A 244,535-nucleotide genomic window follows, 5' to 3' on the forward strand; every position below is an offset into this window, starting at 1 on the left:
GGTGAATGGGCTGAAAGCCAGTTGGTGGCGGGTCACAAGTGGTGTTCCCCAGGGCTTGGTGTTGGGCCCTGTTCTGTTTACTTTCTTTATCAATGATTTGGATGAGGAGATTGAGTCCACCCTCAGCAAGTTTGCAGATGACACCAAGTTGGGAGGCAGGGTAGATCTGCTTGAAGGTAGGGAGGCTCTACAGAGGGATCTGGACAGGCTGGATTGATGGGCTGAGGCCAATCGTATGAAATTCAACAAGGCCAAGTGCTGGGACCTGCACTTCGGTCACAACAACCCCATGCAGCGCTACAGGGCTGGGGAAGAGTGGCTGGAAAGCTGCCCAGCAGAAAAAGACCTGGGGAGGCTGGTTGACAGCCGGCTGAATATGAGCCAGCAGTGTGCCCAGGTGGCCAAGAAGGCCAACAGCATCCTGGCCTGCATCAGAAATAGTGTGGCCAGCAGGAGCAAGGGAGTGATCGTTCCCCTGTACTCAGCACTGGTGAGGCCACACCTTGAGTACTATGTTCAGTTTTGGGCCCCTCACTACAGGAAAGACATTGAGGTGCTGGAGCGTGTCCAGAGAAGGGCAACCAAGTTGGTGAGGGGCCTGGAGCACATGTCTTAGGAGGGGCGGCTGAGGAAACTGGAGTTGCTTCCTTTGGAGAAGAGGAGGCTGTGGGGAGACCTTATTACCCTCTACAACTACCTGAAGGAGGTTGCAGTGAGGTGCGTACTGGTCCCTTCTGTCAGGTGGCTGGAGATGGAACGAGAAGAAATGGCCTCAAGCTGCAGCAGGGGAAGGTTTAGATTGGATATTAGGAAAACTTTCTTCACCAAAAGGGTTGTCAAGCATTGGAAAAGGCTGCCCAGGGAAGTGGTTGAGTCACCATCCCTGGAGGTATTCAGAAAGTGCATAGATGGGGTACTCCATAACATGGTTTAGTAAATGGTTTAGTGGGCATGGTCGATGGTTGGACTCGATGATCTTGAAACTCTTTTCTGACCTAAATGATTCTATGATTCTATGATTCTTTTCTCCTGGAAGGTAATGAGGCATTCAGAATTATTTCTGCAGCCCATGCAGAACACAGGGATATCCTGATTTTAAGATGCTGCTGCAAGAACTCCCTGGCAGAAGGGAGTGTTTCAATATCTTACCTTCTGAAGCTCAGGGATGCTGGAAAAAACAAAAGGCAAATTACGTTCTTTAAAGTGTCAGGATGCAACTCTGATTAGGTCTCTTGTTGAAGCCGTCCCAGAACCGTGCTGCTTTCCTCAGTCCCAGTCTGAAATCTGGGTAACACTCCCTGCAAAATCTTTGTTGAATCTAAACCAAAAACCAGTAACTTCTGCTAAAGATTACTTGCTGGAATAAATATGCCATGATGCAAGTCTCTGGATGCCGCATCTTAAATGTTGTTTTGCTTGCAGTGTGACTTTTTTATTAAAAATAGATATTTTAGTTTTTCAATATAAAATTAAAACTTGTAAAACATTGCTTAAATTACAAATTTGGTATGGTGAGTTCAGCAGCACTCAGGAGGCCAAGGCCACTCTGTGTAACTTCCGAAATTAAACCAGGAAGGAAATCTGCAGTTTCACCCTGAGAGAGAGCAGGACTGTTTCATGTTGTGTCTGGGCCCTGGAAAGAAGAGTGGGGATGTTACAGGACTGTGCTGAACAGAAACTAAACCTTACATATAGACCATTCTCCCTAAGAGCAACTTTATGCTTCATAGAAAAGCTTGCTGTTAAATGCAGAGACTGAAACATCTCTGAGCTAAAGAACTGCTTGCTGTTAAAACTATTTTACATGAAATGACCATGTATCCACATATAATTAAAATTATTAACTGCAAGATGGATCATATAATGGTAATGACTAAATAAGTTTGGTAGAAATATTATCATGTAAAAGCATATGTAGAAGATTGTCCCAGTATTTCCTAGTAAATTAATATACATTATTTTCATGGTATTACAAGGCAATTCATATATTACAAACAGTGTAAGTTTTACAGCTTATAAATGCTAGTTTCAGCTTTCATTTCACATTCTGTTATTGCAGAGGTCTTTGCAGTATAACAGTGTTTTACCCTGAACACAGGGTAAAATTTCTGCTATTAACAGAAGCTATTAAATACTTCATGGGACTATTCTGCAATTATTTTTCAAGTGTTTCATTTCAGAAATGAACCAGCTATCAGTTAATACAAGGAAAGCCTATTCTTTTACTTTGGTGAGCAAGAGACTGAAGCAATCAAGTCACATGATTTATCAAGACTGTCTCAGTATTACCCCTTCATCATCTTATCATTGCTCAATGCTATTTGCCAACAATTTCCAGTAAGAAGATCATGCCAAAGGACTTCTTGAGTTTACTGTGATTGTGGAGACTATTTTAAGCTGTGTTACTACATTAACAAGTGGTTTCAACATGACACCTTCACCAGTTGTCACCTCCCAGCTCAATCTTTTGTATTGTTCCAGCTCCACCTTACCCAGGATTTCCTTCCACGAGAGACTCAAATCAGCCATTTGCCTCATGGACCTTCTGTAGCAAAAAAATTTCAAGATCCTCCAAGGCTTTCTGGTGATGAACTGTTCAAGAAATTTCTTTCATCTGGTAGCATCCAATGTTTTCTTCTTTCCACTTTCTCAGATGAAGGGAACTTATCCTAAGCTGCCTGGACAGAAATGTGCATGCTTAGTGACACTCACACAGGGTCTAAGTCATTCTGCATAGAAAACCCTGGCACAATTGACTGGTGAAAACTTATCTGAGGTCAATTCCTGTTTCTGTAGCTGTCCTCTTTGTTACAGAAATCTTGCTCCCTTGTTATGTGTGTGAAAAAGTCTTACCCACTTACATGTGACTAAGCAAATACATGAAAACTGAAGAAATACTGAGCTGAATGAGAGCAAAGAGCCATCCAGAGGATACAGTTGGGGAAAAGTAGAAAGGCAAGGCATGCACAGCAAGATCTGCTTCCTTTCAGCTTCCAGCCAGCAGCACTCTCAAGATTTTGAAGGCAGAGTCTGCATCGAGAAGGTGTGTTTAACCTCCTTTGAAACACCTGGGGTCCAGCAGAAGTCCTGTCTCAAGGAACTTCTCTGCTTGTTTATTCATTAACTGTCTGCATAATAACCTACTCAAGACTCGTGAGGTCATGTCACTCAGCAGGAGATGAGCTTTCAAGTAATGTTACTTAAAATCAATTATTTGACCAAACAGTGAGATTGATCCAAGCACAAGTAGATTTGTGTCATCCTGATTGGTACAGCATAAAACCAGGATATACATCTATCTTTCTGTCTACCTTCACTTAACAGAAGTGGGGGTTATCATCTACTACTGGCATAGCACAGGCAAAACACTTACATTTAGCCTCACAGTCATTTTTCTCAAAAGAATATAGAGAATACTCATGTGAAAAGAAATCTGGGGACAGTTCACATTTGCTTTTGCAAATAGATTAGCAACAATAATTTTCATGGTCTCAGAATATTAGTTTTTCACAGTACATGGCCAAGACTGTGTTATAACTAATGTTCTTTCCTATAACATATCACATTAAACTGAAATATTTAATTATGGATATGTTTAATATGCCATGAATTATTGTTCAGTATTTTTTCATAATATTAATTCTTAATTATTCCTTACTCTACATTCCTTCATAAATTAAATACATTTTATCTGTGGAAAATAAATCTGTCCCTTTGTGAAGGATAGCTATCATGGTTTCTTACCTTTTCTGTGCTGATGTTTAAAAATCGTGGATTAGCCTGTACAAGAAATAGTACAAATGCTGTCAGCATACTAATAACAGTAGCTGTTTTTTTAAAGCTTATCCTGTCTGACAGAATAGCTTCTACTCAAAGTTTCAATAACAGCAAGTTTAACCTTATGTAGACATTTAAAAAGTAATGGTACGATAGTTCAGAGGTGCTTCTTAAGAAATTAAAGTGTTTCTATAGGAGAAAAACCTACTGTCAACTGCACATGTAAGTTGTTCACATAAGAATGGACATTTAGCAACAGTGACGAGATAGTATCTCAGCTACTAATGTATCTTTACCATTTCCTTGTAGTCTAAAATATTGCACCTTAATATTTAATATTTAATTATAAGCATCTTGGATTTTTAAAGCTAGATAAATAATTCAAAGGTTATTGAAAGAACCTTGCACTATACACTGTCCATAGCTTTTTTTATGAACACACTTTTTCCAACAGTATAGCATAAAAAATGCCATGAATGGACAGGTCAATGTCATTTCACGTGCTGGATTTTTTGAAGACCTGATCCAAAGCTCACCAGATTCTTTGGGAGTGAAACTAGAACATTCAAAATATTTAATTACATAAACAATTACTTTGGTTAACAGATCAAGTAAAAAAAAATAAATCAGTTAACTCTTGCCATTAGATTGCATTTATATTATGTAAATCTAATATTTATCCATCTGTGAGTAGACGTTATTCTGCATTTAAGCTTATTCAGTAAACCCTTACTTTTCAAATATTTCTTTTCAGATAGTGCAAGGGAGTTAAATGTCAGTCAACACACCTAAGCATACAGATAAACATGTATAAACTCATATACGTACACAATCCGTTACTGAGTCTTCGGTGTTTTGGCATACCACAGGGCTGTTATAGTGCAAACTTTGTTGGTTATTGAACATCCTTGGATAAGGAAAATAATATTAGTAATTCATCCATCAGAAGAATCTCCTGCTTTGCTTTCACTGTCACTATAAACACCTCTAACCTCTGCAGACAAAAAGGTCCTTGAAACAGTCTTGTTATTAGAGTCATCTAACTTAAGCTTTTATGACTAGATTTGTGTTATGCATACCATTGCTCCAGATATGTTCACATTAAAATTCATACTCTATTTCATTATTTTAATGCACATTGATTAAAAAAAACAGATAACCATTTCCATTAGTATGACCTTCTGTAGACCACACTTCTATCTAGCAGAAAACCTGACTAACTTTCAGTTACATAGGGTTAAATAGTATGTTGCATTGTTAAAATGTAATAGCCCTTCGCTTTGTTATGCAGTCTTACTAAAATGATTGGTTTTGAATGCTATTTAAGATGTGCATTCTTTCAATATTGTAAATGAATCGATAATCCATATAATTGTTATCATTTATTACTGACAATTGTCCACAAAGTAACCATAACTGCTAAGAATTCCCACCTCTCCTATTAATTATTTGGACACCTCTAGACCAAATAACCATCTCTCTTGCAGCTGTAATACTCAGAAGTTTTCTACCTGGTTGTTTCTATGTTAAAGGAGCTTCTTAGTAAAGGAATAAATAGCTGGGTAACAATCCGTGGCACCTGTCTGTCATATAGAGCAGATGATGGTTCCCTCTTGACTGCAGTCTCCTGAGCTGTGGACTGCATTTCATTCACAGTTCCTGTGATTGGAGCTTTACAGGGCTTTTTTAATGACTAAGCTCACCTCAGAAGCATTGCATTAAAAAGCACATATTCTGCTAAAAACAATACTACATTTCCTACCTACATTTTCATATTTTTAAAAAGGGCTTTTAAACAATCTCTGGGTTCAAAATGTGAATTAAGCCTACGTTTAATCATCTGTTGTTTGATTGTTAAACTTACATATATTCTGTTTTAATTTCCGGTGATCATCATGTATAATTTAGTGTGCCTTGCTCCTGAGTCAGTCACATAGATTTGCTAACCACTGCATTAAACAATTTGTACTACATTTAATTAGGAAATTCTGTCAGTTTGTTAGCACAGTGCTTTATATAAGCTGCACAGCACATTAAACTATTGAATTCCTCTTTGAGAACCCACCTAGAAATATTTTATCTGATGTTACAAAATTTATGACTGCAATAAGTGACTAGCAAGAGTCATTAAAAGGCTGTAGATTTCAAATCTGTGAATACACTCCCACTGCAAGGTATGGAATATATGTTCTGGAAGTTCTGAAACAGAAATGAATATTTTCTCTAAAATCTTTACAATATCTTTCTCCCAATTTTTAAATTGCTAGCTGTTGCAACTATAAAAGATCTATTAATCTCTGAGAAGGGAAATAGGAGACGGGAAGAATCCAGGTCAATGTCTGATGAAGGGAGGATTTTGTGCTGGGTGCAGGATGAGAAAAGAAACCATATTCTTTGTTCAAGCTAAATAGATAATTTCAAAACTTCTCCAAAGCAAGAATTTTTTTTTTAAATTGGTCCAGACATGAGAAGCTGTACAATTATACTTAATTGTATACCTTATCACACATAAGTGATAAAGTTTTCAGACAGTGAATACTGTGGCCTTGACCCAGCAAAGATTAATCATGTATATTTGCCTGGGCTGTGAGTTAAAAGTCTATATAGTCATTTATTTTAATGAGATATTTGTGGGTTTAAAATCGAGGTAAACCTGCTAATAGGATTGTTAAGGTCAGTGGAGTTATCCCTGGCTTCAGGCAAAGTGTGTTCTTACTGAGTTGGCTGAACCAGATTCTGCATTTGAAATCTGGTATGAAATTGAATCCATGTATACCTAAGTATGTTTTGTCAGTGTCTCTTAAGGCATTATGTTCATGTTAAAATTATTACATTTAGAAATTATTGTATTTTGGGGACATAAAAAAACTTGTCCTTGTGTAGAAGAAGGAGTAAGAAACTAGAAGTAAGCAATATTTTTAAACAAAGATTCCCAAAATTAGAAATGGCCATTATAATGTAATAGATTTTTATTTATAGGAAAGGTCCCATTTTAACATTATTTTTTATATTTTCTTAAAAAATTTTTTTTTTCCTTTCAGCAAGAAAAATGCTATTGTCATATTGCAGCTGTGTTTTCAGTTTAATATGAGTATTTTACTATTTCTTTTTTTATCTTTTCTTAAAGCCTTTGTTACAGCAGTTATGTGAGAATGTGAGTCTTTGGGTTTATTAAATCTATGATTCATTCCTTGCCATGAGAGGGAAAATCTTGGGAGCACTAATTTTAAGTCCAAAAAAAGGGAGACAACAAGGAGAATCTTTGTTTCTTTGGGCCTATGCTATGGAGGTAACAGAGTGGCCTTCTGTGCAGCAATGTGTATGCTTGAGCAAGGGCAGAGGAAGGAGGTGGGCCCAAGCAGAAACAGTAGAGAAAACGGAAAAAGAAAGAAGGCTTAAGAACTAGGCAAGTTGCAGGACTTAGGAGTCGATAAACAGAGGTGGCGCTTTAAATGTTGCACTTTTTTCTCTCATGACTGCAAGGGAAACCATCAATTTAACAGGTATGATGATAGCTAGTATGGAGTGACTGCCCTAACAACTCTCCTGTGCACTTGAGCACATCCAAGGCAGAACACGTATTTCCTGCAAGCCTAAGCAGACTTAACATGAGATATCAGATCTATTTAAAAAATCACTGTACAAGATGACAGCTGGGTAACAGCTTTATAGCCAAACCAGCAGAGCTGGCTGAAGGCTTCACAGAAAATGTAGAAAGATATAAAGGCAGGCTTCACATCCTGACAAAAAGTGAGGGAAAAATCCAGTACTGCTGAGAATTTTTACCAAAGTAAATTGATTTCTTTGAAAAAAGCCTTCCTTTTAAGCAAGGCTGGACCCCAGAAGGAAAACTAACTCAGCACTGTGGATTCTAAAATATGCATGTTGCTTTGGGTATCTGCACTCAAATTATTACTACAGGCCTGGTTATAAAATTACCAATGTTATCCCTTCTCTTGCAGGGAAAGCCTCATACAAATTAAACCCACACAGTAATTTTCCTAGCAGGGATATGCACAAGTCCCCCAGTACAGGCCAAGCATAAATATGAATATTTGTTTCCCAGTAGTTTAAGATGAGAGCTCTTTCAGTAAAAGTACTGAGCCTTTCCTGCAACTTAAGTGTTCACTGGACATAATAAAATTGATTCGGTTTCAAACTTTCACTGCACAGCATTGTATTTTAATTTAAACTCAGGTTTTGTCTCTGTTATGCTACTCTGTTTGAAGTCAGTAACGCTTTTTAAGAATGATCAAATTTCTGCTTCTTTTCATAAGATTTAATATACTTGTAATTAGGATATACATATGAATGTTGTGAAATATGAAGTTATTTATTAAAATTATAATATTTACTTACATTTATTAAAGTCAGTATAACTCTGTGGTTAATAAAACAGCAAGGAGAACAAGATGTCTTCTGAAGCAGTTAGGAATGCATTGATAGACATATCAGTAGTTAAAATTTACTATGTAATTCAGAATATTTACATTCCACAGGAGGTCGAATAAACAGGCCATCCCAAATTCACTGGAATGACCAGTGGAGAAGGTTGTATGGGCAGACCATCAGAAACAGCCCACAATCACAGCACACGCAGTTGTGTGTGTTCCTCCAAACTGATCACCATCAAATAGCCTCAAGGTCAGTTCACATCTATAATCAAATGCTTTTCCAAAGAAAGAAGAAAAACACCTATGTCCATTGCTAACAGGATGAAACCTGGGTGAGGTAACCAGGCTCTTTCAAGGGAAGAACCATAGCTCCATGATGAAGCTTAGTAAAGTGTGACTGGGAAGCACATAATAGAGGACAAAAACAATTCAACTTACACCCTGGTTGTAGCTTACTTTTAAATTTGCATTTCTATTTTTTTGTCCTAATGCTTTTTACAATAGAAACTGCAAGAAAACACCAAAGGCAGTAACCTTTCATTTCAATATAACTAAATCTCTTCTCATATGCCAGGAAGGACTTCATGTTTTGTGCATTCTTGAGGTGTTTTATGTTTTCAAGGCTTTGGATGTTTTAATTTGTGAAAGTTTTTCAAAGTTGCAAGGTCTGTGATTCTCTGAAGGGATCAACACTGGCCATTGTGACACATTTCTGAAAGGAATATACTTTAAGATACTGTGAGGAAAATTTTTTTGGATCAGGAGAAAATTTATGTTACAACAAAATTGTTTCACTTAATTTTTGTTTTGCTTGGGTTTTTTTAATTAATAGATACTTTTAAATTTAAAGTAGGTTTAAAATGAATAATTTAAAAAGTCAGAACTTTTTCCACTGTTTTCCTGTGAAATAAAGTTCTGGGGAAATCTACTCACCCCATGAAGCATTTCCTTCTTAACAGATTTACTTTTTATAAAAACAAGCATATGGAGTTATATCGAAAAAGCCATTTGCCTCAATATCCTGTCTTGGATAGTGATTGCTATGCTTAGGGAAGTATATATGAGATGGAGAATGCGTAAAGGGTAATATTTCCCTTGGTATACCATCTCAGTTTCCAGCAATTAAGTAATGACTTCCTGAGCTGGAGATCACATCTGGACCATCATTATCCATCATGACTGATACAACTACCACTCAAGAAGTAGTCCAGTCCTTTTCTATTGAAACGTGTTTTTAGCATACAGGAATTGGTGCTATGGCACAAATAATAATTTGAGGCCTCATATACTTTCTACTAACAAGAAAAAGAATCCACATGCAAAACAATACTTCCAGTTCATGCACTATTTTATAAAGTCATGAAGAAACAGAACTACATAAAAACGAGGGAGCCTGTGAAAAGGGGGACTGAAAGGAGGAGCTAAGAAAATTAAATTCTTACAGGTGATATGCATATTGCATTGCAATAAGAAAGGCTTAAATAAGGATGAAAACAAGACAGAATGGCAAGAAAAGGAGTTTTCTAGAAACAGGAAAACATCTTTCAAATTACTGAAATCATGCATATTCAAATTAATATAATAAATGGGATAACAGAAACTCAGGCATATCAAATGAAAAGAAAAATAAGGCAGACTAAACCACAATTTGAAGCTAATAACTAAAAATAAAATATAGACTAATACTAAATCCCTCAAACACATCAGGAGAAGAAACTCACACACTTTTAGTAGGGACAGCTGATGATCAGGATTTAATGCTACACAAATTCTTTGCCTCAACATTCACTGTGGAAATAAGAGAAATTCTCCCTCCATAACCTCCTTCTTGGAGTAGGCTCAGCAAAGGTACTGTCTGAAACCAAAGCAATTGTAGGAAGGGCTGTGGAACAAACTGACAAAATGAACACTAAAAACACCACCAGGCCTGGATCATGTGCCCCCAAGAGCTCTAAGAGATCTCAGGGATGAAACAGCTAAATTAATAAGAGTGCTAACTTCTGGCTTAAGACTCCTGTGGTGCCTGAGGGCTAGAGTGTAGCAAATGTGGTATCAGACATTTTTTAAAAGCTCCAGTGGGACCAAGACACCTCTAAGTCTGACTTCTTTACTGGGGAAATTAGTACAAGTGCGAACCAAGTGTAGAATTAGTGGATACCTTAAGAAATATGGCCTGCCTGGGAAAAGTTAGCATGGCTTCAGTAAGGTCAATACTTACCAAGTGGTTGATCAGTATTCATACACAGCAATACTACAATTCTCATTTGTTTTTATCCTAAAAAAAACACACTAGAAGAAAATAGACACAAACAAAATAATTTTAAATACATTTTTGGCATCTAAGAATTAGAAAAAAAAGATCTTTCCCCTCATAAAATATATTATATATTTTTATATATTTGTCTATTTTAATGCAAGGTCTTTTTTCAAAGCTCTTAGAAAAGTAAAGTTTCCAGTAGTAGGAAAAATAAAATGTCAGATTCTTTTCTATCCCAGTATACAACCTCATGAAGTGCAACAAGGGGAAGTGCAAAGTCCTGCACCTGGGGAGGAACAACCCCATGCACCAGTACAGGCTGGGGTCTGCCCAGCCGGACAGCAGCTTTGCAGAAAAGAACATGGGGGTCCTGGTGGAGACCAGGTTGACCATGAGCCAGCAATGTGCCCTTGCTGCAAAAAAGGCCAATGGTATCCTGGGTTGCATTAGACAGAGTGTTGACAGCAGGTTGAGGGAGGTGATCCTTCCCCTCTGTAGGGTTCAGTTATATGGAAGTTAGTTATTGGACCTGAAAATAGCTCATGGTCACAAGACTGTTCCAGGCGCCTTTAGAAGGCCTTGAACAGAATAAATAATAAGATAGAAGAAGAAAGATCCCAATTAGGAAAACACAGGTGCACATTCCACGATAAAGGGAACTTGGCACAAACAACCTCAATTCAGGGGTTTATCTTGACCAATTGGACTAAGACAAGTCTTGTATGCTTTAATTAACACAACCAATTATGTCTTACGTTTGTGCACGTGGACAGTACCGATGTAACCAATCACCGCTTATGCTTGCGCGCGTGGACGGTACCGATGTAACCAATCACCGCTTATGCTTGTGCGTGTGGACACCAAGTGCTTGCATGTAGTAGCCAATCAAAGTCTCTCAACAACTTAGAGAATTGTATAAAAATTATTAGCTAAGCTCCATAAACTGGCGACTTTAATCATCACATTGGTGTTCCGTCGTCCGGGCCCCGCACGGATTAATCCCTAAACCCTACACCCCTCTGCTCGGCACTGGTGAGGTCCTTACCTAAAGTGCTGTCTCCATTTCTGGGCTCCTCAGTACAAGACACACATTGACATACTGGAGGGAGTCCAGCAAAGGGTCATAAAGATGATTAAGGCTGTCAAGCACCTCACATGTCAGGAAAGGCTGAGACAGTTAGGACTGCTCAGGCTGGAGAAGAAAAGGCTCGGGGGGATTTTATCTATGTCTAGGAATACCTGAAGGGAGGGTGCAAAGAGGAGGGAGCCAGGCGCTTTCCAGTGGTGCCCAGTGACAGGACCAGAGGCAATGGGCACAACCTGAAACACAGGAGGTTCCCTCTGAGCATCAGGAAACACTCTTCTACTGTGAGGGTGACCAAGCACTGGCACAGGTTGCCCAGAGAGATTGTGGAGTCTCCATCCTTGGAGTTATTCAAAAGCCATCTAGATATGGTCTTGGGCAACAGGCTTTAGGTTGCCCTGCTTGAGAAGGTGGGTTGGACCAGATGACCTCCAGAGATCCCTTCCAACCTCAGCCATTTTGTGATTCTGTGATATCCTTAATGCGAGAATAAAAGGAGAATGGAGGAGACACAGAGACTTGATAACCTTCCCAAACCACAAACTGCCCAAGCCCTGGCTAAATTGGCATAGCTCCAGGTCCAGTCTACTTTTGAACCATTATGAGAAACAACTCCGCTCTGAAGACTGCCAGACCAGCTTTGGACTGGCATTGCTTTCTCTCTCCTTTTACCTTCTCTGCTCATTGTTCTCTCCCCATCCTGGCCAGCACAAGCAGAGCTATCCTGGCTTCACTTGTGCTGAGATACAACAGACTCACAGCTGGGACCATGAGGAGACCTTTCCCAATTTTGGGGGGTAAGCAATTCCTTACCATTTTCCTTGCACTTTTTCTCCATTAAAAGTTAGGATTCTTGTTTTTGAGGTCTCCTGACTTGTATAAGTGTTGCACAGGTCACACATATTCACGTATTTTTTCCCTACTTCTCTATATTCGGTTGTTTCCTGTCAGACTGAATTTGCAGGGGAAAACTGGAAGTGTATGATTTTAAAACATGGAAAGTTTATGCTATTACCCTACAATTGTACGGGTCTGCTCCTTCTCTCTGCTCAATCTGCCATTATGTACTTATTACTTACTTACATTCACAGTTCCTTCATTTAAATAGCCAATCTATATGTTTATCTGACTTTTTTAAAACTAATTTACAGAGAAAGGCAACTCTAGGTGCCAGCTTTGGGTTTTTTTGGTTGGTTGGTTGGTTGGTTTTATCCAGGAAATAGGACTTGAGCTGTTGCAACTCCACCTTACAGTTTAATTACCTCAGCTTTAAGAATACAGAATAACTATTCTGCATTTCTGCTTTCCTGAAGCATTCAGCTGGAGTGAGCTGCAATAGCTCTGCTGCCTCCAGTCTGCAGCAGCCCTCCAGCTGAACTAGGCTGGCCAAGAGGAAATAGCTTGAAAAAATTCATAATTAGGATCTGTTTGGCTGATTAATAAAATGTTTTGTTTCTAGCTTATTTAAAACTCTCTTTTCAGAAACAGCCTTCTTGCAATTCTATAACCATGATTTTGAACATTTCAAGCCTGGATCCTGTTGCTTTATTTGGAAGAGTCTTGTACCTCTCCGTGCCTTGGCCAAGGCTGGAGCTGGCTGTACTTTGCTGTCCAAACCCCTTTCTTCTTCATAGGTGTTATCTGGAGCAAATTCCAGCAAAAAAAAGGAGCAGCAAAGATCTACAGCAGAACAGAGCTGCTGTGAAGGGGCATCAGACCCCAGGACCTGACAGGTACATCAGGTAGGGAGCCAGGCTGAGGAGTAATATCCTCAGATCATGGGGAAGCAAGAAAGAGGAGAATTTTATATAGGGTTTCTGCAGCTTTTCTACAAGATTTCCCTCTAAGAAGTAGTATGATATTGAGGTTGACAGAGTCCTGTGAAGATTCATTAATCCCTGGCCCAAAAGCTTAATAATACCATGATGCTTACTATTAAGATGCTCTCTTTCTATCAACTGGTGTTGTCAATCATTAAACATTAGCATTCTCTTTAAAGAACTGTAAGTGAAAGGGATTTTCTTTTTTATAAAATATCTTTCCACTCTTCAAAACAGTTTTTTTACACAAGTAAAATCTGCGCATGCCTTACAATAGCTGAATGCCACAGTTTAGAGAAGCCCTGTGCTGGACCTGGCAATCATTTGTTTTGGCAAACTAGTTAGTTGCCTGCTCAGTCTGCAGTGGGAGCAGATTGAGTCTGGGTAATGAATGGAGTAGCTCCTTGGGAGGAAAAGCAAGAAAGAGTGAAGGGTTTATATTAGAGGATCTCATAAATTCAGCATTTTGAGCAATAGCATGTGAGAGAGCGAGCCTTTTTCTCAATGGCTGGGGGCACATTCAGAGAGGAAGAGGATCTTGGCAAAGATTTTGGCTGCTGTATTGGGCTGACTAACCTTACCACATCACACTGAATATTACCATCTGTTATTTGCAGTAGTCAGCATGTTACTGCTGACTGTTTCATACATTCATACCCAGCATACTGGCCCTGGACTTGACAAACACTGTAGGCTTTCCCTCAACTTTAGCATATCAAATGTAGAGACTCTGGCCTAATCCAAAAGGAGGCCATTCATACAGTTGTTTTGATCAATGATACAGTAACCTCATTTCCCTTACCTAATCCTGAAAAGGAGACATCAGACAGATTACACAGCCAACCTCAGGGACAACTTAGTGCTGCTAAAGAAAGCAGGCAGGTTATGTTTTTTAAAACCAAGATTTTAAGATCTTTTTCGGTTATAATTTTATGTCCTTCTGAAGGCTCACATTGCCAAAAGCCCATGGAATTATGCATTTTATTTAGCTCTGTTGGTTATCATAGCACTCAAAAACTCAAAGGGAGCATACTCTCTTACTGCCTCTGTCACCCTGGAACACGTGGGCAGTTTCTCCCTTACCTCTGTTTGTCATAAAACACAAACTGCTAAAACAGCTTTGTTTTGCCCTTCTGTTATCCTTCACCAGCATAACTTCATTTAACTGAAATTTCCTGTAGTAGTTGTTAAGCATTAAGATCTTCATAAAATAATCATGTGGATTCCAAAGGGATTCCAAAACCATCTCAATATAATTAAAGTTTAAAAATTCTGCGCTGCATGCCTGATAAATGGTGTGCAATTAATCACAAGTGAAAACTCCAGCCTGAATAGCAGAACCATAAAATGCAAAATCAGTAAGTGTGAAGAACTACCAAAAAGTTGCAGATTAAAACTACCAACTAAATTAGAATTGTGGATGCTAATCCTCAGGTTTTTTTAATTAAAGGGACTAATTTGGTTAGAGGATAAAGTGAACCAGATCATCATTTTTGATCATTAGAAGACAGATTACAGTAATGGGATGCAATGGTAGTTGTGCCGAAAGCAAGGAAAAGATGTTTATAAATGATTCTCCAAAGTTGCATTTGTATGATCCACTACTGTGTTTGCATAAGGATGTAAGCAGACTTAGCTTTGTCCTATTATTGTTCTGCTCCAAAGCAGCTATCAATGGATTTACATAAGGAACTTCTGCTGCAGGTAACTTCAGTGACTTTGTCTAAAAAACCAGAAAAGTTGGCTTATTTGCCTTATTAAGTAGGAACTGTTAAACAGCAGCCATAGCACAAACTTGCAGCATCAACTTTTAGAACATTGTCATAACTGCATCAAACTTTACAGAAAACTAATGTGAAGAAGTGACAGGTTCGGTGCAGAAGGACATGAGCAGATATAAAGAGGGATATTCTGTTGTGCAAGCTACAATGACTTGTCTGCAGGTAAGTCTGTTGAAGATAGCTGGGCAGATTTACATATTTTAATACTGTTCATCTGAAAGAACTTATATTTGCAGATATCTAAAAATCTTCCATAGACCCTTTAATAGGCTTGCTTTAGTTAATCTCTTCTGTAGGCCTCTGAAGTCAAGGTTCGCTTGTATCAACCAAGATAAAAGTTGACTACTATACCTAGCAATAATTTGTTTACAGATTCCAAAATCAATCTTCCCCCAAATCTTTAGAATATTTGAAGAAGAATCTTTGATTTTAGAAACTTTAGAGTAAATAAATATTATGTTAAACATTATAAGAAAAACTATTGTTTCTAGCTCCAAAGGTTTAGACAATGGAGCATTCCTAAATCTTTTTTCTTCTTCTTTTTAGGCAGTTTTTCCTTCCTATATTGAAGATTAATATTGAATTATCTAATTTGATAACACTTCATAGCTCATTAGGTAATTATCCACTTTGGGATCTTTAATATCTTTTTTCCTTGAGGAAGAATTTAGATTTTACAGATGACTTACCACTTTTCATTGAGAAAAAAAAAGTCTATTCTTCACTTACCTCTACTTACTATACTTACGTCTTTCTTATTTTTCTTAAATGAGTCTGTGCTCTATTCCAAACATAGAATAATGCTGGAAGAGCTGTACAATGGATTAAGTAGGATCAGCCTCGTGAGAAAAATACTGAGCATATAAATAATTACTCAGTCATTACTGCATTTGTGAATTTTGTGCTTGTCTTTTCGTTTTGTCAACTGTAAAACCTTTCCTAATAAAGCACAGTTGCCTGGTTCTTTCCCCAACAAGGAGCACCATGACTTGACTGCCCACACACTCATATATGAGACCAGGAGATAATTCAGTTGTTCAACAGCCATTCTTACTTCATACAGTCATAACAATGTCCTTAGCTCCTCCTTTGAGCACAAAAGCACTTCACAAGAGAACTTCACAATTTTATTGGCCCCAAGTCTTTGGCCCACACTTACTCTCATGTCTGCATGGCATGTCAAGTCAGTATCCACAGAACAGCACCACATCACAACCAGAGCAGCCTTGCCAAACTTCAGGACATAAGTAACATCAGCAGCCTCTTTTCATTTCCCTGGGTTTTAGGGGGTAACATAATGAAAAGTGATTAGCTCATCCATGCTCCAGATCTAGTGCACCTTCTGATCTCTTATATCTGAATTTTAGAGAGATTTGGAAATTTGAGTCTTGAAGTATATCGTTACATTGAAAATAAAAGCCAGCCTGAGAGGTATGAGCCAGAAAAAGTATAAATTCCTTAGTTATTGATACATTCATTGAAACTAACCAGAAAAAGTCAATAATGGACATGTCTATGTTTGTAAGCTATAAAAAATGGTAGAATAAAAAATTTCAGAAGTATTTTATTCCAATTAGTGAGTAGGGACATCTTAGGAAAATACTTTTTTTTTTTTTTTTTCCAAAAGATATATTCTTGGCTTCTAATAATGGACAGAGGAGTAATTACTTCTTTGTAAGATCTTGTAGGTTCCACCTAAGAAGATCTGATTGTTGGTATGCCCAGTAGTTGATATAGCAGTGAGAGGATTATCATAGTTAATGCATCCCCAAGTCCTCCATGAAGATTCATTAGGTCTTACACTTCATAAGAGTATGTCATGGTTTAACCCCAGCTGGCAGCTAAGCACCACACAGCCGCTCACTCACTCTCCCCCAGGTGGGATGGGGGACAGAATCAGAAGGTTAAAAGAGAGAAAACTCATGGGTTGAGATAAAGACAGTTTAATAAACAGAGCAAAAGCCACACGCTCAAGCAAAGCAAACCAAGGAATTCATTCACCACTTCGCATGGGCAGGCAGGTGTTCAGCCATCTCCAGGAAAGCAGGGCTCCATCACACGTAACGGTTACTTGTGAAGACAAATGCCATCACTCTGAACATCCCCCCTCCCTTCTTCCCCCAGCTTTATACGCTGAGCATGACATCATATGGTCTGGAATATCCCTTTGGTCAGTTGGGGTCAGCTGTCCCAGCTGTGTCCCTTCCTAACTTCTTGCGCCCCCCAACCTAACCACTGGTGGGGTAGGGTGAGAAGCAGAAAAGGCCTTGACTCTGTGTAAGCACTGCTCAGCAGTAACTAACACATCCCTGAATTACCAACAGTATTTCCAGCACAAATCCAAAACACAGCCCCATACTAGCTGCTATGAAGAAAATTAACTCTATCCCAGGCAAAACCAGCACAGTAGTATATATTAAAGTTTATAAAGAGTATAAATTAAAGTTTAATATCTATGAGTTTAAAAATTACGTTTTCTAGAATCATAGAATCATTTAGGCTGGAAAAGACCTTTAAGATCATCAAGTCCAACCATCAAGCATGCCCATTAAACCATGTCCTGAAGTGCCTTGTCTACGCCCTTTTTGAATACCTACAGGGATGGTGACTCCACCACTTCCCTGGGCAGCCTGTCCCAAAGCCTGACAACCCTTTCAGTAAAGAAATTGTTCCTAATATCCAATCTAAACATCTCTTGCCACAACTTGAGGCCATTTCCTCTCATCCTATCACCAGCCACCTGACAGAAGAGACCAGCACCCACCTCACTACAACACCCCTCCAGGTAGTTGTAGAGAGTGATAAGGTCTCCCCTCAGCCTCCTCTTCTCCAAAGGAAACAACTCCAGTTCCCTCAGCTGCTCCTCCTAAGACTTGTGCTCCAGGCCCCTCACCAACTTGGTTGCCCTTCTCTGGACATGTTCCAGCACCAAAATGTCTTTCCTGTAGCGAGGGGCCCAAAACTGAACATAGTACTCAAAGTGTGGCCTCACCAGTGCCGAATACAGGGGAGCAATCACTCTCCTGCTCCTGCTGGCCACACTATTTCTGATACAGGCCAGGATGCTGTTGGCCTTCTTGGCCACCTGGGCACACTGCTGGCTCATATTCAGCCGGCTGTCAACCAGCCTCCCCAGGGTCTTTTTCTGCTGGGCAGCTTTCCAGCCACTCTTCCCCAACCCTGTAGCGCTGCATGGGGTTGTTGTGACCGAAGTGCAGGATCCGGCACTTGGCCTTGTTGAACTTCATACAATTGGCCTCGGCCCATCAATCCAACCTGTCCAGATTCTTACCCTCGAGCAGATCAACCCTCCCTCCCAACTTGGTGTCATGTGCAAACTTACTGAGGGTACGCTTGAACCCCTGGTCCAGATCACTACTAAAGATATTAAACAGAACTGGCCACAATACTGAGCCCTGGGGAACACCATCTGTGACTGCCAACTGGTTTTAACTTCATTCACCACAACCCTTTGGACTTGTCCATCCAGCCAGTTTTTTTACCCAGCGAAGAGTACACTTGTCTAAGCCATGAGCCGCCAGCTTCTCAAGGACTATGCCATGAGAGACAGTGTCAAAGGCCTTACTGAAGTCTAGGTAGACAACATCCACAGCCTTTCCCTCATCTACTAGGTAGATCACCTGGTCATAGAAGGAGACCAGGTTGGTCAAGCAGGACTTACCTTTCATGAACCCATGCTGACTGAGCCTGATGTCCTGGTTCTCTTGCACATGCCACGTGAGTGCAGTCAAGATGAACCATTCCATAATCTTCCCCAGTAGTGAAGTCAGGCTGACAGGCCTGTGTAGGGTTTAGGGATTAATCCGTGCGGGGCCCGGACGACGAAACACCAATGTGATGATTAAAGTCGCCAGTTTATGGAGCTTAGCTAATCATTTTTATACAATTCTCTAAGTTGTTGAGAGACTTTGATTGGCTACTACATGCAAGCACTTGGTGTCCACACGCACAAGCATAAGCGGTGATTGGTTACATCGTACTGTCCACGCGCATAAGCATAAGCGGTGATTGGTTACATCGGTACTGTCCACGCGCACAAACATAAGACATAATTGGTTGTGTTAATTAGAGCATACAAGACTTGTCTTAGTCCAATTGGTCAAGATAAGCCCCTGAATTGAGGTTGTTTGTGCCAAGTTCCCTTTATCGTGGAATGTGCACCTGTGTTTTCCTAATTGGGATCTTTCTTCTTCTATCTTCTTATTTATTCTGTTCAAGGCCTTCTAAAGGCGCCTGGAACAATCTTGTGACCATGAGCTATTTTCAGGTCCAATAACTAACTTCCATATAACTGAACCCTACAGGCCTGTAGTTCCCTGGATCCTCCCTCCAACCTTTTTGTAAATGAGCGTCACATTGGCAAGCCTCCAGTCATCTGGGACCTCCTCTGTTGACCAGGATTGCTGATAAATGATGGAGAGTGGCTTGACAAGCTCCTCTGCCAGCTTCCTCAGTACTCTTGGATGATCCCACCTGGTGCCAGAGACTTGTGAGTGTCCAGACAGCATAGTAGGTCACTAACTATTTCCTCCTGCATTATGGTGGGTATATTCTGGTCTCCATCCTTTCCTTCCAGCTCAGGGGGATTAGTACCCTGAGGATAACCATTCTCACTATTAAAGACTGAGGAAAAGACGGCATTAAGTACCTCAGCCTTTTCCTCATCTCTGGTGGCAATGTTCCCCTCTGTATCCAATAAAGGATAGGTATTCTCCTTGGTTCTCTTTTTATTGTTAATATATTTGTAAAAACATTTTTTGTTGTGTCTTATGACAGTGGCCAGATTGAGTTCTAGCTGAGCTTTTGCCTTTCTAATTTCCTCTCTGCATGACCTAACAAGGTCCCTGTACTCTTCCTGAGTTGCCTGCCCTTTATTCCAAAGATGGTAAAGTCTCCTTTTTTTCTTGAGTCCTAGCAAAAGCTCCTTGTTCAGCCAGTCCAGTCGTCTTCCTCAGAGGTTCATCTTGCGGCACATGGGAATAGCCTGGTCCTGAGCCATTAAGATTTCCTTCTTGAAGAATTTTCAGCGTTCCTGGACCCCTTTGCCTTTCAGTACCAGCTTCCAAGGGACTCTCTCAACCAGTGTCCTGAAAAGGCCAAAGTTTGCCCTCTGGAAGTCCATAGTGGTGGTTTTGCTGACCACTTTCCTTGCCTCACCGAAAATTGAGAATTCTACCATTTCATGGTCGCTATGCCCAAGATGGCCTCCGACCATCCAACACCCCCCACCAGTCCTTCCCTGTTTGTAAACAGTAGATCTAGCAAGGCTCCTCCCTGGTAGGCTCACCTACCTGCTGTGTCAGGAAGTTATCTTCTACACGCTCCAGGAACCTCCTAGACTGCTTGCTCTCTGCCATGTTGTATTTCCAGCAGATCTCTGGAAAGTTGAAGTCCCCCACGAGAACAAGGGCACACGATTCTGAGACTACTGCCAGCCACTTGTAGAATGATTCATCCATCTCTTCAACCTGGTTGGGTGGTCTATAACAGAATTCCAGTGCAATATCTGCCTTGTTGGTCTTCCCTCTCATCCTTATCCATAAGTACTCAACTTTGTCATCACAATCGTGTAGATCTGTACAATCAAAACGCTCCTGAACATAGAGAGCCACCCCACCACCTCTTCTACCTTGCCTATCCCTTCTGAAGAGCTTATAGCTATCCATTGCAGCACTCCAGTCATGGGAGTCATCCCACCGTGTTTTTGTGATGGTGACTAAGTTGTATTTATCCTGCTGTACAATGGCTTCCAGTTCCTCCTTTTTATTGCTCATGCTGCGTGCATTGGCATAGATGCACTTGAGCTGGGCTATTGAATCCACCCCCAACATTGGCATGCTGCCCCCGGGCTCATCTCCGGTGCACCTAGGTTTATCCCATTCCCCCTTCAAACCTAGTTTAAAGCCCTCTTTATGAGCCTCACCATCTCATGAGTGAGAATCCTTTTCCCCCTTTGAGATAGCTGGACTCCATCTGTTGCCAGCAAAGCCCGGTGCCATATAAACCTCCCCGTGGTCAAAAAAACCCAAAATTCCACCAATGGCACCAGCCTCTGAGCCACATATTGATCAGGTGTGTTTTCCTGTTCCTTTCAGTACATTTCCCTGCCACTGAAGGGATTGAGGAAAACACTACCTGTGTTCCCGATCCTTCCGCTAATCGCCCCAGTGCCCTGAAGTCCCTTTTGATTGCCTTTGGCTTTCTCCCTGCAGTCTCATCACTGCCAACCTGCATGACCAACAGCGGGTAATAATCAGAGGGCTGAACCAGACCAGGGAGTTTCCTGGTAATGTCTTTTACCTGGGCTCCAGGGAGCCAGCAGACTTCCCTGTGGGATGGGTCAGGTCTGCATACTGGGCTCTCTGTCCCCCTCCGAAGGGAACTGCCTATGACAATTACCCTCTTTTTTTCTTTTTTCAGAGGCTGTGATAATGCGTGGGGCTGCCTGACTTAGCCTAGGCACCCCCCCCGGATAGGCCTTCATCTACACCCTGATCTTCATTGACCTGGTCCTCAAGTTCCAGAGCCCTATACCTGTTGTGTAGGGGCAACTGGGAAGGTGAAGGAGACCTGGGCAGGATTCTCCTACCTCCCCGAGCAGGAACCTGTATCCATTCCCCTCCACCTCTTAGGTCCCCTACTGCCTGGTGGCAAGAGGGCAGGGGGTCCTCCTCTTCTTGCGGAGCCTCCATCTGCTGCCTCTGCCTCAGGGATGGTAGCCCTGATACTCCTCAACCTTTCCCCTCCCTCCTTCAGCTCAGCCACCAGGCTGAGCAGATCACCCACCAGGTCACACCACACTCAGAAGCTGTCCCCGCTGCCCTCCGGCACCAGTGATAGACTCAGGCGCTCCCTGCAGCCGGAGACCTGGGCACCTGCATGGTTGCGTGGCAGCTCTGTCTGTGTCGCCACATTTTTCCTAGCAATGGCTTTCACCCGAGTGGCAACCGTACCTGGGTCTCCTTCTGGGCCGATGCCCTCCACTTGAGTAGCCTTCTTGAGCTGGGAAGAGGGGCCGCGCCATACCTGCCGCCCTTTCTGACGCCACGCGCCCTGGTCGCTGGCACTCCTCAGGGCTTTGCCCCTGCTGACGTCCACACTGCATCAGCCTCTCCCGTGAGAGCTGCCAGCTCTGGATGGGTCTCTCTGCTCTTCCTCGGGGCTCCTGTGCCTCGGGAACCTCTCTGTCCAACTCAATCTAGTGCTTTGCCGCCAACTTACTGTCACCACTGCTGGCCTTGCCGCCGACTGATTGCTGCTGATGGTTAAGCCGCAGTTAAATCTCCTGTGGTTGCCCCTGTTAAATCACCTTGAGGTGATTACCCTGGTAAATCATGGCAAATCACCTTGAGGCATCTATTCAATCATGTTAATTTACTCTCATGTGTTCTAGATGTTTCCAGCAATTCCATAGCGGGAGGGAAGGTAGTTGTTGGTTTGTTTCTTTTTTGCAATCTGATTCATTTTTACCAGGGATATTCCTGAATATTATGAATGGCCATTTTTTTCTTACTTTAATACCCCATACATGTATGCTTGTGTAAAACCATTAATTTATGGCCATTCAGCCATCTAAGTATCTCCAGCAGTAACTGTATAACCACAGATGGAGATATGGCATGAGCCTTCTTGTAAGGGCACTGTCTTTTGGGCTATGTTCTGTATTTTGCATGTCCACTTTGATAGGACTTAGAGTGACTCATACTTTGGCTGGTGACTATTGGCAAATCAGTGTACTCAGTGGAATCCACTCCCATAAGAAGAAATCTACTTTCTATGGAGAAATATGGCTGGAGTTTTTGTATATGTCTGGGATTTGCCAGATACCAATCACAGTTAGAAAGCCACATGTCTCAGTTTCAACTGAGTGTTGATGCTGCTGCTCTCTGGAATCAGTCAGGAATTGTATCTGAACAGATGTTGAAGATTTTCTCAATTTTTTAGCATTATCTGAATTATTAGTTTTATATTGAGAATAATAATGTTGCTGTCACAAATAAATCCTGTGTTGGATCCAAAGAACTGAATATCACATAACAATAGCAACTGACTTTTTCTTATTTACATTATATAGTATGTGTTAGATATTTTCCTAGGATAACTAAACAGCAGATTGGATTCCTCTAAGTGTGAACACTAAATGCAACTTGTTTTATTTCACTGTATTCTTAAGACTGTAATTGCATAAAACACTATGCACCCCTATATAGTTACATGAAGAAGCTTATTCTGGAAACTTTTGCACTTGTGGCAAATAAAGCTTTTTATTGCCATTATTTACTTACATAGAAATGAAGAAAGTAACAGGGATCCCATCTAGCTGGCAAATGAAATGTTATTAAAATATTTTGATTTGTGTTGCAGATGTGTATCAGCAGCAATTACTAAAAGGGACACAGAACTGGAAGCTAAAAGACGCATTTTCTTGCAAAGCCAGAAGGAACATATGTTTCAGGAGCTTTAAAAATCAATTTTTCATTTAATTTTTAATCAGATTATCCACAAAGATATTGTATTTATCACTCCGCATTATACTAGCATTCTATCTTATCTTATATTCTGTCTTTAACTTGGATTAGATGTTACTTATTCTACCTTTCTGAACTCTGGAGTTGGGAATTTATGGAGTAGTCTGCTCAAAGAGCAAGTGATTCCTTGCTGAAGAAATTGTCATATGCATTCATCAGGAATTTTTCCAGATTTTATTTTTATAATCCTTATTCATAAAATTCAGCATTGCTGCACTAAGTATTGTCTTTGCAATTCTTCTAAGCTTTCTTGCACCAGCTAAGCTCATCAACACAAAAGATAGCATTGAGGCTGTAAAATTATATAAAAAATTATGAGCTATGCTACTGTAAAATGGGACAGGGCTAGTGCACATTAAAAACAAACAAAGAAAAAAACCAACCCAGAAAACAAACAAAAAAACCCACTAGAACCCCACCTAGAATCTTAACTAGTACTTGGAACACCATTGGGTTTGTTTAACAGTTCAGAAGATTTCACTCCTTATTTTTGTCCTCTGGGTGTCTCCCTTTTAATTTTCATGAGTTCTTACATGGTCCAATTTTAGCCACAGAGGGATGTGGATTTATTGATGTAATGCAAGAGGTTTATTCTGAAGGTGCTCAAACTGTATCAGGTCTTTCTGTGAACAAGCTTTCTTTTTTGAGATCTTATGATTAAAGTTCAAAAAGGATAATTCTGTACAAATTAGGATAAATACCATAGCAATCAAAAAGGTTCCATAATTTGTCATGGATTTGGCACTATTACACATTTAAATTAATGATCTGGACACTAGAGAAAGCTATTTTTCAAATTAAGCCTATAAGAGATTTCAAGCAAGCTAGAAGACAAAATTTGAATTCAAAATGTTCTCGTTATAACTTTCAATAAGGAAATCACATTGCAGTAGGACTGCTTAATTACACAAATAGAGACACAGAAAGGAATTCAAGAAAAAAGGGCCATGTGGCTAGTGTGGAACACAAACTGAACCCAAATTAGCAGTCTTATACTCTTGAAACTAACACAGGGGTGGGAAATGCCAAACCATAAAAGAGATTATTCTCTACAAGACATAGGGAGCTATCCTTTCACTCTCTTCTATATGAGAAAAGTCTTAGGTGAAATACTTCAGCAAAGAGGCGAACTAGGTCATCAAAGTTCCTTTTAGATCTGTTACTACTACTACTACTATTATTATTATTACTATTATTATGGGAAAATAGGAACTATTTTGTGTGCTACTGGGAAATCTGTCTGGCCAACATAATACATACACAGACAGATAACAAGTTGTACCATGCTTTCTGAAGTCTGTCTGTGCTATACCAGATGCAGCAAAATATTTTTACAAGTAGAACATGTCATGTTCAATAAGCCCTTGGGAATTAGTAGGTAGGCACTTAGTAATCAGATTTGTCAGCAGTGGTGCTTTTTCACTTTTATGAACCGTTCAAGCACTACAATTGGATCAGTCAGTTGAGTCTAAGCTCAGATTTCTGGAAACACATAGTTTATTTGTATCAAATATAGTCAATTTTATAGGTGTTTACCTACACTCATTGGATTAAAGATGCACCAATACATTTGCTATCACACTAAGTAAACTGATGAGCGTTTAGTTTCCACCACGCTTACGAAGACTTGGCGATACTGGTGATTTTGGTCTCTTGAATAATTCTGTACCTAAGGGCCGTGGCAGTGCTGATGCCTGCAATGATTTTCCTGGCAGGGACTGTGTTCTGTTATTGCCTTATCTGTGCCTCGCAGAACTGCAGTTTTACCTTTTCTGCTTCCATCAGCAGTTGCCTGAGATTTCTCAGATATATCACCTATTGCTTGTACTTTTATCTCCACTTAAGCTCTCATTGCTCAAAATATGTCTCTAATAGATAAGAGTATGGTAGGCTGATTTGTTAGACTGATTTTTAACTGCTTGCTTTTCTCTTGCTCACTGAAAATCTGCCTCAATCCTTCAGTCTGTCTTTATGGTTCCTAACCCATATTGTACCTTTTTTGTTGTAATTTCATTGTCTGCTAGCACTTCAAGATCTGCATGATTGCTTTTTAATATATTTTAGGTCTAATAATAATACCAAATGAACTTGATTTAAATGTAGAGTACCTGAATAATATATGAAACAAACTAGAATGTGAAGCCTGTCTTTCTAAACACAAATCCTACATTGTACTTAGATTTACTGAAGAGAATTCTCTTTCTGGGAGTTCTGTACTGTCATAGGAAATCTTCTGAGATAATGTTTTAACTATAAAGTTTTATTAAAGTCTGTGTGCATCACTCAGCCTCATTTTGTCTTCACAAATACAATCAGCAATTAACTCAAGGTGCGGGCCCTTCTATCTCTCAATCATAAAGGTCTTTGCTTTCCCCTTTTATCACAACTAACCTTTATTCTGCTGATTGGAGGAAACTAAATTCTTGTTGGATAAGAATCACTGCAATAAATTACATTTTAGGATTTGGAAAATATCAGGATATGTAGAATATGGTCTGTGCACAATGAACATGGTTCTTTGGCATTTACAGTAAACTCAGTCTTAACTGTCTTACTAGAACAGAATGTTAACAGCTTAAGAGCAGGAATGCCCCTGTATCTCCTATTTAGAATGTGATACTACTTAAAAATATGTATTTGAGTTGCTACACATAATCTTACTGCTTGTATATCTGGAACATGAAATGAATTTTGCTTTAAACTTCTCTATTGTTTGCATAGTTAAAATAAAACAGAATTTCCTTAGAATATTATTATGTTGTACTTTTGTATCCACTGTAAATCATATGGTTCTGCAATTAATGTTTGCTTCATTTTGCATTACACTTGACAGATCTGAATCATCACTGCATTCTTCCTTCAAGCATTGATTGTAAGACTTAATGTCTGGAAAATTTCATCTTCTACCCTTCTGAACAAATGTAGGGTGATCCTGTGGCTCATTTCCTGACCTATCTAATGGAAATTTTGTCAATTCAGGAATCTTTTTTTCAGCTGGGAAAAATTGCCCATTTGGATGTACCTCTGTCTTGTCATTGATTTGAAGCAATAGACAGCACAGACAACTTAAAGCAGCTGCATTGTTTTAGAACACTAAAATAAAGTAACATACATCCTAATATGTCCTACCTGGAGAACTCAGGTAGCATTTCATCTGTTTTGTGTTTTCAAATGATGGTTTCTTATTTCTGTGGATTCCATGGGCCTGAGTTAAGGTTAAACAAGCTTCCTTTTAACAGCACTCAGCTGAGTGTAATCACACTCTGTAAACAAACCCAGCTTAATCTTTTCTCCTTTCTAAAAGGAGAAAAAGGGCAACATTTTTAGCAAAAAGATTGCCATTTTTCAATATGTTGTAAATTTGTCCTTTACTGGAAGCACAATTGCTTAGTATACCATTAGTTATTTTGTGTTTCATTACAAACATTATATATAGTATGTTTCAGGCATCATTACCTCTACTCCTATCTAAGCCAGATATTTTTAATATACACCAATGTTCAGCACTGGTCTGGATGTCTGTGCAGCTTCAGCTCCAATATTTACCTAATTGTGTGCACTTCTGTTTGTATGGTTTCTCTCACAACACATTCTTTTGCTTCAAAGAAGGTAGCTATCCCAGGTGATTTATTGTTTAATGCTATAAATATCACACAGACCATTTATTTATATTTCTATGTGATTTTTATCTTCATTTTTAATCAATTCAGCTTTTTAAAAGCCCAATTCTAAATATAAGTGGTCCTATACTGGAAGGTGTACTTGTTTCAAGGACTGAAGTCCCAGAAATCGTATTTATACTGCACAAGTAGCTATGCTCCACAGCAAATATGCAGTCCTGCTTCCGTGACCATATGGACCGTGTATGTGTGCCCAGGCTCCAGTTCAACCTAGGATGGAAAGCAGTAGGTTCACATCTCACCCAAATGCTGCCATCCAAACATTCAGGCAGGATCTCATGGATGTGCATCCCTACATAGGACCTCAGACACACTCCCAGATGTGCTTAGATTTTAGATAAAATTTAAACCAAATTCCATGTACCAAATGGCTGCAAGGAAACATGAACTAAATGTGTTGGGTGGCCAGAAATAGCTGCAATCTACAGTCAGTTTAGTCTTAAGAAATTTATTTCTTTTAGTTCCGGAGCAGAAAACTGAACACTATCAACTGTAGAATTTTCCTTCTTCCTTTAGCTCTGTTTAGCTCCGTTTAGCTCCGTTTAGCTGGATCTAGCTCCATCACAGATCATTAAAAAGCATTTTGAAATCTATCCAACATTGTTTTACTAAAACAGGATCAGCCATTTCCTCACTGAAGAGGTGAAATATTTACCTGATTAAATTACGATGCTATGTGCACCGTAATTACCTAAATGAATGCAATGACTTTGAAAGTACCGAATAAGTTTGATTAAACTAATTAACCAAAGATAAAGATTTGACCTATGAAAATCAGGAAGATCTTTTCCCCCACTCCTTTAGGTAGAGTCCTAAGAAAGGCAATGGCCTTAAAGTTCAAATAAGACTTAAAGTTTAAGGTGCCTTAAAGTTCAACAAATTCTGAACAATAAGAAAATCTAACTCCAGGGTACAAACCTGTTAGAAACACTGAGACACCAGATTAGTAGGAATTTTTTATGGACCACAATCAATTTATTTCCAGACACCAGACATTTCTGGAAAAATTTTATTATCATAAGAACATCAGTGCTTTTCCTATGGCCATCCCTTTCTGAAACTTGTGAAGCTTTATGTTTTCATTCATGTTTTGAGGAAATTAGTTGATACTTTACTTTTTCAATGCATTTTGAAAAACTACATGCCAAAGTCCCTTTTCTAATTCTGGGTAAAGGAACATTGACAACTAATTCCAAAATGACTGAAAGTGTAAATACAGAGAACCAGGGAAAGAAAACAGAAGCTGTTTCACGATCCTGTAATGACACTTAATGAAGAAGGAATCTTAGCTGAAAAATTCTGCAATTAATACCAGTTTCTCAAAGAAGCTGAGCATTCAACTAAGTCATATGGGCACATAGCTGTTGGAAATCATCCTAAAGTTGTGACTTCTGGAAATTTGTCATCCTAACAGTTTAAAATTAATGCACAGCTATACATTTTAATCTCAAATATCAGCCTGACACTGTCTGTGAGACTTTGATCTCACTGGCATAAATCTATATCAATACTATTAACTACCTCTACCTTTTTATAGAAAGCTTGTAGCTTTCTGTAAAATCTTATTAAAACTAGTCTTCTGTTACCACTTTGTGATGGAAAGGTGCTGAATTTTATATAACTGTTTGTAAATAATCTAAAAAACTAAAGTATTCTTTATATGTAGATTGTATGTGAAATAGCTTTATATTGTGTATAGAATTGGGGCAAAAGAGAAAAAGCATCTACATGACAGACAGAAATGTAACTGTATTCTTCAAAATATCTCTGTGGGAAATTCCTAGCACATGCTTTTCTTCCTGACACAGTTGTTTTTTAACAGCCATGATCATTTGCTTCATTATGTTGTTTGTTATCCATGTGTGAAGGGATAACATCAAACGGAAGTGATTTTGTCAACAAAACTACTTCCCAAAGTGTCTACGCCTCCTCCTGCAAGTTTGCAGAAAAATCAGTTCTTTTTCAATTGAACATCTGTTTACAAGAAAAGTTTTGAAAACACCCTGCCACATCAGCTGGCTTCCTTCGTAAAGATGCCACTGCTCTTCCACAAATGATTGCACTCATTTTCTTCTCAAGACTCAGCCTCCCTTTTAAATGTGGCTAGGCTATCAAGTGCTTGATCGACTTTAAAGCAGGACAGCTTGGGATCACCATTTGTTAATAGATCACCAAACTCCTTTCAGGAATGTGCTGTTCAGCATTTTATAGTCTGGGATCAACTGGTTCCTGTAAATTAGGGTATGAATCACTTAATCCAGATACAGTACTTCTGAAAAACACTCTACAGTTTGGAGATCTCAAGATTCTGTGTTTGTCATGTGCCTGAGGTTGCTAATGCCATATTCAAATTTAATTGATACAGATACAGCTTTAAGATTCCACGACAGCATGTTTTTTTACAGCAGCCATAAGTAATTGCCCTAAGATGGTAAAGTGAGGTACAAACTAGAATTACACACACACTAATTAGTTCTGAGGCTCTGGGAATAAAAATACCTACCCTGTGTGAAGCAACAGCTATATCATAGGTTCCTCAAAGAAAACATCGACCAAGTCTGTAAACACATTGGTTGTCTTCCTACCTTCTCATCCCTTATCAACAACTGATTCCTCTGTTATGATCTTTCTAGCTATCAAGTCAGAATAAATGCAGTGTTGTCTAAATCTGATCCTTTTGGTCAGCTGACAGACCTGGGATCAAAGAAAATCAAAGAAAGTTAAGCATTTCTATTGGACTTAACATAGTTAAGCCTTGGTTTGGCAGCAAACTTCTGGACATCTGCTTCCTGCTCTGCCGCCCTAACTCTATGTTTGTATGTTGAATTCAGTGACAAAACTACTATTAACTTCAGATGTCCTGTAACTAAAATAAACTGGTATATGCAAACTAAATTGGGAATTAAAACTGAAGTATCAAATTAAGCAACAGAAAAATAGCAAAGTCCTGGGAATTAATAGCTCCACTCACACTGATCTAAAGAAGGATTGTCATATTCAGAATCTGTTTCCTTATGAGATTTTACCAGGCAAAGTTCCTAAGATTGTTTGCATAACATAGTATGACTTCTTCATTTTTTACTGAAAATAATCAAAATCACCTATGATTGTTCTGAATCAATTCAGCTAAAGAAAAACAGCTCAGACTGCTTTAAGAATAAGCATGATAGTGCTGGACAAGCCTGTGTCTCCTGTCAAGACTAGAAGAACCAGGGTCTTCATTTGTGCTGTGTGTTTATAGTAGATTACGTGAGTATCTCCAACCCTCAGTGGATTCATTCATAGTGCATCTGTAAATATGAAGTATCTCCTAGTGAATAAAAATATCCCCCAACTACATTATCTGTATGCCAGATTCTTTTTGGGGGAGGCTGCTAGAAGTTCTGTTGGTGTTTTTGTGGTATTACATTCTTCTAAAGCAAGCCCCTGAGTGCCAGTGTGCTCACTCCAGTGTGCTTGCTCAAGTGTGAATAGATCTTCAGTTTAACTCTCTGTTTCTGAGATAGGAGACATTACATTCCTGCAAGAAATGTGCTTATCAATCTTCTGTGCTTGACATTATCTGTGCCACGGGCAGTAGAGGCCCTAAAATACCTTGTGCCTCTGGACAATCCTGTCACCAGCTGTGAAGTGAGCCTGTCCTCACCGGTTTTCCTCACTGTCGCTCTTCAAAGGTGTTTAACCCATGCCAGCTACAGAGAGCTAAGCTGGACCCTACATCCAGTAACATTGCCTGCAGCCTTCTCACCTGCAGGTGTTCATCACAACCAGACATGCTCTATGGGAATAAAGCAGAGGGAAAATCATCTTCATCAAAGAAACTGCCATTTTCTCATCAAGCTACTAACACAACAAATACATCAAGTCATTTATTTCCCAAAAGTAGCTGAAAATGTATTCCTTAGCAGAAACTTGGATTAGACTTTGATGTCACTGGCATAAATCTATATCAGTACTATTAACTGCCCTGGACTTACTTTTATGTAATTGAAAGAAGAACCGGGCCCTTGAAATATTAAAACAGCCTTCAGCCAGCTTTCAGACTCTAATTAGGAAGCCACTGGAAGGGAAAAAGTGTTTGTTATGATAAATACTGACAGAAATGTAGCTACACAAGCCAAGCACTCCTGGTGTAATAACACTACCCACCTGTACCTCAGCTAAACAGAAGGCTCATGCTAGACAGGGAAACAAAGGGGGATCAGGAGGCTCAGACAGAACAGGAACAGAAGGACCATTTGTCAAGCAGTGCCCTTTTTCTTAGTCAAAAACTGGCTAGGAAAAATCCTGATGTGTAATGTAGCTATCAGACAATTAGGGGTGAAAGACTGAACGATCTAGCTCAGCTTCATAGATCAATCGCTGTATGGAATCTATTTCTCACAACAGTTTCTTTCCTGACTGGAAAAAATTAGAACTAAGGATTTGTGCCTTGACTTTTGAAGTCTCACTCCTTGCCTCAGATATTCACAACTACCAGAAGTTTCAAAGGAAAGTGAAAGAAGTTCAGTATTCGGTTGTTTTAGGAATGAGCACACAAAAGTTTATTTCTACTTTTTCAGTGTAGAGTAATTTATTCCTCAGTGTATGGAGTTTATACATCATTTAGATTAGGTTTGGTTTTAACTGATTTCTTTGGAAGCAAAGTGTATTGCAATCAAATCTTTTATGTCAACCCCCCTCCAATCAATTTGACCTAATTGGCCAATTTAAACAGGTATGATGGAAAAATTAAAATCTTAAAGATAGTTAAATTCATACAAGTTTCATGAAAACTGTCACCTGACTAGAGAAGAGAAACCCAGCTAGTGGTCTTTCTGAGAAAAAGTGTAAGTGAATTAGTCATCTCTTGTGTTTTGCCTACTGATAAGCCAATTGGCACATAAGCTGCTGGCCAAGCTATGGCACGTACCTCACAGACCACCGATGGAGAAAAAAAGGCAGCTAGAATTGTTGAGAAATTCTGAGAATGCTCAGAAAAGATGCAGAAGGATGAATCTGAAGACATTGAGGGAATCAGTAGGCAGACTTCTGAAGCTGAGGTACAGGTACAAAGGACGTGAACTGATGGGAAAGCAAACTAAATAACTTGACTTTCTGCCACAAAAAGGCATAGGATGATAAGCCATAGGAAAAGATCAGTATTCTGCTTTCAGTTCTGCCACAGCTCTTTTGGGTGTAATACTAGGTCAGTCATCTAATCAGCCAGTACATCAGATTCACATAAAACAGGGATAAAATGCTTACTTTACAGGTTATAGTGTGGTCATTCGTTCTTGTTAGAAAAAGGCTTTGCAGAATAAGAAAAACCTATAGAAGTGCAAAGTAAACATGAATGCAACATGGAAGTGAATGCAAGCAGACATTATGTTGCCCATTTAACATAATGAATTAAAAATAAGTTGGGACCAGGGCTGATTTCTCATCAAAATTCACTCACTGAAAATCTCTACTTCAGCTTAAGCCAACAGGCATGAGGCAATTCTTTTTTGTGGGCCTTCTTGTTCAAGTGTGGACCCTTGCTTACAATCTCCTCTGACAATTAGGCCTTTGAGACACGACCACCTGACACTGAGTCCAGCACAGACTTCTCAGGGAGACCCTTTACCCATCCTTCTCAGGATCCTCATGCAGTTTTGAGTCTCTGCTTTACACACATGCTATTTACAAATCTCTTACTGTAACACTTTCTTTTGTCTAAAAACAGAATCCAAAAGTGCACAGATAATTTTAAAAAAAAAAACAACAGGCATCCTGAAAATGTAACTCGCTCTTCCTCAAGGGAATCTTTGAGGGTACAGCAACTATATTCAGGAAGAAGACTCATGTTGTCTTGACTGATATCAGCCAACAGTTAAACTGTACTTCTACTGTGAAAGCCAGTCCATTTGCTTCCACTCTCCTCCTGTCCCAAGTTTTTCATGTCTGCATGAGGCTTACCTCTTATGAATCCTTATTTAAATTCATGCTTTACCTCTTGGCTTCTTTGTTCAATGTTTGACGGCTTCAGTAGCCCCTACAGACTAGCTGGCCAGACTATTCTGGTTTGCATAGGACAGGGCTATCCAATTTTCAAGATTTTGTCATTCCAGTAACAACAAATTAAAATGTGATATCTGGATATTATATCCAACCTGTGAGCAAGGCAAACTATTTTTTCAGAAGCGGTTTCTATATATGGGTGTAGAGGCATTTAGGAGACTGTAGATGTCAGAGAAGCAAGTCCAGATTAAAATATTGAATTTAACTTGGAGTTCAAAATTCACTCATTAAGTTCACCAAAACACTATACTTTCCTCTGTCTTCCTGGACAGTTCACTACATTTCTGATTTGATCAAGTAGATCTATCACTGTTCATGTTTAGCAAAAAAACTTTCTTTTATGTTTAAGATACTTATAGTGATATCATAGGAATATTAACAATAAATAAGTTCTGACAATTAGGGTACAGGGAACTAGGCTTATACCACATCCTTGTAAGCTCACTAAGTATCTTTGAAATGGTGGCCAATGACAACTGTTGGCATGTGGTGTGGGTTGTAATTGAAGCTTTGTTAATAATTAGAGTAGTCCATTCTGGAGTGCTTCCCTGCAGATTCTTGAGATTTTGTGGAGGTCATACTTCATACTATTACAACTACATAAATACCTTTGGTTGTCTTTCTAGCTCTCATATTAACAGCTGCTATTCCCTTTCTAAAATGACCTTCTCCACTCCAGAGATGACAATCCTTAAAATAGCAATATGGGTTAAAGAATTGAAATGCTTTGCATTTGAATTTTTCCCTCTCAGTGACAAGGGCTTCTCATCCAGCAAATTTGGTTTTGCTATGGCTTTCTGGTCCTTTCGTCACATTTGGAAAAGGTTGTCATTCTGGTACTTCATTCCACAAAGTTTGATAAAAAACTATACTTGCTGAAGATCCATTCAGAAAACTATTCTTAAAACCAACGAAGTTCATTTCATGCAAGTCAGCAATGTAAGAAATCACTTCTGGTCTCAGAGCAACTTGAATCTTAATTCTTTCAGAATGGTCTGAAGATTATGAAATAAGATTAATTACAGTAGGAAAGAATAAAGGCTGCAAAAGTTTCTTATTACTAATTCTTTTATAGGATGGGTAAGTTAAGTAAAAAATATGGATCCTGTTAAATACCAGATCACTTATTACAGAAGAGTAATATTTTTTTATATTTTCATCTTAGTCACTATATTTAATTGGTCTCATTTTATAGGTTATTCATATCACAACTTCTGTTCAGTTTGACAAAGTTGTTTGATCTCTCCTACATTGAGATCCATCTGCCCACATTGTTATAAGCAGCAGGATAGAATATATTAACCATTTGTTAGTATTACAAATAGAAAATATGCTTTCATGATGTCCTTACATGTTACATGTATACTTCTGTCCTCTACAAAACACAACAGATCGGACTACTGTTCAGTAGTCATTACGTTCAGATTAAATATTTCCATATTTTGTTACAAGCTCAGGGTTCTTTTCAGCCCAGGGATGTTGAAAAGTATATTAAGCTTAATATTTCATGCAAAACTAGGTTATGTAATAGTTTCACATGTAAAGTAGGTGAACAGATGGATTTCTGCTCTTGTGAGCTGAATTAGATTAAATTAGAACTAGGCTTACCTAGGTTAAATTACGTAGTCCTAGTAAGGTCATTTAGAGGTAGAAAAAAAAAATTAAATAAAGGGGTCATGAATACCATAGCAAAAAATGTAATCAACATCAACTTTTATTTGAAGAAGAATAATTAGAACATTCTAGCAAGAATCTATTTCTATTTTTTTCTAAGTAGGGATAAGAAAAGTTTAAGAACATATTCTGTGTTCAATAAGCTATATTGTAATAGTGGAATTTTCTGGTACAGGATTAATTTCTACCAATTACATCTCGTACCCTATGTGACAGAGGATTAGCAGTTGCTCATAAACAGATGCTTATATTTGTCACAGGTATTTTGGCCCGCAGCCAGCAGTAGCCAGACAGGTGTTTTGCAGAAAACCCACATGTGCTTCACAGGAAGAGGGTAGTGTCTACCAACTGCTTAATAGCTGCTCCTCTAGGATAAAATCAGTATTAGAGCGACATACTCCTTTTATGTCCCACTAGTTACATTTGAAACTCAACTACTTTCTAAGTTAATATGCTTTTTCTTGATCAAATTCTTTAGCATTTTTTTCATGCACCATGCAGTCAATGCATCACACTGCATGATGCATCAACTGAGTTATTCTGGTTAATAGCAGCTAAATGAGAACAGGGCCTAAATAGTTAGGTAAATATATATATATATCTTTAAATAGAGGTCAAAACATCTTTCTTCATTATTGTTGTTCAGAATAATGATTTCAAGAGGAAGAATAATAAACAAGAAAATTATCTCTGTGCATGACAGTCCATAAACAGTGACTAGAGATTAATTTTTCACACTACAGCAAGCAATGAACAAGCAGAGGAGGACAGAAAACATTCCTGAACAAAGCAAAAACCTAATGTAAATCAGGATATATAGACAGAGAATATCGACCTTATCTCAAAAGATAACTATTTTCTAAAGCTATGGTCCATGGCCAAATGTTTTTCCCTTCATTTTGCTTTTTAAAGGTAGGAAAAGCTTCCAAAATCAGCGCTACTGGTCTCAAAAGTTCTTGGATATGTAACAGGGGTGCATAAAATAAGAACTCCAGATTACAAAGTATTGTTTTGGGGTTGTTTCTCCATGAACTAATTTCTAAACTACCCAAATTCTGCAACTAACTCTGATAAGATAGATGGGAGCTTTCGACAATCACAGCAAAACACATATGAGAAAGAGGAAAGTATACAAGAATTTTCCTTCTTCTAAGGGAATAATAGTCAATGAAAGAACCAGCTAATGCTGAGATATCTTTTAAAAGCAGAGTGAACTATTTTGGCTTACTTACAGTAGAGAGTTTAGCAAGGAAAAAAAAAAAAAAAAAGAACTTAAAAGGGAGTTTTTATCTCAGTTTTAGCTTTTCCCAGTGGTGTTCTGGGGGATTTTTCTGTGGCAAGGAAATTCTGCTTTTATTTGAGCTGTTTGAAAACATCATCAGGGAGAAGAACCACACAACACCTTTGGAGAAAAGTTTTTCTAATTTTGATAGTATTGTTTGATCTTCTGGGGAGATAAAGAGAGTGTCTGTGGTTTGAAGAGTAGAAAAAAGAAAGAGAGATCTTGGGGAGGAGAAGAGAGATTATCTTTGCTTTTTAATGCTTAAACTAAGTTCTTTAACCAGAAATACTTTTATTAGAAAGGTGAGATGAAAAATCCCTTATGCCAAGATTCATTTGTTCTTGCTTATAAAGGCACTATTTGGGCACAGTTTAATTTTTTTTTTTTTTTTTTTTTTTTGGCTGGTTATTTTCATAAGGAGCTTGAAAATCAGAGGTGAAATCAATGTTTTAAAGAAACTGTATTTATATAAACTCTTCTGTTTGCCAGTCTTTCACACCTTTGCAACCTCTTTGACCTAATACAGAAAAAGCTAAACAAGTCTCATTTTTATCACAACATTACTGTTTTTAAATAGGATCTCAGTGATCCCCTGTTACAGACAATCAGATCTGAGGGATTCTAGTCAACATTTTTAAAGCTATTTCAAATATTTAAGAGGATTCCACCATAACTTTATTTATTACACACTATTGTGCATTTTTTTAATGTTTCCCCTCTTGCTATATTAAGTGACCTTTATAAAGAAGATAAGGAAAATTTGTTTAATTATCAGGAAACACAAAGACAATCCCAAGTCTCCCAATTCTTCCACTTGAAGAGAAAACCAGAGGAATTCCACCTTTTTCCATGACTTTTTCTGCTTGTGTCTGGCAGCCTTTCTTGGAAGTTATAGCTGCCAATCCTTGCTGGACTCAAAATGGACAGATAAGGTGGTGGGTTTATCGCATAAGCAGAACCCATTATGTTATGAAACTATAGTAATACTGTACTTATCAAAGGAGAGAAAAAGAATGGATTGCACTGCCAAGTACTTTATGTACTGACACTGTTTTAATTTTTATCAAATTTCAGAAGGGAAGGAATGGGGTTGGGAAGGATCCTAGTAATGTATGTCACTTCTGAGTACTGGAGAGGCATAATCAAACCTGTTAATGTTCCAGAGACAGATACTCCTTCTCATTGTCAGGCCTGTAATCTACATGAATGCATCAGAGTATGGAGAAGACCAGAAACAGCAAAGTGTAACATATAAGACTGATGGTATGTCATTCCATATGTGTCTATACTATTCCCATAGGCTTTAGTTAATATTTTTTAGTTTTGTGGTTTTATCTCAGATACCAGTTTCAACTAAGTTCGGGAAGCCTCATGAATTTGCATCCTCAGGAACAAGTGGGTTTAAAATACTGTATGGGTGATGCATTGATTGAAAGCCAGTTCAGCTCCATGACCTGTAGCAGCATCTGCCAGGGCCTGTGAACTGCTCATTCCTTTCCACCCTTTTCTGGAGTGCCTGGAGCTCCTGGAAGAGAGTAGCAAGGAAAAACCATCCCTACCTACTGAAGAAAGCAATCACTGGAAAGGTGTTTGACAGTTGGATGGGAACAATCTATGCTAATAGATATAAATCTGGGTAGGAAGCAGAAACCAAACTATAGTCCATCACACAGAGCCTGTGCACATTCTGGGTGCACGTTCTGGTTAAGTGGGAAAAATATATGAGTAAATAGGTGCCCATTTTCTGTGGTTGACTTTTAGAGCTAGATTTCAAATAGGATTTTGCCAACTCACGTGATATCACATTAGCTCCACAGCAGTTCATTACAATATGTAATAATGAACCATGAACTCCTGCAGCCTTTTTTTGGTATGTGACACAGGACTGAATCAGAAATAATAGCTCACAAGACTAAACAAAGTGGAATTATATAGATCAATAAAAGTAATTCTGAGGCAACAGTAAAACAAGAATATTAATAGAAGCATTAAAAAAAAAAAAAATCAGTCATACCTGCCAAGAATGACATGCTGAGCTTTTATCATTTTGCTTCAGCAAGGTATTTGGCACAGGAATGCTTAATGATAGTCAGTGTTTGTTTCTGGTTTATGTTTAACCTCTGAATGTGCTAAGCAGGAATGTAGGGAACCATTCTGAATTTGAAATACAACTGAGCAGTTATGTGGGAGGGATTGTACAGAGTTGTGGTTATAAGGTAGAAAAATGTTAGGGAGTGGATTTTGCTGTGGAACTTTCCTTTAACACCATCCCGGAATATTATTTATGTTTGCCATCACAAGCAAATCTAAAATCTGCAGATGATGCTCAGGTGACAGATTCTTAACAGTAACCAAGAATACTGTATACGATGGGTTAAGGTTTAACTCATCACAGGCGCAGCTTAGTTCTATTCCCTACTGCAGAAATGCCATACATTGGGATTGTCCTTCTAGCATTGTCAAATTGGTTGTGCAGGGTATCATTCAAATGCTGCCATGGAGCCACTGTGTCACTGCAAGACAGGACTAAGACCTCCATTATGCTTCATGTTTTAATAGATGCATACACTTCATTTATTTCATTCTTTTACATATCACAGGTTTCTCTAACTAAATAAAATTACATGAAGAGTTACTGTTTAATTACACTTTTTGTCTGCTTACTGTGAGTCAGCTGTCACATAAGAAGGTTTCAAATTAATAGTACATTTGAAAGTAGCAAATTCTGCCATTTTGTAAAACCAGCAGCTAGTCCAAAATGTATAAAAGCTTTAATTTGGTGAGATTCAGCTGGGAATGCTGAAGGAAAAGAAAGAAGATTCAAGCATAATGTCCATTTCAGGACATTTTCAGTAACTTGTCATTTATTTACCAGAAAACCCTAATGAATTTCCTTTTCAGAGGGATGAAATGTTAAGAAAGGTAGCTTGGCGGGAGATTTGAAGGATGGATGATTTTTACTTCTGTTTTTTATCTGTGTTATGATTGACACAGGAATGTGATGTTAGACTCCTAGCACATTTCTTTCAGCTGAAACATCCTTGTGGAACCATCTTTATTGTTTATATTTAAGATGACATTTCAGCTTCCACAACATCCTAATTTTGTACCTACACCAGAGAAAGAGCTCATGGTCAAGCCACTATTTACAAGCACCATCCGATAATATTATCTCTAAAATCAGATGACACGTTGTGAATACTAGTTTCAAGGACTGGTTAAAACTCTCAAGGTTATGCCCTCCTTGCATCTTTGAATTCCCAAACAGGAAGATTATTAAAAGAGCATGATCCAGGTTAGCTGTCCCTAAAATTAGACCTTACAGCTGTGTTTTGATTTCGCTGTGTGTGTACGAACAGAGGGATCATTTGTGCATTTGGGCCTCTGTAAAATACAAGACCTAAGGTACGGTATTTGTATTTTACATATATTCCTCTGTCAGTTCGTGTTGCATGTGAACTGATAACATAGCCATGTATGGAATTAGCTGAGAAAGCTTTTTGAAGGCAGGTAACTGCAACTCTCCCTTAATTTCATATTTAGTCGATTTTTTTTTCAGTTTAATTTATGGTAGATGACACTGTAAAAGGGCAATGACATATCCTATTGATGTCATGAAACAATACTTCTAGATGTATTAGGTCTGAAACCCCAAACATATAAGTCATTCTTATTCTTGTTTATCTGTATTTCTAATTTGAGCATTTATACATCACTCTTCTGCTTTTACAGCAGTTTCACTTTCCAGAAGGACATAAGGACTCCTCTAAATTACAGTGGCTTCTAATAAACCTAAGGTTGTCTAGAAACTGAGGGACTGCTATGCTGCATTTGTTCATTGCCTTCATGGTGCCCCCCTCCAAGCCAAAATTCTTTATTTAGTGGTGGAGGCTGGTGATCTAGGACTGCACTCAGCAGGCCTAGGCTAAAACAGGTAGTATTTGCTTGGCAAAGGGGGACAGCATGCCTTCTGCAGAGGACCAGGCATCTACCCTGATGGTAGAGTCTAGCTGAACAGTTTTACACACTGTGATAGCCAAAGAGGGGCATTAACATCAGTAGAGTGAATTAAAAATTTCAATTTTAAGCCAATAAAATCAACAAATTCAACATTTTACAAATTCACATGAAGAGGACAAACAAGTAATAGTGTTTTCAATTCCATAAAGTAATTACTTTGTTCACAATATGGTTAACTGAAATTGTTTGAGGCAGCTGAGACCGCTGTTAAGCTTTGAAAGTGCTGTCCTCTCAAGACTGGTTACCTTGAGGTCTGCAGTAGAGAGCAATCAAGACTGTGCTCCTGAAATCCCTGTAAGAGCTAAGCCACTGTTGCCACCTTAACGCTTTGCTGCTCTTACTTTTCCTAGAAGCCGCAGAGCAGCTATCCCTAGATTCCTTTATTCTGTGCCAAAGGGAAATAATGTGGCAAAACACGATTTACCAGGCTGGTTATTTCTCTATTGAAATGTTCAGAGAATTCAAATTTTTATTTTTAGTATGTGAATTCCCTTGGAGACACTGGGGTTTACAGAGACCTTTGGACTGCAATGATTTAAAAGATGTTTCAAAAGCAAGAACCCTGTGTGCAAATATGAGCATATATAAATACATGGGTTTTTTTCCAAAGGTCAGTAATGTAAATAGTCATGTGAGAGAAGGAAGTGGTAAAAGGCACCAGACTGGAACTCCAGGCTGGGTTAAGCTCCTGGCTTTGCTGCAGCTTGTGACTGCAGGCAGCTCTTACAGGTATAGTATTTCACTACCTCAGCAGGCTGCTATTAATTAATCTCTGTGCCTGAGGTCTGTGTTAGAAGGGATGAGATCCAGGGAGTCCCCTCTGTGAACAGCAGCTGGGTTGCTTTCTGTGTCCAAGGCACCTCTTTCAAAGCTGATAGGGGTGTCTCCATACAGCACTCCACAGGTAGTCTAGGCAATTCCCTGCTTCCTGGGGCTGAGCTCCACTTCTGCACTCTGTGAGCTACATTCACTGTAGTTATAGAATTATAATTTCAGACTATGAAAATCAGTTACAGGACTATGAAAATCAGTCATGGGAGGAAAGAAAAAGACCTCACAGTAGAAGAATGAGGGGATGGATTTTTTTTCTGCAGCACATATGAATTCAATTTCGGAGAGAAGTGGATCTCAGACTGTCAGCACATGAAGAGACCTCTGAGGAGTCAGAACAAAGCGTCTCTTAAATGATAATCAGTCATTCTATCAGTCCATGATTGTAGTAAAATGTTTTTGTTGTAAAACATTTGTCTGACACATGCTTGTAAACCTGCCAAAAAGGATATCCTACTTAAACACAACAGACATTAGGTTCAAAAGTGGGTTTTCAGTTCAAGATAACCCTGATTTTTTCATAACTGTTGCTTGGTTCATGCAAATGACTAAAGAGAACCATTAAATTAAACAAGACCATAACTAAAGTTCCTATGGGATGCTTAAACAGAAACGGTTACATCATCTGCGCCATGGCAGCCATCGAGCACAGAGGCCCCTACAAGCCCAGCCGACCTGTGCCTTGTGCCTGTTACCCAAGCTTTGCAGGGCTGCACAAGCGTCTGGCTAACTCACTGCTAGTGGAAGCACAGAGCCTTACTGTAAATGCGGAAGGTATAGAAAAGGAACTGAAAGGTCACTACGCACTGGGAGGCACCAGACGGCAGCAGAAATGGAGTCAGCGCAGCTGGCCCTTTGTCTTAGGAGAGCCAAGTGCTGGGTAGGTTCTACATGCGCACAGGTGAAATTACTAAGAAAAATGAAATTATTCCAGGACAGTGTAAACTTAGGGTATGCTTATGGGTATGCAAGTGAAAATGGAGTTGGCAAGCCAGGACTTCAGAATGTTATGGAAAACAAAACAAAACCAAACCTATAAATTATTTTTAAAATTAAATTAAAGCAAAATTTTATCAACCTTAAGTAATAGGATAGCTCTCAATACTAAGACCTTATATGAATCCAAATGCTCTTGTTCCATCTATATATTACATTTGCAATTCGACTGGAATTTTGAAAAGAGAAAATTAGGAGGTTACTATGGGATTAAAAAGAATAGAATTCTTAAACCTTTATTATGTTTCCATTCCTTGTAGAGAAAATACAAAGCAAACCACTCTCAACTAGGAATCAGTCTCCAAAGTCAAATAGGAAAGAATATATTCTCTTAGGTAGATAAGGTAATTGGTTAGTAGAATTTCATTTAATCAAAGCTATGTCCATGAGCATTAGAGGGTAAGAGGAGAAAGAGAACCTTTGAACATACAATTTATTTTATTTTAGTTTTTACATGAAGTCCACTAACTTACAGTGAGATCCTTGTATAAAACAACAAAGACAGACAATTTAAGGTCAATCATCAAAAAGGTTACATGGGAGAGGTAGGATGAGATGGTGATCCAGTGATTTTTGAAGACTGTTTTAAGGATTTATTGAAAGCTATTTTAAAGAGCTCTCTGTTAGGGGAATAACATCTCAAGACACTTGGACTAAATTGAAGCAAAGGAATTCAACCCTTAACTAACTTGCTGGAATACTTTGAAGATATTACTGCTGTGATAGATAAGGAGAATTCTAATTTAATTAGGTTTTCAGAAGACAGTTAGCACTGCTCCACATCAAAGATTGCTGGATAAAATGTATAGAACAAAGGCTAAGAGCAAGTGTAGGATAAAAATTGTCTCCTAAAGTAAAGAACAAAAGACAATGATGGGCAGCTATTGTTAAAAGAAAAAGAGGTTACTGCTTATGGCAGGGTTAGCTGAAGTATATACTGTAAACATTCTAAAAATATTGAGGTGTGAGTAATTTGAAAATCAAGGGGCATGGTTTCTGATAGAGTATATTCATTTTGTCCCTCACAACTATCACAAATTTACCTTCCTCATGAAATGAGACAGGATTTTCCAAGTTGATTAAAATCTGGTGGCATAGGGAAAATTATGGATTTCTGTGGCTAATCTAATTTGGCACAAGAATTTTAAACTCAGCTAAGTTGTAATACACAGACAGCCAGCAGACTATAGCCATGTGCTCACTGTCTGTGCTGCCCTTTAAAACTACAGGCAAATAGATTAGAGCTTCCCCCAAGTTCAAAACTTAGAAGAAACTGGGAAATGTTTCCATCACAACTACTCTATGCCAAGATTTTACATTGTGCTAATGGAAAAAAGTGCTGGAAGCTAAAGACAAGTTGAGAATGAATTAGAGGAGCAGAGTGAAAAAAGAAGGGAAGTTAGTTTCAGATAACAAGGGCACAATGAAAAGACTGGGCATATTGAGTTGGACAGGCTCTTCCTGTCCTTGTGCTGAACATTTATGTTGCCTTCTCTGTTTTCTAATCATATACGCCAGGTGAAAGGGCTTACTTCGCTTTTGTGTTTTTCTTTCCATACATATGATAACTGTTAGTGCTCTAGGCCTTTTCTAAAAAGTAAGTTAGCAGTATCTGACCCAAAAGCAATAGCACTAACATTGTCATTCACAGCAGAGAGCTAAAGGTGGGTGCCATGTATCAATTTTGCACCTTTGGTGCACTGTGAAGCAGATTTTTTTAAAGCCATTTAGGGGATTACTGCAATTTTAAATGGTGTATACATAGCATAATTACACTGTCTTCCAATAGAATCAGCACACTATTTGCAATAAGAAATCTCTTTAATCTTCTCTACAAACGAAGCAAGTCAGAAGAGCAAGCTTCTCTGACAGAAAGGCATTTTATTGAGTGATTTGCTGGACACAATCCCTCTTAGCTGGTGGAGTAATTGAAAAGCAAGACATTCTTGGTGATTATACAGAATCACAAAGAATTTTTTAAAAATTATTTCCTTTAACTTGTTCTAATTGATTTTCAGACACATAACGAGAGTAGGAGTTTGATTATTCAGTAAAGGGAAAATTATCAAAGGATCTGCAGCACTAAGAGTTGCTGTCAGTGCGGAGAAAGCCCTGTATGTGTTATACAGCAGATGACATTTGGATGGTTGCCCCTCTGGCTGCTGCAAGCACAAATACCCATTTTCATCAGCTTATGAAGGAAAAGTTGGCGCCCAGAGACACCCGTTGCTAGAGTGCGGGTTGCAGCACAGGAAATGCAGTCATATTCAAGCCTTTTCCTGTGTTTAAGTCCAGATGTCCAGTGGCCTGTAGTGTTTGCTGTATACTCACTACCAATTGTAAACACTTCTATGTTCTTTGGGGGTCACCAAGCTGGCCTTTTCCTATTCACTGGAAGAGAATCACCCTGAACAAAATTCACCACAGAAAGAAAATTAAGAACTAAAACAACATAACAAATCTGCAACCTTGTCTATGGGGCTGGGAAAATTACTGAACAGATGGAGGAAGGCCAAGAGTCTAGGAGGGTGATCTAGCGAAGGACCAAAACTATAGCAGAAATTTAGGGTATTGAAGCTTTGTGCAAACATGCCTCCTCCTGAGCAGTGCAAAACCATGGAGTCGCAGCTCCCAGCACTCATACTAGCCCAGCCTTTAGAAGATGGAGCAGTTGCTTTGATCAACCATTTGTACTAACCTTGCTTGCAGTGGCATAAGTAAGGAGTAATTCTATTTTGGTCAGAGAGGTTTAGCCCAGAGAAGTTTGTTCAGAGAAGTTTAGCCCAGAATAAAACTGCAGTGACATCAATGAGACCACAAGGATCACAGTCTGACAGTATACAGAATAGTTATGATCCCACATAGACAATGTTTCCCAGGAACAGCAGTTTTGCATAATTCATTATTAAACTTTCAAATCCTCAGAAGAGGCACAGTAAAGCTATTCAATTCATTGTTAGTTCAAGGTCAGATTTGCTGAGTGTTTATCTTCTAGAGTACTCTCACAGACCAGGTTGGGCAAATCAGCTGGTAAATCTACCAGAAAAACATTGTGTACACCCTGGGTTTTCCAAAACACACAGTTTCATGGTTGCATTCACAATGAACAGCCCCAGCATGATGCAGATCTTCTGACTTTCTATCACATCTGCCATTAATGCAGTGCCTAGAATTAAGCAGACGGGTCCGCCCATGGTTATCCCTGGAAGAGTTGTGCCACCAAGGCATGTGGGATTTCCAAGCAGCCAGAGTCCAGGTTGCCTACAAGGCCCAGGTTGACACCAGAGTGCAGGTCCAGCACAGGTTTCAGCAGCTGGGTAAAGACTTGGGATTGCACCGAGATCTGTTAACACAAAGGGCCTCCAGGAAACTGTTGCTGACATGAATGCAGATTTAGGAATTTTTTGCTAGCAGGATGATGACTGCAAGTTTGAGGGCTGTATTGCTAAAGATAATAGGGTGAGGAAGTCCCTGTGATGCATTATAAACATGTTTTCATGCTGCAGTAGTTCCCCCACAAACTGAAACTATTTGTAAGGGACATTAATGTTCCATATAATTCCTGGTGTTTTCTAAAAGTGTTCAGAGGAAATTACTGGCTCTCTGAGTGCCAGATCCCAGGGTATGGAAACAATGGGGGGCCATATTTAAAAACAAACAAAAAAAAGTAATATTTTTCAGGCAGCTTTCTGACGTGCCATAAAAAATTTCCTTCATCCCTCCTCAGTCTAGTGATGTTCCTCATTAGGGACTGGGATTTAAAATAGCACCAGAAAAGGCAGGGGGGTTCAGAGAAACGTTCATTGCTGTTTGCAAACAAAATATTCCCTGCATTCAGATCAGACTTCTCATTTAGTTTTCTCCATTCTCTCCTTGTTTCAGGAGTATTTCTAGGCAGAGCCCTTTCCTAATCTTTGAGTTTATTCCTAGATTTTTCTTTCAATGAGCGGGTGGCTTTTCAGTAAGCTGGGCTCACTTGCTCAGTCACAACAAAGGAAAATAAAAATAACCAGCTGAAAAACTGATGTTGCTGGAATGTGTAATACTCAGCATTAAAATGGCACAAAGTGCCTGCCCGCTTATAGCTCTTGTTTTGAGAAAGAGTGAGGCACACTTTGGGCACAAGATACAATGGCTCACCCAGGAAAATGCATAGCCTTGCATTCTGTGTGTGAAAGCCTTTTTATTTGTTTGTTGCAATACCAGTAATTTCCCAGGAAAATTGGGCTTACTCTGAGTTTCGGTTATCTATTTTATGCAAGCAAATGCCAGGTTTGACATGCCAGTTTGGTTGCTGAGTAAAAACTTGGATGATTAAATGAAATCCTATGCTTGCTGTAATTCAGTTTTATCCACATATCTTTGTCATTATATCTTTGCTGAGACATGCATGCTTAGCATGATTACACAAGACATGAGTTTTCAGTGTAGTAACAGACCTGCAGTATCTCATTCTCAAGTGATGAGATTTTTGAGGAGGACAAAACACTCCCTATTTACCAGTATCTAATCTTTTTCTTTTTTTCACGTGCTTCTTTGTCCTTATTTGAGTCATGCTGAACTATGCTTAATAAATTATGAGTTTGCTAGTTTCTCTCTTTCTTTTCAAGTTTCACTTAATGGTTTTGTTTTCCAGTTCAGTAGAAGGCAAAACAGATTGAAATGTCAGAGAGCAGTACAACTGGAGACATATAATGAAATTGCTGTTTGCAAGAAATAGAAGAAAGTTATGTTGCACATAATATGCAGAAGACATATGCAAAGAGACAGCACTATTGGTAGCAGTCCAGAGATTTTTGATGCTGTGTTTAAAAGTAAGCCCAGCCTTACTGTGCGCCACATGGACTAATAGCAGACAAGAGTCCTCTGCACAGGAGCACTGCAGTACAGTAGTGCTACAAAAGCACGTTTGATTGGGCCAAGGTAGATCCCTGCGGGGGACTGCACTCATGCTGTCTTTTGGTAAAGCTAGAAGCAAATCTAAGATTTCATAGATTTAGAAGGCAAGCTGTTTTCATGGACAAGATACACGCTTATCCAATACCTGCCCAAACAAAGTGGCAAGAAGAGCCACAAACTGAATTTGACGTCCTCCATGGGGTGTCATCACTGATCATTGGTGGACTAAATTTCAAAGGTGAATATGTGAATGTGCTTTGCCTCCACTTATAGGCAAGCTCATGACACCTTTCTACTTAATAACAGGAACCTGCTTGGCTCAGACAAGTATGGTAAAAGCAAAAATAAGCAGAACCACCATCATAAGTTTTCTTTTTTATTTCTAAGTTGCATCTCATCTCCAGGATAAACTCTTTCCTGAGTTTATCCTCCAGTTCCAAAAGTACAGGAAGGTAAACTCAAGTTTCAAAAAATAAAGTTCCAAACAAAATCTTTGGAACTTCATTTCTCTGACTCAGACCCACACCTTAGTTTTGTTATAACTGCACCAAATCACCATCAGGAACTGGATATAAACAGGTTTTTAATAAACAATATACTGCTGTTTTTTCTTGGCTTCTTATATCATAATCCCCCCAGATAAAAGTATTTAAATGATGATAATCAGGATCTGTGTTTGTTGTCTGTATCTCTTTGGGAGACCAGCATTGTACTGGAAACAAAACCTTATCCTATATGGATAACCTGTATTCTGTCCAGCTTTGTGCCCGTCATACTCTACAGTAATTAATATAGATTCATTCTGAGAACAGAGGACCACAAGAAATACCCTATAAGGTCAGTTCTATGGTTCATCTAGCCCAGACCTCTGTCTCCAACAGTGGCAATAGGAGATGCTGGTTAGGAAAAGCACATGAGCTGAGCCACTCTCTTCAGGCCCCTCTCCTTGGACTCCCCAGTACCCACAGTCCCTGGAACAGGGGCCGAGAAGTCACGTTCCTGCCAATTCCCTTCCATCCTTCAAGCATCTTCCTGTATGACAGTCACTTTGCAAAAACAGCTAGAGACTGCCTGTGCTTTTTTGAAACTGAAACCTGTAATCAAGCATGACAACAAAGGTAGGATCAAAAGTGGGGAAAAAGTATGGTAGAGAAATGAAGGAAAAAGTTTCTGAAAAGATTCTGAAGTGATTCAGCAAGGCACAGTCACTGAAAAAAAAATATCTGAACTGAAGCCAACTAATAAACGCAGTCCTGTGGATCTATTAAGGCACATTAATGCTGCCGCTTTCCCATCTGTTCCCTGAAGTTCCAAACCAAAAACAAGTCATCTGTAGTCTTGGCTTCCTCATTGTGTGAAACATTCATCTATTAAATTAATCTGGAGAAAATGGATCCATTTCATCCCTGGTGGGACTTTGTTTTGTTTTAATAGCATTGCATACCATGGATTGTAGCCCACTGAAGCCACCAATATATTACTTGTGAATAAAAACAAAACCCAAATGAAACAAATAAATAATAACTACATGCTATTTTTTCTTCTAACAGAAATGCCTTTGGGATAGCTGCAATTTTTCTTCTGTTGTGTTGAGAAGGCTAGCAATTTACACTAACAAAATTGGCACAATAACCCTGGGAATCCTTATTTTTCTATGAACAACATACAATAACAAAATCTAATGCTAAATTTCCATGTCCTCAAACTCCGATATGTCTTTCAACTATGAAACAAAATTCCTGGTGCCAGTATCACAGAGGGAAAGGCTCATGCTTGACCTTGTTAAGCAAAAAATTGGAAATGTTCTTTGCAACCTCCCAAGCCAGTAATTCCTGGATGCTTTATATTGCAAAATTCCCTTCCATCACCCTCTGATTATCATTGCTCATTTAGCTCACCATGGTGATGCAACCACCCACTTGAAGCAGTGGCAAAATTTATTTCTAGTGCTTCTAAAACATATTTAAGTTCATGGTGTTCAATACTGTGCCATAAAAGAAGCCTAGAAACATGTCTGTTAATGTGCTTAGCAAAGTTATGTTCATTTATGTGTTTCTGCTTAGGACTAATCTGTATGATTTAATAATCATCAGGTGGAATGCCCTTTAGTGTCCCTAGACACCCCACCAAAATTAGCACATACCCTCCGCAGAGAATAAATTGCTAACTAGCCACTTGCAGGGAAGATGAGTCATTTCTGTGGCTCACATAGTACATTCTCCATATCTCCTGTTGTGGTTCTCTTTCTGTGGCTGATTAAATGTATTATCTTTTTCACCCATTCTTTATAAAAGTACTTTCCAAACTGTTGATTAGTTAAGCTGCAACCTCACATGTGATTAGAGCACAGGACTGTGAGTCAGGCAGCTTAGGTTCCCTCTATGCTTATGCCACAAGCATCCTGCATTTTCCTGGAAAAGTCAGTTCAATATCTCTGTTCCTAAAACACAGAGTGTTCATACAGAGATTAATGTCAATTGTGAATGTGAATGTGAATAATGGCAGATTAATACGCCAATCTCCCAGGTATGTTTAACTTAGCAATACTATAAAGTAAATGCGTACCTTTGATAATGTGATTTCAAAATGCAAATGGCCAGTAATAATTGTACCTTCCACTGCTTTTCTGCTGCATATTAAATTGTTTATGTATATTAAAACTGTTTTATTTTTAATTTGAAAGCATTCTCTTCTTACTCTTCATAAACTATAGAGGCCTTAGAATTAGGATTTAAATTTATAAAAAACTTGTCATATAAATTATAGCATTAAATTAACTTATAGAGATTTTAATTAAGTTTATTTGTGCCTCCTCTTACTGAAAATCTTTAATGCTGCTGTAAGTCAATAAACATCTATTTACTTTTGCGCCAGATCTAAGTTTGAAGTTACTAACTTATAAAAATGTTTCTATCAAAATAGGAAAATCACTTTTGAATAGAATTCACTTCATTCTGTAATAAGTTAGATTTTTAAAAGGAGTAACCAAAACTCAGAATGCAGAAGTTCACAGATTCCCATTCATGACTATGGCAACTTTTGAGTTTATTCAAAATTGAGAAATGAGTGTTGCGTGAAGTTTTCTGGTCACCTTGAGCTTGCTTGGCTATATGGTGATGGCAACATGCTCACACCACTTCCAGAAGTGGGTACTATGTGGAGTAGGTGGATAGATCCACTGTATACAGTCCAGACCCACTACTTGAATACTTGCATCATTCTGTATCTTTTCATGCAAAGATCACAAAGCTAATTTTTATCCTCACCTCTCTTCATTATGCACACAGATATTTCAGGGAAGTTCTGAGATATCATGTTTGCATGACCAATACAAGAATAAGACTCATCTAATGACTTCAACTACTACTTTAGTGGTGATATGGTAGTACTATGAAGAAATCAGCAGATAAGAAAAGTTTCTTCATTTTTGCATAGGAAAGGCAAAAGTAAATTTAGTAACTTCAGGAATTCAAGTCATCAAGCCACAGAATGCCAAAGCAGGATGAAGATGTAAGCTATGCTTTGTTGAAATACACTGCTCTTCTCTAGATGTGAAGGAGAATTTGAGGTTTCTCCTCTTGGGTGCAGATGTGGGAAAACCAGTTAATGATGCTGTTGGACTCTAATTTTAAAACCACAGCTCTTGATTTTAAAAGGAGTAGAATGCAATCAATACAAGATAACTGATATTGACATGTCTCCAGTTATGTTCCTGAGAAACATCAGTGGTTCATGCTAACACCTCTCTAACTTGCTTCATCAATTTTTACACGTAACCCTAAGAACAGAGTTCGAAGTCTGGTTCAGTCAAGAGAATGGTGCTCTGGTGACTGTCTCACTCGGTACAACTTTCCAATACACCAGCAGAGCTATGGTCTACTGCTGCTCCCTGGGAAACAGACTTGGTTACGAAACAGCACTATGAAAGAAATCATTGAAATAGTTACAGAAAAATAGACTGTGCCTTACTTAAAGTCTTCCCTAGAAATGGTGTGATTTACAGGTTAAAAACGTTACAAAAATGCTGAATGTGCAGTCACTTGTGATTCTAACAAGAAAGGGGCTACAATCATTTTCTTAATAATGTTGTCTTAGATATCCTACCAAAATGACGCTGCAATGGCAAAGTAGATGCACAAGTTATTACCACCTTCAGAAAACTGCATTTTGCTGTTCATAGAATTTAAAAAAAGGAATACCTTTCTTAAAACAGTAGCTAAAGGTATACAGGGGGTTATGTGTGTATGTACACATATCTGAAGCAAATATGTATATATGTCTATATACATATATATACGGCTGCTTCAGTATTTGACTGGCCCCTTGAAAACAGTCGTTTTTACAAGGATAATGTTATAAAGCTCTGTCTGGTTGGCTTTTTATACAAGAAAGTATCTTCCTACATTTTTTTTCATTACAACCCTTTTTCCCCTTCCACGCTGCAGAGACCAATTCCCATTTTCAGCTTGTGCTTACAGAAACATTTCAGAGAAGCAACTAGCCTCTCCCAATGCTACTTTTCCTAACAACCACATTACCACTCCTTCATGTAATTTTAATTTACTGCCTCAGAACAAAAAAACAGACCACAGCATTCAGCTGTGGATGTCAGCTGTCCCAGCTGAAGTGGTTAGATCAACATGTCATGAAAGAGCATGAACCTAATGGATGAATGAAAGGATATGAGCTTTTTCTTAAAGTAAACCTCCCGAAAGCCCTATTGTAGCAGACACATTAACAAAGTTTCCTTTTCTGTACATAATTAACATGGGAATAATATATGGATAGTCTAATCTGGGCTAAGGAGAACCAGCTTTTGAACTCCTGAAAATAAATGAGGGTCATTGCTAAGTGAGCAGCTACACAAAGTTGCCTAAAGAATATTTTTCTATGCTTTTGTGTCTTTTTTAAGATAAAAGAATCCACTTAATAAAAAAATGACCATCTTAAACTTCACCAAAGTGTGATGCATATTTAAATTGGGCCTGGGACTGAAAAATGTGAGGTTATATTTAACAAAGATGAATGTTTTGTTTCATACTCTAATTAAAAACCTTTGAAAAAAACACCAATTGCCACAACACCTGATTTCTATTCTCTTTGCCTAAAAAGCCTTGTTATTTAACCTGTTTGTAAAGGACAGACAGTTTTCTCAATGTTGTTTTTAATCTCAGTTTGAAAAGACAAAGAAAGCAGAATAACAAAGATTTTCTTCCAATGTTGTTTATTTTTTGGCTTATGAATTTTTCAATGTTCTAAAAGCAGTGGGTGTGTTGTGATGCTACCAATGAATCTCAACCATTCCCTCACATTCCTAGCTGCCCACACCGAGGCATGCAAACACCTCACCTTAGCAGCAGAATAATAAAGACTGCAATCCTTCTGGCATCACAGGAATAAAATGCACAGAGACTAAATCAAGCATTAGAAACTATACTTCCTGATGTATAAAATCCTTTTAAAGGAAATAGACCTCAAGCCACAGTGACAACTTTCCTGACACAAGAGTCAGCCCCTTCTCGGACACCTTTTTTATGGGAGGCATTGGTACTGAGCAGTAGGAGAGTCACACACCATAGTCCTTGACCTTTATGCTATGTTGTGGCACTCCTTGTTTTCAGTGTCTGGGTGGCTTTTGCCCACACCAACTCTTTGGTGTGGTGAATCTTTCTGCCCCCCCACACCTCAAGCATCTTTCCATCCAAATGACAAATTAGAGACAAGTAAAAGATACCCTTTCCCCTCACCCCCACCCCAAAGGAGGGAGAAATACAGTGGTTCTGGGTTTGGTTTCTTTCACATAGATAGATACAAAATTTATTGCAAGAGAAATTTAGACGCAGTGCTAGGATGACATTTTTCTGTGTATTGCTCCACTTCATTTCCTTTGATTTAATCAGTGAAAAATGCTGTGTTTTACACAGCTTCCTTTTAAAACTTAATCTAACCCATGTTCACATTAAACTGGTCCAAAATTAACTTCAAAGTTTTGCAAATTCTGTCCAACTTTGGCCTGGCTAATTTAAGATGGAAGCGAGCAATGAAATTCAATACCAGAGATTTTTGTGTGATTTGCACTTCAAAGGGGAATTTTGCACTTCCCAGGGCTCTGTGGGTCTACTTTTATGATATAATAGTGCATACCCCCTGCCATCTCGTGCCAAGAACACCTAGCCCACAAATCCCATTCCTCTTGGTGACAGCCCCCCTTGGACTTAACCAGAAAAGGCTGTTTAAAATCTGTGTGAAAACATTATTAGTTCCTTTCCAAGCAATAGACATTAAATTTGCTACACAAAGGTTGCCCATCATGTTACTGCCACAATGATTATTAATATTATGTAAATACATAAATATTAATAACATCAATGCCAATTTCTTTTTCATCTCAGTAAGCTTTAATTAGTGACCTTCTGTGTGTTTATACTTCTTACATATGCCTGTCACAGAAGAGCTGAAGGCTTGATCATAACAACTATGTAGCCACTTATGTTTCTGAAGCAATAGGTTAATAAAGGTTTTTCATTCCAGTTCTCAAAGTCTGGGCCCACTGTTCCATATATAAATAATTCTTTTGCCAAATTTGTGAAAGTGAAAAGCACTCCCCTTGGCACAAGCACAATGTAAAATTTGAAAGCACAAGGTCCTTGCCTACCAAACCTGCGGACTCCCCACAGACTCTTCTCTTGCTGTACCTTCACTTCACTGGTTGCCACCAAAAGCATTCTGACAATATTATTTCTCACCAAAATGGCATTTCCAGAGTATTTGAAAGGTCTACGGAACTATCAACTACCTGAAAAAAAACAATTAGAAATATCATAGTCCTGAGTACTCCACAATTTAGTATTGAAGAGGATGCTGTAGAAAGACAAGCATGCTGGATTAAAATATTTTCCTACTTGCTTCTTTAGAAACCAGAATAAATTCTCCTTTAACTAACAGAATTGCACAGATAGAACTGAAGGAGGAATCTGGCCCACATTGCCTTGTACACTTTTCTTATGGCTGCATCACTACTCCAGTTAAAACCTTGTTTAATGGCTGATGTGTATCTCTAGTTGATTTAGCCCCATTTTTAGTTTTCAATAATATGCAGATGTCTAACCCCAAGAGTCATTACACATATAAACATATTTAGCTCTTAGTTTGACATATGTATTTTGGCTGATTAATTTTCAAAATATCTATTTGTACTTCTGCCAAACAGTCTGCCATTTCCATATGAGACTCCAGTTTATGCACCAGCACTTTATAAATCTCCACATGAAATCTTCCATGTTTATTTTTCTTCAAGAGAAAATCCCATTTAATAAGTGTGGGCCTCTTTTCTTTATGAGCATTTTACTATTGAGAGGGTACCTTTATTCTTTTCTAAGTCATATTGGTGTTTGGGTTTTTTTATTATGGGAAGAGAGGAAATAAAAATAATACTAAAAATATATGGTCTTTCTACTGTGGGCTTTATCTACACATAGCTTAAAGCGCATAACCATCATTTTGTTGTCTGATGGTACTGGAGAAAGCCTAGTACTACGATGCTAGGAAGGGAAGAAAAAAGACTTATCTGGACTAGCAGCCAATACTTTGTCCGCACCCTCATCTCCTAGAGGATGCCTACTCTGTTTCTGATGGTGTTTGGTGCCTTTTACTATGTATGTTTCTTCAGGTGTTTAGTGTCTAGAAGTAAATTGTGGAGAATGCCTTTAAAGGGTGTCAACAGATATTTTATAATTTATTTTGGAAATTTTCAGCTCTCCGTTTGATATATGTATTTTGGCTGATTAATTTTCAAAATATCTATTGGCACTTGTGCCAAATATAAAGTTATGTTTATAATTTACTCCCCCCCATCAGAGAAGTGGGATACCCACCTTCTGGTCCAAGAAGGAAATGTAAAGCTGGGGTAGGAAGGGAAAAAAATGACATTGGCAGCAGCATCCCTTGTCATCCAGCTGCCACGCATCAGCTTAGCATTCAGTCAGAGCTCCACAGAGTTGGGATATGAGATCCATGATGGCATCTATCCTAATTTTTCAGACCCTATCCCTCTCCTGAATACCCCAGTAATCACAGACCTCAATGAGGTCTTCACTGGTTATTGTATCCACCCCAGTCCTCACTGGTGGCACCATGAGATACTGTCCTGATGCTGTGGGCATTAGGCAGTGCTTCCAGAGTTGACTTAGAGCCTTCTCCTTCATTTCTAGCATATATGTACAGGGTTTTACAGTGGCTCCCAGAGGGCCTCCCCGCTGCCATGGAAGCAACTATGATTTTATGCTGGGCAGCCTGGCTTTAAAATATTTGATCCAGGACATATTAACAGCGTAGCAAGTGCAAGCCTAGAGGCTCTGCATGTTCAAATATTTATGCTTCCTGGGTGAGCCTGGCAAGAAGTGCTGCCAAGTGTACTGTTATCAGTGTCTTGTGCTGGGTAATTTAAAATTAACTTGGGCACTGCCTACATGAGTAGCGGCAACATATTTGGCTGAAACTGTCCTGCCCCTCCAGGCAGGATATGGAGCTTGGGGGAAGGTGGAGATGAGGTGAATCATTTTTGTGCCATTCAAAGCCTGAGCTACTTTGCCAGCTGGAGAGACCAACAGTGTAATTTAGGCAACCATATAGCAGCACTAGAGATAGAACCTTCACTCGAGGGGGATGTGAAAGAGGATCCTGACAGGCATTTTGCACAGTTCCTGCACTGGGAACACCATCCGCAGCTGTGACAAAGGTGCACAGAGGCTGGTGTTTCACCCACTTGCTCAGAAGGTGCTCAGAGAGCTGTAGCTCTTATAGTAAAATTAGGGACATCCTTCCCATGGCAGGACAATAGTTTTCAGGAACAGGTATTTATCAGAAACATTTCTTTTCAAAAAAACACCAAACACTGAAGAAGTGGGAGAGGAAAATAAAGGGATGTGTGAGGTTTCTCATTTTGTCTACAGTTTTCTCTTGGTGTTACTCCAGAACTGGACCCTGATATTTTTGCTTGCTAGTTTCCTTTTCAGTGAAAAACATTCAATTAGCACACAAAGATCAAGCACAAGCATGAAAAAATATCAAGCATCTCTGGGTGTATTAATTTATGGCATTACTCCAGATGAATGCACACTATTGTAAAAATAATTCACTCATTTCCTAGTGACCTTCTAATTATGTACACAGCCATATCAGGCAAAATGAAAGCTTAATCTGTTTTCAGGAGAAAGAAAGTGCAGCTCCCTGCCACAGAAATGATCCGACATGTGGGAAATCAGGGTTCCTGCTCCTTGATAATTTAAACAGAGCAGAGCCCACTTGGTTTCTGAATCTCCCATGTAAGCAGCTTAAATGTCACTCCTTGCTCTGCCAAACCACGTTTCGTGTTTGACTAGCGCTCTCCACTTGTCCTGCTGCTTAACTGGCAAATGATTTCACTTAGTCAAGCCTATTTCATTCAGGAGCGGGAGGACTGTTAAGAAATTGGCTCTTAAAAGGAAACAAAAAAAGAAAGCAAGCAAGACGTCTTCCCTGCGGTAGTGCGGTGCCATGCAGCATTATCTCAGGTTTCTAGTTTCCTAGGAACATAGTAACTTCCCCGTGGGTTGTTTTGTGGGCGGTGTTTTTGAATATATGCTAATTCAGCTTTCCTGACAGGGAGAGGAGCAGTGTCTCAGTTACACAGCTCTCCTGACAGCAAACGGTGGTGAGAGGCTGCTACAGAGCCAGGCCATGTGCTCACGCTTGTGACAGGACTGCTTGCCGGCCCGTCGGCACCCCTCGGTCACCTTGGTCGCTGGCAGCGGGGCCGACATGTGGCTATGACCATGGAGATGAAGGACTCGGGCAGCGTGGTTCTGACAGCCTACCATCCCCACAGCCCGGCCAGGATCCCGGGCATGGAGCAGAGCTTTGTGCAGGACATCCCCACAGGCCACTCACCCACCAGCAGGTAAAGCCTGAGGGATGGGGACCGGTGCCGTGCCCTGACGTGTTGCTGGTGTCGGTCTTGGGTTTTGCGGACTGTGTGTCAGCCCAAGAGCATTTCCCAATTGCTCGGCCACTTCATGAGCACTTTGCTCTTGCCCGTTTCTTGCCTCCGCCGGGGAAGTGATTCAGCTTAGTGCTGCTGGTCGGGATTGAGAGGGGGAAACAGGAATGCTTATTTGAAATCTTGTAAGTCAACAGATCAGGCCAGTTTCCTGCCTGAGATACTCAACAAGACAATCTCCAGGAAAAAAGGGCACGTGAATCAGGCTGCTTCTCAGGTCGTTTAGGACTATTACAGAAAGTGAGAAGACTGGAGTGACTGAGTCTGGTGCTCAGAAAGTTGATTCTGGCTTTGGTTTAGAGTATTATTTAATACCTTCCCCACTCACCCACCAGGTTAGGACCAGACCTTGCCTTTTTGTGAAATTACGGTTGCTGCTTTGCACACTCTCATACACACAACGGGAGACTGCATCGTTAAAGACAGTCTAAATAAGAAAATTCCTTTAGGTTGCAGGAAACTAAATATTGTCTTAATTAACGCAATCATGTGTATGTTTACTTCCCTGCTCTGTAAGAATGCATGTATTTGCACAGTTCAAAAACAGCAGTTTAGGCAATTTTATTGTTTTAGAAAATCTGACCTTTCTCTTAAATGTCCGTGTCTGGGTTTTGCAGTTTTCTCCAAAAGAAGTGGTATGAAAGTTCACACTGTAAAAAGTTGAAGAAAGTAGGAAATGTTATTCTGTGTCTTGACTGAAAAAAATGAGAACTAAAGTCTGAGGAAACAGTAGATGTCTCAGGAATTAAGTCTGCGGCTTCTTTTAATAAAAATAATTATATTTGCTTCATATTGTTTATTTATAGCCCGATAGCTATTTTGTTTTCAATGTCATTATTTAGGTTAGCTGCTTCTTCCTGTTCTTTGTGTATTTCCCTAGCTGTCTCATAAAGATAACTCCTTTGTTCTGTTAAACTGTTGTTTGAGAGCAGTACCAAAATACACAATTTCATGTTAAGAAAAGAAACACAGTCTGGGCTTTTAGACGCAGTAAGAATGGCATTTGCTACTCAAAACAGAGAGCAGTGGTTTGGCATTGGGTTACTGGGGAGCATGTCATTTCTTCCCCAAGGAAGAATGCTAAACTCAATCTCCCTTTGAGTCTGTGAGCAATGGAAATGTGGTGTTTTGCTATTTTTCTTGTAGGTGTGCTAATTGTTTTAAAATGCTCTTGAAACTTAAGCTCAGGGTGTATGAGGGTTTAAATCACATACATATCACCAATGAAAAGCAGAAGTGCAAATTGCAGTTCCTGAAAGAAAAAAAAAGAAAAGAGGATCCTGGCATTTTGATGAGGAACATATTTTGGAAGCTGCTGCCATGAGGCAAAGCCATGTATCTCTCTATATGTCTGCATCTCCATAAGATTCTGGTGCTGTCTCCCCTTTCTTGTCCTCAACTTCCTGCAGCTGTCTAATAGCAATAGCCAAATTCTGCCATATGGGCAGTCAGTGACCATCCGAGTTTCCAAAGCCTGTTCAAGAGAGGGATTTTATTAACCCAGCATGCAGTACTCTGGAATGCAGAATCCATGAAGGGAAATGCACTGAGTGTTTTAGCAAATGGTAAAATAGGCTCTGGCTTAATCCCTACTTCATCTTCTAAGAACTCTTTCCTGGACTGCATTTTCTGTATAGTTTCCTCTGCCGCCATCCTAATGCAAGAAGCTTTACTATAGACTCTGTCTGGTGTTTCTTGATCCCTAGGGCAGCCACCCACACTACGGCATGCTAACTCCTTGACACTCCAGGAAAATTATTTAAAAAAGCATGCAACGAACAGACATGTTGTCTATTTTTTGTTTGACAACAAAAGTAGTTGGGACCCAGATCCTGACTTTCCTCTGAATTTGGTTGGGTTTACTTACATATAGCTCTAACGAAGTCCATACTTCAGATATATACCTGTGAGAACAGAATCAGTCTTGGTTATTAGCCCTCAGTTTGATCAACTGCTGACCAGTTCTCTCTCAGCTTAGGAATCAAGATCTTCCATTTTCTCTCCTCTCCCTAAAACTTTTTTTCTTACTTTGGAGCGATCCTCCCTTTATATCAGAACAACAGCCCCACTCACCAGAGCCAGGCTTGGATGTGTCTCCCAGCTATGTTTTCTCTTGCAAACACTTTCACTTTGTGAACTTTGTAAGCAGAGGTTTCTCACAGAAAGGGGAAGCTAATGCATCCTCAGTCAGCATTACACTGCTCAACTTCACACTATTTAAAAAAACGCTGATAAAAAAGAATGAAAGATTTAAGTAGCCATCATGAACCTCTAAACAAATGAGTAATCATACACACTCTTGCCAATCCAAGTACACAGCCGAGAAGTGCATGGACACCAAAGTTTACACTAATAAAGTAACTTAGATACATCAGACCACTTGGATTCACATCAATCTACAACTCCTGAAGGGCCAATCAGGCAGGCATCCTGTGCGCATGTCTACAATATACGCTGGCAGCATTAGCATCAGCATGAAGTATAGCAGCCACGAGTATTTTCATTCATAAGCCCAGTGGAAGGAGACTGTATATACTCCTTTATATGTTAGGGGATATTAGCTGGTGGGCTGTAAGGGGGACAGGAGAAGATGTGCTTTAGCTGCTTCAAATGGAAGATGGATCAGTGTACAGTGAAGGATGGTAAATTCATAGGTGTAATGAAGGGGAGAGCGGGATGAAAGTTTGACTACATAGTCAATCGTAGCCTTCACCAATCTGCAAAGGAGAATTTGAGCTTCCAAATTTGCTGTTGGATTACACTAATAAAAAGGTTAAGAAGAGGGACCACAAATTCCAGCCATTCTCCAGAAGAAGAGAGCGTCAGGGGGACTAAAGATAGCTATACTTAAATATCTTCTCCTCAGCTATCTATATAATTAATTTCTATCTTTCTCCTTTTGTTCCATCTTGCAGACTGACTGACTTTCCCAGTTCCACACAAAGGGTGAGCCCTGAAAACTGCACTGTTGAGCTTGCTAGAGGTCCAGGAGAAATATCCAGACAAATCTTCCTTTAATTTCGTTAATGCAACTAGCAAGTTCATTTTCCATTTTTCTCATGGGGCATTCAGGTCCCTTCACTTTGCTTGTCATCTGTTTTGCATGACTGCAATTGTTGATAGTATTTGTATTATTCATATCTCCTTTTTACTTATTGCTTTTGAGAACAAGGTGTTGGAGACATCTCTGTTTTCTTTGCCTGGCAGTTAGACTAACTCCATGGCATATGAATATAGCGGGGAAGGTTCCTATGCTTGTGGCATCCCCCTCAGGTTTTTTTAATCCCATTTCTTCGAACTCAGATGTCACAAGCACCAGTACCAAACACCCCAGAATATCACACTGTCCCTTTCAATACAGATACTGTCTCAGTGCAAAAGTGAAAGTGCTGATTTATTTAAGTAATGGTCAGGTTTACCATCCTCACTTCACAGAACTGCTGACTTTGTAGACATGCACAAATATTGGTCCTGGATTATATAGAGGAAAAGTGAGACCGTGGCCATATGTCTTCCTCACAACTCCTTTTTATCCTGCTAGGAGAAGCTAGGAGGAGTTACCCTGTGCTCAGAGGAAACAGGCATGACCTCTATGCCAAATGGCCAGTGAGCTCTCTAAGGTAATTATGCAATTAGGGGAGTACAAAGCATTCCTAAGTGAGTCATGCTTAAGCTTTCCTAGACTCAAGTATGAGAGTTAGTGAGTTCCTCAGCCCGTTTGTTACTAGCATACCTACCAGCAAAGAACTCATCCTGCACTGCAAATCACAGATATTTCCACTGCAATTAGTGGCTTAGGCTTGCATGTGCATGAGATAAGAATCAGAGGAAAGAAAAAGCACGTTCACAGGTTTTGCCCTGCAGAATGGGTTTAAAGCAGCTTTTAAGGGGCACATCAAGCTGTTTATACATGGAATAAACATCTTTATAGTCAATATTCATGCAAAGAGCAGCATATATACTACCAAACCTAGGACCATGCTACATAGGTAAAGGTCAAAGTGTATTTCAGCACCACTGAACAACGCAGCCAAGACCCCTTCTTAGCATCTCTCCTAGCCCAGGGCAAGTCTGGAACTTCCAGTTGTTTCAGGGAAATGCCTTTCCAGTCTTTTAATGTTCAGCATGTCTCCCTTCTCCTGCTGTCAAGGGGTGACTTTCAGGCAGGCATCACTAAACTATAGCGTCAAAAAAGAACAGGAAAAATTTCTGAAGTTTCTGTGTTGCCTTACATTACCTACTGGTAGCTTCCAGGATCCCTGCTCTCCAAACCTGCAACTTGCAGATATGGGGCCAATAGTAAAGTCATTACACTGGACAAGCATGGCACTAGAGCCTTTTGCAATATTCTTCCCCACTTGTGAGCCCCAAGATACTACAGAGATATGTCACGGTGAGATAAAGCGTCCCAAAATAATGACTGAAACAAAACTGGAAAAGGAGCCCTTATGCACCAAAATTTGGATTGTTTTTATCCCAACAGAAGCAGATTTTATCACACTGAAGTAAGGTCTGTATGCCCTGAGGCTGGGTGATCTGGGTTTAATTTCTGTCAGCACTGATTGAGCAGCTCCCCTGCTCAGTTGTATACAAGTGATGTCAAGAATGTCTTCTAAGTGATGCAGGATAAACAACCTTAACTACTTTGGATGTTTATCTCACTCTACCATAAACTTCCCCAGAAGACAAAAATAAAAAGCTGGCTCCTTTTCCACAGTAAATCTTGAAATGACTTGGGCCTCTTGCAGTAACTTGGACTCAAAAACCTATGAAATTGAAATTTTAATATGTACTAAAAGTGGTAAAAGAAAACCCCACAAAATGTATTGGCACAGGTTGGGCACAAAATAAATATTGTGGAAAAAACACTTTTTAAAATTTCTAGCAGCTTTCTAAAATATGATTTTTAAAGTATATTTTTTTATAGATGCTAAGAATGATAATTCTTAATACAACATTTACCAGGAGCATGCATATAAATAAGTCAGACAATAGTAGACACACTTTTCCTGTAGGTTTTAGAAATACCTACAGAATGTCCTCTGGGACCCTCACTGAGGAATGTAGTATTTATAGCCAGTTCCTAATGTTATGGTTGAAACTAGAGTTGGCTTCTCTGGTTTCTTTTTAGTTTGGTGCTCCTGCTGCTCTCCCTGGTACCTCCATATGTAGAGCTGATGGAAAACATCTGGCACTGTCCTTTTGATCATTTTGTTTGGTTGAGCATTTAGCCAGCTGCCCTGTTCATTTTTAACTAAGTCAGTCACTTATCTCTGATTACATGAGGGTTGGAGCTGCCCACAAAAAAAATGTAGGACTTGAGAGCCCTGTGTGCCCTACACAGACACCTTCAGATTGCATCTGGCAGACTGACAGCACTGGCATAACAAATCACCAAGAATCAAGAACTGTAAAGTGTTGGTTTTACACAGGAGATCAAAATAATTCAATGTAAATGTGTGGAAAATGTGCAGTGATGGGAACTGCAAGACACAAGGATGGAATACTGGTAAATGTCCTAGCTAGAACAGTATTTGAAAAGCATCTGGTTAGCACTGTACAAATATAGAATCACATCCTGAAATAGTGAGGAGTATCCATAGCAAACAATCAAGTTAACATCCTGGATTTTGGCTAACCACAGTACTAGCAGCCACTTGGCCCACTGCAGTGCTTTGCTCCAGATGGCCAAGCAGCACAGCAGAGTAAGGCTGGCAGGCAGCACGTCTGCCATCAAGGTGGGACCATGCTCTGTGCAGCCTTCAGGTACCACCGTGGTGGGTGCATTAAAACAGCATGGGAGGGGAACTGGGAGAAGAGTGCCCATAATCACGTCCCAGGTTGGTGACTGAAGCCAGGCATCCTATCTAGCATTTTTGCCCCTTTGCCTGCCTCCTTCTTTCTCTCCTGGTGGAAGCAGTCCCCATCATGTTCTTCCAAGCCCTGTTGTATGTGCCAGGGACTCAGAAGAGGGAGACAAAAAGAGAGTGCAAGGAAGTGGGAGGAAAAAGGGAGCAGAGGAGGGCAGGAGAAGAACCACCTTTACAGGTATGTGACCTGACTCTCCTTGTGTGCAAATAAAAGGAGTTGGAGTGAGAAAAGAAATGTCTCCCAAAGAATGTTGTGTGGTGGGGTCATTTACAGCTGATCCCCAAGTCCCATCAGACACACGTGGCAATGGGTTTTGGAATGGCATTTAGGTGGTGATTTTGAAGTCAAAAGTTGAAATGGTTTAAAAGACAGGTTGTTTGAAAATGAGCCCTTATTACCCTGAAGAATTCTAGCAGAGGTCAGCAGAAATGCTTTAGTTGGCACCTCTTGTAATCGATGCAAGGAAAAGACTGATGGCCTGTGAGGGATCCCTCATCTCTGTAATTCATTTTTTCCCCTGCCTGCGTCTGTTAACTTTCCAGATGCTGCCAGAGTCTCTGAGGAGAGTGGAACAAACACTGGAGCAGGGAGCCTATTATCAGCTTGTTCTTTTGAAGACGGTTATGTTTTCTTATTTAAGATGCTATGTGTAATACTTGGCTACTGTAAGCCTGTGGGATTTTCAAATGTGCAAAATAATCCAGTTTAGGATGGCCCTATGCTGGATGTTTAGACAGAAGGTGGCTGAACAAAGGAGAGAAGGTAATCTCTGCTACTAAGTGCTGTCATTATTGAATCTCCACCTGAGGACTATAGAAGCCTTTTATAACATTTCTTTGTGCAAAAGTTGCTCTGAGCATATAGTGAGCAAAATAATGACAGTAAGTCTTTTTGTGGAGGGTGGAAGAGCCCCACTACTGCAGAGAGACAGAGGGGAGTATATATTGAAGACCTATATCGGATGTAAAAGTCCAGCTGGGTTGACATCATTTACCAGCTGAAAGACAAGAAAAGCAAGACGCAAGCTGGGGAACTGTGTTTTAAACATCTGTGGGTGAAACCTCAGGACATTAGATATCAGGTCACTCTCACAGTTTGCTACCAGAGATAGAAGAAGCTCTAGAGCTGTAAGTCTTCATATTTTACTACAGCTAATCAGAAAAATCCTAGCTTCCCAATAGACAGATTTGGGCAGTGAATAACAAATTTATACAGGGTCTGAATTTGACTCACTGAGTAGTATGTTCCTTGCTAACTATGCCCCTGCAGACATCAGGGGGTCTGCAGTTACCCAGACTCTGGGTTAGCCTATGCAAACTCTAGGTATGGTGATGGAGAGCCTTCCCATCAGTTTCTCTTTCTCTGGCTAATAAAAGCTAAGAATAAAATATCATCCAAGGTTATTTTCTAGCCCAGTGATGATCATACCTAGTGGTCAAGAGAGAATCTAAAAGTGAGAATGTCAGATCCTTTTTAATGCTAACATTAGTATAAGAGCAAGAACTGGATAGATGTAGCATTCAATCTAACATGAAATGCTGTATTTTATATTCTAGTCTAATAAAAGGTCAATAATAAATCCTGCAGTGGAACATCAAGTGGGATATGAGCCTTGTTTATACACATGGAGTGAGTTAATGGATACTTAGGTGCAGTAATGGAGGTTTTACCTCTGAATTCAGTGGAAACGGGATCAAGCCATCAGAACTCAGATCTTTTTGAAAAATAACTTTGCTTACAGGGCATGATCTAATTATGCTATCTCTTGTCTCAGCTCAGGCTGACTTCCTATTTAATAGGATTCTTGCAGAATAAGACATCAGTATGAAGTCTTAGATAATTAAAATACGATGGTGACTAGGCCTGTACTCCTTTTGCAATACTTCCCCTCCCCTCCCTCCCCCCCCCCCCCCCCCCCCCCGTTATTCAAATATTTTGTAAACTTGAGCTCTAAATATATTTCTGGATGTATCAGAGATGAATATAAAATCTTTGCTGTACTTACAGGTGAAACATGGAGCAGGGGAGCCTAGGGCATTCTCTGAAGATGTTTTGCAAGCTTGGCTGTCCTTGGCCATTTCTGGGCCAGATGGTGCCCATATCATGCATGTGCAAGGAAGTGAAAGGAAACAGCGAGCTTATCCCAATGAACAGAGACAAGGGAAGCCTTTGTACTTAGGCTGCAGCAGGATTTCACTTTGAAAGTGCTTACTTTTGGAGAGAGGATGGACAGAAGGAAGCAGAGACAGCTGGCCAAGCACAGGCGAGGGGTCTTTTAAATATGTGGGAATCTTTAGTTTCCTGCTGAAATAATTGTGTCTGCCCTGTGTAAGATCCTACTTACATCTTCCACTCAGAGGATGCATTTCCCCATAATCCCCAGTGATCTGCTGCAATCCTTTGGTGCTGCCTTGCTTGCTTGCTTTCTTCCCTCCCTCTCTCTTACAATTAGCAAAGGCAATTAAACCATGAGAATTCAAAGATAACTTTATTGGAAATGTGAGGTTTCTGGAAGTATTAATTTATTCTTGCTTAGGTGTGTGTGTGTACAATACATACAAGCCCATAGATGGAGCATGAAGCTTAAGGCTACCCATGTGTCACTTGCAATTCACAGAGTATATGGGGAACACTAGAATTACGTATCCCACAAGTCAAATATTAACTGGAATTTTTTTCAAGCATATTTCCTTAAGTCCTCTGTTGCCTCTGACAAAGAGTGGCAATTAAAAATAAACAAAGGAACCTAGTATGTCAATTTTTGACAAGCCTTCTTCATTATACAGGACCTCCATTTTCTGTATTTAAGAAGTACACCACAGATTTTTGTGAGGGACATTGACTCTGCAGCTGTTTTGTGTGGTCAAGAGGCATTTCATCCTTAATGGACTCCATCTTTTATGGCTTTTTTTAACTACTGAATTTTTTTAAAAAGATTTAGCTAACCCAGACCTGAAGTTAACTGTGCCACACTCAGCAATGCAGTAAGACCATGCAAACCAAACCAGCTTGTTTCAGTCTGTACTGAACACAGGGAAATCTGCAGTTAATTACATTATGTGCCATGCAACAATGAGTCACTGTAGTTTTAAGTAATCATCCATTTGTAAGGGGAGTTTATTGTCATAGGATGTCCTTGGAGGCTCATTTTCTCTTTCCAGATACAAACATGGGGTATGATATTCATGTGGGTAATGAAGATGTCTATAATTAACAGTTAGTGCTATCAAGAATTCTAAAAGATACAGTAAGTCATAATTTTCAGAGTTAACCTTCTCCTGCGTATATGGAGACTTACTGAAGCAAGAAGGAGGTGTATTGCTTTTTTCTTTAATTCACAGTCCTTTTCTTTTTTTTGCTCTCAGACGCAGGACACTGAAATTTATGTACTATCAGTGTTTAAGGCCCAGTTGTAATGCCTGTATTCTGACAACTACAGAAAATCTGTATTACAGCCAAAAAGGAACCAAATAAAGCAAGGAAAAAAAAATTTTAAAGTTCAGTCTGACACCATAAGGTTTAACAGCAAGGTAATAAATCCATGGCTTTAGTGGATTTCATGATTACCACGTAACAATTACAACACAGGAATTCAGGGTATCTTTTTATGGGGTGGCTCCAAGCAAATCTGACCTCCCTTTGCCTGTGTCCAGGAGCTGTACAGTGACGTTAGCACAGCATTTTGCAGAAGCCAATAAGCAGACGCAGTGCCGCAGTACCACAGCTATAGCGCTTCTGGCCTGGGGGAGCCAGTGTCCAGCCCACTGACATGGCTGTAGGTAGAAACTTGTAGGTTGGAATTCAAAGTGTTTAGACAAATACTTCAGGACTGATAAGAAAAAAAAGGGTACATTTTTTCTGAACAGGCCACTTTGCTGATGAATAGGTTAGGCTGGGTATTTTCAGGTCTAACTGTGTAAAGTAAATTGTATAAAGTTATAGTGCATTTTTCTCAAATATGTTGCAAGCTGGACATGAAGCTTTATCCAACTTACTTGAACTGTAACAGAGTATCTCATTCATTTGTGCAAATCAGATTCCTACCAGAGCAAAGCATATGAAAAAGGAGTGGTGCTTGTGATATTCAGTTAGAAAAGCTTATTGGCAATACTGTGAAGGTATTCATCATCTGAATCCCTGCAGACTCCAGCAGAAGAGTCAAGGGTACAGCAGAGATCCAGAACTAGTCTTGATGAATAAATTTAAAGAAGATTTTAAATTTTTATTCGGTTAGACTTTTTCCCCCTAACTTAGCTAATCCATGTAAAGAATAGAGTTCTGATTTCCCTAGAGAACAGAACCTAAAATATCTTCATTTCTTAAACAACAGATAGGCCGGTAAGCATCTGAATATCCGTTAGAATCTTTTTTTCTAGTTAAAACTCATCAGCTGGATCAGGAATATGATGATGTTCAGAGGCTGATTTGAGCCACATTCAAACACTGTAAGTAAGGTTCATGACCTTTATTCTTGAGCTGTCAGTCCAGCCTTTGGTTTCTGAATCATTTCATGGCATTGATCCAGGGCTTCAGTTGTGCTGAAAAAGACATTGACCACTGCATAAGTGGGTGGAAAAACATCATTCAGCAGTTAGCTGGGTATATCTGCTGAAAGTATGTCTGTAATTCTGTGAAGGAGATGGTGTTACTAAAAACAGATTGGTTTCTAAGACTGCCTTGAACCCAGCCAGCTGTAGTTAAACCCTCAAAGGCTGACAAAGGGCATTCCTAATTATATCAGTGGAGTGGACAGCTAGATTAAGTTACCTCCTTTGAGACTATTGGTGATGAGTTTCTATCACTGGGATAGATTTTATATTTCATCCAAACCAAAGGGGACCTCAGGCTGTGCCTCAATAGAAATGAACCAAAAATTGAAATGATATGCATTTGAGGGGCTACCCTAAAGCCCTCAGATAACCACATCCCATGAATTCACTGGACATAGCAGTAGCAATAACATTTGATAGGCAATCTCTGCAGATGTTTGAATAAATTTAAACTTAGTATTGGATTCATCTTTGAAGTTCAGTAAAGCAGTTGGCACCAGGTGCCAGGAAAATAATAGATAGCAGGAAGAGTTTTTCTGATATCTTTACAGAAAATGCATATTTATGGCCTTGGCCATCTTCTTAGGGTCTTACAACATTCACTGACATCAATACACTCAAGCAACTTGCATAGCTGAAGATAATAAGCTCAGCATTTATTTTTATGTGCTTTTCTGTGATCTATATTTATTTTAAAACTTAATACCACTTTTCCATCATTTGTGACAATCTATAAAATGAGTAATGCCCTATAATGTGGGTACAGCAGAACGAATTTAGCATCTTCTGAAGACCACTTCAAAGTGGTGAGTAGATCTCGGGGATAAACAATGAACAACATACACTTACATATGGTGAGAGGAGTGACATATTCTTACAGAAGGGAAGGAAACTTCTTAATCTTCAATACCAATTTTACATCTGATGAAAAGAATTTGGTCACTTTGCAAAACTGCTGCTATGCATTTTATGTTTGAGAGACGTAAGGAAAAATCCTGTTTGCTTTAAGTTAACATTTCTGCCACCATTGGCCTTTCTCACATTTAAATGATGCTACCTAAAGCCAGAGAGATGATACAGTGCTCTGTACATGCTACCTGGAAAATCCCGTTTAGAATTACACAGTGTGATGGGACGATCAGATAAGTTGTGTCTGTAGAGAGGACATGTTTGTTTTAACTGTTGAACTGTGGAGGTAATAGAGAGCTGAATCTTTGAATTACAAATATAGTTGACATGTCACAACATTTGAGGTCAAATCCAAAACTCCTCTTGGCAGCAGTAGGCTTTGGGCTTGTCTCTAAAGATCTAGATGTCCCTGCAACCAACTCTATATCATTGATATAGGTTGCAGTGCTTAAAAATGAGAGCAACAACTTTAAGAACACAAAAATCAACATAGTGACCAGCGACTATTAGACCAATATAATGAACGCTTGTAACAAATTTGTTTTAACTAGCTCTGGTCAGGTTTGTCGTTATCTCAACCCTTCGTGCCCCATGTTGGGTGCCAAAATGGACTGTCATGGTTTAACCCCAGCCAGCAACTAAGCACCACGCAGCTGCTCACTCACTCCCCCCTCACCCAGTGGGATGGGAAAGAAAATCAGGAAAAGAAGAAAAACTTGTGGGTTGAGATAAGAACGGTTTAATAGAACAGAAAAGAGGAAGCTAATAATGATAATGATAACACTAATAAGATGACAATAGTAATAATAAAAGAATTGGAATATACAAGTGATGCACAAAGCAATTGCTCACCACCTGCTGATCGACGCCCCGTTAGTCCCCAAGTGGCGATCCCCCCACCCCCACTCCCCCCAGTTTATATACTAGATTCTTTTTGGTCGTTTATGCTGTTCAATCCATTCTCTTATTTAAAAACTCTTAATTCAGTTATTGAATTTCCCTGTAATTGCGTACCTATTGAATCCACTTTGTGAATTTATTGGACTTCGATAAAAAACAATAAACTTAGCCAAAAGCTGCTGAACTACACAGAAAAGATAATTGAGTGGGGTAGTTCTGTAATGGTCACTCATGATGGAAAAACTTAGCAAGTTCAATAGGATATTTTTCCTATTAAATTCATCATAGTCACTTTTTTTGGATTGCCTTCAGAGAAGTATACTTACAAATGGAAATATTATCACGTTAGCACTGGACCCCAAAATCCAAACAAAACAATGAAGCAACACAGACTTTCCTTCCTATTCTGATTGCACCACTGGAACCACTGCCTAATAGAGGGATTTTGTTTGAAAAAACTTCCTTCTGTGTTTTTTACAGTACTGTGTGTCTGCATTCCTGTTCATTTGTATGCCTGATTAGCTGAAATCAAATACGTTGATGCAGATCTCCAAGCAGTTATGAAAACTCAAAGTAAGCAATACTAACAGGAAAAAAATATTCTACATTGCAATCTTCATGGGAATTGCTGTGCAGAAAGGAAAAGAGCTGACGCAAAATCATGTATGTGTTTTCCTTTGTGTTATTTTGTCATTATGTAACTGCTCAGAAGTTTGCTCTTTAGCAGACTTCAAATAGCTGTGTGGACAGGTAACAAAGGATGCAGTGTTTGTGTCTCTGCCTCATCCACAGCTATACTTTGGGGCCGGTAGCTGGAAAGAAGCAACTAGATTTTAGTAAATTCTGTAAGTATCAAGCTGTGGGATTTTTTCCTCTACCTGTGACATTCTCTATGCTTTTGATATTACTTTTGACTTTTGATGTGTTGCTCTTTTGTGGTTTTGCAATAAGTCCTATAGATTTTGAGAACAGGGAAGGTGTGTTGGTTTTTGCAGTTGATGTTGTGCCTTTTAGGGATGAATCATTGAATTGATTTTGATCATAGGCATCAATTTAAATAAATATAAATATAATTTTTAGGTGCCTAAGATAAAAAGATTGGTTGACATTCATGTCATCCTATCTGTATTTTCAGAATGTGTATCCTATGTAAAGATAAAATAAAATAATACAAAAACCAATCAGAAACCTAACCAAGGAATCTTCCAATCATGAAAAGAATCTAAAGGAACTTGAGAGAAAACTCAAAATTTAAGAATGAAGTGGCAGTTAGTTTTGGAAATAGGAAGTGCAGAATTAAAAAAGAAAACATCTAATATCTACTTTTATAACAACCATGCTTTCATATGAATGCTTTTGCTACACAGACAAGGGGGGTTTTTTGCATTTGTCTTGTCATCAGACAAAACTTGGCTAGTCAGTCTTTGAGAATGAGACATGTTTGAAAGCATTGGAAGAGATCTTGCTGAGTAGATACACTCTTCCATTACTAAGTAGTGAAGTGAAGAATAGACCAAAACCATGATGAAAGATCAGGCAAAATTCTTTAGTTGAAGGTTATTTTAAATGAATCTCAACTTCAACATTTAGTTTTAATGTGGTGCTTTATTAAAATTACTGATTTAATCAGGCACTTGTTGAAATCAAAGCTGCTGAAAAGTTCTGTAACTGCATTATGTGCAAAAAAAAGTTTGTGACTAGAATATAAAATACTGATTGTTGAAATCAAAATAGTTACTCAGAAGTCTAAACAAGTGACTGAAACACACTGATGTCACTAGGCATTTCAACAAAGAAAGTGTAAGAAAATACACATTTATACCAGATATGATGGCAGAACTTTTTTGAAAGGTCAGGTCTGTACATTTATTTGATGCAACCCTTGAAATGCCTAAGGTGAAATTATTTATTACACTGTATTTAAGTTCTGACTTTTATCTTATACAATATGTAAATAGGAAAGTACTGCTTCCCTGGAAATTATGATAAGAGAGTAGCTTCTTGGTTAGCTGTGACCTCATGCTACAATCCAATATTTGCGTAATGAAAATGAAATGTGTTTATTTTGCATAAAGAAACCAACCAGATAATATCTGGATTGGAAATTCTTGACTTATACACTTCTACTGTCTGTACCATAGAGTTTTCTGATTTGCTTTATTTCTAAGCACTTCGAACACCTTTTGGTGGATGGGCTGATTTTAACCCCAATGACAAGATAAATAACAAGAGCAACTCTGTGGCTCCTTTGAGTTGCTGTAGTTGTCTAGTTTTCATTGGACAAAATTTTTATCATAAACTTTTCTTAGTGGTACTTTCCTTATGTTTCCTGCAGCGTTTGCTGGGCGTGATTCACACATTATTATTATTCATATTCTGTTTCATACAGAAATATTCTATATAAAATTGTTGAATGGTACTTTTGTCACAGATGGACACCTGGAGGGAATTAATTGTGTTGTCCAGTTGCTCATGAAGGACAGACTCAGGCAACTTCTAAGCTTGACTGTGGGATGTACCAGGGCATGCTCTGCAGTCGTCCTGACCCATCTCCTAGCTCAGATCCTTGCCTTAAAGTGTTGCAGTGAGGCCAGAAAACTTTCCCTGTCAGTTTTCAGGACTGTGGCTCTGCCTATGGCTGATGTATAGACAGAAAGTGTAGGAAAAACAAACAAAATAGCTGCCCACAGACTCACGTACCTCCTGGAGCTGTGACAACTGCATCTATGTGAGCATTTTCTGGAGGAAACTTTAGAGGAATAGGCAGTTCACAAATACAAAATGGCTTAGTTTCAGTTTGTTCCTTGTTTGATCAAAAGTTATTCTCAAATTCCCACCAAGACCATAGGTGCTGTCTGGTAGTCAGCTATCTCCAAACTACTCATTCCCTCCTAGTCTATTAGGACTCAGAAACACAAGCAAGTTGTGATGACTTAACAAGCTGCCACTTACACTGTGAGCTTTTGTGACTGTTCAGGGACCTGTTCTTAGCACAGGGTAAATAAAGAGTAACTTAGCTAGGCTTTTACATCTTTCATGACAGAATAACTGAATTATGCCACGTTTGCCATGGAGTAAACTTTCACATGATAGTTAATATAGCTCAGTTGCCAACCAGGAACATTTCCAGCAGTAGCAATAACATTATTTGTCTTAGTTCTTAAAATGATATGCATCTGAAAATCTTTCCCCTGGACCAAAAGAACTCCATAACTCCACCTAAGAAAGAGATCTTCTTGGGTGATACATAGATATGAAAAAAGGGCATTAATGCTTCCTCCTGTTCCCACCACCACCTTCAGGGACAGGAAAAAACCATTTTTTAATCCATGTATATAAAAAATTCTGGACCATGGTAGTTAACTGTCAACTTCTTAAATAGCGACACAGCATCAGGCATCCTCACTAAAATGATTAGCGAGTGAAATTTTATTTATGTTGGCCACTTCACTGACATTATCATTCATCAGTGCAGGATCCACAGTACAAATAACTTGGAGAAAGAAAGCTCCTTGAGAACATGTGCTAAGTTCATCTAAAATTTCTTTCCAAGGCCAGGAGAAGATTAATGCAGTCATGAAAGCAAAGGCCTGGTGCCTCTGTCAGCTCCTTTTCCAGTTGCTTGAATGCTAAAATGGTCACAGAAATTTCCTCTTCAGTCTCACTGCACAACCCACGTGCATGCACAGCTGCAGCACAAGTGATGGCTGCAGCCTGTGCAGGAGAAATACCCCTAACTTGCCTGCCGGCCAGCTGGCTTGCCCTAATTCAGGCTCCGAGGCTCAGACTTGAGTCCAGGCTGCTCTGTCTTGAGAGTCAGAAGTGCCAGCAGTGCAGAGGCAGAGGCACATCTCCCACCTCGACTGGTCACCGTGCCCTCCCTGCAGGAAAGCAGCTCCAGCTAGGATGGCTTCCAGTCGGGCAGCGCTCAGTTTCAAAAACATCCACGTAAAAGCTGGCATCTGCACAAATCACAGGTCTGAGGAAGTGCTGGAGATAGTTGTAACTGTGCTGGAAAGGAAGAAGTGGAAAGCCAGGAGCCTGTTTAAAAAAACAAAGCCACAACGAGGGTTTTATTTTCTTCCCACTGCCTTCTGGCAGGTGACCTCAGTGGATGCATGAATGCTGAGCACTACATGGTAGCAGTCTCACTTCAGTTCAGTTTGAACTTGGTTTATGAACAGACAGAAAGCTGTCTCCCATTGTCCCTGCTCAGCCATCCTACCTGCCCCCATCCCCCCCAAAATTCCCAAGATATTGGAATAACCTCTGATGCAGGCATCAATGCTCTCAAATGCAATGGCACACTCACCACACACATTTGGAGAGCTCATTAGAGGATAGAGTCAGTGTTTTCCTTCCTTCAGCAGCTCCAAACTCTTGATGGTCCTTGTCCAAGCACTGCTGATTTAAGCTTAAGTTAAAAACAAGCAGCAGTTTTCCCAGCTCTTGCTTTAACTCCATGCTGCTGAAAAGGTGATAAAGGGCAATTTCAGTACATTGCCCTTCTCTCTCAGTGCACGTATGGATTGTTTTATAGAAAAGGCAAAGCAAGAAAGGGGAAAATAAGAGAGAGAGAGATTAAAATGCAAACCAAAGAGCTTATTAATATGGCAAAGAAGGCATAATGCCATCTGGTTTATGTCTTGTCCTATTTGGAGCTTGATCCTGCCGGGTACTTAGTGCTCAGGTTGTTCCCTATGGCATTCTCCAGACCATGCTTAATGTTAAGTGCTTTACTGGATTGTGGCCAATGTGCTGAGCACCTCAAAGAGATCAGCTCTTGCTTAATTCTTCTGTTTTGTAGCAAAAAACTCTTTGCAGCTCTGAGCCCTGGCACTTCTGACCAACATTTTTCCTTCCCCATCCCACTCCAACTCCCATATTTTTTCTTTTTTATTCTGAATAATCAATGCCAAGCAGGGTTAGGCCACTGGTTGCCCACTGTGGAAACTCCAATATAGACCACTGGCCTCTGAGGAAACTCCATGGGACAATATTTCAGCCTGAACTGAGGTCCTCCCTGGAGTTATTCAAAATTCCTTTGGCTTAACCTGTGAAAAAGAAAAACTTCAGCTATAGAGCAGAAGGGAGAGTGTGTAATAAATTCTCATGTATTGTCAGCATATATTCTAGAGGAGCAGTGGGCTGTTAAATCAAATCAAAGAAATCCCTAGAAAACCAGGACTCGTGGTGTGCCTGACAGCATACACTGCATGAAATACTTCAAGTCGATAACTCTAAATGCAGCTGTCACCACAATGTGCACCTTCCATGAGCTCAACTTTCATCTCTTTCCAATAACAGTGAATCTTTGTGAAGAGTTGCTGTAAATTATGATTCCTAAGCAAATTTTCAAATTTTATAGCCAGAGCTGTAACCAATCTGAAGACTATAATGAGAAAGGGATGATGAAGCAAGCAGAGACACTTCTTGCTGTCATGACAAATCTGCTCAAGGTTTTAGTTTCAGGGTCAAGCTGCATAATTCCCCTATCAACTGATTATTACTCAATGCTTTAAAAATCCTTGAGGTGTATACATTCACCATGGTATCATCTCTCCCATGCTCCATACCCATTTCTGCATCCATACATGTATGTGTGTGTGCGGGGTGTGCTAGTCACTTATGTGCATCAGCTGTGGTGCCCACGTGCAGACACCCAGCATTTTAGGCACGTGGAAAACCAAACTCCCCAGGAACACCCCTTACCTGCCCCCTGCTCACTCTCCACTTCTCCCACAAGAAAATTTTATTGGCATTGCAAACCTCCAACCATCTTCAAATAGTTGCTATATTCTCTAAGCAGCATGGCAGAAAGAAAAACAAAAATAAAATAAATGTTTACCTCTTTTACTCAGTTATAAAATTGGCCTAGAACCTGAAAAAGATGTGGAAAGAACCTGAAATAGTCGTGGATCACTGATCACATTAAGGCCTTGTATGTCCACACATATTTTCATACCCTCTGAGGCTAGAAATAATTCTTCACTGGACCAGAGCACCATGCCTTGTAGGACCCAAGATGGCAGCTTTAAAATTGCCATGTCATTGAATATGGGAAAGAGTCTGACTTTTTGTTGTTATAGTTATGCTTTTCTTATATCCCTAACCTTCTGAGTTTATGTAGTAAGAAAGAAGCAATTCCACCTCTGAAATGTAGCTATCTTAGGGGTATAAAATGATATTTTCTGCCTGAACTGCAATCAGGACATGGCCAGGGAGCACAGTGCTCTGCATGGGCAGAGGTAGGCTGCAGGACCTTGATAGTAAACAGCATTTTTCAGTGTAGCTGGTACAAAGCACAGCACCCAGGAGGCTTTTGCTCCTGACTCACACCTCCAGTGCATCATCATCATAACAATAATAATAACAACAACAGCATCATTTTCACAGCACACAGAAACAAATGCAATGAGTAGAGGTGGCATAAGCAGTAGACTGAAATTTCACGAGTACTGTAAACAGGCCTCGATGTACACTAGAATTGGGGCAGAATACTAGACACAGCACTGCAGGCCTACCAAGACATGGCCCCATGGGTTTTTCTGGGAGGTCTTTTGCACCCAAACCCCCTATACAGATGTTGGTGAGGCAGGGGGTAAGCGGTGCCTTCACCAGATAGCACTTGCATTCATCCTGTGTGGGTGACATTGTCACATTTCACTGCCTCCCCTTTAAAACACATGGGTTTTCCCATCTGCCATAGCCAACCACTAAGTTAATAATGCACGGCCTATAAGACATAAGTTGCCCTCTCAGCTCATACGAATCTGCAGTAAAACACGAACTGGAACCATGTGACACATTTATCCATCAGAGCATCCAAAGAGCACTGCCTGCAGTTGCAACAGCTGGCAAAGATGCCTGTTACTGCAGTTTTGACAGTGTTGCCAGGAAAGCCTTTTCGAAACACCATCTCTTATCAAATATCTTGAATTTTCCCTTTCTCCAATCCAGCACTTTTTATTAGTCATAATCGGCATCTTTCTTCTGTCTTGCCAATGCCAAAAAAGCGCTGCCAGTGAAACCAATGGCACTGGGGTCAGTACCAGTTGTTACATGAAAGACAGGGAGCTGAAGTGTTTTGATGCAAGGGAGAGTGTTGCAAGAGGAAATAACTGTCAGATAATCATCTCGCAGGACTACATGAAGCCTGTGACACTGTCACATGGCTATTGTTCTTGGGACTCTCAGCTGGATTTGTGCAAGTGTGAGAGGGACTGAGAAAGAAGAGCTGGAAAAGGCAGGTGATGGCTGGTCCTGAAGAAGTGCTCTTCCATATATTGCCATTCATGAAAACCATGGGTCTGGGTATATCTTGTCTGGACAGTGCTGTTGAAGCCAGAGATTCCTAAACCTTGATAAAAACCTTGATCTTGAAGGCAAGCAGGAACCTCACTCAGGCTTGTGAAGGTATTTGCATTTGAATAGGAGTATGCCCATTTCCCAAGCAGATAAAAGTGCCTTTGGGGACCTGAGTCTCCATACTTTGCACCTGCTGTAGCCATTCAGACCTGCACAAGTAAGGGCAAAACACCACTTTCAGCAGTGCTAGTGATGGTCTTGGTTCCTCAGATGGCATGGACATGATTTTGGCCACACTGGGTATGCCAAGTGCTGAACATGGTGGGCTCTAGGTCTCTGGATTGAAGCCAGGCAAGGGATACCTGTGGCCTCAGCTACTGTTACTCTCTTAATGCCATTTGTGGCAATGGTAAACAATCATGTTGCATTTACTTTTGAGGGGGGCTGCTGCTTTTTTTCTCTTTTTTGTCTCATGCTAATATTTTCAAATTTCTCATCTTTTATTCTTTATGTTGAAATGTCTGTGATGGTTCACAGTGGAGTGTTTAACATGGATTCCTCCTTTCAAACTTGCTAATAAAAGTTTCTTTTCTCCTACCCTCTTTTTTGCTGCATCGTATAAGACAAGCATCTCGAATTCCGCCTGACTGCCAAGCCCAGTTCTGCTTTCATGTCAAATAATTAACAAAATTTTAGACTAACCTAATATTTATTTTATACATGGTAGTTTTAGATATGTCTTTGACTTATGTATGTTTCTGTTTAAATGAATGAATTTTGGAGATTGGACATTTGTAATTGATTGAGCATATTCAGAGCCGTAATTCTGTAGAGAAAGTAAAAACTTCTTTTTTCCTTTGTCTATTTGTGTCCAACAGAATTTTCAGATGTAATGCCTATTTAGTTAGGGATTTTTTTAAAGTCCTTTTACTGGAACACATTTCATGATTTACAGTCCCCTTCAAGTAATATTGCTGATTAAATTAGCATTACCTAATGGGTGAAACTAGTAAGATATTTTGCTCAAATTAAATCCTCGCCTTTAAGGAGAAGTGAATTGGTTGATAGCCCATTAGAAACTCCGCAGAAACTAACCCCAGTTCTTAAAATAAAGGTTACCGGCCAAATATGAATTTGGCAGTTACTTTTAAAGTCACATTAGTGAAGAACATCTGTTAATATAAAAATATCTCTGATACATTACAGTGGTTTAGCTGTAGTTAGTTTAGCAGTGCTTGGTTAACATCTAAGGGAGGAGGGGGAATACATGTCATACATTTGGCAATCAGTAAGCCAGGGCTTTTACCCATTGCATGGCTTTGTTTGGGTTTAGACAATGTTCCTCTGTTTTTGCTCAAGCTGCAGTAATCCTTCAGCCCTTGATGTCATGCATTCTGGGTTTTCTATACTCTTTACAATAATCTTTGAACCCTCAGCCCACATCATATGTTATGAATATTCTTGTTTTGGAGAAGAGAGGCAGGCAATCATTTTAGACTGCAGGAACCCTTCCCCTAACTTTTCCCTGTGCGTCAAAGACATGGAGCAGCATCAGGGAGAAGAAGTAGCAGAAAGACCAGCTTGGAAAGATGGTTTGGGATGAGAAAAAGCAAAATGGGGAAGGATCAGTGTAAAAGATTACTTTTAAGGGTCGGAATTTCACTGTTCCTGAGGGGTGATTCAGGCTATACCTAGAAAAGCTTCTTCAGGGCCACACCTGGTTCAGGGTGTGATCATGGTCAGGCTGTTGCTGCAGAGAAGCAAAAGCCAGAAATTGGTCCTGGCGAATGTAGGAAATGGCAGTGTTACAGACTATCAGCTCAGGTCCTTCTTTCCAAGTGAAAATACACTGAAATTCAGAGATAATAGCAAGTAATTATTTTCTTCATCTTCTTGCCAGGTGACTGATAGGGCTTGTTACCCATGTGACTCTTCCACCAGACTGTCATCTTTTTATTTATGGCCTTCTTTGTTTAGCTTTGAAAGACATTATGGCTCTAAGGGACAGCAAGTGCCTTCTGTAGGGTATGATACTGTAAATCTTTGGGATTAGGATAACTAACAGCTTCTTTATGATATAGTTTAATGCAAGAAGTAAGACAGGCTTTTGTTGGAGGGACCTAATAAGCTAATATTGTCAAAAATCACCACATGACTGAAAATTAAGGCGAGAAATAGTGTTTCTCCAAAGATCAAAGAGCCACCTGAGAAAAACCTCTGTGTTTGTAAATTCAACACAAAAAATGGCTCCCCTGTCACATGGCTCCACATACTGTTTCCAGTGTACATATGGCCCTGGTTTGTGGCTATCACAATGGGTTCTGGAAAACAAGCTCAGTCCCTTCCTGCTAATTTACTAGTGGAGGAGGTTTTTTTCCACCAGGCAAGTTCATTTGTAAAGGTGACCTTTGCAGCCGACACCACGCGTTTCTGCAGATAAAGAATGCTGTCTCAGCATGTTTGTGAAACCTAGCTCAGCAGCCAGCCATGGGCCTCCTGCGAGGCACAGGGGCGTTGTAAAATAAAACCCTTCCTACAGGCACTGTGAGGGTTTCTCTGTTCCACAGTTTTTGTATGTTGGCACTGCATGTTTTGCAATCCTTCTTTTGTCATGCTCTGTAAACCCTCTTCTCTTGCCTGACTGGTTTTATGTCTAAATGGTCTTGAGGTTAAGTAGTTGCTTTTGAAAAATCCCTACTCTTTAAATTAATGGTCTCCTAGGTAGAGCTAAGACCACAATTAAATCTTTTTCGATCATGAATGTAGGTAGGAAGTTTCACAGATCCCTTGCCAAAGCCCAGACAGAAGAAGCAGATCTTCAGTGATCTCCTAAGGGAAGGTTTAATATTTCATGGCATCTGAGGAGCTGATATCAAGTCTGGACTGCTTGGCCATGAATGACTATCTTCTTCCTATCTACATAGTTGTTTTCAAATACATTACTTATTAAGTTTTAAGATATTGCCATTTTTCTACCATGAAGAACAAGCCAGGTTTGGAGCATGTGTGCTTAATATATCCCAGTATTAATGTAAAATCCAGCTTGCAGAAGAGTATCTGATTTTTGCTCACTAACAGCTGGAATAGATCAACATATAGAGTCCCTGGAAACAGCAGTCATGTTTCAGAAGAAACCACTACATGATTATGATCATGCCAGTTTAATTTCTGTAGAATAATTAATCCAATGATAATTCTTCCAGTTCCTTCCTTGTAGTCTTATTTTCATGCTTGCCATATGACATCAGTTAGACAAGTCTTTAAAGCTATTCCCCAGCAGCAGTGCCCTGTTAAAACAGGAGACTGTATTTAGAAGTGGGTCTGAAATAAAGGAACATTTCTTTTTCAGGGGAAAAAAAAATATGTTTGGGGTGATCAGAATAATCTACAGAGAATTTTTCTGAGCCAAGAAAAAAATAGGCACAAATCAGAAAAAGTTGAAACATTTCATTGCGACATCTTCTAAATGAATTGTTTTGTTTCAAATTTATGTGGATTTAACTTTCAACAGAAAAGTAAAACAAATCTCTGAGATCACACTGTTTATTTTTTCTTCTGAATTTCTACAGGAAAAGAGAATGGCTTTGTTTCTGATCAACTTTAAATGAAGATTTTGTTCAATTACTTGTTTGGCTAAAACCCTGAAAAATCAGTTATTTACATAGCTAATTGATTATGACTGTTTCTTACATCCAGATGCAGCAAGAAGCTTAAACATTTATCTCATTGTAAGGACAATCTAGGTATTCTGCAGTCATAAAATGGAGTCAACAGCAGACCTATTTTGTCTCAGCATTTAACTTTAGAAAAAGAGTAGCATGAAACTACATGTCAGTATTTATCAGTAGTGTGACATTCAGTGTATCTGCAGAAATAATTAATCATTATGTCCCATATATAGAATTAGTTCAGAGCTACTTTTGTACAAACCATGAAACAGAATACTCAAATATGAATAAAGACAAGAGTGCAGGTGGATGTCTGTGTCATGCAAATCCCCGCTGGCTTTGGTGGGACACCTGTGTATATGACTTCACCACTGTTTATTTTTTATAGGACGGCTGTGATTAGGGCTCACCATTGCGCTGGTCCAGAAGGAGCGAGGGCAAAAGCCCTGATGTTTAGACATATTTATGTAGTTTTATGACAAGACTTTTAACCTAAATGTTTGTTTATAATTTAGTTAAAGTACTGTATTTTGGAGGTTAAAAAGTTAAGTGCAAGGACACTGCAGGGAGAGGGTCACAGTTTCCTTAATTTTAAGTGTCCCTAATGCCCAGTGAGCACTTACCTACTTCCAGCATTTAATAGCTCTTTGGTGAGTCCCTCACTGTCTTCTCCCTTTTTGGACAGCGAGACATCTCATCTATAGGTGAGCTGAATTGCTCTTTGGAGGTGACTTTCTTTCCACTGGCTGTAATCAGGAGCCTATGGCAAGCAGGGTCCTAACTCGCACGTCCCAGTTCAACATCTAATGTTAGATGAGAGGATCCAGCACTTATTGAAACATGGGGAGTGTTTTAATTGCAGACAGCAGCCAGAGGGAAGATACACTTACTGTGAATTGCTGCAAGCGAGCCGACCTCGCTTCCTCCCCTCCCTCCCCAACAGCATTTTTGTGTACCACACAGGCAGTGAGCTGCAAGGGCCTTGGGCTGCAAATGGGAACCCACTTTCATATTTACTAAATGCAGCCAAATCTCACCTTAATTCCTAGGAAAACCTAAAAGTCACTGTTACCAAGGCTTGTTTAAATTCCATCAGAGAGCAACTTTGGGAAAAGGCAATCCTAAAACTATGTTTATCTGACTGTTCAGACAAAGCCTAGAATTAGGTAAAAAAATTACTTTAATTTCATCATACAGCAACAGCTCAAGGAGAGTAATAGTGGCAAGAGTGTATCAGTTAACTAAAAAGAGGGAGATGACATTCTTGAAGGCAGTGGGGATGGCAGACTCATGACTATTCAGCCTAGAGGTTGCCTCTGAATGCCTGTATGAGGTAACACTGCAGAGGTATTTAGTCGGGATTATATGGACTAGCATCACTATATCATTTCAGGCAAAGCAGCAGTAGCTGCCAAGCAGTTTCTGGTCACCACCACCATCAGCTGGATTCGTAGCATGAACATCCCCACAGTCCACTACCAAATCCCTGAGCCACACTCTTCCCTGCAGTTGAACCTTTAAAGCATGACGTACCAGTCCCTAAACAGACCTACAGACAGTGGTAAATGACTGGAAGTTTTCAAAATTTTCAGGGATTTATGTAATCCTAAAAGTTCACCAGAAGAAATAGAAAGGTGCCATTAAGTCCAGTTTAAAACATGAAACAAATTTACCTTCAAGGTGAACTGTAAAACCAAACCACTTATCATTTTGCTCTTTTCTGTCCCCTTAGGAAATCTGTGTCTGTTTCAGGAAGTCCTTTCCCTTCTCTTTCCTTTGTTTCAGCCTTTTTGTTTGTTTGTTTCTCTGATTAAATAACACTTTCTTTTCCCTTTCTTCTGCTGAAGGGCTCTAGCCATGTCTTTGGAGGAAGTGAAGGATATCAAAAAGCTTATAACCAGAAAGTCAGCTTTTCCTCCTGTATTTCAGGCTGGAAGAATGATGACAGGAATGCTGTAAATTTGACAGACCAGTTTAAGCATTTCAATGGATAAACAAAGGTTTGGTGGAGGGAGTAAAGTTTGACCATCTTATATGCTTTCTATGCTTCAGAATTATTTCTTAGGGCTCGTTTGACAACATTAACAGCCTGTGGTAGGGAACTTTTTGCACAGTGTGTTTCCTCATCCCCAGCTGCAGCTCAAAATCATCCCCAAATTTGAAGACTTTATCTATCTTGTGGCCAAAACCCAGTTCTGGGCCACTGTTCATAAGAAACCTGGTGCATGCTTTTTCAGCATTCATCTAGGCCTCCCACTGATCATCCCACTGTAGGAAAAGCAAGAAAGGCTTCCCCATAAATATTTGATTTCTTAACAGCTGTACTCTGGCTTGCTTCTCCTTCCTTGCTGGCATTGTGCACTATGCTTCTGCTCTGGGTGGAGCAGCCATCTCCGTGCAGAGAGAGCTCCTCATTAATTTGCATCTGGTCATTTATGGGGGTTTTGTGTTATGCTAATGGTAGTGCCTCATATCCCTTTAGCAGAAAACACATAAATTGGCTCTGTCTTTTTCTGAGCCACCCCACAGGGCCTCTCCTGAATTACAGCGCAGCTTAGTGCTGATTACTTTTTTATTTCTCCTCTTAGGAAATGGATAAAAGGTTTAAGTTCTGACACAAACAGGAAAACACACTAAGAGGATTTATCCTGAAGGCATCTACTCTTTAAATAGTGATGGCGCAGTGTCAGTCCGCTTCCCACAAGGGCCAGAAGCTCTAGCACTCTTTGTTCCTGCAGCCCTTGCTTGACTAGAGGCAGAATATCCTATCACAGGCTGTCAGATAGCTCCCAGAATATGCGACTTGGTGATCATAGGCTGAGGAGGGACTCACTGCCACTAGGAGCATGAAGAAGTTGGGTTTCAGAAGGACTCTGCTCTGCTCCTTTAAGGATAACACCAAGGCTTTATTCTGCTCCAAGGTAAGACTTGCAGAATTTACTAAATCAGTAACTTCTCAGCCTTCCAGATCCTGTTCCCTCTGTCTTGTTTTCTTAAACAAGGAGCGACAGGAGGGGGAGCAAGTTGTCAGAGTTATCACTAGTGGAATTTTCCAGCTTTACCAGGCAGGAAAGGGGGGGACAAAATAAAATGATCCACTGTAGAAAAACAACTGGACACCATGCAAGTGAAAGCCACTGCAGGATGGGCATATGCATGCTTTGCGTTGACTCAAGCTGTATGACAATATGCCTCAAGAATATTAACATGAACCTGTTTAATGTTTTATTAACAAGGTGTGCTTCTTGAAAATTATACTCTGTTATAATACAGTTTTTTCTCACTATTTATTCTGTTTAAAAATATGTTCCACTGGAATAATGTTCCAGAGGCAGCAGAATCTTTACTTCAAATTGGATTAATTGCAGTTTTTTCCATTTTTGCTTTCATTTGATTTGGGGTCAGAAATTTGCCTTTTTCAACTGTTGCCTTCTGATGTCATGTAGATGTTTATGATAATTAGGTGTATTTCAGCTCAGTGTCATGACCAGACTCTAACTTGCACAAGTAGAGCTTTATACAAACCTACCTATAAGGAAAGAAGAAACTTATGACATATCATTCCAGGGGAGGAAAGCCAGATCTGATAATTTAAATGATGCGTTCATACAGATTACATGGCTAAATGAGCTAAAGTTCTTCTACATTCACAAATAAATTATCCTGAGCACATTTTTTAAATTATGCTCAAATCTGGCTTGGTTCTGTACACTTGATAGGCAGGGATTTGCAGGTAGTACAGGCTCTTTCTAATGGCTACTTTCAGTTTGAAGGTGCTTATGTCTGGTAAACAGGTAAAACTCTGGGGCAGCAGGCGACTTGTGGTGAAGAGCAACTAAAACTATTTACCTAGTAATGAAGACCACAGAAATTTAAGGGAGCTGGAAACTAGGACTTGTCCACATTGTTTTGAGGAAACTGGAAACTTGTTTATGTAGTCTAAAAAAATGCAAACAATAGACCATAAATCCAGCACTCACGGACAGGCTCTCTCATCCCTCGTGGAGGGATTCCGGGGGATTTCTTTCCCGCTGGCTGGCTGGCATGACACTCACAGCTCTGCACCTCCAAAGCAAACATCAGGAGTGTTTGAGGAGTTTCTTTTAGCAGTTCTTGCTCCATGGCAGTTTGCACACACTGAAATGGCCAGCGCAACCTTTCCAGTTCCAAAGTCCCCCTGCAGCAAAATATCATGAGCCAGGGTCATGACCATCAGCAGAAATAATACTCCTTGCCTTGGGGAAAACTTTTCAAGGATTTCTTCCCCTCTTATTCCCTCTGTAGGGTCAGCATGAGGCCTATACAGTGGATCAAAGGGATGTCTGAAATGGCATCAGATGCTGCAGGGCAGCACAATATGATGATCATGGTCCAATATGATGAGTACATAATAGATTTTAATTGACTTTGATCAGGATGAAAAAGCAAGTACTTTCTTTTTCCCATGTCAAACATGAAGTCTCACTGAAAGGAAATCCAGGCAGCTAATATCCCTGGAGATTTGACTTTTGCTACCTAGGTTTTTGATTGATTTCTTTAGAAAAGAGAGTCAGATCAGCAGGATTATTGTGAAATTTCTACTGGACAGTTATACTCCTAACACAAATAGAGTTTCTTCAGCAAATACAGTGTCATTATGAGTCCCAGAAGTGTTCTGTCAGGGTGGGAGATAGGGCTTACTGGCATAAATGATTGTCCAAACTGCTTTTTGTGATTTTTTGACTCCTTTTTTTCATGTGAATGGAAGAATTCTGAGAGAACTCCCATCACCAGGTTTGCTCCTGTTTGTTCTTAGTGAAGATGATCCTGTCCATGTAATGAAAAGGCAGCTCACTCTTGTCTGTTAGGGTTTTTTCAGGCAGGGCTTTGCACTGCAATTGCAAAGTGATTCCTAATTTAGAAAGTCTCTGTGAGACACAGAAATGTAGCTGTTTCTAGATAGCTAGACATTTTCTGCTGTTGATGCTGTTTTAAGATGACCAAATTCTGATGAAAATTAACCTGGCAACTCTAAGCAACATTGTATGTTCTTCAACTCTTTTAATTACTTCTTATTAGAAAGTCTCTTCAAATGCATCACTTTGGAAAACCTTAGGTGTGAGCTGTGCATAAGTGTTCATAATAATATAGCAGCCTCTTGATTTGACAGATCTTTTTTCCCACCCAAATGATTCCAACTACTTTGAATAAAATCTGTTCCATTCTTATCTTGAATTATGCTTCCATTAAGCAACCAATTAATGTTGATCCCCTGGTTCGTGCTGTACAAAACATTCCATTTTATGTTTTATCTAGACTTTTTACAAAGGCTCTTAGGAGATTACTAAAATATTCCCTTCCTTTGTTCCCATCTTTGCTGTGTATTCATACATACATTTATGTGTGAATATGAATCTGTATATATGTATAGTAATCTTCCCCTTAGGATATTGCGTACATCTGTCATAAAGGAAAAGGAGATTAACGGTACAATACAATACAAACAGGCTGACTTTATGGCAGTCTTACAGAAACTCCTGCCAAGCAAAAGAATAAATAACAGCTGTGTTAATCAAAGCCAAAATTAAAAGATAAGTCTTGAATTTAGGTGGTCAACATCCCAGAAAACTGGGCAAGCTTAATGCTCACAGAAAAAGAACTCCAAGGATGAAGAGTGTAATGGTATACAATTAAGTTGAAGGCAAATTTTCAAAAGAGCTTCTGTGACTTAAGAGCCTAAGTAAAAATTGACTTTGCATGCGGGAGCATTTACTCTCCCTGGAAGTCCATAGGGTTTGTGCTCCCGAATCCTTCAGTCTTTTCTGAAAATGGGAGTCAGGTGACTGCCCACCTTAGTCCCTTTTGGAAGCATAATCTGTAGTCACCTGGAAGTCCAGAAAGGATACTGGTCCAAGCAGTGGCTGAATACCAACCAGGGATACCAGCTCAAACCAAAGAACTGGAAGTAAAAGCATGATTATTCCCTTGTTTTACTGGAAAGCCATACATTGTCTCTGTTTTGGATTAAACTCATGAAGATGTGTTAGCCTGTTCAAGATCCTGTGGAAGCATTTTGAATCAATTGTAACTGACGTAAATATAGCCCTTGACTGGAAATCTTCCAGAGCGAGAAAGCTGCAATGGTTCAGCCAAGATGCATTATATCAAAAGCATGGATAAGTAATTCAGTGTCCTCATGGGAAGGATAGCATTACAGCTTCACAACATTCATAAAGTGCCTGCACAGTGAAAGATCTAACACAATCATTAAAAGATGGATGAATGCCTGGTGAATCTTCACCTCCTATCATGGATCATGGCTCTTATCTAGGCAGGAGCGGGAAGAGGAGCATGTACTCACAATGACAGAGGGCACAACAGCAGCTTAGTCGTACTCACTTGACATGACTATGTGAGCTTTCAAACATGATTTACTATGCATATTGAATAGCAATAGTAATTACTTTTTAGAGGCTATCCAGCCAAAAGTATGTAGGGGGTTGACAAAGCTCAGTTAGAAAATTCATCCAAGCTCTGTAGGACTTACAGAAGATTAGCAGTTGTATTACTCATGGTGTAAGATAGCTTTAAGTCACAAACTAGCTTTTGTATTTTTAACCCTCTTCCATGGTAAAACATCTGTGTGATTTTAGAGATGTCACCTTACCTTCCCCTGTAATTCGTATTTGATGTCTCTGTGGTCCTGTTATGATGAATTAGCTCTTGCCTATATATTTAATTAAACACTACAGGGAGTGGTTGGGGTGTCTTAGTAGTTACCAAATTCTTGGTCCTTCTGTTATTATCCACTGGATGATGATTTGATATCTGGGTTCAGACTGTCAGCTGTGACTGAGGAGAACTCAGCACAGCTTAAAGGGTCAATTCTCCGCAGTCTTCTATCCATTCTCCCAGTGCAACCTGGTGCAAACCCAGAAGAGCTTAGAACAAGCCAGAACAAACCAGTAGATGTCAAAATAGACAGGAATAATCCCTTCCTGTAATATGTGATGTCTACAAAAGGTGCTGTAGAACTTTCTAGCATGTTTCTCAGCCATCTAAGATTTCTGTTTCCCAGGAGAACAGGAATGAGCATTTTGTACCTATGTTAAGATGCTTGAAGCTAAGATAATACTGTCCTTCTATGTCTTCTGAGTCTTGAAGACTTCCTTCCAACAAGAGCTCATTTTCCTCAGAAATTTCCAAGAGATACATCTTACTTCTCCAGCATCAATATTAAGACATTTAAACTTCCAAACCTTATGCACAAGAGTCCTTTGGCTGGCTTTAGCAGGGCTGCTTGTAGGATTCAGATTTACTCACATCACTGAGGAACTGCGGACAAAGGCACCGTGTTTTGTAAGTATTAGTGGTCTCTGTAGATCTAAGAGCTTCAGGAGCTGCAGTATATTTGAAAAGCTAGCTTTGAAATACCTGGCATGCTGCAGCTTCCCTCAGAGTGCTCATGGATGAAATATTTGAGATAAACCTCAAAAATAATATAAGCAGGAGAAAAAAGGTAGTTGAAGGAAACTGGAAAGCTGCTGTGCATCATGTACTAGTATTCCCATTTAAGAGGTGATTTTTCTTATTCTGTTATTTGCCTTTTTTATGGGCATTGTAAAGAAGTGTAACTAAGTCAAACATTTCCAGCTCTCGCTGGAGTCCAAGTGGTTTGGAAGCATCACGGATTCATTTGCCTCCTTACATAGAAAGGTCATGTTTTTCACAGGCACACATGCAAACATTTGAACACAAATTAGAAAAACACCACTTGAAATTTAGGGTGTTGCCTTGACAATACCCATGAAGATGTTCCCTCTATCTCTTTAGCATAAGCCTAGAGATCACTTTAAGATCTTAGAAAACCTTTTATACTCCATTGAATGGAATTGTATAGACAAAGTATAAGAAAATGCATTGGGTGGGGTTTTTTTCCTTTCCCTCTTCATTCCCCTCTTGAAGACCTGAGAATACAATAAACTAAATGTGATTTTGTGGTCCATTGTTTCCTCTGAAAATGGGAATGTCTGCTCTGTTGAGACCTGTGATATTCTAGTTGGTGTTCCCTGTCTGTTGTGTTTGTCTCCACCAAATTTTAGCTTCTACTCTTCATCTTCAGCTCTGCTCTGTCCTTTTTTATGGTTACATCTCCCATCGTCTCAACATGACCTTTCATAGTACCAGTAATGCTACTAGAGTCATCTGGCAACTCAAAAGGTTCTTGCCAACACAATTCTGTACCTACATTATAAATGAAAATTCTCTAGACCAATCTCCAATATGAGTCTTCTACCAGCTTTTGCTTTAAATACAGCTTTATGCTTATGCAGTTATGCTTGTATAGTTATTGGTGTCCTGAGTGGAAGAGGTTACCAAAGAATATACTGCTATTTAATTTTAAAGTGAGTGAAACATCCAGTAATTTTGACCAAAAAGAAGATGACTGAATTGGCAAGAAATTAGTTGTTAATTTTTTCCCTCAAAAAATGTAGGTCAAAAGCCTATTCTAATATAGCTTGCTTTTTAAAGCTTGAAGGTGAAATGTGGACTGCATTAGCAAAACTTCCATTGATTCGGCAGAACCAGGAGGATTTACTTCTGTTAATATTGCCTATCTGTTTGGGATTTTTTAGTAATTTATTTTTTTAGAATGTAAAGTGCCCTGGTTGCTTTGTCTCCGAGCTTTTTATAAGTATTTAGAACAGGATGGAGAGAGGGGCTGGTGTGTGACTTCTGATATGGAAATATGACGGTCAAATGCTGTTGGAGAAACATGGGAAGACACCCGTCAGCTGCAATCCCCACCCCTTGCCCTGTGTGTTAGGGCTCCCTGTGCTGTACTGTTATCACCTCCTCCCTGCACAGAAGAGCCCTTATCAGCTCCCCTGCTTGCTCCACCTCTGTACGAGGCTCTCACCCAGCCCAGCAGCACTTGTTTTCTGGAAAATGGAAAAGGAAGGGAAAGAGGCACGGTTCAGGGATGGCTGCAGACAGAGGGATGGAAAGGGAAATAGAGGCAGAGATGAGGCCTCACGTTGCTTCAAGTTATCCCGGATAAAGTTGCAGACTGTTCAGGGGATTGACAAGAGTTTCCATGTTGCTGTATCTTCCATCAATTTCTAGCTGATGCATAACCATTTTTCTTCAGGTAAAAACAGGAACATAGGGCTTTGAGATATTCTCCAAGATTCATCTACATTGCTTTATTCATTGCACATTTTTTATCTACACTGCTTTATTAAGCAGTCTCATTAACAAAAGAACAGTCTATTCAGCAAATTTGGGACTCTTTCCAAAGTAACTAACTCACACAGTCTTTACCAATGTGCTTGAGCAGCAAAAAATAGAATTCTGTGCACATCTTGATTTTTATTTGCTACAACATTTTACAACAAATTTTTCATTCCTTCTGACTGATTCAGTATGCTGCAAAGTACAATACACCATGGAAAATACAAGCTGAGTGTTCAGGATTGCCTGACAGCCAACCCAGAGATGCTGAGAAAAATCTAAATGGTGAGAAGTACATTTGCTCATGAAATTTTTGTGATTTGTAATAACTTCAACATTAGCAGTACCACAAAGAAGGATGTTCTGAATTTAGACATAAGGGATAAATAAAGCCTTTGGGGTTGTAACAGTTTATTACTATCTGAGAATCTGATCCAGGATTTTTACAGTGACAATGTGAAAGTTGCTCCCAGGTCTGTCAAAAGATTTAAGAGTATCTTCACCACATAAGCAATTTTTTTCAATAAAATAGCTTTAAAAGTTGTGTGTAGCTTAGCTTTATAGTTCAGTGTGTTGCTTTACATTACTTCAGTCCAGTCCTGTGAATACTATTAAGCACAACGTTCAAAATGTCTTCTCATGAATTGCAAGGTAACCGATACCATTCATGACGAAAATGTAAATGAATACATTAGAAAGTTTACATATTCTTATTTTTTAGCTCAACCATTGCCTTCGATATACATTAAAACACATTTAAAGGAAAACCCAATAACTCACAAAAATAAGTACTGCTTGTTTGCTTAGGTCCTGAAGCCTTTGAAAAAAATGTATTGAGTGGTGTGGTGACATTTACTTAAAAGGGTGCATTAATTACAGGAAGGGAGAAAGTAACAGCTGGACTTCACCTAAAACTAAGCACAAAGAAAACTTCAAAGACATATTGCATGGCTTCGAGCTCTGGTGGAAAAATAAAACCTGATTAAGTAGAAGTTTGAATAAAAGTTTATAAGAAGTGATTAAAATCTGTGCTATAAAATAATTGAATATGCCTTTATGTAAATCTGATGGTGATGTACATGACTTTCATTAATATCTGATTTGTTCCTCCTCCTAGATGGTTGGTTAGTTTACGTGTTCACTCTCTAGAAGTATCTGCCTCCCTTCATTGATTATGTCAGGAACTTAAAGAGCTTACACTTGCTATATATCTCATTGCATTAGATGCCTTCCAGTCGATAGCATGGTCCACTTCTTTATGTTGTTACCTTAATTCAACCAAAATGACTGAATTTGTCTTTTGATGTGCTTCAGAGAGAGAAAGTCCTACAAATATTGTGAGTTTCTTAATGATAATAATCATGCTGGTTGAAAGGATATCTCCTCTAGAATGATCTAAAATAAATATATGTTCTTCCACATTTGCCATATAAATGCAGGAAATGTTAGAGTCTGTACTGAAAGCTGTGGAAAGTTGCACCTCTTATGTTTCAGTGTGTCATCATGCCTGATGAGTATTTTAATATTTCTTTTTCTTTAGAAAATCTAGTTTGTGCTTCTAGAGCCAAAAATCTTTTAACACTGTCCAGTTTACATCCCCTGTGGGTTTTACGTGGTTTGCTCCTTTGTTTGTTGGATGATTCAAGCCTCATCAGAGCTCTTGAACCTGTGCATTTCCCGCAGTTTTAACTGTATCTTGTTGTGTTATAAATAATGAGCCTGGCTAAGTGTGAGTTGCTGGAAAGGGCTTATCAGTTTTATTGTGGGAGAAGATTCTGGATTAGTCCGAACATTACTCTCTTTCTCCTAACCCCTTTGGTATTTGTAGTTGCACACACGTGCATGCATAGTGGCCTGATGTACTCCAGTTGGCATGAAACAATGCTTTCCTCAGGGAGTGCTTACAGGGCTGTTGCTTACCTTAGAAGTGACACTGCCAGAGCGTTAGGCAGCAAAAGAGAAATACAGCTTTTCCACCGTCTTTTGTGAGAGCTTCCTCACTACTACAGACAGCTTTCTGAGGAGGGACTGAGTGAATAGCATTAAACTTTGTGCAGTACCAGATTTTAGACAGGATCTGATGCATTTGTGCTTCCTTCTCTCCTTTTCATTCATGTGACTCTGCTTCACCTTTGCTTGCTACTTTGCGTAAGACACTAGGTAGCTGCTTGCACCAAGCTGCACAATGAAACGTGTCTGCCTCATGCTTACTGTGTGGCTGAACTGAGCAATTCATGCCAAGGACTGGTAATGTCATAGTAGTAAATCCAGGGCTGCTATACATCTTAATTTCAAATTCAGTCCAGGTGGAATCTGAAGCGTTTTATTTGGATTTTGGTGTGCTCAGCTACCTAGTGATGTCTCTGGGTGAGTGGCAGACAGCTGGAATTTTTGGAGGCATCTACCCAACATGAGTGGATAAATTGTACGGTGCATGCACAGTGAGCCCAACGCTCCTGGAGGCCGTCATCAGCTCTGAGGCATATGTACAGTGAACTGTCACATCCAGTGGGTTCAATGCTCAGACACAAATCATTTGTATTGTACATGCACAATAGATGAAACATTTCCTGGAAGCATGGGATTTCCTAAGCCCACAGTATATGGCCCATGTGCCTATGTTTCTTCCTGGAAAACTTTGGTCTGCCCTAGATATGTGGATTTTTTTCATATAAAAGCAATTGGACTTAAGCAAGCACCAACACAGCAAAAGAATCTGTCACCTCTAACAATAAAAATGTGTTGGAAATGTTTAAGATGGTTAAACTGGGTGCTCACAACTAGCTTTTGCTTCTGTGGGCCATGTCCAGATGCTTTTTATCTTAGCCATACCCATTGAAAATTACATCTAACATACTCTGTCATGATCTGCTCAAGTCCTTAAGTCTTCAGGATTCAAAACTAGCTTATCCTGCTTCCTCTTAATGTATATGAAAAGAATTCTTTTCCAATTCACTTGAAAAAAAAAATGGTTAACAGAACATACTCTTGTTAGTGTTAATCATTTGGGAATCCCTGCTGCCCTTTAGGAGCAGCCTTGTTAGGAGAATGAAGACAAAATAGAGTCCCTTTCAGATTTTGACAGACGCATTGAAGGCATGTAGTGCACTGTCTCTGTCGCATCGGGCCAGTGCTGAAGTGATGTGATTGCCAGTGTGGAGGAGAGGTCGGGGTCATGTCCCCAGAGGTCACTGTTGCCAGCAGGCAATACCTAGAAAGTATATGCGCTGCACTCCCCTAGCTCAAAGGGTTTGATTGTGACAGCCCTCACACTGAAACGCACAAACAGAGAGAGATTCTTCTGCAATCTCCATGCTGAGCCACAGAGCAGTCACAAAGTGGCCCTTGTTACAGATGGGGGGCTTCTGTACCACTTATGAAAAAGTCGCATGAGAGAGAGATGAAGAACCCAAGGTGAAATGCATTTTTAAATGCTGGCAGGTAACACTGGCATACAAACTCAGCTGAATCTCTTGACTCCTGTTAGTACCTTGATGAATTGCAGACTACTTATAAATAAATGAAACTCTTTTAGTTCCTTTAAATATTATAAGTTTGGGGGTTTTAAGTCTTTAAATCTTAGGGCTCATTAAACAAGTCCTTTTAGTCCAAAAAATGTTTGTGGAGACAGAAAAGCATCTTTAGAAGTGAAATCAGCAGTTGACAGAAGCATGTTTTGTAGAATAGAGAGACATGCAAAGTACTGAATTCCTGTGTTTTCAAGTCTAGCCGATACAGTAAGGTGATAACAGCTTATTTTCAAACCCAGCTTTCTAACAAAGAGCACTGAGATTCATATGATTTTGGAGTTCTGCTAAGCAACAGGATGAGAAAATTATTAATGAAATAAAATCCTATTCTGCTTTTCACTCAAATACTCTGTTACAAGGGAGTCTGGGTGACACCTCTGTGAAATCAATGAGCATGATAGGTTAAATGTTTGCTATGCTAGATGTTAGAGAAAGAACAGGGAAACTTTAGGATTCACTGCCTATGACTTGCCTAACATCTGCAAGATAATCAGGAACAGCAGTGTGCAGATGGATATTGTCTGAGATATACCCCTCTCTGTGAGCAGAAGCCACCAAGCATGGAGAGAAGGAAACAAGCAGCCAGCAAACAGTGCTGGAACAGGGTGGCCAGGAAGGAACCAGAAGATGAGAGATTTGGGGCAAGAGTGAGCTGTCCACAAAAATAACTATTTCTAATTGCTGGACTCTTCCTTTGCCTGGAATTTGTACACATTTTACAAAAAAAAAAAAAAAAAAAAAAAATACTGGCACATGACTGATTCCTAACAGTTTAGAACAGAAAACAATATAGTTCTTAATAAAGAGGATTTATTTTTTTTTCTTTATCAGTGCAAGCTACCACCCTCTTTTTTACATTTGGGAAAAGCTGAGCAGAGAGAGGGTAATTATTTTTTGTCAGAAGTTGGTGAATTGTTATGATAAACTGAAGGATAGAAAGATCTGGGTACAGGAAACAACACTGTACTCTGCCACTGTTCTTTTTCAGGCACTACTGACTTCACTGGTTTAGGTGGCTGTACCGATAGAATGATTGCAATATGAAAAGGTGGATCTCAGTCCTAAAATGACCAAAAGAATTGCTTCCTTCATCTTCCCCATACTTATAAATGTGACTAATTGTGGTGAAGCAGGTTCAAGACCCACTGGATGAAATGAAGCATAATGAGCCACAAGAGTAAGACAACCTGCCTCTCTGTATAAACAAGGATTAAATGCTGGTTTTAACTACAAGATGGCTTTATTGCTCCTGTTTGTTTTATAGATTCTTTGCCACCCATTACTTAATTAAACTGAAAACACAAGCCTAGCTTCATCATTAGTCAGCCTGTGAGCAGTCTCTAGGTGTCACCAAACCAGCTCTTCATATGGTTTGACAAACCTTCACTTGGGGGATAGGATAAGAATTGGTTATTGGATTTGGCTTGGCTATCCTGAAATTGATGTGTGCTGTCAGACTCTGAACAGCACACTTCTGCATGATATACGGAACATAAAATATAGGTTTAGTAGGCCTGGTTTGCTATTGCATCTCATCAACATTATAAACCTGCACCAGGGCCAAGCCAAACACAGTTGAATCAGCCTCTTTGCGCCCCATGGAAATACCTTACTTCTCTGCAAAATCTTTCCACAGAAAGCTTTCTACATGATACCATCATATTTCTCCTTACTGGCACTCTTTAACCCTTTCTTCTGTGACCAGCATCTAGTAATAGAGATATTCTTTGATAACATTGGTCATTGTAGTATACTTTTCCCTTCTTTCTTTTTTTTCTGTTTTTCAAGGGTTTGGGTTTATGTCTGTGTGGGTGTTTTTTTATTGTTGGTTTGTGTTTTTTTTTTAAATCCACCCTGAAAACATTTTCAGCTCATTCAATGGAGTCACTGTAATTTTTGCTCAGTGCTTTAAGGTTCATCCTTCTCTCCCAGCATTTTCCATCTAGGAAGCTAGGATCTGAGATCCCTCCTGTGTTTCATTTAGTCAGCCTTTCTGATTAGCTCACCACTGCCTGTGTGTGAGGGAGCAAATGAAAATGAGCATGAGTTTCATGATTACTACTTACCTAACAAGACTGGTTTTCAAATCTTCCTTAAGAACAACAGATTAGGCTCAGTGAAAACACTTTATTCTTGTAAACTTCTCTACAGACACTGAGAAAAAGAGCAAACAAGCCAGAAAGCCTTGGGGGAAAATGTATCAGGAACATAGATTTTCTGTTAGGAGAGTTTTTAGGTGACAGGCAACCTGGGCTTGTTGAGATATTTCTGAGACAGGCAGGCAGTTTGCTGAGTCAGTGCTCATTCAGTGTCCTTCAAGAATGAATTAAAAGCCATGAAGAATATGCTTTACTTCCTCAGTAGGATTTTGGTGGTGGGTTTTTTTTTCCTGAAACTGTTTTGAGCAGCTTTGGCTAGAGGAAATGGAGACAACTGCCATTATCACATAAAAGCAAGACCACTTCCTCCAGGACAAAAGCCACAGGTATATGGGTCAAAACGGCAGCTGGAAGACTTTTCAAACATGTGAGCTTTTAATAGGCAGACTCAGAATAATTGCAGAAGTTTTGTACCAGACCACCTGGAAGCAAGCTTCAGCTGTTTACCAGTAAGGATAAAGCACCTCTGCCTAACCTTTCTTGTTACAGGAATTTTACACAGCTTGATTTAATCCAGGCTGAGATAACAAGCCTCATATATGAGGTTCTCAGGAGACTTCATTCAGCTGATTTTCCAAATGAGGTCTGTACTTTTAATATTGTTGTAAATGCACATTAATTACCTAGGAACCTTATATGTATTTGTTAAAGCTGGTTGTCACAGCAGTTGTTGCCATGCTACGTGGTCTGTTTTGCATTTAGCTTTTTGGTATGGTAATATTACAAAATCACATACTCACTGTGGGGACAAAAGAAACAACCCGGCAAGCCTCTTTCTTCCTAATATGGTGAAATAAAAAGTCTTGGTTTGAGCTAGCTGAAGTGCTGATGGAGTCAAAGCTCAAGGATCATTCTGGTGTGGTGCACGAAGAGCACAAGGGTCATGGTCAAGATTCACACTGGGAGGGCAGGAAATTTTTAAATTCCCTGACCATGACTAAATGATGGGAGATGCTGATGCTATCAGAGAAAAAGTCCTCTTCTCATCCCAGCGTGTGTTTGATTCCAGACCGGCGAGAGCATTCCTTCCTATGATTGCTAGTGTGGGAGCTCTGGCTGTGCTATATAGCAGATTTAGGGACTTATTTTTCACAGAAGTGTGTACTAAGCAGGGATATGAATTGCTCAGTGGGCAGCAGCATGGTGGTCTCAGGCAGACCGCCGAGCTAAAGAGGGGGCTGGTGATGGACAGGCTGTGGCAGGAGGACGGGCATCCACTGCACACCTGACACCAAGCCTTGGCGTCTCTCTCCACTTGTACAGTGCCCAGTGAAAAGGGGCCCCAAATGCCTTTAGAGCGCCAGGAAGTTTTGCCTTTTTCCTCATTTGTGTTAACTATCGCCTTTTAAACAAAAAAGCACAGCTTTTCACAGCAGTAAGCAATTGGCCGGTGGGAGCTGTTTCCCCCATCCCCACCAGATCCCAGCTGAAGAAATGAAGTTTTCTGGCTGCTTCTGCTGGTTAAAACCTCTGCTCAGAGACACTTGGTGCAGTATTAACTCATGATATTGAAGTCCTGTAGGTGAATCCATAAAACAACAGAAGATGACACGTCCGGATACATAATTCCAGTAATTATGATTTATCAGGTACCCCAATCACCTGAGGCTTTGCAAACAAAAGCCAACTGAAAGGCTCACGTCTCCCTAGAGGGAGAGCTACATGGAAACCACTCAAATAATCACACTTGTGTCACAGATTCTGCTCAGATTTGGTGACTGTGGCTTGTTCTAATTAAAACAATAACAGCTTCAGAGCTACGTTTAAACACGAACAATTATTTGCTGTTTATGAGGAAAAAAGGGGTAGAAACACTTGAAGATAGCACTTCTCTTCTTGGAGGACATGTGTCTCCACAGCACCATAGTACATTTTCTTCTGCTGAAATATTGTCACCCATCAGAAAGCTTTGCTTCCCAGCAGCTGACCAAGAGCACGTGGGCAAGTTTGGCAGCTGAATCATCCGTATTCCACCTCCCTGTGTTCAAAAAGAGGCAAAGGCCCGAGCTTTGCCTTTTTAAAGCACTGATAATGTCCACAACTGGATTTGTTGTACTCCGTTGTTTCCAGCACAGCTCCACAACCTGGGGCTCAGACCTAACCCAGAAGGAATTGCCTGGGACCACCCAGATGAAGCAAGGAGGCTCCAGGAGCCTCAAGGAAGAAGCCAGCCCTTTGCTGGTGAGGGAGGATGCAGCAGAGGCAGCAGCACAAAGGGGGAGAAGCATGTCCAGTTGGCTTTATTAAACAATATATTTTTCATACATCCATTACAAAAACTTTGACGAGGAAGAAAATACTGAAAAGGAAGTACCTTTTTTTAGTGGAATAAAAGTGATGCCTGGGATTTTAAACAAAGGCCTGTTGGCAGGATGATGCCATAAAGAAAAGGAAGAGAAAGGGAAACTGCATTTAAATTAATTCAGATAACTGAAGGCCAGAAGACCTTATGATAGGATTTTCCATTCATTCCTGTAGTCTAGATCTCTGACATAATTGTGTTACCTCCTGACTGCTTTGTACAAATATTGTTGTGGTTATTATTACTGTTTACTGTAACTACTGTAATTACACTTACAAAAGCTGCTTACAGTATTGCAGCCATAATAATGCAAAAGAGCAAAGTCAGACAAGACTTTCATGGTGGGTGTTTTATAAGATTTTGAACGGATTTGTATAACTGTCTTCAGCTGCAAGAATTTACAGCAGGAAAAGACAAGAACAAAGGACTAAGGAACAAACTCCTTGGTTTTGATTCAATCACTGTATTGAATCGTAACTTGAAATTTGATTTTTAGTGAATCATAATTTTTTTTGAGCCTGTGATCAAAACCTTCTGGTTGGCCTAAAACATACTATTTCATTTGAAAGACAAATTTTGTTAAGATTTCTTTTATTTTAATTTAATTTAAGAAAAAAATGAATTATTTTTAAAAGGGTTTTCAAATAAAAAGGTAGTCATACTTCTGAATTAAAATATTTCAAGTTTTTCATTATTTTCTGGAGCCAAGATGAGCTTGTAAAATATTTCAAAGTTCCCACTGGCATTTCAGCCAGTAAGCAAAACAGGAAGGGATAGAAAGAGAAACTGAAGTACAAAGAAGTTAAAGTACTTTTCCAGTGTCTCATTAGATGGATATCAGTGTTAGAAATAGAAGTTGCATCTCCTGAGGTCCCCTCTAGGGTGTAAAACAGTAAAGACATTAAAAAGAGAAAATAGCAGATGCAAAATAAATTTCCAGCCATAACTGTTATGAAGACCACCAGAACTGCACATTTTGCCTCCAACATCTTGTTCCCTGCTCCCTGGTACAGTCACAGGTGAAGCCCTAGTTGCGTGCTCTGTCTGCATGGTACAAGATAGCATGATAGAAAGAAATTTTTTTTTTCATCACTATCTCTTTTCAGAAAGTCTCTCCCTCGTTGTCGAAGAATTAACAGGATGCTTTCCAGTGAGTCGGCACCTCCTCCTGCATTCAGTCGCTCCAACTCGCAGGCCTCCATGGACAGCACCTCCATGGAAGACTTCTGGTGCGAAGTGGAGAGCATCAAGGAGAGCAGTGAAGATGGATCTGAAGAAGCAACGCTCTTGGAGTTCAAACCTGCTGATGGTAAGCACACAAACACCACTTCTTCCTCACACTTTAGCTTTGCCTCAGCTCTTTAGTCATGCCCTGATCTCCCTCCTCGTGTCACTCAGTATGAGCAAAAGTACTAGGCTGGGTCTATGATCATTGTAGCTCCAATTCTGAATATCACAGTCAATGTATGAGGCATCACTGGAAAGAAACAATAATTCAGTCTGATTTATGCACTGGGGCTGGTAATTTACTTCTGAAGTAATTTTTTTTGCATTGATTTTATTTGTGCTTCAGGAAGACAGATATGGTGTAATTCAGAAAATAGTGGCACTAAATGAAAACTTCATCTCCAGCATTAAATAAACTAAACCAAAACATATAAAAGAACCAAAAAGTTCATTTAGTATACTGGAATTTTCAATTTTCTGGCTTTTGACAGGATATAACACAGACATTACGAAAGTCTTGAATCAGTTTTTATTTAGATATCATTTGGTGCTGTCAGAAATTTGATAACTGCCTGTTTCTCTGAGATTGCCTGATTTAGATATAATTCAAGGCGACACTAGAGATAAGCCTGACTATAGAGATGCCTACATCATTCAGACTCGCCAGTTGACAAAATTCATTCATCACTTCTACAAATTATGCTGCAGGTATTAATACCTCATTCTCTTACTTTTTCCCCTCTCCTTTTTCGTAATGTATTTGGAAAAACATGTAGTAGTCTGCACTAGCTTGTTGCAATGCAGCTTTGTGTTAAATGATTTGATAACATCTAGAACAGCAGTTCTCATTTTTTTCCAGTTATGACCCCACTTACAAATGCATTAAATTGTGCAACACAAAATACCAGGTGTTACTGTAGGATCACACCAAATTTCTTTTGAGGTCATGACCCACTGATAACTGCTACAACCCTTTTGTGGATCATGGCCACTAGTCTGGTAACTACTGATCTAGGGATAGATTTTGAAACAATGGTGTGTTCTTTCCATACAATTATTAACATGAGTGAGGATGTATTTTTCTTACCTTGCCATGCAATGGGATATCATTAATTTTGCTACCAGGAAAAGGGGGGAAAGGGTGAAAAAGTACTACGTTATTAAGCAACCAAATATGTAATCAGTCATGATAAGTATCCCACATAGAAGTATCTAGCTCCAATCATGTACTGTTTCCATGGGGAACATCTCCCACTCACTAGTTCCCAGTAGGGCTCTCTTGGAAGCCAAAGGAGAAGACCTCTGTTCACCAGAAGTCTCGGTCTTCTATGAGGGTTATGGTCTGGCAGCTTAAACACCAACTGCACTTCTTTGTACTGGCCTGTGGTCTCAAATAAAAATAGATCAAGATGTAGCACTTTAAGCTTATATTGTTATGGGAAGGCAGAAAAGCAATCTGCCTCAATCAGTTTGACCTTACAGGGAAAATTCCTGTCTGATCATGCTGTCTAGCTTGGAGACCCCAGAAAGAGATTTTGAACCTCTCGGTGTCTCCATGCAATTGTCAGCATGAACTGGGTGTCCCTGACTTGTCTGCATGGTCAGAGAAATGTTGCATATCTGTGAGTTACCAAGCTGGGTAAGTTAGTAGGACAAGGGAATAGAGGAGCCCATTTTCCATGTTCTCAGAAACTTTTCCATCAGTTTCACCACTGCTGAGCTAAATCATCACAACAGTGTAAACTCTGCTGCAGTCCCATGTTACCCTTTGTCTGATTACACCTCGTTACATTCCATTGATTTCTTCCCCTCAGTCCTGAATTAAAAATGAGACTGCAAGGTAAAATGCAATACATCTCCACACTTCATTTACCTTCATACTGTTGTTTTAAACACATATATATTGCATACACCCACACAAAACCAGGCAGTGCTTGTCCTAGTTATTAACTTCAGGAATATATTCAGTCTGGGATTATAAATCTTGGAAATAATAGTGAGTTCCATTAAGCTCCTAATAGGATAATACTCCTTGCCAAGGATCAAAACATTGAAAATCAATGTGGAAGTCCTCACAGCAAAATAAAAGCAAATATTCATCACCCTTTTGAGATGTCTTTGGGAGGAGGAGATGCAGAATCCTTAAGAACGAGGCCAAAGGGTGATAGCAGCCAGGCACCACTAATACTGTCGAAGCCACAATGCTATTTTTTACCAGACCACATGTGCAAGGGGAAGACATCAGCACATTTACTCTGTTGACGTTAGTAACTATGGTCAAGAAAGAACAGAAGATCATATCAAGTGATACAAGGGATGAAAATGTAGGGGAAGAGGAAGTCATGGGGTATTTAAGATGGTAGTGATGTGCAGAACTACTTTAAAGCTTGGTGTTACAAGGCTTGGATGCTGTGAGTTATTTGAGGTTATATCTGAAATTCAAAGAAAGGCACACCTCTCTCCTAGCAATCTCTATGAAAAAAAGAGAATCACCAGCCAGAGGGAACCCTCTCAATTATCTGTCTTCTGGTAGAGCAGAATCAAACACAGCATCAAGACCCTGCTGTATAAATAGCTACCACTATAAAAATAATGTTTTGTAGAACAACATGTTTTTCTTTTAGCCCTTTTTTAAACCTATGTGTCATAAAATTTTGAGGTTTTTTTAATGCAGAAATTCCTTCTCTTTAATAGTTTTACTCCTCTGGTTGTGGTCATTATTTTTTAGTCTATTGTTTGTGAGTGGTTGGAACAGGAAAAGAGCAAAAGCCAGAGAAAACAAGTCACAGGGGTGGCTGGTAAGCAGGCAGAATTTCATGTCTGCTTTACTATTTTTCATAGCATCATGAAAGCCAAGTTTGATTAAAAACTAAATTCTTGGAAAGAATATGTCAGGACAAAAGCCAAAATTAATATAATTAAGAAACTGAAATGTGAATGGATGGATGTGGCTAGAACAGCAGCACATGGAAATGAAAAGAGACCTTGTTAGAAAGAAGAGTGAGGACAGCAGAAGAACCATTGGTTCAAAGCTTACAAAGGGAAAGGAACAGCCTGTCATCCTATCCATGGATACAGAAAGGATCAGAGTGGGGACCAGCTGTTTCATGGGATGCAGGGCTGGTCACACCCCTGTCTAACAAAGAGCAGGGGTTTTAGAAGTAGGTATTCTTGTAGAACTTTGTAAAGGGACAAGGCAGTTAACAATGAAGTCAGTGATGGCGCATATGTAAGATGCTTTCACTTGTCCCTCTGGTCCAGTCCTGTAATTTTCTTTTTTGTGTATCTAACTGCCAAAGTGCAGCAATCCAGTATCTATTAATCTGCCTGCATTCTGATGTCAAGAAGAGGTAATAAATGGAGAGTGGAAATACCAACCTGCCATTAAGACCAGTGCTGGGAGAACAATAAGTGCATTGACTAGTTGTTTTATAGAACATGCTGCAAATTAATCCATTTCCTGTTTGACATGTTTATTTTAAACACCTCTTCTTCAGTCAAAGCTGGAGTGCAATACTCTCTTGTCTCAAGCAGCATATTGCTGAGCTAGGATTGTTCACAGAACTAAAATGAAGGCCCTCAAAATCTCCTATGTGAAGAGATATTTTAAAAGACTATGAGTGTTTACTTTAAAAACCAGGCAGAAAAACGATGACAGCAAAATTCAAAATTACTAAATTATTTTGAAAAGGTAGTTTGGGAGCTTCTCCCTGTCCTGCAGTGACAGGGGATATTTGTTTAATGTAACAGGTAGCAAGCTGAAACCCTCTATTGACTTTGCATGGCAAGGTTTTGGGGGGGGGGGGGGGGGGGGAGGGGCTGCATGTGTGGCTCTGTGAGAAGATGCCAGAACCTTCCCCCATGTCCAACAGAACCAGGAAAGAAAATGCTTTTTCACACAGTGCATAATCTCACTATGGAACCAGCTGCAGTGTTGAACCAGTTGAGAAACAGATATTGAACAGGATTCAAGAAGATGTTAGTCACTGATCAAGATATCAAGAAATGATGGCGTGTAGAGTACTAGCCAGCCTTTAATTACTAGAAATCAAGATGATACCTAGCATGCAAGGATAGCTATTTCTGCATCTTCCACCCTTACCTGACTTCTTTGATACCTACTCCTACCTGACCCTTGCTCTTCAGTGAGCAGCTCTGGACTAGGTGCACATCATACTTCTCTCAGTATGGCATCTTCACTAGGTGTCTGATTATCTAGATTGGAAGTGAAGTCTTCTCCAGGTAAAGAATAAGGCAGCTGTCCACCATGCCACCTCCCTTCCTTCAGCTCCCTCTCCCTCCCTTGCCAGGCCTGGTAATACGCAATCTTCCTCTGCAGAAGGCGAGCTGGAGGCAGAATGGCTGCAAGATGTAGGCTTATCTACGTTGATCTCCGGAGCTGAAGAGGAGGATGGCCAAGCCCTGCTGTCCACTCTGACACGAACTCAAGCTGCCGCCGTACAGAAGAGGTACAACACCTACACTCAGACCCTGAGGAAGAAGAACAAGCACACAGTCCGGGATGTGCGAGACATCTTTGGCACCAACGACTCTGCTGTAAGTAGCTAATGCATCCTAGAGAATGCTTTTGAGCTTAATTTTTATGCATTTTGCAAGTAACTCATCAAAGCTTCTACCAGACAGGAACCCCTTTCTGCTGACAATGTACAGACAGCCAGTAGCAGTTCCTGACACTAAGCTCAGACTTTTTATGCTGTATTTACTACATTTTGAGAGAAAAGGAAGAAACGAAATAAAATAGATGGTACACAGTGTTGCAACTAACCTGTAACACAATGTCATATCTGTTGCCAGCCTTGCTCCTGCAATCTCCTATTAAGACTAACATTCACTCCTTTATTTTTTGGGAAATTGGTGAGTTACTCTTGGCAGCTATTCAGATTTTTGCTGGCTTCTGGGGACACTTGCTATTTACTCAGCAGTCTCAGCGGTGAAGTAAAACTTCTCTAATGAAGCAACTGAGGTTCAAACATGCATAAGCAGTTAAATACCTGCCAGCATGATTGCAACTGGTACACTGGCAGTTACATTTCACTTACACAGCAAATGAAAATCTATTAACTGTTCATTTGCTTCGTGGCTTCAGAAATGAGCATTACCTCTGGTGGTTCCATCCACTGTTCCCTGAGGATAGCTCCGAATGCACCAATTCCTATCCCTACACATTTTGATTGTGGTGAATGCAGTCAACTGTGTGAGTTTAGTCTAATGCTCAAAGCAACACACATGACTTTACATATGTCACTCATGATATCTTAAATGGAAGTTGCCAATAAGCTCAAAAGCTTACCTTTGAAATTAATATTAAAGTCCTTGCCATTACAAAACTCCAAGAAACTCTTTTTCATTACAAAATTGCTTTGTCCTTTTCTATTTGTCCTACCTTTTCCTTAGGGCTTGGCATCCTGGATGAATTTAAAACAAAGAATTGGGAAACAAAATTGTAGCTGCATAGTTATATTAAAATTACAAAGATGTAATGGTTGGGGAGTTAGCTTGTCTCCAATTTAAATATCTGGGCTCTTTTGAACCTCCTGCACATATCCCACAAATATATCCAGAAGCATCCAGTAGTTTCCTGTGGGCAGACTTTCTTGCATGAGAAATCATCAGACATACTTACACAAACATTAAAAATCTCATGGCACTTCTTATTAGATTAGCACACTTCCCCTGATTCAAGTGTCTGTAAACCTTTATGTGTTTAAAATCTTAAAAAATTATAATAAAGCTTAAGTTTCCTAATAAATTTAAATCAGCCAAATAAATGTTGTACCCATTCTCTCAGATGGGCACATTATTGATCTGGTTTTGAGCTGCTCATTTTTCCCCTTTGTTTCTCACTTGCTAAAGGAATCGGGAACTTCAGAGCCATTGCCCTTCAAATCACTGTTTTACCTCCACTGAAATTCAGCTCACTTACTAGTTCTGCATGGTGAAATTCTGAAAGCTAAGGCCAAATAGGTAGTTAGGACGTCTAATTCTTCTTCCCACAAAAATATGCAGTTCTGCAGGGTGCTTACCTAAATGTTAATCTCGGATGCACAAATACGCTGCAGAGCACACCATCACATCCCTTCAATGGACTGTGAAAGAGATTGTATTTCTAAAACCCTGCAAGATTCCCAACACCCTTTTGGCATTCCCATTGACCATTGCTCCCATCTCTGCTGCTTATTATGGGATTTAGAAACTTTATCCTAATTACCAGCTTCTCAGGGCTAAACATACTGCAGGGGGGCTTGTGCCCTGACCTGAGGGTTTCCTTAGCAGTCATTTGTAAGGGGGTATCAGCTGAAGCAGTCCATCACACTCAGCTGCCTTTTGGGGCACAGCACTACAGCTGTCAATGAATCTTTGTGATGAATCAGTTTGGCAAAGTGATCTGCATTAAAAACAACCCAGCCAAAAAAGATCAACAGGGGACAGGGAAGGGCAAATCTTTTCAGCACAGCTGCTGAAGAGAGGCTGGTAAAAAGACTGCTTGAAATGATATGCAGGAGTTTTGCTTTCCCACCCTGCTATTTATTTAGGAAGGGAAGAAGTAAACATGTTGCAAACAGCAAAACAGCTCTAATTGTTTCACATAAGTCTATAATCCTCCCCATCAGCAGGATGGACTTACCCTTCTTCCCAACAACCTCAGCATTGCAGGAGCCTAGAGGGATGGGTCACAGGATGGATTACTCTCTTCTGTGGCTAATGATGACAGAAAAGGTGATTAGCTCACTAGGGTGACCTGAGATGAGATTTAGAGGACACTGAAGAGGCATAAATAGTTGTGATCCGAGATGCGGGGCGGGGGGAGAAGAAGAGATTTGCCCTAGCTTTTTCTCTCTGTTCTGAAAAAACCTGCTTGATAGATGTTTTGCTATTACTGCCTGCTGGCCAGCCTCTCTGTGGGTCAACATAGAGCAAACGGTGCTTTTTCCCTTATTCTGCCTTGAGGTCCATCCCCTCACTGCAGGAGTGTTCCCTCAACAGCTCAAGTAGACTGAAATAAAAGGAAATTAAGCCATATTTCCTTTTTTTATTTGGTGGTGTTTGTTGGGGTTTTTTTTTCCTGTTGCCCGCCTTGGAAAGGTGCTATGATCCCTGGGGGCAAAATGCAGCATGTGTAGTACCTTGCCCCTCTGAGAGTGATGCCTTGGCAGAGCAGCCTGCCCCAGCTGAGGTATCTCTGCTCTGCTTCAGACAGTCTCAACTGATAGCCACGCTACCAAGATTTTAATTGGATGGTTTATTAATCACAGTGGCCTGATTTTCCTTACTTCTGGTACCCTGCTGCTTCCATCAGAAGCTATTGTCTCTGCTAGTGCTCAAAGCCTAGAAAAATCAACAGCAGAATACAAATGAGGGGGGCAGAACATTGATTTTGTTATTGGAGGGAGGAAATGAAGTATCGTGCTCATTAACAGCCCAACCCTGTACATTGTGATCAGCTAAAACTCCACAAGAGTTTTAGGAGCATTTTACTTGAGCAATGCATGAGAAAAATCATGTCCTAATTAAAGAAGAATCACTAACTAACCTACAGCTATTTGCATGAAAAGGCATTTGTGATGACAGTGCTTGGAAATATTAATATATCCAAAGCATGGGCAACTTGTATCCTGGGAAGAGATATAAGGCTATCCTCCTTTGCTTTTATTTCCCCCGGCTGCAGGGCTGACAGTAGAATTTGTTCGCTTTGGTGCTCCAGTAATTTGTTTTTACATCTTCTACAATGCAGGTAGCTGCTAAAGAACTGTCATCTACCTCATCTCCATCTTTTCCTTGCTCTTCTGGTTTCCTCTGCCTATTGGAAACTCTTGTGTACATTGTGCCAGTAAACACTGGGCTCATTTTTAGTATCAAATAATGAGAACCATCTAATGAATCACTTTCAGTCAGAAATCAGGTCTTTGCTGGAACACCAGCCATTTACTAAAGAAATAATCTGGATTTTTAAAATTCATGCATTAAAAAGGTTTTATTCCCAGTCTTCCCTTTCTTTTTTTCATATTATCCTAAGATTTTAAAAAAAAAGGCGGGGGGGAGGTGTTCGTCTTGTTTAGAAGAGACTTTCACAAAAGAGACATAGATTTGGCTTCTTTATACACTGTCACTGTGGAGGCTGGGAAATGAGACCAAGATTATGACATTTTTAGTTAGCCCTGATATTGTACACCTCACGTTATTCAATTGCCACAAGCTACAGCAGCCTGCAGGCTGCTGCAAGCACTGCTGGGTGTGAAGCAGAGTTGCAGTGTCAGCTTCCCTCTGGTAGCTCCACTGTGCTTAGCCAAACCTGGTTACTGCAGCTGCTTCGCTATTGATTTCACCTATGTAATAAGGCTGAAAGGATTTTTTTTCCTTAATAAACTTGATTCACTGTAAGTCTATTCTGAACACTGTTCTCAGGGTCAGACATTTTGAGCAGTGAAAGTAGATGAGCCATTTGATAATGTTTACCATTAATTTCTCCATCTGGATCTTAAGCAGCAGAGTAACTACTTTTATGTTTGATTTTCCCAAATTGCTGAGGCAAGTTTAACTATCCCCTCCACTTCCATTCTCCCACCTGAAATTTATAACACTTTTTTATATCCTAACACCTTTTGTGTAAATGTTATGGAATTTTATCATAAAAGCATCCTACAATTCTCCTTTTAGAAAAACTCAATGGTCCTTACAGTCTTCTGGCAAAGGAAGTCCATGTGACTCAAATCCTGTTTGCTACCAAGTTTGCGGGCCATTGAGTGGACTTTTTCAGGAGAGATTTTTATTCATGTTACATTTGACTTTGTTACCCAAATTTCTCAGAGCATAAGACTGAATAAAACAACTGCAAGATTGTTTCAGGCTTCCAGTTGGAAGAGCTGCCTCTCTTTTAAACACCTGACATTTTTCAGCAGTTTGAATGCTGCTCCTGTGCATTGGCTACAAATGGGGAAGACAAAATTTCTGCCCTGAGGCATTGCTGCCTGTTGATGATAAATAACTGATTTAGTAATTTAAAGAGCTGCTGTTGTAGGATCATCGGGGCCCTCAGCTGCAGGTTCAGCTGGAAAGCTGGAGTTGCTCCATCAGGCTAAAGGGGGGTGATGCAACAGGTTTGAGAAAGGGGGGGCTCCAAGGGCTCTCAGCAGGGTGAAAAGGACAGCAGAAAAAATGCCAGACTGGTTTGGGACATTGTAGTTATTTTCGCTGAGTACCCTTCAGAGCATTTTTTAAATTCCTGACTGTTTTCTTACCCAAGAACATGCAGATGAGCTGCTACTGCCCTGTGTACACACAAACACTCAGACTTGTCTTTCTGAGTCCCAAAACTGCTGAGAACAGGGGCAAAACTCCACTGCCAAGAAGAGGCGACAGTGCTTGAAAGTCACCCCCTGGGTTTCCAAGGCCTTTCTCTGCTGTACACACACTCCCCCCATTTTTACACAGTTCAGAATGATTTCTGGAGTGGAAAGAAATGAATTTGACTATAGAAAAGGTCTTTTTTCCCTAAAACTGTTTTTGCAGTTCAGATAAAGTGTTAGTGTATAACCTATGGGAGGACATCTGTCCATTAATAATTTGCTGGTGCCCAAATCCTGAAAGACAATGAACAGCCTGATTTCTGACAGGGGCTTGGGAGCTGTGGATATTCAACATGTGTCAGAGAGTCCTCAGAAAGATTTGTGGCCAAAATGATTAAAAGCAGGATGGATTACAATTTGATGAAGACCTTTTGCTTAGTACAATTATGTATAGCAATTTACTTAGCTAATTTCAGTCATCATAGAGGACAGGACTCATTAGCTACAGTGAGCTGCAATATTACTGACCTTGACATGATCCAAATCTGTGCAGCCTGGGGGAGATTAATTCTCAGTCTTGGCTATGAAAAATGTAGTTTGGCGAATCACAACAGGTTGTTTAAACTTGGCAAAAGAGTGTAAGCAGAGAATGATATGCTGTTGCTTGAACTGTAGCAGTTTCTGTCCATAGACGTTTACCTTCACTGCAGTCTGATCATTTTTCCTTGCCTATCAGCCCACATTTGAGACAGTTCCAGTGTCACCAGTTCCTTCTAATGGTATCCAGCTTCCTGGGCAGAAGCCAGTTTGGAAATCAGTTAGCTGTGAGTATGCCAACATGTAACCAGTGTTCACTTCCTCCTAGGAAAATGATAGACAGATCCTTTTGTGGTTCAGAGGTTAGTCCCTTCTTTCATGTTGGGGCCATGCTGCATATATTTCCTTAAAATCATTGTCAGCTTATTGTCATGCAGGAACCAAAGTTTCCCATTCAAGACCGGTGTTGTACAGACACAGACTGCTGCCCTTGAGGCATCAGTATCTAAAAAGTACTGATCATTGCAAGGCTGGGAATGTAAAAATAACTTCTAAACAATACAGTGCAGAATTTGTCCAAAATATGTCAGCAATGTATTTTCTTGTTGCAAATCGTGGCAAGAAAGATGCATATTTCCTTCACATTTCTTCTCCAGTACTGCAGAAACTGTAGTATTAGAAATTTATCATTTTTCTGGTTCTGCCCTATTATTCTGATCTACTAATGGTGTTGTTTTGGCCATCCCTTAAACACTTTGCCCTGACAGTGGCAGCACCAATGAAAATGATAGCTCTGCTCTACTCAATGTCTGGATAACTTTCAGCAGCCTTCCATGGGAATGTTCATCTTTTATTATAAAAGCTCTTCCCATCACCATTGTTCAGGGCTTAAGTAAAAGGATATTAATACCCAAGTTTCTAAATTAGTCCCTTAGATGTTTACCTCTGGATATAGTGCCACAGACATTTTCCTTGGTTACAAAAGCTGCTCTGCTGATACCTCTGCTCTGTAAGCAGTTGTACTAGAACAGATGGGGAACCAAATGGCCAGGGGTACCATGGACAGTCTGTGGTCCCAGGTCCAAGAGTGGAAAGAGAGATGGAAAACATCCTAAATGGCTTGGCCATTGTGTAACATCTAAGGCCACAGTTTAGAAGCCAGAAGCCACTTAATAACACACACAGCTTTTTCATACCAGACTTGCAAAACAAAGGGTGTTGCAAAAAATGTTTAAGTCCCTGTATCTGTAAATGCAATGATTCAAAAATCATGGGGCATGCACATGTTTATAAAACATGTAATGCTTTTTAATTCACTTTCTGATTTCCATGGCTTTTGCATGCACTTGGGTCATGTTAGTAAACTCTTCTCTGCAGTCCTGGGGGCTGAAATTTTACTTCACTTCCAATGAAAATTACCATTCTGTTCCAATTGTGTGAGTCTAGGAGCTGGACCTTAAGGGAAACCTACAAATTGTCCTGAGATGTGAGAGATCAGTTATGAAAGTCTGCAACACTGGAACTCATGTATGTTATCACACTTTGGACTCCATGACAATAGGATATTTCTGTACTTGATTGTACTGATTTCAAAAATTTTCCTCTGGCATCCAATAATTTCAGGAGGTGACTAAATTTTAGAGTAGAGCAATAAGTCATTTCACAATATCTACCAGAAATTGCAGTAGATATAGTGTTTTTCAAACTGGAAGATTGTACACTGTGTCCTGTTTTGGTGCTACACACCTAAACGAGCAACTGTGAGAAATACATGTATGTGAGCATATAAAATATATATACAATGTCTTATGATTGTAAATAAGTCAACAGCAACCTGAGAAACTGTGTCAACAGCATTTTTCTGTCAGGAACTTTTTTTTTTAATTGGTCATTAGACAAGAGCCACCACAGTTTGCTGGCCTGGGTAGACAAAGACGAAGTACAAAAACTTGATAATTCCTGATAAACAGGAAGTTCCAGCTTGACTATCTTTCTCATGAAAAGCAACAAGTTAAATAATCTAAAATGAAAATAGGGATTTTATTTCTAAGGGGTTATTTCCTCCAGACAAAACAGGAACATGCTGTGTTTTACACTGAAATTCCTCTTTGAAGCACTTCCTTTATTACTTTCTTGAGATTTTTGTCATCTTGGTTCAATTTTTTAATGTCTCTGTAGTAAGTGCAAGCATACATTCAGCATTCATATATAATTTCCCTTATTTTCAGCTAACAGCTGTCTAGACTGTGGACTAGATAAAGGCAGCCCATCTGTAACAGAAGAGCTCTCCTATGAGGTCTCTTTCTCAGAATCCATTACTATCCTTCCCAAAACCCAAGAATGGCCGAAAAACCAGAGGTTCAAAAAGGAAGACTCTGCCTTGCCTGTAAGTTTGTTCTCGACACATTTCATCAATTGTTTAACACAGTGATTTCCTTTATATGCCCAGCACGTTGGAGTCTGTTAGGGTACATTAGCTGTCCTTTGCTATGTGTGCTTTATAGTCACCACCCACTGTGCCTGCCTACCCGTTGTAACTGATTCCCAGAGAGGCATCAAAGCTAATCTGGGTATCCAAGCCTGGTTTTTACGTGTACCCATCACAGATGAATATGTGTAACTCAGTCCACAACTATTGCATCATCCACACATTTTTCACATAGAAACACCGGTTACTGGCACTAAAACTAGCAATCATTTTCATTATTGCTCTGCTTTCCTACTTTATTCCCCAAAGGATTATCTGCCTTTGCTAACACATGGGTTTAAAATTGCTTCGCAGATGAAGGGAGGAAAGCAAGCCTTAGTCCTGCAGCGGTACTGATTATCTCCAATCAGTATTCAGTGCAATTATGCTATAGGAGATACTACATGAATGGTTAAAGGAAAGTTTATCATATCATATCATCCAACAAGACACACACTGAGCAGTTGTGTCATTATCTGGGATTATTTCTTGAAGTCAAGGAAGTCAGTTTTCTATTTCCATCAGCCCTCACAACTTCCATTACTGAAAACTGGAGCATTAGGTTTGTGCTTCAGATGCCACCTTTTTAGTGAAACGCGTGAAATAGCTGTAAAGTTTTTGGAAGCATTTCCTGAATGATATGATGTCCTGAGGTCCTGAACTAATCCACAATTGTTACTATCCACACAGACATTGAATTGTCTGAGAATTATCCATTTGTCCATCTCAGGCACCACCAAGGAAGAAGAACCTGAGATGCAGAAGTAAGCTTCCGTGTTGAAAGGAGGGATAAGACACCAAGTAGATTACAACTGGTGTGAAATCCCTGTGCTTTAGTGTGTCTGGGGTTTTTTTTGTGGTGGGCATAACTTGGTGTCCTGTGGAGAGTAAGGATATCTCTGCATTCATCATGATTTTGGCAAACCAAAGGTTCATCCTTTCTCCTTGTAATAGCAAACCTAGGACCCCAGCCTTCACTACAACACACATACACGTTGCAACAGCTGCAACAGTTGATAGAGCAGGGAAACTGGTGACAAACAGGGAAGAGAAGATGCCACACTGAATATCGTGGACATGTGAGTGCATAATTGATTAGTATTAGAAAAGGCCAGTATTGTGCTGGAGATGAACTATTCTGCCTGCAGGACATCATTTTGTGTGCTTGGAAGAGTATACAAGAAATATGCCAGGTCATCACATTCAGAGAGTTTCTGAATAAAGTCAACAATCGTAGCTATTGACGTTGGCATTTCTCTTACTTCATATGCTGCCACTCACAGTATTTTTTTTCCCCCATAATGCCTCAGACTGCAATGGGCCCCAGCAAAAAAGTCACCTCTTGCTCTGTCACACAAAGCAACCAGCCACCTACACTCTGAAGGACTGTCCCTCCTGCCTCAAGGTGGGCCGACAGGGCCAGAATGAAGTATACACAACATCGTACTTGCTCCAGGGCAGGTCTGACACATTAATATAACCAACTTCATGAATGGCATACACTGAGCAGCGCAGAGAGATTTTATATCATAAAATAGTGTGTCCCCTGCAGCTCCCAGGAGACCCAGCTCAGCATCACTGTCTGCATAGGGTTACATGCAATTACTCCACTATAGGACCATGATCAATGTGACTTAGTTGAAGATATTACAGAGCTAAGAGTCAGTAAGCGTTTCAGACCCATCTTAATACACTATATAGTTCCACATAGAAACACGTCACACAATATCAGACACAATCCTTAGCCAAAATGCTAGTAACCTAATTTCACGATAGCACAGCTTCCTTCAGTGCTGCATATTATTACTCCACTGTTTGTAAGAAAAATCACTGGAAAATTGTGACACAAGACAAAAAAAAGAGGCCCAGCCCCAAAGCTTGTGTTAACACTGCATCACATCATAGTGACCCTAGGAGTGAACCAGCCACCATGGAAATTCATTGTAGCTACACTTTGTAACCAGTTTTGGAGTGTTTGTCATTTTTCCTTGGCAAACATACTTTTTCTCTTTCCCTTCAGAAAATATATGTATACTGTGTGATTTCTTCTTATTTTCAAGATCATTTTTTTTTTGCTTTGACTGCTTTTGGACTTTTTGCATCACTGGAACCAAAATGCATAGATATTCTTTAGTATTTCATGTATCTTCAGAAGACTATCCTCCATGCAGCTTTTGTTACATTATTAAGTCTCAGTACTAAGAGTAACAGTGGAATTGCTGCATTCTGGGGAGGGAAGATTCTGGCTTAAAATGCCCCAGACAGCATGTAAATTACTTATTCCATTCCCTGCACTCTGTCTCCCTCAGTTACGATTAACCCCTAAATCACATGTGCAGTGTGATTTAGAAAGTCCTAACCTACATGATCTAGATGTCCTTTGTCCTCTTTTACTCTTTTGAAATCTGGTGTAAGTTTAATTCTTTTTTTTGTTTGCTTTTTCTTAATCTGTTTGACTGGGTTCGTCTAAAGATGGGTTAAACCTATTGCATCCAATTTTTTTTTAAAAAGGGAGGACTGGGCTGAAATCTCCAGAAGCATAACATTATTAAAGGCTGGGTTTCCACTCAGTTCCCTGAAGGGAGAGATGATTTGTAATGCTATTTATTTATACCTCTGACTAACAATTACTGGTTTAAATTACAATTAAATTAAAAGAACATACAATACCAAAGATCCATAGTTCTTTGAAAAGTATGGGTTTTACTGTAACTTTGTTATTATGTCTAACAATTATGTAAAAAACTGATGGGTATTTGTTCTTTTTGACATTTGTACAAATGCTTCTGTCATGATGCAACATTCTTGGCTCTGGTCCATGACACTGCAGTTTCCAAAATATGTAGACATCTTCACATGCCCCCAAATTATTAAGTATCATTTAGTTCAAGCCTACTTGAATAAGTAATTTATTAGCTGCTGGGAGTCCTGTTTCTAAGCCTAAATGCTTCTTGAGTAATAAAAAGTACCAGTAAATTGGCAGGTTGGCATCAGGACTAAGTGATTTTTCTTCTGGGCTTTTCCTCAGATCTTTAGTTTGAACTCTCCTATAAGACCTCATAAATAAATAGTAATATGCAAAGCAGGCATGGATTCATTACACACACACATACACACACACAGACACATACACAGACACTTGATATACAACCATATCCATGATGAAATGTCAGCTGCTTTGACAGCGTTCAAAGATGGTCTGGGAGAGGCAGAAGCAAAGGAAAATGTTACATTCTGCTGAAATTGGGCAAAAGTTTAAGTAGCACGTAGCTCATTTGTCCCATCTGGAGTACAGGCACTGAGGTTAATACCTCTGCTCCAGCACCACTTACCAGTCAAACTGCAAGGGAACATGATGAGCAAGAAGCTTAATTTTATGTTTCAGATAGATGCAAGTTATGTCAACATACCAGGCCAATATATAGGATTGTAGTTCAGCTCTTTGGTGTTATCCATCCACCCAAGTATGACCTTCTATCAATAACATGCGGGCATCTCTTTCAAAACAAAAATTCACTTCCTGTAATTTTTGTGCAAATAAAGATGTGACCCATCTCTACTGTAGAAATTCATTGTTCGGAAAAGCCGGTTTGGACTGACAGAGGTTGGAGACCTCTCTGCTGAAGACATGAAGAAGATCCGCTACCTCTCCCTAATTGAGCTAACGGCCTTCTACGATGCACTGGGGGTGGAGCTGAAGAGGAACCGCGCAGAGAGGGTGCGGGGACGAGGTACTGTGCTGTGTCATCCCCATGGTGGCCACCTGGGCACCACTCAGTGTTGTGAAGAAGGTGCGTACAGCACTGTGTTTCCTCTTTTTCACATTTGTTGTTATTATTTTTAAGAAAATGGTCTGTTTGGAGTGCCTCTCGCCATACTGCTGGAGAATGATCAAAGGAAAGTTCCTGGAATAAAAGTTCCCCTCATCTTCCAAAAAGTGAGTATAACTAAGCCTGCTCGGCCACTAAGATTTGCTTTTCCATCATTTGCATTGACACTCAAAAGAGTCATCAACTAAAAAAAGATGCAGACTTTACAGACTTGAAGGTGTCAACAGGTTGTCTGTCTGTATGTTGTGGTTTGAAAACCTTGTGACAAGGAGACAAAATTTGCTGCTTTTATGTGTTTTATCTGTGGTGGGGACCTCTTTTAATTTTTGTAATGATATGATACCATGCAGGAAACTTCAGGAAACAAGTGCCTGGTTTTCTGTTTCCCTTTCTCATTAAATTAGACAACCCTGCAAAATTGTGTGTGTGGCAAAGATGAGTTGTCTCAGGAGTTTTAATGTCACATAAATTCAAACTGTATGTATTACTTAGCTATTATTTCCAGAATGGAAGTGGTATCTTCTCACTGAGGTTAGTATGACAAGACGTCATTTATATAAGTAATTTGACAGTACAATGACATCCAGCAGATATCTTGGTGACACGTACACAGACACAAGCACACGTGCAATTACACAGGTTTACATGGACTCTAAACTACAAGAAATTTCCCTGTAAATTCCCTGACAAAAGGAGAAGTGGTGTGGAGTGTCAGGGGAAAGACTGACGTGACTTGAATATCTACATGACTTTGCAATCATCTCCACAGCTCCGCTGTCAAGATACCATGGGAAATTAGAAGGATCCAACAGCTAGAAGGAGGAAGCAGAGCTGGTGGTGAAAATCCAGATCTGTATGAATAAATGTTAGGAAATAATTTTTTTTCCTCATTCTAAATTATGTTAAATCAAAACATATTTATTTTTTTATAAAGAATTAGAGTGGAAAGCCTATTCACAGAAATTTCAAAATAAAATATCCTGGGATCATTTTCTAATCTGAGCTCTCAGTTCCCAGAAAGGTATGTTATCTATAGACCTTTCCATTGTGCTCCCTGGAGAAAGACTTAAACATTTCTCAGAGGTTAATTTTCCCTCAAAACACCATTGTGTTTTACCCAGTGTATCTGCCCTTTTATTAATACGTTTATGTGTTAATTGTTCTATTGCAGTGCCAAGTCTCAAATCAAGGACAGAGGGTCCTATTGCATTATCAGTTTTCCGTACTCTGCATACTCTGTATTTCAGGGTCAGGAATATGGAGAACAAATTAGGAAGGTTTATTTACATGAGCTGGCTTGTTTTCATTGCAAATTACATAGAAAAGTATATTTTTCAAATTAGTTTCCAGGATACTTAGATTTTAAAAAAAAAACCTTAATAGCATTTTTAAGTGCTTCTGAGTATTTTCCTGGGTTTTGCTGGGTTTTTTTTCAGTTGCTGCTCAAGCTTGAGGAAACAGGTTTAGAAACTGAAGGAATTCTACGAGTGCCTGGATCTGCCTCCAGAGTCAAGGTACATGTTCGTGCCAGTTTTCTGTCTCCTGGACCACAGACTCTGTAAAATAATACAGCACACACAAATTCACACTGCACATAAATACTGATGTGTGTAGCTCAGCATTTCTATTCCTACCAGTGAAAGGTCAGATTGGTTCCTGGGAACCAATAAATCACAGAACACGTGGTCTATTGCTTTGCATTAGTTAATGTTCTATATAAAGCACAGACTTGAAGTTGAATGCAGTTTTCTCCACTAAACATTGAGGGAATCTTTCAGTTTATCTCTGTTGTCCAAAATTGCTGTGATCTTATCTCTCTAATTTATTTCAGAAATCCAGAGTTGCTAAAGTGAGCGAACTTCAGATAAAGATCTTATTCTATGTCATTTTAACATTTGTGTCATTTTATTTCTCGTTTGTCTTCTGTGATCTTACAATTTCATGTTCCAAGTGAGAGAAATTTGGCCTGTGTTCACTGTTTGGCAGGCTCAAGTACTACATTTTCACAGGCTATTTGCAGGCTATGAACACAGGATAGTTGGTACTCAATAACCTGACATCGTGGTGCAGTAATGCTTTAAGTTGTTTCTCCAGACTAACTTGATTCCACCTGGAAGCCTTTGGCAGAGGCAAATTAGGAAAACAAGTTTTTTCTGGGCTTAGTAGTGTCTAACTCTTTCCCAGATTTTTGTTTTTTCTAGGGTTTTTTTTTGTCTGGTTTAAGCAACTTCTTGTAGTGCATTCTACTCCCACTTAATCATCCTCAAGAAAGCTAGTCTTGCTTTCTGAAGCAGGAAGTCTCAACACTGTGGCAGCCACACAAGTGTTGGGGATTGCTAAACATTGATGGGCTGGGGATCATCAAAAATGACTGTACAAGAAAAAGCAGCATGACATGAAACACACCAAAGTCAGGCAGTAGTATCCCAGCTCCCTTTGACCCTGTGGACTGATGAAAGCACTCAGCACCTTACAAAGTGCCACATTTTGCAGAAGGGAACTCCTAATTTGGCTTGGACTTTTCAGCTTCCTCATTTTTTCATACAAATACTTAAAGTATTATTTTACACAATCTCAATTTTTTCCAACCTCTCCGGGGAGATTACACAGCAAGGCTGTGCTCTAACTAGATTACTTTCATATTCTTTGCATATACTGTACTGTGCCTTGTTCACTTCTTATTCACAACATATATCCAGGGAGCTACTATGAGATATGACTTTATACATAACTCTCCCATACTGGGTGATGCCCATATGAAAGTTTTAAATTATTTGAGTTTTGACTTCATTTAAGTGAGTCCAACAAGACAACCAGCAAAAAAGGGATTCTTTTTCAAAGCAGATCCAGATTTCATCCTTCAAAGCCTTCATACGTTATTATGACATTAGGATTTGAGGGCATTCCAAATTTATTTCAGTCTTGTTTGGAGAAAGAAAAGGCATATGGAAGTGATTAAAGTTACTCTTCTATAAAACAAAGAATAGAAGAAATAAATACAAGTTTTCCTCTGTAATCTGGTTTGTAACAAAAGCTCCAGTGAACAAAAAATGTATGATAGTCTGTAGGATCAGTCACATTTAAAGAAAAATTGCAAAAATGTTTTTTTAAAAGTACTTAGGTGCATACATATATATGGGGGGGGGGGGGGGGGGAGTGCATAAAATATACATATATGCTTGCCTGTGTGGATATATATATATTAAATGTTTATGTTTCAAAAATCTTGCTTTCTATTTCTCTAAGGCTTTTTCCAATCAGCAGAAAAATGGGTAGTAGTTTTTCTGTCCTCTTGTGCTTTTGATGAGGTGAGGATTTCTGTTCCGCATTTCCCAGTCAGTTACCAGGAGAGAATTTAATCCAGGTGTTTGTATGGATTATGTGCAAAGGATGTGAATACAGAGGAAGCTGAGATAGCCCAGATTACAACCAGTAAAATACACTAGTAAAAATGAGATTGTAACATTATATACCAAATCCTGAATGACTTTCTATTTCCTTTTGTGCCAACCATTCCAATTCATTATGTGTGACCATATTTGATATGTAATTTCCTTCCATTCATGTGAGACATTTTTAAAAGCTTTTCTGTCTGAATGGACTAAACTTTTTTGTGTATATTAAAGTACATTTGACAAAAATGTGATCTGAAACCTGGAAGTTAGCTACAGATAGATTTTCTCACAGATGGTCTCACAAAAAACAGCAACAAACTTCCTATGGATAAGGCAGTGTTTGGCCAGTAATAATTGTGAAAGCTGCATTATTTATGAATATCCTTATAATACAATAGTGTCCTTCAAGCTTATTAATCCAACAAATTTTTGAGGGGCTTGCATTTTCCAAACAGTGATCTGGGTTTGAAGCCAAATTCTGTTCCTACTAGGAAACTTACTGAATATTTCCGATTCACATATGTGTGTGAAACACTGATTAGTTACCCTACAGAACTAAATAGACCTCTGTCAGGAAGATGCTGACACTGGAGAACAAGATGATTAAATGCGTACCCAAAATGGTATAAACAATTCTGTCTTAGATTTCTCTTGTGTTTTTGAGGCTGGGCGGGGGGGGGGGGGGGGGCGGGGAGGGGGGGGGGCTGCATGCATGAGGCAGAGGTTGTCTGACAGTAACGGTTTCATACTTTTATTTTTGTATGAAGTGTTCGAATCTAATTCTAGCTATCCTAAAAGAAAACATCCTTCTAAAGACAGGAAGACCTGAAGTTAAAGCCATTTGCTCAAGGCCCATGGGCTCAGATGACAACAGACTAGCAAGTTCACTGGCAGTGAGGAAGAGATGTCACTCCTTTGTGATTTAAGGATCAAAAGCTCTTGAGAGTGTTTTAAACAAAGAGAACAGCTCTTGTCTTGCTTTAAAATGGTTCAAATGTGTCACTGGCAGAAATCTAGCTATAGCAAACCAAATTTAGCCTAGGTTGCAAAATATCCCCAGGAACGTGATTTGTTAACCTGCTCTGAACTTCGCGCGGCTGTACCTAGACCGCTACTGGTTTAGGGGTACTTTAATTCAACTGCGGTATAAACCTGCCTGTTGTTTGTAATGAGATTTCTGAAGTGATCTCAAACTGCCGGGTCAGAAGCAATGATTAAAGGTCAGATGTTCCTTTTATCTTTCAGAATCTCCATCAAGAACTTGAGGCAAAATTTTATGAAGACACTTTTGACTGGGACCAAGTACGAAATAATGATGCAGCAGGACTGCTGAAAATGTTTGTAAGAGAACTCCCAAGCCCACTCTTCACAGTAGAATACCTGCCTGCTTTCATCACGCTAGTGGAAAGTATGTGGAAACGCAGTTAGGATGGACTGATCTAGATGAAATGGAATAGTAGACATTACATTTTTTTTCTTTCTGAAGTAGAGAGAAAAAAAGGCCCAGTGCATTGCCTAAACATTTAAATTTTCTGCAACTTTTCCTTTTCAAATGGAAAAAAGTCTCTGCATTTAGCTAATAGCATAGACTTGTTGTGTGAATGACACAACTGTTTAATGTAAGATTTGAAACCTGTGAGCTAGACTCTGATTCACACAGACTATAGATTTCACAAATGAAAATTTCTGCAAGGTAAACTCAAGTGACTGCCTTTTAGCTGATACTCTATTGGATCTATTTTCTCTTAAGGTTTATGCTGAGATCAGAATACTCATACAAAGTTATGCATGATCACAGAAAGCTTCAGGCAGTCGGGTTTTGTTTTCAATGTACATACACCCTCTCATTCTCAGTACATTTTGTTCATTTCTCTTCCAGGAAGAATGCAGTAGTACTTTGCCATACCTATTGACTTCATCATTGTAAATTCACTTGAGCTAGGACAGAGTGAAACTATCAGGATGGTGAATTTATTAGGCAAATTGGTACAGAAAACTTACGACCTTTACGTAAGGTTGCAGCCAAGTTTTCAGTGTCTCCATGAGGTAGTTTAAAGGGCACGAGGAGGTGACCCCTTCTTGTAACCCTCACATACCTGAGTGTGCTCCTTGTGAGTCCCAGACTGCATGCAGTTACATTCACTTCGCATTTGGAGAAGACTGAGCAGGAGGTGTCTGCACAGAATAAAGTAACCCTATTCCCTACAACAGATACACTGTCCACAACTGACATGACTTTTTTTCTCCAAATCTCTCCCATCCATCCTGAGTGGAAGCAAATGACAGTTATTCTTCCCATCTTCTCCACCCCAGCTCTTCCAGTGAGCATTGCACAGTGTTAGGATGTCTATACCAGTTGCTGAAAACATGATGGTTATTTTGTAACTGACAAGGGGCTCTACATTTATCTAGAGTGCTAGATTTGGGACAAATACTTTTAAAATTATAAGCAATCAATCTCCACTCCAATGGCGCAAGCATTCAGCAAATTACTCAATAATATTAGTTTGAAAATTTTCTGAAAACAAATAATCCATTTCAGTTTGAAAGGAGGAAAATAATTGATCCATATTCACAATACATTCTGACCATGACGTTGAAGAGAAACTGGCTAGCACTGAAAAATATTGGCTTCTTGCTATCTAGACAATTTTGTAGAGCCTTGCCTCCCCCTGTGACAAAGACCCAACATGATGAGGAAAAACCCACTCTTAAATTGATTTTATATTTGGAAAAAGGTTATGGTTAATCAACACCTAAACATGCTAGTCTCAACCAGCCAGTGGTTGCTGTGTTTCTAGAACTGCTGACCAACAAGGTTTTTAGAACAAGCCAATTACAACTGGGATTTCAAAAATATTAATTATTCATATTCTTAGAAATCTCCAAGATCAAGTTACAGCTACAAGCTTTGCATCTGTTGATCATGCTGCTGCCTGAAGCCAACAGAGACACAGCCAAGGTAAGTTCTTCATGTGCTATCACCTGCTATCTGTAGTGCTTTTGACTTTTAAATGAGACCTGTTTTTTTGTTTGTTTGTTTGGTTGGTTTTGGTTTTTTTTCTAACAGTCAGTTATCAGATACTGCACCGTGAAAGTATTCATCTGTGGTTTTTATCATTTCCATGAAAAGCTGTTCCAATTCCCTGGCTGTCATTTATTTTACAAGCAATTAAGAAATAGTTGCTGGAGGTATCCAACTGCTGGTGTTTGTAAATGGCTCATTTATTCTGGAGCATCTATTTCAAAGAGGCATGTTCCTCACATAGTTCGGGAAAAAAAAGGTCCAGTTGCTGGGTTTTCTGTATAACTGGAACTCTCCAGGATGAAGTTAAACAAGAAGCTGTCCCCCAGGAGCTTGCCTAGCGTACACCCAGTGCTGAAGGGCTTCCAGGCCACTGGACCAGCCTGAAGGGGGTAGTCCAATGTAAAAAACCCTGAAACATATATCTGTAGCACAGATATCAGGACCTCAGTTTCAGCTGATTTGCCTTACAAACCCATGCCTACGCTCCTGTATTACTTCCTGATACAGACACGGTGGCTACAAGCATTTCGGGTGCTTGGGAGATCCCAGATCTGGCTGCAGCTATGTCCTGACCCTAAGGACACTGGTTGTGTCTTTGGACTTGTTTCCACATAAAGGAAACCTGGGTGAACAAGCTGCGTGGGAGCCCCCAGACATTTCGTCAGGTTCCCTGCCCATCAGGACCCTGCAGCTCCCCCATCTCTGAAAGTGTCCCACTGGTCAGTTTAGATACAGCTTTATGAGTCCAGGTGCCTTCTTTATCTGCATTTATTTATACTATAACAAGAGACAATAACAACAACACTCTTTAAAGCATTTGCAGGCCTACTAGTTCTCTGTGAAGAATGGCAGTTATTTCTTCTATCATAGTCCATATCGATATAGAGCTGTATACGTAAAACACATGGTAGATGAGTAGTCTTAATTATTACTAGGCTTTTATACAAAAATAGAAGTGATGAACAAACTGGATGCATCTCTATTTGCTATCTATAATGAGATTGTAGAAATTTCTCCAACAGTTTCTGTTTTGTAATTCCTGGGTTTGTAAAAATGTTTTAATTGTAACATCAGGGTATAAAGACAGTGGTTTTAATGGTATGGTGTTGCAAAAGCACTCACTGGCAGACCCCAACTCCAACCACAGCTACAATCCATCCTATTCAGTCACTCAAGAAAACTTTTGAATAAACTGCCCAAAAGTGAAATGAGTTTCCTTTGACTCTGCCATGCATGTGCAGAAGTGATCTCATGAACAACCACTGAGCTCTTCTTGCTTTCATTATCCCAGAATAAAAGTTTGGGAGTTGCTGGCAGAAATTCCTCAGATTATATCACATATGGGACTGGTGTACATTGGAGAGAGGCTGATCACCCTGGTGACTGCAATATAAAAAGCCTTGGCCAGATACATCAAAATGGACACCTCAAAATCTATGGAAGAAATTAACTATTCCATTGCAACACCTGTATATCTTTCCTCTACTACAGGATTCAGAGCCTTAGTGCAGACACTGTACTTGACTTACAGTTTGGGATTATGCTTTAAGTGATAGATAATTCATTAATGTGTATCTTGATAACATTAACTATTCCTCTGTGATTGACAGAGGTAGTTGTGCCAGAAAATATCAGTAATCCAAATTAGAATGCAAAAAACCCTAAATTTCACCTCCAAGTGCAAATATAGCAGCTTTCAAGCCAGACGTGTTGTGCATATGACACTGCATTTAAGTAGTAAACTATTTTGTGAGACTCAGCATAACAAATCTTGTTTTTCCAGGCCTTTCTTCAGTTCCTGAAGAAGGTGGTTGCTAATGAAGGGAAAAATAAAATGAATCTGTGGAATGTTTCTATGATTGTTGCACCAAACCTTTTCATCTACAAAGGGAAACGTGCAAACCAACAAGAAATGCAAGCAGCCGCCACCACAGCACACATTGTGCGGCTTTTAATTCGGTACCAGGACATCCTGTGGACAGTGAGTAACGCTGGTTCCCTCTTTATGGCTCTGGTACAGAGAAGTATTTTGCCATATGCAGCAGCTCTGGAGAAATCAGAGTAAACTGACCTTCCTGGAAGAAAAAGTTAGCTGTTCTTTAGAAACTGGCTGGAATCTTTTATATCTAGAATGAGATAGGGTGACAGATACCTCTGGATGGAGATTTACCTCACCTAAGACATCCATTTTACCACAAATTGCCCTCTGGAGGTACCTATCCCACACTATTGTTTATACAGAGTAATGCAAAGGAGAGTGATTTAATCTAGATGCCTAGGTGAGATATTTAAACTTGAATGAGATTAAATGACTGTTAGAAGTCTAGCCCTAATAACAGGGGCCAAAAGTGTGACTACTTGCTGGACTTCCGAAGGTTGGCATTAAGATGACGACAGTCTCGGCTCATTTCCTCATAACAGAGGGAGGATATGATGGGAATTACAAAAACTACCTCCTAATAAAGTTCCTACAATGCAAACATCACTAAAAAGTTTCATGTGGTATGAAAAATGATCTACAATTTCACCGAAGGAGTAACTGTGGGTTGTTAGAGGCAGCTACTAATCGCTTGTATCTTTTGGGAATAAATAGAGCTTCTGCTACTTAAAATTTGGTGCCTTTCTAAAGTCCCAGGGCCAATTTTATGGGGGGAAAAAATTACTGTATATTCTCAGCTCTGGTTTCCTCCCTTTAGGTCCCATCCTTCCTGATTTCCCAAGTGAGAAAAATGAATGAGGCAGCAATGAACAACAGCAAGAGGCAGCTGATGTTTGACAAAGGAGTGAGAAAACTTCTGAGGAGAAAGACCATGGAACGGGACAGACCTGAAAGACCAGAGGTATGATAAAAACATATCATTTTCAAGGGCAGCTTTAACCAGCCTCCCTTCTTTCTTACCTCATAAAAGCTTCTCAGGGTAGGGAGGAAATTTTGCCATACAAAAGATGTGCTTCCTAGTCCAACATCCTGATAAGACAAAGCTTTTCAGATTGATTGAGAAAAGGTGAGGAAGGCAGAATGATTTCTAGCAGCCTCTTAGCTTTTACAAACACATGCTGGTTTTGTACCTGTTTTATAAGAAAATGGTTATATGTGGACTGTCCTTGACAGCAATGATCTGTATATATTCAACAAATGCATAGATCTGTAGCTGCGTAGTAGGATGGTCCATATTAGAATTAATTGCACTTACCTGTGCCCTAGTCCAGGCTACTCGATATTCTTCTAAGCAGAGAGAAAAACCAGTTTGCCTAACATAGACACCAAAGCTGAGTCTAAATTTTAAGCACCTAACGAAGTAGTTTGTGTTGTTATTCCCCATATAGTCAGAGGAGAGAGGTGGATACTTCAGAGGATTTCCAGAGCTCCAGGTGTAGTTCAGACTTAGGAAAGTCTGATACAAAAAAATCTTCCTTTGGAGGTCTTAAAGCCAGCAGATTTTCTCCACTGCCTAAATATGGAGTTTAGGAACTTACTTGAGTTGTGCTACCTCAATAGATACCTAAAATTAACTTAGGTATTAGGTGTTACATATAATTTGGGCAACAAAGCATGTTGTGTATACATGCATAACGTATACAACCCCTATAGCAGCTTATACGTAGTATTTCCATGTAGTAACTACCTTTAATAGCCTGGAGAGAAAGTCTTTAGAGTCTTCCATGGAGGTTTAAAAGAATGGAGATTGGTGAATTGTAAAAGGCATAATTAAGGAACTGATGAAGTACTCTACAGTTATTGAATTATACTCTTGAACAGCAAAGGAAAAGACAAATTAGGAAGGAGTGATATTGAGGTTACAAGAAATAGAGAATAAGCCACCTAATACAGACAACAGAGAAAACGCAGAAGGGAACGTCTGGGGAAAAAAGAGAAAGAGAAATGATACGTATGAATTGTGAATCCATGCTAATTCAGCTTTTTGGAGAAATTATTTGCCAGCACGAACTGAAATATATTGTGGGTAGGAAGAACACACATTTGTGCTGCAGATGGAGACAGAGATGTTTGCTTAAAATGGCGATGTAGACTATTGTGTTGCAAAACTGTATTCACCCTGGAACAAATATAGTGAGAGCTTCTGAGGGGAGTCAATTACTGCAGTCATTGCACCTTCAGGAAGACAAGTTCATTGATCGTAGTAATTGGCTTTGCATCTAATCAAAATGAGACTAGCCATGGCAGGTAGCTGAAATATGAATGGTAAATTGGAGGCAAACTCTGTTTGGATAACCGAGTTGAATTTTGAGAGCACTTAACACAATCCCCAGGTCTCAGATGTTCTAAATTACACAGGGACAGAGACTGGAGAGACTATTGTACTCAGCTCAGCAGGGTATTAACTGGATTAGAACTGGAATGCAAGCCTTGCTAATTGATTTATCTGCCATTAATCATGGAAGAGTGCATAAACTTCATAGATGATCATTTGAACCCTACACAAGGTCAAATTTCAAATTAACAGAAACCATATGGTACTTCTGATATTTTATTGTACACATGCTTTGATCTAGTTGAAGCTACAGAAGTGGAAACAGAAAACTGGATCTTCGTGCCACAGGAGAATTTCATCTTTAAAAGGAAGAACAGATATTCCTAATCATTTTTATGTATTTTTAAATAAGCAGTTGGTTCACTGACCAATGTTAACAGCAAGCAGTTAAAATTCAAGGACTTGACTTTATTCCATGTGAACTTATGTAGTACTTACCAAGGAGTTTTTGTCTTTGTGTTGTATCTCATTAGACCGTATCTACAAATTTGCATGTTTAACTGTAAATATGGGTTTTGAATAATCAAGTGAATCCAGGAAAGTGATTTTTGCAAGCAACTTCAAAAGAGTTGCAGAACTGCTTCTGAATGGAGCTAGCAATATTTGCCTTAGACTTACTCTACTGAATATTGATTTTAGGGAGCTGTCACTTTTCCCCCATACCTGCAGTCTGACATACCCGAGGGGGTGATAAGAGTTTATGCTCCACTGCATTCAAAAGTCTCTATGGCAATTCAACTCAACAGCCAAACAAAAGCCAAAGACATCCTGGCTCGATTCCATTGTGAAAACAGGTGGGTAAATCAGAACATTTTCTTTTTCCTGAACAATAATGTCAGAACCATTAATGAATAGATTGTTCCTTTTTCAAAGACTCATTATGTTACAAGAACTCTTTTTCTAATATAAAATTGTTAATTTATGGTTATGTTGGTCAAAGAAATTTTAAGCACTGATTTTATTCTTTATATTTTACTTAATAATTGGCTTCTATACAGAATCAATCTGCCCTCTGTTATGCCACTACTGAAAACATGCCTTTTATAGACTTGCTGCATAGAGAACCCAGAGAGATTGTCTTACATCTGCCCATAAAACATTAGTGTTTTTATTTCTGTAAAGTAATAATTATTAAGTTACAGGAAATGGTAAATTGTATCTGAAAGTCTTTTCTGCAAAGTCTTCCCATGTTACCACATAATGCTGTTCTTGAAATAAATAATAAAAAATAAATAATAGAATAGAAGGTTTAGTTAACCATGACACAGTAATCTACCTCTCTAGCAAATTCAGTATTCTGCAGTCCTTCATTCAGTAGAATTCCTCGCTTTTGATAAGTAAGTTCACAGGGGAAAAATATCAATTTTTAGCTTAATATAGATGGTGGTTGTTAAGGCAGTGGTTATAACAGAAAGGCAAACTGAAGATTTTTTTCCATTCTAGCTGTGGATCATCACAGACCATGAGACGCCAGATCCAAAGTTTACATGAAATTGGAGGAAATATAGGTAGGTCTCATTTTTGAAAATTCAATTCTGAATGTCCTTAGCCTCCAAAAACACCTCAGAGCAGTGCTGTTTTCACACAGCTGGGTCTCTCCTACACTCCAGTCCATCTGCAGGAAAGAAGCCTGACCCAAAAGCTGTTAAAATCAATGTAACAATTCCTTCCGACTCCAGTGTGACTGGAGGGAGGAGACAGTCACCCTATGGCTGGATCTCAGCTGGACTCCTTACAGTCTTGCCAAATTCATCTGACCTTTCTCTTACCTCTCTCACTCTCATAACTGAGCATTTTTCCATGGTTAAGAGATCCTTAGTCTTCCTCTCATGAGCACATTCCACCTCACAGTCAAGCCTTTTCCCAAGACCTATTTCTTCCTCACTGTGTTTAATTGTTAACCTCCCCCAAATAAAAAACACAGAACTGAGAATTCAGTCCCTGCATGCATGGGTGTACTATACTCATACTAATCCATGGGATTTATTTAGATTGTAAATTCCTTGCAGTAGGGATTTTGTCCTCTTCCGTGTTTCGTGCAGTGAGAGTTTTATAATAACAACAGTGGAATAACGCAAGTTCTAGCCTAAAGGTCAAAAGCCACTTTTTAATTTGATATTGCACGGTCCTGACCCTCTCCTTTCTCTATTCTTACTAAAATTCTGGATGCTCTGTTGAATCTTTTTGTCAACTGTCTGATAGATTATTCCATAATTCTTCTAGATTCAGCTCTAAACAGTTTCTATAAAGTTACTACAAAACATCGCAGACTTGCTTCAGCAGCAGTTAAGAAGCAAAGTCTTTATTAGATACACAAAGATAAATTTGATTAGCAATTTGTTTTGCCTGGCTAAACAGGGTGACCAATCAATGCTAAAACAGGAGAAGATCCTAAAGGTCTTATGAAACAATCCCAAGTATTCCCACCATGCTCTTTCAAAAATCTGGATGTTTAAATTGCATCTTCATTTAAAATTATTTTTATAGTCTCAGATCTTTCAGAGTACCTTAGTCCACTGATTATTCATTAATTCATTTATATTGCTTTCACTTGAATAAAATCATTAGGATCCCAGTGGCCTTATAAGTAACTGTAAAAAAATTTTACCATAATTCTTTGTGTCACAGCAATGTAACCTCACCAGTTAAATGGCTTCATCACCCAGCGTAAATACAACATAGTCCAACGAATCAACTAAACTCAAGAATTTATTGCCTTGTTACTCAATTAGGAGGCACCAAATGCCTCTTTCTGTGGCAAAGGCAGCAGGGACTCCCCAACCACCCAGCTCCTATCCCCAGTCACCACCTAACGAAACCCTCAAATGGCCAGACTTCAGAGAACTCCTTTTTTTTTTTTTTTTTTTTTTTTTTTAAACCAGCAAAACAACAACTGCCAAAAACCTTGATATCCCTATATTTCTTTGCAAGATCCTAGCTGGATGGGAACACATGTTTTACAGAGCAACTTTCTCAGCGTTTAAAAATAGTGTAGAAACAAAGTCACAGAGTTGTAATTCCAGCCCAGTAAATCCAAATAAATAGAAAAAAAACATACTGTGACACTTACAGTAATAGTGTTGCTAATACTTCTAAAGAAACCGTAATATTTCTTCACTATTTGACTAAATGCCTTGTCCATAACTCGGCATAATGCAGGGCATCCTGCCTGGAAGTGAAAGTGAATTCATGACTCTCACTGAGTAAAATCACTGGCAAAAATTACCAAAAAATTACCAAAGCCCCTGTTTGTATCCAGCCAAGATGCAAGCTGGACACACCAAACTAGGCTTGCTACGTGCAAGTTGGAGATACGTTCCAGGGCATTTTAACATAGCTCTGTCCCATTTACTAATGTGCTCAAAACATCCTATGAATCATGGCTGCTGATTTCCATTTCAGGTCAGCACTGTTTGGATCCAGATGCATACATGTTAGATGTTTACCGTGCAAATCCTCAGGCAGAATGGGTGATAAAACCAAAAGCAACCTGAAGCAGAAGGCTGCGGTGTACAGGACAAAAGCCAAATGGACAACAGTGATGCCTGTCATTTTAAGAAGCTCTTGCCAGAGATGAAACAAAATGGTAGCTACAGGACATCATTCCTTCCTACTGTACTGCCCAACTGATGTTCACCATATACTACTTTTGGTATAAGCGTTATGTATACTCCGGGTTCTAGACCATTGGAAAATATCACATCAATTATGCTTTCATATGGATTACACTTGTGCCAGTTGGCCCAGGAGTTAAGGAGAATGAACCAAGGTACGGTGCCCAGAAAACAACCTGTTGCATACGGAGTTGTTTGTTTCCTGATCTGTTGTTAGAACATGAATTTTTGGAAAGGATCCAGTGGCATCCAAGGATGCATGAAACACAACCGACCACAGCGTAACACAGAAACATCACAGAGACATTCAAGAAGAGAAAGTATTTGTCATGCATGGAAGAGAGGAGCTTGACCTGCAGCAGTGCCAAGACATAGCTGTGTGACAAAATCAAACCTTTCTGCTGTACAGCATGCATTACTGCAATATTTACGCCTCTCCATCACTCCTCATGAGTATCTGATGCTGGGGAAGGGAGGGAGGCAGGAGGAAGAACTACTGTATAGACAGATATATTACTTTATGTACGTACCACTGTATGTATTACTACCAGTCTTCCAAATCAGCTGTCTGGATCACATCACTGTGTGCAATTGTAGCACCACAAACCATTTTCTCCTTCCTTCCCGTCACACACGCAAGCTTCAGGAGATAAATGCTAGGTGAGAAGAGGCATAGTCCGCTGGCTCTATTTTTTACTTGACAATCTCAGATTTAAGTCTGTGTAATACCATAATATGAGATATATGTTAATGGTGCCACTTACAGCCATCATCTTTTTTGTTAAATACTATAGTTTCTGAATTTGTAACCTGATTCTTTTTATTTTAGCTTTAATATGTAAGCAACTTTTATGCTATTCAGCTGCATTGAGAAGAGAGATCTTTGTCCAGATCTTGTATAATATGGCATGGAGAAGAAAAACAGCTTCCAATGAGCAGAGGGTTTTAATACTCTTATTTAACATTTACACATTAAGGCCTTAAAGCCATAGCCAAACCAGGCCCTGTTGTGCTGAGGGTTTTACAAATACAGAGCAAATACATAGCAACTCCTTTTACAGATGGCATACAGTCTGAGAAAACACACAGGCTGATAACAGAACTGTGGGCTGCAGCTGCATTGGGAATGCAGCACAGCAGATGGACGTATGTCTAGGTTTCAGCCAGTCACAACAGCGAGCACCATTCTTCACCTAATCCTCTCGTTTTGGGCTGTACTTTACAGAACTAAAACATGTTTGTTGAGTAGGGAAATCACAAGTTTCTGGAAAACAGCAAGTTGGTGGGTGGTTTTTTTCTTTTTCAATCTTCAGTCTTATGCAAAAAATGGGAACTAATGCCTTCAACTGCACTGCAATGTCTCCATCATTGGATGACGATATTGCACAATGAATTCACCCACAGTCTGAGCAGTGGGTTTTGTTCCTGATCTGGACACACAGATGAGGCAGAAGCTAGTGCCCTGTTTACCAGGTAGCAATGTAAAAGTGTTCTGAGCAAAGTCCTCCAGGTGAACGTAAAATGCACTGTCCTACAGAGAAAGCCTGTAACTTGCGATGCTCTGCTGAAGCTGTGTGATGAAGATTTGCACATTCTAGAAACCCTACTTCTGGTTCAAAGTTAATCGTGTTCTCCAGTAGTTAACATTCATTGTTAGCGTTCAGTGAAAGAAATCAATGTTGAATCAGTAATTTTACCAGCAACAATAATGTCTACAGAGGGCAGAGCCCGCCTTTCTTTCTTTCCTTCTTGAGATAAAAAGTGATAAAATTTAGCAACATTATCCTTTCATTTTCTTTAAAATGTTTTAAACTTGCCTTTTTTTCTTCTTAACACTAATGGATGCATAGTTGCAGCCAGGAAAAGACTGGGACAGTTGTATTATAAAATATGAGGCTTATTTTGACAACTATTTATTTTAAATATATGAGATAGTAAATCTGTGGTTTGTTCATAGGACTAAGTATAAACATTTTGTCAAGTGCTTTGCTCCTGATTCCCTTTAGTTCCCTCTGTGGCAATGGACAACTCTTTTTACTATGCTACACTTTTATTTTAGCTGTAAAATGGGGCTAGTACTTTCCTTATAAAGGTAACATGAGAATTAGTTGAGTTAAAGTCTGCTCTCAGATGTAGCTAAACAATTCCCTGAGCAGAACAGGAGCTATAAACATCCACCTAGGAAGGACAAACTCAGCAAAGGATTTTATGTGGAAAGTGATTTGAATACGCAGAACATCATATAAATGCTAAGCATCATTGTACTTATAGCCAATGAAAGAGCTTTTACAACTATACAGAAAGCCAAAACATTAACTAAAGAGTTTGAAATGTAGCAAATGAGAACTTTCTACAGTACTTTCAGACAAATACATTGACCTCCTCTGTCTTGCCCACTCACTTCACTCTGTGTTCTCAATGGCCGTGCAAGGAAAAGTACAGAGCACCCATGTGTTCACGTGGTAACTTGCTCAGCATGTTCTGGACTCTGAAACAAGGACTTCATCAAAATTATTTCTGAAATAGATCTCACTGTATTCCATACAGGATACAAGGGGTTTTTGGAAGACTTTCACCTTTTACCACTTTGCAACTTAGGAAAGCCAAATCTCATGTAATGAAATGCATCCTGTGAACACTTGTTTTATACTAAAATTGCCTATGACTTTAGAAGACATGCATATTAGCAGATGAACTAGATTCTATGTACAGTGCCCAGACTACTACAGCACAGCCAAATACCTGCTGTCTCTGAAACAGAATGGCAAAATTCTTTTGATACAAATGAACCTAATGACCCATGTGTACTGTGGTTAACACTGTTACACATTAAGTTGTTTTGTGTTGTTGTGGTACACTAACTTGATTTAATATGCAGCAAACTGAACAATATCTATGACATTTTTGAATATGAGGTCTCAGCTTTAGGCCTTGTATTTCAAAATGCTGGTGGAGGGACTGGGAATTTTGTTCCTCCTAAGAGCAGTTGAAGTCAAGTTATGATAGGATCATCACCTAACAAAAAGCAACATGTGGAAAGCTATTAAGAAGGAAGCGGTAGCAAGCAGGGAGAAACTTACTCAGCAAACTCCGAAGATGCCTCAAGCATTTATGTATTCCATGGTTCTACAAAGACAGCATTTTGCATGTCAATACATAGACAGAGAGAGTGTATTGCAAGAAGTAGGTATTGGATACAGACTGGAATATTCTAACCTGTTTATGCAGCTGATGTCATTAGAATGTGTGTGTGTGCACGCGCTTGTGTGCAAATGTGTCCATGTATAATATTAACTACCTCACTCTGCATTTTCCAGGAAAAATATTTTGGCTTAAAGGTTTACTATTCCAAAACTTTCTATTATTAATTTCACCTCTCCACTAGTCTTTAACATTGATAAAATGTTTCTCCTTCTAAGAGCCAAGATTTGGAAATTACCAAAAATATATATTAAAAGACATATTTCAGGATATGGATGAAATTTTATCCAAACTGTGTTGCATCAATTAGTGCTTGTAATGTAAACCTTATGAGATCAGATCTTGGGGTTAATAGACAACAAATACAACCATACTGTGTTTCAGTTTTTATTTTTCAATGGCTTTCCATTAATGTGCATCTTCTCTGGAAAATAATACGATGCCACTAAACAAAGCAAAATGTTTGTATGTACGTTTCCCTTGCAATCCTCATTATGTTATGTGTTTTGTTGAAGTAACCCTGCACATAAGTGTATTTGTACAGGAGAATGTGTCCATTCTATTGTATCCATGTCGAAAATAAAAACAATACCAACAAAGCAAGCTCTTCAGATCTAAACACATGGTTTTCAGATAGAAGCAGCTGACAGAAATTGCAAAAAAGAGTGGTGAATCTGTCTTAAAAGCAACTCTGTTATAGCACCTGAACAGCTAGCTACACAATGAAGCAATTCTGCCATCCTTCAAGTGGAACAGTTCTTTGCTCTTGCACTGCCTTGATGCACAGTACAAAAGGACACTGCTTGGAAGAATCCTGCCTCACTGAAATCCATTACAAACTGCTTTGGGGTTTCATTTGAGCCAGTATTTTTTAAACTAGTATGAAATACATAGAGCAAACCTGCCTTTAGAACAAATTGTAAAAATGCATAGTAAAAGCCAAACAAAATTGTAAGCAGCAAACAAAAATGCTGCTAGTTCAAAGATAAAAAAGGAGAGGGAAGTGACTTGTAAAGAACTATGTTTATTACAGATGCATCTTCAAGTACGAAACATGTTTGTCACTTCTCAGTGGTCAGGCCAGCTGATGAATGGATGGCCTTACTTGAGTCAGATCAAGTGTGCATCCCCCAAGCCTGGCTCAAGCACAACTACTGAAAGACTCATTTTAGAAACAGAGGCAGGCACAGTAGGAAAAGGTAAAGACAGAGCTGCTGACTGGCCTGTGAGTTAGGAATCACAGAGCACCAAAGGTGCTTCCCTGCGTCCTGTAAGAAATACTGTTTTCCCAAGAAAGATGCATTAGTTCTCATTGCCAAAACACATAGCTGTTCCCAAACCAGACCCAAATGTTTCTTCACCAACAAAACATTTCATATACATCTCTATGCTGTGGAGTTGATGCTTGTCCTGCAGCTGATTAGATGAAAACAAACAGGAACATAATCCTCCTAGACAATGTGACTATAATGGGGGTCAGAAGCACTGGATATTATGGCAGAAGGAAAAGGGATTGGAGCTACCATACAAAGTATAAATAAGAAAATTCTATTTATTACACTCTGTAATCTGAGACCTTCAAAATTATGCCTTTAGTCTCCTGCTCCCTCTGCTGGACTCTATCCACTTGTACTTTTCACTTCTTAGCCTTCTAGCTCTTTTTCTTCTAACTGAAATGTATGGACAACTGAACTGCATGAAATGCACAGTTTATTGTAGTTTTATTATGTGGTCCAAAATGATTACCTTTTTATAAAATGACCAACACACAATAAAATGAAATACTGTCAAGTAATCAAAAGAAAACATACTGTAAACACTGATTAATAAAAATTCCCAAAAGAAAAATACCCAATTAATGACATTAACATTGCAGCAGAGGTATTTGTTGTTTAAAACCATTTAGTTAAAATGCAGACATAGAGCTTCTGACTAAAAAAAAAAAAACCTGAGTTGGAAAACAACCAGAAAATCAAGGAGATGCAGACTCTTACCAATTCTTCTTCTCATTACAAAATGAGAATGAAAAATAACAGATCAAAAAAACCCCTCTCAGTCCAGACAGACTTTGCTGCAGTTCAGTGCTCAGCCCCAGGGCAGGAATGAGGAAAGACTCCACGTAGGTCAAAAGCTCTGCTGAAGTCAAACAATTCTGCCTGTTGGCCCTTGGTCAACACAAGGTTCTTCAAACAGCCACGGAATGAGCTCTTGCTTGTGAGGCAGTTTTGCTTCACATCAGCTGAAAAACAAATGTGAAATACGTAGAATCTATTTCCAGTGAACTGAAACAATACAAAGATCCAGGTTATTATTCAACTGCTTTCCCTCCCTCCCAAACAAGTGATAAAACCAACGCCAAAGGAGCACCAAGTTCCTTTCATGTTTGGATGATCTGAGACATCCCACCATGGACAGTCACTGCTGCCTTCAAGCATAAACCATGCACTGAGACAAGTTGTGCAGTTTGCAGAAATAGTTTGTCCCAGGGAACAATGTGATATAAAGAGAGGGGAAAAGAAGGGGAAAGCCACTCTACATAGGTGTCTTCCAAGTTAAAATTGAAACTGGCAGAATATGAAGCAACAGCTGAGCTGGAAGTCATGGGCTCCATTGGCAAACCAAACCATGAAGTTGGTAGAGAGTGCAACTCTTTCCCATACCACCTGTGAAACAGTTCATTTCACCTTTGCAGTACTCAACTAAACTGAAGAATTTCTCTGTTCTCTATGAACCCTAATCTTTACAGATAGAGCACAAAGAACAATTACCCTATCACATTACCCTATTTAAAAAAAAAAAAGGGGGTCACAAGATGCTCATAATGCTGCTTTGGTATTCAAGGAAGACCAAATATTAAACAAGATCTGGTTAATTAGCATTAATTTATTTTTCATAAAGCACTAAAACCTTGTCCAACAGAAGGCTCTGTAACATTTCAAGCTATTATCCCTAAAGCTTTCCAAGTATTTAAAAGCTGAGTGTGCCCTTCAGACATGACCACTCTGTTTTCACACAAATGGAAACACCTGAACTGATAAACTGTAACAGCTGTTTCAGAGACAAATGGATATGGGCATTTTATGCTATATTTAAATGCATAAGATATTCAAAACCATACGAAGCCTACTTACTCTCAGTACTGATGTGTTCATTGAAAGGTACGCCTGCAAAAAGGCCAAACTCATGATGATCGAAATTCAATCCTCTTAATGAATACAGTCTTGACTCAAACTATCAACTAATTAGTTGCACAACTTAATTGAAAATTAATTCAATTACATATTTTTTGTGTTACTATCTTTTAATATTATCAGAGTATGATTGACACAGTTACTTCAGAAGGGAATTTGCACAGAACAAGGGAAATACATGTTCATCTGCAGCAGCTTGACTTCTGCCTGCACAGCCCCTGATATAGAACATTAGCAAAAATAAAGCAGGGAAAAGCACTATAGAAACCTTACTCAGATGAATGTGAAGGAAAGCCTTAATATCAAATTGACTGCAAAAGAACTACACCGTAACATACACAGGTAGGGACATTGTGAAGTCAGAGAAACAGCAAAAGACAAACCACGTGGAGGAAATCCTTCACAGAAACTAAGGATTTGTGTAGGAAAGTGATACGAGTTCAGTTAATCTTACCAACACACTCAACAGCTAAATGCAGTCCTTCACAAAGACAGTATACACAAGTATTAATATGTTGTGATCTCAGCAACTGTGGAAAATGGTAACTATGATTTATAACACAATCATGAACTTCATGAATCAGAGAGAGGTCAGGGGAGAAGGGAGAGGGAAGGAGGGCACATATGTTAAGAGTAATTCTTATGAGAAAGAGTAAAAGCAGAAGGGAGAGAAAGGAAAAGAAATATTATTGTACCTACCAGGGTAGCCTCCAACGTAAATGGGATTGTTTGTATCTGCAGATGTTGACTGGATGTAAGGATTATCAGTTTGAACCAAATTCCCATCAACTATCAGCACAATACTATATTTGCTTTTGTTTGCTTGAAGCTTGTGCCATTTTCCATCACACAAACTATTTGTGCCTCTTGGTTCATATGTAGCTGTTATTCTGCCAGCTCCATTGTTGACATGGAATAAAACCTGTATAAACAGCCAAATGCCAATAAAGATATAAAGTAAGAATACATGAACTAATTTGCCTAGATAAAAGCACAATCATGCTGGTGCAGAGATTTCAGTTTTAATAAGTGTTTGGCAATTATGCAAAGCTAATTTTTACTTTGATACATAGAGTGTATCCTTATTGAAGTATCTTTAAAATCTGAAAGATTTGGATGCATCCATGCATCCATAGCTTGTATACTTCACTTAGGATTTCAATGTTTTTAACAAATATAAATCAAGTAATTTTCTCACAGAAGGCGAGACTTCAGACCTGAAAGAAGATCCACTGAAGAGAAAGAGAATGGACTGAAAGCACTTGTCATTGCCAACACATGTATTGATTTATTTCATGTATTTATTTTTCAAAGCAGTAGACATTTCCTCAACTCTGTGGTGAGGATTAATATGTAAATATTAACTGAGAAAGTATGTCTCGGAAACAGTGATATCTAACACCGTCTCTAGCTAAGAAGTTTTGAATAAAAATGAGCTATTTCTGAGAAAAGGAAATACTTAAGAGCAATCAAGTATATATTTTTTGTGCACAAGATGAGTGGAGAACTATGTATTGTTTGTTAAAAGGTTTACGGAGCAAAACTGCCAGCAGAAGTAGAGAGTTTTAACTGCTCATGAATATTTGTAGTGTGTTTGCATAGCAAGGTTTTGGTAGCAGGAGGGGGGGGGCGGGGAGGGAGGGAGGGGGGGAGGGGTGGGTATAGGAGTGGCTTCTGTGAGAAGCTGCTAGAAGCTTCCCCTATGTCCGACAGAGCCAAAGCGAACCTGCTCAAAGATGGACCAGCTGCTGGCAAAGGGTGAGGCCATCAGCGACACTGGTAGCACCTCTGGAATAATAGATTTAAAAAGGGAAAAAAAAGTTGCTGTGGAACAGAAACTGCAGCCAGAGAGAGGAGTGAGAATATGTGAGAGAAACAACCCTGCAGACCCCCAGGTCAGTGAAGGAGGGGGAGGAGATGCTCCAGGCGCCAGAGCAGAGATTCCCCTGCAGTCCGTGATGAAGACCATGGTGAGGCAGGCTGTCCCCCTGCAGACCATGGAGGTCCACAGTGGAGCAGATATACACCTGCAGCCCATGGAGGACCTCATGCCGGAGCAGGTGGATGCCCCCAAAGATGGCCATGACTCCATGGGAAAGCCCGCACTGGAGCAGGCTCCTGGCAGGACCTGTGGACCCATGAAGAGAGGAGCCCACACTGGAGCAGGTTTTCCGGCAGGACTTGTGACCCCATGGGGGACCCATACTGGAGCAGTCTGTGCCTGAAGGACAGCACCCCACGGAAGGAGCCCACACTGGAGCAGTTTGTGAAGAACTGCAGCCTGTGGGAAGGACCCACACTGGAGAAGTTCATGGAGAACTGTCTCCCATAGGAGGGACCCAATGCCAGAGCAGGGGAAGAGTGAGGAGTCCTGCCCCTGAGGAGGAAGGAGTGGCAGAGACAGCATGTGATGAACCGGACCACAACTCCCATTCCCTGTCCCCCTGCACTGCTGGCAGGGAGAAGGTAGAGGGAAAGTAGGAGTAAAGTTAAGCCCAGGAAGAAGGGAGGGGTGGGGGGAAGGTGTTTTAAGATTTGGTTTTATTTCTTATTACCCTATTCTGGTTGATTGGTAATAAATTAAGTTAATTTTCCCCAAGTTGAGTCTGTTTTGCCCATGGTGGTAATTGGTTGATCGATCTCTGCCTGTCCTTATCTTGACTCATGAGCCTTTCATTACATTTTCTCTCCCCTGTCCAGCTGAGGGTGGGCATTGATAGAGCGGCTTTCATGCACACCTGGCATCCAGCCAGAGTCAACCCACCAGGATATTGAAGAAGAGATTACAAAACAGGATGCTTTGTATGTGCAATAATATGTTTATCAAGGACAAGTGTAGCTCCAGAGCAGAACAAGTATTAAGCTACAAGAAAGGTATATATTTGGTCTAACATACAAGGTATATTGTAGAGGAGGTCACAGTGGCTGCAGACTAACATAAATAACACTAATTAAGAAGGCAAAAAGTTCCAGTGACTTCTGCTAATCTCACATTTTAGTGTATGATGATGAGAAATCTTGAGACTGAAAGTCTGTCCCATACTAGTTCTGTGGGGATTTAGTTCAGACATTTTGCCTCCATCCCATTTCACTGGTGTCTATTTAGTGCTACCCAACAGTTCTAGCCTCCTAGTTTTAAGCAAGCCTCATGAAATAAGTGTGACAGCACAGGGCAGCCTACCTTGCCATTTACAATCTCCAGTCCAATGGCATCAACCTTAGCACTGCTGACCCCGAGGAGAACACTATGCATCGCTGTTGTACGAAACTCCAGTGTGATGTTCACATCAGATCGGACTTTGTAACCTTCTCTGACTGAAAAGAAGTTATAAGCTTCTAATAGAAGACTTTTAACCCACAGTACAAAGTAGAACACATACATTGTCATTAGAAGGCCTAGAAAGCTTGTTAATTACTCTGCCAGGATAGGACCTTGCAGAACCTCTGAAAAGTAAGTTTTCTGAAGTCATAATTCACATTTTATTCTAGAAAAGGCAAATGCCCAAATAATTTTTCTTTCATTAATTTAGATTTAATACATTCTATCTTATTTTTAAGAAACTGTAAAGAGCACATACTAATGTAATCCTTCACGTTACTTCACAAGCACCCTACGTCTTTTGTCTCCATACCCTTTAATAGACCTTAACTTAACATCATGAACATGGATATTCTTAGCTTGAAGAAAGAGGTAGTTCATTTCTTTCCCAGTACTAGAATCACTAGCTCCTTCATTTGTAGAAGATAGCCCTTTGCAGAAGTGGCCACTTTTGGATGTACGTAGTAAAGGAACTCAGAAATACATATGCAGGGCATGCACTCTGTGTGAGGAGTCAATTAATTACATAGAGTTCCAGCAAGACCTAAAAAGAGTATGTTTTCATTAACATTAATTTAGTATGGTACTGCTTTCATTTAATGACACTTACCAAGAGCAGCAAAGCCACTCCCATCAAAGAAAGTACCTTCCTGCACAGTTACATAGCATTTATTCACAGCAAAGATGGAGACAGGGCTCTCATTGTCCAGTTGCTTGCTGTTAATTGTCATGCTACCAATGCAGGCAGGAATACTGTGAGTCACCTAAGCACATTGAAATATAAGAGTTAACATGTAATACAAACTGCTGCCATGCTCTCTTAGTAATTGACTCGTAAATAAAAAATTCTCTGAACAAAACACAGCAGGATCTAAAATATTTACGTAATTACATTTCTATTTATTACATATACAAGGTTACAAATGTACATAATGTCTTGGAGTCAAAATAAATATTGTTTAGAAACACAGTATTCACTCTCTAGCATAAAGAAAGAATTGCATTTGCCTGAATGTAAACAGGGATACCCCCAACAATTAAGGACATTCCAAACATGCTTCAGCAAATTAACAAGTAAATCAAGATTTTTTTAAGACATTTTGGAAGTATAGATCACCAGATTTCTATCCAGCAAAAAGATTACTCACTACTACTATTTCCAGCAATTGCAGATTCAAAGTATTAAAATATTTTTTAGCCCCATTATCCAATTAAAAAGCACGGGTGAAGAAAGCATGCCCAGGAATTGAGAAACATTACCAGCACCAGAATCCTCCCTGAGATAATGGGCTGCACAAGGAGGAAGGTGACAAAAACCTGCCCTCTAAAAGTATGTGTAAAAAGTATGTTTTAATTTCAGACAGCTAAAGCTAGCCTTTCAGAGATATTTAAAGCACCTAATACCTATTTGAATGCAATAGTGGCTTGGTACCAAAATGTCTGAGATTCTAGGTCATATTTTTATCATATACTATGAAACACAGAAATTTATATTAATTATCTATTTTTAACAGAGATTGATAGAAGGAAAAAAATCTATTAAGGGCTAAAACACAAGAATACAAGCTGCAGCTAGAGTTGCTACGCCATAGAAAGCTGGCAAGATTTATCTGGTAAAGGGTCATTACTTTCTTGTTTCCTTCCTTAAGTACTTCTTTTTTGCCCGTCAGAGACAGGATACTGAATTAGATTGGTTTGATGTAGTATACTCATTCTAGTATTGCAAAGTGTCAGAGACGCTCCACCACCCCAACATTCTTACATTCCCAAGATTCTTCGGCACATAGTCTAAGGGGAGTCCTCCCACGTAGAGCTTCCCCTCCACATCCAAAGAACTGCCATCTCCCAGAGCGCTGACTGCTACCAATTCCTGTCCATCCACAATGATTATACCTTTTCTTTTAACATATTCTGTCTTTATCTGGAAATGAGAGCATGCAAACATGAATCAGTTATCCAGTCGTCATTTGTCATAGAAATAAGCAAGACAAATTTTTAGTGTTTACATTGCTTTGACATACTGTACTGAGGCATCCTCTTGAAATTCATTGTGAGGCTAAGGCCATTTCAGAACGCAACTGAGCAGCTAAACTGCTTCCTTGCCTCCCCAAGGGCTCACAATGATTGCATGTTGTCCTACAGAAGTTTTTCAGTGTCTTAACAATCATTATTTAAAACCACTAGTTTTTTGTCTTAGGATATGCATACAACACTGAGTTTGAAGAGGGCAGTACTGTGCTGGTCTTCTTCAATTACTGTGCTGCCTACCAGCTGAGCCATCTTAGTTTTCTGAAGAGCACACTCCTACACTTGAATTTTATGATGGGCAGTACTGAATTTGCTATGACCAAAAAGCCTTCCAGTTCTGTCCATCTTGTTAATTCATGCCCCTATGCCTTCCTTGCACTAAAGAAATTAGTCACATGCAGATGAGGGTCTTTACTTGAAGTCAGCTAGCCATTCATTCTTCCTTGGTTACTTTTAGCCCCACTCAGAATCCTGACCAGGCTCAACATGAGGTTTCATGAACATTTGGGTTGCTAAAGGGACAAAGTGGTACAGCAGGGTGATATGAGCAGATGGCAGAGAATGGGAAGAAGTGATTCTTTCAGCAGCAATGCATTAGCTTAAATTGATTTTAGAACTACTGCAGTAATCACCCCCAGCTGTGAAATGGTATGACAGCCTTAATCTCCAAAAAAAGGTTCAAGCTCATGTTTTTATGTCCTGGGTAGTAAAGGTATATCAGCTCTCATATGGAATCTGTTCACCTCTTCAAAAGTGGATAGTGTGAGTATGAGTTTTACATCAGTATATTTTATTTTAAACATGCAGCTATAAATCCTGGAGTGTTCTTCCTTTCAGGGTAGGCAGGAGAGCTTAGCTATGATCTCTCTGACAGAAGTTCACATTTGCTTTTTTTTTTATTTTAGTTTTTTTCTTCAGCTGATTATATATGAAAAGCAAAAATAACACTCTGCTGATTCCCAAGGCACCTAGGAGAGGTGGCAGCTTTGTGTCATCAATCACTTAGTCCCACAGAAGCCACTTCCTGGAGTAAAGGCATCACATATGGACAAGGGAAGGGAAGCTTAGCAGGATGAATACTATCATCCTCACCTGCCTTAAGAAAAACTAACATGGTCAGAATTGCTTTTAAAACTCATGCAGACATCACAGCCATTTCTCACAAAGAAACAAGGCAGACCCAGTAGCAGGTAGGTTGCCTAGAGGAACTAGGCAAATAGAGGCTGACAAAGTTCTTGTACAGAAGGCCCTGAATGCTACAGGACACCTGAAAACTGTAGCCCTAATTTCTCCTCAAACTCTCCTTATGCCAAGTCCTCCTCCTCCTCCAGCCTTTCATTCCACTTGTCTACTTTTCTCACATTGCATCAACCAAGGAAAGGGAATGCCTCCCTATTAGCACTAGCTACTGACATGGATTATGGTAATATAAGTATGACACGTATTAAGCAGTAAGTGGGAGAAAGGAGAAACTGTGCACCCACAAATCTCTTTCACCCTGTCACACATGCAGTTGCAGATCTTTGGTGACGTAGTGCACAGAAAGCTCTCTGTGGAAAAAGTCAGTTTCTAGACCTCTCTGTTGGGTTCTTCTCTGGTGAAAATGACCATTATTACATAGTTGGCGAATTATTTTATTTCTAAATAATCCAAGATACTTGACAGTAGTTGGATGCTGGAATCGATGCATAATTAATGAGAATTTAAAAGGAAATAATTATACTCAAATTATCTGAATGGTTTTATGATTGGGTTAAAACTTGTTTGCCTTTGCAACACAGAAAGCGTACAGTAAAGGCAGGGAAAAACCACCCCAGTAATTCCAGGGAAGAGAAAAATGGAGTACAAGATTGGCAACTACCTACCGTATGCCATTTTCCATCACTGATAACAGCAGGGTGAAAAGCTACTGTTTTTCCTTTGCCTAGATCAAAGGAGAAATAGAGCTGTCCCCCATGAAGCTGTAGGGCTGCATAATCAATCTGGTTCTGGTGAGCCGTGTAGTAAATCAGGCCACTGGAGGCAAAGGTTCTGAGATTCAGCTGGACAGAAAGTCTAGACAATAAAAATTCAGTGTTACTGAACGACATTTCTTCTGCATAGATAAAAATTTTTCTGGAGGCAGAGAACAGCCTCAACCAATTTATTACTATTAAAGGAAATTTATTATTACAAAGGCCAGAAAAGTGGAATTTGCATTGATTTTAAGAAAGCATGACCTATAATGTATTTCATAATAGAAGTCTGTGCTGTACCAGTCAGAGACAGAAAAAGTGCTTGTCATGGAGCAAACCAGGCTTTAAGAGGGACAGGCTCATCTGTTTGCAACTGCAGTCTTGCCTATTGCCCCAAGAAAGGAACGAATTCCAGGATAATGTGATGGTATCCATTACTATTAGCCAGGCTTGCTAGGATATAATGGGCTGACTGAGAACAGCAGGAGGCTTAAAAGGTAGAGGAGCTGATTGAGCCATTTATTATGGAGACACTAGGTTCAGACTACACAGCAGCAATGTCCTTATGTTCAATAGTCACAACAGAAGGGCTAGAAGCAAAAAAGGCTCTTTTCTCAATGACTGCAGAGGCTTCCCAAGTTGAAAGAAGCATATGCAAGTGGCTTGCAGGCTGTTTTGGGGGACTTTGTTGGGAGCCTCTCAAATAAATAAGAGTGGCAGAGAGTCTATCACACATTAAGTCTCAATAGAATGATTCTTCTCAGTAGCCTTAGCTCCTTCAGTGACATGGGGAGTGAAGCAGACATGCAGAGAATCCAGGAGAGGGCGAGATGTTATCTGCATCAAAGGAGCAGGGACCAGCTGAGCTCTGTTGTATGTAGAAAAGGGAAATCAAAATACTTACAGAAAGTACAGTGGGACTTTTAAGTCTGAGGGGAAAAAAATGCAAAACTCTGACCATGAGTTAAACTCATGGCCACAAACCTGGGAAAGACAGATTGATTACATTGCAGTGATCATGATGTCTTCTTCCATGAGGAACCCACAGAAACCTGAAGTGAGGGCAATGTTCAAAACTGGTAATGCAGTGATCGTTCATGAAAACCATCACTGTGCTTTTAGCTCAATACAAGATAACACACTGTGTGCATGTGTGATTCAGGATATACTCACTTCTTCCTGACAGTAGACTGATTGAAGAGCAGTGTCAAGTGGCTGCCTTTGGCAAGTCCAAACTGATAGGCACCTTGAACATGATCAGGTAACTCATCTTTTGCACAAACGACCTGTTAATGAAAGGACTTTATTAAGAAGAATAGTGTCAGGTGCTGACTAGCAAGTGCTAAATGGCAATGTGCCTATGTAGAACTTTGTAAGGAGCAAAACCGAGCCACATGATAACCACAAAGTGTACAGCAACATCAATTAGCTAAACTCCCATTCTGAGCTATCTTTAGGCTCAAAACAAACTAGTTCTAACAATTAAGCTATGTCTCATGGACAGCACTGGTCTTTTCTACTGAGAACTATTTGTAGTTTTGAGAAGTATTCATTTACCATTTGTCTTAAAAGATAGCCCTTTCGATTACAAATGCTGGAAGACAGTACAATTTCAGTGGGAAAATCTTATGGACTTGATAGAAATATTTTCCTGTTTAGTGAAGACACACATTTTGTTATGATTTGGAGAATGGAGAGCTGAGTAACAGAGTATAAGCCAAAGCTATACTTTAGCTCTAAGAAGCACAGCTCATTTCTTTTTATAGCCACAGTTGTATGAAATGTATAAAATCCTGCTTGCTGTTGCCACAGAAAAATGATTTCAGGATGCTTTCGAAACACTTCATTATAAAGACGTGCAGCTGCAGAAGGGGAGAAGTAATGCTGCCTTCCCTCTTGGGAACAGAGACTGTGTGAGAGGAAACAGGTGCCAAGCAAGCTGCAGTCAGACACTGTGTGTCCCTAGAATGGTTTGTGCCTCCTCTTTGACACAGGCAGAGACTGCATGTGTGTGACCAGGAAAATGTGAATGCTGAATTGCACAGCTAATGCAAATCTCAGCACAGAGCTACTTTGGCAGGAATACACTAAAAGACAATAGTTACTGTCAAGTCTTTCTGCTGGAGATTATTACTCTTTTTCTTTTCTAGTGTTGCTGCCTGAACAATGATAAACCTAACTACACTTCCCTTCCAAAAGTCCAACAGGCTGCTACAAAGGTTTATATCACCGTTTTTCTATATGAAATAATAATTTCAAATCCACACTCATTGAACCATGCCGTGCCATAGAGGAACCAAATATACACAGTCCATACTTTGAAAATTCACCACAAAGCTAAAATACATCTTGCTGTTGAATGCTTTCCTAGAAGAGGCAACAGTACTTTGCTGTAATACGTACTTTTTTTGTATCCGTAAAAGGCCTCAGGGGAACTGGTAAAGCCTGAAGTTCAGGTTGAATCTCAATGTCTTCTGGCTGTATGGCTGGTTTAGGCTTCTCTGACAAAAAACAGCTGTCCATATCCACATGTTCATACTTCATGGAAGTGGTGAAATACAAAAGCCTGTGTTTTAAAAGACCCTACATTTTAAGAGGCGAAATCACAAATCCCTACATATCCCAAGCACAAGGAGAGTATTTTACAGGGTCTTTCACTAGTAACAGGAGAAAGGGAAAGTGGTGGCATGCTGGGACAAAAAGACTGAGAAGTGGCAAATAAGCTGTCCATGTAAAAATATTAATAGACAATACTCTTGGAAAACCATTCTATCTGTGAATGCAGATGAACCTATAGGAGAAAAAGTTGCATTTTGTGCAGCATCTTTATACACATTAAAGACATTTTTAGTGCTACTTCGAAATGTAGCTTGTAATATCCATTTTCTGCCTGTTATAATATCCCAGCCATCAGTATCATGCTTATGTTATATTAAAAACCAGGCAAGTGGACAATGTCATGACAGAGATTACAAGCTACAGTTAATAATTACTATACACAGTTTTCCAGAACAGGGCAGTTACCCCTCTGACTTACTCCTTATTAAAAATAAGATTGCTGATACAGCCATGAAAGGAGCCAGCTATTTTTAGCCCCAAGATGCCCTCTCCTGCTGGAATGCCACCAGCATAGAAGTTGGAAATATTCATGGGGCTCATTTCTGCTGATGACCCAAGTCTCATTTCTGCCGGGTTACTTTCATCCACCTGTACTGTTATGATCCTGAAAAAGATAAAGTAGGGAAAACATTCAACAAGGGCCTCAGACATTCATTTTCAAATTAAAGGCATTCCTTTCAGCCTCAGCGATGTCCTGTTCTAAGAAATAAAGATTCCATCAGTTTGATAATCCTTTCAATGTCTGGAAACTAGAAGACCTTCTTCTTCAGATAATTTTTAGCATGTAAAGTTTTGACAAATATCTTTCTAAATTATTGATAGCTATCTTTCCAAATTATTTTGATAGCTGTATTTTTTCTAATACTATTTAGTATACTTTACTCAAGTAGCCCAAGCTGTCTAGAGCTTTTGAGAGCTTTTAACTACAACTTCATCAGTGGCTGTATGCTGTATACATTACCATGTAAATTGGAACACCTCCATTAACAGCAGAAAAACACAGCTCTGATTGTTCCACCTAATGAGCTAGCAATGGCAGATCCTCAGAGAGCACAGCGAACTGACAACAGCACACAATAATTAAACAGGTAGTACTGTTTGCAGTCACATATACCTCTTATTCCTGATTAGGATGACAGAGTGTTCTTGTCCATCACTGTATGTTGCATTAGCAGACCGAAGAATTACTTTTCTAGTACTTGCTCTGTCTCCAGCATTAACATGCACTGCAAGATGACCGTCAATCAGCATGATGGAAAAGAAGGGCTGTGGATTTAATCAGAAGATTAGTTTTTAACTATAACTCAATTTCCTGTCACTCATTCAGTGTTTAAACAGAATATGCTTTGGAAAAATTTACCTCCAACTTTCTTGTAAACAAAATTTTTAATGAAACTCAGAGTAGTAGGCATGTATTGGTACCTCTCAGAGTGTTAAACCTTCTAACAGAAAATGTGAAAGCTGGAAATTTCTCCGGTCATGATAAAAATTCAGGTTAATATGCAGGAGGATTTTTTTATACCACCACCAACCCGCTGCTCCTCCCCTTAGAGGAAGGAAAAAAGAAGGGGCAGATATTCCTACTAAGACTTTGTCCTTGGATTTCAGGAGCTCCAAAACAGTCCAGATATAAGATAGCTGTTCATCTCAAATCCTTCAGTAACTACTTCTAACAGAAATGGAAAGTAATATACTGTGTGCATTTCATGTGCACTTTTCCTCCTTGTTGCAAAAGCATTCAGGGTCCTAGTAACCATAACAGGTCTCTGCTACAATGAATATCCTCTGTTCCCCACCTAGACTCTGTATTTGGGCCTTCCTAAGCTGAATAAATTTTACTTTCTCATTCTTTGCAAGTTACAGTCATAAAAACCTGACTTGACATTACAAAATAAAAATGGCAAAAACAAAACCAAAAAAATCTTTGTTTTCAGTACTTGCCAAATGTGCTTGTCTACGTCGTCGCTTTTCCAGTCCCCTGCTGAGTCCAGCAAGGATGATGCCATTGCTGTTCTTTGTAGCAAAAGTTGCCATCAGTTCCGATTCTGGGCTTAAGGACTTCGGTACCAACTCAATATATCCATTGTTCAAGATGTTCACACTACGAATAGGCTATTTTATGAGGAAGAGAAATGATTACTGAGTTTGCCCCTACATAGCACCCAGTGAGAAAAAAAGTATAGATTAGATTATCTTAGAATTTTTCAAGATAAACCCATTTTACCTCACTATATTCTTTCACAAACATTACTATTCATTGTTCAATAACAATAAAGATCATGTCAGAAAACCTAAAAGTCTCCTACCTCCAATACACAGCCTTTTCTTACTCCATATGAATTTCTAAGCAAGTCAAAGGTTGAACGTGATATTTCTAGATTCTTGATACATCCCATGTACATTCTACTATTAAGACCTTTCCTGAAATACAAAACAAGGGTTTTTTTTCCAAGGAGTAGTATTTGGAATCTCCTAGGAGAAAAGATTAAGTTTTCTTCAATAAGAAAGAGAGATCTGTTTTAAAGAATGCAGTCACCCCAGTAGAAGTGCAAACAGCAGTAATTTGGGTTTTTACTCTTAGCAGATAGTAATTCTGATCTTAAAAAGAGTCAAATAACATTGTCCCCATATGGAAACATACAACTGTGTAGTGCTGTGTTGCCAGGCCAGGTCATTTTCCAAAACTTTGAGGTGAATCTTCAGCTGAAATTTAACGGCTTGTATGAGAGAGGGTAACTGTAGCTCTCTACTACCTAGCAATTCTTTTTCATTTCTTAAGTCTGGAGGATGCCTAATTTGGTTCCAGATTTAACTCAGAGAAATCTAAGGCTGTCCTGCCATAATCCCTTACAGGATTAATCTTAATCCCAATTAAGATTAACAGGTCTGCACCTCTGCAATAACTGCGCAGAGATCAATATTGTCCTGGAATTTACCTTATTGTCAACAGCATGCAGATAGTTTAATTAGATTTTATTTTGCCATTTTTATCCTTTCAGAGTGAAGCCACTGGAAGAAATGTGACTTTACAAGTTCAGCAGGGATGTGCAACACAAAAAGCATAAACTAGAGACATGCTATAAGATATATATTTGCAACGTTTTTTGTTGCTCTGTTCACAACTGTTTCTCCTCTGTTCCAAGTTTCAAAACTGAATTACAAGAATTACTTTCTGAAGTAGAACTTTTATCCTGAAGCACATAAATACCAGCTGGAAAACACAAGGCTTACACAGGTAGAGATCAAAGGAACATTGTCCCAGGCAGCAGTGCTGAATGCTTGCTGCAGTCTGACACCAAGAGCAGGCGGCTACTGTGGCAGCTGCTGTCGTGGAAATCGCCCGTGGAGGGGAAAACCAGAAGCTTGCCTACGATCTGAACTGCAGTGTCAAACCTACCAGTGAAAAGCACCATACTAGAGTTTGAAGGCCTGGCCATAAACAAGACTTCAGACTACACTGATTTTCACTAATTTCAGTGGAGATAGAATCTGTTAGTCTTTTCCTCTACTTACAACTCTTTTAGCAAAGGGGGAAATGCAAAAGGACAGTTTACCTCACAGTCCTTGATCTTGGCAGCCCACCAATGAAGATTGGGTCCTTATCAGAGCGGTTCAGGTCTGAGGCAACCCCAGGAGATTCTCCTTGCTTGGTTTCTTTATAATTGAGGTTATATGCATCCATGACTGCCAAAATCCCTGCAAAGAAAAGACAGTAAAGATCTGGAGAAGGAAACAAATACACATTCTTCCATTTTGGCAATCCTGTGTCTAATAAAGGAAAATTTATTCATTGACTCAAACATGTATGGACAATCTTCTTATTTTTAGAATGAGTAATTTATTGTACTTCCAGCTATTCTGTTAATGTCATTCATTCTTCTCTGCCAAAAAGAAACCTGGGGAAGTCTATGGGAAAATATATATATGTTATAGCTATTAACACATATTATTTCTAATGCATTACTTCCCAAACATAGGTCCCAAAATACTGTTGTAGTAGGTGCTATTAAAATGAAGAACAGAAAACATGATCCCTGATACAGACTTGGACAAAGATCTTTCACTCTTTAAAGACTATTAATATGTTCTTGTCTAGCAGCTTCTGCACTACCTGCTCTTTATAAGATGTGCCAAACCGAGCACAAGATTTACACTGCTGTCCTTCTAAAAGCAAAGTAACATAGGTTTGACTGCTAAAGAAATGGCATTGGAAGTGACCAAAAACGGTTTCAATGATGTTCCCTATGGCTATCTTAGATATTTCTATTTGTAAGTGTGCAGACACCTGTTTTTTTCAGTCTGCAGCCTACCTTGTTTCTTGTTCCGACTGAAGGAAATTTTATACCACGTTCCATTGTTGTAACGATATTCTGTTGTAAGAGCAAGAGGTCCTGAACCTAGATCAACAGTCACTCTCACTTTGCCATCAACAAGCTCAAGGGACAGGAAGTCTCTCTAGGTGGAAAAAGCAAACAAACAAGCAAGCAACAGATTAAAATCTTCCAAAAGGATGCATCCTTGGCAGGTTTGGGCTACTGTGTGAAAAAGGTTTGGTAACTGTTGTACCTAGACTATTTGTTAGGCTGTCCTGGTTTCAGCTGGGATAGAGTTAATTTTCTTTCTAGTAGCTGGTATAGTGTTATGTTTTAGATTTAGTACGAGAAGAATGTTGGTAACACACTGATGTTGTCAGTTGTTGCTAAGTAGTGTTTATACTAAGTCAAGGATTTTTCAGCTTCTCATGTCCAGCCAGCAGGAAGGCTGGAGGGCCACAAGAAGTCAGGAGGGGACATAGCCAGGACAGCTGACCCAAACTGGCCAAAGGAATGTTCCATACCATGTCACATCACAGTATATAAACTGGGGGGAAAGCTGGATGGGGGTTGCTGCTCAGGAGCTAACTGGGCATTGGTCAGCAAGTGGTGAGCAATTGCATTGTGCACCACTTGTTTTGTATATTCCAATTCTTTTATTATTATTATTGTCATTTTATTATTGTTATTGTTGTCATTGTTAGTTTCTTCCTTTCTGTTCTATTAAACTGTTCTTATCTCAACCCATGAGTTTTACCTTCTTTTGGGGTTTTTTCCGATTCTCTCCCCCATCCCACTGGGTTGGGAGGGAGTGAGCAAGTGGCTGCGTGGTGCTTAGTTGCTGGCTGGGGTTAAACCATGGCATAGGCCCATGGCAGTTCTTTGCTATGTTTAGGAAAATTAACTTACATGTACCTTACAAGGATGTCTTTTTGTTTTGTTGTTGTTCTTGCTTAAACGCATCATCAGTCTTGATTACTCAGCAGAGTAAGGTTTAAATAACAAATGTCACATTTGTTGGGTTTTTTTTGAAGTTAAGAGTAATTTGATTTGACTGTTGGCACAATGATCAAATACTACAATGTTCTTTCTGCAAGAAGCAAAGTGCTTCTTCACGCAGTAAAAAAAGACTTTCTGAATTGTATTAAAAGTGCCCCCTCTGCACTGTAAAACTTAAGTCAGATATCATTGTGCAGTATATTCAGGCAGTGACTACATAACAAAGCAAATGAATAATGCAGTGACTCTGAAACAATCTGTGTCTAAACAAAGTTTTATCCTCCTTCAGGAAAAGAAAACCACCAGCTAAGTATGTGGTAAACTGTGTGACAGGACAGTGAAGGTCTGGAGCTAGGTCTAGGTTGTATTGCTATTGCAGAGAGTTTTATTTAATTTATTTCAGTTTACTGAATTCTCATCTTAAGGATTTAATTCAATATGGCCACTCAATATCGTCCTTCTGCAAGCTCAGTTCCAGAAGATTTTACATTCTGCAAAGGTTCCCTCAAATGAACAGAACTAGTTTGTTGCCCTACTGTTTCTTTTTCTTGCCTTCATTTAAATAATCATTAATTTTAGTCTAGAATTAAAACAAATTATGGAGAATTGTTTTCATTACTTAATTTTGGCCTTAGTATATGTGAATATTTGCTCCAAGGAGTTCTCTCTAGGGTTCCTGTCTTTACTCCTTTGGCTTATGATGTTAATCACAGGTGATAATCTATACAAAGATAATAACTTGGTTTAATACACATAAGCTGAAAAGTAACAAAGAAGAAAGCAAGAAACCATCAAGTTATCTAAACACAGTTTTTGACAGCTTAGAGAATCTGATCCATTTTCTTACTGTGCCATTTGAAGCAAGATACAGAATCAGCCCATTAGGTGAAAAGGTACTGAAAAATAGTATTATCTGAGTCACAGTTGAACGAAGTGCCTTCTCCACAACTGAGTATCCACTGCCATCAAAGTGGAATGAAGTGTCCTCATCCTGTGGGCTGCGGAAGCAGAAAACAAGAGTTTAAAACGTTAACTGAAGATTTGTGGTTTTCCAGTCATTTTTATATAAAATACAAGAAAAATTATATTCAGTTGGTGCGGCCCCCAGGCAGTACAATTAGAAAGTGTGGAAAAAGACTTGAATCTTGATGTTATGAATAACTGAAGGATTCCAGCCAAAGGCCACTTTCATTGTAGAATCTTACAATACAGGATTTAGCCATGGGGAAGGATGTGTACAAGATATAAAATGTTCTTACCTAATATATGAAAAAAAAACCCCCCATCAATTCCTTAAGGAAAAAATAATTGTTACAACATACACCCTCTGACTTAAAACATGTTATCTATTTATCTGTCCTGGTTTCAGCTGGGATAGAGTTAATTGTCTTCCTAGTAGCTGGTATGGTGCTATGTTTTGAGTTCAGTATGAGAAGAATGTTGATAACACTGATGTTTTCAGCTGTTGCTAAGTGGTGTTTAGTCTAAAGTCAAAGATTTTCAGCTTCTCATGCCCAGCCAGTGAGAAAGCTGGAGGGGCACAAGAAGTTGGCACAGGACACAGACAGGGCAGCTGACCCAAGCTGGCCAACGGGGTATTCCATACCATAGGATGTCACATCTAGTATAGGAACTGGGGGGAGTGGGGGCGGGTGGATCATTGCTCGGGGACTATCTGGGTGTCGACTGGCGAGTGGTGAGCAATTGCACTGCGCATCATTTGTACATTCCAATCCTTTTATTATTGCTGTTGTCATTTTATTAGTGTTATCGTTATTATTACTTTCTTCTTTTCTGTTCTATGAAACTGTTCTTATCTCAACCCACGAGTTTTACTTCTTTTCCCGATTTTCTCCCCCATCCCGCTGGGTGGGGGGGAGTGAGTGAGCAGCTGCGTGGTGCTTAGTTGCTGGCTGGGGTTAAACCACGACATTATCAAAATGCTTTGCATAATTGCACTTACAATACATGTTCTATTAGACCCCTTCCCTGAAATATACTACTTGTAAAAAATCTCATGCAATCAAGCAGCACCCTCTGCTGTTTCTACACGAAACATTCTGCAAAAGGCAATATAGTCAAGCATATTTCTTTTCAATTCCTTAAGCATAAAAATAGTACTGTCTGCAATCCCCTTTCTCAACAATTACAATAAGAGTAGCAAGTTAGTTCAGTGGCTACAGTTTTGCTATGGATTTTTTTTATAGGAGTGCTTTACACTGTTTCTTATCCTATGAAAGAATAAATTTCTCTTGCTGGAAATTACTGGAAAGCAAACATACCAAAATAGTTTCATTCACTGGCAGTCCCTACTTCCAATACACAAAATAGACCACAGCAATAGAACTCCTCTGAAAAGGTGATTAATAAGTGATAAAATTCCATACAATGAAATCATTTGTCACCACTGGCACATTCAGATTAGTGCGTGGAGAGCTAAGTTAATGATCAATGAAACACTACAATTTGTCTGAGTTCATTATTTTTAGCTAGCACAGAAATATATATTACAGATGTAAATTACTCTGAATCTATTACAAAAAAGAGTGAGACAAAATACCTTCCAAAACAGCCATTGCACTTGCCCTCTCTTTCCATGTAGTTCCAAAGACCAATAGATTTGCCATTCAGGGTTGCCTCTCCCATGCACCCTTTAAAATGGGTCACCTTAACAGCAGGTGATTTCTGTAAGACAAAAAATACTTCATGAATAAAATTAATGTTAAGCACTCTGAAAATTATGCAGCCAAATTTTTGCTCGGTTGTTTTCCATGAACTCTAACTTTGTTAGATATAAATCATAATAGAAGAACACTTTTTAGCATAACTAATAACAATTATGATTTAAATCATAATAGATAGATTTGCAGCAAGTAAAAAAGTAAAATAACTATGTCCTTGACCTATTTACATGCCTCATGGCATGAATAACAATGGCAAACAAAAGAAGCCATAGAAGAAGGAAAAGAAAAACAAATTCATTGTGTAATATCTACGTATCATGCATGCACACAGAGTCTGTCCTGGTTAACACTTTATGCAAAAATTTCCAGGGAAAACTAACTTCAGGATACTAGAATATCCTTATAGCATCTTTGCTTTATGTTCAGAGTACCTGGCATTTCTTGATGAAGTTACAAATTCATGCAATTATTTCTAAGTCAAAAGTATCTCTCAAACATGATAAAAACATTTTACAGACTGCTAATCTCAGAATTTAACCTTGATTTGCCCTCCAAGTCCTCCAATAAACATGAGGGTTGATTTGTTAACATCCAGTATGCTGGCTGTCCCTGGAGAGGTTGCAGTTTTAGATGAAGGCTTCTGATTGGAGTTCATTTCCTCTATGCTGAGTGTACCTGTTTTTCCAAACCTGCCAAGTACAAATACTAATAAATAGTCTTAGAAATCACCAGGCTTAATCAACACATGCTATTGGCTGCTCTTTTTAAGGACAATTAAAATCTTGTCACTGCAAAACTCAGAAGATTATTTGTGTTGTTTATGCCAAGTTCACTCACTAAGTAGCTGGACATTTCTACAATACAGCCATCTCATTAAAATTAAAAAGAACAATTTTCCTATCCTACATTTATGCCATTCTCATTTTAACTACCTGGTTGCATGTATTCTGTGCCATTTGTTGTTGTCAATTTGAAAATCAGGGTATTCCACTCTTGTTGATCCAGAGCCTAAATCCCAAAGAAGAGCCACCTTACCACGTCGCATCTCCACCGCAAGGAAGTCTGCCTGAAAAACAACAGGGATTATTCTAATACAGGGCATCGAACATGAAGTTTCTGCTTTGTGTGTTTTAATATGTAACATTGAGAAAGTCTTTCCAGACTCCTGTCCCTACTTCCCATATTATGGGAGTTGACTTTTAGCAAAATCAGGCCCAGTTTTTACTTCTAATGAAACCAAAAAACTCAGCTTATACACGTAGGTGAATGTTTTCTTTATAGATATATAAAAATGTGATGTACACACATGTAGCCATACAGAAATACGCACTTCTGAGTGTATGTGAAGTGACCTACCAGTCTATGAAAAAGTACTATCACATTATAGCATGCCACAAGGAGCTAATAGGTGTGAGTTTATTAGGATTACAGAGGGAAGGAAGAGGAAGGCAATGTGACAGTGAGCCATCATGCTCCATTTCAAGTGAGTGGATGCACCATGCTCTTGAGGGCCAAATTCAAGTACTTTCTCTGCAATACCAGAGAAATTGCTTGATATACTCCAGCACGCTATATGAAAGCATCTCAGAGTGTTACACTCCATGAAGTTAATGCACAGCATAGGAAAAGGAAGGGGGAGTTTCATGACATGGCCAAGAGGCAATGCTGAGAAATCAGATGTTTTTATTCCCTACCTTTGAGGATCTCTGGAATCACCTAAGGCACAAAAATATTTCCACCCCTAGTGAACACATTTGTCTGCCAGGGGCCTCACCTGGATACTTAGTTTGAAGTCAAGTAGGAAAAAACATATATATGGTCATTTAAAACATTTTACTACCATCACCTTCAGTAAATGTATGCCAGAAACTTACCTTTCTGTTGCTACCCAGGTAGAAAAGGAGGTTATCTGGTTCAGCAGTTTTTATGTTGAGCGTTAAGGTGTTGTAATTCGTAGATGAAATTTGGGGTTTGTAGGCACGAATGCAATCTCTGTCTGCTGACACTGCAACTTTAATCTGGGGTGGAGGGAGGAAGGAGGAAATGGAATCTAAACAAGACTCAGTGTACACGGCACATATTTCTGGAATATGTACTTAACTTCTGACCAACAAATACAACCTATTTGCTGAGATACTTTCACGCAATCTAAGTATTGCTACCTGGGTTAGATGATAGCAATGTCCTAGGAATCACTTGACAAACAGTTTCACAAATTGAAAAGAACAAATTCTGTCATAATTCACACATTCAATTAGGAGATTTGAAGCCAGTAAATTTAACTATTCAAATACCTCAGAAAATAACAATAAATCTTGGGTCAGAAGTGTATATATATTAGTAAAAGCCACTGTAATAATATCAGAAAATAAAGATACAGAAATTAAAAACCTTTAAAAAAGGAAACAATTTCTAGTCTTCGTTGAGAGAAATTTGTTTTGGTTTTTAAATTTAAAAGGTAGACAGTCTGCAATAATTCTTGTTATTTCAATGTTTTACAACACAGTTTGCATGACTATTCAAAAGATATATTTGTGCATATATTACAAGTTAAACTTTTTTAAGATTAGAGAAATTCATATTCCCATTGTCATACCACTAACTCCTTTGAACACTGTCTAGTATACTGATAGGACAGCAATTCAAGCTAAATGCAGCCAAACTACAAGGAGCTTGTAGCACCATGACAAAAAAAAAACATTTTAACAACAAAAAAGCCTCAACTTCAAATATACCTGCAACAACTAAACACATAAAGCACACGTGAGCATATGCAGATGGATAGATATAGAAAGTTTCTCTCATGTAGTAAAAGTTTACCAACAACCAACAAACTCAGATTTGGAAAACGGGATTTTGCTTTTACTTCTTTTCACCGTGCCAGGAAAGTCTGTAGTTTATGACACTTCAGAAAATACTACTCCCTCTTTTCTGCAGTAGATTCATTAAGCTTCAGTAGACTGTGACAGAGAAGCAATAACCATATAATGAAAGAGATTTGCAGAAAGAACTGAAAGCCTCTTACTTTTTAAAACAAAACCTCCCTAAACTTTACAATAACATACCCATACTAAAGCTAGAGGCATACCAAATATTACTGAGTGCAAAGTCATTTTCATATTCCCCTCACAGTTTAATGAGGTCCATAATACAGTTGATTCACTTTTATTGTCTTTAAGGGGGGGCAAGGATTCAAAAACAAGTATATTATTTGTCTTAAAAGTATTCTGGGTGCATGGCAGCTTCTTGCAAAAAAGAACATATGGACATGGCAGGGCGTAGATGGCAAATTTATTGATAGAATCAACAGTCCTGTTAAAAAATTTGTAATGATATTAGATGTTATATGGAGGCATCCCCCATTAATCTCTTAAATAAGTTTAGAAATTAACAACTTGTCCTAAAAAGAATGGCAGCACCATCCCCTCACTTGTCTCTTTCTCACCAAAATACCTCTGTAATTATACTTTCTGACATACTGTATTTCATTATTTTTACAGGAAACAAAAGGAAATAGTAAATAAATTACTGCCTCACCGTTCTGACAAACTCACAAATGCAGTAAGAAACTTGAAGCTAAAACTATGAAGTGTACCAACAGCCCTGCCAGGTATGCTTTTAGCATCAGTTAGTACTCTTGGACTTCAGTGAGAACCCAGCAAACCAGGTACTTTGACAGTAAGTTTTAGGCTCTTTATCTTGAAGAACTTCCCTGCTAAAAAGTGAAAGTGAAGTCGTTTAAGTCTGTGTTGATGGAACTTACAGATGCTGCCTGCTTGCGGGCCTGGCTGATAAGCTCTTTAATTTCAGACAAGTTTCTGTTCAGGTTCTCCTCTAGCATTTTCAAAGGCTTCAGCCTATCCAATAAAAGACTTGCTTGTGCTTCAACTTCTTTAACTTGTTTTTCAGCTATGATTGCTGCCAAAACATAAATGAAATTTTGAGGCAGGTTGAAAGAGAAATGTACTTGTTTATTGCTAAAATACTTAGCCAAGGTGGCCTGTTTCTGATCATTTTGTTTTCAGCAATTTTAAACATCAGTAAGGAATATCCATACTTAAGGGTATCCCATGTGACAGCTTTAGAAGTCTTTTTAAAGGTTAGCACATCTTTATTGAATTAGGAAGAAACTTTCAGTCCACCAGACTCACATTTAATGCCTATTAAAACTGAATATTAGTACTGCTTCTGCAAGCAGTGACATTTCTAAAGAGCAACGAAGCAGCAAACTTACCAGCTTTTGATGAATCAGTTATAAGTTCGCTAGTTTTCCTCAATGTGTCATTAACTCGGGACAATGTAGAGGAAGTATTCAGCAGCTTTTGACTGAAATCCCCAAAGTGACTTAAACCTACCACAGCACTGGTGTTTGCAGACACAGCCAGCTCTTTCACTTCAAGCATGTACTTCCTTGTATCTGAAACACAGTTCCCAGGTTAAAAAAAATTCACAGCTTTCATACATACCTGGAAGTAATAAAGGCCTGACTTCATAACACCACCATTACAAACACAGTCAACACACTAGAAATGCTGTCAGTTACATTCCTTTCATAGTAAGAGTTATATGTTTGTTTGTATTTTTTCAGTCTGTGAGGGGAGGTCCAAACCAAGACCTACTGTGATCTAACTTTGCTTAACTGTTGAATGTGCCATGGCTTACAGAGTGGGAAGTTTACTTTCTGTGAAACTGGAGTACCAGGAGGCTGGTGCAGCACCTCTTGCCCAGTTACCAAGTTGGAAAATGGCCATGGCTATGGCCCTGGACAAAACACATGGTAAACGTTCCTAAGCTGGTGATACAGATATGGATCTAGCTATAGATGTAGTTAAGTTTATTCATACACACACACAGAGGTATATAATAACAAAATATATTACACATATATAAACAATAGAATGTGCAGCAATTTTAATTAAGGCTCATCAGTTTAGATTTTTCAAGTCCTTTGATCAAAAGACTTGGTTAATCCAGGTTTTAAAATTCTAGGAAAAATGTTTTATTTTTCATGACCAGCTTTGAATACAATACAGACACAGAAGGCAGTGATGGGGAACTTGATTCTGCCTATCTCAGCAGGAAGATTATATGAATACATCAGGCTCATAGTGTTTAAGTTCCCTAAATAAGTGTTGGCACCCAGAGTCACTAGTCTGGGACTTACATTTTGAATCCTACAGAAAGCTGGTGAGGCAAAAGGTCTATTACACCCTTTGCTTTGGGCTGCGATTACTTATATAGTGAGTGCACCACTCCCAGTCTCAGCCTACCCCTTACACCCCTTGTGCCCAGAATAGTGGGAAGATGCTGCAGCTGGCACAAAAAGCCTGATTTAGGTTTGCAGGGATCCTTCTTCACCACCAGTACACTATACAGAGGGCAATGCCACCATGAATCTCTGCCCAGATAATAAAAATTTTTTTTTAAAAAAAAAAAGAGAGAAAACTTCAAGAAACATAACAAAACTGAAATCAAACAATGTTAATCTGTGAGTTAAGGGGAACAGTCCTATGATTTTAATAATGCCTTAATTTTCAATGTTTAGCTTTAGGTTAGATGATCACATCCTGCAATTAGTATCCAGTGTAACTTTATCACTACTATCACCCTTTATTGTGAGTTAAGAACCTGAGTCATAAAATGGGTATTTTAAAGCTTTGGACTTAGCATTCTAATCTGGATGTACAGTACAGCCCAACTGCCCACGCAGGAGGTCTTTACGAGTGTTTTTCTACCTTAAAAAAAACATTCTTAAGGTTGGCAAAGTATTTCAGACCCTCTTATTCACAACTTCAAAGACATTTTCTCTATTAGTTTCCATGAACTCTAGGTCTTGCCTTTATGCAAAATAATGACTTTTTTTAAAAAAGGGAATTCTTTTGTTTTGGAAAAGCACAGAAAGAACATTTTAATAGGTTAACTGAAGTCAGCATTTACAACAAGAATCCATTTAGATGCAGATAAGATTCACAGCACAGTATAAAGAATTTTGAAACAAGCTATCAAAAGAAAGCAAAACCTCACAGTTCCATATGTCACACACTGTGTGGGATTAAATATTCTAGGACTTCACTCTCTTCTCATATCAGTGCAATTATATTGCTTTCAGAGCCCCTCCTGATTTACAACAGTGTGAAATGGGAATCAGACTACAGACCTTTTATGATAACCCAGTTATGTTTCATGGGTTTACTAAAAAAAATGCAAAGTATTCCTTGTAAGGGAATAGGCTAAGTCTCCGGCAATAGGTTATTGCTAAGTTTCTGCAATCAGAGAATGAACAGCATTTTATTACAATTGTACTAGACGGTTCTCTAATAAGGAGAATGTCAATATAAATTTCACTTACCATTAGACAATGCTCTTAGTGTCAACAGGGAATCATTAAGCTGGTTGACAATTTTATCAGTACTTTCCTGAATCTTTTCTACCTTTTCGTTCAACCCATTCAATCCAAATAAAAGGCCTGCTGGAAGAAATAAGTGTGATTTTTCTATGCATAAACAAATACCATACAACCCACACAAACCTTATGTATAGGGATAACAAGCATTCACTTAATAAATGGAACTTTTTGTATTGGGTTTGGTTTTTTTTTTCCCCCAACAGAATTTGCATTTTACAAGCAGGAATGCAAAATAAATGCAGTATGCACAGATAAGCTCCTGTGGCCACTGTCGCATTCAAAGTTATGTTTTTTGGCCAATTCCATCAGACTGAATTGGTAGAAACATAGTCAGGAAAAGGCTCTAAATTAAAATGATTCTATGATTTTGTGATATACGACAGGAGTCAAAGAAGTGTTTTTCTTTTATTTATTTGTGATCTGTTTGCAGACTCCTCTCACTAGAAATAAAAATATGCAGAACAGAAGGAACAAAAAAGGTATGTATTCTGTCCATCTGAATTACATAAAATGCATACATATTTGTAAAGCCATTGATATTAAAAGCAAAGACCATTTTACAGTTATAGTTTATCTCTGCGAAACATTCACTTTGTCCAATTTTGCCCAAAATCTCCCTTAGGGCCAACCTCTGCTCCTACACAAAGTCTATGTTCAAAATACTTTTGAACTTCCATGGTGCAGAGTTCAATGCCTTGCTGATATCTTTGGAGAAATAAAAAACCAAAAGGATTTTGGAATTTATAGAGGGACTCTGAGCCAAAAGGTACTTTGCACAGACAAAAAATGTTCAGCTTGTTACTGTATTGCAGCGGTGTAGAAGGAAGAAGTAAAAATTATTATGGTTTAAATATATCATCCTACAAACTTGTGTAATCCATGATTTATTACATGAAATTGGATTAATGAATTTCTTCAAGAATTATGTTTGTTCTTCATCTACTGTACAATCTCTAATGATGTAATTCATAAAATTTGGAAAAACAACCATTTAAAGAAAGCATTGCTTGGAGGTAAATGAGGTATAGTGAAGGCAATTTTTTTTTAATGTTGACAGAGAAAAACTGTATTCTTACCCAAAAAAGTAAAGTACTACATGATTCCATAATATGTTAATCTGAATTGTATGATAATATGTATATAGTCATAGTTATATGCAGTATTTTACCTTAGCTTATGCTCATTAAAAAAACAAATAAAACCACCCCCCCCCCCCCCCAAAAAACAACAACCCAAAAACCCCACACCACAAAACAGGATACAGAAAAAGAAATAAAAGCAGAAATGTGAGCTCTAAAGAACTGACCATCACTTTTTTTCTTCAGATTTTTAGCGTCATTCTGAAATTTGGAGCTAAGCAGTAGAGTTTGTTTTCCAAGAAGACTGAGGGACTCCTCTGGCTGAAAAAAACCAGTATCAGTTGCCACAGGTGAAAAACAAAAGTTCAGCTGAAAACATTAAGTATCTCCAGATGTCTACTTCAAGTTACTGAACATTCTCATTATTTATGACATATTCTATTTATTACCTTATTAAGCATCAATTAAAAAAATACAAGTTGCAATCATTTGTCCAATAATGTGACATTGAATCTCTTTGTGAGTTAATAAAAAAACCAACTGTGAAACAAAACCTATCAAATTCTAATTTGAATACTGCTACTGATTCAATGTTGCCTTTTAGAACATCAGTAATTCTAGTTCCAGGCCTATGTAAAAATTCCCAGCACTGAACACTTTAAAGTGAGGCATCTCAAAATTCCAGTCTTTAAAGTGTTCTTTTAATCCATTTCTTCCACTGGAAAATCTGGAAAAGTACCTTGAAGGATTTGTGATGTACAAAGCTTTAATAACACAGACTGCTATAAAATAACATGCAAGCTCACAAGCCAATTATTTTGATCACTATCACGTGAATGTGTTGTCACATATTTGTTTCTCCAGGCATAATGTGCATGACACTTGTAAAACATATCCCATTCCTTCCTGGGGTTTACAATCACAAAAAGCAGAAAGAGATAAGACGGGGGAAATAGAAAAGTATGAAAGTAATAAGGTCAGACTGGTAACTGGTCAGGTCTTTTTAATCTACTGTTTCAATAACAACCTGATAATCTTGCAAGGCAGAGGGATACCAGATGAGACACAAACATACGTTTGTTATGAAACATCCTCGACCAAGAGAAATATTTGTTGTTGGGAATACCTAGATAGAAATGGAAGAAGGACAGGTCAAATAAAGAGATGGTAGAAGAATTCCAAACATGGAAGGGAGTGCCAGACATTTTTAGGAACTTAAGTTCCACAAGAACACTTGTCAGATGACTGATATAAAAACTCATAGAATCAAGTACAGTCTAGATAAGCATGCATTAAATATTAAAGAAACAACAAACAAAAAGGTAAAACGGTACTGTGGCAGAGAGAAAAGCAAAGTAAACAGAACATGAAATCTGGTACCGTTACTGCTTTGGCATGCAGATTCAGGATACAGTATATACTAGTTGGTAGGACAAACTGCCATACATGTCTCCATCAAGATGACTCAAATTTCAGCAAGTGTAAAAACAATTAGAACAAATATTCCAAAATGAGAAAGGGAAAGATGTTAATTAAAATACTAATATTGATACTTACTAAATCCAAGGGGCCATTCACAACTCTTGATGCATCATCTGCCAAACTCTCTGTTCTTTCAATCACACTTTTAACGCTGGAGTGTGTATAGACAGCAGTTGTGTTCAGAGTCACATTTCTTACTTTAGAGAGGCCACTAAACAGAGAATTAACAAGCAATTCTGTTTTCATGAGAGTGTCTTAATCAAGCACTAAGTTCCACGTCTTCAGTTACAACATGCACATCTTTCTAGAATACATGATACATTCTGAAAAAAATGAGCACATCTTGCCCTATGTTACGTAAGGAGCTTTAAGTTCATTATTTTGAACTGAAAAAATCAGTTCAAAGAAATTTTTAATCCAGCTTTTTTCTATTTTGATCTTTTTTGTTTATGGTCAGTTTTTCGGTTTATAAAGCCACTTGGAACAAACAAATCGCATCACCTAAACAGAACAGAAACAGGTTCCCAGCTGGAGCTCATAAGCAAAATAGACAAATAACAGAATCTAGGAGAAAATGATAAGCATCTGAAAGCCATTCTGTATTAAGTTTTGCTTTATTGAGTTTATCTGGCTGCATTGAAGTCAACAATGTTGCTCAACGTTACTCAGAGCAAGATTTTCTGTTCTCAAACTCAAAATACAATGTAAATTTTCCAATCACATGATTTAACTTTTAACACATATCTGCTGACTTTAGAAGACAAAACAGTAAGAATCCTAGAAGGATTTCTGGGATAGAAGATTAATTTCCAATGAATTAACTGGAATGAATTCCCAACTTTCAAATTCTAAGAGTGCATTTGAGTGGATTTGAGATTGCAACCCACTCATTTCTGCAAGACGCTTTGAAAGCAATAATAATGGAGGCATAGTACGAATAGTTTCTTGATGAGATTCAGAGATATATTGTCAAGAAGTATTCATAGACAGACTAGAAGCTTTTCAAGCCATACCATGATATACCCACTTGGCATTTATTAATTCACTAGTTACTGTGTAAGTCAGCCACATGAAATGCGAGACTAATCAACCCCCTCCATATCATTTAATAAAGGTACACTGCATTAAAAGTAAAAAGCACTTGAATGGGGAATAAAAATTGATCATACAATGGTTTGGGTGGGAAGGGGCCTTTAAGATCATCTAGTACAACTCCCCTGCCATTGGCATGGAATTCCTTCAGTGGATTAAGCTACTACCTATTTAAATTAAATCTGAGACTACTGTAAATCTCTCCCAATTTCATATTTCTTATCACCTCTCTAGTGCATCTGCAAGTCTTTGGAATTGGGTGGCATGGTCCTCAGCTCTGTATACCAGGTCAAGCACTCCTCTCACAGACATCTGCATCACCAGCTCATCCACGTGGTGTCGCAGTTTGGTGCTCCATAGGACTAACTCATCATGGTGGACCTCCAGGTTCTGCACAACAAAATGGTTTCTTTTTTTTCCAATAGCAAACTACACTTGATAGTGTCAAAGATGATATTAAAACTTAAGAACTTACAGATGTAGAGTTCTTTACATCTTGGGTAAGAGCAGCAGCAGCGTTCACTAGGACCTTCCCTTCTTCAATGAGCATAGTTGAGACTTCTTCACCTTCCTTTATATTTAGCTTTTTGTCCTATAGCATAAACCAAGTGTTTTATAGTAGTCTGTAAAGTCAGCTAGTGCAGATGAGTTCACATAACACAACCATTTTTGTTTTCAAACAGGGGTCTGGTTTCCTTTGAGTTTAAGGTATCACATATGTGAACATGTTTAAAGAGGTACAACTTTATTAAAGTCTAGAAAGCAGCTTTTAAACACAATTTCATATTTGCTATTTCTTATGCAACAACACTGATTGTCCAGTCTTACATTTAACTCTGCCAAGTTGCTAGAGATAAGAGGAAACAAGCGATTGGTCTCATTAACATTAGAGAGCGCCTTGTTCACCAGGTCCTGGGCATCTTCCAGTCTGCTGTTGTGATTTGATAAGAGCTGTCTTGCATCCTTTTTTAGTTCAGCAAGCTCCTGCTGGGGTTTAACATATTCTTTCTGAACCTGGATCAACAGATTTTCTGCAGCTCTGACAAAGAGAGGAATCAGAAAATAAATAAACAGTGAAGGAGAAACCTAGGCATAGATTTCTTGAGGAGAAAATGGGGTCGTGTGAAATTACTTTAAATGGATCTTCTTAGAAGGTCTGCAATTTTTTTTCTATAACAACATACATACACACAGTAGCTTAGTTACTCATCTTACCACACAAAAAGGTGTCTGGCTGGGGGAGAGGGCAGTAATACAGTTCATAAACTTTGTATGTGGTGACTAGAAGCGAAAGGGGCTAGTATAAGTCACATTGCTTGGACTTAATTTGGGACATCCCTCACATCAAAATCTCTGTGAAATATTCCTCTGTAACTGCTCTGTATCTTAAAAGTAGTGATTCATATTTTGAATGTAGGATCAAAACATGAGTTATGGGGATTGACACTGGAAAGAAACAAGTAACCAGAACTGAAAGACATAACTCAGGAGTCCTGGAAAGTTTAAATATCAACTAAAAATAAATAGCCTCATTAAAATGAGCACTGAAATGAGTAATCTCTGCACTTAATCTTTTTTAATCAGTAACAGACATTATCTGGGAAATATCAAATCACCCTAATTTGTCAGTAGTTAATTGCTTCAGCTGTTCTATTTGGGAATATTTGGATCTCCATTTGAACACTTTCCAGTATTGAAGAAATTGAACTTAAAATTATCCTGAAAGTCTATCCCCTTGTTTCTCTTCATTTCAGCATATATATTGCACACTGCAACTCCTGTAATGATACTTTTACATAAACATTTGTCCCTTTTAATCTCATTTCAAATCATATAGATCTTTAGCCAAAGCAAAAGAAACCTAGTTTACTTCACAATTATACACAGCAAAACACATTCCATCTTTCTTACTGAACAGCAGATGTGCATTTGCATCCACTTCCTGAAATTAATTATTCAGAGTCCTTACACTCAGAAGCCATAGCCTTAAAAAAATACAAGAATGAAAGTATTTTACAAGACAGTACTGGCTTCTATTTCAGTGTAGAGTAAAAAGGTTCTATTCCAAATTGGTTAGGAACTTTGCCTTACGTGGCAAATGTGCGGAGACCTCAGTTATGAATGTTGTTTAACAGTATGTCATCACAAGCTCAGTGCACTGTGAGCCATGTGGTAACTTCTGTTCCCTAAAAAATGGACCAGCAAGCTGCTTATTTAAATCAGTTTTGAATTTACAGCTCCATTGCATGATAAATTCTGCAGAGGAACCAATCTTACAAACCTTCTTAACTGTCTTGATCTCTCGAACGACACTTAGAGAACTTTCCAGAAATTTCAACAGACTCGAGAACTGAAAAATTTAATTTACAAATGCCCTGAATAACAGCTCAAAAGCTGATGTTGAAAGTCAGAACACCCTGTTACTATGAAACAGGACATTTTGAGACATTTCTGCAAGTGCAAAAAAAGCTATTTGAAGTTCCTAATACATATAGGAATAAGTGGTACATTTCTAGTCCATTTTCATGTCCATTTAGCTTCTGTACAATATTCAGCACAAGGACAAGCACAAGTCTGTTGAACAAAGTCAGACATGCTATCAGCACAAACATTCTACCCTGCTTAATTCAAAGCACTTGAAAGTCAAATTTTCAGAAATGTTCCACTCTGGTCTAAATCTTTGTCCCTTGAAGCCAATGTTAACAATCTTACAGCATTCGGTGGGCTAGGGCAATACTTGGTATTTCTGAAGCTGGAACAAAAATTTTGCTGACTGTTGGAACAGTCAATGTTTCATATTGCCAAGTCTAGCAATAAGCACTAATAATGAATACAAAAGCCATTTTAAAATAGCCTTTAACTGGGGAAGAAAATCAAGACAACAGAATGCAATCCTAAACAGTGGCCCAGAACACTGAAACAAATGCCTTGGTTTCTTCACAAATCAATGTGATATATATTCCAGTGACAATAAATTGTCATGTCCTTCAGCAGGCCTGACATCCTGGGCTTGTAATTGACTGAGACAGTTCTATGATGTCTCCTAGCCAAAAACAACAAGGAGATATGTATTCGGGCCAGATCTGAAACCGACTGAAACAAGTGAATCTTTTCACTTACTGCAAAGGGAATTTTCTATCACACCCAAATAAACAGGCTTTGGCTATATTTGTATCACGTAGGATGCCCAAATATCTTCAAATTGTAACTCCAAATTCAGAGTTCATATAGCTCTGCCTGGGCTAGTTATCCACCACACTGCCTCTTATTATGGCACAATGTTTCTCCAGATACCTCTCCAAAAAGCAGTATTGCATAGTATAGACATATGCAAAATAAAGTTTTCAGTAGAACAGGCTTACTTTAGGACACTGGTAGCATTATGGTGCTGTTGAACAAAATCTTTCTTGCGCAATGCATCCAAAAGGGCAGAAATATCATCCTGCAGGCTCTGAGATGTAATATTTGACAGCGGGAGGTCCAGGCCCAGTGTTTCATTTAGTGACATAGCAACTTCAGCAAGTACTAAGTAGGAAAGTAAACAATTTAGTCATACCATTAAAAAAAGAATATATGTGAACCCCCTCTACAAACTGCAGCACTTTCCATGTAAATAGTTCTTGAAGAGTTGCTAAGCAAATACCCTTCTAAATTCTGTAAAGAAATGGAAATATCTTAAAAGCAGGATACCTTTGATAGTTGTATGTACTGTGTCAATAAATCCAGCCAGTTCTTGACTTTTATTACTGGTTTCCTTAGTCACTGTGTTAAGCTGCCAAGCTTCTTTCAAAAATCTAAACGACTAGAATAAAATCAGACATAACTTTTGACAGTTCTCCTAAAACACTGATTAATACATTATATTGTCTGTGGTTTTCACACTTTTTTCCCCCAATATTGAGAATACTTTGTGAGAGGAAACAATGTTTTTTGATAAGGTAGACCTAGCTGATTCATTAATTTCTGATGCTTCCATGCTTGCAGATGCCTTAATTATATTGAAAGTTCCAGCCTCTGATACCAGTGAATTGTGTTATCAATCATTTTCATAATCAATAAGATCATAATTACCAAAGCTATTCCTTTAACAACGTAACTTTTACTCTTTTTTTTTTTAATACAACTAATGTATCTTCAGAAAATCACTCTTCTGGACACTACACTATTAGTAGTAACAGCATTGTTAGTGCAAGCACGTAGTTAGATTACATCTACATGGTCAGAAAATTATAGGTACATATGGTCAGCAAATGAGATTTAATGTTTGAAGTACTGTTGTCAATTTTCTACCTACAATTTTTCTTGTGTTAAACCTGAATAAAAACACAAATGTTTCATGTGGATTTTCAACAGATTTATTTATGCTGTGATCATTTTAAACATAATACTATAAATATCAATGACTTTTTTGTGAATATTCAGCTATGACATAATTTTGAATAACTGGAATGTTAAAACCACTGAGAAGTATCTCCTTTTCTGCAGCTTTAAGGCCTTAAATGATCACAGTACAAAAAGCTTCTGAACTTTAACAGAAACCATGTAAGTCTCCTGTACAATATCATAAAACACTGTAGTTTGCAGAAGAATTCCACAGACCAATTAACTTCCCTCCTTGGAAAGACTACAGAATGGACTGAATTCTTTCCTTGAACTCTATTAAAGTTTTAAAAAAATTTCTAAACAGCTCACTAGCATTTTTGTACCATGCTATGAAATCTCAAAGGTTTTCTCCAGAAAGGCTAAGAATAAAGAAGCCAGCACCTACCTCTTCATGCAGCTGATCAATTCCTACTGATAAACTCAGAAGGCTTTCTTTTGCCGTAGCTAATGAGTAAGTTGGATCTTCTCTAGGACCTATAGACCCCTATAAGAAACAAGAAGAAATAGCACACTGTAATTTGAAGACTTTATTGTGTGTCCAGAAAAGGTCTGGGAAGAAAATAACTATGCATACTATTTGATTATTTACATGTTTTAAATGACTGATTTGCAAAGCACATAAGATGACATGAAGTAATTACATACAGTTCATGCAACAAAGTGTAATTTCTTTAAATAAGGAAACAAGGATCTAGCCATGTTATACTTTCAATCGAGTAATAAGAAGGAAGCATAATTTCTGTTTTCCTGATTCTCAATTTCACTACAGTCTGAGCTGCCCAAGTAAGCTACTTTGGGAAGTTCCAAGGACCATCAAATTAAATGCTTCCATCCAGTCCCACAGCTGCTACTGTTTCGGCAGCTGGTCTTGTTGAAACAGCTGCATCTAGGGTGTATCTGTGAGGGTGACCCTGGAGAGCTCTGTGTTTCTATGTCAAAACCCAGTGCATGGCACGCAGGAGGTCAGGATTTTGGCCCTCCAGACACGATAAGATAAAATAAGCAGCCCTGTGGATCCTCTCACCAAGAAAGAATAATAGGCTGTATTTGGCTTCAAGGTCACCTCAAAACTGTTCTATATAGCAATAAATAGGCCATTGTCCCAAGCGTATCATATTTGATACAGTCAAGGCCTGAAACAGAATACTCCTTCTCTAAAGATGCAAAGAAACTTAAGGCATCTCTTACAATCACTGGAAATACCATAGTAAGTATTTAAAAAGTTGGGCAAAACAATAAATAATACACAGGATTATCCAGCAGCCTTGTGTCAAGTGGAAATTTCAAGGTCTTTGCCTCAGCATGAGGAAAAGAACAAGTGAGAGACAGAAGCTGAAGCCCTTGAGTCTCCTGGGATAAAGCACAGCAAGGTTTCTTTAAAAGCCCAGTTCAAAAACCCAGAATGGGACAGCAAATATGTCTAGGTATGTGAGGAGGAATAAAGCAGAAGGCTTTAACTAGAAAAACAGAACTACTGAAGTCCTCAGATGGACTGGAGGTGCAGAAGCAATGAGGAGCAGATGATCTGATATGATAACTCTCATTATTGAAAGGCCTGCACCTAGTGCATAGAAAAGAGGAAATACTCAAGTTCCTCAGTGACCAGCATGAGGCAAGGACACAGTACGGTGCAGGGGACAACGCTTCACAGAAGAGCTGTAATTCACATAAACTTGGGGATTTTCTGGCTCCCAGCTACAGTTACTTTGGTACAAGGCAAAAGGGAAGGTAATCTTTGATTAGCCAGAAAGAGGGTGGTACCTGCTTCCAAACAGAGAAAAACTACAAGACTACCAACTTACCCTCAAGATTAAGTTGTTTAAAGAACATTGTGGCCTTACATAAGCAGAAATGACACCATAGTCACAAGAGCTTTTATATCACTTTTAGCATACCACTTCCAAGAGAGTGACAGCTGGCTTTGATTTTAATGTAAAAAAAAATATATGTACTAAAGGAGAAACTTAAACTGCTTTTATTTTTACATAAGATTTGACTTCATTTCATGAAGTGCTAAATAAAAGCTACCTATTGAATAATGTTTATAGTCCTAGAAGATGATGCTCCTATACAAACACAAAACAATTACAGAAAGCAAGCCAGTTGTATCCTTAAACTATTACAATAATTCATTATGTTTATGCCTTATGACATAAAGGAAGGGAAGCATAACTGAAGCTTTATAACTAAAAGGTTAGCAACTAACACTAAAGGATAAGAGCTGAAGCATAAGCATGTAAATTAATCAAGTTTGCCTTCAGATACTGTAATTATTAACATTTTGAAGTACATTGATTGGAATTCAGTCTGCCTTACATCTTAACATCTTAAACAGAAGAAATTTTAATTCAAACTCTTAATTTGCCAAATTCAGAAGAACAAGGTGGCTCACATTATTTTGATTTTGTTGTGGTACGGTGAAATACAAAGTAGATGGCTTTGTTTCTGTCTTGGAACATGTCTTGCTTGACTTATTGCTGAGCAGAGTCTTATCAATAAATGTGTGTATTTTAGTGGTCATTAAGTAGGAAGGATTCTGTTTATCTCTAGCTTTGTGCAGAAACCACATGAACTTAATCCTCAGCAACAATAAATGACCTTCTAGAACCACAAAATGCGGTATTTCATGCTTTGGTTAAGGCGAAGAGGAACTGGAAGGAAAGTTCACCACAAGCAGCCTGAAAGTGTCCAACATTTAAACATTCTACCTGGCTTTTGTGTCCTGAGACAGAGGACAGAGTAAGGTACTTGGGTTGCCACACAACCAAAAAGAAAGCAAACCACTGCATCCCAGGCACCCTGGCTAATGCAGAAGTAGCCTACCTCTCTAGGAAAGTACTAGGGGACCCTAGGGGAACAGCCTCAAGATCTATGTTTTAGCAGCTCTTTAGCAAAGGGAGCAAAAAGGGAAAAGACCTGGCCTGATGTTTCTATCTCACTGCTGAAAATTATTCCCTTTGCTTTCAGTAGGTCTGGGACAGCTTTAAGAATGCACATAATCCATATCCACAAATATATATATAAGCACATTCAATAATCACAGTGCTGACTGAAAAATATATTCATCCACTTGTTTAAATGCTAGTACAACAAATTAAAAGAAAGTAATACAGGCAGGTAAATAACTTAAAGTATATTTCTATACCAAACATAATGGTCTTAATCTGGTATCACTTACACATACACACATTCAAGCCATGAATTTCAGGAGGGCTTTTGTTAAATTACTGGCACACGAGTGGCTGCAAGCTTTGCTTTAAAGGTGTGACTAAGTATTTCTATTCTTTGTGCATTCATTTTACCTTCAGATGTTTTGTTGCATTCTCCAACTCTGACAATATCCCATAGGGCACACGGGCAACACCAGTGAGGTTCATTGAAAGTATGGCCTTGTTGAGATTATCCAAACTGTTTAACAGAACTCCTGTGCAATTGTCATCACAAGCTAAATAAACCATTTTAAGAGAAGGAAGCAATATTAGTATTAAAAAGAAGCCATCTAATACTGAAATTTATTTTGATTTACACAGTATGTGCCTTCACCTTTTGAGTTAAGAGTGATTAAGTATAATAATTTCAAGCATACAGATTTGTAATATTGCCCTCCCCTTCCTGCACCAAGACTGGACTTATTTCAAACATACTCTCCTTAGCTCAGCACACACCCTCCTGCCTATTGAGCTGCTTGCTCTATTATAAACTTATTGAGCCTATTTAGCTATATTACTATAAATCCAGGGTGATGCCACTGACACTCAAACAGGTTAGAAAGAGAGGAAATTCAAGCTTATAGCGAGTGGTGTAATTCCATTTATTCCTTGGTTGTTTTGTTGTTTTAACTTATACAAAGCAAAATCTGAGCCCTAAATCCCAATTCATTGTAAAAGCAGGTTAGTGTACTTGCTGTGTCTTTCTGCTATCCACCCTCTCATAAGGAATTACATGACTAATTATTGGTGGAGAATGCCTACACATCCAGGATAACTCCAAAAGTATTACTACAGCAACCTCACATCCAAAGGGTCAACACAGGAATTCAACATTTTCAAATAAAGGTATGCTACAGAAAGCAAAAAAGTATTAAAATTATCTTTCCTTAAACTTGTCTGTAACATTAAATAAGTCATTTTAAAGATTAACTGCTTGTCTGATGTTATGTTGGAAGGGACATTTGGAGATTATCTAGTCAAGGCCCCCCCCGCTTTTACATTAAGTTGTTAAGATTTCTTTCCTTTAATAGAAAGAATAGGGCCTGGCAGCATAAAAATATTCAAGGAATAATCACATGCACATAAATATCAATGAAATAGATGAAAGCCCATTGGGAAAGTAAACAGTTTAAAAAAAACACCTACAAATACACTTATCTTCCACAAGAAGATGTCTTGGTTCACACTCCTCACAGAGCTGTCCTGTTACACCTTGCTTACAGAGGCACTGGCCAGTTGCACGATCACAATTAACATGAACAGAGCCAATTGGATTGCACTGACATGGATGACAGCTGCCACCAGGAAGCTGAGGGTCACCATAATAGCCAAGAGAGCACCTACACAGGGAGGAATGGGACACTGAACATCAGGGGATATTCATCATGAAATTAGATGGTTTATTTCTTTTTGAGAATCACCGATTTAAGTAGTTTAATTAATGACTTCTTAACAGTAACTAACACATCACTAAGTCCTTGAGCACTCATTCATATATTTATTTATGAACACTGAATAATATATTCGGAGTACAAATATGGCTCATATTAATCAAACTGTCCTTCGAATTGGGGATAAATGGTGACATTGTGTGTAACTCACCTTTCACAGTACTGTCCTTCATATCCTGGGAGACAAGCATCACAGTGGTAATCCTGAACACCCTTCAGGACACAAGTGGGACTAAAACTGGAGGAAGGATAAACAAACACCTGCTAGCACATAAATGGAAGACCATACAAAGACAGAGAACACTTTAAGCCGCAGGTTAAAATATTGTAAGCAACAGCATCCTATGCTCAATCTGATGAAGTGCTCTAGAATTTTTACTTTAAATTATCTGTTTCTTAAAAAGTTTGCTTTCCCAACGAGACTCCATTACTGTATAACATGCTAAAGCACCTTACGGCCTTCCTTTTAAAAATTAAGACAACGAAAAATGGATGCTGCATGATATGGCTATAGTATATATCTAACCAAGACTTGCATGAGAACATCAGAGTTGCTAGACTCTCATATTCATTCAGTTATCCAAAAGCAAACAACAAAGATGCTTTTCAAGCTTCTGGAGAAAAAACAGCCTGCACAGCATTTTGATTTTCAAAATACGAAGTTAACTGTTCCTCTACCAAACAGATGTATAAATTTGAAACAGAAGAGTACTTGTACTTCCCCTAGGATTGATCTCATGAAAAGTTCCTGCATTCACTGGAGGTGGCCTGAATCTTTGTAAATACAAAACCATTGTTTTTCAAATTAAGAAAGAGACCGACATTTGAAACTAAAACGTGTCACAGCAACTTACTCCATTATCTATAAGACATTCTATGTGGCTGATCTATTCTTAGAGAAAATATTCACTTATCTATCAGTTAAACTTTTTGTTTTAAAACCTCAGAGCTACCAGTAGCTGTGAACAATTCAGAATGTAAGCTCTATTTACTATAATAGGTAGCTTTCAAACGTCTAAAAATTAAGGACATGTAAAGATAATTAACTACTTTTGTCATGGGGGTGGGGGGGACAGAGTAGGTGGGACATACAGCACAAGAAATCTGGAATGCTAAAACGTATATTGGATTTAATAAATTCTGGTTACCTAACAGGGTTGGCTCTAGGACAGGCACAAAGAGAGCAGTCATTGACAGATCCAATTACTTTCCCATAGTAACCTGGGGCACAAGCGCTGCAGTAATCACCAACTGTGTTATCTCTGCAGTTCTGATGATACACAAAAAGGAATTCAGACAGTTTAAAACAACAACAAACAAGAGGAATTCTATCTTCCCCCCAAGCCAATAAACGTATACAGTTTCCAACAATCATCTCTAAATGTCACTACCCATTGGTCAGCATTCTCTAAGTGGAGAAACCTTTTATGCAAAAATAAGCAGAACACCAGCATATTTTCTCTTATGTGAATGGCCCCTCAGGCAGGCTGACCTAATTTCTGCTCTAAATTTCCATTAAGGTTTATGTATTTCTGCTTCTATTAATCCAATTCAGTCTAGGAAATCACAGTACAAAGCAAAAAATCCTCAAAAAAAGAAGCAACTGATAGAAAATGAAACAGGATACCTGGACGAAAAATACAAGTTTCAATGTTTCAGCAAATGCATTTGAATGTTATAAACCAAGGACCATCCACACTTAGGATTCACAGACACTACATTTAATTTGTCAACAGTACCGATCAACAGCCAGTGCTATTAATATTGAAACACTAAATTGGTATTATAAACAATTTAACTGACTAGACCCCTAAGTGAATAAAATTGTTTCTCCTTTTTTTCCCCCCCTTTTTTAGTTCATATTCTTGTGAGTGTGTATACTTTAGACGCTAGTTGAAGACAGTAAGCAGTAGCAATGAAGCCTCCTATTGTATGGGAGCAGAAGTCAGAGGTGAAAACCATCTCTGCTGCCTACACCACTCAGCCAGAAACATCTAAGCAGTAATCTCAACACACAGATGACTTGCCACCCCCGCAACGAGAAGCTGAGAGGAAGAATGATTAGTATTCACTAGTGTGAAAGATCTATGTGTTTTGGCCTTGTAGAAATGAGAACCACAGTTCTTCCTCTTGACATACATACTTTAAGACAAACCCAAAAGCAAAAGGATGGTTTACAAAAACCTGAAGGAATAAAGAAACTCACTTTAAAAACTGACTTCAAGAATGAATTCAGCAGAAGTTGACTTTGAACTAACCAACTCACCATTGGAAAAATAAAGCAACTGAAAAAAACTTTAGAAAAGAATATTGAGCCATTACAGAGAACTGGTATGTGCCTTATTTGGTTAGCTGAGAATTTGCTGTTGACAGGACTGTCATCCCACAAGAGAGAGGCAATGTGGTAGTCAGATGTGGCCCCTCTTTGCAACCTTTGGTATGAAGCGAGAGAAGTAGCAATTAACTTAGTTGAGGCATATCCTTATACTACTTGAGTCTCTGGGAGTTAAGAAAGCCTCACTTAAAGCTGCCCAGAGGAGACTCTTCCTGAGACACAAAGAATTTTACTTTGACCTAGTCTGTGGCATGGTATGGCTTACTGCTTCCTTTACTTCTTTTTTGCGTGACTAAGCAGACCTTGGCCAGACCAAGGACAGAAGCCCAAAAAGTCTCAGAAAAAAACAGATTAACTGAACTGATACATGACTTATTTTTAAAGTAAAATTAAAACTAAAATAATTAATGATTTTTAACATGTTAGTGTCCAAAAAGCTTGATAATTTTACTGAATGGACCCCAAGGGAAATACTACTCAGATTTTCCAGTTTTTGGTGTTGGGGGAAGAAATTATAATTTATCCAAATAGTACGGCCATATACTTCTCACAAAAACTCCCTTCATAGGTTACTGTCATTGTATGCTCAGGTGAAAAACCAATAGAAAAATGTGTAATTGTACATACCAAGCACTTTCCAGTTTCAGGATCACAGGTTTCACTATGGTTGTTGCACTGGCATGACACACAAGGTGCTATGAGAGTGTGAGTCTCTTTTACACTGAGTTCCATATGCTCTCCCCTGTAGTATCCCGGAGCACAGCTCTATTTGTAAGGGGAGTAAAATTAAAAAAAAATATATATATATGATCACAGCTATCAACAGTTAAACAATTTTAAAAGCCACTTAAGTATTCTTTTTTATTATCTCACTATTAGACACACAAAAAGGATTCAAGGATTCTGTACCTGACAGGACAATCCAGCATAACCAGCAGGACATCTACATTGCTCTACAAGATGAGCTTTAGCTCTGCCTAGATGCCTTTCTTCAAACTTCACTGCAATTTCCATTGAGATATTTGCAATTCTACAAGATATATGCAGAAAAGACCATGAACATCTAGAGAATTCTTAGCACCAAGACTGAGATCCAAACATTTTTATGCTTCAAGGTCAGGGCTACAATACATAATCTCCCATGATCCCCTTTTGCCCATGCAAATATCTCAATAAAGTCTGAAGATTCTTTACTTATTTACGGGATTTCAGGATGTACAATAAACAAATCAGAAGTACTTCAAATTAATACAGGTTGATTCCCATTGGTCTGCAAAACTTGACAAACGCACCACGTAAGAGTATGTATTTCTGTTGCAGAAACACTAGACAGAAATACATCCAATTTGTCCCACAGATTTTTGTGCAGAGCTAACAAAGAGTTGAGGGCATGTGAATCAAAAATAATCCCAAATCTGCAGGTGGAACCACACTTCACAGCTGTGAAGATGTACAGATACTGGGTTTTCATTAGATGCATCTCTGCTTGCCTTGCTAGTTTCCAAACTGACAGATGGAATGACCATATCCTATCTCCTCCCTCTCATTAGTAACCTAGTTCTGTTCAAAATAGCAGTAAAATGCTACCATTCTGAGGTCAGAGTATTTTACTACCACTGCTCAGAGTGTATAAAGCTAGAGACCTAGATTGGTACAAACCCAAGAACTCAGGGGACCATGTGTTTCAATTGAAAAAAACTAAAGTTTCAATTCACAAAAATAAGATGGGCAAGAAATAATTTAGAAAACATCTAACTATCACCCATCCTGCAGAACACTGCATCAGCCTGTAAGTCTCTGTGCTTCTTTAGGGGCTTTTCTATGAAAGCAACAGAGACATTTAGTGTTTCACAGAAAGAATAAAGAGAGATTAAAGGTCATAAATGCTTCCTTATAAGAGGAAGAACAGAAGTTATAAGTAGGGAATTGGAAATTTCTCCGATTTCAGTTAAAATTTTACTGTATAGCTCAGTTGGGACTATTTCTAGGTTACATTACAGTAAATGCAATATAGTAAGTAAACGCAATCAAGAGATTTCTTTACCTGCTTTGCTGTAATCCTTGGCCATAAGCTGCCTTGATAAGGACATATTCAACATTGCTTAGCACAGACATGAAGTCAGAACGTAAGACAGGCTCATCAGACACAGAGTTAAAATACTTCCAAGAATCCTAAGGAAACATAAAACATTATTAAAACCATGAGTGTTCAAGCTCACTTCAAGGTAATGCTCTGTTCTTCCTTACATGTTCTTTCAGAAATGCAGTCACAGTGACTATGTCTAAACTGTAGGTCCCAGAAAATCCAAAATCTTGCTCCCTGTTAGGAACAAGACGTGGTTTTATATCATCTCTCTTCTCTTTCCCTGCACTCAACTTCCATGACCAGCTTCTACAGGAAAGCAGTCCAGGCCTGCATGGCACAGCTTTTTCTGGCTAGATGTGGAGAACCCAGACAGCCAAAAGACCAGGACTTCACAGCACTCATTATATGAGCAGTTAGAAACAGCTGCTGTTGCGTCCTGCTTCCTGTCAAGAAGAAAGACTAGACCTCACCTCAGCCCCAGTCAGCAGAGAGTCCCAGAGACCAAAGGAGGTCATCATTACTTCCTCTGAAATTGCCCAGTGGGCACTACTGAAGCTTACTGCTCCTGCTGGGCTGATTCACATCCCATATAATGCTCCTGGGCTCTGAGTGTAACATGCATGCTACAAAATTATGAGACTGCCTGAGAGTGAAAATACCTGGCTGCCTGTCATTTATCACGGAAATCTGTGTTTGAAAAGCTTGCTGCAGCAACACCTTCAGCACTTCCAAATAGTGCTAAAGTGTTATTTGTTGCTATAGCACAATATTCCCAGCCATTTTTTCCCCTAAAATAGATGCATTTTAATCCAAGCGCTCTATTTACTTAACTTATTTGAAATCAGATACACTTTTTTTTGGTATTAAATATATAGACCTTTTCTGTAAAAGCTCATAGAAGAAAGGAAATACTTCCACACCAATGTTTTGGCTTACCTCCTTCATTTCTACTTCCTTGTCAGTTCTTACTCCATTTTCTGGAGAAGGGGTGTCTACATAGATGACCAACTTGCTGGTGTGACCTCCTTTCATTAGAATCTGTGGCTCAAAATTCGAGGTTCCAAAGCCATCCAAAGCATAAAAAGCAACAGTATATCTCAGCTTCCCTCCATAGGCCATGAGCTGTTTGGATAAAAAAATATTACTTCTATTTATTCCAAGGTTAGGGCTACTAACTGAAAATATTTCAATGTCATTGGAAGACTTAAACTGTCAGTTCTTTAAAGAATTGGCAATAAAACATGAAGATTGGCTTAAACTCAGCAGTTTTTGTACCAAGGTTAAATGCATATTTCTAAAAAGCAGTCTCAGTTTCTTTTAGGCCCTTCCAAGGTGTGCAGTCAATTTTCATTTAATTCCTAAGCAACAGAGATTCCATGATCTATATACTGAATCTAGCATCAAGGTTGAAAACTCTTTCAGGTATCTGAAGTAAAATTGAACACCTCACTCTTTCCCCCCCCCCATATGATCTCTAAAGAGTAACATAGTAATCAAATATGGGTGTTACCAATTTACAGGGTCAAGAAAAATCTTGTTAGGAAAGGGTAATGAACATATTGTTTGTCCTTGCTATAAATAAATGCAGTCACTGAATATTTATAATAGTATGACATACAAAAGTAGAACTAACAAAAAAGTCATCAAGATAAAGTGTCTATTATACAATAAAGGAGTGACTATTAGAGAATAAAGAAATTACCTACAAAACATTCCAATTATCTAATGATCTTACCTGGTCTCCCTGAAACTGGTCTGGTAACCTCCAGTAAAATGTTTCTGTATTTAAGTATTTTCTGACTATGGCAGCATCCAGTAAAACATCAGGAAACTGGGAAAATACTCCTTCCACTGTTCCAGTCAGATTACTTTGAGCTACTACATGCAGAATGGACTGATCTGGAATTAAGGTTATCTGCAACACAAAGAGCAAAAGATTCATTCAACAAAAATATTCCATCTCAGTGTAATATACTGTTAACAGTTTTAGCTGCTTTGAGATAGTCAATAGTACATCTTAGAGTAATAAATGCCCAAACCAAAAAATTGGGAAACATGTTTGATATTTATTTTTTTAAGAAGCAAAGAGTAAAACACAAGTTTTCAGAAATAAGACTATGACTGCTTGCCATTTGCTTTCTTTGTTGTTCTGCCATATGCCGCTGCCTCCATAAGCTAGCCAATTACATTCAGCCTGATTCATGAAACATATGCAACCTTAGGCACACCAGTGAAATGCATGCAACCTTAGGCACACCAGTATGGTACCTAACATGAGGATAACACCAAACTGCATCTGTATATTTATGTCGCATCACTTACAGGAATTCTCACATGATCTTCTAGTTCTGAACAAAATGTAGACATTCCAAAACAGAAGCACGGAGTACAACCTAGTGCATTGTTAGTAGACAGAGCAAAAGTTCCAGGTTTACACTCACTGCATTGTAGACCAAATACATTTTCCTGGAGGAAATAAAAAAACACCAAAACCATAACAGCATAGTCATGTTACTTTGCTAGCTGAATGAAAGATGGTTCTTTTTGGAAGAAAAACTAGTTTCTATGTAAACTACATAACAGGAATTCTATTATTATATCTATTCTTTTTTACTATGCAGTACATTTTTTTTCATTATTTTCTAGTGATGTTTGTTTAAAAAAAACAAAAAACAACCAAAATCCAAAAACAAACACCACCAAAACCCACAGAACATTCAAGCTAAACTCATGTATTTGAGCTTCTAGTAAAAATTAGCAGCTATACATTTCCATTTAAGACAGAAAAATCTTGGGTGGGGTTTTGTTGGGTTTTTTTCCTCCCATCTGGAAAGTGGGCTCTCAGAGCCAAAGAAACTGCTCAGTATCAATACAAATCAGAGGACCTATTCCCAAGCATCTGGTTTTGCACTTAATTCCAACTGGGAAGTCCTACTTGAAACACCCAAAACTACAGTTAGTGCCCACTGGCACCTTTAACCAGAAGATTGGAGAGAGACCTATGAAGGCGTACATTTGTTGCCTTGAATTAAGTTGTTTTCTATCACCCAGGTCTTTCAGGAACAGATTCCCAACTTTTCAGGAAAAAAATCTATACTACTAAATCTCTGTATTTAATATTTTCTATTTTTGATACAAGAATGTCAATTCAGACTTCACTACTAGCAACATACGTGAGTTATTCTTGAGCACTGCCTTTGGTTATAGCATAGGAAACAAATTTGATCTTTCAACATAACCATGTTTTAAAAAATGTTGAGATTCTCCATTTTGTATTTATTGGTTTCTTCCTATCATTATCATCTGGATTTTCAAAAGAGCAGGCTATATCATCTGAATCAATGTGCTGTTCCCAAACCTAACAAAAACGTGTGTGTATGAGCTGAAAATACTTCTCTATTTCATTTTTTCCATTTGTATAATGAGGATAAGAATACAATAGCTTTTCCACTGGAGTCTTCTAACATTTAATTAGTTGTTTCAAATACTTTCACATCTAGGATGGAAGAAGCTGTAGAAGTGCTGTCTGTCTATCTCTACACAGAGAATGAAATAATTCATTGCCAAAACACCATGTAGGGAACTTATGCTTTTCAATTAAGAAAAAAACCAACCTTTTTATCAGAGATTGTCTGCTCAGAAACATCAAGATGATATCAATTAATGTGACCTGCACTTGGAACTGTTGCAGCAAAGTATTCGTAGATCTGTGAAGAAAATTTTCCCTAGCTTGGGGTAGAAACATTTTCTCTGTATTGCTCATTGCATCAAAGTACTTATCTGTTACAGTTGGTTCTTCTCCAATGTTCTATGTGTACTGAGGAAAAAAGCTTTTAAATAGCAACTAAGAAATAATGCATATGAGTTATGAATTATTATTACTGGAACTATCTGTAAGGCAAAATGCAACTGTAGGAAAAACCCAGTGGGATAAATAAAACACAAAAATTGTACAATTAAAAAAGGTTCATACAGCGTTGTTCTTGGCACTAGAAGGCATTTACATCATACAGAGAAATATAGTGACACTGAAGTCACTAGCACCATTCTTGTATATTTAACAAGATTTTAAAAAATTTTGCCCCAGAAATCATGGCCAGTGCTTTCTCCTATTCAAAAGGAGGCAGGCAGAAATCTAGGACCAAAAGGAAAAGCAAAACAAATGCATCCTCATTCATTTCTACCTTACAATATTAATTAATGAAAAAGAGGACTCAATGTATTACAAGAATGATAAATTCACTTAGTATAGAGTAAACACATGGATCCTACATTGAACAAATGAAATCTATTTGAATTTAGGACTGCAGTGAGACCATAGTTGTGAAATATGGCAAATCCTGTACAAGACTAGAAAGACATCAGCCATTTTTTCGATCAGATATACAGTGACTGTTTTGCAAACTTACCCAGGAGTCAATATTAGTCAGGTAGAGATGACTTTTTGTGACTAGGCATACAATGGGTCTTGATCCTGACTTCTTAACACATATCCACATGAAATCCCATTAATTCTGTCTAAAAGAAAACTACAGTACTGTGCCACAATAATTTCATAACCACAAACTGGAAATAAAATTGCCTGGCTACGTAAAACAAAACAAAGGGAGGTAGGAGAGATAAACTGTCTAGTATTATGACAGGAATTTCTGAGAACAGAAATAACAATGCCATGTTGGTAATGTTGCTATCTCTTCTGCCTACAGCTAGCTGTGTTGTGCCAGTCCACACTGGGGAACACCATCTCGCAGTTTTTAAGCCTGCTGACTAATAAGACCTGTTTAGCACTAGTACAGAAAATCCTTTAGGGGTGATTTAGGTGTACTTGGAAATGTCTTAAAAAACAGATGCAGACTGCCTTTTGAAGTCCTTTCAGCTCTACACCCTCCATGACTTTATGTAATAAATGTCCAAAAACCCTCAAAGCTGTCCCAAAAGGGTCTGAATACTTCAATACCTTGCAGGTACAGATGCCAGTTTCTTCTTCACAACCACAAAGTCCTTCAATGTCATCACACATCTCTGCTTCAGTTCCACTCAAATCACAGTCACAGGCAACACAGTCCGGGTAGTCCCTGTAGCCTAATGCACACCTGGAACAGTCTTGTCCTCCAAATTCAACTTTGCACTGGCATTGACCTGTCAGTACATCACACTGGAGACTGGCTGAACCAGTGTTGCTACAGTTGCAAGCCTTAGATGAAAAGAAGAAATGTTCATAAACTGCAGATCATTAAAAACAATTTTGTTACAACAGAAACAGCACAGTAAATTTAGAATGGCCCTTAAAACTTAGTGTTTGTCCACAATTACTATACAATAATAAAAGGGAAGAACTTCCACATAGAAATGGGGTTGTTGGGTTTGCATTTGAACAAAGAACTGCATTTCCAGTAAACAGTGGATGGCAAAAAGAAGCTTTGTTGATTCCCAAATCTAGGTTGAGAATCAAAGGAGTTGAAGGAACCTTGCTCTAGAAAAGAAAATATCTAAAAGACTTATGAAATAAATCTGCAAGTACAGTAATTTTATGAATATGATAGAAAGAAAAATTGTAACACTGACATTCTTTTAAGATTCCAAGAAGTATTAACAGGGTCTACATCTTGCTCCAGATTCATTTACTATTTGATGAGGAACCAAGAATCTCATTGCATCCAAGGGTGGGAAGCTCAGCATGCACTGCAGCTCAGTACCAAAGCAATACTGTTCCCCAGAAGAGCCCATCCTTCATTATGTAATCAGTAGTATGAACCATATTACAAATATGCAAAGTGGATGTACTTAATTTGTCATTCTTTTTTGAAGTAGACTGGATCTAATCTTCAGTCTTAATTTCTTATCTATGGTTACTTAACAAGTTCAATTTTGCTCTGTGGTTGTTTCTAACAGTGCAGGCAAGAAGTACATTCCATCTATGATCACCTAACAGAACATTTTCCCTGAGTCTTCTTTCCTCATCATCTCCCTTTGAGATGAAAAGGCTTACTTTGTAAAGTACTCTACACAAAGACCCACAAAATCTATTAGCATCACTATTTATCCTTTAGCATTCTTCACAAAATTGCTGCTCACCATTAGTACTCTTTGTATTAAGCAGTTTTTACTCTAGTTGCAAGCACTAGGTACTACACTGCCTAGTCCAATACACTTTGTGACCAAACAAGTTGACAGCTTTGGCTCCCAGCTACCATTAAAGGTCTAAAGCTCTTAACATCAAACCCTATTTTAAGAATCATAATAATAGAAATAATTTACATGTACTTCAATGTCTATCTATATGTGATAAAGATAAGCAAGGGCTCTAAGGTACAATTAACCGTGCTGCAGCACACTTGAAAAGGGTTGTAAGCAAACCATGACTACAGCTCTGCTTCATCACTGCACCCAGAAAGGGATGCTGAATACTAAGCAAACTGCAAGAAATGGAGCCAGATGAAGTATCCCACTAATGCAGTTTATGTTGCAAAACCAGACCAGCTGGGTTTCTGATAGCATCTCCCCCATTTCATCCATATAAAGTGCATGCAAGAGCCTTTCCAGGGTTTGCCAGCAGACATTGCACCAGGTCTCAACCTGCCACAGCTGACTATTCAGCACAGGGGAGCCTCTCTCGGGACTGTTACCTGCAGATCACAGTATTGTTTGTTGCATCAAGAAAGTAACTAAAATATCTTAAGAGTAATTCTCGTTAATTACTGTGATACTGTAACCAAAAGAAATGCTAAACAACTTAGCAAAAGTGAGCAGTTGCATATTTAGTGAAACTTGATGATTGGCAAGTGCTGTGGAATCACCCTGTTAAAGGAACGCATCAAGGGAAAGGCACAGGGACTAACACATTGTATTTGCAGAATGTTAGGTAAGAATGACAGTTGCTGGTAGCTGACAAAGCTGGTAAGCTGACAGTTTAAAGACCAGCTGCCAAGTAAGTTGCTATAAACCACTAAGATGGTAAACTCTCAAGACATATTATAGGAGTATCTTATCATCCTTAGTCTAAAAAAACTAAAGAGAGAAAAAACAATTTGGCTGATACTTGTACTTGTTAAGTACTTACTGCATATAATGACAGACCTTGTCAAGTTGATTATTTTTGTGGTTTCTCCATTGAAATTACACATTACATTCATGTAATTCTGAGGCTAAAATCTCAACATTTATAGAATAAAGATTGGCCCAATGCCATATCTGTCAGGAATTTACTGCATGAACCTAATAGGGTAAATGGTTGCTACTCCTTTGATTTGCACTGAGTTGGCATTTTACTGTTTAATCATAAATATTAAGCTGAGATAATGGCAGTTACCATTTTCCATTCATGAAACATTGACTACCTTATGGCATTTTAATTGTAAATATTCAGAAAAAAGCATGCAGTGACTTTCAAGATAAGCTAGATTTCATTGTTCTTAAAACCTTAATATCATCATTTCTTGATCAGCACAGAAACTAATGTTCCTTGTTGCCAATTGTTGCTATAAATCTGTTTTAGTATCAGTATTTAAGCAATTAAAATTTAGAACACACACTTCAAAACTTTAATATGATCTATGCACCTATCCAGTATAGGCATTCTGATCGGTATTGTCAAAGACAGCTTACTTAAATGGTTCCTCAATAAACACTTTACAGTCTGAAATTTTTTTAATTTTTTAATGTGAGCAAGTTAGATTAACACTTTGAGACAGAAACTAAAGATTGAAATTCTCAAAACAAGAGTCCAATTCTGACATTAGTATAAGGTGACTTGCTTTTAACAGCCATGGCTTTTGAGCCAGCCTACCATACCTTGCAGCCAAGTTTAGGAGACAGTCCCCAGTGATTTTCTTCACAGAGTTCACATTTTGGACCCCGAGTATGAGGGGGACAAATGCATTGGCCAGAATCAGCATTACAGTTGTTCTGAGTATAAGCACAGTCACAGGCTGCAAGAGAAGTAGGACTGAATGATTAACTTTAACCTTGCTTTAGCTACAGAGAAGAAACTGCAAGACCACTGATAGTCTTACTTTTCTTAATTAAGCAGTACAGTTTACACATTCCACTAGGAACTCTTTGCCATCCCTAATCTCTGAGAAACAAATTATGACCACAGTGACATTTCATCTTTTTATTGAAAGCCCATAGTTGCTTCTTGACATAGCCTGTTTGGTGGCTTAAAAAGAAGTGCTGCATTCCCACAGGAGAATCAACAAAGCCAAACAAAATTATTGCAGAGAAGAGTAAATTTGCAGGAAAAAAATTCTATTATAGAGGATACAAAATGCATCAGGACGTATGATAATGTTCTCAAGCAGGTGAATGGATTGATCTCAGGAATTAGTACTTTTCAAGAATTGCTTAGTGAATAATAGGGATGGATAACTATTTTTATAACTGCTGCAAGAAGCACTTGTCTATTTAAGAAATGCAATACTATTCTTGCTAAAAAGCAGAAGTTCAGAAAAGTGGTTTTATTAATTGTTTTAATAACATTTACAAAATTTTCTAGACTGAAATGGTTGAAGGTGTACCAAAGGGATCTTTGATGCTTAGTAAAAGCACAGTACATATGTTCTAAAACACAATCCTATCACATAATCTCACTGCAGATTTCATATGACTATACTATTCGAGGCATGAAAAAAAACATTTTTGTTAGGCTGGAGAAAAGGTAGGCATTCCTTTAGCTATACTGTGTTGAAAAGTGCATCTTATTAACATAAATTAGGTTTTTTGATGGCATGTTCTCATCTGGATTAACATTTTCTCTGTATCATGACTAAAAATCGTACACACCCAGGTGATGATGGGAAAATAGTCAATGACACCTTATCAAAGTATAAAACATATTTTTAAGAATTAAATGAAAAATCAAGGTAAAAATCTGTAAGAGTAGTAGCTCTTTTACAATTGCAGGAAGAAAAAAAAGAATTTTCTATTCTCTCCAAAGGACTGAAGGGTTTTGTAAAAAAAAAAAAAGGAGCTATTGAGGATGTATTTCTCTCATGCAACCTTTATGAGTTGTTATTAGTTATTATTTCATAATCACCACCTTTTACAAGGAACCACATAATAAGCAATCAAAGAAATGTTTTGTTCCCTTGCTTAATCAAAATATTAAGAGACCATTCTACAGATTTTTCCATATAGTCATCAAAACAACTGACCTTTGCCAGAGTTTAACATAAAATATATTGCTGAAAGAAATTCCAGACAAACCCTGAAAAAGGATCATGCATTAGAACTTACGTGTGCATCCACCGTCCTGGAATGCATGGAAGCCATGAGCACAACGATCACACTTTTCTCCAGCCACTCCTGGTACACAGTGACAATGCCCCTGATGATTGCAGTCCTTGGAGACTGAGCCAAATTGACTGCAGTTGCAGGGAATGCAGCCAAGGCCAGTATCCAGGCCATAATAACCATTCTGTTGGATAGGAAGTAAATACATTTGAGCTACCTTTCATAAATTTTTGAAAACAATACAATGTATACTCTTATTTTCTCTTCTTTACTTTCCCTGCTGTCTGACCTGCACAAATACTGTCAGCACTGTGTGACTGCTGTGGGAGGGCTCCCTGGCCGCCTTATCTATTCATTGTTCCCAGCTATAGGCAAGTATGCATTCGGGTGGAAAAGCAAACACTGAAATGCCTTTGCGGTCCTCTAATCTCATCAGTAAGACTTTATGTTTTAAAGTCTGAGTTTATTTTAATTTAAAGGCTTCCATGAGGTGAGGGTATGCTGATCAGGCACAGATTTCTGTGAATGTGAACGAAAGACCAGAACAGAGAAGGTCAGCGACCTATGGTACATGTGGATTGAAAGGCATTCAGCTGGGCTGGCACAAGGGCAGTAACTGGCACAGATTTCCTGCTCTGGTCTCTGAGACAGTTCTAAACGTAGCAAAGGCTGGAAACTGCTGTTTTGTATCACCAGTGAATACCTGCTTGTTCTTACAACAGGCCTGTCTTTTAGCTGAATCCTTTTTTGGCATTGAGCCATGACGTATTTATTATCATCAACCACATTCTTCAGATATTCCCACTCAAGACTTCATTTTGCAGAAGCACAGTGCTAAGATCCCTTCAGGTCTGTTAGCAGTGTTTGGTTAGTTTTTTTGGTAAGCCAACATGACTGCATGCTGTCAGGGAGCACAGCACTAGCCTGAACAGCTCTATTCAGAAGGGTGCTGAGTCAACTACATAGCTTCACATCTGCAAAGAGCACAGGCAGAGCAATCTGCAACTGCAAAGGCCTGTGCAGACAAACCTTTGGTCTCTGCTCCAGCAATAGGTCCCCTCTCCCCTGAATATATTTGCCGCTAGTCTCTGTATCTGCTTTAATCTATATCTATAGATAGACAGGAAGACCAAGATACAAGAAAATGTAGGTATTAGGAACAAGTAAATATTTGCTTACCAAGCACTCATCACATCTTTCTCCAATCACATTTAATTTGCAGTGACAGAAGCCTGTCTTATGATGACAAGTACTTGAAAGGGAACCATTCACATGGCACGCACAGGCTTATGTTTAGACAAAAAGAAAGCAAATTAAAAAAATAATGTCTATCTATATGCATTCATTATTATACAGAATTCCAAATCTGGTATATAATGTGTTTCACCTGTTTATATGCCATAGATGTTAATATACTACAGTAATACCTGTACTACACATTTGGGCAAAAAGTTAAAAAACCCACCTCTGCAAATAGATACACTTGAGAATTTTGTTTCTTCCAGCCCTATGTGTAACATTCATAAGTAGGAAATGTCTACAGCAGGTCAGTGGAGGGTCAGTGTTAAGCAAGCCCCTTCAGGAAAACAAAGTGTCAGACCCTAGCATAATACATTCCTTCATCAGGCTAGCCCAACTCCATAGTTTTCAGCCTGCACTTGCCAACTCACAACTTGAAGGTTAACTCTTTCAGCAAAGGTGCTTATCTCCCCATCCATTATGCTACATGTACACCACACTTTTGTGTTCTTTAAATTTTGAGAGTAATAACAACAGCTTACCATGACAGCTTTTCTCAGTCAGTGCATCCCCATAATACCCATCAGCACACTTTTCACAGTGGTGACCTGCTGTGTTCCCCAGACATTTCAGGCATTGTCCTGTGACAGCATCACAGTGGCCATCCTCTTGAGGGTTTACATTGCCATTGCATTCACAAGGAGCACATGACTGTCCAGGCATGAGCGGATTTCCATAGTAACCATTAGCACACCTGCACCAGATATTAAAAACTTTATCAGCTGGAATGCAGACACATCAAACACTCTCCCCACCCAAGGGAGTATTTCCCATTAAATGTTTTATCTAAAGTGTCTCTGTTACAAGCAAAGACAAAATGGGAAGGAAAATTTTATTAGAAATGTTCTGTACAATTCAAGGTGGGTAGCAAGATGAACAGTTAGTGATGGCAATGATATGTATTTTACCCAAAGCTAGTGTACATACCTTTCACACTGAGAACCAGTATAGCCTGGAAGACATTTGTCACAGACAATTCCACCTCCTTCACTCAGCTGGCAAGTAGGACTGAAACTATCAACAATATTTATGGCAGTCAGTATCAACACAGAGAATCACAAGACTTCTACAAACATTCAATATTCACCCTTCACATCCATGCACCTATCTATATAACCATGTAATTGCAAATTTTTCTAGATTAACATCAATGCTTTAAACATTACAATATGTCAAAATAAAGCTACAATTTTCAAAAACTCTTCTTGAGATTTGTTTTCTTTTAAGGGAAAGGAAGATTTTAAAACTTCCTAAAAACCTGGCCCTCTTTCTAGCAAATCTGCCAATTTCTGTACCAAGCTCCTCTTTCACATGCAACACTTCTGTCCTTCTGTTGTTTTCTGAAACAACACGAAAGATAACAGTGATCTTGCTGCCAAGGTCAAGGATAGGTCAAAGTACTACTTTCAGCCTTCACCTAGAAATTGCACCAGTTCACTCAGCCTGTCTTACCGTAATCTATACATTTGCCTACCTGGAGAAACAATGTTTCCATGAGATATGCTCAAATGAAGAGGAAGAAAAAAATCCATCTCTCCCTCCTTCAGGTTTCATGACATTTTATTTTCTTTATCCCACTTTCTGATTTTGCTGAAGATGCAAAAGAAAATCTCACATAAGCAGCTTACTTGTTTGCAGCAGAACTCAGAGGACATGCACAAGGCTGGCAGTCCTCAGAAGTTCCTTGGGATGGAGTTCCATAGAACCCAGGCAAGCACCGATCACAGAAAGGTCCTGTCGTGTTGTGTTGACAAGCCTGTGAAGCACGGAAAAAAATCTTTTTGTATTTACTCTTGATGGTTTTTCAGCCCCTGAGGGATCCCTGCAGGAGTCTGCATGCAGTATAACATTCAAGGAGACAGCCATGAAGAACAGAGTAGAACTTCGTAAATAAGTGGGGGGGTTTGAGTTGTAACAACAAATCCTAATTGTTTCTTTCCTATGTTTTCAAATATACTTTACATCATGAAACCAGCCACATTACTTATACACAAACTTAAAACATATTTTGCATATTGCACACATTTGCAGTAACAAACTTCTTGTATATTTCTTACTGGTGTTTAGCCATTTTATTTCTGTGACCTTTAAATTTCAGAAGAGATCCGAGAGCTAAATTCTCTCTTCAGAAAGTAATGTGTAATTTCCACTGATGTCAGTCATGGAAGATTCACATATATCCAAAAACAAATATTCACCCAAAATACTGCTTAATTTTGTTCCTTTCAGAAAAAGTTTTGTCACCTGCAGCAAGCAAAGTTAAGATTTTTATCAGCCAGTATATGGTGACATTTTTATTTTAGTTGTGATTATTCCCCACTTGAAATGACAAACTGAAACAAACCCTTTATTGGAGAACATTTTAACGGAGCCAGCCACCTGAATATATTCTGAAGCACAACACTGAAAAGCAAGAACAACACTTGGTACCCGTAGCTTGAAATTTACATAAACTGTAAATTTGTCTCCCACAGCCAAAATGCTCTAATTCCTAAATAGATGCTTAAAACACAAACACTTTGAAGGATGACTTACAAAGCAAACACCATGAATATCACACTCAGTTGCATGCCCATTGCATTTGCAGGGTTGACAAATACCTCCAAAGAGTATTCCATCCACACGGTAGTACCCAGGGAGACAGGACTGAAAAGAAACCAGGGGGGAAAAAATCAAAACATTTTCAAAGAGCCCACTTCTGAGCACCCACCATCTGACTCATTCACATTGTGGTAACTGAATGCTCTTTCAACTCTATTGATGTCACTGCAGCTCTTTTCTGGTGGTTGTTTTTTATTTGGACTGGATAAAGGGGATAAGAATTAACTCCATAAAACTTTGATTCAGCCCTTTGTCCCCTGGAGGCACATAAGTTACGTTTTGTGCAGTCAAATATGTGAAGTTCTTTATTATGGGACAATAAAAAACAGATGTTCTACCTCCTCTGCAGAATCATTAACAATGCTATGGCACAAGGTTTCATACTGAAATTATTTGCCAGAATAATTCCTGCTATTCTGCAGATGGTGCTCTGCCTCCCTAATCTTCTATTCACAGACATATAAGACACCACCTTGCATGACACATTTGACTCTTGTGCGATCTTCCAAAGGCTAGCATTCCTCCCTGCTAAGATTCCTTATTACCTCCATAAACTTAATGACATAAAACAGAAATAAACTGTATACAATTCAGATCCAGAAAGAGTGCTGTAAAAATGTAAAAATTAGTAAGGTAAGCTCAAAGGAGCTTCACAGAGCTTTTACAGCTGCTCCCTCTGCAACACTGATGTTCTAAAGTGTTTCATCATCTTTTAGTGCCACCAAACAGAACTCAAGAAATAAGTTTAAAATCCCATTTAGTGTACCTGGAAGAAGATATCTACAGCATTGTGTACAGTATAACAGACAGCACTTCACCACAGAACATACACTTTTATGGCAATATAATTAAAGGCAGCCTGCTTTTAAAACCTAGATCCTTTCATATAGGAGATAATTTTGCATACATAAAGCACTAAGATGTTACCTCACAGGATATTCCTGTGTAACCTTGAGGGCATTCACAGAATTCCACATCTGGTGCTGAAGAAAGATCTATAACATTTGCACTTGCAGTATCCAGGGTCACAGAGTCCAGCCTAAAATCAAGCATGAAAACATCACATCACTTGTTTCCCCAAACTTGATTTTGAACAGGATAGCTTACTTCCAGGGAAGTAACACTGCTGAGTGCTGCTCCCTGGCAGTGACAGCTGAGGAACAGGCACAAGTGTCTGCTGTAAAAAGACTACAATCATAGTCTTATCACCGCTTTTGCAATTCTGGGAGTAGATGTGCCCTCCTCCTGTTATCATCAGTTACTACCATTATCTCTTCTCCTGTGGAGATCTTTAAACAAAACCTTCCCCTTCTGTCATGGTATTAGAGGTACACCAGTGGGGCAGCCTTCTACTGCTGCCCTGAAATAAGATAGCATTACTGCACCCTGTCTAAAATAGACACATATCACAGGTGGGTAATTAGTGAGAAACAGCACCAGTTCATTGATGCTGCACACAACAGGATAAAGCAAAACCTCTTACTACAAACAATGGCATTTTGCAGCAGAGGCAATCTTCTCAGTCAGAGGTAAAATTATTTACTTAAATCTTTACAAACATTCCAGAAAGAGGAACACACTATCCCTAAATAGGCATAAATATCACCACCTTCAAGGGCACAAAGCAAATCTAGTATCCACTCCAATGTTATCAACAGGAAATGCTACCAAATTAGGGAATGAGGAGGAAAGACTATTGGTGAGGCTAAGGGAATTAAGTAATAAATGATGAAGCACTGGAACTGATTCCCTTGAGAGTGGCAAGACGTTATTCATGTGTATCTTGGAGAACAGGTAAAACAGAGACCTGTAAGGTCTGATACAGATACTGCTAATGCTGACTTGAGACTATGGAATGACCAGTTAATCCATTCCAGCCCAATTTTCCTATTAAGCACTCCCTTAGAGATGAGCATCCATGACATCTACAAACAGACATTAAAAGAAATTACAGCCAATGTCTTTACTGGCAGGTTTTCAATAGTCAGTGATGGATTTACTTGCCGCATACCAAAATAAGCATACTGTTGAGAGTTTCGGAGGTATTTCCCTCTAACAAAGCAGCCATTGTAATAAGGCTTTTATGCAGTATTCCTTTAAAGCAGAAAACAATGTTTCTGCTATCAGATATCTTCAAAACAACCAAATGCGCCTTTTCCACACATTTCACATGAATGTGTTTTGGGGACAAGATCAGCCTGGAGAAGATTCAATAAAAAATGAGTGGATTTTTCTAGAAATTATCAATGTAAAACTTTAGGAATACTGCCACTATGAACAGTGTTTCACATGCACAAAAATATTGTAAGTATATAGGCTAACTTGAATATTTTCTCTCCCTCACCTGTACACAGCTTTTTTGGCAATGTTGTAGTTGGCCCTGATCAGAAGATGGGTCACGTTTACCAGAACAGTCATCAACCTTTCCCGGTCTATAGCTTTTTTTGTATTGAAGTCTATGAAATTCTCCGATACAAGTCTTACTACATTAGAGTACTCCTCATATGGCTGTAATGACAAGCCCGCTGCTCTTGTACTCAAAATCTGCCCATTACCCTGAAATTCAAAGACAGAGAAAATATTTTCCATATCTGCATGCAAATTTTATTTATCAATTACATTTAGAGTCAGAAATACATCCAGATAACACAGAAAAGAGGCAATTTCTTGCACTAGAAAAATTAGATTTCTTGCACTAGAAAAACAGTAAGTAAAAGGCCTGCTTTTTCTATGGCTTCAGGAATACTACCATCCCATTCTCTTTTGGTTCAGAGACTTTAGAAATACTTTATTTTCTTTTAGAAAAAGAATTAAATTCCAAAAATCAAACTCCTCTACAAAACAGAATCTCTTTTCTCCCTTGTTCTATTGTTAAGCATGTATTACAAAGTAATGGTTTTTTGGAGGTACCTGGATTCAATATAGAGCCTTACTTTTTAACTGTAACATAAATCTAGAAAAGTAAGTAAAAGAACACTCATCTGTTTCATAAATATAAGTCCTTACAGCTTATTGTAGTTTCTTTTGTAAACAAAGCTTTGTACATTTGCTAATGAACACTTCACCTGTTTACACATTTAAAACTAGTATTGTATACCTACAATTTCAGACAAATGGATCAGAAAATCAGAGAAGTGAGTAGTAACAAAATCGTGGTAGTGACTTTTAAAAAGGGACTTAAAATTGACAAAACTACTGTAGAAATCCTATTTTATATTCTTTTTTTAACCCCTTCATAGATATCTAATAATGTCTGAATAGTAACAAGCTGAAATAAACGCCACCTGAATGATGACATCCACACTAGATACTATATCACTGTCCACACTCTCCATTGGAACATCATAAGATACTGTATACTTCAAGTCTCCACCAAAAGCTGTGAGCTGAAATAACAAAAAGAAAAGTCTTAACAACACGATAACCTCCAAAGAAGTGACATGGGACTGTACAACATCCAAATTATAGAAGTACATGGCTTACAAATACCACTTTCCAGGGAAAGTTTAACTCACCATGTGTATCAGCACAGGGACAAGTGCTGGCTTGTTGTTGTACAGGTGGGGAAAGCTAGCTGAAGGCTCTACATGTGATTCAGGTAAATGCCCTCATTCAGTTAAATCACCTACAAGACTTTCAACAAACTGCAGAGGTTTACACTACTATCCTAGCCAAGGAGCACAGCATGTTGGAGTTATTCACATTCCATATTCCACCTTTGGGGCTCCTTAGCCCCACAACTGCTGCTGACTACTTCAAAGTAAGTTAAAGAGTGGTACCAACAGTTAGACCTATATTAAATAAGAGATCAGAATTTTTAGTAAGTATTGCCCTGTGCAAAACTACTCCTTAATGTTACACTTCTGAGACTTGTTTTCATTTACTGTGCCACCATACTAAGAAATGGGGCTGCATGGGCAAAGAGAAGGGACTGAAAATAATTAAAGATGAGGTTGCAAGGTTCCTTCTACTCAGTACTGGCAAGCCCACAGCTAAAGTTTTGAGTCCAGTTCTGGGCTTCCCAGTACAAGAGAGAGATGGACATCCTGGAAAGAGCCCAAAAAAAGGGCCACAAAGATGATTAAGAGCCTGGAGCATCTTTCATATGAGGAAAGACTGAGTACTGAGACTGTCCAGCCTTGAGAAGGCTCAAGAAGATCTCATCAATGTATACAAACACCTGAAGGAAGGGTGCAGAGAGGATGGAGCCAGGCTCTTTCCAGTGGTGCCCAGTGACAGGACAAGAGGCAATGGGCACAAACTGAAACACAGGAGGTTCTCTCTGAACATCAGGAAACACTTTTTTATTGTGAGGATGACCAAGCACCGGCACAAGCTGCCCAGGGAAGTTGTAGAGTCTCCATCCTTGGGGATATTTGGAAGAAACTCTCTGGACATGGTGCTAGGCAACCTGCTCCAGGTGACTCTGCGTGAGCAATGAGGTTGGGCAAGATGACGTCCAGGAGGTCCCTTCCAACCTCAACTAATCTGTGATTTTGCTGGAAAAAGTGGAAGACCTAGAGCTTTAGGTAGTAACCAGGGCAAAAATTAAAGACTAGCTGGCTGGAAACTAATAAATGTGAAATGGGAGATGGCCAAGAGGCAGGTAAGAGGAATTTAATGGTCCTGTCTACTGTATTGGACAAGGTGTGAAGGGTGTAAGCTTTAGGATAGAAGCCAAGAGTACAGGAAATGTGAACATGTAAGTTAGTAACGGTCAAGAGAAAAAAAAGATTATATTCTGTCAAGGATAGGCAAAGGAGGAAGTGGGGAGATGAATGAACTCAAAGAGCATAAAGAGGGTACTGGGAATGTCTGGCCAGGCACACTATGTTTTCAAGAGCAGAGACAGATTGAGAAGTCCGGTAATATTGGGGTTTACGTGTAATTTTTAATTACAGAAACTATGTATTTAGCGCAATAGGTTATGATTAGAATAGAGAAACTGTGAAGGAGTTTTGATTGTAGCTGGGAACTTACTTTATTTCCTAGATACATCTCAGGTGCTGACCAGTAATAAGTATGTTTCAGTATTTTCACAGCCTCAGTGTTGTTAATACTTATTTGACGCGGTCCATCAAACTGGCTTCGCTGAGGTTGCACGCTCCTTGCATTATAGAGATCAGTAACAAGCCATCCAGTCATGTCTGATATCTGTAAGAAAGAATAGTAGTGTTAATGCAGTCTGGCTTTGTGTCACTGAGAAAGCAGTCACTAAACTTAACCCCTCCCTAGATATTAATTTGAACTGATGGATCTGTAACACTTCCATTAGCCCAGTATGACATCCAATACATGCAAATATGCCACTTCATACTAGGATTGTCTCCAACTCTGTTAGATAGGAACAAAAATATGAGTGTGATTTTCACCCTTTCAATAAAATTATCATTATACCTATGTACTTCACTGAGATAGAATTACAGAACTTCAAGGGCTTTGAGGTCTATCGTCCCCATTTATAGATAGGGCTGAGCTGGAGGAAAGTTAAATCCAGAACAGTGTCCCCAAAGCCACCCAACTCAAAAAATGTCTACTCAGAAGACAGTGGTATTTATAATCACTCTGTTCTCCAAGAAAGAGTGCCAGAGGTCACTCTAGCCTTGCCCATTAGGTATGAGAGCAAGGAAACAGATTTGGGCTCAAATCTTCAATATGCAAAGAAACTTTAACAGCACAAGGTCAGAAATAATGCATTTTTCCAGAGCATTATTGCAGCCTCTACTACCCAATACTTCTAGTATTACTGCAAGCCAGTGGGGCCAAAGCCTGCACTGGGATGATATTCTGAATACCTCAGAGCTGCTGAATGACACTGAAAATCCATTCCTCTGTAAGAAGACACACGCCAGAATTTGGAGTTAACTTGGGCCAAAGAAATACAGTACATTTTGCAGCTGCCTGAGGAAAGAATGTTAGGTCATGGACATAATGCGTAAATACCTGACTTATAGGCCATGTTAGGCTGTCACAGACATCAGAAACCCCAAAGCAGAAACACTCTGTGCAGCCCTGAGGATTTCTTTCTTGCAAATTGTAGAATCCTGGTTTACAGAGGTCACAGTTTTCACCTTCTACATTTTCCTGTCAATGGCATAATACATTTCACATCAGAATTATTATGGTAACAAATACAGTGCATTAGGTGGGATTTAGGCATAACAGCATTCAGAAGGTTATAAAAGAAAACAGATTTCAGCACAGCAGGATTATTGAATAAGACTCAAAGCTTAAAACTAAAACCGATTGGAAAAATTCGGCAGAATTTGCCAGTCCATCAAAAGCTAAACATGCCCTGGCAAGGGCTCTGTTGCAGTGAAATTTCAGCACATGGGCAGGGTTTGAAAAGCTTCTGCCAGCTTGCCAGTCTACTTCTGTCAGAGTTTGAATTTGTAGATTGCTCTGGAGAAAAGATCCAATGTTTACTGAATCCACATGGTTTATAAATAAACAGCATAGCTCACCTTTAAGGCCAGGCTCCTGGAGCTACCACACCCAGCTTCAAGACAGCAGTTCCTCAGACTCTATTAACACTTACACTGTGATCCCTACCACTGCTTCCACCTCTTCCTGGAGGAACACCACACACACTTAGGCTAGCTGGCAGCTCTTCCTCCTGCAGGAGCAGGGAAGTGATTGTTCCCCTGTACTCGGCACTGGTGAGGCCACACCTCAAGTACTTTGTTCAGTTTTGGGCCCCTCACTACAGGAAAGTCACTGATGTGCTGGAACATGAGAGAAGGGCAACAAAGCTGGTGAAGAGTCCAGAGCACAAGTCTTATGAGAAGCAGCTGAGGGGACTGGGGTTGTTTGGCCTGGAGAAAAGGAGGCTGAGGAGACACCTTCTCACTCTCTACAACTATCTGGAGGGGGGTTGGAGTGAGGTCAGTGCTGGTCTCTTCTGTCAGGTGGCTGGAGATAGGATGAGAGGAAATGGCCTCAGGTTGTGGCAGGGGAAGGTTTAGATTGGATATTAGGAAAAAATTCTTCACCAAAAGGGCTGTCAAGCATTGGAACAGGCTATCCAGGGAAGTGGTTGAGTCACTGTCCCTGGAGGTATTTAAAAGGCATGTAGATGTGGTGCTTAGGGACGTGGTTTAGTGGGCCTGATTGATGGTTGGACTCAATGATCTTAAAGGTCTTTTCCAACTAAACAGTTCTATGATTCTAATATGCTCTGGGCTAAGGTCCAGAAACTCCTAGTTGAAAAGAAGAGGTGCTCCCCTCCTTTAGCCCCTTTCACTGGCCTGCTGCCTCCTTACCATGCAAATTGGGTAGTTCAGAGCATACTGCTACATACCTCTTTCAATGTAGAATTTGAGGGGCAGGGGAATTTGAGTGCAGTGTTATTTGTTCAGAAAGTTTAGACAATTGCTGCTGACAAGCAAACCAGTAGAGAAAATATTTGGTAAATACCCACGAAGCTGTGTAAATAGTAGATCTCTGAGTATTTCTACACAGTAAGATACAGAAAATGTACCACTGCCAGGAACAAGATTCTGATTGTGTACTAGCTTCATATCAGGACGAGACCCGGTCACACAACACTCCACCATATCAACCTTTGGTTTCCACTATGGGAAAACTCCATTACAAAGGCAAAGAGAACTTGATGAAGCACCCTGCGAAGTTCCCTAATACTTATGGTTAGGACACAAGGACTCCAGGGCATACAGCGAGGCATACCGTACTACTTTGAGGAGGCCTGTATGAGCTCTGCATTGCAATTTGAAATGCAAAGCCTGTGGACCAAGTTCTGCTTTCAGAAGCAGTTACCAGGGTAACTTCACTTCAGCCAGAAGAATCACTCCAGATTCCAGACTTACATCAGATTTGGTCCCACGGAGCAAATTTCAAGCTACCAGAGAGAAATCTGAGACCTTTGGTAGCAACACTACCAACTGACTCTTCTTCTGGACCAGTGTTTGGCATGTCAAGCTTACATAAGGCCTCTCTAAACAGCTAGGTTATGTGCTTTTGTAAGCAAAGTACAAACTGTTTTTGCAAACCATATGAAAAATTTATGGTCCCTAGATCTGATTCAAAAGCTGAGGATGACCGCTTTCTACTTGTTAATATCCAAACTTGGGCAAAGGGCCTCCTCAGATAATGAGATTTTAAAATCTTGGATTTTTAGAGAAATAGTATTTATAGGCTCTTTTCAGCTTTTTTATTTCTCAGTCTTCAGGGTGCACTTGGATCACACATTTCACTTTATCTCTGTAACATTATTAGTCATTTATTATTTATTATTACTTATTTCTTGTTGAAAAATAAAAATCTTACCCAATGACTAGACCTCAAGAGCTGTGTTTCACTAAGATCAAATATTATGAAATTCAGAGTATAAAAAGGAATAGTTTGCACTACTGTGTTCAGAGACACTGTACAGGCTTAGAAATCCCGTCTCCTTCCTTTGATATTTGGAGCACACAACTTTTCTTCTTCCTTCCACCTCTATAGGTAGGCTGCTGACTGGTGACACTCTCAGTAATCTAACCCCAAAATTCTGTATGTCACACTCATGCCTACAATAGCACTGAAAGGGGACAGTTTCTCATCCAGTTTATACCAAAATTTTCACCAGTTAGCTGCATTGGCTGATATAGTGTTACTCTAGCTCAAAAACAGGCAAAACAGTTGTATCTCCTTTTTCATATTTAAATTGTCCATTGGAGCTATTTCTTTCTCCCAGACTTCAGTTATTTGTATGTTTGATATTTTGGATCAGATAAATTATGCAAAAGGACTAAGTTTCAGAAAAATTGTCAGACAAACCACTTTCTTTTTGGCTCCTGTTCACTGTCATACTTGGCAACAAATACATAAACTACTAGCTAACATTTCGTTCAGAAAATTAAGTGTAACTTCTTTAAATATTGAACGCACAGCTTTGTTATAAAGTTCAGCAGAATCTACAGCTGCAAGATATTTCAAGGCATTTGGATATTTACCAAAAAAATAAAAGAAGGCTGCAAAGCTTCTCTGTTAACATTTTTATGGTTTATATTTTGCAATCAAATAATTAAATCATATTTCATACATACATCTAATGTAATTTTTCCAATAGTTCTTTCCAAATGCATGCTGTTCCTTCACACAAAAGCAGATGTTATAAACACATCCTTTCTTTACAAGAAATCAGTAACTTTGAGGAGAAATATCAGCTCATCCCTGAAACCAAACCCAGTTAAACATACTGTCATTCTCTGTGATTCTCCTTAGCACTCACATGAGCAGATATTATTTGATTTTAATGTCTGGCCCATTATTTTAGAAAATGGTGTATCAGTAACATACAGAACTATTCAACAAATTATCATATATTTCCATACAGAGAATAGTTAGTAATTTTAAGTTTTAGGTTGTCAGGTGTACAGTTACACCAGGTTACTTACTATAAAACAAGTGATCTCTCCAGTTAATGAAGTAATTTCCCTTATTAAAAAGGTGGTTACAAATCAATCCACAGATTTTATTTTAAGCAAAAATGATAGTTTAATACTCACTTTGCAAAGACAAGATTCTGTGCATGGATCTTCATTAATGCTACCAATCAGGCTACAGTTACAACGCAGGCAGTTTGGATAGCCTCTATACCCAAATGCACAACGATCACATTTTTTTCCTGTGTAACCTTCTCTGCATTGACACTGACCTGGCCAAGTCCCTTGAAAGGCAAAAATAGAGAAAAAAATAAATAAGAGCAGGCAATAGCCTGGATTCAAGATGTCTCAGAGAGTGCAAGTACTTTGGCATTCCTTCTTTATTACATTCCATGTTATATTCCACAGAGATACTTGGCATAATGTCAGTATCACCATCTATTTTTCATGTTTAGAGTACCAGAGGCACAGAAATTGCAGCAAAATGGATTTTGCAACAGCTGTAACCGCATTCATAAACAACAGCATTAGATCTCAATCTTTCACATTGTTTACATGGTCAGAGCCCAGCATCCCCACACAAGAACACATTCAGGGACCTGACATACCTCAAAATCTTAAAAGTATGTTATGCCTCACCTCTTCTTCCTAAATATTTACCATTGTTTTGAAGTGTCACCTAACTGGCAGCCATTCACAAGTAGATAGTGTTCCCTCAAACTTCAATATCCAGAAATATAGCCAGATTTGAAGTTTAGAGAAAAGGTGCTTCCCACTCCCTTACCAAGCTGTGAGTCAGAATGGTGCTCATCTTTAACACAGTCAGAACTCAGAGAGCCGAACGGGTCACAGCCACAGGGATAGCAGGGGTGATCATCATAGGGAGAAACCTACAAAACAAGTGTTCTCTGTCAAATTCTCAAATTATTAACTGAGAAAAGTTACTTGTCTGGGATCACCAGAACTAATACAAATGAAGACTGGAAAAGCTAATGTGGAACAATACATCAAGGGACTAGTTTAATTTTAGCAAACAGAAGATAAGGGATTGCAGCCTAGAAAAAACTTCAATGTAGGAACAAAATTTGGTCTTCAATAGCACAGACAAAGGTATAATACCTGCTAATGGCTGGAAGCTGAAGCCTGACACATTCAGCATAAATAGACTTTATTTTTAATATAACAGCAATTAACCACTGTGATGGTTTGCCAAAGATTATGGGAATGTTTAAGACAAGAATGGATGCTTTTGGCAAAGACTCTGGTTCAAAGAGGAAGGAAATTAAATAAATCCTTGGCTCTATGTTCAATGGGAGGACAGATTATCTATTCATGAAGATTTGTTCTGGCTTCATGATCTACATCTTTGAAATATAAGGCAATGCAATTCATATGGCAAGGATTTTATTTTCTTTCAGGGACAACTTTCCTTTGAGGTGCCTCAGTTGCAAAGCAAATCAGTAATGACCTCTAGATACACGTTTATTGGCTATGAGCTGAGTGAAGATTTTTCTTCAATGCTTCTTACAGCAATTGAATCAGACAATCTCCAACTCCGGCTTACTTCTTTGGAAGAGCTGTACCTGCTGTCTAACCATACTCCTACAGACTCACCCTTCCTCTCTGCAACAATTTACGCTGGATTTCTAAAGCATAGGTTTTCCAAAATATGCATCAACCTGCCAAAGCAAGACCTTGTGGAGCAGAAATTTCATTCAGTATATCTCATTATACAGAGACCGCTAACATTACAGGAAGTTCATACAACTCTGTTAGTCACATCTTAACAAGTGTCTTTTGTGGAGTTTAGGTCATTTTTCCAAAGAGTGGCGCTTGTCAATAAACTGGAAATTACACAGGCTCAGAGAGCACATGTTCTACAATAATCATGTCAAGAAGAGGAATATTTGTTGCAACATCTCATGAGACAAAGAATCTGATCCTAGAACCATGTAATGGTCCTTTTTAACACTGGTTGAAATGGGCTGATACATGACAGTACACAATTTTGGCACTTCTGAAGACATTGAAATTTCAATACTGGCACTTTTTAGAGCTTTAACCACAGGAAAAATGGGTTTCCTATCAGAACATCTACATTGCCACACTAGGGCTTCAAGTTTCATCTTCACTTATTCTTTTATTCTCTAACAGCTTGACCTGCCCTCCCACACAGCTGGACAAGCATTTTGTTTTTCTCTGAAAGTTTTGGTGGTATGTCATCTACACAAAAAACCCACCTCTATAGTTCTTAGCTATTGTGCAACTGATAATATATTAATTACAATCAGCTGAAATACACATCATTGTATCATGCTGTAATTTACCAAAATATTAGAATGTTATTTTCCAAATCTTACTTTGTGTGGTCTAAAATATCCATCAGCACACATTTCACAGTTGATCCCAGTAGTATGTTGAGTACAGTTTAAACACACGCCACCTCCTATGTACTGGCCATGAATATCCATGCTCCTTTTCTGATCTGCAATAGTCTGATTGTAATAACAATCTTCTGCTTTGTTATGACAGTTGCACTCTGAGAAGGAATGGAAAAGAAATCAATTTTTTTATTTACATTGTGTAACAGTTCCTATAACACTGACATTTTTCAAAGTGAAAAACATAAGTAGAAGAGCGTATCAATTCATCTCAAAAGTGTGCTTTTTTCCCTTTAACCACGCTATATGCTTCAGCAGTCTTGATAAACTATATTTCTTAACAAGTAAGCACATTCTAGAAGCACTGTCACCATTTTAATAGCACTGGTTTTAACAGTATTCTGTAGATCCCAACTAAAACAATCCTGTTAGGACTGATGTTGATACTGATGTGTGCTATTAGCTATAACTGTTCTTTCATTTTCTGTGCTCTGCATTACAGAAGAAAATCTGCCTAATTCTTCTCTTATTTATATTATAGACAAAAGCCTGTGAAGTCAGAAATGCCAGTGCACAAGTATAAATTTGATTTAGGTTAGAGGATACCAAACAATTTAACAGCCACAAACATCTACTTTCCAAAGAGTGACATTAAGACTTGTGTAAAGACTTCAACTAAAAACACTACTTTTCCATTTGCAACTGCAGATTTTATCTAATAGGTTCTTAATTATCTGCAGCTTGTGCTATGCATTAGCTCTGTGAAGAGAGAAAATGCATTAACTCGCCCTAACAACACATCCAGCCATACTGGCACAGCTTAAGTCAATCTATCAGACAATCTGAAATGTAATTGGCCAATAAGGAGTTTCTCTCAAAACATTTGTTATCAGAACAAAGTTGTTTATCTGACAAAATTTATGATCAACATAGGAAATTTACATTTCAAGTAGCTAACAAAATGATTGATGCAAATCTACTAGTTTTTACAGGAGTATAATAAATTCCCAAGTCTCTTTGAAAAAGAGATTCTGAAAGCTTCGCTACGTGACAACTCCACTAGCCAAGAAGTCATATTGGATAGAATATTTAAAACGATCTTAACAGTTATGTTTAGAAGTAGGTCCTCTACCTTTAAACAATCCCATGAAGACAGTTAAGTTTGTGGATTTTTCTTGGGAATTAGTATAGATATGTATGAAAAGCAACCTCAAACAAGAAAATAATAAGCCTTTATGAAACTATCTAAACCTCTGTGCACACTTACTTTCACATTTGTTCCCAGCAGAAATGGTTCCTGGTCTCCACGGTTTCTGGTGGTAACCTGGACAGCACTTGTTACAGCTCTCTCCACATGTGTTGTGTTCACACTGGCACTGCAATTTCTAAGAATAAAAAAATTAACTTTTAAAAAATATTTTTAATGAATAATTTAATCAGTGTTGCCAAAAGTCTACCTAATATCAGACTTATGCCAAAAAACGTCAAGACCCCAAAATACCCCACAATTAGCATTAGACTGCTCAACCATGCTATATCAACTATTGGGGAATAGCCTCTCTAGAACAGGAGGGACAAATCTCCTGTGTTGCAAGAGAGTATTTCTTGTTGGGCCCCTTGAATTGTTTAAATTTAATGCCAAAGAAAAAGAACTTACTTCAAGAAAGCTACGTTAGAGACCCAGATGTGTTTGCATAAACAAGGAAGAAAATTATAGAGAATAATTTGTGTGCACCATATTGTAAGACCTCTTTCAGCCTCCTCACTCTCATTCAGCTTAGGCAAAGTCTTTTTTTTTAAATCAGAAAAGTTGTTTTGTGAAAATAAATTAATGAGATTAAAGAATACCTTTGTGATTTCATCCAGAGGGCAGCTGCGAGCATGGCCATAACAAATACACATGCCACCAACAGAGATATCTTTTATTGAGTAGTAGTACTACAAAACACAAAGTTGAAAAAGGGATGAATAAGACATTTACATGTATTTACATCCTTCCTTCTACTCTGGAAAATAAAATACCAGCATTCAACTATTCTATGACTTGAAAAATAAAAGAAATACTTGAAAATAAAAGCAGCTTTGAGTTTTTGCCACTTGGGGAAACCTATTTTGTGATTATTTTTTTTTGGTTGTTGTTTTGCATATTTTTCCTCACTGGTACAAAAAAATAACTGACTTTTAACTTTAAGTATGCACAATTCCTCAGCTTCAGGAAAGACCACAGAATGTGACCTCAGCAAAAAATTTACTTGTAAAAAAAATAAAATCCTTTTTTCATCCTATAGGAAACCATGAAACTTAACAAATTGCTCTATTTTAGTTTTAGTCTGGGGAGTAAGAGTATGTTTTCTCAAAAACAGGAAAACAGGAACTCTGTCCTCCCTTAAAACCAGTTTGTGCACTCACTTCCAGACTAGCTCTTTGCTACTAGTATGTAAGCAGTACATTATTCTATCTAAATTATTAGCTTAAAATTTGGTGATACAGCAGAGTAAAATCCATTAATACTGCCAGGTGGTGAGCAAAAGCAACATACATAAGGAAAGGATTTAATTTTCAAGGTAAGGAAGAGGCAGGAAATGACCATCTGGGTTCAGTTACAGCTGCAGTATCAACACAGTTGGCCTGTTTGTATCCTGGGAAGTATGTGCTACAGGGAAATGAAAAAAGAAACACTTTTTGAGGATACTTCTAAGGGAAGAGTTCAAGACTCTTAGACCTAACAACTCTACAGCCATCTGGTTCAGGAAGAGGAGGCGGCTCTGGGTGGTCAGATACGCTGACTTTTGGACTGTTATTTCTTTGAAGGATCTTGGAGCTGGAGCAAACTAGTCTCTTTGATTTCATACTTAATTTTTTATGTTTTAAAATTTTTTATTATGTTTAGTATTTTAGTATTTTTTTAATGTTATGGGCTTGAATTACAGACAACACTCAGGGACTTATAATGAACCGTAAGTCCTTAACTACAGAGAAGGAGGTCCAGACCAAGAAAAGTAGGACGACAAAAGCAGAGCTGTATTTCTCACTGCATTCCCTGCTTCTTCTCCTTTATCTTGTTTTCTGAAAACTCATAGTGTATGGCTTATAGCAGCTATGTGCAGCCTGAAGTTGAAATAGAAACCAATGCTAATCAAATACTACAGACGAATTAATAAATAGATATAGAAAGGTGCTGTTGAACACTTAGAAAAGTTCTGCATTGGTTGTTTTACAACACTATGTACAAAGAAACTAAACACAACTGGTATCAACAACTGGAAGTAAAGTCTTCAAAACCAATAAAAACACAATCCAGAAGGCTGGAAGTGATTACCTTGGTTGTAGCTGGTTGCACAGTGAGACAAAAGGTGAGACATCAGGATTTGGGAACCCTGCCCAATAAAACCCACATCTTGTGAAGATGAAGATGTGTAGCTTCCCATGCAAAACTACACTAAGTGGTGCCAGGTGGGGTAGTGCTAAGCCCTGGATTGCAGAACCCTGTGTGTTACAAAAGCAATGGGAATGCTTGTCCTCAACACCCTTGTTTCCCAGCTGTATATTTGTATGCTTCTCTGTCAAGCCTTTTTTGGGGGGTGTATTTCTTGATATTACACTACTATCAACAGACCTAGAGGGCCATCAGCCTGCTCCACAGAAACATCTCACTTGCTCAGGCTGTGTATTAACCATTTCCCTATGGCCAGCAAGCCACAGCTGGAGCAGGCATCCAATATTCTGCACTTGCAGTCTCCATGCTAGTAATTACCATATGGGGCAGACAGAACAAGCAGAACATCCACGTTTTACGCTTTAAAAATGCTGCAACTTATCTCTATGACCGAGGTAAGAGTTGGGCTGCCTTGAAAGTACCCACCAAACCCTGACCAAATCCAAATTCCTTTCTCCCTTCTGTACCCAGCTATCTAGCCAGACCTCATATAAGCAGTGTCAATGCACAAGGATTGCCTGTATCAGAGAGTCCTGTTGCTGTGCAAGGAGTTGCCTGCAGATGTTCTTCAAGGCAAAGAGCTACAAAGGAAGGGGAAGGGGAAACACTTTTCTTATTTTTCTGTCCTCATCGGAAAGACTACCTTCATAGAAAAATGAACCCACTGATGTCCTAAACTATGGGTCTCAGGTAAATTAAGAAGCAGCTCAAAATGACAAAATACAAAGCAGAAATACTGCAGAACAGTAGCCATGGTAGATACTGTTATTAGGGGCTCCAATACTGAATTTCTGTGAGAGCCTGAAGTGCTTGGTGCCAGTTTCCCCAGTTTCAATATCAAATGTGTAAAGATCAGTTAATTCTCTCAGGATTCTATCCAAGTGTTTTACATTATTATTAGTTCATGAGCTATTATTAATTCAATTGATTACAACAGCTTTAAAAAATGAAAAAACTCTCATCAGATAACAGAATTCACAATGGCAAGGTTTCCAAATAATTATGAACAAGAGCACCCGGTCCTGAAATCCTTGATACACCAGAAAAAGTATTGCGGTTGCATCAAGAGCAGCCTCAAGTGACATTTCCATCAGCCAAACCATATTTTTTATTTTGATGATAAAGCTTTATAAACACTGTTCCTAGCATAAGTCATTTACACAAATTAAAAAACCCAAACAATAAAAAACACTCCGTAAAAAATGTTTTTTTGAAGTTGCTTCTGAGAAGATATTGTTGTTAATAAGGTCAAAGGGAAGGCAAGAATTATTTAACAACCTATCAAAACTCCTCTGTGAATGGCAAGGATCAAGTACTGCCTCCTCAAACAGATCAGAAAAGGCTCTCCCATCAAGTCATACTGAATACCATTTATGAATAATCAGCTTACCCTTCTGGTAACAATGGGGTCTAGTTCTTTAGGATCATTATGGCTGAGAGTCATAAGGTCAGCATTAAGAGTTCTAATACGCTGCAGTCGTAGGCGAATGTATCGTGCAGAAGTAAATTCCAAAAGCTTTTGTGAAGGATCATCAGCACTAGGCCTACCGTTGATCAGTGATGTGTGAATCTAGGAAGAGGGACTGGCTTAATCATAAACATAACTGTGATTCATTTGTAACAACAAACATCTTAGTGTAAGAATTAAAAACACAGAACTTAAGCTTGTTTTCCAACAACTCAGGATGGTGCGATACTAAACTACCTGGATTTCTTTTTTCTTCCCCATCCTCTACCTGCAGGTAGAGTCCCTGCTTCCTGACTCATGCAGTTCTGAAACCAGCACTCTCAGATCATCATAGTCTCAAGTCTCCTGGACTTTTGTGGAGATAGCATAAAGAGAAAAACAGTACCACAAGCTAGTCCTTAGTTCCCATGAAACATGTAACTCTGACCATAAGTACAGTTTTGTCCTTACATTTTTCTCCATCACAATTTGTAAATATCTTATTGCAAAACATAATATGGTGCACATGCTCAATCTGGGGTCATTAATCCTATACCTTGCTGGGACAGGGCTGCACAATCAGCAGGAGTACTCAGTGATATGAGAGCACAGCAGGAAGCCACAACAGATGACAATTGAAAGCAAGGGGCTGCCACCACAAAACAACCTATCTGGCCTCCATCTTTCTCACACAATCCCAGTTGGCCCCACTGAGATGGCTTTTGGGATCGAGCTGCAGGACTTATTCTGGCAACAGCCTCTTCCTTCTTTCTAAAGCAATTTAGGAACATACAAGGATTTAGTCTTATATGACCATGCAGTTCCTGCTGTTTTGTGGAAGAAACTGAAAAATGAGAGCCTGGAGGCCACAAACAAATGTTAAACACTTCACCTGGTATCCACAACAAATAAGAAGTCATGCTTTCAGCTTGTCAGCTACATTTCAGAGTGTATGACATATCCTTATTTATGAAGAGTAATTTTGTCTCATATACTACTCTTGAATTTATAGTTTCAACTTTGTCCAGTACTGTCAAATTGTTCCTCTGAAAATATTTATAAATAAAGATTATTTATTATTGTTTTTTTAAAAAATAATTCTGTAGTAGAGCTAGGGGTTTCCTAGACAGTAAGTGTGTTATTTCAAAGATTAAAAAAATTCCATATACTCCATATACACTGCTATATTTGGCCAATATATTGCTTATATATGGCTTACATACACTGATATATTTCTATTATATATTTTTGGCTTGCTTGTCCTCCATAATTCAAGACCATTTCCAAACAACTGTAGTTTAAGCCTTGGAATTCATCATGAGCCTTGACTTCATTATGTAAATTTCTGGAAGCAAATCTTCAAACAGCATATATCAAGAAAAAAACAGAACTTACAGTAGAGCAGCTATACCTCTTCAAACTTGTGAAAAATCTAGCAGCCAAACTGGCAAAATGTGCAATTGGGCAAAAGAGTTAAGTAACATCCTCATTTAGACACATGGTCTTTTTACCTTACCAGTTCTTTCACACCAGGGCACTACAAGCTGACTGCAGAACTTTGGGATGCTAATAAACACTGGATACAAGGCAGGTGCTTGTAGAGATCAGCTGGTCTCAAGTATGGGGCTATAGGAAGTCCTGAAGTTCAATATGTTGGCCAGAACCAATTACAAAGCACTAAATACAAGTATTTTCAAAAGGGTGCCAAGATTGACTAGTACAGGCCGTGAAATATTCTGTGCAAGGAATATTCCTGTCTGTCTGCCATTCCAGTTATGAAGGAGCAGCCTGTCCTTTGCTAATGACAGCTTTTATGCGGGAATGTTGATCTGCTTGAGGGTAGGAAGGCTCTACAGAGGGATCTGGACAGGCTGGATTGGTGCCCCAAGGCCAATTGTATGAGGTTCAACAAGGCCAAGTGCTGGGTCCTGCACTTTGGCCACAGCAACCCCATGGAGCGCTACAGGGTTGGGGAAGAGTGGCTGGAAAGCTGCCCAGCAGAAAAAGACCTGGTGAGGCTGGTTGACAGCTGGCTGAATATGAGCCAGCAGTGTGCCCAGGTGGCCAAGAAGGCCAACAGCATCCTGGCCTGTATCAGAAATAGTGTGGACAGCAGGAGAGTGATTGTTCCCCTGTACTCAGCACTGGTGAGGCCGCACCTCGAGTGCTGTGTTCAGTTTTGGGCCCCTCGCTACAGGAAAGACATTGAGGTGCTGGAGTGTGTCCAGAGAAGGGCAACAAAGCTGGTGAGGGGCCTGGAGCACAAGTCTTATGAGAAGCAGCTGAGGGAGCTGGCATTGTTTAGTCTGGAGGAGAGGAGGCTGAGGGGAGACCTTATCACTCTCTACAACTACCTGAAAGGGGGTTGTAGTGAGGTGGGGGTTGGTCCCTTCTGTCAGGTGGCTGGAGATAGGATGAGAAGAAATAGCCTCAAATTGCAGCAGGGGAAGGTTTAGATTGGATATTAGGAAAAAATTCTTCACCAAAAGGGTTGTCAAGCATTGGAACAGGCTATCCAGGGAAGTGGTTGAGTCACTGTCCCTGGAGGTATTTAAAAGGCATGTAGATGTGGTGCTTAGGGACATGGCTTAGTGGTAGATGTGGCAGTGTTAGGTTTACAGTTGGACTCAATGATCTTAAAGGTCTTTTCCAACCTAAATGATTCTATAATTCTATGTAGTACACAGCAACTTAATTCTGTCATTTTTTATGTTTCTATGTTACTACACTCAGAAAAAACCGATGTTCTGGATAGTGTCACCCAATTAATTCCATGTACATCAGGAAAAATAAATGAGAAAAAATGTCACTAAACTGAATTTCTGGCATTCCTGGGTTTGGAGTTGTATGGCCCATCAGATATCAGACATACATCACAAGGGGCACTGTTTGTACAGAGTCAACCTAAGGGTCTTCTGGTTAATAGTGTAGAGAGACATGTTAATTTTCTTTGTCTTCTCCATCTGATCTGTGGGGCATATGCTTACATCACTGCAATAAACATTTGATTAAAATGAATGGGACTTGATGTTACTGAATTTCTTATTTTTTTTCTTGCTGAAACATAGTTTTAAGTTTATGTGAAAGTTTGACACACTTCAGCCCTTAGCTACATACACTTCAGTCTTTTTTTAACCAAGAAATAAAAACATATTGGCTTCTATTAAGCTAAGAGTTACTAGCATTCTCCATGGAATAATGCTGCATTTATTATCATGCTCTTACATTATAGCATTCACAATAGAATAACCGCTGGTTTTAATGTATCATTTCATTATGTGGCTGCCTTTATGTAATAAATTACACAAGTACCATGAATAGAGTTTGTTAAAAGAAAGAACAATCAACAGTGAGTCTGTACAACACATAGCTCTTAATTATGCTACATCCCTGAAACAATGCCAAGGCTTGTTTAGGAGTTCCAGCTGTGTTGAGCACTTCAACAGCATTTGCAGCTTTATCTCACACAACCAGGTGTTCCTACCACAGGGGTTTTCTTTATTAAATGAAAAACCCAGCAAAACATAGAGACTCTTTACAGTCTTTCAGGATAAAGCAACTAATAATTCACAGCTAATAGCTACCATCAAATTATGTGGTGAGAGAGAGAATAAAGAGTTTAGTAATAGGAATACATGGAGCCAAAGACATGTTTCATCCCAACATTTAAAAGTTTGCTATACTGGTACATGATGTAAAGATAGTATCGCTAAAGAAGAATAACATATCATTTGGTAGGGCTGAGCAAGACCAACTCTGTAACTGTAATCCAAATGTTTTCAAATTGCTATCGGTCCATATTCTTAGTCACAAACCACAAGTGCAAAACCAAACATACCTCTCCATGTTCCAGCGGAACTAGTCTGGAATAATAGGAGGTGCAGATCACTTCATCATCTCTCTTGTAAGTTGGCGGCCCAATTCTTGGCGTAATATTATAACGAGTTAAACATTCAGTATCGCTAATTGCATAGTACTGCCATGGTCTGAACTCTGTGCCATCTATGGAGCGTTCCAAAATCCAGTTTCCAGGTCGTGGAGCATTAGCAGCTTTGATGATGACATATGCAACTTGAAAGACCTAAAAAATGCAAGAAGAAAATTTTAACATTTCATTATGCTGTAAAAGACCACTAGAAGCCAAATGGGTAATTCAAATTTTAAAATCAGTATGTGGTTTGCCTGGGGAGGGAATAAAATTTGATACAGTGACTCTGGATACAATTTTTGCACAAGCTTTTGACAAAAGGCCAGTCTAATCTTTTACTAAGATATATGTATCATTTTTCTGTCAAAACTCTGAACATTACAACAAAACATTTGCTTATGTGACTAAAAAAGACTAAATATATTTAGTGCATCATTCTGTGTTAATGTAATAGCTGAAATCTCTATCTAAACTGTACATTTCAGGATTACTCAGGTATAACATTCTTTCTATGGGAAATGTGCTATTTAGCTTTTCTGAACCACTGAGGGTTTCAAAGTAGGTTGTTGGGTTTTTTCCAAAACAGGTGCAGCCCAAACAACTCTGTTTCACATTTTAGCTAGGAGTTTAATCCTCTCAGTAATAGCATTTCTGATAAGCTTTTTATACCCTATATTAAAAATCTCTGCATTCCATTTTCATTCTGTGTTAAACTTATTTAAGCAGAAGACTGTTTACAGACACTGCTGAAAACACACAAAGACAAATAAGATGAATGTGACTAATATAAGCATGATAACCTTAAGATGTGTACTCTCTAAACTATGCAGGTATCAACTATTTGTTTTTAACAATCCTGGGTCCGAAGTGAAATCCCCATCCACACAACAGCACTGTACAGCACTTCTGAGTAGGCAGGGCAGTAACTAAGTTTATATCACCTTTTAAATTACCTTGTCATGGCAGCTAGATAACCTGCACTGGCCCTCAACTACAGCATTAGATACTAACACTGATGAAGTGCACTTACTGCAAAGCTACTATCTTCTTACTTACCCAATACCCATTACATCACTTAAAAAGGCTGTCTTTGCAAATTGATAAGACTTCTATATAGCAGTTTAATGTTTCACATGCACTATAGTATCAAGCCACATTTATAAGAAAGAAAAATGCCATATTATTAAGCCATCTCAGAGGTATGTATTCTTACTTGAGCAGACTGCCTGGTCAGCTGGTATAATCATAATTCCTGTCTGAATGTGTGGTATTAATACTGTATTGAGCTCTACTTCGGTCACAATCAGTTCTTTCAGATATTTTAAATTTAATATTTTTTTTTTTTTAGTTTTGGGGTTGTTTTTTTGCAGTACAGATTAAAGCCAGAGCAAGAATAGCACTTGCCACAGAAGCAGATTTTTATTTTGTCAAATGGGGAAATAAACAGACATATATAGTAATGGCATTGAATGTGCAATTCAGGAAACTACTTTTGAAACAAAACATTCAAGTGAACAGAGCTTTGCTTAGGAGATCTTGCAGACATGAGAAGGAAAAAAATTGGTGATACTTATCTTCAAATGACTTACTGATTTAATACCTTAAAAAAAGTCAAACAATCTCAGTTTTGACTAAAATCAGATATAACGCAAAACCATGATATTCACTTGCTCTGATTTTCTTTTCAGGCACCCCAGTTTTATCCTTTGAAACATTAAGCACATACAAACAGAATATTTCCAGTTGTTTCAATAAATATGAAAACTTACACAGATTATTTTGCCTACTGACTTGTAGGAATTTCAGCAAGCAAAAGTAAACAAAAAGAAAAGCCAGCTCACTGTTTAATCACAGGCTTACCGTCTTAGAAACAAAATTTCTCTGGGGTCTCTGAATCCTCTGTTGTTCAGCACAACCTTAAGATTTGATCAAAGTTAAGTGAATACCAAGAATTATAAATCTGGCTTCCATGAAGAGAAAAGCCCCTTTTAAATAAAATTTACATCATGCCAACAAGCTCCAACTGAAAAAAAAAATGCTAAAATACATGCTTTTAAAGGGAAAAGAACAGAATTCAGGCAGACTCCAAGTCAAGCAACTGTATTCCCTCCATATAGCCTGGATTTCATTGATTCAGTTAGCAGTAGTTGAGTTATATACCTGTTTCATGCTGGGTTATGCACAAGCAGAATCTGGGGTATCATCATTTTGGTACCTCTAACCTGAAGACACTTGTATGTGACAAGTCATTTGTATGTGTATTTTTTCCACCACAGAAGAGAACTGCAGAAAACTATTAAAACTAGGGAAGCTTTATTGACTGACCTTAGGAACTGCTATGCACCTCCAAGTTCCTTTGAAGTCAATCATCTCTCTCAAATGCACAAAAGATGCAAGACTGGAACCCTAATTTTTTTTGCAATATCATGGTAGAAAATTTTCCTTAAAAACTCTTATATGTCTTATTTATTTTTCCTCTCTGCTTGCTGCCATCAACTAAACTACTTCCCTACTTATTACACAGTTGGCTGGACAACAAATGATCTACTTTTGATTACACTAAGATTCTTTAAGAACCATTATAGTCTGCAGCTGATGTAGCTAGTTTTAAACCTGGTTCCAACTAGTAACAATGAGCTATCCTTCATCACAAACTAACTGCAGCCACTGCTGCAGAAATAAAAGATATTCACAAGAGTATGCAAGTTTAAATTTATTTTAAACATTAAGTTTCTTGGTGAGGGAGGAGTGAAGGGAAAAGCCAGTTAAAGAAAAGAAAATTTTCACAGCAACTGTGCACATATCCAATGCACAATTCAATAAATTAAATCTTTAAGTCAATGTTTTTCCAGAAAAACAGCAGCCAAGTTTGGTACTCAAGACATCTAAAGATTGATTTTTCCTGCATGCCTACAGTTCACCAACAGCTGCAATGAAGGTACTTGACACTATGAACCCAAAAGTGGCATTCAAAAAAAAAAAAAATCAGTGAATGGTTCTGTAAACATTTTAGTATGCACAGTGTAAAAAACCATTGCCTTTTCCCCTGGATCCTCTCAATTCTCTTCCATTTACACACATAGACCGTAGGTACCCAAAAATACTTCATAGATAAATTCACATAATGAGTAGCAGCAACACCAGGAAAATTTGTCAGTCCCTGAAATAATATAGGTTAAATATAGAAATGAAAGGATTTTGTATAAGTGTACCTGCAGTTAAGAAGCCACAAGACAAGCTATCAGTAGGAGTTACATTCTCAGGAATTATGTTCCCAAGCAAGGGAATCAGGCTGGAGGAAGGGATGAAGGTGTTCCAAGCATTTGCAGATGAAGATGTTTTAAGGAATATCAGCAGGTAGGGTTTTCGCATACCTCATATCCCACATTCTCTGCAACCCAAAATGGGTCTGAACCAGGAACTCCATGTAATGCAAGCTGATTTTCCAACATCCTTAGAACACTTCTTTACAGATTTTTTACTTTTGTAAGTTCTTCAGGTTTGAACATCACCAAAGGCAGTTTCTTACCACTTTCCACATCCATTCAGTGTCCCCCAACCAGCTATGTGATAAACTTGAGCTGTGTGGCAAGAGCTAATGATTTGTACACTTTAATTTGACTGTATAGCTTTCCCAGAACTCATTTCCATATTGAGCTACAAGGGTAAAAAGGGCAAGCCAAAGCAAGTTAGCAATTCCCAAGCAGACATATGTTAAAAGTGTCATTTTACAGGCATTTCAATCCCGATTGTAAAGACCAGCAAAATAAACTTATACTGAAGAACATCTTCACAGCAGCAATGCCAACATAACAAGTCCCTTCTGCTTTATTTAGCCTAACCACCTTGTTCCCCTGAATGCAGATCCAGCAACACCAAGTGCATTATTCCTGAAACAGATTTATAAAAGTGAACCCTTCTCCCCATTCATGAGGAAAATTTGTATTTATTTTTTTTTTGCTCAAGACTATAAACTCAGCCAGCAGTGGCCACGCAGCAGATGCTAGCCAAAAGTCCCCATTTCCAAGGGCATAGTTAGTGCTCTACAGCCCACACAGATACATGCCCTGGCAAGCACAGCTTTCCTGGTAGTCTTTTTGGATAAAGACTCCCAGTTATACTTTTCAATTTACACAAATGGAGACAACAATAAGGGAAGATTCTGTCTTTGCATATGTATGAGTATTTGAGCCCCAGGCTCCAAAAGTGAAAAGTTAAAGGGAAAGATGAGGCCCAACACATTTTTTTCCCCCCTAAATTTCAGAAATGTTTAACATATTAAGAAGTACCAACTCCTACTTCAAAATCTACACCCCAATTCAAATGCAAACTCTACCTGACCTTGAAAATACCTGAAAAAGATATGATTTTAGGACCTCAGGATCACTTTCAGTGTCCTATTGCATACCTTACTGAAATCACACTGGCATAATGTAAACCATATAAGCAAAATGAACAAGCCTGGAGGAATGCAAAGCTCTTGGTAGACTGGGTCCTCCTAGTTTTATAAATTCAGCTATATCTTTCCCTCAGGATGAGTATAGAGGGGGAATCTAAAAAATGGCAAAGTATGTTTTTCAAAATAGCATGACAAGTTCTGTGGTGAAAGTGTTTATTACAGCTAACATTACTCCGCATTTTGAATGAAACTGCGGAATTCATTCTCTGTTCAATGCTGTGAACACATATAAACCTGGTTACCAGAAAAGCCTCTCAGATTTTGTTTTACCATCCAAAAAGTCCAAAATTAATCCTTGCAAACTTTCAAAGAGTAGAAGACTACATGAACAGATATTCTGAGTATCAGCCTGTATTGTTCACAGAAATGTCTTAAGGAATAAAGATGGCTTCAGGCTGTTAGAGACTGTGAGGCCTAGCAATTTATCCTGACATTTTACTTTGAGGAGTCTGTGTTGTTACAAGTGCAAACTAAATCCAGTAGAATTTCTAGTCTCCTGAATTATCTCTTCTTTAAGATTTTGATTCATTATGTGCAACCATTGTTGTGGAATATAAGAAAAATTCATTTTACTGAAGAAGCGTATTGCAAAAATGTACAGATGAGCACCCTGAATCTTGCATCATCACTTCTACAAAGCTACAAAAGGCTGTTAAGGAAGCTTGCCACATACAATAAATTAGCATTGGTCCAGTGAAATCAACAGAACAACATCCTTTTACATCAGCAAAGCATTTGTCCACACAGAAATCTCTTCTTGCCAAACAATTTCAAAATAAAAGCTCTGTACAAATCATATGATAATATTTACATTCTTTTTTACTTTCTAACAGCAGAAATCACAAATTACTCTTACATCAGCCTCTGAGTGTTAATCCAGTACTCATGAAATATTCATGAGCTACAACTTAATCAGAGGTGGCAATGTTTTCTCAACTTGATGCTATGGGTCTTCAAAGAACACTTGGTCTTGCTTTACAATTCAAGAACTTTGTGATATACAAACTCATGCCTTTCTGCTATACCTAGTACAAAGTACCCTCAAATACCTTTAAAAGCCTGAAGCATTGAAGCATGGTAATAAAACTGAGAAAAGTATTCTTCATTAATGGTGTGACAGAAATATTTTACAGCTGGCCTGAGCACACTGCTGACATTTATAATAGTCAGCATTTATTTTAATTCATTATAATTTCACAAAGTAGCTGTCCAGAGGAGTCAAACAGATAAAAATGTTGGTTTTATCTAAAATTGCTGCTGCACATTTTGTTTCTGTAGAATTGCCAGTGTAGGAAGTGCAAGGTCATAAATCAAATCTTGGTATCTTGTATATCAATACTACACCTCATTGCTAAACTACTCTTTCCCCAGTTCTAAATCTTTGCCATACATTTAGGGGCAGGGAGGGGGAAAACTATCATACATCTGGGTCCCAGAAAGGCTGAAAGGCACACCAGAATACATATACCTAGTTGTTATGATCCATGTGAGCTAAAAAAAGAAATCGTGATGTACCCACTGGCTACCCTTACAAAATGCTTAGCACTCGTTAAAAATAGCACAGACTCTGCAAAGGAGAAAGATCAAACCAGCAATTTCAGTACTAATTTTACTAGCCTGCCCTCTTTTCTTAACGAGATTCCAAACTGCTCTTTGGTCCAGCTGTATTTAGACTAAGTAAATCTAAGTGCAAGGTAGAATATTAGCTGAAAGAATATCCTCTGCTCCTTTTAACTTTGAGCCAAGAGATGAATACAGCCAAATACAGGACACAGGACAAAGACTGTGGCCAGAAATTCACCTAGGATAAATTGGAGTAGAGGCAATTTTCATCAGCTAAAGGAATCTTCCCCATATTTGCCAACCAAGGCTATGTCCCAGCAGTCACCAACCTGACTGCTGGATTGTATCTCTAAACTGTACATTGCTAACAATCCCAAGAACTAACCCATTCCTCTTACTGCTAGAACTTCTGGTAATTACTCAAAAAACATAATAATGACCAGGTGGTTATTTTTCACATCACAAAAGGGTGTGAATATATTCCATATTCTGGCAAGGAAAGTTTAAGGACATACTTTAATACACTACTTGACAGATTTAATGCACAAAGCTTGAAATGTAGAAAAAAGTACCAATGCTAAAGATATACTGCAACACATAGTTGCAGATAATGACTTTCAGGAATACTTTGGAAGGTCCTAGACGAGTATTTTAACCCATTCTCAAGGAAACTTATGAAGTAAACAGTTATTAAAATCACTAAGGTCCTTCATATGGTTTTCTTTTGTGTTTTCTTTACTTGTGCTGACTCGCTTGAACTAAGCACACCAAGTCAGCTCTAATAAGTCATTGACTTCAAGCAATCTCTATTAACCAAATCCTTTCTCACAGAACAGTAATTTACATTCAGTTTGCATAGCCCTAGATGCTTTCTCTCTCTCAAACTCTCTAAGGAAAACACAGAAGAAAGGCCCCTTGGGGGAAACTTTTCAAATTGAATTAGTGAAACTGAGCATGGGTCAGGAGAGGAAAGATACATATTTGGTGAAGCATCAACAGCACTAAGGCTGGAGAATAAAAGATTTAGAGTGCAGCTCAACTGGTCTGTTTCCAAAGTGAAAGTGTTCCAGGATGATAGAAACTACAGCATTCCCTCCTCCATTTTTCCTTCCTGTTTGTCCATTTACAAACCAAACACAAAGTCAACTCTTCAAACAACAAGAAAGTCCTATCCAAACCTTCTGTCACTGACAAAAGACACCCTGTGATTATGTTCCTAACAGTTCTGCTTTCTAATTATAGAGCAAACTAGGCACTTGTTTAACCTATGCTTCATTTTAAAATACCAAAGTTAAACCTTCTGTTTTAATCTTTAAAATAACTTTCAAGCAGGGTCTAGAGATCTTGCAAAAGTTTATTACCAACTGTACACCTCAAGTATGCATTTCTTAGTTAGCAACAAAGCTTCTTCTAGAATTTGGAAGTATCCCCATATTAGTAATGGATTGTTGAGCTATGATTTTCAAACAATTAAACAGGCCAACACATAGATCCATTCAAAGCAAAAGAACAAGAAAAAGCCAAGAAAAATACATTTTCTTCAGAAATGATTGTGTCTTTTTTTTGGAGCAGGGTAGGAGACTTCTGATTCTTCCATGTCTAACAGACAAATGAATAAATTGGCAAATGCTCTGTACAGTTCAGCAGGCTCCTGTCTAAGAATGATGAATCCCTCCAAGCTTTGCTGTAAAGTGCCAAAACAGAGGAACCAACTTCTGCCCAGACAGTTCCAGGCTCCCCAGGGTCAGAAATCACTGTTTTAGAGATACAATCCCTAACTCTTCAGAACACCTGACAGCAAAAGTTCATACAAGATATAATACAGAACATTTCTTCCCAGTGCTCCTTCCAACAAGATGGTGATCAGAATCAGTCAGAAGATAAGCACGGAAAGTGGCAAATCAACTTTTCTTTCAGCAACACTAACTTTGCCCAGTTTTATGCATGTTTTGCTTTCTAGTCCTGAAGGATATCCCTCAACTGAGGAAAGTCTGTTTTTCCAGGGTTCTGGAGATCCTGCAAGTGAACTTTCTGACATTTTACACTTCAATCTGACCATTATGTTGCATTAACAGGTTCACATATTTAATATAAATATGCAAAAATACTGAGAAATTTAAACAGAAGAGTTTAACTTGAGATCTACTGTGAGATAATTGATCTGAATACAGTAACCCTCCAGTCACTTACCTTTCTCTCCTCCTCTGAAACTCAGTATCTGAATTACAATACCTATGGATCAAAAGAGTTCATATTTGGAAGTATATTGTGCTCTGTTTTCTTAGAGTAAATGTCAAATGTTTCTGCCATGTCCTACTCCAAATCATCTACTCTTACTAAGAAACTGTACAATTATCAAGTGACAGGCTATAGTTAATAAAAAGAAACAGATGCATCCTCACATAAAATCTGCACTTTTGACAATACCCTGAAAACACTGTTTGCTGCTTGAAAATAAGTCTTTGATAACCCAGACTTCAAGTAACTTGCATGAAACCAAAGGTGGAAGAAAACAATATCAGAGGACTGCTGGGGAAAAGACAGCAGGGTCAGGCAGAAGAAGATTACCAAGACAGAAGTACTGCCTGTGTAAACACTCTCATCCACACATATACAATTGTTTCTGTCCCATGAATTACAACAACCTGTGACCTATATGCTTACAAACACAGTCACTTCCACTCCAGTCTGATAGAAATGAAGTCTCCAAGATGCTCTAGAAAAATAATTGAAAAACACATCTGTTTAAAATCAGTTCACATTAGTTTTAACTATCCATGTTTAACTATGCACTACTAAACGGTTAACTGCTAAATATCCTACCATCTAAACACAGAAGATCTGAAATCAGTTGCATTAGCTTATACTCTACATACAATGACTCACCTAAATGTTACTCACCTGCCTTAAATCCAAGGTGATGGTGACCCAGTGGTATTGCCTTCCATTCTGAATGCTGGGACTTTGCCACCAGTTATTGGTACCATCGATTGCACTGGAAATTGGGTGCTGCTCTGTTTCAAAGCAAAAAATTAAATATCTCTTGAAAATATATTGCATTTTCTCTGACACAGCACATTTATTTCACACTGAGCACAATTTCTTCCTGTCATAAAGAAGTAAAAGCTAAAATCTGCCCCCAGTCAAAAAAAAGGCTGTCAGTGGACTTTGTGGTGCTTAATGGTGATTTAAGGTGCTCACACTTTGTCAGCCCTTTGCTCAAAGATAGTTTCGCTTATGTAGTCGAGAAACTAAAAGTAAAAAGTATTTGACCCCAATACACCCTGTATTCATGGGGAAGGGTCAAAAAGAATGACACAAACCCATGAAACAAACAAACAAAAAAAACACGAAACATGCCTTTGGGATTAGCACTGTGGTGGTCGCAGACACGGCACTGGGCATTGCGCAGGGGCCGTCCTGGGACATGCTCCACCAGTTTGCAGAACATCTCTGGTCCCTTCTCCCCACAGGTGGCATTGGTGGAGATGTGAGCATTGCTAGCCAGGTTCAAAATGGCAGGGAACAGGCCTTGAAAGAAACACATCATAAGGCAAGAAAAACACAGATGTGGGTATAAGACAAGTCTCTAAACATAAAAGGTTTCATTACAAGCTTCTAGCTTAGAGTCAAAGACACAGGAAAATACAATGAAAACAATTTATTTTGTGAAAAGATTGTCATACCACACTGACACCAGTACATAGCCCTGGGGCACCGCAGCCCTGCCTGTCCCTGCCCACTGCCTAAGGCTCCCCCAACCCTGTCCACAGCCCCATTTCAGCCCCCACAGGGCCATCAGCCCCTGCCCAAGCAACACCGCAGCAGGGCCAGTCTCCAGCTCGCCACAGCCCTACCCTACCCAGCGGTAAGGCCCATCAAGCTGGGCCAACCCACAGGTCCATGTCCTGGCCCAACCTCAGCCTGTCCCCAGGGAGGTGCCCAATACCCAGGGCTGGGGCTGCCCCAGTGGCCCTGGCTGGGGCAGTGGGACAGGGCCTGGCTGCCAGGACCTGCCCTGACAGACCCCACAGGGATCCCCCATGGCCCTCAAGGAGCCCCTGGCCCCTTGTGGCACCCTGATCACAATAACCCAGTTATTTCACTCCACCTTTGGATGCTTTATTGCTGAGGAACACAAGAGTTAGTAAACTAACTCTTACAGATTCTAAAATTTCTCCTCACATTGTGAATTGATCAAAACCAGGAGGACAACTGGCCCACTGCCAAAAGAGAGGAGGAACTATATTGCACGCACTTGGCTGGTATGGAAAATGGCATTTAACAGGGAGCTCTCCACAGCAGCAATGCCACCACCCTGGCAACATGCTCCAAGCTCACAAGTTTTAAGGACTGGTTTCAAAGACTTCAGACCTTTGCTCCAAGCTTTTCTGCAGTCTGTGTAAAGTCTAAGGGATATTTTGCTTGCCACTTATTAATCTTTACACAAACACTTTACCATACTTTTAAATGGTGGTGTTCTTGTGCACTAGAATAATGAAACAACGGACTAAGCGTTTCAAGATTACTGCTACTGAACCAGGAATCCTTAGTATTTTCTAAAAGGAGTAAAGTTTTACTTTGGCTTGAAGGCTACTAATAAAATTTAAATACTGCATGGGACAGAAGGAAGTTAGGCACAGCTCCTCAGGAGCCTTTTTACCAGTTTGCAGCCTTCCCTCCTGAGCTATAAAGCTTTTATTTCTTGCATGGTTATAGTATAACAGATATACTCCATTTCCACTCAGAAGCAACTCTGAAAAAAGGAAAACAGTTTCTGAGAAAGAATCCTGTCTTTAGAGATTAAACACAATGGGCTGAAATCTAAGATAGAACCTTAGTATATGCCATATTAACAGTGCCTCAAGAATTGCTACTGCTGCAAGTGAGGTATTAAAATCGCTTTTTTCTTCTAAGGAATTCTGAAAACAACAAAAAATCCAGTCATATTTGTGAAAATACATGCCTTTTTCACTAGTAAAATTATATTAATTCCTTTTACTTCATTAATCTACAACATACATCAGAAGGATTACAATATTAATATTACAATATTAATATTTTCTTAGCTCTTCATCTCAACAAGGCAACATTAAATATTCTTTAAAGTGTCTTTGTCTGCCCAGTAATTGCATTACCCTGGAAAGCCTCAAGAAAAGTTCTAGTGATATTTAAAACTTGAGTTCAGCTATTGAAAATGTGACTAAATACTAACCCTCTGCACCACAGTATGAATAATAATGTTTTCAATTGTGCTGTACTCAAAACTTAACAGGAAGGAAACAGGTTTTTTATTTTTTTCAATCCTGACTTCATGTAAGTTAAATCCAGACTAGGTCAGACACCTTGTTCTCATTATAACTAAATCTAATGCCAACAAGGATGCTGAAGACATCCTATTGACCACTTTGGTGTAGCTATTCTGCAAGTAACACACTTTCTGCAGTCTTCTCTCACTTCATGCAGTATGAGTGCAGTATTACTCCAGACCTAAAGTTGAAGGCAAAGCAGAAATGCTGCCCTCCATTTTCCTACTGGACATGAAAGCTCAGTGGTGGAAGATGGTATCCTCTTTTCCATTACTCTCCAATGATATAGAGTCTTCTGTATTCAGTATTCATCACTGTTCACGTAGGCATCTGTCAGCCGGTCTTCAAAAGCTATCCATTACTTCCCAGGTCATTCATTACCTTCACTCAAGTTACACAGTAGTCATGTAACTTTCCAGGGTTGTTAGTGACATAATTTGCCTACAATGCAGTCAGACTTGTGCCAAAGGAATAGCAAAGGTCTGAAGAAAAAGTGCTGATGGCAAATGCTGTGCTGGCCAAGCTTTGTTCCAAAACCGCAAGCTCAAGTCACCACAGCATTCACCCTAGACTCAGCCCTTTCATCTGCTCATCATCAAGCATCTCACTGATTTCTAGTAAATTTGCTGATTGATAATGAAATGAATAATGATGACAACATAAAGGTCTCATGATGAGTTTTCTGGGTCCCACAGAGATAAGAAGAAAGAACATTTCAATCCAACTGAGTTGCACTGGAGTTTTGCCCCAGGATCCAAATAAAAAGCAAGAAGTTGTTAGCTTCATCCTGCAAGGTACTGCATCTCTTCAAATCCTAGGTGACTATATTTGCCTCCACTTCTCTTTAACACAATCAAATTTTAAGGCAACCTGCAGAGATGTGGCCACTGATTTCAGTGGAGACTGATATTAGTGTAGGAGCCGATTTATTAAGAAACAATAAGTATCTGCAATAAACAAAATGGAAGAAAAGAGGTAAATTTAATGAGCTGCATCTTTACAGAACACTGTTCCTCTTCAGTCATTCAGCATGTTCTTAAGAAAAAACTTTTCCTAAGAAAATCTAGGTACTCAGAATTGTGAGTTCAAGAGCCCTTAGATGCTCCTCTGATCAACAAAAAACCAAAAACAACAAAAAAACATATATACACAAAAAACCTGCAAAGGTAAGAATAAAATCCATCTGGTAAAATATATTTTTATCTCTCTTAGGAAGAGGTAGGTATGACAAAGATTAGCAACCACAGAATCATCACTTAAATGAGCCATTTACAGATAAATATGCGACTGTCATCATATCCTGCTATAAAATCCAAGCAGCCATAACAGACATAAAACTCTGGCAGAAGATACCACATATCATTAAACTGAAGTTTTAGCAAATGATACTTGCATTCTTAAAGACATTGATGTAACTTTTACAGTTTGCTATCTAAAGTCCAGCACAAATGATCAATTAAATTGGATTTATCATACTTATTCCCACTAGAAAGGAAGGCAAGTGCTACATACAAAATCCTCACTGTTTCACTGCTCAGCTGTCAGGTTCCATTATCGCATTAGACAGTCATAGCTTTGAACAAGGCTTGAGAGATCTCCATATGACTCTGTACAGAGTTCAGTAGTAGACTTCTCAGCTCGTTAATCTAGTTTGGTTGACTATATTCTATTTGTTAAAATACCTTGCAGCCAACTTTGCACATAAGTACTTGCTACGTCACCTTTCCACCATTGAACCAACCTCTGTTTGGGAACTACTGTTCAGTGTTTTGCAAGAGACTGTGGCGGTCCTGAGAAAAGCTAGCAGAATTTTTAAATTTAACTCATTTTTCCAACTGCTGGCCAGCTCTTTTCACGGTAAGGTAAACTAACCTGATTTTTTCCAGCTACTCAGCTGCCCATTTGCCCCAAACCAGAGATTCAGACACCACCCAATACCAATAAATTAATAGTGTATACATGCAAATTGGACCTTAAAAAAGAATAACAACTGGTTCATTACAGCTCAGCCCAAAAGTGGAGCACAATGTTTTCATTAGATGTACAAGCAAGTTGCTCTCATTTGTAAAGACTTGGTTTTAGCCAGATGCATGACAAACTCACTACAGGAAAAATGAAAACCTGAGTGGGTACTGTCAGAATTATGTCATTCAGTCCTTTCCTAAGGGGCAAAATGCTCCAAGCTCACAAAAAGCAGAGGGAATCAAATCCCTAATAAGGTGATCTGCAATGTGGATATGGCAGAATTTGTCATATTCACACTCTACAGTGTTCAATTCCTGAAGAAATCACAAGAAGGAAGAATTCAAAGGTTAGATGGATTTGTTGTATGTATAGCTCAGCAGGCAGACCTTGTGGTGAAGGACATAGCATTAATGTTTCACCAAAAGTCAGGGAAAAGGCTCATTCATAATGTATGTATTTGTAATGTATTTGAATGATGAACAGGTGGTCAGCATGCAGTATGCCAGGCAAAAGAAAGACAGGCAAAGAGCTTTTAGGTAGATGAGGCAGTCAACTTCTATTTTATGTGCTTCAATGTGCCTATCAACTCTAATCCTTCAGAATGAATGCAGACAGTTGGAGCATGCAGCTTATTGGGGCAGATTCAAAGTGCTGAGAATTCACACAAAGTCATCACGGATTGAGATACATCATTGCTTAAGTAAAAGATGTCTGCAACCAGGAGAGCCATCCCTCTATTGTAAAGTTTATGGTTGATCGTATGGCCTACACTTCTTTGGTAATTATTCCACCTGAAACCAGGGTCTAAAGAAGTCTTCACAAGCTCCTTCTTGCAGATACAAGTGCCATCATCTTCCTGAGAGGCTCAATTTAATTCTTTGTGGTTTTATAAGTTTTGATTTTTGACTAATAAACACCCCTGAAGTTTTCACCAAGAATTCCAAGGATTTGGGACATTTCCAAGGTTCTGGGGCAACTCCAACTTTGACCAATGCACATCTGTTGATACATTCTGAATACACCTGATTTACTGCACATGATCAATTCCATAGCATTTGCACAGTGGATCTGACATATCCTGAACTTGTTGAACATTTTGTCTAGCTTAGATAGCCTGTCCGTGTACAGAAGCATCAGTGCACTCCAAAGACATGACACTTACTCTACATGCTCAGACCACCCAGCACATACACATCACTAGTGGAAATATGGAAACCACATGCAGTTGTGTGCCACTTAAAGGCTTTTTAGACATGTTTATTCCCTTCCTTATCTTTAAAAAGTATTCTCAGTTTAGGACACTTGGCTGCATTCTGTACAGCTAGACCTAAATGAAACCCCAATTCCATTCCCAATTAATGACTTTTTCACTCAGGAAATTAATAATATTTCATCACTGTTCTGTTTCAGGTAGAAGGAAAGTAGATTTGTGCATTTTGGCAACATCCATGTGTTGTCTGTGGTTTTGACCATGTTTGACTGTATGGATTCTCTCGTGACTGACAGTGTGAAACTGTACTTCTTTACCTTTTACAGATGGCATGTGGAAAACAGGAGACACTCCCCAGAATACCAATCTTCCTAGCAGGGGCATTGATGATTGAATTAATTTTTTACAAACACAGTTGTACAAACAGGATACAGAGTTCTGTTTTACATAGGCTTCACTATGTCAGAAAATGTGCTCAATAAGCACAATAAGTATGGTAACATTTTTTGGTATCCTGATCAACACAGTGAGGATGGCAAATCTTCTTACAGGAAGGCCACATTTAAGACAGCTTCCCTGTGAACCCAGATTCATTAATCTGTCTGGTATCACCTGAAAGCTGGATAAATTAGGGATGTGTCTGTTGGGTTGGGTTTGGGGGGGTGTTTTGTTTGGGCGTTTTTTGAGGCGAGAAGGGGTGGTTTTTTAAGAACTGAGTCAGGAAGGTAACAATGTTTTCTGGGTTGTTCATCAGTGTACACAATGAAGACTCCTGACTAGACTTCAGTAAGCACCTCTACTGAGGCATTCAGTGAAGCAACAGCCTGATTTTTCCCCAGTATTTTGGCTTTTTTGTGCTGAGCTTAATACAGCAGTAATTCGCAAGTGAACAAAGTAGATGCAACTTAAAAAACAAAGACCTGATGTGTGCAGTAACAATGAGCTTCTTACTGTGTCATTTCTCAGAACACAAATACTTGAAGGGGTCTAATCTCATTTGCAAGTTGCATTTTTAAAAATGTTAAGGCAGTCAGTGGTTCATAAAAGCAGGCAATGCTGAAGTTTGCTCACAAGCAATAGATTCTCCATCTACTGAAAACATTTACAGAGGACACAGTGACAGTTGTTCAGAATACTCTGATGCGCTTCAGGAAAACACAAAGGGCTAAGGACAAAATGTAATAAAGTGTCAGTATTAGAATGTATAAAATATGTAATGGTATTACACTGCAGAAGTTGAGGTCACATTCTTCATAACATTCTCAGACAGTTTTCAATAGCACAGATTTGTTTTAGTTGTTCCGTCTTATTCAAGTATTGGATCAAATGAGTTTACTAAATAAAAGCCCTGGAACTATTGGGCTTGGGTTCAGATTCCTTGCCCACTCAATAGATTTATCCTCTTTATATTTTACCAGCAAAAGTTCCTAGCTTAACCTTTTCTATACACTTTTATCAGAACCCTATCCTGTAATCACAATGAAAATCTAGGCTGATTTCCCCAAAATAAATGGGCTGAAATCACTATCTTCTAATAGCAGGAATTAAGGCACTAATTCCCTCTTCTTAGAGTCAGCAAGAAATCTGGGGTATAACACTCAACCTGCCTTATAATCCATTTTGTGGAGACATTGCCTAAAAATATGCATTAGCTGCAACCTCGACCCATTTGAAAAGCTGAAAGCTTCACTACAACTTACACAATAGGCTTAGGTAGCAAGCCACTAGTAAGACATTATTTTGAAAACTGATCATTTTTCTGTAGCCCTAGAGAGGAGAATTTCTCCTAGCACAACACAAAGTTTACAGGAGCTAATGAAGGGGTACGGCTTTATTAGCAGAGCCTCTGCAAAATTTAATTTGCAATGTTTAGATTAAACTATTTCAGATTAAAACAAAACCTCTCCACCATAATAGACCACTATCTTCTCCTAAAACCTGTTCTCTATTTCTTCTCATAGAGTAGAGCAAAGCTGACTGATGTGTCAATCAGAAATACTAGCTGGGGAAGATTACATTTATTTGATTCAATCAGTTTTCAATATAAGAATATACTAAGTTCATCTGTTCAAGAGCTTCCAATGAGGGATATTCCTCAACATCTCTGACAAGTCTACTCTAGTGCTTTATCACTTTAAAAGTTACAAATCTTTAGTCCTCTTTGCTGCATTCATTATCTTTCATGATCTTGATTACAGCTTTTGCTTACCTGAAAGGCTGTTACCACACCCCCTTTTCTCTTTTCCAGACTACATAAAATATCCTTTCAATCTTCCCCACAGTCAATTTTCTAAACCTGTTATCCTCCTGAATTCTTGGTAGTTTGCACCTCTCCAACAGTGGGACTCCTCAGACCTCATCACCAGCTAGAGTAGAATAATTTCTTAAATTCTTGACAGTTTTATTAACGCACACAAGAATAAGTTTTGCTTTCTTTTCAAGGCACTACAGTTTGGTTTGCATTGCAGTCTAAGGTAAATAAAAGATCCTTTTATGTTGTATTGCAGCCTGGTCAGTCATGAAAGAGAAGTATGCATACTCCACATCAGGCCCTGGGATGAGATCAGGTTATCTGTAAAACAAATTCACAGCCGTTTGCTGAACACTCAAACACTTGCTTTCAGAACAATCTGCTGATTATTTTACAGCTCCGATTCTGTCAAGCTTTTGCAAATCACACTTAAAACAATCCAACTGGAGCACCAGAAGAAAGAACAAGGAAAAATCCATCACAGCAGTTACTGTGACCAAAAACATTCAGCTTGAACCCTGCAAGCTGTTAGAGCACAAACGAGCTACAGAAGACCAAATCTTGCCCCTTCCTCTGGCCAAATGGCAAAGGGCTTCTCTGCCAAACATTTTCTGCTGTTGCTTACAGGCATTTAGCATTGATGAGAGCCTTAACAGAGACAGGATACTGCAGCAACAGGCATTTACCTACTGTGGTCTGCCTTGGGCTAGATGATGTGCTAATTAGCATTCAGTGCTCAGAAATACATTGGAAAGTATAACACTGAAAATTAATAAAGATGCATTCTGTCAAATTCAGACTGCAAACACGGAAGGCAAGTTTGCTCACTCAAGAATGAACATCACTGTACTACTCTCCCCCCACTGGTTTCCTCCATATAGTTTGTGAAGATTAAAGAGCATGAGTCTGGCATAACTTCCACATCTTCCTTAAAATTCTCAAACACCAGCATACAGCCAGGTTGATGGCCAGAATGTAGCAGAGAATTTGGAAAACGCAAAATGGGGTTTTTCCCAAAAAAGGGCAGAAAACCTGAATCCTAATAAAATTTCAGATTTCAAAGTGTAAAAAGCATGCTAAATATAAAAGGCAGTGGAAAGTTAGGTAAAGAAAGGGGGAGGAAAGCACTGCATCCCAATTAAGGCTTAATTGCAAGATGTTAAATTTCCCAATATGCCACATTGGAAGGATAGAGAGTTAAAATTAGGGAGTTACCAAACTCACCGAAAAACATCTATAACAAAGAAAGCCCAGACTTCCAGATTAAATGTTTAGAAAAAAGAAGACCAAGCAATACTAATACATCTGCACAAGAAACTGAAGCTTGTCACCTCTGTTACCTACACAGCAACTAACATTTTCTTACACAAGGCATTGATGTTTTTAACAACACAGATGGGTTAGACACTAGTTTAGACTTAATACTAACACTAAAACAATATCCTTTAGATTATGAAGCCAAGTGTTAACAAGTTAGGTAATGCAAACTTTACGGTGTTCCACCTTCTGCATCCCTCTCATGCTAACAGCTTTCAAACATAGATGTAGACCATATAGAGACTATGTCACAACACATGTACTCAGACTGGAAATAGAGAGGGTAAGGATGCAAACACATGGGTCAATGTGCAAATTCTTAACACTGAAGGAGTTTGCGCAACTGATTTTCAGTCCCATGCAGAGATTTCTACAAATGAGCAACCTTGTTTCTCAAAGGAGTGCGCATAACCCTTGATAGTCTTCAGCTGAATGTTTTGAGATAACAGAAAACACTGGTACCTACAATAGATTTAATACCTTGTATCACAGCCCTAAATGTGGCTTCTAGTATTGTGGCTTGGTCCTTCAAAAATTTCAGGAATCTGAGGCAAAAACATTCCAGTTTGAGTTCTTGGGGACAAAAAAAAGGCAGCAACAAAAGTTTTATCACAGCAATTTCTAATACGTTCAATACTGGCAGTAACTTGCTGCTTTCTTTCAATCAGAACAAACTAAGGGGCAGTAGGAAGAAAAGAAAAACAGCTTTCATGCTAGTTTTCAGCATCAGACAGTACAACTTGATATAAAAGGTGGGTAATTTGTGAGTACTCTCTATATATATCATTTATTTTCAAAGTATAATCAATATTTCTTCCGTCAAGTCATGTCTTGCAAGTATTGATTTTTTTGTATGGTATTGGCCTGTTCAAAAATCTGCCTAGAAATTGTTGTCACAGCATTTACATCAAAGCAAAACAGCCAAAAGTTGACAGATGGGCAGGCTGCCAAGGAACAACAAACCTGCTAGACCATGAAATTAGTTCTTTCTTGTTCACCCAAAGCTTTTTCCACATGTTGTGGAACCTACAACATTGTGTTTGTTGGTTTGGGGGGTGTTCTTTCTTTTATCATTACACTAGCTTTTTTTTTTCTGAAATCACCTTAATCTTGGGAACAATTTTCACTCAAACCTGAAGTAAATACAAGCCACATCTATAATTCAGTTTCTTGTCAGTTTCACTTATATGCAGCCTAAGACACAATATTAGCTTAGATCAGTATGACAGTAATACTGGCAGTGTGACTGGCATGTCAAAGACTAGGACCTCAGTCATTCATCACTTATGATGTGTCCTAATATCAACAAGGCAGAACATTTTTGTTCTTACTAAACAGTAGTATCTTGTTGGATCTAAATTAGCCTTCCACACACACACCTTTTACTATGCAGATAGTGGCTCACCCTGCACTTCTTTCCTATCACTAGTTTTCAACCTGAGGCAACAGTCGTCTTTGTAAATGAAAATCCTGTCTGGGTTTAATCCTAATTAAATTTGCATCCATAGATGTGCTGCTTTAGGCTTGGCACTGAATCATTCATTATAATAAATAGGAAGTTATGACCCAAGTATCCATTCGCTCTCTCCTAGTTCTAAATTTATAGTTATCACTTGCAAAGTCTAAAAGACCTGAGCTTGAGAAGAATTTTAAAGGTTTAGTGGTCCCAGTCACTTCTGTACTGTGACTCGAGATCATAAGCAAACAAAATTTTACTTCTTTTCCCACATAAACATAAAGGACCCCTTGAGGCAGCTGGCATCTCCTCGTGATCATAAATGAAGTATTACAGCACATAGCTGCATTACAAAGGAACTCTGAAATGTATTTTTCACTTAGCCCATTTAAGTTTGTTATTCACTAGCCATATATAAAAACAAAATTTATTTAACTTTCCTAATACGAATATACTATCTTAATTTTACAAACTGCAGCTGCCCTGAATGAAGTTAAATTTCTATTTAAAGTGGAGTTTTTCCATTAATGAACAAAAGCTATTTCAAGTTGAAGAGGTTTTGGCACTTCAGAACAACCAACTTTCCTGTTTTACAACGATGTGGTTTTTTGAAACATAGAAGAAAAATGGTTTCATTCCAGCAGGCACAAAGCCATCATCAGGGGACAGACAGCCCTGTATCACTGCCAGATCTTCCTGGGTCGAGAAGGGAACACATTTCCTCCAGCTTGAATGGAGCTGAAAGGATTTGCAACTGTGTAACACTGAAGACATGCAAAACTTGATCATTCCCTTACTGACAAGATTTTTGCAAGTTGCAATTTAAATGGTTAATTGGGAAACAACCTCTGTAGGGTTTTTTTTCAGCTGTAACCAATTGTTCAACGTGCTATAGAGGTGGCTTTCTGCTCTTTCCAAAAAGTAAAATACATCCTGCTACTTGTTTTTCTAGGCATTTTACTCTAGGCAACAAAGTAAAATTGCAAATCACCATGCTTGTTTACTTACATGTGCTGGTCTCCTGGCACAAAGGTTAACAAGTGTACAGGGCACATATTGCAACTATTCTAAAAATATTGATAGCAAGTCACCTGTTGCACATTTTCTATGTTTCAAACCCTCACCACTTTCAAACACTCACATTATTACAGTAAATGCCTTCATGAAAAAGCAAAGGCAGTCGTGTCGCACAGGATAAATTCCTGAAAAAGTATAATTTTAAGGACACAAAAATAAAGAGGGAAAAAACCAACCAATTTTGCAAACTTTTAAGAAAGTTCTCTTCTGTATTGCCATCAATGCTCAATAACTCAACCAGCTGCATGGAATTTTAATCAAGTGTCCTGAAAGTATTTTGCCTTTGGCCTGAAAACAAGAATGATGTATTGCAGCCCAAAGGGCAATTTTTAAAGAAAATTCCAACAGCCTGAAGACCAGGACTGAGAGTTCAAGTAATTCAATTTAAAATTCAGCAATGCTACAGTGACACTAAAAAAATGCAAGACACATTTTGGATCCTACCCTGAAATACCCCAAACGTTTTTGCTGATTACTGTGGGAAATGCAGCAATTATAGATAGAGCTTCAGAGTGGGCAGCTTACTTCTCATTGTCCTTAAGAGCAGAAAAGATGAGCAGGGCTGCTCAAGTTTTAGAGATAGACTATCATCAGTCAGTACTATGTAGTATACAGAAGGGTTTTTCTTCTTTGGGGCAAATATCCTGACCTCATCCATGCCACTGCACCACTGAGAAGCCCCTTCTTACCCTCTTTTCCTATCACTACAGCAGGATTTTCAGCCTATGAGAGACAGCTAAACTTGGATTTGTCCATTACCACTACTAGCCATGCCAGCACAGCAATACTACATCCTTACACCAAGTACCCACAGCAAAAAGTTTCTGAGCAACCAACATATCACTGGAGCTAAACATCAGTGTGGCAACCTCTAACAAATGCCAAGATACACATTGAATACAGCTGTCCACCAGCAGTCATGATTTGTACCTACTGCTTCATTGCTGCCTTCAGATCATATACTATCACTCACCACTATGGAAAGATCTATTCACCTTTAGTCATCAGGCAATTCATCCAGAAGTTCCCTGCCCAGCCACTCACATCTCTCATTACTTGCAAAGAGCAGTCTCCTCCACCTCACAGAAAACCTGCACTGTACTTTGCAGAATCATTTCTTCAATTAGAAATATCTCCATTACAATACTATCAAATATGCAAGAAACTAAGCTGCCCCTTGTGTAACCGCTCTCAAGTAAAGAGCGGTCATCCATTTCACTCTAGTATTTGCATTTGCTGCATGCCTTTAGCAATGATAAACTTGCTCTGGAGGACATTGGCAGACACTGTAAACCTACTTCAAGATGAATTGGGATAGGGCTTGAAAGAACTTATTTCTGTAAGTTTTAGCTTAAAATTCATGTCTACTTCTGAAGTCCATTTCAGTAACAAGCTCAGATTTTTGCATTAGCAAAAAAATTTATGGTTTCTAAAATTCTGAACAACTTTTATTGAGGTTTATTGTTAATAACAAAAAATAAACCTTAAAAATACCCAGTTTTATTAACAAATCATGGAGTTCTAGATACATGGCAGATTCACTTTCTATTTGTAAAAATGTTTTTCTTAATCCTGTGAGATATATTACCCATAAAAGCAAATTGGACTACTTAAGCAACTAAAAAAGAACCTTACCAAACTAACACATTAGTTACCAACTATTGAAGGAATAAACAAACAATTGTCTGTAAATTCACAGCAATTCTCCACAAGACAGTGGAGTTCATTTGAGCCTTTGTTTTCCCATCAAAATTTTTATCTCTTCAACGTATTTTAAAGGGTGTTTTCTAGTAGAAGTCATTGAGTAAACATTTTAGAGACTCTACATGCTAAAGCAAATAAAAGGAATCCTAGAAATTTCAACATCATATATTTCACAACCTTAATTTAAACCAGGGCTTCCACAGATCCTGACAATTCAGAGAAGCTTCACTTCAAACTTCTGTCATCTAGCCCTTCTCAGCCCATAAAGTAGAAACAACCTAATCAGAGGCACTGGCACACAGTTACAAGCCTTTTTTGCACTCCCCTCTTATAACAGTGCAAGATGAGCACAAAAGGCAGCACTCTAAAGGCAAGTAAAATATATGAATGGTGTGGCATGGAGAATAACAAAATACACATTAGCTATTCATGCATTTGAATGAGAAATGTTTGTAAGGGAAAACTAGAAAAGAAAAACCAGTGGACTCTCTTCCACAGTGAAGCGCCCTCAGGACCTGGGTTTTCTCGGTTCTGTAAAGCAATAGCCAGAAACAGGAGAGGCATAATTTGAGGGAGGTGAGACACTGGAACAGGTTGCCCAGAGAAGTTGTAGATGCCCCCTCCCTGGAAGCGTTCAAGGCCAGGTTAGATGGGGCTTTGAGCAACCTGATCTGGTGGAAGGTGTTCCTGCCCATAGGAGGAGGGTTGGAACTATATGATCTTTAAGGTCCCTTCCAACCCAAACCATTCTGATTGTTTTTTCAAGAACAGGCCTACTGATGGTTCTAGACTCTCATCAGTTCACTCACTGTCTAGATGCTCTTGGATGCATCTGGAATAACCCTGATAAGTCAGTGGAGACTGGCCAGGCTCCATCCAGCCTGGCAGCAGCTCTGCCCTGGCTAGGGAGTGGTGGAGGAACACCAGGTGCAGCCATGGTCCCCAGCCTGCCATCATCCCAGGCACCTAGCTTGCCTACTACCTTGTGCCATGGCTGAAAAGCTCATTCTGCTGGCACCCATGTAAACAAAATGAGGGACAACTTGGACCCCAGCTCCAGTCCTCCCTGAAAGGGTGGCATTTGGCCACAATCAAACTGCACTGGAAGTACCAGTCACTACTGGGGTTTTTCCTCTCCTTCCCACACAAACATTTCTTCATGCACTACTTTGATCAGATGAGTTTTGTGACAGAAGGCAAAATGCCAGTTCTGCTTCCAGAAAACTGAATAAAAACCATCAATACTAATCTAAGTGAGCATCAGTGCTAGCTCCAGTTTGCATTTATGCTCAATGGTTGAATTCCAGGGTTTATTAAAGTCAGCATGACTTATGCCACTGATTTGTAAAGAGCTAGGATTTTGCTTTTAAAAGCTTCTTGCTTCATCAAGTCCACAAGAGAAAAAATACTAATCCAATAATCAAGACTATAGAAGTTGTTTTAAATTACCTATACAGGTTCTGCACTGTCCTCTCAGCCTTTCAGCAAATAAAAGCTTATACAAACACAATAAAGCAGGCAGTGGACATGGGCCTATCCTCAAGGTCATTCTGGAGCAAAACAGCAGTAAAAATGCAGGTAGAGCCAAGGGGAAAATAAAGTTTCCACTTCAAGACAACCATTTCTTAAACAGCTTTTTAACCTTTATTCTCATGCGGGAATCAAGAGGAGGGCTGGATCTCACAGCACAATAAATGAGCTCACAGAAAGGAATTATATTATGCTTGCACAACAACTTTCAAATCTGAAACTTGAAAAGAATTGGTTAGGGAATATCTCTGACAGAGTCGTTACTGTATTAAGTGACAGTTAAAAAAAATCAACAGCTAACAAGTTAAAGATGATAAAACAGAAGGAATTGCTAAAGGCTGAAATCTACTCTGCCTACACAAAGCAGCAGTGGGATCTTCACAGACTTGCCTGATGGGAAAAGCCCAGAAAAGACAAGACAAACCAACTCAGTCCATCAACCCACATTAGTGGCTGCTTTACACAGCCTGCAAGTTTGGATCACTTGTGGAAAGGGCAGTGTGTGAGACTGCCTGCCATGCATCGCCCCTCCCTTCCAATAGCCCTCTGAGCTCACATAGCCATCAGAGCAGTAGTCATTTTCCAGGGAGACTTTAAAAAAATAATCAGGATTTTGGATAAAACCAAAGCATCCTATAAGTTCATTTTGCTCTGCCAGGAACACAAGGGAAAACTTCTTGGGAATCATAACTGCTGTTTCACATCAGGAGGGGAAGTCTAAATTATGCACATCTATATATCTTTGTAATAACAATATTGAAGGCTTATACTTTGATAGTATTTTTATAGTCTTATACTTCTATGCTTTCTGATTTTTAGAGTGTTATTTATATCCACTGTAAATACAAAATAAATCTTCCAGTTTTCCTGTAAAATTGTGATGTATACAGCTTTTAATACCCAAAAATGGGTATAAAATAATCACATCTCAGGGCAAAAGCAGTTCCCCAACCCCCCCTTAAAAAACACAGAATGATTGAGAAATCATTAAAGTCCTTAAATAGCAGAAGTAACTAAAAAAAGAATGAACACAGATATACCTAACCTTGTTTTGCTCTGACCCACAAGCAAATGAAGCACTCACCTCAAACCTCAAAGCCAGAGAGCTGCTGTACCCATATCCTAGTGCCCAGAAGCACTGTACACAGCCTCTGAGATATCACTTAAGTACCTAAAAAAAATATATAAATGGGAAGTTTGACTGATCTGCATCTACAGTTTATGCCAACTAACAAATCACAATTCCTGCAAGCTGACCTAACCAATTTCATCTTGCAAAACTTCAACACACTATTCCTCTGTTTGGTCAGGAAGGGTTGCCTGGAGGACAAAAAAAGTCATAGGAGAAGGCAGCAAACCCCACCTGAAGATCCTGTGTGAAACTGCTGTAAATACCAACAACTGATCAACACACACTGATAGTCCTGGATTTCGAGATGCATTTTCTAAGCCCTCAGGGAATAGGGAAAATATTTATGACAGAAAAATATTTTTTTTATCTTAATCTTCAGTCTACTTTGAATGCTTTCATGGGATTTTTCTATCACCTTTGTACTCTGAGAAAATAAGAAATAACCTGTGGCTTGTTGGTGCTGGCTTTCATTTTAAAATAAGTGAGGGAAAAACACAAAGCAGATTTTAAATTTAGGACTTTCTAATCAAGGTCAAGTGCAACATTTTCCCCACAGAATGTCCAAGATGTTTTTCGCAGACCATGAGAAAAAATGAAATTTCTCATGGTTCTTTCTTCCTCTCTCCCATCCTCAAGTCAGACCTCAATCAGCAAAATTTGCACCTAGTTGAGATCCATTACCTTTTACATTACTCTTTTACACTACAAATTCCTTTTAATATGACCAAGCCCCATTTCTATTTAATAAAGGTTTCAAAATATATTTGTGCTGCTTATTATGATTTTAGGGAACCTTAGCATTTTAATGCAACAGTACCCACAAAGTCAGCATTCCTGGGGACATGCAATGCGGCCTATGTTTGAGATGACTTCATAGCCAGGTCATCTAAAATTGACTTTTTCAGAGTACTATACAGAACAAAATCCATTATACTAAGGCCACAACAGCCAAACTGTGTCAGAGAAAAAAAAAGCCCAGAACTCCAGAATTACATCTGCTCTTCTACAGTTTTGCTGGGGTGTGCCAAGTCCTGCAGCCCAACAAAGAGGCAGCTGCTGCAGCTCCATGTTCCCAGGCCCAGTCAGTAGTAAAGCTGAGCATACATTCCCAACAGGCACATACATAGCCACACACACAATGCAACAGATATATGCATATATATGTGGCCAGCCACATAGATCAACAAAGACAGAAACACTCAAATGCAACAACCACCAACAGTCTTATCCTGTTCCCTGCTCCAGCTGATCAGGGAGAAAGACCTTAAGTAAAAACTACATATTCATACAGATATGTAACTACAGATACATATGCAACGTGGATTCCTGCAGTAGCTGGTCTTTGACACTTGGTCTGTCCAGTAACTGCCACCACCCCTTCCCACCAGGGCCCCAGGTCTCCCCTGTTGCTGGCACCTGGGCACGTGAGCCCCTGAGGCCCAAAGCCCCCACTCCAGCCACTGGTCCACAGACTGCCTTGCACACGCACCACCACCCCCCATCACACCCAACACACACCCACTATGGATCCCCCCCAGTTACTGGCCAAGAAGCTCAGCCTACCTCCTAGCTGGCCTTGGATCTTCTCGTCACCAGCTGCCTGACTCAGACACACATGCATGCAGACAGGTCTCTTGGCTGGCCCCTAGACCCCACAGTCTACCCAGTAGTTGCCTTGGATCTCCTGCTCCCTTCATTAACCAACTTGCAGACCCTCCAGTGTCTCCGGTATCCATGCCAAAATTATGGCTGGTTTGATACCTGGCTCCCAAGCCTCCCATCCTGCTGGCTGGCTGGTCTGGCTTGACATTTGCTGGCGATCACACACTGAGACACACAGTACACACACACTCCGGTCTCTCCAGCCATGGGCACCCGAGACATGCAGGCCCCTGGAACTCAGTCCCCTCTCCATTGACTGGCACTTTTACCTCCATGCACACAGCACAGACTCCCTCACCCAGGAGGACAGTTAGAAACAGCTTAACAGAAAGTCAGGACATCCTTACATGACAAGCATACTGGCCTGCAACCTGTTTACAGCCAACTGTCCTCCTTTAACATCTTACCCCTCTCACCCCTGCCCCCCCATACTTGTTCATTCCTGAACCACATTGACCCCCCCCCATCTTTGGCCCTTCCTCTGCTCATCGCAAAATAAGTCTTGTGCAATCCCAGAATGTTCTTCTCCTGCATCCCATAACGAGTCCCATACCCCTGTAGACAGCCACCACCAACCCCACACACCGCCACACCACACACAGCCATGTGTGTCCCCCTCACCCCCCCATAAGCTCTGGAGACCTGCTCCCATAACTCAGTGATGGCTGTCACGGGACAGCCCTGGCAGGGGCTCCTTTCTCTGGGCTCCTTATTGGGCTTGCCCCATCTTGTTCCTCTGTGCTCCTTTGTGTGTGGACATGAGACTTATCACATAATCTAACAAGTTAAATAGGGCGTGGACAGTTAAGTATCTTGTGGCCCTGCTACCTAACCTGCATGAAGACACAAGGGGTGTATAGGTACACTGTAACTGAGGTTTCCAACCCAGGGGAAAAAGGGAAAATTTAAGCCAAGTATACCATTCTGCCCAATTTTGCCAAAAATTAAAGTTTTCAGCTTACCACAATGTTAAGTGATTATGCCTCAGACTCCTATCATTTTTTTAGCTCATCAGTCTCCTGCCTCACACTGCAAGTTGCAAACAGCACCACCTCTAAGTTTTCCACAAGTCTCAAGGGACTTTAGGTTTCTTTTAGTGTTCTGTTATCAGGAAAGAACAGTCATACCAGTGGAAGCACAGCAAAAATGTTAAAGGAAAATATTTAAAAATAAAGACAAACTTTGCAGGGGATGCAAGTTTGAAACCTTCCCATTTCCCATATCACTTAACTCTGTTGCAGATTTCATGAAAAATCTGGTATTTAAGACTGATGGAAAGGAGCTCTGTTCAAGCCATTAGCATCACCAACCTATGATGTAATATGGCAAATTACCTATGACTTTTTCATCTCCAACAGAAAGCATTTGGGAATGCAATATCCAGCTCATCTTGAAAGTATAAGACGACTTTCTTCAAAGTTTTATGGTCATTCAAGTACATTCTGGAAGTCTGGCTCTCAGTTTCAAGAGTGTCACATGAAACTATACCAATGCACAAAAGACCTTTGAATGCATGAGGCTGTAGCAAGGCAACCAAGAGTTAACATCTACCCATCTAGGCTCATAGACTAAAGGCCAGATCTAAAAAAACCAAAGAGACTGAAGTATCTTCCTGCCAAATGCTGTCACACCTACAATTAAAGCATGTCACCTCTGAGGTGGAACTCACCATCCTGAATTAGACACCAAAAGGTTCTTGTCCATTGAGTGGGATGCAGTCATGAGTGGTGCCAGGCTTGACTGACCCAGTTAAAAAAAAACCAAACAAACAAAAAAACCCAGCAGACAGAAGTACAATAAAAAGTTTTTCTCCTGAATTTGGATGCCTGGTTGCTGCTTGCAACAAGTAAATAAAAAAGAGAAGTGTTTGTGATTTGATTCTTCTTCCATCTTTGAATGCCCTAATGATCCAACTACAGCATCAGCTTTTTTTGTTGCCCATTCTCCTTCCACACCCATTAAACTGAATTCTTAGCCGCACAGTAGCTCAGTTTCAAACAGAGGTTTGGAGAGATTTCATACACACCTCCCCCTCCCCTGCATTACCTGTCACAGCAACTTGGCAATACGGCACTCTATTCAGAAATTGGAGATGCGGATTCAAACCATCTCAAACTAAGGAGATTAACATAAATCTCTCACTTCCTGGGCAAGCACTCTAACAATCTGATTTATAAGCAAACCATATCATTTACGTTTCAGCAAAAAATGTGGTTGCTGACCATAATAAGTTGTGTATTAGTCACAGCCTAAGCATACTTACTAAACCAGATTCTTGAGGCAACGTAAGTTTGAAACCCAAATGACGATAAGCATGAGAAATACCTGTGTTCAGCTCTGCCCAGATGAAGCACCCCAGGCACCTTCCTGGGGCCATTCAATCCCCTGAGCATCAGCACTTGAAAACACATTTAGTTCACAACTACAGCCTTCCAAGTTACCATTACTGCACATTTACAGTAGCAGGATTATTTTTTAATTATAGAAAAATCACCTGACATTGGCAGAATCAAATTTATGAAATATAGGCAATACTGTGCAAAACCATTAACTGATTTCCCTTTCTACTTTGTAGACCTGTATCTCTGTTACCTCCAGTATTATTTAAGAATGCATTCCAGCAGAGCAAAGCTGCTACACAAGCCTCTAAAATGGCTATTTGCTTCTCAGGTTGTAAAACAACTCTCATGTGGATCCAGACACTAGTGATATGTGCTTCATGAAGAGTTACTCCATTATTGGACACAAAAGACTCAACTGAAAATACAAACCCCACTTTATAACATGATGGGGGCACTTTAACAAAACACCTGCAATTAAAATACCAATTAGATTTATAGGTATTTAGATATCAATCTTTAGGCTGAAAGAACCAATCATTAACCTTCAAAGTTGTTCAGAGCAATGACTTTACTACTCCATGTTGCTTTCTCTTATATTGGACTTCCAGCACTTTCTGACAGACCCTTGCAACCATAGTATGCTACAGTTTCCTCATCTGCTGACAGGACAAAAGCAGAAAAACCAAGAAATGCCGAGAATTCTACTAAGGTACTCTCCATGGGCATGCCAAGATACTTTTCCCCCAAACTTCTCCAATGTTCTTGCAATGGCTCCAAGAAATCTTTCTAGCCTTGCCACAAACTGTATTTTCACATCATCATGATGCTTACAAGTTCGAGCTTGTTTACTTTCTGCAAAACCAGCATGGCTATTCTAATCTCCATTGCATTCTTCACATTGTTTTAGGATCAGTTATCTTGAATTCTGTTATCCACCAGGAGGGTTTGATACTCACCGCTTCCTTGGATGATGTGTGCTCTCATGCGGAGAAAAAAAATTCCATCAACTTAATCTAATAGGAAGAATGGTTTCCTGACCTAATCTTTCAACTAGAAAAATATAATTATGAATTTAAATAGCCCCAGAATGGGGTGGCTTAGGTGCAATCAAATACACTGGTATCTTCGATCACTGATATAAAAATACGCATTTTACCAAGATGCCCCTAGCAACATGAGCTGCTATATAAAAGCTGGAATATCAGCAGTAAACTATTTGTAAAAGCTGCAGCAGGTTACTGCACTGTCACCACTGCAATTTTCTATTAAAAAAAAGAGTATGGACTCTTGCAACCTGTACTTGACCAGCTTTATGAAAATTCCTACCTCTTTAAACTCTGTGCTAACATACACATTCAAATAGGAGTTATTAGCGAATTAAGGTTATTTGGTGTGCATAAGATGATACCTTACCAAAAAAATTGTGAAAAGTAAGTTTTGCACCATTTTGTCTGGCTTTTCGTTTGTTTCTAAGACTGCATCTTCATAACCAAGGTGAAGTATATTTATTTACAAACGTACAGACTCAGAAGTTTACTTGGGCTTGATTTTGTCCTAACCTAGAGGATGAAGTTTTGTACACATAATGATGTTAATAAACACACTTGCTTTTACTGCAGCATGTAAAACATCCAGATGCTCATCTCCCACACTATATCCATCTTGAACACCACACTTCACTGTAAAGAAAACCAAGTCGTGCATCTGCACAACATATGCCTTCCAACCATTTTCCATACTCGTTTTTTGTTTTTTAATAGAGACCTAATGTGGCTGGGGACTAACATGCAGGGAGTAGGGATCAGTAGAAATGCTGCTGTTGATGCCACCAGGAGCTGAATCAAGCCAAAGGTGAGCGCATCTGGGGTCTATCACTGCTTTCCCTCATAACCCAGCATGCCACAGAGTCAACTGCTGTTGACCCAGTAACAGAGAGTGAACTGCTGTCGCTCACAAACTTCAGGCTCACCAGGAAAGCACAAGTTACTGCACTTTGAACAAAGAGGATGCGTGTGATGAAGTTACTCGCAAAGCAAGAACCCGCTGCAGGGCGTTCCGGCATCCCTGCTGCAATGCACCGGCCAGCCCCACGTGCAAAAAGAGAGAAGAAAACTTTCGTACATTATCTCTACGGCACCCTCACGCTACCTCTGCCTCGCTCCTGGGAAGCGGTCTTGATTTCCTCTCGCCCCGTCTAACAGAGCTTCATCCGGTTCACATTAGCGACAGCGTGAGGCATCCTTCGGGTCTGCCTGCTCCCCTCCCTCCCACGGAGCGGGACCCCCAGGGCTGCGGCCCAGTCTCCCGCCGGGGCAGGGGCGGCACTGGGGGCTCCTCCGCGACGGCCCGGGCCGCCCGCCAGCCCTCCCCCCCGCCCCAGGGAGCGGGGCAGCGGCCGTGCCGCCGGGGCCGCCCCCTCCCCCGGGTTTCTGCCGCTCCGCAGCGTCTCTCGGCTCCCACAAAGGGAGTGGGAGGCCCCGGAGGCGGCCGGGCGGAGTGGCCCCCCGCCGCCGAGGGAGAAGAAAGGGCTCCAGGAAAGGGGGGGGGGGGGGGGGGCGGGCGGCTGCAAAACGTGAAGATGGGGGGGAAGAGGAGAAATAAAGGAGGGGGGGGGGGGCGCAGGGAAGAGCGTGGCAGCGAGGAGGACAGCACTGCCGGACCGCGGGGCGGCCGCCCCCCCCCCCGCCTTCTTCCGCGGGTTCTCCTTGCAGCCCAGCACGGCCCCCGCACCGGCTCTGCCCGGCGGGGTCTGGAGGCACGCCGCCAAGGCTCCCCGAGCCCCGCGGGAGCGAAAGCCTGCCCCGGGACGCCGCCGGCTCCTGCAAACAAACTCTGCCCTGCCCTGTATTGCCCTGCAGGCAGCGCGCACCCCCCCCCCGCCGCGCTCACCTCGGGGCTGGCCCTGTCCCGGTACCCAGAGCAGCGAAGCCGCCGCCAGCAGCAGCACCAGCAGCCGCCGCTGCCCGCCGCTGCCCATCGCTGCCGCCGCTGTGAGGGACGCTAACCCGCCCCGCCGTGCGCGCCCGCCTTATATGCTCCCCCGCCGTCCCCCAGCCCGCCCCGCCCCGCGCCCGCGCCCGCGCCCGCGCCCCCGCCCGCGCCCGCGCCCGCGCCCGCGCCCGCGCCCGCGCCCGCGCCCGCGCCCGCGCCCGCGCCCGCGCCCGCGCCCGCGCCCGCGCCCGCGCCCGCGCCGCCGGGGTCTCGCTCACACACACGCACACCCGCCCCGTGACACACACCGCTTCACACGCACGCGCTCACCCTGACACGCGCCGGGACCCCGCGCCCCGCGCCACCACACGGGTCCGTCCCCGCAAAAGCGCCGCCGAAGCGCTTGCAGCCCCGGCCGCGCGGTGCGGGTGATGCGCGGGGTGCGGCGAGCCCGACCCCGGTGCCTAAAAAGTTGTGGAAAGCTGCAGTAACTCAACTGGGACTTTTTGCAAGGAGGGGGGGAAGGGAAAGGTGATCGTGCGAAATAACAAGATAGAAGTGCGGAGGGGGGGGGGGGGGGGGGGGAGGAGGGAGAAAGCCTTGCTAAGCTAATTCAACATGCAGCTTTCCTACCCGGCAGGTATTTTCAAGTGTTTAAAAAAATAATTCAGCTGCTGAGGCTTTTCTTGTAAATCTGTCATCCTCAACTTTGAAACTTCTTGCCCTTGCTGGTATTTTTCGGGCCTCTGCTCCACGTAAACACAGCAAATCAGCCATTTTTGTAAATCAAACGAGTTCCCTCCTCAGTTGGCAAACTAAGAAGTTGACTACTTTTGTCCCGTAGGAAGTCTTGGCAACTTTTTTATGATCAGCTATGACTTGAAACTAGCATAAAACGCAACAAAGTGGTTGTAGAAATTCCTCAAGATAGAGACTTTTTGTTAGTACTTCAGGAAGGTTCATTCACATTAGGCTTTCCTAGTTTAATGTTTGTCAGGTTGCAGAGCGATGGTACTCCTTAATGAATATTTCAAGTAAGTTGCAGCAAGGAAAGACATTTACCTGGAGAAAGAACCGTATGCCCAAAATAAGTTGGTTGAGGTGTGGGAATTTTAGTCAAAAGATACTGCCTCTCAAATGCGAATCCCCACTGACAACACACGCTCCTTAATCTTTAGGAGAACATTGTGCTGCTCTCTGTGGTATTGCATTTAAAACCATATTTCAAAGTACAATAGTGTGTATGAGTTGCATAAGCGGAGTTAGACTGCAAGTGCGTTCTTCAAATTGGGGGCAGCTGCTCATGGAGTTCAGACTTCAGCATGGTTGGCTGGTTGTTTTTATTCATCACGGTAGAGAAATTCAGGAAAAGAACAGTAATTTAAATATTTTATATAAAATAAAGCTATTTCTTATCATATAACTCAGAGTTATGAGTTACACTTGAGAAGGCATAGCAATGTTTATATTCAAAACATAAACAGGAAAAATCTGTAGCTCAAGGAGATAAAAAATGAAAATTTCTGCCATAAAACCTTATCAAAGGCCTTAAAGCCTGCAAATAAATAACACTCCACATCTGTCCCTTCCAACAGATCCATCCGTTGCTCACACCAGGAACTTCTTAAATTTCAGGACAGGCGAGGAGGAGGAAAGCAAAACATCTGTGGAGAGAAAAGTCAACAAATTTCAAGAGCCAAAGTGTCATTTGTTCTAAAATCATAGAGGTCAGGTTAAGGAATCCTCTGTGCAGCATCGCAAGTACCAGTTGGGAGCCAAGTACAAAGGAAAGGGAAAGAGGGAGCATCTGTGCAACATAAAATCCTGCCAGTTTACAGCTTTATAATCAGTTTAACCATTTCTTCAAATCACAGCAA

At 39.2% G+C, this 244,535-nt stretch overlaps 2 protein-coding genes across 3 annotated transcripts; one reads left to right on the plus strand and one right to left on the minus strand.

Moving 5' to 3' along the window:
- Positions 1–56,749: 56,749 nt before the first annotated feature.
- ARHGAP28 (Rho GTPase activating protein 28) lies at positions 56,750–133,810 on the plus strand. Of its 2 annotated transcripts, none has more exons than XM_049830179.1 (15): positions 56,750–57,023; positions 98,639–98,841; positions 103,099–103,316; positions 108,801–108,888; positions 110,830–110,987; positions 114,634–114,799; positions 114,914–115,005; positions 116,335–116,412; positions 119,539–119,701; positions 121,173–121,255; positions 123,105–123,302; positions 124,018–124,161; positions 126,235–126,389; positions 127,039–127,103; positions 128,998–133,810. In XM_049830179.1, exons 1-15 carry the CDS (start codon positions 56,893–56,895, stop codon positions 129,087–129,089), a joined length of 2,034 nt encoding a protein of 677 aa, XP_049686136.1. In that variant the 5' UTR covers positions 56,750–56,892; the 3' UTR covers positions 129,090–133,810. The 2 variants fall into 2 exon arrangements, with proteins under 2 accessions (XP_049686136.1, XP_049686137.1); XM_049830180.1 differs by having other exon boundaries at positions 126,265–126,389.
- A 675-nt stretch (positions 133,811–134,485) lies between these two features.
- LAMA1 (laminin subunit alpha 1) lies at positions 134,486–242,710 on the minus strand. The gene is made up of 63 exons (XM_049830181.1): positions 242,617–242,710; positions 220,133–220,303; positions 219,674–219,786; positions 210,661–210,903; positions 206,766–206,945; positions 203,788–203,877; positions 203,207–203,324; positions 201,919–202,097; positions 200,343–200,448; positions 199,682–199,842; positions 196,116–196,256; positions 195,153–195,326; positions 193,457–193,558; positions 192,517–192,728; positions 191,100–191,211; positions 190,107–190,217; positions 189,200–189,327; positions 188,499–188,585; positions 188,054–188,265; positions 187,452–187,558; positions 186,276–186,456; positions 184,833–184,969; positions 181,999–182,235; positions 179,364–179,507; positions 178,777–178,956; positions 177,978–178,163; positions 177,000–177,127; positions 175,865–175,985; positions 175,583–175,720; positions 173,769–173,890; positions 172,772–172,858; positions 172,316–172,509; positions 171,263–171,405; positions 168,346–168,444; positions 167,268–167,379; positions 166,940–167,102; positions 164,406–164,616; positions 164,053–164,169; positions 163,804–163,967; positions 162,561–162,696; positions 161,231–161,324; positions 159,868–159,984; positions 157,753–157,935; positions 157,282–157,436; positions 155,393–155,536; positions 154,451–154,584; positions 154,057–154,207; positions 153,395–153,519; positions 151,682–151,832; positions 149,833–149,977; positions 149,077–149,218; positions 147,829–147,943; positions 147,464–147,634; positions 146,637–146,788; positions 145,941–146,126; positions 145,307–145,469; positions 144,077–144,189; positions 142,814–143,003; positions 140,683–140,841; positions 139,531–139,684; positions 138,783–138,916; positions 136,301–136,523; positions 134,486–134,649 (listed from the first exon to the last, which is right to left on the minus strand). The coding sequence occupies exons 1-63, from the start codon at positions 242,702–242,704 to the stop codon at positions 134,489–134,491; spliced, it is 9,297 nt and encodes a 3,098-aa protein (XP_049686138.1). The 5' UTR covers positions 242,705–242,710; the 3' UTR covers positions 134,486–134,488.
- Positions 242,711–244,535: the final 1,825 nt, after the last annotated feature.

The sequence above is a fragment of the Accipiter gentilis genome, chromosome 27 (assembly GCF_929443795.1).
Source record: "Accipiter gentilis chromosome 27, bAccGen1.1, whole genome shotgun sequence".
Classification (NCBI taxonomy): domain Eukaryota; kingdom Metazoa; phylum Chordata; class Aves; order Accipitriformes; family Accipitridae; genus Astur; species Astur gentilis.

Bases quoted from the DNA above. Each gene is read 5' to 3' on its own strand.
- ARHGAP28 (XM_049830179.1), top strand. From the start codon at position 56,893: ATGACCATGGAGATGAAGGACTCGGGCAGCGTGGTTCTGACAGCCTAC. The intron at 115,006-116,334 runs GTGAGTATAACT...GTTTTTTTTCAG, and splicing joins TTCCCCTCATCTTCCAAAAA to TTGCTGCTCAAGCTTGAGGA. The intron at 123,303-124,017 runs GTGAGTAACGCT...TCCTCCCTTTAG, and splicing joins ACCAGGACATCCTGTGGACA to GTCCCATCCTTCCTGATTTC.
- LAMA1 (XM_049830181.1), bottom strand. From the start codon at position 242,704: ATGGGCAGCGGCGGGCAGCGGCGGCTGCTGGTGCTGCTGCTGGCGGCG. The intron at 175,721-175,864 runs GTACAGAATCCT...CCTTACAAATAG, and splicing joins ATGCTGGATTGTCCTGTCAG to AGCTGTGCTCCGGGATACTA. The intron at 146,789-147,463 runs GCAAGTACTGAA...TTAAATCCACAG, and splicing joins GACGTAGACAAGCACATTTG to CCCTTCTTTTCCATCATGCT.